The 243,793-nt window shown below is 38.9% G+C and overlaps 3 protein-coding genes across 7 annotated transcripts; 1 reads left to right on the top strand and 2 right to left on the bottom strand.

The window, feature by feature from the left end:
• Positions 1-484: 484 nt before the first annotated feature.
• Positions 485-12,607, bottom strand: LOC127661331 (aromatase). 2 transcript variants are annotated; one of them, XM_052151962.1, is made up of 10 exons: positions 12,406-12,607; positions 10,922-11,072; positions 10,097-10,251; positions 9,703-9,879; positions 7,769-7,883; positions 6,646-6,757; positions 6,383-6,545; positions 5,289-5,530; positions 3,470-3,695; positions 485-519 (listed from the first exon to the last, which is right to left on the bottom strand). In XM_052151962.1, exons 1-10 carry the CDS (start codon positions 12,605-12,607, stop codon positions 485-487), a joined length of 1,578 nt encoding a protein of 525 aa, XP_052007922.1. The 2 variants fall into 2 exon arrangements, with proteins under 2 accessions (XP_052007922.1, XP_052007921.1); XM_052151961.1 differs by lacking the exon at positions 485-519 and having other exon boundaries at positions 3,315-3,695.
• Positions 12,608-20,508: 7,901 nt separating this feature from the next.
• On the top strand, positions 20,509-36,905 carry LOC127661330 (gliomedin-like). The gene is made up of 10 exons (XM_052151960.1): positions 20,509-21,193; positions 26,398-26,449; positions 26,543-26,560; positions 26,666-26,755; positions 32,323-32,433; positions 32,596-32,718; positions 32,827-32,892; positions 32,986-33,111; positions 33,235-33,385; positions 34,823-36,905. Exons 1-10 carry the CDS (start codon positions 20,744-20,746, stop codon positions 35,286-35,288), a joined length of 1,653 nt encoding a protein of 550 aa, XP_052007920.1. The 5' UTR covers positions 20,509-20,743; the 3' UTR covers positions 35,289-36,905.
• A 61-nt stretch (positions 36,906-36,966) lies between these two features.
• dmxl2 (Dmx-like 2) lies at positions 36,967-122,435 on the bottom strand. 4 transcript variants are annotated; one of them, XM_052151956.1, is made up of 46 exons: positions 122,094-122,435; positions 110,994-111,119; positions 105,075-105,146; positions 104,015-104,093; positions 98,081-98,228; positions 96,597-96,663; positions 95,251-95,423; positions 94,982-95,159; positions 90,160-90,334; positions 89,883-90,086; positions 89,168-89,430; positions 86,565-87,270; positions 85,728-85,849; positions 85,535-85,624; positions 85,293-85,404; positions 84,737-84,856; positions 83,855-84,085; positions 81,640-83,313; positions 75,086-75,196; positions 74,827-74,996; positions 72,060-72,157; positions 71,744-71,909; positions 70,567-70,831; positions 69,620-70,386; positions 68,835-69,125; positions 66,895-67,086; positions 66,555-66,631; positions 65,800-65,930; positions 63,742-63,987; positions 62,887-62,937; positions 50,643-50,836; positions 50,180-50,313; positions 48,988-49,073; positions 48,676-48,877; positions 48,394-48,511; positions 47,200-47,265; positions 46,739-46,825; positions 45,845-45,966; positions 45,626-45,764; positions 43,789-43,849; positions 43,556-43,683; positions 43,086-43,163; positions 40,653-40,744; positions 40,508-40,560; positions 40,053-40,270; positions 36,967-38,168 (listed from the first exon to the last, which is right to left on the bottom strand). In XM_052151956.1, the coding sequence occupies exons 1-46, from the start codon at positions 122,178-122,180 to the stop codon at positions 37,959-37,961; spliced, it is 9,180 nt and encodes a 3,059-aa protein (XP_052007916.1). In that variant the 5' UTR covers positions 122,181-122,435; the 3' UTR covers positions 36,967-37,958. The 4 variants fall into 4 exon arrangements, with proteins under 4 accessions (XP_052007916.1, XP_052007918.1, XP_052007917.1 ...); XM_052151958.1 differs by lacking the exon at positions 47,200-47,265 and having other exon boundaries at positions 36,968-38,168; XM_052151957.1 differs by lacking the exon at positions 62,887-62,937 and having other exon boundaries at positions 36,968-38,168.
• Between the last annotated feature and the right edge of the window lie 121,358 nt (positions 122,436-243,793).

Here is a 243,793-nt window from a genome sequence, read left to right as displayed (position 1 = left end):
TGTCTTTTAAAGTGCTTTTATGCACTTTTTGTTTGTTTTGTATTTTTGTGTGTCCACTTTTGTTGAATGAAAAAGAGCAGCCAGGAAATTCTGTTAAAATTCTCCTTTTGTGTTCCATGGAAGAAAGAAGTTTCTTGTTTTGGGTGAACTACTGTATTCCTAAATATTCAAATTTGAATGCTTGTGGATTTTTAACATGTCCTATAGTATAAGAATTTATTCATCACATATAAATCACTAATCAAAAGACTGGACTGGACTAGATTAGGCTGGACTGGACTGGACTAGGCTGGACTGAAAACATGACTTCTGCTTCCATTTTCATTATGAAACTAGAGAAACAAATATTTCAGAAATGACTTACAGATGTGTTCAGAGATGCTGATGATATCCATGGTAACCAGCACTTCAATTCCGACAGCAGTGTTTAAATCTGTAAAGTATTGTGTGAATAAAATGAGAGAGTCAAGAGACAGGTCACAGCTCAGACTGTGTGTGTGTGTGTGTGTGTGTGTGTGTGTGTGTGTGTGTGTGTGTGTGTGTGTGTGTGTGTGTGTGTGTGTGTGTGTGTGTGCTATGTAATAGTACTCGGTTGCCCATCATGTAAGAGCAGTGTATGGATGTACAGTATGTGTGCATGAGGATAATGTGTATGTCTGTCTGTAATCTCCCATCTGTACCTGTTCAGAGCTTGTTTCTAATACACATTCATTAAATCATTCTTCCACCCATCACATAATGAAAACACACGTCTCACTAATTTCTGCTCTTCCTTATCAACATTAACATTAACGACTGAATATGATTTTCTCTTCAGCTACATTTCAGAATATGTGTTTATTTGAGGCATTGCGAGTCTATGATTTGTTCTAGAAAAATACAAAAATAACACAAATAATGAGTTTTTTATTATTAATATTATTGCTATATATTAAGGCAAGCATTCCTGTTAAACTGCTCATACACAGGGATTTGAACAAACACCTAACCTTAAATATATAAATATTTGTATTCACATTTGGCACATGTTGCACCATCTGTGCTATACAGACATGAATGAAACCTCAAATCATCCCATTAAAGGAGGGGCCCAAGCCAAATCTAGAGACCAGAATATCATAGACACTTTGGGGTGGGCTCTTTTGACTTGGGACAGAAAGCAACCACCTAACAATCAACCTAAATACCCTAGTTACCCCCTCGAAACACGACCCACTCAGAACACTTTAGCAACTGCATAGGGACGCCCTGGTAACACACTTAGCACCCTAGCATTGTGGTGACAAGTTTTGCCTGTGCAAGCACAACTGTTCAAAAAGTTGTACATTTCGTTTGATATGGATGACAGTGTTTATTGCCTGGTTTGTAAGGTCCTGTAACAGGCAGAGGTTATTTTCATTTTCAATTAAGCATATTTCATTTTTCTGCTTATCTTATCTTGAAGTTTCTTCCTGTTGCTGTAAGACAGATCAATTCTGTTTGTCTCAGAATATTAAAAAAAACACGGCACTACCATGGTACATTTCTTTCATTTCTGCCAGTGTCTGACTTAATCAAATGTGACTGTGATATGTCAAATATAATAATAATAATAATTAAATATATTTTCTTTAAGTTGACTGGTTTTATAAAACGAACAAATAAGAACCAGACATTTGAAAATTCCTACTTTTCATGAATGTACCCCCATTGGCATGTATAAATGATGTTTGTGTAGGTCAAAGGTCATATATTTCAAACAAACTTAGTCAATTGATAAACTTCAAAAACATATTTCATAATGTGCATATAATATATATTTTACAGTAAAGATGAATTTGTTCACATTAGTTAACTACATTAATTCATATGAACTATCAGTGAACAATATCTTTACAGCACTTATTAATCGTGGTTAATGTTAATTTTGCCAGTTGCATTATTAACTAATATGAACAAATAATGAACAATTGTGATTTTAAAATGAACATTAAACTTTTAATGTAAATGGTTCATGTTCAACACATACGATACATTTTTTTTAATTAAAAGTTGTCAATGTTAACATTATAATGTGTTATGAACTAACATTCCCTAACAATGAACAATAGTGTTTTTATAAATTAACATTCACATTATTACATGTAATATTTACATATTTAATATATTGTTATTTTATGATGCCATTTCCTAAGGTAAACAAACGTCTTTATTGTAAAGTGTTACTGGGATTCAATCATTCCTACATTAGTGTCAAAAGATGACAGACATGCAAAAAAAAAAATAAATAAATAAAATAAATATATATATATATATATATATATATATATATATATATATATATATATATATATATATAACTATAACAATACTTACTAAGAATAAACTAACAAAAGTCTATACAGTCCTAGATGAAACTATTTTACCAAAAAAAAAAAAACTCTTTCTCTTTATATTCCTGTCTAGCTCTTCTATCTGCTCTCAGCTCTGGAAGCATGAATATCCCAGAATATCTGAATGTGTTCCTGTTTCCTGTCTAGAGCTTTGACATGGAGATCTGTGAATCAGACAGGTGTGTGTGTGTGTGTGTGTGTGTGTGTGCATTTGTCCGCAGTGAATTCTTTGTTTGCCACTTACACAGCTGCACAGGTTACCATGGCGATAATGAGACACAATGCTTCACACTCATTTCCCTGCTCATCTAAATGTTGCTAAATTATTGTGAAAGAAAACAATATGGAATACAGACGTTGTAGAGAGCTTCAGCCCTGATTTTGATGATAACAGATCAAATCTATTGCACTTTAACATGAATTAAGCCAAGGTGACAAATTAACCATGTGTGTGTGTTCATGGTCTGTGTGTGTTGGCTGAAGGCTTCACGGGCCTCATATGGATGAAATGGCCCCTGAAAGATAATGGAGCCTGAGTCCCTAATGCTGCCTGCCAGATATACCCAGGAGCTGTCGAGAGAGTCTGTTCAACATCTGTTGAGTTCAACTAGTTTTGAGTTTACACATTGAACTCATTTAAATCTTGACAGCTCTGAATCCTCAATAATCTAAATCAGACAGATGACTTGTGAAGTGTTATGATTCATTTAGATGTGTAGATCATGTGGTGTGACAGCGCCCTCTGCTGAGGAATATCATTGCTGCAGTGCTGTGGCATTACAAGATCTACTAGTGGCGTTTTATTACTGAATATGGTTACTATATTTCTCAAGTATGTTGGTACTTAATGGGCATCTTAAATAACTTTTTTTTAAAAAAAATAAAAAATCAGTTACAATGAATCCATTTAATAATAGTTTTATTTAACAATATAGACAGAAATGGTAATACACAGAATGCCACAATATCATCCATCATAACAGTTACATAATTACAAGAAGATTTAGCCATACAAACATCCAAAAGACATTGACGACAAGCAAGCGTGAGATAAATACATGTTAATGACCCAGAAGCTCATCCAGTATGTTTGAGGTTTCTGAGGAGCAGCTGTACACTGAGAGTGGAGGGCTGATCCTCCATAGGCTGCTGCGAGAGGTTGTTGGTTTGAGGGATGCTATCGACAGTACAGCCCTTCACTGGACACACAGAGAAACGAGACAACAGCATCACAAGTATGGACTTCATCATCACCATTGCGATGTGCTTCCCCACACATGAACGTGGACCTGATCCGAACGGCTGAAAGAAGCGATTCGGCACCTTTTAAAAGAGAGATATTACATGTTGTTACAAACATTCATACACATTCATCAAAATTGAGCCATATGTTTGGCCCTGCAGGCTGATCACATTGATGTGGCTATTGTGGCTCACAGCCATAGCGCCACCTACTGGTGGAAGGAAGTGTGGCGTTTTAACAGACTTTGAAATATCCATCTTATGTTTACCTGAATTGCTTCAAAATTCTTTAGAATAATGTCAAGACACTGCTGATGTAAAATTATCAAGGGATGTTTGATATCTTAAATAGTGTTGCCATAGTAATGTATTAATTGATATTATACCTTTCGTCCAATATTTGGGTGTTTTTGAGGCACTTGACATGCTTAAAATTTCATAAAATTTCATAAAATCAAGAGTAGTTGGCCTTAGGGCTGGGTGTGTAGAGGGGGCTCTGTAGAGCCCCCTTTAAAATGGCCATGTAAAACTGCCTCTGTAACACCTCTATTTTTCCTACAGTCACCAAAATTGTTACAAGAATGGCTTGTTCTCATCAAGCCAGACAACATTCATAATTATAGTCATTAGCTCTGCCCAACAGGAAGTCTGCCATTTTGGATTTTTTGAATATTGCAGTCTCTGAACTTTTAAATACTCCTCCTAGAGTATTCATGAGACTGTCACCACATTTAGACAACACTCTGCCAAGACATTGAAGATGCAAAATTGTGAACAGATTTTTTATATATCGAACAGTGTTGTCATGGTGAGGCATTCAATTATTGGCAAAAAATGGGGAAACAGGAAGTGGTCATATCTTCTATGTGCAATGTGTGATTTAGATCAAACTTTAGATATATGTTTAGTCTTGGGGGCTAATCACATGGATGTGAGTATTTTGGGACATGGTCATAGCGCCACTACCTGGCAGAAGGAAGTGTGGCTATTATAACAGACTTTAAAATAGTCCTCTTAAATTATACTTCAAAATTGTTTAGAATCATGTTAAATGCCAAACGCATGTGTCCATCTTGCATTGTTTTCCAAAAGCCACTGGGTGGAAATGGACCCATGGTGCTTGGGCCTGTCACCACTGCTTGCAGCTATATTTGCAATTGTTACCTTAAGGGGGCATTTCTACACGATCTAGGTTTTTTTTTTTTGTGGAAACATGGATATGTTGGAAACATGCTTCATGCTGCAACGCATCTTTCTATATTTAAAGGAGATTCCTTATTAATTTCTTATGATTTTGCAGTAGTAGTCTCACTTTTTGTAAAGTTGTAAAGTATATATTTAAATATAACTATTTATAATGATTTAATCATTATATATTGAAGCATTGTTATTTGAGGGGCTTTCTCAGCAAATATTTAGGTATGTGATTAATTTGATTAATTTGGTTAATTAATTGGCATACCATGTAATTAATATGATTAAAAAATGTAATCGATTGACTCATAAAAATAATAGAATAAAATGTATTCTGATATATTTTTATGTTTTATTTCTCATATATTAAAACTATTATTATGGTTACCATGAGATATATTTGAAAGGCATTTACATCTAAAATATAGGACAAAATAAAAAAAATTAAAAAAAGATAAGGACAATAAAATGATCACTCACGTTTTTCTGGAAGTTATCCAGACTGAACTCATTTGGTTTGGGGAAGAAATCCGATCTGTGCATCCGCCCCACGTTCAGTATGATGTTTGTTCCTTTCTTCACTCTGTAGCCTTCGATGACATCATCATCCAGCGCCCGGCGCATGGTGAAGTCCACGACTGGGTGGAACCTGAGTGACTCGTTGATAAAACTCTCCAGAATGTGTAATCGGGACAGATGTGAGTGCTGCAGTCTCTTACCAGCTACAAGAATCACACAGACACAAACAACTCAGCACAACATCTAATGACACACAGATTTTTCATCTTTTTTTCATGTTTAAAACCCGCTTCAATTAACAGAGAAACGTCTGAATAAAAGAAATCTCGACTAGTAGTTCACCCCCAAAACATTAACGGCTGTCATTAATCTCTTACCCTCATGTTGTTCCAACCTGTATGAATTACTTTTTTCTGTGGAACACAAAATGAGACACTTTGAAGTCTTGGCTGCTCTTTTCCTTACAATAACAGTTCATAGTGACAACAGCTTTCAAGCTCCAAAACAAACATGAAAAAGAATAACATTAAAATAAAAGTAGTCCAGATGACTCTTGCACTATACACCAATCAGCCACAACATTAAAACCACATGCCAACAATCATGCCACGGTTCAAATTACTGAGATACATTTTTCCCCATTCTGATGGTTGATGTGAACATTAACACACAGTGCCAGATGGGCTGGTAGGAGAAGAAGAATAACTTAAGGAACAGACTGCAATTTACAGTGTTAATTCACTGAAAATCTTTCTAAAAGCTAGGATTTTATCAGTTTATTAGAAGATACAATTAAGTAAACAATGACTTAAATTTAAAGTCATATGGACCTGTTTAGAGCTGTCATTGTATGGAAAACAGCTGCTTGAAAATTATTCAACATTTAACTTTTTGAGTTCCACTGAAAAAATAACAGCATATGAGTTGAGAACAACATGAGGGTGCGTAAACAATGACATCATTTTCCTTTTCGGTTGAACTTTTCATTTAAAGAAAGATGACTGAAGTTCTTTTTTATATTTAAGAGTGTGTGTGCATGCTTTAAGTGTTCAGACCTAAGACGATGTGTATTTCCTGCAGGATCTTGAACTCGACGTCTGGATTCTGTTTGAGTAACAGCAGCATGAAGAACAGACTGACAGAGAGAGTGTCCGGAGCCGCGATCACCATCTCCAACACACACTGCCTGACGTTCTCAGCGCTCAGCTCCCCATGACTCTAAACATGCATAAACACACATAACATGCATAAACAGGTCAATCATTCTTCCATGCTTCTTATGTGTTTCAGAGGTGTTTCATGTGCATGTGACATTCACCTGGGCGAATATGAGTTGTGAAGTGAAGTCGAGATGGTCCAGTTTGTCTGTCTGTGACAGTTGAGCTCTCTTCTGCTCTATTAGATCTGTGATGGCATTCTGTAACTCCTGACTGAAACACATACAATGCATTAACACTCAAACCTTTACAGAAATTCACTAGTAACACTTTACATTAATATATCAAACGAAAGCTCTCATTCGCAGGAATGCAACAGTATAGTTTATTGTGTTGCCCTAATATCACAGTTCGATAAATTCTCAAAACAAAATAATCACAAAGTGAAATATGATTAATTAAATGAAATTCTTTTATGCGCCGATATATGTTATCGACTACTTATGATAAACTGTTATATACCATCACAAAGGGAAGGATCACAGCTTTCTAATGATACTTGGATTGAGCTTCTAGTCCACAGGAGAGGCCAAAATATTCAATGAAATAAGGAGGCTGGTGCATGAACTGAAATTTAAACTGAATGTCTATGGACAAGCACATCTGTGAGGGCTAAAATGCGTTAGAGCGCCACCTACATTTCAGATCTATATATTGTGATGGAATGTGATAGAAAATTATAGTGTTTGCTGCCAATTGCTGGGCCTCAAGAGGATAATGACCTTTAACGTTAAAAACCTTTTTTTAATAGTTTGTCTAATGGTACTAAAAACAGTTTAATGTAAAAAATTATTTCATATGTCAGTTTTTACAAGGTTAATAAGTATACAAATTAAGCATTTATAACATGCAAGTTAAAATGCTCACTATTTCGCAACTACTGGATGAAAGTCACCCTTTAAGTATGTTGCTAAATCTGCAGATAAATGATTAATATGCACTGGGAAATGACTTCATTATTGAAACCCTTTATAAACCCTTAACAAAGGTCAAATTCATGTAAAGTGTTACTGAGACAGACGCATAGTACTGGATGATCATCATATTCATTGACTATGGTATTTGCATGGGAGAGACAATAACAATGGTATTACCATGGTAATTTGGTGGTAATAAACATTGAAAGACTATGGTACATATCCGAAAAACATTGTACTATCATGTGACGTTTAAAAAAGAAACCATTGTACCATTGTAATTTTATTAGTGGTTTGATAAACTCACGCTTCTTGTCTGTGCTTTCTGTGCAGCCAGTCCAGTTTGAAGTAGATGTCAGGTTTGATTAGGACTGTCTGCCAGGTGTCGAAATACCTCTGAATCTTGTGAAGCAGATCTCGCTCTGAACAGAAACAAAATCAAAAATGTTACATATTACACAAGAATCTTAAATAAAAAAACAGTATAATTATAAATAAAAGAGACAAATTCAGGCAACAATAATACCAACAGTACTATAAATTACTATATATTCTCCTCTCTGCCCAGTAGATGGCGATATTGTGAATGGCCAAATACAAAAGAAGAAGAATGTGAAAGTGAAAGTGGAGATTTATAGTAAAAAAGACTTAAATATTCATCTGTTTCTCACCCACACCTAACACATTGCTTCTGAAGAAATGGATTTAACCACTGGAGTCATATGGATTACTTTTATGATGCCTTTATGTGCTTTTTGGAGCTTCAAAGTTTTAGCCACCATTCACTTGCATTGAATGGACTAACAAAGCTGAAATATCCTTCTAAAAATATTTGTTTGTGTTCATCGGATGAAATAAAGTCATACACATATGGGATGGCATGAGGGCGTGTAAATGATGAGAGAGTTTTAATTTTTGGGTGAATTATCCCTTTAAGTAAATCATTTTATTTAAGACAGACAGGATACAAGTTTCTAGAGTAGCTCTGCAGGACATCAGCAATAAAATGGGGCATCCGTTTTCTATGGTGGATCCGCTAACAAAAGAGCAAATCAGAAAACACAACAGATCAATTCAGTCGAAACGAAAGGGTAGGAAGACTGACTGAAAAAACTAATTCATTTCAAGTGTTTCTCTCTCAGGAAAACAGTAGCTAACAGGAAACTTTACAACACAGTGAGCGGGAAAAGGTACTTCGTCTAGTGCATGAGGGACCGTCTTAAAGTCCACAAACTGCGCTAAAACGTTGGTGGCATTCAAGCGTAACTTAAAAAACACTGTTGTTTAAAATAAAAATGATAAAGGTTGCGATTGATGCCAACGGATAGATTTTCCAAGTATATCCAATTAAATGGACACAGTGTTCAATTATTATAGCAAAAAACATCACTAAAATTCATCAAGATGTAATATTTACATTGCAAAGGTTGTAACAGGTTGCCAGTGGTGTGAATGACTTTCATTGTTTCTTTTTTTGTTTGATTAATATAATCTATTTGTATGATTCCACATTCTGGGAAAATCTCACATAGAGTAAATCAGTATTTCTAATAGCAGCCTTCTACAAACTTTACAATATGAAAATAATATCTTGGTAAAATTTCAGCAATTTATTTCTTTTTCTAAAATATTTGAACACTGTACACATAATTAGACATGCTGGCTTCAAATGTAGAAAGTGAGCCATTAGAGAATTCAACCTTTAGAATCTGAAAATGTTTTTTAAATAACAGTGTTTGTTATGTTAGAATATGCAAGTCAATTGAATGAACACTTGGACGTTTTAGCGCAGTTTGTGGAATTTGTAGACGGTCCCTTACACACGTACATAAAACTACTCCTAATTAACATTTAACTTCGTACCTAAAATGTACCTAAAACTATATTTTTATGCTCTCTGTGTTATAAAGTGTCCCATATGATTTGCTCTTTTTTATTTTTATTTTTTTATTTGCCGTTGTGTTTTTAGGTTGTGCTGTTTTGTTTTGCACTTCATGGCCACCGTAGTTTTCTGTCGGCACTATGTGCTGCTACGGATGCTTCCAGTGAAAACATCTTAAATTATTAAAACGTGATCTATTTGCTTTTGATGCAACGTCACACTCGCATCCAAACATATACTGTATATTCAGTTAAGTGTGTCCAACTTTTGACTGGCCGTGTATAACAGCAATACGATTTAAAACGTATAAAAATAGAGCAGTGATTTACATGTTTGTGTACATGCGTTTCAGGACTGACCATTGAGAGGGACCCCGAGAAACAGTCTGTTGGAGATGTCCACCACAATGCAGCGCAGTACGTTGAGGATGTCTACTTGTCCCCGAGCATCTGTCAGGTGAGACAGATCATCCAGGTGTGTGTTTGTGGAAGAAATGCAGATCTCTAGAGTCCTCTGAAGCCCTGGACCTGTTAGAGCTGACACATATTGTCATGGGAACATTAGAAAAATCTTGATACTTTGAAAAGTTCCGAGACATTTAGCAAAAGACAAAGATAAATGAACAGAATATAGAAAGCATTCAGACATTTTTTGATTTTGAGATAACTTGCCCTCAGTTGCAACCTGAATCGATCTGTTCACATTTAATACAGAATAAATACCAATCTTGCATCTTATATAAAGCATGCTCACCTTTAGCATAGAAGGTGCGGATTTTCTTCCAGAGTGCAATGTTTGAGTTAAATATAATTCCCTGTTCATGCATCCCAATGCACTGCAGACCCAGTTTACTGCCAAACCGTGAGGTGTAGAGAGATCTCTTTAATACATGATACACAGCTGAGGACCTGTAACACACATTCATGGCAAGTTTGGATTCATTTGTACTGGTGAAGGTTAATTCTGTGATATGGTGATGTGCAGGGGTGTAAAACATACTCAGAAATTATACTTAAGTGAAAGTATGGATACTGACTGAAAATTGTACTTAATTAAAAGTCCAAATATTTAGCCAAAAATATTCTTGAGTGTAAGTTTAAAGGTATTGACATTCAATTGTACTTAAGTATACTTAAAGTAAAAAGTAACTCTTTTTGTGTGAGAGAGGATGTTGTTAAATTCGATTGGTTGAAGTCATTTTTTACTGTCTCTGACGACTGTAATATTTCTCCTCCAGTGGCATTCGCAACCTGGTCATAGAATCATGTTACACAAACTACATTTTTGCTAAATGATTTTTATATGGCCTGTTTACAACACTAGAGGCACTACAACAACAACGACTTTATCCCCTTTCACTCAAATCATGAGTAAAACAGCAGATTATCAGTTCATAAACACTTACTTTTCACTCTGTTACTCACAAAATGCTGTCTTATGACATATAAACACTTCTACTATAGAGCATGATGCATAACTGGAGTAAAGTACAAATCCAAAAAATAATAATTAAGTATAATACTTATGTATTTTTACACCCCTGGTGATGCAGTTGTGTAGCGTGGTGTCAGGACTTGCCTGCTCAGGATGAGTGTTTCCTCACCGTTGATCCAGACCCGCACAATGTCTCCATATTTCGAGTTGTAGTAGTTGCTGGCCGTTCCAATCCCACACCAGATGAATCGACAATAAGACAGCAGTGGACCCAGACCCAGAAGGAAACAAGGACCTGAATAAAACATGTTACAACAAACACTTATGATGACATGTCAAGCATTGAGAGCAGTATTCTGCTGTGTCAAAATGATATACTTTTAAAATACAGTGACCCTAAAAAGTATTTCAGACACCTAGATCACTTAAAGTGGCTAAACCTAATGCATCAGTTTACAAAATATCAAACCAATTGATATCAGCTCAAACGATGCTAGAGATCTTGTCAAAATGAACTTTTTGCAATGACTTTAAATCGACAGGTGTCAAGGTGATTTGTAGTGGATGTATGAAGTCTGTTCCACTCAAGCTGACACAGGTGTTCTGGCAGGGTAACCACAAGTGTAATTCAGCACATTAACTATGTTCCTACTATGTTAACTATGTAACTTTTTTAACAATTTCAAAACAACAGTTTCAAAACTTTTTACCAGTAGTGTGTATATATATATATACTTCTGGAAATATAAACAACTTGATTAAAAAAATCAGACTTTCTATAGTTTGATACTATTTAAAATTTCACAACTTAGTCCTGCTGTCCACATATGTGGACATACATTTATAGGAAAACTATTTGTTCAAAATTGTTTTTATTTTTTGCATGTTTCTTAGATGCTTCTAGTTACAAATCAAAAAGGGGAATGGAAAATGCACACAGCAGTCACACACGGGTCTCAAGAGGAGATATATTATATGCATTACAGTATGCTGAGAATGAGCATGAAGACCTGAAAAGTGTTTTTGCAGAGGATTTTAGGTAACTAAATTGGGAGAGCACTCGGAGTAGCGCCATTCTTTTGACATCAACAATTACAGTAATGAATGTAAACACAAAATGACATAATCCCCCTTTTAATCTCACTGTAATAAGTCATGAAACAGGGGATTTTAAGTTTTTCATCAATATAAGTATAAATAAGTGAATTTATTATGCATTTATAACATAAGTATGTTAAAATGCTCACTATTTGGCAAGTATTTGATGAGAATAGGCATTTTTATTTATGTTGTTATAACTGCATATCAGTTATTTATAATGCATTTGTAAATGCCTTATTAGTTATTAATAAACACCTTTATAAACCCTTAACAGAGGGGACATTCATGGAAATTGTTACTAAATTTGAACCTAAAGAAAAGTCCATACGACTACCCTGATGCAGCACAGTCAATAATAACAATTCGATAGGCGAGAGAACCAAATTCAACTTTTAATGATTTAGTCAAGTCATTTTTATTTCAATAGAGCTTTTCACAATACACATTGTTCAATAGCAGTTAAAACCAGCTGAGATCCAAAGAACAAACTTCCAAGGATTGTAAAACTATAATTAAACAGAACCAACCTGGTACATGTGATTTCTCTGTCCTGTGTTTGATGGCCAGCAGCAGGCACAGTAACAGCAGCAGGAGCGTGGCTGTGGCCCCACACACACTCTCAGCGGCCCCTTCAGTGTTGTTACGGACACTGTGTATCAGAAAGCCCATCGTAGCCTCTCCGAGACGCACCGGCTTCATTGCGCAGGGCTGGAGCAGTTCAGCTGCCATAAGAACAGATCAGTAGAGTCAGAACAGCCTAAAGCATCATAGTTCAGCAAACATACACTTTTATATCTGAGGGGTTGCATGGGATTGGATCATGGTAATTCAAAAGTCAAAATAAAATAGAGTGTAACCTTGCCCAATATGGTTGTCCTTCATCATCCAAAACATGATCATGACACTTAAACCCTGAGCTGAGCTCAATGAATTTCTACATTTTCATTAAGAGATCAAAGACTTTAGAGGATACAAGATATCTGCTTAGTGACCTTGGTTCATTGTACTGCTGCTCTTGCACAGAAAAGACCTTCAGATAAGAATGTCTTATAAAGTTAAGGTACAATGACTACAGGTCTTTGATGTTTCTTTACTTTAAACATATACTTTACAAAAAGGGTCATTTTAATGTAAGTAAAAGGAATAAAATATAAATACTTCATACATCTGATTACAAACCAATGAATTACTATAATCAAATTACTTTGAAGCCAAAACGTAGTGAAACATATATTTATAATTAATAGTCAGTTGCACTTACTTGCAATTACTTTTTTGGGTAACTTATCCAAAACTGTTCATGAAGGCTTGTACAGAAATGAATTACAGTGACCCCTTAAAGTATTTGGAAACTTAAGCCACACTTAAAAAAACAAAACAAATCAAAAACACCAGTTGTAATAATTACAAAAATGTGCAATTACAAAAGAAAGTGAAGTTAATTCCAACCCGGTCTAATGACAAGTCGTAATAATAGTACGAGATGGCGTAATCATAAGAAATCGTACATGTTGGCTCTTACAAAACTGTACGACTATTATTCAGATAGAGGAAAAGAAATGAACCAACAAATGATGTTATTGCGATTTTTCTAAAATTTACCCCAACCCTAAACCATGATTTTAATTGGAAAATCACTTTTGTGTAACACGGAAGAAAGAAAACGTTGGGGTTTGGAACGAGACAAGAGATGTAAATTACATACAACAATCATTTTATATTGCATAAATAAATATGGAATGGGTAACCCAATCTTTATGTTCCCAGATGCTTATTAAATGAAAGTGTTGATAGGAGGCTAGCTAAAAGTTGCATTTTTTGTATTCAATTTGAAATCTGTTTGTTGCTTGGTTGGTCTCTATGAGATAAAAGTCATACCATTTCATATGAGTGAAGTTGTACGATATCTTAGGGCATTTCGCTATCTCGTACGATTTTTTATGAGCTGGCTATGAGCACGTTGGTTAGTTAGCTACTTTTGTTTGCAGATACCACTTCGCTTGATATTTTAATATCTATTGCAATGACATTCAGACAATTTTATGTGTGACCAAATTTTCTAGCAAGTCAGTGCACTAGCGGCCATCTTTATATCAATCCCGGGAAGCTATTTCCTGTCATGACAATGCAGCTCCTATCTACTTGAATGGGGAAAGTCCAAAATCTCCAAAATGGTTGGTCAAGATTATGATCAAAGAACATATTTCAAATAAGTTCCCAAATCTGACAACACTGGAATCGTAAATTGTGCTTGTTTACCTCAGATTATGCTAAAAAAACAGCTTGTACAGCTAATGTGCATGCTCATTCTAGAGTTGATTGACAAGCGATGTCTGTGTCTAAGAAATGATTGGCTCTTTTATCTGGAAGGCAGGAATTCATTTCTACATCCATTGGCTGCAGTTGGGCATTTCCAATTTTTTCCCTTTCATTTTAATAGAAGTGTCCCGTCTCTGCTGACTTTAGTGTCCAAATACTTTTTGGGGCCACTGTATTTAGATTTAATATGTGTAACATGCACTGTAATGTAATATGTTATAGACAGTTCATACATTTCAGGAGTTTTATCATCAATCTACGGTCTCTTAATGTTTTTGTTTTATTCAATCTTAAAGTATCATGATTATATAGAAATTAAAATTCACTGTTAGGTTTTAAACAAAAACAAATTGTTAAGTTGAACACAAAAGCTTTTCTGTGTCTCTTCAGTTTGCAGTCTTTATCTAAATCAGAGACATGGTTGTGAAATCACTGAATGCCCACTTTCATCTGCAAAGAATTTATGGAAATGAGCTGACATCTCTGAGCACATGTAGTCAGAGCAGATGCATGCAGGCTTCTGGCATTTTCTGTGTGAGGGGAGGGAGATTTCGCTCAGTATCTTCTCTACACTTTGCCATGAGCTGAGTGTGTCACACTCATTCACTCATACACTCATTCTCTCATACTAAGCATGCGACCCATCAACCATCCAAAATTAATGAAATAATTACGCTTTTTAAGAATTAATATGCATCTGATAAATTTAAGATTTCATCTGCAGGCTATTCCTATTATGTAATACTTTACATTGTAATGTTTCTAACATGTGTTAATATTATTAAACTTATTATAATTTTTTTTTTATGAAATCATATTTAAGCTTTCTTTGATCACAATATCACAAGTAACTTTTTATTTAATTGTAAGTAATTTCCCACCACAGAATGCTCAATGAGTTAAAAAAGGAATGCTAGAGTGACAGCTAAAGACTTTAAGAAATCATTGTAACTGGTTAACAACTCTGTTTATGAGTCTACTATAAGGAAAACATCAAACAGGCATGTGTCCATGGCAGGACGCCACAAAGGAAGCCGCTGCTTTCCAACAAAAACATTGCTGTGCACCTAAAGTTTGCCAAAGACTATATTGACACTATACAACGCTACTGGGAAAATGGACTGATGAATCTAAGATTGAATAGTTTGGGAAGAACACGCAGCACAACATATGGCGTAAAAAGGGCACTGCATACCAACATGAAAACTTCATCCCAACGGTGGAGGACAGTGGAGGGAGCATCATGATTTGGGGCTGCTTTGATGCTTCGGGGCCTGGACCACTTGCCATCATCAAGGGAAAAAAGAATTCACAAGTTCATTAAGATTTCCTACAGGATAATGTCAGGGTGGCAGTGTGCCAGATGAAGCACAGTAGAATTTTGGTGATGCAGCAGGACAATGACCCAAAACTTCAAAGTAACTCCACTACAGAATGACTTCAAAAAGAGTAAATCCACCTTTTGGAGAAGCCCAGATAGAACCCAGACATTAACTCAATGGAGATGCTGTGGAATGACCAGAAGAGAGTTGTTCACACCAGACATCCTAAAACTATGGCTGAGCTGAAGCAGTTCTGAAAGGGAGAATGGTCCATAATTCCTTCTAAACGTTGTACAGGTGTAATCCACAGCTACCAGAAAGGCTTGTTTAAGGTTATTATTGCCAAAGGAGGATTGACCAGTTATTATATCCAAGGGTTCTTTTACCACAGCACAATGAATGTTTAATGGGATGAGTTCGATGAAGACATGAAAGATTATAATTGTTTATGTGTTGTTAGCTTAAGCACATTGTTTTTGTCAATACTTGTGAATTTGATGAAGATGAGATCACATTTTATGACCAATTTATGCAGAAAACCAGATAATGCCAAAGGGTTTACATAATTATTCTTGCCACGGAATACACTAACTTGAAACGTAAAAACATAATATTGAGAACCACTGGGATAAATTGTAATACTTTTTGGTTACAGTAGGTTTAGGTTTGTGTTAAGGGTTAACCTTAGGAAAAAACATAATACATTGTTCAGCAAAAGTCCCCACCATAATGCTAGGAGGGTGTTGTGGTTGCTAAAGTTATGAGTGTTTTTTTTGTGCATATTGCTATGTGTTTGCTATTGTGTTCTGTATGGTTGTTAGGCCGTTGTTAGAGTGTTCTGGGTGGTTGCTTTCTAGACCTAGTCAACCACTAAAAATAATCTATGATTTTCTGGTCCCTAGATTTAATTGGCACATTCTTCAATGTAAATTATTTTATGTTTTTGTCCATTTATTCATCAGTCAGGTGAAAACTGTAAGTCTGATGTCTTAGATAAGTAATGATAGCACACTTCTTCTTAACAAGCCACAGGATTTGAGGAATAATAATTATGTGGCGGTGTCTTGCAGTAATTTCCCTAGGTGTCAGAATTTGGGGTGGTCCTGATTAAAACTTATACTGTCAGTAAGACAAACTCTCCTCTCTTGAAGGATAGGGGAATAAAGAAAGGAATGTAATTTATCACAGAGAAACAAGGAATCTTTAATTCATTGGAGAAAAAAACGTCCCTCTGCACACTGAAAGCCGCATCACTGAAATATGAATACAGCCTTTGTGATCCTTGGGTTTCTTCAAAAACGATGTTTGTCCCTTGTAGCAAAACTGTGGGCAGAAGGGCATGAGGAGAGGGAATTGTGGGTTTTCAACCAAAAATGTATAGATCTTTTATATTTATGTTGCTGGATTTCTTACCACAACTTCCAAGAAAGTATGTATATTGTGTCTATCGAAATTCAGTGTTTGTGGCGATTATCAGCTGGAAACTTCTCCAAAACTCTCAAAGTAATAATCAATCATTAGAATAATTACTCCTTAATTTTTTATGTTTTTAATGTCTTTTTCTGTCCACCCACAACTGAGTCACCATACACCCAGGATCCCCTCTGAAGAGAACAGTGTGTTGATCTTTGGGTCATGTGTTCAGTTCAGTGAATGCAATGCAAGATGTATGGCTGTTGTAGGTGGACATCTGTTCTGTTTCTCATAAGGATTGCTAAGTGACTGAGGATGACAGCAATCTTCGAGACAGGATGCAGCAGCCAAATCACTTACCTTTACTGAACACAGCATTATCCTATCAACTGACCCCTCTGAGGGCCTGTTATATAAAAAGTCCTTGTATATTTAAGTTGTATGTCATTGCCTTTTATTTTGTTTTGTATGCTTCTAAACACACAATTTCATTCAAAATGTAATACATTTTATTGAAATGAATATTAGTTTTCTATAATATACAGTACAAAGATTATCCAATAGTACATATTTCTCTGTATAAATTATGTCCAATAGAATCATAACATCTATTTGAACAGGCTAGGAAATCATGTTACCATTTGTGGACAGGCACTGGCCTCGTTTAGATCCTGTCTGTCAGATTTCTATGAGTTTGTTTGTGTAAACTAAGAGTTTTTTAACAATGGTAAAGTATGGTGTGCCACAAGGCTCAGTATTAGGCCCTTTGTTGTTTCCCTTGTACATGCTCCCAGAGAGCTCCATTTTCTGGGTGAAATGTGCAGAGAGGGGCTCCAAAAGCTAGTTTTAAAGCAAGTTATATTTAGTTGTAAATGATTTAATACAATAAAAAGGAATCCAAATTGTATTAAATCAACCCCAAAACCCTAACCCTAAACTTAACCATCAGTGGAGTAAAAATGTTATCTTAGAGGTAAAATGGAACCACTGCTTTGTGCTCTTTACCGAATATGCAAACACGATTACTTCCTGGTTTCCACTCAGGAGAGTATCCCAGGTTTCCAGTGCTGCTGATGCAACATGCCACAGGAGAAGGTAAATATGCTTGAACTGATGCAAAAATGTCTAATGGGAGATGGTGCTTGTCAGTAACTCTGTAGAAGGGGGTTGATGTCAGGGTACTGGAACATTCGGTAGTAACATGTTGACTTCCCGTGTGATCATGTTGCTTATGCTTGGGGTCAGGTAAATCTTACAGAATTTTTTTTTAGAATACTTTCCAGAGGAAATGAAATTTGCATATTGGTGCAAACTCTGAAAAGTTAAATAAACAGTTTCTGTACTTGCTGATAATGGATTATAGAAAATGTTATATCTTTTCTTCAAATGTGACTTCTTTGAAATTCTTCCTTTAAGGCAATCGTGGCAAACTGCTAATTGGTTGGAAAAAAAAACCTGCCTGAACTCCTGTGAACCCTACATCCCCTCAGCATTAGCACACAGTGCAGTACAGACCCCACTCTAATACCTTGTTTCTTGCTTGCGTGCTCACACAAACCCAACCAATGAGCTTGCAGCTCAGCTTGTATGTTGTATTTGGCCATGACCTACAGCTGCAGGGCAGCAGAACGCCAAACAACAGACTACACAGTTTCATACTGAAATACAACATTTATCAGAGCACAGAGGGAGTTCTAACCTCTTTTTATGCACAAATTATCTGGTTGTACAAAACTACTTTCATTTTATTGATATTATAATACCAGGTAGTGGCAATACTTTTTGCTTCAAAGCTTCTCCACTTTTTGTGAGTACAGATTTATTCCACATTCATTATGCAAGTGCAAAGAATACTGTGGCAATACAAGCCCATATGTCTTAATGAGATTAATAGATTGGTGCAAATGAATATCAGATCAAACCCAAATTATAACTAGAGAAGTGAGTCACGTTGTGTGATACAGGCTGAATTGGCATCTGAATTGTGTGTCAGACCTTAGACTCCATACACGGTCCGAGTTCCCTTAAGGATGCCCGTTCCATTAACTGCTGACATTGACTCTCTCTGACATGTCCATGAATCACCTTGAAGCTGAATAATTTTTCTTGTCAGTGTTTTGTCTGTGTTTTTCTGTCTTACACATAGTGGCCTCTAAAAGTATATGGACTCTTAAGTCACACTTAACAAGGCATGATATGGTGTCATGGAAATTTATAGTCTATGTATGATGTCAGTTACCCTCAATTTCAAACAGGTAACAACACTTTAATCCCCAACAATAAACGATGGGAATTTTAGTAAATCCATTTCCTCAAAGTAATTTAGCCATCTCTCACTATAGTAAAATTGTTATTGTTGTTGTAATGAGAGTCTGTGGTTAGATCAGAATTAAGCTTTATCATCGAAACAAGTAGTTTCAATGACAAAGTGAATCCTGAGACGCTATAATAATTATGTAATACAAATATGTGTTTGAGTTACTTTTCTTTTAAGAAAATGCTACTTCACTTCATATTTTGTTATATAACGCAATATTGTAAACCTTTGACATTTAATCATGTGCAGGATAGGAGATAGATATCTATATTTAAATTTTCTCTAGTGAAAATGCTAATTTTTTATATTTAAAAATGACCTCATTACTCATGTAAATATCCATTTTAAAAAATGTAATTTTAATTAGTACTAGTAAGACATAATTTTTTATATCTGTAACTGCATTTTCACTAGTTGAAATGCATTTACAGAAATCTATAATACTTTTTTTACTAGTTTAAATGTAAAATATATTTGCTCTGTACTTCTAATATTAGAATTTTTTATAACTATAATTTCATTGTTACTAGTGCAAATGTCAATACCTAACACCGACAACTGATTACAACTAGTAAAAATGCTAATTGTTTTTATGCTAATGGAAATGTTAATATCAGATATCAGTAATGAGACTGCAACTAGTATGGAAGCCTTTTAAGATACTTATACTGTATAATATATCTGGCATTCATTTCCAGATATCTGAAATAATGAATTTAACATGTTAAAATACATTTAGATGTATTGAAAATATTTAACTATAGCATTAACTGTACTTATAAAATTTTTACTAGTACGAACACATTATTAAATGTTAAAAGGGCAATAAATAATAAATGCAAAGACAGTCATACAGTACATTGAGAAGTGTGGCTTAATTGTCCAAATACTTCATTTGGTGCCATCGTTTATACTTTTTAGATTTTTGTTTTGCGAAAATAAGGTTTAGTACAATGTGCTTAAGGTAAGCAAAGCTTTAAGCTGTCCAAAACTATGTATGTATACAGATACTTTTAAGACAGATTTGAAGATATTTCTCAACCTGAATCTTGAAAACTGTGACATCCATTACTATTGTGAAAAGTGTTTACTGAAGACTTGCAGTGGCTCTCGGCATCTCTAGTTTTCTTCCACATCATTGGTTGGATCTGGATTATGCTGGTCAGCCCACGGCCATACTGAAGAATTGACTCGACTGCATATAAATCAGGTGAATGCACAAACGGAGGGTTCTTCTCCTCATATCAGAACAACACAGATCCCAGAAACTCTCAGTTGCACACAGACCTGGAACAAGGACTTCAATTGTCCTCTCACTTCTGGACACCATGTCCTTCCCACTAATTTAAGGGGAATAGTCTACACTTCTATTATTGAGCCTTACTTTTGAGATCTGTGAGCTTTGCAGTTTGTAAAACTGAAGCAAATTTAGAAGTCTAAAGAGACTTTTTGAATTTTCTGAGAAGGGGTTCTCTCTAGGACTCTTAAGTCGGAATGCTGGATCCATTGGCAGAGTTGAGGAGAACTGGAGGCTTCAGGCAGTGTGGTGGCCGGATGTCCTGGCAGGTGCGTTGGGCTCTGTTCAGCATGTGTGTACTGATGTTAATAAACTCTGCCGGCCTGGTGCTGCTCCTGGTCCAGCAGAGAGAACTGTGGGCTCACCTGAACAAGGTGGAGGAGCAGATGGTGGAGATATCTCAGAGTTCTGTTGTGGAGTTCATGACGCAAGTGAATGGAGATGAGGCAGAGTTTCAATACTCCAAAAGCAAGCGCAGACGGCAGCATCGGGGGACTCGGCCGATTGTAGATGGCGAGGCGGGTCTGGAGGATGAAGTCTTGGGTGATTTACAGTATCAGCGTCAGCAGAGACATGGGCAGCTTCTCCAACACAAAACACAAGAGCAGGATGGCATGATGATGATGATGACCTACTCCATGGTGCCTGTAAGAGACAAAAACATCTCTTGATTAATATCACTGTTAATTACAGAGTTAACTGCTATTATTGATCTATTTTATAATTACATCTATCTATTATAAAACTAAATAAGATCTGAAAAAACATACTGGTAGATCTGTAAAAGCATTCCTTGAGAACCCTTAAGATGGTTGGATGGTCTTGGGTGGTATCCCAGCCTGGACAGATTGGTATGTTTAATGGTTTTAAAATGGTTTTTGGGCAACTGTCAGCAGATCAGGCTGTAGAGACCAACTGGCCAACCAGCAAACCAGCTTTGTCAGGCTGGGAGACCAACTACTGTAGACCAATTAAGACCAGTAAACCATCTTAGGCTTGTAGATCTATAAATATGTTTTCAAGTTACATATAAATATGACATTTTTATATAAGTATTGTCAGGGGTGAAAAGAGTACTGACAAATCATACTCAAGTAGAAGTACTGTTACTTTCCAAAAAATGTAGTGTAAGTAGAGGAAAAGTAGCTGTCCTAAAAACTACTCAAGTAAGAGTAAAATTGTAGCTCTTTTAAAAGTACTCATGAGTAGTGAGTATTCTGTACTGAGTTGCAAAACCAATTCCCCATTATAATGAACACTGTATGCCAACTTTTAATATACATCACTTATCTATGATAAACACTACTGTATATGAATCTGATTTCAAAAAATAAAAGGGAGACATGATAACAGAAGTGAAAAGATTAAAAAGTTATTTTCAATACACTGCATCACCATTTTACATCGTAATGTATGAAACAATTACATTAAAATCATTTTATGTGTAGGGTCTAAATTTCCCTTAATGCCGACAGTGTGTTATTGTTGTGTATAAAACATGTTCAAACAATGTAAGGAATGCCCAGAAATGCTAAATAAGCAGGATCACTTTGCACATCATGTCAGAGGAGGTTGAGCAGGCATGGGAAAATGTGTTTTAGAACAGGGGCTACATCATGCTTAAAAAGGAATAATTCACCCAAAAAGGAAAATTCTCTCATTTACTCACCCTCATGCCATCCTGGATGTGCAGAACGCAATTTAAGATTTTTAGAAGAATATCTCAGCTCTTTTGGTCCATACAATGAAATTAAATCAGTGCTAAAATTTTGAAGCTCCATAAATCAGCATAAAAGTAGCCTAATCCATGTGACTCCAGTGGTTTAATCCATGTCTTTAGAAGTAATATGATAGATGTGGTGAGAAACAGATCAATATTTAATTCCTTTTTTATTATTAATTATCCTCCCTGCTGAGTCAATCTCCACTTTAAATTTCACTTTTTTTCTTCTTTTGTTTTTGGTGATTCACATTCCTCATGCATCTCGCCCCCTAATGTGTAAAGAGAAGAATTTGAGTAAAAATGGACTTTCACATTACTTCTGAAGTTATGGATTAAACCACTGGAGTCATATGGATTACTTTTATGCTGCTTTTATGTGCTCTTTGGAGCGTCGTTTGGCACCCCTTCACTTACATTGTATGGACATACAGAGCTGAAATATTCTTCTGAAAGAAAGAAATTCATACACATCTGGGATGGCATGAGGATGATTAAATGATAAGAGAATTTTCATTTTTGTGTGAATTATTTCTTTAAGTAGCACATGGGGGGCCACATTGTCCTGTTTATGAGATACAATGTTCCACAATTATTTAGTTCTTGTATCTTTTAAGCCCATCAATAGTATTCTCATTCTAATGCATGATGCAGAATTTTCTGAAGTTTGTGACCAGTGGAATGTTCTGCTGAAGTATTGCTCTGTGAAGATTGATACTTTTCTATCAGGCATTAGAAAAAACATTATAAAGGCTAAGCATAATTATAACTTATTTTATCATCTGTACTTTCCTGGTAATTTATTGTACAAATTAACACTCTCTGTACATCAGGGGTCAGTATTATTAAAAAATTAACAATATTATTTAAAAATATTATTATTTTTCTGCCAGTGGTGGTGGCGTAGTGGGCATAATTGTTAACCAGAGGGTAACTGGTTCGATCCCCACATCCACCACCATTGTGTCCTTGAGCAAGACACTTAACTCCAGGTTGCTCCAGGGGAAATGTCCCTGTAATAAGTGCACTGTAAGTCACTTTGGATAAAAGCGTCTGCCAGATGCATAAATGCCAAAAGCTACTCAATTTATTCATCCAAAAGTAGTGAGTGATTTTCTCTTTTCCTTGTTATTGTTGTTTGATAATAGTCTTTATATAAAATAGCCTACAAGACAGTGCTCTATTCGGTTACATGTACACTTCAAGTCCAACATTTGAGATGTCCAACAACATACATTCCACTTTCCACCAAACCGACTGCATTTAAATTAATGCCTCATCAAGAAGGGCATTTGCAGAATTATAAAGTGTATTTGATAATTTAGGCGCATTAGCGCACAAACATTATCTGCCTGTCAATCAAACAGCATGCATCGACAGACATCAGGAAATAAAAAGTCAATCTTTTATCTAACGCGATTGATGTAATGAACACCCCTGTTCTAGATGTTAAACATAGGCTAAATATAGAAAACTACTCAAAAGTTTGATCGAGGATATCTCTCTTTTTTCTGATCTTGATCATTTTATTACACAGCCCTATTGATAACATTGCATTAATCTCTCACATCAAACCCAATAATCTCAGTGATAAATAGTTACATTACAGGCTACATTATAGACACACAGAATCTAGTGAGCAGAAGTATGAAATTTACCTCGATATGTTTCTTCAAATTAGATGCAGGATTAATGCTGATATCTGGCTTGAGCAAACTAAACTCACATGACACAGTCAAGCAATTGGCCTTTTTCACTGCGAAAATCCCTTTCAGGTGCGGCCGTGATGTTCAGATATAAACTGTGCTTGAGGAATCCTCCACATCCATAAGAGTTAGCACCGGATCTGCAGCTGCCATTCAAGTGTGTGATTTGATTTGATTCACAAGACTCTCCCTAGCCAATCATAGCAATGGGAAGTAGTGAACACAGATGGTGGGAAAATAGAGCATTAAAAGTACAGTTACAGCACTTAAAATGTACTCAAGTAAAAGTAAATGTATTATGTAGTAAAGTACAATTCTTGGGGAAAAAGTAGTTAATTATAGTATTTGTAATTTGTTACTTTACACCCCTGATTATTGTTAATATATGTTGTGTTTGCTAAGGTAATTTATGTATTATAATTACTATTGCTACTTTGGGTTAGGGTTTGGTTCCATACCACTTTGCATTAATGTTACTTTTGTTAAATATTATACAAGTTTGAATAAGTGTATTAATGATTAAGCATTTATAACATGATAGTTAATATACTCACTATTTGGCAGCATGAAGGTTGCCCTTTATATTCATGTTGTTATAACTGAAAATTACAGATTTCTAGTGCATTTGTAAATGACTCACTAGTCACCACCTGTTAATAAAGCCTTATCAACGTGAACATAGATCCATTTTATATTAGGAGTCTTTAACTACAACGTATTTAACCATCTACTACAATGTTCTTATTATGTACCTTTTTTGCATTTTACTTAAATGTAAAGTACCTGTATTTAATAACATCTGTAATTACACTGTTAACTGTTCTCCTAATCCTAAATTGAACCCTATTCCGACCCTTATCTTACCCTAATCTAAACCCTAACCCTACCACTGAATCTACCTGTACCTAAACCACCATAGCAGCAAATATGAATCTTCTTAGAATTTTACAGAACAACATAGTTACACAATTAATACATTGTATTGTCTGTATTTTAATGTTTGTAAATAGTAGTTAAAGACACTTAATAAACTCATCAAAAAAGAAACGTCCCTTTTTCAAAACACTGTATTTTAAAGATCATTTTGGAAAAATCCAAATAACTTAACAGATCTTTATTGTAAAGGGTTTAAATAATGTTAAACATGCACCTGTGGAACAGTCGTTAAGACACTAACAGCTTACAGACGGTAGGCAATTAAGATCACAGTTATACAAATCTTAGGACACTAAAGAGACCTTTCTACTGACTCTGAAAAACACCAAAAGAAAGATGCCCAGGGTCTCTGCTCATCTGTGTGAACGTGCCTTATGCATGCTGCATGGAGGCATGAGGACTGCAGATGTAGCCAGGGCAATAAATCGCAATATCCGTACTGTGAGACGCTTAAGACAGCACTACAGGGAGACAGGAAGGACAGCTGACCGTCCTCACAGTGGCAGACCACGTGTAACAACACCTGCACTGGATCGGTACATCCCAATATCACACCTGCGGGACACGTACAGGATGGCAACAACAACTGCCTGAGTTACACCAGGAACGCACAATCCCTCCATCAGTGCTCAGACTGTACGCATTAGGTTGAGAGAGGCTGGACTGAGGGCTTGTAGGCCTGTTGTAAAGCAGGTCCTTACCAGACATTACCAACAACAACATCGCCTACGGGCACAAACACACCTTTGCTGGACCAGACAGGAATGGCAAAAAGTGCCCTTCACTGACGAGTCGCGGTTTTGGCTCACCAGGGGTGATGGTCTGACTCGCGTTTATTGTCAAAGGAATGAGTGTTACACCGAGGCCTGTAATCTGCAGCGGGATCGATTTGGAGGTGGAGGGTCAGTCATGGTCTGGGGTGGTGTGTCACAGCATCATCGGACTGAGCTTGTTGTCATTGCAGGCAATCTCAATGCTGTGCGTTACAGGGAAGAGATCCTCCTCCCTCATGTGATGCTCTTCCTGCAGGCTCATCCTGACATGACCCTCCAGCATGACAATGCCACCAGCCATACTGCTCGTTCTGTACATGATTTCCTGCAAGACAGGACTGTCAATGTTCTGCCATGGCCAGCGCAGAGCCCGTATCTCAATCCCATTGAGCACATCTGGGACCAGTTGAATCGAAGGGTGAGGGCCATGGCCATTCCCCCCAGAAATGTCCGGGAACTTGCAAGTGTCTTGGTGGAAGAGTGGGAAACATCTCACAGAAAGAACTGGCAAATGTGGTGCAGTCCATGAGGAGGAGATGCACTGCAGTTCTTAATGCAGCTGGTGGCCACACCAAATACTGACTGTTACATTGATTGAGTCTCAAAAAGGTTTAGCTATGCTGAAAAGTGCTTACATTCTTCTTGATGATTTTTCCACGTACAGCTACAAAGATCCTACTACTTTTACTACTACTACTCATAATTTGATGTTTCAGGTTCAAATTCTGCTGGACATTTGCAACAGCACTAAAGGAGTTTGTCTGACTGGTGAGACTTGTGCTTACTCTTATTTTCTAATTTTATTATCTTCTTTATTTTCTCCTCCATGTTTACAGTTTGATTTACTTTTATCATTTACAGGACCACCAGGACTTCCAGGTAGGAAATTAACTCTTTTAATGAAAAAAGTCTGTTTTATATTTCACCTTTAAATCAAAGGGAAAAAGTAAATATTAAAAAAAAAAATACATTATGTAATTCCAGGCTTGCCGGGTATGGACGGAATGCCGGGATTTAATGGAACAGATGGAATTCCAGGGTTGCCCGGAGTGCATGGAAAACGAGGGAAAATAGGTCAGCTATACATGGAAGAACATGGAAATTGGTCCATCATGCACATGAATGAATAGAGTTAAAACAGGACTACTGAAAGAGAATGTCCTCTTTTTGAACCTCTTCTCGTAAATTCTGCTTTTTTCCGTTCATCATCCACTGAGGGGGATTTTATCCTGCTTCAGTCACTAAGCAATGAACTCCCACTGAAAAATACTGAACTCATGACCACCACTCTAATTAAAGCTGACTAACAGCTCTATTCTACGAAAGCACAAGAGCCCACTGGAATTCACCAAATAAAGAATGAATAGAACCAGAATGAAATTCTTTGTATTGTAGTGAAAACATTTCTGAAAATATTTTAATAGTCTTTATCTGAAAGTTGATAAGAATATTTTGTAACACTTGCTGAGCAGCCGTGATTCATTGTTTTAGCTTCACTTCCATGACAAACTGGCAAGTGATCGTTTACTATCAAATCTCAATTCTCAATGAAAGTAAGCATTACTATAAAGTAGTTTATAAACTCATTATTGAAGCACTACCTACCACCCTTCTGTACAACTCACCGAGTTGGGATACTCAAGTCCGGACTCGTATTTGAGCATGGTCTCGAGTCCAACTACAATATATCCATAAATGGATATTGCACCCCTTATATTGATGCATTGTTTTTCTTAGCTGTAAAGGTTAACATAAACTTAAAGTAATAATGTATTGGCTTAGTGCTAAATTTACAGTTGCAATTTCAATCTAGATACATAAACATATTCCATTTCTGGTCTTGACTTTCCAATTCGGCTCTTTAAAACTTGATTCAAACTTGACTTGTTAAAGCCCAAGGCCCAGTTGCAAGACACCTCTTATGTTAAGTAAACCCTTAGTTATAACTGTAAGTATATTGTCAATTAGGTTTCCCTTTCATAGGAACTTGAACTGCTTAATTGCATTTGGACACACCCTGAGTGTCACATGGTCTGAAGCCCTTATACAATCACACCAATTTACTGGCTGATGGCGCTTATGCGACACCCCTAGGGAGCTATGTCATGAGCTGCATAAAGGCGCTCGCTTTGTGCCATCGAGTCGAGATTTTCTACTGTTCAGTGCACTAAAAATCTGGCCTGTGTTGTACATGACTCACATCGAAGCGAGGATCATTATTATTCTCGCTTATGAGTGGCAACATAGGATGGAATTTAAGAAGCGATGGAATTTAAGAGCGAGAGCATGTGTTTTTTTCACAGACATTACAAGGGTCCGACAGGGACAGCGGCGCTGTTCGAGGCTTGCAACTTCTCACCACGAGGTGTTATCCCCACTTGTTCCAGTTTCACAGCCTCCAGATTGGAGCGTGGGCAGTTTGGGATTTCGGCTTTGTGCCTGAGAATATTGGAGTGTGAACAAGTGAATCGGATTCTTCCTCGTGTTTATCGCCCTCCTCAAGAGTGAAAGTGCATGTTTCATCAGACATGCTTTGAGGTCTAGCTCAGCTGGCATTTTCTGACTGAACTAGCATGGGAAAGAGTTACCATGTATATTGCTGTATGAGAGAATTTGAGAATTGGCCACAAAATGAAGAGGCTCGAATAAGAGTATATTCCCCAGTGGAATGATGGCGAACCAACCCGCAAGCGCTTCGTCTGTGCCATTATACTTTCGGGACGCTATCAAAAGATGCAAGGTATTTTAACTCGTTTTATTGTCTTTCGCCCATTCGTGGACCTCGCAGGCATTCTGACAAGACAAGATGCTTTCTCTGCTCGACTTTTAGGTGGCTGCATGGATGTCGCTCTTTTCAGTCAGTTGTTGGATCTACACAAGATGGTTTTGCAGTCCAACAAAGTGCATTACATTAAGGAATGACTTTCAGCTAATATCAGATCTGTCAGCTAATATCCGAATTCACATAGTTTTTCCCACACGGCTCATGCTGGGGAACAAGTTGGTCAAGGCGATGCTTTTGTTTGCGAGGGTGTTTTGCACTATTTGGGTACTACACATTGTTCCCCCGTTATATGTTGGGACAGGTTTAGTTCTATACAGATTTTTCAGTACACCAATTTAGCTCAGTCTCCCCAGTAATTTACGCTGGTGAACGAGCATTGAATATTTTCAGCTTGAGTTTTGCCTCTGTCTCAATGACCAAGGGTTTCGGGGCACACGTAATATAACTTAATTTACGATAAAAAATAGGTCTACACACAAGCCTGATGGGTTACGAAGGATGAGCCCCTATTCAGTGAATGAAAATGGACCTTATAAACATATCAGTTTCTCTCCTGTTTGCCCTTCAGTTTGTATCGGGATGAGTTCGCCACTGTACACGCCTCAAATCTCCAACAACCAGAATATGGTTCAGTTTTCCCCTGCAGCTTGCTGGAGAGTGACGTTTAAAAACATTTAAAAAATGTTTCCCGAATTCAGCCTCTGTCTCCATGACCAGGGGTCTCAAGTCATGCATAACAGAATTCAATGTTCAGCAAACACAAGTGTACACAAAACTCAAAGCGATCATAAGAACCACACGTTGTCCCCCCATAAGAATGCTGGGGCCGTTGTTGCAACTGCTGAGAATGTTCACACATTCTTCCCCTTTCTACACTAGGGAAGATGAATCTGGCATCCTCTGCTGTACATACATTCAGAGTGACTGCTATTTATAATTGCCTGATCGAATTCGGCCTCTGTCTCCATGACCAAGTGTTTCAGGACATGCATAACAGAATTCCATGTTCATCAAGCAGAAGTGTACACAAAACATACAGTGAACATAAGTACCACAAGTTTTCCCCCCATAAGGAATGCCGTAGCCATTGTTACGAACCAGTTTTCTGAAATAAATATTACCCCCAATGTTCGTACACTTTTCCCTGTTCAAAAAATAGGGAAAAGGTTTATTCTGTCAGTGTTCCTGCTGAAGATACATTCAGGGCACTCAACATTTATGCCTAAATACAATAAAGGCAAAAACATTATCAAAATTCCCTTCACGGGTTGGGGCGCTGTATACAAGAGTCATCCAGCCTGTGGGGTTTGGATGGGCCAGTGGCAATATTGGCATTTAAACTGTCTATAGATGTTCACGGTGCTGCTGCCGTTTACGTTTTTTCCTCCCAGGGCAGTCGTGTCCTTATCCGTTTGGACAACAGGACGGTGGTGTCCTACATCAATTGCCATCAATAGTGCGTTCTCATGGAATGCTGAGGCTGGCATGTCACATTCTTCTGTGGGCATGGGACAGTGTGCTGTCTCTATGAGCCGTGCATGTTCTGGACCGGTTGAATTTGGGGGCAGATCTCCTATCCAGTGGACATTACATCTTCAGATTATGGAACAAATATGGAGAAGGTTCAGCAGAGCGGAAGTGGATCAGTTTACTTCGAGCGAGACGTCACACTGTCCCCTCTGGTTTTTCCCTCTTGCCCAAACACTGCTGGACATCGATGTGTTGGCACATCAGTGGTTGACAATGCATCTTTATGTTTGGGAGGATCGGGTTCAGCTTCTTTTAGTGGTGCCATTTTTGGCCATCTCAAGGATGGATTTCATCTCTGTCCCCTCCCCTGAATAAAGTGCCTTGGGAGATTCCAGTTGTCTCAGGCTTGGGGCAGAATTTGGCACCCCCGGCCAGACTTGTGTAAGTTATGGGTATGGCCCTTCAATGGGCGCACTTTTGAATGATGGGTCATCCCCACTGTGATTGATACCATTCTGAATGCTAGTGCTCCATCAACTAGGAAGCTTTATACATTCAAGTGGCGTATTTTTCTTCTTCTTGATGTACAGCGCGAGGTGAAGATCCAGTTCACTGCCCTGTCAGTTTAGTGCTGTATTTTTTTGCAAGAGCGTTTTGGGGCCGGGGTTGCCTCGGCAATGCTTAAAGTCTATGTTGCTTATCAATGGAGTGTCTGTCGGTAGACATTCTTTTGTCTCTCGTTTATGCCCGAGGTACGCAGGCTAAGACCTTTTCATCCCATCCGCTTTCCTTTATATTATTCATCTGTTGTTTTAGAGGTGCTCTCAGATGCTCCATTTAAGCCATTGGCAAAAGTCTTAAAACGACCCTGCTGGTGGCATTACCATCGTTTAAAAGGGTTGGTGATTTGCATGCCCTGTCGATTCATTTCTTATGTATGGATTTTGTGCCAGGTCGTTCAAGGGATGTGTTAGGACCTTGCTTGGGCTCTTTGCCCAAGGTCGTTTCTACATCATTTCACTTGCAGACTATCAATTTTCAGGCTTTCCATCCTCCCCCATTTGAGTCAGAGGAGCATGAAAGTTTGGCTTTGGGTTCGTCTTTGGAGGACATTTGTATGGTGGCAGGATGGTCCTCTTTGCATACATTTGTTAGATTTTATAATCTGGACGAAGACTTGACTCCTGCTTCCCAGGTTCTCCCTGTTGGAACAGGAATAAACTCATAATACCCTCTATTTTATTCAGATGCTTTAGCTCACTTGTGTGCCGCTATATGCTTACCGTTCGCATGGTGTGAATATATATCGTTCCCAATGCGATTATGCAGCTCGAGTTCCTACAAAAGGGAATGTCTTGGTTACGTGAAGCATAACCCTGGTTCTCTGAGTTTCAACGAGATGTTGCGTAAATTGGCCATATATACCAGCAGCCACATATGGTCGTGCTTTCATGCAGAACAAAGTCTCGATGGCGCGAAGCCAGCACATTTATGGAACCCATGACGTAGCTCCCTAGGGGAGTCGCTTACGCGCTATCAGCCAATACATTGGCGTGATAGTATAAGGGCTTCAGACCACATGACACTCCTGTGTCCCAATGCGATTACGTAGCATCTCGTTCCCACTTCAGGGAACCAGGGATACGCTTCATGTAACTGAGATGTTTTCTTCTGCAACCAGCAGATGGTTTTGACTCTGACTTAACTAGGGTGGACTCAAATAGAATACCATTACAACTACCTATACTTGTTTATTAAATATCCATGATGGCCAGTGTTTAGTGTAATCTGATAACAGAGTAATTAGTTACTGTAATCTGATAACTTTCAAAAAGTAGTGTAATGCATTACTTTTTAAATTCTTGAAACCAGATTACAGTTACATTACTTTTAAATACATTAGTAGGGGAAGACATATATCTAAAATAATACTATGTAAAATACTTTTATAAATGAATTATAAAGCTGTCCTTAGTAAAGGGTAGGGCCTATGGCAATGTCAAATTCACAGTGCCTCTTGCAGTCCAACGGGGGATGGGAGGGTGCTTTGCTATCCTCGTCGATATTGATCTCATTCCTGGGTCACCCCGCAATAGCAGTTGCCTTCCTTTGGAGTCACCTTAAGTAGTGACAGCCGATAGAAGGGGGGTTAGGGGAGAAAATAAGTGAGAAAATATAGATATTCTTTTATTTGTTGAGTGTAAAAAGTGTTTCAGAAAGTAAATTAAAAGTCATTAGTAATCATGTTAAAGTTTCAGACAATTATTTAGACATTTGTAGTGGATTACTTTTTTTGAGTAACTTACCCAACACAGGTGATGGCTAGAATCATTTGAGAGTGGAGTCACATGGAGCCATTAGTGAGTGATTTTGGGTTTTTGTGAAGGTCCTCCAGGTGAGAATGGCAAGCCTGGTGAGAAGGGAGAGAAAGGCGATCCTGGACCCCTGGGACCCCCAGGAGAAAAGGGAGAACCTTCAAATGATGTCATTATAGAAGGTACAATGTAGTCTTGATTTCTTATTTTTATATTAATCAATTTATTTTAATATAACATTTTAAATCAGTTTAAGTCATCTTGAGGCCACCTTGGAAATTGGACCATGTACTTCTGTGATCACAGCTATGTTTAGTGATATTTCTTTCTGCTGTAATCTGCAGGTCCACCTGGTCCAGTGGGACCCCCTGGCTTCCCTGGTCCACCTGGCCCTCCAGGCCTCCCTGGGCCCCCGGGGCCCCCAAGACACAGGAACCACAGAGCGCATGTCCACATGGAGTCTGTGGGTGAGTGATCGGGAACAATTTAACAAGTAATATCAAGACAGAATGTCCAAGAACCAGGCAAGGTTTTCCCCATATTTTGATATAGTGACATTTTCTCTTTCTCTTTAGGTCACCTGAATTCAGTCCCAAACGATGACAACATCAGCCAGAAAATGGCATCATGGAAGAGGAATGGTACCAACCAGAGCTAAATGAGATATTCTGTTACTGATAACGGCCTACATGAACCCTACATTAGATGTGACATTGTGTATTTGTGTTTGTCAGATTGCATGATAAAGTCCGTGCTGAACCCCAGACACCTGATGAAAATGAGCAACACGTTTGGAGCTTGGATGATGGACACCGCAGCTCAGGGTGATGAGAAGATCTGGGTAGCAGAACATTTCTCAGGTACCAAAGAGACAGCACACGATTTGGGGTCATTACCAAGATGATCGCTCAGTAAATTGACGTGCCTTAAAACACTTTGGCTTTAATGGTTTTCCACCCATATCATGATGCTGTATTTTTCAGGACGTATCATAAAGGAGTATAACAGCATTGCAGCGTTCCAGAACAGCAGCAGTGAATCCATTGACGTCAGGAAGTTTTTCCAAGGTTGCGGCCACATTGTACATAATGGCTCCATATTCTACCACATCGCTGGAACCTCTAATATTGCAAAGTAGGACTTGTTTTCAAGTGCTAAATGTGTTATTCCACCTAAAAAAAAGAACAAAAATTCTGTCATTGTTTACTCACCATCATGTTGCTCCTTACACAAAAGAAGAAATAATACCATAATGTACAGCGTGCTGTTCCGTAATGGTCTGTTCAACATAAAAGCACTTCATACAAGCCAAAGAATCATTTTGTGAAAGCAAAATGTAAATCATTTTCACTGAAAACGTGCCCTCCGCCATCAAGAATTTGAGATCAATGTTGTCAAAAGTTATTGGATTTCGTGTTTATGGCATTTATAGTAAAACCATAAAAACCTCAAGCACTACCGTGGTTAATCTATTTAATGGTTAATTTTCTGCCAAAAACATGGTTACTTAACTTACTTTTCATAGTTACTACAGTATCACTAAAGTTAAACCACAGTTTCCATAAAAAAAATAACAAAAATTAAATATTTTTTTTTTTTATAAAAACAAAAAAGTAATGGTCATATTACTAAAGTTAAACCACAGATTCCGTAAAAACATTTTTTTAAAAAAAATATTAAAAAAAGAAATAAAAACAAAAAAGTAATGGTCATATTACTAAAGTTAAACCACAGATTCCGTAAAAACATTTTTTTAAAAAAAATATTAAAAAAAGAAATAAAAACAAAAAAGTAATGGTCATATTACTAAAGTTAAACCACAGTTTCCGTAAAAAAATAAAAATAAAAAGCCTACAACAGTCATGGTTACTAGAGTATTACTATAGAAAATGTATTTCCGCCAAAAACTATCTACAATGTTACTATAATAAAACCATAGTAAAATAATGTTATTTGTACAGTAAAACCATAAAAACCACAGAAATGTGGTATTTATTACCAAAGTGTTAGTTTTCCTGTATTATCACTATGGTTTCACTAAGACTATCAGGGATAAAATATGGTTACTGTATGGCATTTTTTGCAAGGGCATTCAAAATGTTTTGCGCGGGAATGCAAAAGTATTTCAGGAAAAAATTAAATCCTGCCCTGTCTTCTAAGAGGCTCCATAAAAAAAGAACACATCTTTAAGCTAAATATTTCATTTTGCATTCCATCAAAAAAACAAACAAACAAAAAAAAACAATATGGATTTGGAGCAACATGAAGGTGAGTAAATGTTAACAGAATTGTCATTTTTGGGCCAGGGGTCTGTGGCGGTACTGCAGGGGGTGAGCAGAGAAGATGCTGTATATACAGAACTATTTTAAATGAATTATTATAATCTGATTTAAGCATTATATAATGTAATGCTAATGTTTTCAATGAAAGTAATTATTAAGTGTCTTCACATTTCTTATAAAGAAAATCTAGTTGTTTGTAAAGGTTGGAAACATCTTTAAAGTGTTGGGAAGTTTGTTAAACGTATTTTATCATCTAAATAAATGTATCCTTTTTCTCCAATATTCACAGGTTTGACCTTCATACAAAGATCTTACACACACTGAGTATTGAAAACACCCTGTATCACAACCTGTCCTACCTCCTTCAGAACTCAAAGACGTATTTTAAATTAGCAGTGGACGAGAACGGTCTGTGGATCATGTTTGCCTCCAGCATTGACGACAACATTATGGTGGCTCGGATGGATGAGAAGACGTTCTCCGTCACCAGCTACATCAACACCACCTACCCCAGGACCAAAGCTGGAAACATGTTTATCGCTTGCGGGATCCTCTACGTCACGGACACTAAAGACACAAAGGTGACCTACGCATTTGACCTCCTGAAAGAAAAGCCTGTCAGTGTCAGCTTGGATCTGAGGGCACCTGGAGGAGTTCTCGCAATGATCTCATACAACCCCAGAGACAAACATCTGTACGTGTGGGACAGCAGCTATGTCAAGTCGTACCAAGTTCAGTTTCTGTCTGATGAATAATTGGAGTACTTTGTTATTTGCAGCGTTTTGTTTTGTCAAGTCTTTTAGTATTTTATTGCAAATAATAACTAATCATGACATTTTTGCCTATATGCATATCAATGTTTCTTGTTTCTTGAGCAGATGATTAATCAAGAATACATTGTTAATCTAGTAATAGAGTCAATGCTGTAAATAAGATATGTTAATCGTCATATTCATATATTTATTTTTTATGATTTTCTTTTTTGTTTGCTAACATGGGTTTAAAGTAAACATGAGGGAAGTTTGCCCTCTCAAAGAGCTATTTCTGACCAGTGTGCAAAACAGAACTAGAAAAGCTTATATTTACAATAGAAATGTCCAGATGATTTGAGATTTAACTCATTTAAATGACTTTTCCAGGCCTGGAAATCCCCATTTTAAAACTCCCTCATATATCCAGGTTTCCATGACCGTGGGAACCATGTTCAAATAATACATTTCAATAGTCTCTCTTAAAATCGCAATGTGAATGTACTTGAATGAAATAGGATATTCAACCAGAGACAAAATGCATGACAGGATTTACATTTATCCATCGCTAATTGAAAAAATAAAGTGTCCGTTTCATAACGGACTGGAGCCAGACCTAAAAAAATATGTTTATGCAAATATTGTAAATGCCTAATAAATTTCAAACAAATTAATAGCTTGCCTAAATACATTTTTCAATTTAGACTTTAGACATTTATTAGTAACAACTTAGTAAATCCAACACTACTTACGTCTTAATATAATGAAATAAACGTGAATACCACCTAACAAATACTAAACAATCCAATAACTGGAATAGCTCAAATTTACACTTTAAACAATTTTAACAAGCAATTAATATGAATATTGAAACAACATTAGTTATATTACATTCTACACAAAAATAAGCCATTTAATAAGATGTAAATTATGACTAAGATAGCCTTACTTTACATTATTAATGACTGTTTTAATCATGCTTAATTAGTGCATTCTTGTGGATCCTTAAAATAGTGTTACCCATTTTTTTCCATTGGAATATTATACTGACGAATTGTTGCCAAAAACGCGTATTAATACCGTTAATAGGGTCAGTTACCGTTTCATGTTGACTTTAAATTCTAGATGTTGTGTTACACTGCCAGTATGTATGAAATGTTTCAGGTTCAGGTTTCACTGCATGCTTGTATTTGTAGCTACAAATGTGTGGAAACAAATAAATCCTGAAATATCTGAATCGAAAGTCGTATGGTGTTGAAAGAGCAAAAGTGAAACGACTTTCTTGAAATAAAAAGAATTTATTCAACTTACAAAGGTAAAACTTTGACCATGACAGAACAACCTGTTCCTTCAGAAATATCAACCAGTGTATTTTAGGGTTCGAATTTTCACACACGCACAGATCAGGCCAACCAATAGATACACATCAGACCATCTGTCGAACATTTATATACGTACAGTAGACGTAGTGTCCAGCAATTCAGACTCAAACACAAATAGGAATTTAATAAATACCACATACATCAAACCAAATATATACGACTATTCCAGCAGGTAAGAGTAAAAACAAAAAACAAATATGAAAACTAAAAGCATGTTGTGTTTGTACAAGCTATTGTTATAGTTCACTTATATATTATATATATATATATATATATATATATATATATATATATATATATATATATATATATATCATATTAATTTAAAACTATTTCCACTTCACTACTTGGCCACACGCAGCCAGACATTCATTTGTAAATAACAGTTTCCTCTAATAGAGTTTTCACCACTTGTAATGCAAGACTTGATTGTTTCCTCAGATCTGAGTGCAAATATTTAGAAAAAATAAATATGTACCTAAATAAATAAAACAAACCTATTCAGTGTTGCACTTTGTCCCAGACATCTTAAACGTATACATTCCTAAAGTTAAATATAAATACAAAGTATTCATAAAGAAAAAGACCAAGGAAAAACAAGCAAACAAACAAACCAATATATTTGTGCATAAAGTGAATGTTTTCTGTTAAACATGAGAATGCTGAGGTGAAACAAACATCGTCTCGCGTGGAATGTTAAGCCGTTCGGCTGCTATGGAAACCAGCGTGTCAAAACAGCAGCGTGTGCATGCACGGGTACCGGGAAAGGGGGTGTGTCTCTGGGGCCACGGCGACCCACCGGGCCTCCAGGGTTCTGTGCCATTTTACACTCCGCAAATACATTAGCAGCCAAGGAGAAAACTTACAGTAAAAAATGTAAATCCAAAAACTGGACACTGATAGCAGAAGCACAGTGCTGGTATTTCAAGATGCTAAAATGGTCACAAAATGAGGACACACACACACACACACACACACATCAACACTTAAAAATGGAGCTTTGAGCACGGAACATAGAGCACGACCAATAACCTGGGAATGGAGTGCGATGACTCAAACAGCTCATGCATACAGCGCTCCAACCAACACGACACCGGAGCGTTGGACTCCAGAAATGACAGTAGTCGATTGTTCGTATCGAGCAATCTCGTGCACCTTTTCCAGCATCTTTCTTTTGTGGGGCGGGGTAAATATATTCTGCAGTGCGAGATATCTGTTACCGGTTTTACGATTCACAGCTAAGGAAAATTGGAGGTGCCAATGAAAGCAGTAGTGTTCCACAGCCACTCCGGTCTTACAGTATCTGGAATATACTGGGTGGAATGTTGTAACGGTCTGGGAGGACTCGCATCTTCAGCGTCCCATCCGCTCCGCAGGTGAAGATCCGGTTACCTGGACATGTTTCGATCTTCATCACGCCGTTGCCAATGTTTCGGAATATGGACTGTTTTGCGTGCTCGGAGCTGAAGGAATGCATGAGGCCATGACCGGCTAACTTCCACACCTGAAACAGAACCAGAATACAACTCAGTACAACTAAACTATACACCGTAAAGACGTCACAACAGAGTCTTGCTAAGAGCCTAAATTCATGGCTCTGTTCTAAACAGTAATTAGTTGCCTTGCTGTCTACATAGACAACTGCCTTCTAAGGCAGCAATCAAACTGAAATGGAACCTCATAAATTACTAAATTCAACCACTCTACACAGACAGCATCTCTGCCACCGCATACATTCCTCATTATTTCAATCACTTGGTTACCATTTCTGTGGTTTAGGGAGCTTTAATCCAATTAATGAAAAAAGATCAGAGATGTGGGTTACACCTACTTTGCCTTATAAAAACCACTCAAACATTTTGAGTTTGCTATTCATAAAAATCATTTTCTGACGTGAACCATGCCTTGCAAAACGTTGAAAAACGGTGGAGGGAGCATCATGATTTGGGGCTGCTTTGATGCTTTGGGGCCTGGACCACTTGCTATCATCAAGGGAAAAATGAATTCACAAGTTCATTAAGATTTCCTACAGGATAATGTCAGGGTGACGGTGTGCCAGCTGAAGCTCAGTAGAAGTTTGGTGATGCAGCAGGACAATGACCCAAAACATCAAAGTAACTCCACTACAGAATGACTTCAAAAAGAGTAAATCCACCTTTTGGAGAAGCCCAGACAGAACCCAGACATTAACTCAATAGAGATGCTGTGGAATGACCAGAAGAGAGTCGTTCACACCAGACATCCTAAAACTATGGCTGAGCTGAAGCAGTTCTGTCAAGACGAATTATCCAAAAATCCTTTTGAACATTGTGCAGGTGAATCCGCATCTACCGGAAATGCTTGGTTGAAGTTGTTGCTGCCAAAGGAGGATTGACCAGTTATTATATCCAAGGGTTCACATGTGTATCTGACAGCTTACAATGTTCCTGATTACAAATCTAATGAAAAGCATTCACCTTCTCCTTTTCTGTGAAACTTCTCACGTTTTTAGATTTGTATAAAAACTTGGTCACAAATGTTTCACAAAGCAAGCAAACCACTATGAAACCATTGAAAACCTGTATCATCATGACCCCGCGTGTGCGCACAGAACAGCGTGTCACCCATTCTTTCTGGAGAACACACAGACCATGTTTTAATTTCATTTATTAAATTGTGGTTTAATAATCACATATGACCATATCAAGGATTTGATGTTATCTGGATACATTTTGCAGACCAAAAGAACCATTCAATTAGTCTAATGTCGCACACTTTTTAAAACGTGGCCACATAAAAACTGTAAAAATCATTGTGATATTCATTGTATTGCTTAATTTATCATCAAGCAAAATTATTGTGATTATATTCTAGTTGTTAGCATGACCATGATGCCTTCAATTTTGCCTAGGTGGTTGGCTCACTAGGTTAACAATGTCTTTGCTTAACTGAACAAGACCAGGGGGACCTGGGTAGCTCAGCGAGTATTGACGCTGGCTATCACCCCTGGAGTCACGTGTTAAAATCCAGGGTGTGCTGAGTGACTCCAGTCAGGTCTCCTAAGCAACCAAATTGGCCCAGTTGCTAGGGAGAGTAGAGTCACATGGGGTAACCTTTTTGTGGTCGCTATAATGTGGTTCTCGCTCTCAGTGGGGTGTGTGTTGATTCATGCGTGGATGACACGGGGAATAGCATGAAGCCTCCACATGCGCTACGTCTCCGCGGTAACATGCTCAACAAGCCACGTGATAATATGCGTGGATTGACGTCTCAGACGCAACTGAGATTCGTCCTCCGCCACCCGGATTGAGGTGAGTCACTATGCCACCATGAGGACTTAGAGCGCATTGGGGATTGGGCATTCCAAAATTGGGGATTATTAATAAAAAAAACAAAAAATGGACGTTACCTTCATGTTCCCCTCGGCCGAGCCCGTGACATAGAAGTCCTCAGTGGAGTCCATGGCTAGAGCTTTAATGGCTGAATCATGAGCCTGGAACGTGTGGAGCAGCTGCCTCTGACGGATGTCAAAGACACAGACAAAGCCCTTCCTGCCACCTGTGATGATCAGCTGCTGCTTAGGAACGTACTGAATAACCGTTGCTCCATTATCATGGCACTGGAATGCTGAGAAAACCGAAATACCAGAATGCAACTTTTTATAGTTAATAAAGGCAACAGTTTGAGTAAAATAATAATAAATCATAATTCACATTTGTATTATTTTTTAATTAATTAATAATTTATATAAATAAAATAATATTCTTATTTTATTTAAAACAATAATTAAATAATAAAAATAATAATCATGAAAAATCAGGATTTTTTTTTCATGTTCTGTTAAAATGAAAGCGTTTAATGTACCGTGTATCATAGAGTTACTGGGAGAGATAAGAGTGTCCCATAAACATACATTCCTGTGGAAGAAAAGAAAAAGTTTATTTTGAAACATATGAAGCCTATATAGAAACTATTTCTATTTGACAGTAAGATGAATCTTGTGTCTGACCTGCCGTCATTGGACTGTCCTGCTGTAGCGATCAGACTGGAGGACGTGATGAAGGCAAAATCCCCACAGCTTTTACTGTGACACTGCCAGCTCTAAATGACACACACATACAGTCAACAGATGCTTGCTTTCTATTTCAGATTTATACACTGATGCCCTAAAGTATTAAAAGTGTCTAAATGTCAATAATATGTTAGTGAGGTTCTAAATGATCAATCTAAAGATAGAGAGTTCAACATGAAGACATATTGTGAAACTTTCTAGTCATCAAACATTAGTGGATTCATGCCACTAAAATCACCTTGGTTAAAAGGCATTGCAAAATCAAATAGCCATGTATCATATGTAGTTGGAAAGCTCTCAAAGAGTAGAATACAACCAGAATACTTGTTTTACTTGTAGAAAAATGTATAGCGCGTAATAGCTAAGTATATATGTCAATTGACATACATGTTACATGTAAACAAGAACTGTTTGAACTGCATGACTCGACAATGAGTTGAATGATTTTTATTATTATTATTTTCAATAACTTATTATAAACGGTAATGAAATGTGTTTAAAAAATCTTGCGACATCAATTCAATCATATGCAAAAAATGTGACCGCCAGCACCACTGATCTGCATCTGCACAGTTAACGCTGCGCTTACAACGTGCCAAAATGACAGATGATTGTTGAGTTCCAAAAATAATCTCCTTTGGATGTAAAGATTTGAAATTGGACCATGTGAATAAAAAAGTATGAAAATATCCAACGCAAAAATATCCGATACAATCACCACAACCTCGAATTTCAACAGACATTTGAAAAACCACAAGGAAAGTTAAGTAAATCATTTCATTATCCAGAAAGATTCATATGTAAAATGACTGTTTATATATTTGAGGGTTGAGTAGATTACAATGATTCATGATTAATTTCATGTTTTGTTTGAAACGACCCGACATTTCCTCTAAACGTGTGTAGTCAACAATATACCATAACTATTTGTTGGCAATATAAAGCATAACAGGCAGATCTGCAGTCTCAACAATATTTAAACATGACACGTAGTATAAAATATACAGAATGACTCATAACGAAATCTAAGCGCTCTCATAGAGATTATGACTTTTGAAGTCTTTAACTAAAGCCCTTGAATGCAAAACCTTTATGACTATTTTATATAAATGTATCTCTGAAGGGAACTGACTGTCTTCAGAAAAGTTTCGATGGCATTTTCTTTTCATCTTACTTCCATATAATGCCTAATAAAATATTGTTTATAAGCGCAGGGCTGCTTTGTGTACAGGCATTACCAGGGAAACAGATATATATCTTCTGCATAAGCACCATCTACTGTATATAAATATATATATATAGTATCACACATTACTGTTATACAATTCATATAAAAAAGATTTATGTAAAGATATGTAATAAGTATTAAATATGATATGTATAAGCTCATCTTTTCAGAGCAAAAATAAATATTTATTTCAAAGATTAACCTATATTTATTTTAGTAGGCTACAGTGGCTTGACTTGTCTGCAATACACTTGAGACTTGACTCAAGACTTGATGGTTAAGGCTTCAGACTTGCTTATGACTTGAACATGCGTGACTTGCTCCCACCTCTGCTCTTTTATATGCTGCATTTTCGCATAACATAAAATATCACATAACATTACTTAGAGGTGATTATCTTTGAAATGAGCTAACACACAATGTAATCGGATGCACAGATCATTAGGTAATCAACATGAAGCACAATGTGCACACAGCATATAAGGTGCTATCAGGCTAAAAACACATTCAATTTCCTGGACCAGATGACTTAATCGAAAATGATGTAGTATGTTATTCAGCATCAGGAAATGCTAAACCAATCATATTAGAATTCAGATCACTGCAACCAGAGGTGAAAGTCATCCAAATGTGGGCAGAGAGGATCATTCACTCTAATTATATATGGCCACCAGGAGATGGCGCCAAGTACATGCCACAGACTCAATGATTGCTCAATATTTTTGTAATGCTATAACTTATGATTGCTTTGTCATATCAACACAAAATGTTACTCTGTTACAGGTGACATGATTGGGAACAAAACAAAAGCAGTTTCTCAGGGCTACCTTATTTACACCATGATATGTATAATGTCATATCAGAAATATAAGCACATTTAAAAAGTAAAGTTTTTATTTTTATTTTTTAGCAGTCTCTTAGGCTGAGAGTCTAAGAATTTACCATAATTTATATCATTTAATGACTTGAATGAAAAGATTTCTTTAAAATGATACTGAACACTTGACCCTCCTTGTGTTTTTTGTTAGTTTTTTAGTTATAAGCCTTTAATTTTGTATGCCATTGAAACAGGAAATCTTAAAAAATGCCCTCAGAGAATATAAATGACTCACATAGAATTTACAGTATATATTGTCTCTTACCAAATATGGTTTGGGGTTTGAAGAGGTTTGATTGACTTGCCAGAGGCTCAAAAAGCCCTCGCCATCTGCAACACCACACTGCAGACAGACACAGAGAAAGATTGTAATCACGCAAGAGGAAGAATATAGATATTTAAGAGCACTGACACTATTTTCAGCTGCACATTAATGACTGTATGATAATTAAACAGATTACTGATTACATACAGAAACACCACACATTCACTCATTGACTATTAACACAGCACTGATATATTTCACTCTAATCTGTTAAGATGACAGGAAATCAACAAATACAGTAAAGTCCTGGAAATGATTACACACTACATAAGTGAGATGCAAGAATGAGTGTGAGAAACAGAAAGCTATATTGTTATTTTTTTAAACGTTCCATTATAATAAAAAGCTCATTAAAACAGTAAAATGATTTGCTATGTAATAGTTTTATGTTAATGAGAATACTAGATTACCTTGTTTCCCTGTGAATTGAAATAGAGGCGTGTGACTCGAGCGTTTCCTGCCTGTCTGAAACAGATGAGCTGCTGTGGACGATTCCACTCAAACATCCTCACACTGCCGTCCTGAGCGCCAGTCAAATCTACACAATCATGGCGAATAAATCAAACAGGAGCTTACAATTTCATCAAATCCCTTACAGTGTTTGTATGAGCAAAGTAAGTGTAGATGAAAGAGAGTCACTCACAGTACTGATAGATGGGATGAGACGTCATTCTCTTCACATTATTCAGATTCCTCTTCATGATCTGAGAGAAATGCCACACAGATTTAAACACCACATCGATATCTCTTTCTCACACACATAGAAACACTGACATTCCTTCATTTTTCTTTACATTTTCCTGTAGAATAAGCACAGAGCCATAAATCAACACAATTACAGACCAAGTTTCTGACAATGCAACAATCAGAGGTGAATTCATGATTTATCAGCAGTATTTGCACAATCCATTCACTACAGCTGTATAAAAGAGTCCCAATTATATACTGTATATAAAACAATATTAATAATTGAGTTACACGTCATTTTCCAGTGTCCAAACCAAATTTTGGCCACATGGAAATTGATCAGATGCAGTACACTTCACACTATAGCTTGCCAAACTTCAAGCCACTCACAATGTAAAGTATCATTCCCAGCACTGGTTTAATGTTTCCTGTGGAGTTTATCAGCTGAGAATAAAAACAGTGATGACGCAGGACTGTACCTTGGGCTGCTCGGACTGTCTGCGGTTTACTCTGCTACCTCCAAATGCTCTTATCAGCTCAATACAGACTCATCAAGAGCTCTGTTGAGACCACGACTCAATGTTTGTGTTCTGCTGATAACAGCCAAAACAAAACACAAAAGTAGCTGCAACACGTCTGCAGAAACAGAGCTGTGAGATTGTCACTGTCTAGAAATTGCTTCAATGCACTTTGTATATGTACAGAGTGGCCCAAAAGTCCCCCATATGCTTCTATTTTGCATTGCATTTAATATTTTTAAGTGCTGTCCATCGATTAAAACGTTTGATCTCGATTAATTGCAGTTTACATAGTTAATCGCGATTAATCACAGATTTGGAAAGTTCCAAAATTTGACTATATATACTTCTTTCCCAGTCAAATTGCATTAAGTTCTCCTACCTATACTACTCTCACTGTTTCTGCCATATCTATGCATGTATGAAATAGTAAATGTAGTATGCAAGTATGCCATTCCCAACACGGCCAACATGTTGTTCTGCTTTCAGCACTGGCATTGCCCACGTAATGATATTTCATCAGAATTTTTAAATAATCATTAGCTGTTGCTTCGAAAGATCAGCGGCAACTGGGTCAAATTTGAAAGTGGCACGTTGATAGGCCTTGCATCCACGGGAGAACTCAACAAGCTAGCCTACCACAGTGTAAATGTATTGTGTGGTTGGCTTTAGTTGATAGTCGATCGATATTTTTTGTTTTAATGGCAGATGCTGATATCCAAAGAGCAAGGTGGCCAATAGGCCGATATATAAAGATATATCTCACAATTTGATATAGTAAATAACATATACATAAAACTGTCAAAAATGTATAAACTTCTTTTTAGCTATACATTTACTAAAAATTTTAAAAGAAAAAATACAATTTTGTGTTTAAATGGTAGATAGCAGTTCCTTTTGGTTTCTGTTTACAGTCTGTCGCAGCTATGATACACAGGCCAGTTTATTTAGACAATTTTTGTATGCTGGTCCATTATTGTAGTAACATAATGGCAAGCAACAACAAAACAAAATGTGATTGGTCATTTACATGTCTCAGGTGGCTCCTTCACAAGCAAGCAGGCGATTCTCGGCACCCTCGTGGCTTAAGAAATCAATAAGACTTACGAGAAATACTCTAAAATTTATTTCAAGCAAATTAAATATTTTTCAGCAGAGCATAACTAGTAAAATAGACTGTATAATCACTTCTTCAGGCTGGGAAAACACAATTTTAAATTGCCCTGTTGATGACATCATTAGAAAGCCTGATTCCACTCTTATACACGCACGTACCACACTTGCACCCAAGCTGGTCTGCCCGCTGCCCAGCCAGGGCATAGAGGAGGATGCTGCCATTTGTTGGGGGGCAAAGTGACCAGCGCTGGCCTGAGCAATGTTAGTGTGAGATGAGCGGTAATCCACATCATCAGAACTACAGAGGGAAAACAAGACAGTCATATAACAATCCCTTCAAATCTATGAGATGAATGATCCACTTAAACACACACACACCTGCGAGACTCCTTGTCACAGTCCTCTCCAATCCAGGTGTACGGCTGAGCTGCGAGAAGGGTGGATACATCCACTTCCTGGACATCATGAGTGGACGCCAGCACTATTTCATTAGTGTTAGCCTGAGAGAAACAACACACACACACACGCACACGCACGCACGCAAGCACATACACACGCGCGCACGCACATAAAATTAAGGTGCCATATCATAGTAAACAGGCTTTATCTTGATCTTTTTAAATAAAATATTTTGTTGTTTTATGTAGACATATCATCATCTGACCACAACTGTATCTCTTTTCTAGTGCTATTAGATCTTAGTGCTTCCTTTGACAACCTAGACCATGACATTATCTTGAACAGGCTTGAGAATTGCGTTAGCATTTATGGACAGGGCTTATTATGGTTTAGGTCCTATTCATCCAATCGTTAATGCTTTGAGTTAACAAAGAAATGTCAGATCAAACACGAGTTAAGTGTGGTGTGCCACAAGGCTCTGTATTAGGTCCACTGCTTTTCTACTTGTATATGTTTCCCTAGGAGGCATTATCAGGAATTGGTTTTCACTGTTATGCAAATGACAGTCAGCTTTATATTTCCTCCAGACATGATAAAATGTCCCATCATTTATATCATTAATGTAATTTACAGATCAAAAGGCACAGTAGCAAAACAGACTATTTTTAAGGGTCAAGAAGGAAATTATGGAATGAAAAGTGGAAATGATAAAGTAAAACTAAAATATTACTGTTTTTGTTGCAAGAATCCTAGATATTCTAATGCACTTCAGGTAAAATGTTTTATAAAATGCAATAAAAGTACCTAAGGAGATATGACATTTAACAATTAACATCTTTAACACAGAGAGAAATGCAAAAGACAAGTCCTAACCTTGTTAATAGCAAAAGCCATGATGATGTCCGATTCTTTGTGTATGACTTTGGCTTTGCCTCCTGGGTAACCCATATCAGCCTCCACCTGCAACACAACATACAAATACACAAGTTAAACCGCTCTACCACAAAACTCTTAAATTATGTAAAAATCAACACACACAGCAGTGGAAGGTTTGTTCACATGCAGTCCAGACCATGTACACACCGTCTCAAAGGAGAAACAAGAATTAATAATTTAGTTGTTGATTGATCTTCTAAACGAGGCATCTGATTGGTCCACTGCTATCAGTGCCACTGGCGGTTAGTGAGGGAGAGCAGTGCTGAGCCAGATGAGTTAGGGAATGTAAGAAAAGAGAGGTGTGAGTATGTGTGCATAACCAGGTTAAGGAATGACAGAAGCCCAAAGCTTTTGAGAAGGAGGGTCATAGAGAAATGTCTCATTCTCGGTCTCAGTACCTTATTGTTTTTGCGAGATCCAGTAATGCAGTTTTGTATGAGGCGGTCCACATGATCATCTAAAAACTACACAATACACACCACAACACACACACAAACAATAACAAACACACAGGCCACAGCACAAAAGACATGCACGAGTGACAAACAGATGAAGAAAAACAAATGAAATAATAAAAAACAAAATGAACCTCAGTTGGATAAAACGAGAGAGATGGTCTTGAGCTAACATGCACATTCCCTTTAGAACCAGTGTCAGTACTTACCCACAACACACTGGTTCTTTCTTCTAAATGCATTCATTAAACCACATAACAATAAACATCTGTTTTTTTTTTTTATATATTTTCACCACTTTGACACTGGCCCCGCCCCCTTTAATTACCTCACTCTAGCACTGGCCCCTTGTATTTGATGACCTGACTCCGGCACCGACTACGCTCCATCCCTTTATTACTTCACTCTGGGACTGGCCCACCACTTTACAGCATTCGTTGCCCAACTCTCTCCTTTAACAACCTGACTCTGGCACTGACACTGCCCCAACCCCTTTACTACTTTACTCTAGGACAGACACCACCCCTTTACACCATTCAGTGCCTGATCTAGCTCGTTCAATTTCTTAATTTGTACCTACCCCTACCCTTTCATGACCTGACTCTGGCACTGACCCCACCCCTTTACTACTTCACTCTAGGACAGACACCACCACTTTACACTATTTGGTGCTTGACCCCACTCCTTTAATAACTTTTTGTGGTACCTGCCCCTACCTTTTAATGGCCTTACTTTGGCACTGACACCGCCCCACTCAGTCACCTTAATTACATAATTTGTTGCCTAACCCTCCCCTGACCCCACCTTGTCCCCTTAATTACTTCACTCCCGGATTGGTCCCTCCACTTCACACCATTTGCTACCTGACTCCAACCCTATAACTACTTTACTTGATGTCTACCCCTCCCCTTTAATGACCACACTTACTTACTCACTGACCTACAATTACTTCACTCCGGGACTGGTCCTGTCCTATTACTCCATTTGGTGCTTGATCCCACCATTTCATAACAATAATTACTCACGCTTTCCCCGTCCCTTAAAATATCTCAATTTGCACCTAGTCCTACCCCTGTAATTCACTCAGTGCCTAGCATTGCCCCTGTTTTTGCATAGCCCCACTCCTTCTGTAATTACCTCACTCTGCTTCCTCTTTTTGGTGAAGATGTATCGAATTAAAATATCTTGAAGCACTTCCTGTTTGACGAGGAAATGCCACAGACGTCGGGCAGGGAAGGAGAGACGATGTTTTGACCTGGAAAGAATACACGCATTCACACAAATAATTTTTTGAGTTAACTTTTATACATGTACATTTCCGTACCTACAGACTAAACTTAAATGTAGCTGAAAAAGATCTGATGGAAATGCTGATTGTAATGCTTTGGTTTAAAGGAGACATGCACTGCAAATACTCACTTGAACGGTGTGTTTTCTGGTTCCAGCATGGCTTTGTGCCGAAGTATAGCTGGCCCCCCGCCTGCGCTCAGGTCCGTTGGGTAGGTGTTGATGTAGTTAGGTGGAGGTCCATCAAACTTGTTCATCTTGTCCAGGAGAATCTGTTCCCAGTTTTCCAGTGTCTTCAACACAGCATTGGCCAGAGGAGATGTAACCGGCAGTTCTAAGATGATACCAGAATGACACAAGAAAAAGGTTAATAAAATGATTTACCTTCAACTAGTTTATGTGTGTGAATGTGTGTATGTTAGCTTGTTTGTACTGCTTATGCACCTGTGAAGTCCAGTCCTGTGAGGGGCAGGAAGATTTTGACATTGTGCAGGGCATGTTTGACCATCACCAGGCGGATCAAAGACCAACTACACAGACAAAAATCACAAATTAACATCCTTCACACTACACACTGATGCAAACACAATACCCATGTGTTATGATCTCCAAATGCCATGTTTCCTTCACTAAACAAGGTTATTATAGTTTTACTAAATCTGTTGGTATTTTAAAACAAATTCTTAAAATTTCAGTTTATATTTACTGTCAGAAGCCAATACTTCTTTTTTTACTCCATCCATAAATATATTTATTTTTCCATTTAAAGCAGCACATAACTTTGGATTACGGTTGTAACCTCGGTTCTCTGAGGGAGATGAACGTGACATCTCGCTATGGAGCACGCCTCTTGCGTGGTCATCCACGAAGCCCTATACAATTGCATGGTCAATTGCTGGCCAGTGCATCAGAGAATCCCAGCCCCTTCCCCTATATAATCAGTAGTCCCAAAATTGCATATGTTACAGCTCTTCCGTGCGGATGAATAATGGGTCCTCTGGTGAGATGTCTCACTCATCACCCTCAGATAATGGCTTGAATTTATGTTTCCATATTTGAATAGTATGAGTTTTAATAAGTCGAATGACTCTTGTTTTAACACAGTGGTTGATTAACAAGAGAGGGGTGGTGCTTTACTGCTGTCTGGGATGTTTTCAGAATAGATAAGTGTTTACACCTCAAAATGTGGAGTTTTTGACTATGTCCATATGTGTTTCATGTGATCCAATCACAAAACCTTAAAGACCCTGTTAACACTTTTATTTAATGCTGACCAAATTGTGATCGGTGCAAACAGGGTCTGAGATTGTCACTTTGATACGGACTACCTATTAATTAACACATTGAGGTCCCGCCTCCTTTTTTTAACCTTCCTCTGCGCCTGGCCCCGCCAGTGTATTTGCAGCACTCTGTCCCTTATTAGTAATTACCTCACTCTGCTTCATTTTCTTGGTGAAAATATACATATCGAAAAACAAATTTAATCAAAATGCTTTTACAATAAACGATTTTTAGTTATTTTTATTTCAGTTTATATATTTTTGACTCTAAGTATTTTAATAATATATAATCATTTTAGCTGTTAAATACAATAATAACTCAATAGTAACGTGTTCTGATCTGTTTGAGGTCTGACCTGTAGGAGTTTGGATCAGAGTGTTCAGTCATCTGTGTGTCAGAGAGGAAGGCATCATCATCATCCTCATTATCACTAGCACCGCTCTCATCTGAATCATACAGAGCCCCACTGTCAGACAGAGGCAAGAAGGGCTGAAGGGGACACAAAGAAATCAAGTCAGTTAGTTTCTCTAATACATGTCCTTCCAAGTGCAATACAATGATATCAGATTCAACTGTAAACAAAGCTAAATCCACCAAAGACACCGTGTTAACGCTCAAGTTATATAACATAACTAACCCAGCTCAGACCTAGACATGGTAAACAACAATTATTAAAGACCCCATAAAGTAAAAATTGTGTTTTAGTCCATGACTATTAGTTTTGAGACCATACAGTTGTGGCCAAAAACATAGGAATGTCTATTAATAGTCTACTTTCTTAATGTCCAGTTTAAACGTTTACATTTCGATAATCTTACTTTGGCCACAAAGTAGTCCCACATGCTGAGCTCAGGTGGGATGAACTTCTCTTTATAGGTGGGCCGCTCCACTGGGACTGGCGGAGGGGTGGCTGGAGTCTCTTTAACTGGACGTCCCGGAACCAGCATTCGCATATTAAACCTGCGCCGCTGCCGGTCCACATCCTCAGCGGGAGGGGTTGGGGGAGGGACCGCTGGACGAGCGAGAGACAAAACAGACAAAGGCAGAGAGTGAGAAACATGTCCGATAAACATGGAGACAGGTATATTTGGAATGGGGTACATCTACTACTTCTAGGGGAAAAAGTAGTATGCGGTATATGTACTGAATACAGTATGCACATTTGTAAGCTTGGACTATCCAGATGACCTAATACACTTGCCAAAATGTTTAGAATACAAAAGCAAACTGCACAGAATACTGTATAAACTGAAATTACAGTTTCCAAAGTGAGAAATTAAATAAATAAATGTAAATATCAGCTGCACTTTTTACCATCTTTTTTTTTAACTATTTGTTCAAAATCAGTTAAGAGGAAACAATGCAAAACAAATATATTTATTTGAGATGATAACTGCACACCAATCGTTCAATTAACAGGGTTTTCACTCTTGTTAACCAATGAATTTCCAGGAGATTACAGGATAGATATTTTTGTTTTTAAATCATTTTGATTTGCTAGTGAATAGTTCAGACCGATATATGAACGGTTTGACTGATTGATTGAACAGAACCGACTCAAAAAGGACAATTTACCCCCATATTGAACCTCACTATGGCTTGCGAGCAACTTTGACAACTCAAGCTCAACGCAAGAGCAATATCCACCCAATAAAATATTTTATAGCAGGGCATAACTACATTCATTTTTTGTTTTTTTGCTTAACAACAATAATATATACATTTGCTAATTTTCCATTTCTTTTGATGATATGAATTTTTTGAAGTTTTAAGGCCTGGAAAACATTATTTAAAATGTTCTTTGATCTTTTAATGTGTACGGTGGCCGTGAAGTGCAAAACAACATACTGTCAGAAAACACAACTGCTAGTCAGTCAAAATGGAAAGGGTGGGTAAAATAGCTTCACACCTGATTGGCTGTGTGGAAGGTATCTAGCCCTTTCTTCATGATAGGTTCATTAATTATTTCAAAATCCATGCCAAAAGCTCACTGTCTGAAAAACGTCATTTGGAGTGTTTCTCAATCAGTAACATAATCACTCAAGAACACAGAGCAAAATCAGCAAGCGGGATTACGTTTCAGGAACAGTATCCACCAAGGTAAGGGACCACCTAAAAAGTCCACAAACTGTGCTAAAATGTTAGCGGCATCCAAGCGTTCATTTAGTTGACTTGCATGGTCTAACTTAACAACCATTTACAGTATACAGCTTTAACCAAGACAAAACAAAGGATGGAGCTGAAGATTGGGAAGAAGCTGACTACATGAGAAATGTGGTCAATACTGAACTCATTTGACTTATTTTCTAGAGAACTGCAACTAGGGGGGTGTCAAATCCATACAAACAACAATTAAATTTAGAGCAGAATACTCCCTGCCAGACATCCTGATGTCTCATTAAACTCTCAATTAAATTTTCCTTAGATAATAGAAGAATAACCTCAGTAACTGGTCTGAGATACTTTCCAGACCCACTTTTAGAGACTTTCAACTGAACATTGCGTACTCAACCATCAGCACTTGGGAAGTCTTTGTACACAAGAACCACAGACCACTTGCTAAAGGGATCCTGAATGTCTTTTAGAAGAATAAGACGAACGTCACTCTGTCCATCTTCATGGATACTCTTGAGGCATGCCATTGCTCCAATGGCCTTGAAAGAGGCATCTGAGAATATACACAGCTCAGAACATTTTGCTTTTGAGAGTGAATTAGAGCTGTATGTCCTCCGAACATGAATTCTTTCCAGCTCCTGCAAATTATCTCTTCACATTTCCCACTCTCTATACTTCTTTTCTGGGAGGGGCTCGTCCCATTTATCTATTCATTTTGACAGCTCTCTCAGCAGGAATCTTCCTTGAATTGTAACAGGTGTTGCAAAGCCTAAAGGATCATACAAGCTATTAACCATGGAGAGAATGCCAAGACAGTTCAGAGGTTTACTGTTAGCTGGTGAGTGGAATGTAAAAGTATCTGTAGATATTTTCCAGTTCAGTCCAAGACTGTGTTGAACAGGCAAGGTTTCAACTCCAAGATCAAGATCTTTGACACCTTTGACACAGTCTTCTGGTGCAAAAGCTGGCAACACTGATGGGCTGTTTGGCGTTATCTTGTGAAGCCTTAGATTTGATTCTGCCAAGGACGCTTGTGTCCTCTGAACTAAATCAACAGCTTCAAAAGCGGTAGGGAATGATCTCAGATTGTCAAAGAAATCTCTTTTCAGAGTTGCAGGTTTCAGTTCCATGCACAAGCTCTCCCTCTTTAGCAGCTTGACGAAGTCCATAAATCGCCACCGCTGGGGAGGGGCTATATCCAGATACATGGAATTTCATCTGACATTCATTTACATCCTTGTCGAGATCATAGTCACAGAACCATAGGAACCTCAAATAATCTCTGTGGTCCTCCACTGTGAAACAGTGGATCATCTGCTGTATATCAACAGTCACAGCAACAGGCTCCTTTCTGAATCGAATCAGCATGCCTAACAGGCTTTTGTTTGAATCTGGTCCTGTCAAGTAGACACTATGCAGTGAGAGACACTGATAAAGGCACTAGAATCAAACACCACTCAAATTTTTTTTTTTTTTTTTTTAGGATGATAAACCCTAAATAATGGTAAATATCAGTGTTCCTGGTCTTCACTTAGAAGAGAAGCATACTCTACATGATCAACAATCTTTGCATGAAGTCTGTGAACTGCTGTATCATCTCTGGTCTTTTTAGCAAAGCATGATGAAAAGAGTAGAGCCGAGTAAGTGCATGCTCTCTGTTATTGGGAAGTAGAGGCCTTGAGTAACTGAAATAGAGATAGTGACAATAGCTGGGTGGGTCCTCTCCAAAGAACTCTTTGTCCATGATCTCCAGGAAGAGATGCTCCTCAACAGATTGAGCAAGCTTGTTATTTCTGTATTCTCAGAGGCTATCCTTCGAAGATGAGGATGATTACGAGCAACCTCATGGGTAGGTTTTTCTGCCCTATTAACTGGTATATTGTTGCACTCGATTAGAGTAGGTAGCATCAGGCTAATGTCACCACTAACAGACTCTATCTGAAATGCATTAGCTCTCCTTCCAGAAGCTTCAGTAGTTCTATCAGGAAGACTCGCAGACTTGAGTGAAATTTAAGATGACATTTATATGATGAATATAAAACAGAAATGTAATGTCTCTCTTTGGCGTAAGCCACGTCTGGCGGTCTGAAGAAGTTGTACTCTGAACCGTCATATTCTGCCGGAGATGGCAGGGGGGAGGAGCCTACTCCCGTGCAGGACGGGACTCTGGTGGTGGGGTGGTAGAGGTTGCCATGTTAGCACACTGAAACAGCAATATGATAGATTGTGAGCAGACTTATAAAGCAATGACTTACATTTGATTGACTAGGAGTTACCTAGCTAATGGTGCGATGATATTCAGCTGCTAGTCTTCCCACTAGAACTATGCTGCGCTTCCATCTCCAGCACAGGTTTTCAAGTGAAAAGGAGAAGCATGACTGTTTATGCGGAAAAGCTCAAAGAACTGCAATCTCACTAGCGACCTATTGCTTTGGTCATTGAGCATTGCATACATCTTGACAGCGGCTTCGGTTCTGCCCTTAGGATAAACTTTCACCAAGCATATCTTTGAACAAGATTTAGCTGATGACCCTTCCCCACAGACTTTGGTACAGGCACTAATCACAGGAAGTGTTGATTGTTCTTCCTCCTCATCATCCTCTGAAGAGGAGGCTAAACATTTGGAGACCCATAGTAGTGGTCCTGGGGAAGGGCAGCAGTGTGGTGTTCACTGTCACATTCTGAACACCTAACCAGCTATTGCAATGCAAGGTGGAAAGAACATCGAAAGCATATACCATGTTTCTTCAGGTAGGCCTTGCGTTCTTCCAGTGACTTCAACCGGAAACTGCGACACATCTTCAGTGGGTTAGGTTTGTTGTGTATTGTGCAGTTTGTAGGGTTTTCTTAACTGGTAACTTATTCCTTACTGTAGTAAGCCTTTTGAGAAACATCAGTTTTATGAATGGAATTTCTCATCTTTAGAAGGATTGGCAATTGCGAAGCTTGGATCATTTCTGGCCTTTGCCTCACAACAGACAAAGCTAACGAAATACCAGAAAGGAGGGAAAGACTTTATACTGTTCTTTGTATTTCATGTATTGAGAGAGACATTTCTCTTAAAGAAAGTGGGGTAGCTTTTCTACTATGGAATTTATTCCTCTTGCAGAATCCAGATATGCTAGTCCAGGCAGCTGTCCAGGCAGCTGTCTTGTTTCGCTACCTGAAATTCTGTCAAGAGATCACTTAATTCTCTTAATTGACGTCTTTGCTAAGGACTCTTTCTAGCTTTTGGAAAAGTGTATTTTCAAATATCTCAGGTGCACCGTAACATTTTGTTCATCTTTCCCAGGCAATGTGTAATGCTGCTTTAGGAGTACTGACATGAACTAAATGTAACCTCCTCACATGGTCAGATGATTCTTTGCCGAGCCACTTAACAAGCAGGTCCAGCTCTTCACCAGTCATCTGGCCCAATCCCTGAGTGGCTCCATCAAAGGCTGATTTCCATGCACTAAAATTCTAAGGACTGTCATCAAACTTAACAAGACTTGTATTTACAAGGTCCCGACATGCTAAATATTTAGCATATTTATATAGCATATAAATATTTCTGCTGGGAAAAATGGCATTAAATGTGGCCATGTTGAGATTGGTTCTCTCTGAGAGAAACACAAAGTATGAGGATCATGTGTTTCCTGTTTAACTTCATCGCTGAATAATAGATCATGTGGCTCAGATGACATCTCAGTGAAGGTATGCGGTATGGGATTCATTTTAATGAGACTAGGACCAGCGCAGATAGGGTCTGAGCCCTCAAGATACAGTTCGTTAATTCAATTAGAATTCTATTTCTAGTCTGTTTCTTGTGGCTTACTTAAGTTCACTAAGATCACTTAGTGGTTCAACGTAGTCTTTGGTACGCTCCACTTTGCTACGTGAAGGCACGGAGAAACTTGCACTGGAAATTCTGTCCTCAATTGCTACCTTGGCTGCTTCCAGCACTTCTGCCTGGGCCAGAGCAGCGGCTTGTTCCTTTTCGCATTGGAGCACCTCCAAATCTCCTTCCATTTTAGCTTTGTCCAGTTTATGGGTAATTTCTAACGTAATTTTGTCGCATTTGCTAGCATTCTCTTTCTTTACAAACAACGCATGAGTACGTGCCACTTCTGCTTGAGCCCGAGCAGTGCTGCTGCCATGATAACTGACATCCTTGGTGATCGTGATAATCGTGATGAACAAGAGCTTTTTGAGCCTGCCTTTGATGCTTGGTCCACCGTGATTATGGTTTTCTCTGAGCTCACCTCTGCAGGGGCAGTAAGCTTCTCAACTAGGTTCATGGCTCAGTTATGACTGCAATCTTCTTCCATGTAACTTGTATTGCTTGTAGGACTCATAATCTTTTCACTGTTCTGATCTCGTTGCATGTGCAAACACAACTGAACAGCCATCCAAACTCCATCCATTAAGTACAGATGAGTCAGAATTCCTCTTAGTATATGCCAGAAACATTTTGGATTAGAAGTGAAACTGTAAAGTAATGAGTCAGGATGAATTATCTAATGACAAAAGAATATACATGTAAATAGTTCTGAAGCATACTTCTGAAAATACCCTGAATGAAATCAATAAAAACAATCCACTTAAAAGAGATTATCAAATAACAACAAATACAGACAATGACTTGTATAAAAAGGTTATCTCATCAAAATAAATTACAATGAACACATCAAAAGCAATTTCAAAGAAAAGCTAAGCTAATAGCTAAAGGCTATCACCAGAATGACATTAAATCAAAGCTTCCAGTAAACTTGATATCACAAATACATGTAAATATGTATCATCAAGCATTATATAAAGAAGAATCAACTTACAGATGTAGCTTTAACCAAGACAAAACAAAGGATGGAGCTGAAGATTAAAAAACGGACTACATGAGAAATGTGGTCAATACTGAACTCATTTGACTTATGTCCAAACCATACAAGAAAATATTGAATTTGAAGCAGAATAACAGTATTTAATTATTTTAGGGGAAAAAAACTAAACAAAACAAAAAAACACTACAATTCATCAGGATGTTATTTTTACATACATTTTATGAATTTCAGTGATTTATATAAAAAAAAAATATGAAACTATATTTGTTTAATTGCACATACTGGGAAAATTTCACCTAAAGTAACTCATTAGCAGCGTACTACAAACTTTAAATTATGAAAATAATATATATTGTGAGTTGTTTTACTAGGCCTCTGGTCATGGTGGTTTTTAGACGAATGGAGAAGCTTTTTAGGTAGGGTGGAATCTGTCATCTCTGATCCAGTTTGTTTGCTGGCTTCCATGGCTGCAGCATGCAGTGTTATTTGCCTGCAAACTTATTCAAATCTTGCAACCCGGTGGTGTCGAAATACTATTGGCGAGTGGACAGTGGGCGGGATCACACAGGCCAAAACATAAACAGAAAGTCCAGCCCAGAATGGAAACTTCAAAGTAGAATATACTGGCTGTAGCATTGTTATCGGAGAAACAAGTATTTCAACTTAGCATGTTTCCTATTTCTCTAATGACATATTATAGTCATTTGATGATTTAGTACAGTACAAATATTACATATAGCACCTTTAATAGTGTTTTTCTTATGTTAGAATGCAAGCCAATTAAATGAATGCTTGGACATCAGTGACGTTTTAGCACCGTTTATGGACTTTTTAGATGGTCCCTTATACACCATATGTGGATATTATGCCTCAGAAAGGTGCACTCAGTAAAGTTATGTCTTTGTGTCATCTTGGACTTACTACTGACATCTAGTGGTTCGGATGCAGCATCATTTTAAATCAATAGTTTTCAGTTTCAGATGTCATTGTAGAAATGTAGTATTCACAGTCAGCCATGATTACTTTAATCAATGAGTGAAAGTGTCCAATGACAGGACAGTTACTGAGATAATGCAAGTAGTATTCAGCTGGTCATGTGATTCTAACATGGCAGCCCCCATGTGTGGACCCTCTTCATGTAGTACAGCTTAATACAGATTTTATAAGGTAACTGATATGACGGTCTTCATTTCAATGCGAGAGGTCATGATTTCATGCATATATTGCAAAATTACATTTCATGTCTTTAATAGTTGACATTATTAATGAGGAAAAAATGACTGAGTGCATCTTTAACTTTATCCCACTTGCTGGTCTTGCTCATTGTGTTCTAAAGTGTCCGGTTTCTGTTTTACTGAGTGAGAAACCACTCCAAATAATTTAGTTTTTCAGAAACGAAAGAATATGAAATAATCACGCATTTGGGCAGTGAACCAATTGTGAAGGAAGGGCTTGACACTATCCACACAGCCAATCAGGTGAGAAGCTATGGTACCTACCCTTTCCATTTCGACTGTTTTCTGACTTGCTGCTGTGTTTCGGGATTCGTGACATTGCTTGCGTCCAGTGTAGACAGGGTGTTATTATTTGTTGTTTTAAATGCGTAGTGTATATATATATTTTTTTTAAATAGTAAGCAGTATTCATGTTTAGTATGCAGTACACCATATGTTAATACGCCATTCAGAACATAGCCAGACAGGGAAACTATTTAAAAAAAGTATTTTTTATAGAAATAATGTGTATAAACAGAATGAAACTATATTCATGTTAATAAAGCTCTCTCTTTGAAATTGAAAACTGAGAGACGGAGAGAATAAAGAAAGTGATCCAGGCAGAGAGGCAGACATGCTGTCAGTATAGTGAGAACAGTAGCACACTGCACTGTGAAAGAGTCTGAACACACTGTACAATGAGAGCAGACATTGATGAGTAAACACATTCACACAGGCCCACCATCATTACAGATGTATGTCTTCACTCATAACTCATTTATGGCTAATAAAGCTCATAGGACTTTTAGATCTCAGCTGGAGAGTGATTTCTAACATCTTTCTTACACATTTATCCTGTTTCACTTCATCAAGTACAACTAACAAACACAATAACACCAGCACAACAATAAGCAAGGGATGTGGGACTCACATTAAAAAGCACCATGATGACAATGATGATCGTGGGTCATTTATTGTAATGTAGAGTGTCATGCCATCAGTTACCTCACACCCACCCACACACCCACACCCACACCCACACCCACACACACACACACACACACACACACACACACACACCCACACACACCCACACACACACACACACACACACACATACATGTTGGTCTACCTATCATTATGAGGACTTTCCATAGACATAATGACTTTTATACTGTATAAACTATAGATTCTATCCTCTAAACCTAACACAACCCCTAAACCTAACCCTCACAGAAAACCTTCTGCATTTTTACATTTTCAATAAAACATTGTTTAGTATGATTTTTAAGCGATTTGAATTATGGGGACACTAGAAATGTCCTCATAAATCACATTTATAGCATAATAACCTTGTAATTACCAGTTTGTAACTTACAAAATTGTCCTCGTAAATCACAAAAACACGCACACGCACACGCACACACACACACGTGTACTTTCAAACACACTTAAAGTCAATCTCATCTCTTCAGGTGGCTGGACTCACTCTCTCACTGACTGACTCACTCTCTCACTCTCTCTGTGTGTGTGTTGATGTGTCTCACTCTCTCACTCTCTCTGTGTGTGTGTTGATGTGTCTCACTCTCTCACTCTCTCTGTGTGTGTGTGTTGATGTGTCTCACTCTCTCACTCTCTCTGTGTGTGTTGATGTGTCTCACTCTCTCTGTGTGTGTTAATGTGTCTCACTCTCTCTGTGTGTGTTAATGTGTCTCACTCTCTCTCTCTCTCTCTGTGTGTGTTAATGTGTCTCACTCTCTCTCTGTGTGTGTTAATGTGTCTCACTCTCTCTCTGTGTGTGTTAATGTGTCTCACTCTCTCTCTGTGTGTGTTAATGTGTCTCACTCTCTCTCTGTGTGTGTTAATGTGTCTCTGTCTCTGTCTCTGTCTCAGTCTCAGTCTCTGTGTGTTGATGTGTTTTCTGTGTGCTGAAGGGTCTCATTAACATTTAAAGCACATTTAACTCAGACTGCATACACATCTGAAAAGACTCACCTCGAATATTATCCTTAAAATGTTGAACCTTGAAACGAAATGTTCAAAGAGAAACACTCGCTTGTGTGTATGTGAGGGTTGATTTTGGAAAAAGAGCTGAAGGCAGATTAAATTCACTTGTGTGTTGATCAAAGGATCTGCTCTGAGAGCTATGCCAAAAAACACTTTGACAAAATGCCAGAGCTGACAAGTATGAAAATAAACCCTTAATCACGGTGTTATTTTAAGTGAATGTGGCCTTTGGAGTTTTCAGACCAGAAGCTTGTTTGATTTGTTCCAAAACAGGTGCTAAAATTTTCAAATTGTTGCATTTTCTTCTTGGTTTGGAATGCCTTAACTCGGCAACATTTCAAAACTGACCAAAATGATGTTAGTAAAAGACACATGTGAGCAAACGGTCTCCCGATTGGTCAGAATGTTTGCTCGCTGTTCTGAGATTTAGCTCATTGTATTGTTTATATCACGGTTATGAAAATCAGATTTTGCACATCAAATAAACATTCCTCATTCAGATGGATACGAGTTATTTGTATCTGTCATTAGTTGCTTTTGAGTTGTTTCTGCATTGAAAATTGCCTGTTCATCCACATCACTTGGCACAGACCTTCACAGACTGTTCTGACTCCGGTTGCTCTGACCTTTCTAACAGATCGGAATTACGGCTTTCGCACAGAAGACAATCAAATCCCTATAAACAAAATCCCATTGACTTAATGTTCAAATGGACCAAGACTATTCAAATTCCAGCTTATATTTATTAAGTCCACTTATAATGTTTGTCACGGTTTTTTTTTAACCAAAAACAGTCCTAATTTACTAAAAGTTACTAAGTTTTCATAATCATAACATTTTCATTACAACCAGTAATTACTCTGATTTAAGTCTTACAAGCCTTTAGTAAACATAATACAGTAACAGCTCTTGGTTTATTATTAGTCAGACATGACGAAATTAATGACTTGCAGTTCAGTGTGTTTTTATATTCACTACAAAGCAGTGGCTGGTAAGAATAATTCGTTTTTTGAATCGGACTACACTGGACTCAATGTATGTTTTGAGCAGCAGATTCAAATGAACCAGCTCATAAGAGTCATTAGTTCAGGAATCAGACTTGACCGGTTGCCATATGTGTTTCACGTTACTGATTCGATCAGCAGTGGCGCTGAATGGTCACACAGAATAATACACCAAGGCGGAAAAATACACATTTAAGAGCTGTTAAAGGGACGGAAAGAAACGATGCATTTATTTTTATTATTTAACTGGTTCTGAATAAGAACTGGTTCTCTGTTCCCAATCGAGTAGATCGATACTCCTAAATCTGTCCAAAATCTACAGGCAGCCTTTTTAATATTGTGTTAAATAGGGTGTTTTTGAATATTGCGTTAAATAATAAAAAAAAATAAAAAAATGTAAAAAAATTATTTCAGCTATTTTGTGTACATCTCGAATAATTATACTGGCCACCAATCATCCTGCTCTCTACATATTGGTACTGGCCATTAAAAAATCCCATAGTGGTTGTCACGTCTTGACCAGTGTATGCAGTTTAGTAATTCATAATACAACCCTAACTTTAAACATGTCACACACTATAACGGAAAAAAAATAAAAAGCATTTACATTTTATTACGCTTTTGATTGGGGTTTCAATTGAACAATGTTATGCTAGCACTCTATACCGACTCATCAGGTAAATTGTAACATGGGATTACACCACCATTCATTTCTGCATTGTTTTTTCAGAAAGGCTAACAAATCAAATTATCACATGGTATTTAAATTGTTTTTTTTTTCTTCACATTTTCAGGAACATGGTATGATTGACCAACAGTTAAGCAATGGTTTCCATTTATTAAAAAAAGATCGACATTCTAGCAATTTTTTTAACAACTATACTACACAAATGTTGCATTCATGAGCATTTAATGTTACCATTAATTCCTTACATTGTTTGATCTCCATTTACAAATCAAAATACAATGCTGCAAAAAGTACAAGTAGCTTGACAGGACCTTGCAAACAGTCTAGATTTGGCCATCTAGTCAGGTTTGTGTTCATTTTTAAAGAATAACTGCAGGTTGGGGTTTGTAATTATTAAAATAAATATGATGCCCACGAACAGACGAATAAGGGGCTGTTCACACTGAACGTATATTTGTGTGTCTGCGATGTTTTTCCTTGATTTTTTTCTTGTAAACATTGGTCTTTGACCGTTGCACCGCATCTCGCAGTTTTTCTTAGCGTTTCACACAGGATCTATGTATTTATTAGACACTGTGTCCCAAGTAAAAAACAAACAAACAAACAAAGTATAACCTCATTTCGAGACAACTGCGATCTGTTTAAATTGTTGTGCTGCATCTAGATTATTTAGCGCAGGTATCACAAAGATTCAATGTTCTTAAGAAGGTCTGAAAGTACTGAAGAGGTCTTCATGTGACTTTTACATTGTTAGCAAAGTTTCAGCACTTGATAAACGGTTAGCCAATGTTTTTACTCTTTTGTTCTGGTGTTCTGAGGGGCCGCTGTGCCTTGTTGAAACTCTGTATGTTTACTTTTACAATACTAATGTTAACTATGATGCTTAAATAAAATAAAGCCTATTGCAACATATTGACTTGCTTGGAGAAGAATTTCTAAAGAGTGAGATCAGTGAGATTTTAGGTTTGAGTCAGGTTCTGGCTAATTTTAAGTCTAATCAAAATGATTTCTGTTTTTATATAAAGCTCAGACAGAAAGAGACACAGACACAGACACACACACACACACACACACACACACACACACACACACACACACACACACACACACACACACACACACACACACACACACAAAGCTAGACCAGACTGAAGTTTAGACAAGCTAAAAGGCTAAGCAGATAGAGACAGGAGGAGAGACAGACAGCGGTGTACCTGATTTATTGTCAGTCTGGAGCTCTGTCTGTCTGTTTGACTCCACAATGGCTGTGATGGTCACATGCACGTGCACACACACACAAAAGAGTGAGATGAGATGAAAATGAGACAAAACCAAATGTGCACACAAGAACAAAAACTGGATGAAACACACATAAACTAACAAAACATAATAAATAAATACAATTAAAAAATCAATCTTGTATGAAACATTGTAAGAGAAGCAAACAGCACGGCAAACGCACACAGCAACCCTCCACACACTAACAGGGACTGAGACACTTTTTCCCATCTGGAATAAATTAATTAACTGGTCTTTAAAGTGACAATTTAAACAAAACCGGAAGTATCCTTCCCAGCTCATTTCCTGTTCCTGTATGGAGGAAGTGCCTCTGAGCTCTTACTCACAGCTCTCTGGCTGTGCTGTTTCAACGATGACGTTATCGTGGGCACCAGCCTCAGTCTGAGGCGGAGCTTGGCTGACGGCAAGGGCCGGTGGGTCAGAAGCTGTGACCTTTACCCCCTCTGACCCCTCCGACCCTGCTGCCTTGAGAGCAGCTGACAAGAGATGAAATCTGATTATCAGCTCGACGATCAAGAACACTTTTACACACATATAACAGAACAAATACACACTGTGACATGTTACAGATACTTAAGCCGGGAAATTGCTCGAGTTCATTTGCATTTTGACATCGGGCCATGTTCTCACACGTAAAAAGTGTAAAATATAAACATTAAATCGTAACATAAAATGCCTAAATGTACAATCCAGGCGTTATGTGTGAAAGCGCTTAATACGCACTCTCCTCGAAGGTGTGATGGGGTTAGTGGCAGGGGAAATAGACTCACCTGGAGCGATTTCAGGTCGCTTGGGTTTAACGATAAGTTTGGCTCCACCCCCAAACACGGCAGCCCACATGCGGTTGTTGAGGGGGTGAGCAGCCAGCCGGAAGAGCTCGTTACCAGAGTGTGTGCCCAGACCGTGAATCAACAGACTTAGATACACGGCCACCACCGCCTCACACAACATGACGTTCAGATGCACGTTATCATCTCCCTGAGCACACGCCAAAAGACTAATAAGAGACGACACACCTGCAGAGAGAGAACACACACACACACACAATGAGCCACTGACGGCTAAAATTAATCAATCCATCCATCCATCAATCAATTTGCCTATCCATCCATCAATCTTTCCATCCAACCAACCATCCATCCATCCATCAATTTGTCCATCCATCTATTCATCCATCAATCAATCAAACAATCTGTCTGCCCATCCATTCTTCCGTCTACACATTAATCCACACATCAGTCTGTCAGTCCATTTAACCATCCATCCAATCCATCCAATCAAACATATCCATCCATCCATCCATCTAATACATCCACCAATCAAACATATCCATCCACCATCCATCTATCAAACACATCCTTCCTTCCATCCATCCATCCATCCATCAAACATATCCATCCATCCATCCGTCTGGCCATCCGTCCATCCATCCATCCATCCATCCAAATCCATCAATCCATCTGTCCGTCCATCCATCAATCAATCCATGCATCCATCCATCTGTCCGCCCATCCATCTAATCCATCCATCCATCCATCCATCTGTCCATCAATCCATCCGTCCATCCATCCATCCATCAAACATATCCATCCACCAACCATTAAGCAAACACATCCTTCATCCCATCCATCAAACATATCCATCTATGCATCCATCAAACATATCCATCTATGCATCCATCAGACATATCCATCTATGCATCCATCAGTCCATCCGTCCATCCATCCATTCACCCAACCATCCATCATCCATCAAACATATCCATCTATGCATCCATCAGACATATCCATCTATGCATCCATCAAACATATCCATCTATGCATCCATCAGACATATCCATCTATGCATCCATCAGTCCATCCGTCCATCCATCCATTCACCCAACCATCCATCATCCATCAAACATATCCATCTATGCATCCATCAGACATATCCATCTATGCATCCATCAAACATATCCATCTATGCATCCATCAAACATATCCATCTATGCATCCATCAGACATATCCATCTATGCATCCATCAAACATATCCATCTATGCATCCATCAGACATATCCATCTATGCATCCATCAAACATATCCATCTATGCATCCATCAGACATATCCATCTATGCATCCATCAGTCCATCCGTCCATCCATCCATTCACCCAACCATCCATCATCCATCAAACATATCCATCTATGCATCCATCAAACATATCCATCTATGCATCCATCAAACATATCCATCTATGCATCCATCAAACATATCCATCTATGCATCCATCAGACATATCCATCTATGCATCCATCAGTCCATCCGTCCATCCATCCATTCACCCAACCATCCATCATCCATCAAACATATCCATCTATGCATCCATCAAACATATCCATCTATGCATCCATCAGACATATCCATCTATGCATCCATCAGTCCATCCGTCCATCCATCCATTCACCCAACCATCCATCATCCATCAAACATATCCATCTATGCATCCATCAAACATATCCATCTATGCATCCATCAAACATATCCATCTATGCATCCATCAGTCCATCCGTCCATCCATCCATTCACCCAACCATCCATCATCCATCAAACATATCCAACCATTGCAGGGGCATTTTGATGAACGTTTATGAAATCAAAAAAATGTGTTTGATTTTGGTGAATTGTGCACAATACCACCATGGGACTTTATCAGAAAATCAAATGGGATCCATTTGGATTTTCTGTTTTATTTAAAGGTTTTGTTGTCCTATTCACACAGAATGTGTCATCACTAGTTGAGGGTGTCTGTGTGTATGTAGATGTGCATGTGTAGTGATGTTTGTTACCCGGCCACAGTGCAGGAGCAGAGGTGGGCGTGGCATGTTCCTCGATGCTCTCTGTGCGAAGTCGACGCCTGTCGCTCAGTAACAGCCCCTGATACACCATCCCTGTGAACTGACTGGCCTCTGACTGACTGCTGAACACACACACATACACACCAGCAGGAGGGAGTAAGTCAGGTACAGTGTGTGTGTGTGTGTGTGTGTGTGATAGCAGGATGGAACATTATTCTTATTATGCAGATAACAATACAAGCACCTACAACATCTTTAGAGGCATTTTAAATGTAGTTTACCCAAAAATGAAAATTCTCTCATAATTTACGCATCCTTGTGTTGCTCCAAACTCGTATGACTTTCTTTCTTTCAAGGAACACAAAAGAAAATATTCAGAAAAAAGCTGTCAGTTAAAAAAAAACAAAAACTAAACTATAAAAGCAGTCCATACATCTTATACGTTATATCCACGAGACATGTAATAATTTATAGTATGATTTCAGAAGACAGAATATAAACCATGAGTTGTATGGACTACTTTTATGATATTTGTATTTATTTTGGAGAGTGACAGAACCCGTCACCATTCTTTTCCATTATTTGGAGTGGCTCGGATATTCTTAAATTCTCCTTTTGTGTCCCGTGGAAGTAAAATGGGTTTGGAAGAACATGTAAATGATGGCAGAATTGTAATTTTTATAGACACAATGTTATTAAGGTGACAATGTGTCTATATGTAGCAGTGTGTGTCTGTGTGAGAGTACCTGTAACTGTGGCTGTCACACAGCGCCTGGTAGATACAAGCTGACAGAGATGCAGCGAGTGTGTGAAGAGCATTTACCTGAGACACAAACACACAACTAGTCTTATTTTGCCATTCATTTCATCCACACACAGCATATTATTTACAATACAATTTTCAATTAACCATCAAAACATCCTTAAAACAAGATACATTTACATGACATGAGATATGATGTCTTGTTTTTCGTGAAGTCTAACAATATTTTGTACATTTTATAAATTCAACAAAAAAAATTAAATAAATAATAATCTATTTGTTTTTCACTTCCTCAAGTGTGTGTGTGTGTGTGTGCCTCTCACCCGGTCGTCCAGTATGTCTGGGTGTGGCGGCGCCTCCATCTGGACGATAGTGTAGAGGATGTCATGTATGTGGTTGTTAAGGTGCATTACGGGGTTGGCGATGAAGGTCTTTGTGGGGGCGATGCTGGCCGACAGCAGGGGCAGAGTGGTGGGAAGGGGGAGGGGTGACTGAAGCTGCTTCACTGTCATTTCCTGATGCAACAAACACATCCAATCAAAACCCAACACACTAAAAACTGACATCTTTCAGTTACTTGCAAAAATGATTACATTAATTATATTCAATAGATCAGCTGCTTAAACCATGGCCATTAAAACATTACTGAATAAAAATGCATTGGCAACTGTTGCCATCTACTGTCTGACAAGCATTTGCTTTTGTCTATTGTGAGTCAATGGAAGTTGGGTGTGTTAGGATAGTATTAAATTGAATTTTACAAAAACTATTCAATAAGTGACATAAAGTACTCCAAGAGGATGTCCGCCCTTATTCACAAATAAACATGTATATTTTTAGAGCAGAGGCAAACCCAAAAAATACATATATTCACTATAGAAATGACTTTTAAGACTTCCAGGCTTGGAAATCACAGATGTTTCTAGGTTTTCCATGACTGTAGGAACCCTAAAATAATGTATATGAAAACTAAATTTTCTTAAAGATGATTTTTGTCTTGTTTCCCAGTAAAAAAATATATAAAAACCATTAAATTCAGTTGAAAATGCAAAAGACATTTGGACATTTGGACACATGACTTAATCTTATGATAAATTCAAGTGTATTTTGTCTTACTGTGCTGGCAGATTTTGTCACTTGTTTATACTTTAAAAATCTTATCTGCCAGAGCAGTAAGACAAAATAAACTTTTTTGCAAGATATATTCCTGAAAACAAGTGAAAATCTTCAATGCAGCATTGATTTCAAAGATGGCCTATTTTCAATTATTGAAATAAAAGCTGAAGTGTGTCATTTCTGTTCCACTAAAATGAATAGCATAAATGAAAATTGTTTTCAAACAGCTTTTATTTTTTTTGGCATACGATCAAACAAACAAATAGTCCCACCCCCATGTCATGCCATTGGTCATTGAGTCAACGTTGTTGTGTTGTGCTGGATGGGTCACTCAAAACAGAGGGATTTTTATAGAGACACAGTGTTTAAACTCCTGAGGCCCAAGCGTGAATGGAATGTGGATTTTCCCTTTTTAATTGGTAACTAGTAGCACCTTATAAACATGCACAATTTTCTAGAGAAATATATATATATATATATATATATATATGGACGCTCCCTTGCTCCCTATTTAGTGAATGACTTAACCTCCAGTATGCTGTCTGTCCACACTGGTCTCAGAACAGTTTGAAATGCAACTTATTTTCATCCTAATTCCATATAAAGCCTCTGAAAGCAACATTTTTCAGCTTTTGGATGAACTCATTGATTCTCAATGTGATAATGCAACAGTTAATATAGGGTTTCTAAGGAAATAATGCACTAAAGTACACATTAGTGTACATTGTGTTTAGCAGCATGGCATTTTGCAATACCTAACTAAAATGTAAAAAAGGTTTCAATGTAAAAACTTAATTAGGTCTCTTACTAGATGTAGTTTTGTTGGCGTTTCTCGCAAAGACAAACTTCGCTGTGGTCAGCGCTATGTTGTTTGGTCACATGAATCTGTGCACCAAAAGTTTAACTCGTGAGGTCAGTTGGTGAAATTAAATTATGCTTTGCGAATAGCAAAGTCAAAATACATTGTCCATGCCTGTGTATGCTGTCACACGAGGTTCAAGATTTTGAGAAAATTTACCTACAAATGGCTTACTTATAATTTTTCTGCATATTAAGATGGGATAGGAGAAAGTATTTTAACACAGAAGTAACACACTTCAGCTTTTAAACTACATATGCATACTCTATCTCTTTCAATCACACACACCTGCTGTGATTCCTGTAGCAGGAACAATAACTCCATCCTGACGGAGGTCACTCCTCCACCCTTGGCCCCGTGAAGACTGCAGTAACTAAGGAAGACTCTGAGAAGGGCCTGGTTCTTCCTCAGCCAGGCTTTCCTCCGCTCCGCATGCAGCTGTTTGGCCTGCAGACGCCGACGCTCCATCTGGTGTCGTTCATACGTACCTGCATCACCTCGGATCAGAGAGTCCTCCAGGTCCAGAGATCCATCCCCACCCCATTTCTCCAGCTGACCTACAGCTGTCTTTCCCTCAACCTAACACAACAGATTCAAAGCTTAGCAATTCATCTGATATTTACAACATATTCAATACTGTTTTGCTGGCGAAATTAACCAACATGTAAATATCACAACGATTGTATTGCCCTTTTTATCTGTTATTGGCCATTTCCAAAAAAAAATCATACCATTAAACAAGTTTTACGTCTTCTCCAAGCCTCGTGACTAGCGAGTATGGCCGTTTAGAGAGAAATGTTTTATAAAAGAATCTCTGATTTAAACTCCAGGAATTTAATATATTTCAAACTGTAATTCTCAAAGAATTGGTTCAAAACTCTGATTAAATCATTTGTTTGCATCATCATAATGAGGGCTAAATGGTAAAACAATGGCCCTGAAACTCAAATCCAAGGGGAACATTTTCCCCCCTTAATGTGCCTCTGACATTGAACGGCATGAAGAAGCTCCTCTCTGAAAAGGAACGTAGTGTTTAGTTTATCAAAGCTCACAGCGAGACACTGTGCACCAACCTTATAGTTGCAGATAAGGTGAATGGCCTCAATCTCCTTCTCCAACCAGTTGTAGAGCTGAAATCGCAGTTTTCCACCATCCACCTCGTATCCCGTTGCCAGTGTCCGCAGCTCCGTCATCAGGATCTTCAAACAGGCTCTAAACTTCAGCTGTTCTGCGATCACATCCACCTCTGATTTACCCGCCGAGTCCTGGTGCTGTAGGGCCGACCCTTTAGATGGCTTTTTGGCCTCCTCATCCCCAGCCTCTGGTTTCTTCATTGTGAGCCCACCCTCCTCATCCTCATCTTCCTCTTTATCATCATCCCAGTCCAGCTGTAGTCCTTCATTCTCCATTTTAACCATTGGTTGACTCCAGTCCAGCCCGGCTAAAGAGTCCGCTCCCCAGGCCTGACTCGGGGCAGCAGGAGCGCCCCAGTCTAGATCTACCATCTTACCTCCATTCTCCAGCGGATTTGCGGCACTGACGTTAGCTACGGACGAGCCATTACTCAGAGATAACGCTTTCTTAGCGACCTTTGGGATCTTGGATAAGACTTCGAGAGCCAGGAGTGGGCAGCCCACCTTGAAGTGAGCATTAGCAGTGGTGAAGAAGAGTTTCCGCTCAATCAGGTTGATTTCATCAGCGCTGTTGCGTTCTGATGTTATACTGACCGCAGCCAGAGAAGCATCGGGTTTGGCGAAGTGCCGGCGAATGATCAGAGGATGTGTGCGCAAATAGTTATAGAAACTGAAGACGACAGGGTTACAGGATTTAACCAGCACATCTGAAAGACAGGGAAACAGTCCTGATAAAAATTAAGTGTCTCAAGTAATCCATAAAAGCAATTATGCAAAAACTAACTTTAGGGTATAACAATAAGGATGGCTTGGTGCGTGAGGCACTGCTTCACGTCGTGTCTTAAAACCCCTTTACCCTGGTAAAACAATGCGTGAGTGACTCTTACCAGGGTTCTGGTCATCCTCTTTGTGAATCTGCTCCAGCAGTGTGTCCAGGGCTCTGGTGTAGTCCTTCATGATCCAGTATGCAATACTCCTCAGGAACGGGTCAGGGTGCAGTTTAGTACAGGAGAAGCCGCTTCCATCACTGTTGCAGCCGAGAACCTTCTCGTGCAGGATAGCCTTGCAGGTGGAGGAGCTCTCGTAATCGGCCTCGTACAGACGAGCCACGACCATCGCAAGCTGGATGTCCTCCATCTTCTCCAGACAAACCTACCAAAAACAAAGAGGACACAGACAGAGAGAAAACAAGTTATGTCTTTTTATTTTGTATAGTGCTTCTCACAATACACATCATTTCAAAGTAGCTTTACAGATTATCATGCCTTAAAGGGATAGTTCACCCAAAAATGAAAATTCTCTCATCATTTACGCGCCCTCATGCCATCCCAGAAGTGTATGACTGACTTTCATCTGCTGAACACAAACAAAAGGGCAGCATAAAAGTAATCCATATGATTTCAGTGGTTAAATCTATATATTTAGATGTGATATAATAGGATGAAAACGGGTCAATATATAAAAATCTAAAAATCTTGATTTGTGTTCTGCGAAGACAAAATGTCATACACATCTGGGATGGCAAGATGGTAAGTAAATGATGTTTGGGTGAACTATCCCTTTAATGTAATGCAAGCCTGTGGCAAGGGAAGAAACTCCATAATATGTTAGTTAATGGAGTAACAAAAACTGGAGGAATCAGACTCAGCTGTGGGAACTCATCTGATTTGCCAATATTATTTATCTCAAGTATAAAGTATGTGATTTTTGTATCTAAATTATACTGTTTTCTAGTGGTGGAGTTCATCCATATTCCTAATATAGCTCCACAAGTCTCATAGTTTGTCATGTACATATGGGTTCTGCTGTTATCAATGTGTTTTGACTGAGTGCTGTCAGATGTCAGGCCCAAGGTAAACTAAAGCTGTCATCTGCACATCAGTGGAGTTCCTCTGTGATATTTAGACTAAACTTAAGCACTCAGGGCTGTTATATCACAATCCACTATTTACAGACACACACACACTCTGACATCACACTCGACAACCAAACTGAAAGCAGTAGACGTTTTATTTATTCTTCATGGAATGGTTTTCAACGTGGTTAAAGTGGCATGATGCAGACCTCGATGGCATCTTTTAGGGATCCGGCGAGCAGGAAGAATGCGGCGGATTGCTCAAAGCGCTGTTTTCCGAGGAGAGAGAAAGCATTCTTTAAAGCTGCCTTCCTCCAGCGGTCCTCACTGAAGTTATGACTGAAAAACTGGGTCATTTTCTCATCGTGTTGAGACCTACACACAAATCAATACATACTTAAACATGCATATACTTTAGCCTTCAGCACTGGTGATAACACCATCCATACGGGAATATTAGACAGTATAAGTGTATCAGGGCATTTATAAACAGCTTGATGGAGACTGAGTGTGTATAAAGTGTACCTGAAAAGACCCCAGAGAACAGCCTTCTTCTTCATAGCCAGATAGAACAGAGCTGCATCCAGTGGATCATTTTTCCTCTGAAACGCTGCTTTAGCCACCTAATGCGCAAATACAGGGAGAGATTTATTTAGATTTTGAATTCAAATGTATACAGTGGGGTCTAAAATGTCCTAAAAGCATTCTTTCTAATTTAATACAACATTCCACAATACAAATTATATTATAAGCATAACAATTAGACAGACGGGCTGGTTTGAGTATTTCTGTAACTGCTGATCTTCTGGGATTTTAATGCACAACAGTATCTAGAATTTACTCAGAATTGTGCCAACAAAAACAACCAGTGAGCGGCAGTTCTGTGGACAGAAATGCCTTGTTGATGAGAGAGTTCAACAGAGAATGGCTAGACTGATTTGAACTGACAAAGTCTACAGTAATTCAGATAACCACTCTGTACAATTGTGGTGAGAAGAATATCATTTCAGAATAATATTCTGAGATGCGGGTTGGCGCTGTTTTGGCAGCACAAGGGGGTCCTACACAATGTTAGGCAGCAGGTTTTAAGGTTGTGGCTGATTGGTGTATATGTGAAAACAATGACTTATTTGTTGTCACGTGATCCATTCAACACAAAACAATCAAAATTGTTACTACACTGAGATTTCCTACTTTCGATGGATAGTTGAGAAACACACATCCTGGTTTGGAAACGCCCACTGATTACTCCATTGACATTCACTACTTTCATTGGATAGTTGAGAAACACCCATCCTGCTTTGGAACCACTCACTGATTACTACATTGAAATTCCATACTTTCATTGGATAGTTAAGAAAAACCAATTCAAGTTTGGAAACACCCACTGATTACTACACTGAAATTTCCTACTTTCATTGGATAGTTAAGAAACACCCATTTTGGTTTGGAAATGCCCACTGATTACTCCATTGACATTCACTACTTTCATTGGATAGTTGAGAAACACCCATCCTGGTTTGGAAACACCCACTGATTACTACTTTGAGTTTCCCTACTTTCATTGGATAGTTAAGAAACACCAATTCAGGTTTGGAAACACCCACTGATTACTACATTGAGATTTCCTACTTTCATTGGATAGTTGAGAAACACCCCTCCCAGTTTGGAAACGCCCACTGATTACCAGAGGTGGGACCAAGTCATTGTTTTCCAAGTCACAATTAAGTCTAAAGTCATTGCATTAAAGTCCCGAGTCAAGGCAGGCAAGTCCAAGTCAATTTACAAGTCCTCAATTTTTAGCTTCAAGTCTTAAACAAGTCATTAGTGCACTTTGCCCAAATTAGTGTCAGAGTAGTAATTACTATAATAAATTCATACTAATTTTATCTAGAAGTTTATAATTTATAATCTAATTTTATCTTCTTTTTTTATCGATATCTACTTGTAAAGACCAAAGAGGGTAATAAAGATGATACATGGATCTTATCTTTGGACACACATTAAGGCAAACCAAACTTTTACTCTAAACACGCAGTGAAAGGACGCTGAATGTGCTGAACTGGTGAATGAAATCTGAAATATTACCAGGCAGTGGCTAATTGCAGACATTTAAGTTGCATATACGATTTATATACTGGGCTGTTCAGAGTAAATGACCGGTTTTGTGATTTTTAGAACCATAAACAATATAATTAAATAAATATAGCTAAACGCATGACAGAGGACCAGCACGTCCGCAAAAGAATGAGTGTGTTTACATGCACATTCTAACCAGTTATGCTCAAAAAGCACCAACGTGTGTGGTCACAATAAATGGCGTTCCTTTATCAAGGTTATACAACAGCGTAATAAAACACCGGGTAGATTTTGTCCATTACACCAATTGCTATAACACGTTAAACGCTACTGACCGCAGTAAAAAATAGTTTGCGGTTTGATATGCAGACTTTGTTAGCCTGTAAATCTGCTATGTGCTGCCTTAGACATGTATGTTACTGAACCATAGCTGACGTAAATTTGTTAACAACTTACCTCTGTCTGTGGATTTTCAGATGCCTCACAAAATTGGACGTTGTCGACGAGGTGTCTGTAATTTTAGAACCACAGGTTCTACAGGTTGCAATCCTTTAACGCTGTATTCAATATATCCCAATTATATCACCTTTGGTATAATTTTTGCTGTGTCCGTGTCCTTAAATGCGCGCTGCGGTCTTCAAACTTGGTCCAGCTTTTGTGGAAGCTGATATACAACTGTTATCTTTGGTTTTAAAAAGTAAAAGTATTTCCAAGTCAGACGGCTGAAGTCCAAGTCAAGTTGCAAGTCATTACTGTCAAAGTCTAAGTCGAGTCGAAAGTCTTTTTTGATTCTATCGAGTCAAGTCGCGAGTCATCAAATTAGTGACTCGAGTCCGAGTCAAGTCCAAGCCACGCGACTCGAGTCCACACCTCTGCTGATTACTACATTTAAATTCCCTACTTTCATTGGATAGTTAAGAAACACCAATTCAGGTTTGGAAACGCCCACTGATTACTACACTGAAATTTCCTACTTTCATTGGATAGTTGAGAAACACCCATCCTGGTTTGGAAACACCCACTGATTACTACACTGAGATTTTCTACTTCGAACACGAGGACAATTGAATTTCAGACCGAACATATACCTCCTAAAAGGGTGTTTTGCCAGATTTTAGGAATACGATGGCATATGTATGACCTTAAAGCTAACAGATTTGGACTAAATCTAATTTAGATTTTTTAAGTGGTCTTGAATGTGAAGTTGTCTCACCTTCTCCACCATGCGTCTGAGGGTGTTTATATTTCTGATCCACCAGCCGACGCCCACTGCTCTGAGCTCAGACCACTGTAGATCACCTCTCTGCATGGCTGGAATCATGTTCAGCATCTCTTCCTCGGCTTCAGAGTGAAACGCCCAAGCAAAGTGACACGTGGACACACCTGGACATTGACAAATACAACCAGGTGAGACTATGACAACAGTGAATGTGCAAACTAGTTTGCGATTTCAGTATGTGTATGTGTGTTACCTTGATGCAGAAGCTGTATCCTATAGAGAGGGGGCAATGAGGTCAGCAGACAGGTGTGCAACCTCATGGCTAACAAATAACGTAGACCACATTCGTCTAGAGCCTCTCCACCTGCGGAACACACACATATGCATTTTTTAAATATACCTCAACTCTAAACCAACCTCAAAACCTTACAAAACATGTTTGCATTTTTAGATCTTGAGTGAGTCTCTGCATGAAGCGGTTTTTATTGTAGGGCCTCTCAGGAGATCACCAAAAAGTAGGTGACACAAGAGTAGAGGTTGACCAATAGTGGATTTTGCTGATACCAATAACTAAGGTGGTGGAAAAGGCCGCTTAAATGGCTGATAGTTTATAAAACCTATTTATAGGGTGATAAAAAAAACTAATCGTAGTCTTATATACACTGCCGGACAAATGTTTGGAACAATCTACAGATTTTGCTCTTATGGAAAGAAATTGGTACTTTTATTCACCAAACTGGCATTCAACTGATCACAATGTATAGTCAGGACATTAATAATGTGAAAAATTACTATTACAATTTGAAAAAAATGTTCAGAACTTCTTAAACTACTTCAAAAGAGTTCTCATCAAAAAATCCTCAATGTCAGCTTTGCAGATCCTTGGCATTCTAGCTGTCAGTTTGTCCAGATACTTGCCATTATCTCAAACACAGTTGAAAGCTATTTGGTTCGTTAAAATAAGCTTAACATTGTCTTTGTGTTTGTTTTTGAGTCACCACAGTTTGCAATAGACTGGCATGTCTTAAGGTCAATATTAGGTAAAAAACAAAATGGCAAAAAATAACAGATTTCTCTACAAACTCATCATTCAATCATTATTTTGAGGAATGAAGGCTATTCAATGCTTGAAATTGCCAAACAATGGAAGATTTCATACAAAAGATGTACACTACAGTCTTCAAAGACAAAAGGACAACTGTCAACAAGGACAGAAAGAGATGTGGAAGACCAGATGTACAACTAAACAAGAGGATAAGTACATCAGAGTCTCTAGTTTGAGAAACAGACGCCTCACATGTCCTCCGCTGACAGCTTCATTGAATTCTACCCGCTAAACACCAGTTTCATGTACAACAGTATAGAGAAGACTCAGGGGTGCAAGTCACTTTTGAAACAGAAAAATCAAAAAGAAAAGGTTCGAGTGGGCAAAGAAACACAGACATTAGACAACAGATAATTGGAAAAGAGTGTTATGGCTCTTAATCCCATTGAGCTTTTGTGGGATCAGCTAGACTGTAAGGTGCGTGAGAAGTGCCCCACAAGACACATCTATGGCAAGTGCTACAGGAAGTGTGGAGTGAAATGTCACCCGAGTATCTGGACAAACTGACAGCTAGAATGCCAAGGATCCACAAAGCTGTCATTGCTGCACATGGAATGTCCTGACTGTACAATGTGATCAGTCGAATGCCATTTTGGTGAATAAAAGTATTGATTTCTTTCAATAAGAGCACAATCTGTACATTATTCAAAACTTTTGGCCACCTGTGTGTGTGTGTGTGTGTGTGTGTGTGTGTGTGTGTGTGTGTGTGTATATATCTCTCGACAGATTTTTACCGATAACCAATAGTCCCACTGATTAATTGGTAAAACCGATGTTTTGATCTACAACTACAAAAGGGATCTATTAAACCTGTCAAAATAATAATTCAAATTTGACTTTCATTTTTAACTTCTTTAAAGTTCCTCAACAGCCTGATGTTTTTTTTCGCCTAATTATAACTACAGCACAAACACACACATGCTCTATCATTTACAGTGGGTATCCATTCAGAACAGGGTTTCCACGGCCCGGTACGATCAACACATGAATGAGTCATTAATAGCATTAATATCTCATTAGCAGCTCTAAACCGGTAAGGGGTGCTATAACCATAGAATTTCAACCAACCAGAGCTGAACGCCTGAGAACTCTTTCACCCAATGTAACGACCAATAAGTTGGAGGTGGTAAGGGCAAGTTAAGCTTGTTTTGCCAATCGCCATAAAAAACAACAACAACAAACAAACGCCACAACAATTATTTTCTGGGCAAACGTTGCAATGGAGACGAATGATAAAGACTTTACTGCAGCATTCAGCATTCACGAGGACATCCACGGATCAGAAAGTTATTTGCTTGCATTTATTCACATTTCATTAGAGATAATGCCTCTTAAAACCTTCTCTGCTAGTGTAACATGCCTAATAAATAAATATTTTCTCATTGACCTTTTAAATTTATTTTCATCTCTTTACACTCCGAATTCATCTACAAACGAATAGCAAAAAACAAAACGTTTATCCAATCAGAATTGATTCCTTGATGCTTACTAGCAAAGTGAATCCCTCAACATTGCAGTGAATAGGCATCTAACGTCAGATTATCAGATTAATCAGTCAGTCAGATTGATTTATTTGTTCTTGATGGGTGTGATCTTTAGGACATGTCCCAGTCCAGGCCTATTAGCTGGCCTTGAGTGACGCAATCACTCTTTAAGTGATATACGTAATTTGAAAGCGAAGAGATCTTGCTGATGAGTCGGCTGTAATCACCATTGAGAAAGAGATTCTAATGGATTTAAAAACCTGAAATGATCTGCATGACTATGTGATTGATTTATTCATTAAACAGGAAATGAGGGCTTATTTTCACTTCAAGTAAATTGGTAAATGCTTTTTGCATTGTTCTAGCAACATCAGGAGTTTTCTAAGTGGGAATTAGGCTGCTCGAGCATTCAGTGTCAGTTCAAGTTTTGAAAAGTAACCGTGTACCCTGACGAAACAAAATGTTATATTGCAAATATTATTAAAGAGCTTTTCCTTGGTTTTAGACCTCCTTGGTTCTGGCTTTTATGCATGGACGCATTTTTAAAATGTCAATTGCTATTAGTAGTTGACTGCCATGTAATGTATGATGCCTAAAGGCATAGGGTGTCTTATTCATTGTGAAACTGTGTTTTCTTAATGGCATGAATCACACTGAAGGCCTAGACTTAAAATGCACGGGCCACCACTGTTATCATTTGTGAGTAACAAACATTATGAGCGAGCATTATTAGACAGCATATTCAATTGATAGTAACTTCCATAAACTGTTCAAACTCTAAACATGTGCTTTCTTTAAATGTGCCAATAGGCTAGCCCATATTTCCTTTTTTAAACAGGATTATCAAATGTGAATTGTGAAATACTTGGGAGCAGTGTTTCGACAACAAATATAAGTTCAGATTTTATACAATGTCATAATCTGACAAGACCATCATATTGTGAATGTGATGCACAAGTTAACATGGTGTTAACATTGCTTGAAAATGTGTACCATTTCACACCGAATAAAGAAAGTTCGAACATAAAGATGCTTGTTACTATTATTGCCGCCTAATAACTCAAATTGAAAACACAATGTTTTCCTAAAAAACTCCTGCCTCTAAAAGTTTTTTTTTTTCATTTGAGCCAAGTATACCACTTGTTTTCATCTGTACAAGGATGTCAACATTATGTTGTAATTTCATTCAGAACTCTCCAGTTAAACCGTTACACCGGAAAATGACCGGAAACCATTCAATAATGTTCCACGCTACTGTCAACTACACTCCCGCTATTGTCAACTACACTCCCGCTATTGTCAACTACACTCCCGCTATTGTCAACTACACTCATGCTATTGTCAACTACACTCACGCTATTGTAGGCTACTGTATAATGTAATTCAGTTGAATAATAAATTTTATCATGTAATTATGAGCGCTGCCGCCCTATGTGACTGTATCGCCAATGATTTTACCTTTAAAACACAATCGTGGCAATAAATATAAGTTAAATACCATGTCAAAATATATACAGTATAATATTAACAAATGACCAACAATGATCTTACAGGACACAGTCAGTAGCAGCAACAGCAGAAAATGACCTTTTGTGAATCTGCTGGATGTATTTACTTTCTACATGAATCCAAATAGACAATAAGATAAGTAAAGCTGGTCTTGAACCCGCGATATGCAGGAAAAGACAGTATCAGATGACACAAGCGCACAGCCCCTGAGCTATGAAATAAATCACTCACTCTACTGTTTTTATATTTTACATTCTTAAAATAAATTAGTGATCCAAACTAACCGAAGACATTTTTTCATAGATTTTTTTCTACAATTAAATGTCAGGAATTGTGAAAAACTGAGTTTAAATGTATTTGGCTAAGCTGTATGTAAATATCTGAGTGGAATTGCACTGATTCTTTACAGCATTCTATGTGCGATTAGAATTGAAATGTTTCTATTTTTGTCATTTTTGATCATCAACAGACTGTAAATAACAGAAAGGATATTAAAAGAGACATTATACAAAGACAAATGGATTGTGTGGATCTCATCGTTCAACTAGAGCTGTCAGAATTTTTGCATTACCCAATTTGATTAATTTCCTTATTCGCGATTAATGCATTACCACATGTGATTTTACAGTTAATACAGCATAAACCAAACACTTCCTTGGAGAGCAGAACCTTTGTAATGTGTCGATGTGTCCGTCCGGATTCAGTACACTGATGCACACGGCACAAACACACACAATAGCCCTTCCCTGTCAGTGATAAAATGACAAAGAAAGGAGCTCTTAGTGCTATTTGATGTATAAAACAAGCCCAGATGAAACGTGTGATAGAGTGTTCAAAGTGACGCTGGTGTTGACGCTCTGATGTGAATCATGAACGCAGCTTCACGATTGCTGTAGGAAAGCGGATAGCCACAGTTTACTGGCAGATTAATATTGTGGAGGATGACAGATTAAGAGATTTAATAACCATTGCAATGAGAATACAAACTATGTGGGAGCTAGTTCTTGCAATTTTTCAAACTCCCACTTAGACTTTAGAAAATTGGTTACTTGAATTGGTGCTATTTTAAAGCATTGCCATCTTTATATTGTAGAATGCTTCGTTTGGACATTTTTTAATAAAGCATTATATTGTTACATGTTGTTTAGTTGTCTTTCCTAAAATGGAAATAAATCAATTTTGACAGGAAAAGAAGCATATAAGGTGTCAAATTTCAGCATTTTTAAAATCTGTGATTAAATCAAGATTAACTACAAAATTATGCGATTAATTGCGATTATACATTGTAATAGACTGACAGCACTACTTTAAACACACATTACATGGAACGAGTCAATCTAAACTGAAAATGTATTGATCATTAACAACAATAATAATAAACTGTAAGTGGCATACAGATTTAAACTCGAAAAGTCCAAGACGCACATTTTTCTTCAATCAAAGCTTTATTTAAGACAAAGTTTGATTTTTGACTGGCCAGCCATAATTGATCTAATGCAAACTTCGGCAATCCACCTGAGAAAAATGTCTTACTTGAAAACATGAAACGGACACCAAATTATGCGTATGCCTATTGTTTAAATATAATTTCAATAATTACACTTAAGGAATGCTGTATAAGTATTGGTATATATTTTCAGGGCAGTGTATTTTAATTATTAATTTGTGAATGGTTTAATTTACTGTTAATTTATTACTGTTAATACAAATAATTGTATATGCGAGTTCATTAAAACTTCACATGGTAGATTTCAGAACTTACCTTTTATTTAAAAAAAAAAATCAAATAATAACACAATGTGTAAATACAGTTATTAACATGCCTATACACTGGTGGCGGTGAATGTAACTCATACTCTCCTGGCGAGAACTGACGTGATTGTCGTTGTAGATGACGGATCAACTAATCTTGTTGTCATGCTGTACTTTACACATGATTACAGTTTATGCAGTAACCATAATGTTTTTCTATAAAGACATGCTGCATGATTACATTGACCCATGCAGTGAATGATGTGCATCTGCAATTCTTATTCTGTGTTGCTGATAGGATGTGACATTCAGTGCACAAGCAGCAGTGTGTCCTCTAGTGGCGAATGACTGTATAAACAGTCTTTATCTGCTGGCATGAACCAAGTAGGTATAGCTGCAGGCCAGAGATCTCCAAATCTGGGCGAATTCTCCAAATGAGGGTGAGGTAACTCCAGAAGGGGCTGGGGTTTCTCCAAAAGGGCATCACTTCCTCACATTATTAGGGTTAGGGAAAGGTTTCAGTTAGGTTAGGTTAGGGGCTCCCTATATCTTTGCTAGCGGTTTGAAGCTCCCACCCCTTTTTGTAACTCCACCTGCAGCTATATCCATCTCGCATGAATGCATTTGTGCTATAAATGATTATTCAACTATGAAAAGCTAAATCGATCAAATTATTAATGACAAATAATCAATCACCGATTATTCATTAACATCCCTAGTGCTAAACTTCTTTGCCAATATACTACTCAATCACTGGTGAGTGAAATCGGAACATTTACCAGCCAGTGGCTAACCAAAGTCATTTGAAGTAACATGGCATGGAATTTGGTCTCATATGTGAGTGATTTACATGAATTGTAAAGGTTAGCATATAGAATAAAAGATTGACCTTGGGATTTGAGAATCAATATCAAGATCGTTCAAATGAATATCGCGATTAATCGTGTTTAAACTCACCTGTGTACTTCTTATCTGTAGATCCCACTTCTGCGCTGGTTGTTGCCACAGTATCAGCGAGAGCCACAAGGAACATCTGCTCAAGGCGTGTGAGTCCTGGCAGGCTAGAGTGCATGAGATGTGAAGACAGCACTTGTGCGTGCTCGGGGCCGAAGTACGTGGGGCCATACTGTGACAGGTTAATCACGCGAGACTTTTTCTCTGGTTTGTCTGCAGCGAAGCTCACAAAATCATCGGTGGTCACGGCCTGCACCTGAAACAGATCGGCATACTGCTCCTCTGGTTGTTTCTGCCTCTCGCGCTCCACCCCCTTTCCGGTTTTTCCCACCTCCTCTCCCGCTTTGTAAGAGGTGTCCAAGTCAGCAGAAAGCAGGGCATATAAAGGAAGCGGTGGGATGGAGTTGATTTCGGTGTAATCTCGCCCACCATCTCGCCCAGCAACTATAGTGTCCTTTGCAGTGCTGCCCGTAACGCTGATGGTTCGGGATAGATGTCTTCTAGCTCCGCCCTCACCCGCCTCCACATCTCTTACCACTGCAACTTCACCGGCAATGCACTTGACCAGGTGAGCTAAAATGGCCTTGGCCCGTCGTACTTTTCCGAGGTCCATCAGCTCCAGCAGCTGGGTCGGGTGGTACTGTGGCAGGGTGGGTGACAACGAATGTGCTGCCTCAAACAAACCGCCATCTTGAATCACGGCAGGGGGACGAAATGCATCGTCGATTCCTGCATTGCTCTCGAAGACACTCTTAGATCGCCCTCGACCCTCATTTAACACAGAAACCAAGCGACCTCCGACGCCATCTGGCGAGGATACACTGTTGTCCTCGGAGACTCCTGGTTTTTCATCCTGCCTCCACTGAGCGTAAACCTGCATCTCACAGTCCATGCCCACCACCAGGATGCCATCACGCACCCAGGACAGAGACACCGGAAGTGACGGGGTGCCGTCTACGGAAGAGACAAGGTTTACGGACCTCAGTAACACCCAGCGAGAGCGAATGCCCTGCTTTATACTGCCCCCTAGAGGCAGGGTTACCGCCATGCCATCTTTTACTCCTGTCTGCTCGGTGACAACCCCTGAGATGCGTCCGTACATAAGGATGTTGGATCCAACCCCAACCGTCAAGATGTGTGACCCATCTTCTTTAGACAGCCAATCAAGGTGCACAAAGTGCTTGATATTGGGACTATCTTTGGTTACAAACAGATCCGACTTGCTATACACAACCAAGTTGCTATCGACGCTAACACGAGGATCCAGAGTTCTCGCAGGTTTGCTAAAATCATCAAGGTGAATGGTCTGTTCCAGAACCCACTCTGAACCGCCTGTCGACTCGCACTCGTAGATTGAAACAAGCATGGAGAAGTCCTTAGACACCCTGATTTCATTCCCAGGCGTCAACTGTTTAAACGATACCGCAAGTCGGCCAGAGTAAGAGCAGCTGACCGCGACAGGGCGGCCCGCTACTGACACAGAGCTGTCGTTGTCTTCTTCATCTTTTAAGAGGCTCCAGGGCTCCCAGCAGTATGAATGTGTCCCTTCTGGGTTCGGTGCTGACAAGTCCATATCAACCCCACAGCGCCAGAACCGGACACGCCCATCAGAACAGGTGGTCACAATCAGGTACGGAGCCAAACATACAGGGTAGATTGATGAGGAGCTCAAGTGACCTTTGAAATCACAAAAACACAATGCAGTTAGTAACCACAGGAAGCTGTCACAGTTGAACACAACAGCACAATCCATCAATATACACACTCAATAGAACATGCAAGACAAACAACTGAATCACAACAGGACAAATTTGAGTGATTCACTTGAATTTAGTTCTGAATTCTGAAAATGATATGATGTTTCCTTTGTCATTTTTCAAGTTGATAGACCAGGGTCACTATTTACGGTCATTATATGGCAAATAAGCACTGTAAAGTCTTTGTAAATCTTTATTTCATGGAAGAAAGTCAACTGGGTTTCATTAGGGTGAGTAAATAATTGTACTATTATTTAATGTATTTTTGGGTGAACTATCTCTTTAAAACTGTGCACCTTTAATGTCGAGGTGATCATGTTTTATCAGTCCAAAGGCTAGTGAAGGTACTGATCTGCTGTCATTTATCTAAACACAAAAGGGCTAACAAAAGTTGAACTCATATAACCGCAACATGGTAACTATGGGGCAGTTCTATGCAGTGTATGAGTCTGTGATCATACCTGCAGAGGGTGTGGCTCTGATAAGCTCCACCCCTGGCGGCAGGTCTAGCCGCTGACTGTACACAAGTTTAGAGCTGAGGATGAGTTTGCTGGCAGACTGCAGGTTGGCTGAAGAGGAGGAGCGAGGCAGTGGAGTATGACCCGGTGTAATGTCAGGGGATGAGTCAGCATTGTTCAGACTCACAGGAACCGTCAGCTGGTTCTGGAACACGCAGTCATTGACTGGCTCTTCTGAAGGGTTAACAAGACAGAAAACAGCTATGCCATGTGACTACTAATTACCTGATGCAAATAACAAGGACACTTATTTTATTGTAGATCACAAAAATTTAAGATTCAAGTCAACGTGACATTTTTAATACACATCCCTTGTCTTATTTTGCTGAATTCATTAGTAAATGTTATTCTAAAGAATATAAAAATGTTTGTCTTTGCAATGCCTCTGGAACAACTTTTCTTTTGGCTGATGCAACAGATCCCTTTTACTTTTTCAATTCTCCCCCTTCACCTTTTGGCTCCAATCTGGTGTGTGACGCCTACTCTTCATGATTCAATCAATTCCCAATGGATAAAATCAAGTGCAACCCTTTATTTTTTCTAGTTGTACATCCGGTTTCATTCTAAAATGTCAGATTATATCAAATAGTTTGTAAAAGACATTTCAAGTTGGCTTTAACAACAGGCAGAGAGACAGACAGATGATATAGATGCCCAAGGTGTAAACTAGAGCTTCATTTCCTCTATAAATTATTTCCATCTCTGAAAGGAAATAGTTCGAGGATGCATCATCTTTCCAATCATGAGACTCTCTTCACAGTTTCCTTAATTAGCGCTCTGCTGTCAGCTGTGTCATAATTTCACAATTAACCACATCATACACACCCACACACGCCTGTTCTGAGCGCAGATGAAGATGCCACATCTGCAACACAGAGTTACGATTCCCAGCCTTCTCAATCACCACCAGGAAGAACTTCTCCGAGAAAGGAGGGGGCTGGTACTCTAAAAAAAGAAAAATTGAATGACATGTTCTGTAAAAACTGTGTTTTTGTCGGACCCCGTTTTTTATCAAACAGTATGTGCATTAGGTTAAAGGAGGGGAGGAATCAGGAATGGAAATGGGAACAAGAAAGAAAAGGAACAAGGAAATAAACAAAATGAATATATAAAAAAACGGGATGGAAAAAGAATGGCAAGGAATAGGATTGGAAAAGAAATGGGACAGGAAAGGACAGGAAAGAAAAACAGAAACTGAAAAAAAAAATTGCAATGAAAAGGAACAGAAATGGCAAGGAACGGGACAGGGAAAGGAATGGCCAGTAATGGGAAGGGAAAGAAAAAATGAAAATGGAAAGAACGAAATGGAATAAAAACAGGAATGACAAAGTGAGGCAAGGGATGGGACAGGACAGGAAAAGGACAAGGAAAGCATTTGTACCTTCTGCAGAGGGAAAGCTAGTACTGTTGAAATCTGGAAAGTCTTCGTGTGGTTTGTATCCTAGAATAAAATCCTCCTGGAACACGTGGAGCAGCTGTGTGTTTGAACCACACTAGGACGACACAAAAACACTTATGAATGCACACAATTCGGACACACTCAATTTAATGCTGCATAAAAGCAAATAGGTTAAAAATGCTACTATTGTGTCTGGCATGTGCGCACACTCCTTTAGTCCTCACCTGGTTAGTTATGACATCCAGCTCTATGATGCAGCCGGGTCGGGCAGTGGACTGCTGACTGACAATGCTGAACACTTCGCCCACCAGTTTCTACATACACGACAAACCAACACACTTAAGTGATCTACAGTATTCAGCATATCAAAATGTTATTTTGATTAAATATAATTGAGAATCTTTGAGAAGTTCTTACTGAAGTCTCTGGGTCAGAGAGTTCATCCAGAAGTTTGCGGGCGTCCACCACGGCCTGATACAGACGCAGGCTTTTACCGTCAGACGCCACAAAGCATGCACTTGCTGAGTTACAGTACGTTCCTGACAGAGAAACACAAAAGCTATTAAATAAATAACATAAAACAATACAACATTTTATTTCAAGATGATTAATGCTTGTCCGTTAAAAATATGGCCCCTGGGTACTGGGATGTTCTAGCTGATTGGCAGGGCATCCTGCTTGGATGCTAGGGCACTACAATGTGCTTGGTAAAGTGCTTCAAGTTGTTGTGGTTGCCCAAGCATTGATAGTGTGCTTGACTGTCAGGGCATTGCTGTTTTTGCCAAGATGTTTCTGAGTGGTTGCTTGGGTGTTGGCTAGGCGATTACTAGGCCATTGCTAGATGGTATGTATGCATTTGCTTCTAGGGATTCTCCAATCTGGATTGTTTCCAGCTGATACCTATTAAATATTTTCTTGTCATCTGATCGGCCGACACCGTTCACTAGGTTGATCTTTTACCTTTTATCAGGAGCTCTATTATAACTGGTTAAATGTAAGATTTCTGCTCATTGTCATCGTTAAATGAATTTCCCCGTTGGTGACACCATAACTGTTCACTAGTTTTTTCTGACAAAAACTGTAGGTTTGTTAACTGATAATCAAATAAACACAAACATATTCTTTTGGCCATAACATAATTAGTATTTGGTAACTTGTAATTGGTATTGGCCAGAATGTCAATGGCATCCATAACATAAATGTCAGTGAGTGCTTATGAGGCTACTCAAGAAACCAGTGTAATGTTAAACTCACCAAGCACAGAGCTGGGAATGAGTGTAGGCAGCCAGGCCACATTGGAGAAAGCAGAAGTGTGGAGCGAGTTGATTCGCGCTAGTTCGGACACGCCCCCCGTGCAGGAAAGTGGGCCGATGTGATCGACTCTCCAGAGGATCAGCTCACTGTAGATCGCATTTGGGTCATGGAATGTACGTGTGGCTGCATTCCGCATTTGTTTCCGTGGAACGTTTCTCATTGGCTGTACATGCTGCAGAGCCACGTCCCCATTCTGATCTCCATCAATGCTCCCAGGCCCAGAGGATGGAGTCAACAACGCATTGTGGTGCGATGATGTCAGCAGCAAAGGAAGAACCGTGTGGCAAGCCAGATCGTTGAGATGGAAACGGTGTCCGCAGTAACGGAACTTGTGGGAGACAGTGAGGACGTTTGAAAAGGCGGACTTCTCCGCAAACGTGACAGCCCATTGGTTGAGCGAGCCGTCCACGTGTTTGGACACCATCATGACGGCAGGGCCAATGACAGCGGCGAGAGAGTGTCCGAGAGAGCAGAGCCCCGCAGATGCAGACGTGCTCTGAGCAACAAGCCGCTCGCTTCTCTTCTCCTCCAGAGTGCTGTAGCTGTCCTGCTCTGTAAATGTGCATGCATACATCATGATATTTTTACTGAGGGAGTTAGCATCACCCGTGGGGAACGCCACAGGGATACGAGATGAGAACGATATCTGAATGAGAGGAGGTAAAACAAAACATTGAAATATTTTAGGTATTTGAAAATAATAATTAAACTGAGAATATATGATTATTCATTAGTGTTTGTATTTTTTTCCTCATCAAGTTGCCTAGCCTAACAGCAGCCTCTAAATTAATGAATAAATATTAGGGCTATCGAGTTAATTCAGTGTGATTAATAATTAAAAAAATTACATAATACAAAAATGTATGCAATTATCATTCACTGGACTGTAATAAGTCATTTTCAATTAATTACAGCAATTCAAACATGAAGTACCACCTTCGCGTTTTTATGCATGTCAGATTATTAGAGATTATTAGTGCAGTCAGTCGAATAAAACATTTAATCAAGATTAACCGCAAGATTTTGGCATAGATAATCACGATTAATCACATGATTTTGCCGCAGCTAAGCGCATGAATGTGTCATAGGCAAGCACGATTAATCACACGATTTGTCATAGGCAAGCGCAATTAATCACTCGATTTGTCATAGGCAAGCGCGATTAATCGCATGAGCGTGTCATAGGCAAGCGCGATTAATCGCATGAGCGTGTCATAGGCAAGCGGGATTAATCGCATGAGCGTGTCATAGGCAACCATGATTAATCGTTGATTTTGCCATAGTTAATCGTGATTAATCGCTGATTTTGAAAGTGCCAACATTTGACTCTGTATATACTTTTCTTGTGATGCATTTAGTTCCTTTTTAGAAAATATTTTTTTTTTTAACAAAAAATGGTTTATAAACATTTCCAAAACAGTATAAAGATAGAAATGCACTAAAATAGCAATTCAAATAACATTAAACATTTCTCAAAGTCTAAGTGGGAGGAACTAGTGCCCATGGTTTGCGTATACATTGCATTGTTCATTCAATCTCTTAAATCCTCCTCCTCCACAATATTAATCGTGGCTATTAACTTTGCTACAGCGATAGTAAGGTCGCATTCATATGATTTGCGCAGTTTTGAACTCCACATGAAAAGCGCTTGCAGAGAATGTGTTGTTTTGCTCTACGTAAATTATACTTTAACCGAATAGTCTGGTAAGATGGAAGCACAAAAGAGCACAGTGGAAACATTTATGCTTCACTCCAGCAAGTTATGTGAATATAGCTTTTCACATGTCCCGTTTGGATTTGGATTGTACAATTTGACATGGAATTGCTGTTGTGTGTTTATGGTGTGTGTCAGAGTAATGAGATCTCATACATCTCAAAGATTCCACTCTATTCCAACCAGTGTTTAGATCTCACACGGGGCAGAATGTAATATCAGAATCGAATGTGAAAATTGGTAAATGTGTTATTTGATTTAACATTTTCTTTAAACCGTTAAACATTTTAAATTAAATCGCATTCAATTAATATGGGCCACCCTTTATGATTAATCCTCTAAATGTGCTCCATCTCCTCATACTGTCTCTGGTTAGCTTTAGCTGTATGTATGTATGTATATATATATATATATATATATATATATATATATATATATATATATATATATATATATATATATATATAGTAAAGTACATTTCAAGAAAATTACTTGGACTTCAAATCAACTGCAGTAACAGTATTATGCATAATCCATAAGTCTCTTTTTTATAATAACTTTTAATAGTCCTAAATGTTTTGAAATTTTTGTATTTACTTTTGTAGTCTATTCCATTCTGTGGTGCTTCAGTTGTTTTTGAATGCTAGAATGCCTCCTATATGTGAACACACCTTAACAAACGCTGAATCCGATCGGTGTGGATTGGACATTACCCTAAATCAGCATCTTTAACAGACAATCCACCAAATAAACGATTTCAAAAATGTGTAACTTTGTTGATCCATACTTTAAACAACAGTAATGTCTGAACATTACACCTGCGTCCTACCTGAACCTGTCTGAAGATTCCAGGTATAAACTCATCCAGGTATTTGACGTGCCAGACGAGAAATGAGCCGTCGTGAGGGTGGATGGTGAAGAGCATGTCAGGACTCTTGTTCCACTCTAAGATGAGAGCTTCCAGCTTGCGCTCCAGCAGAACTGAAGGCAGGTGAACACTGCTGTTGGAACCTGGAGACGAGGCTTTAGTGCTGCCCTCCTGATCTGCCTCCTCATGCTCTGACGAGCCCTTATCAGACATGTCATCCAGATCTATAATACAAAAAGCACAGCGTATATTGTAAAGACAAAACAATGCATCTTTATCTTTATGCTAATGTACTCCTAAAACCTGGGCAATTAAATTTTAACACATTTACATATTTAAAAGTTTACACATTTACAAATAAAAAGTCTTTTTCGTTCAGGCAAATGGACCAAAAATACTGATGATGACTCGTGTTGTTTGCCATGCAGTTGCTCGGGTATTCTAGGTGGCTGTTAGGGCATTGATAAGTTGTTGGGTCTTTAAGTCTTTATGATATTCTGGTCTAAGGGATTTTTCAACTTTAGTCTGTTAGTTGTAGGGGCTGTGTTGAAAACTAAATTATGAGCAACAGTAATATTGATGATTGCCTTAGCAAACACTTGTAAATATTCAGATTTACAGGAAACAGAACATTATTAACTTCTTAACCAGTAGGAATGCTATTAGACATTTATACCAAAGTCAAACTTGGCCATCGTGTCCTGCTCCAAGTCTTCAGTAACCTGTTCCAGGTGCTGCTCAGAGAGTTTGTGCAGCTGTTGCATGAACAGATCCATGGAGGTGGTGAAACTTAGATCTTTATTATTCAGCCAGTGAACCACAAAACCTCCAGTTACGTCCTCAGAGAACAGGCCCGATCCTGCCAGCGCTGCGGGGATATCTGGTGACAGGGAGAAATATTATGCCTCAGTCAATGGGTGTATGTGAACCAATAGTTGTCTGAGTGTGTGTACCTGTGTTAGGGTTGATGCTGGCAGAGATGTGGAAGTGGCAGAGGGCGTTGGCGTGGTGCGAGATGTGCCGGTGGGTTTCGTGGGAGCCCATCTGGCTGGGCAGCAGTTCAGTGTGGGCCACCAGTGCAGATGATCTTCTGCGACCCCTGCGCAGGTGCTTGAGGTGGTGGATAGACTGAACACAGACACAAACCACAACTATCATAAACACTCACAGAAACGATTAGAGCAGAAATCTGCACATTGGAACACCAGTCATTTACAAAGTCCTCCATATTCCTTTACGCTATTCTCAGTGGCATCCACGCACAACTCACCACGTGCTTCACCGAGAGCGAGAACGACATTATGGTGACCACAAGGAGTTTAACCCAACGTGACTCTACCCACCCAAGAAACCGGGCCAACTGGTTGCTTAGGAAGCCTGAATGGAGTCAGCACGCCTGGATCTTTACTTGCTGAGCTCCCCAGGACCCCTTTGCATGTTTTATTAAACATTTTGTATAATATGATAATGGATTTTTGCTGTCATTTCAACTACTGCTCAGATTTTTTTTGGATATTGTAATGGTAGCTAGCTGGTACGTGTTGTACAGTGTGTGTAAACCAATGATGCTTGGGGCTGTAGCCTCCTCATTAGTGTGCCCACCTCTCGTGCATCAATGACTTATTTTAACACAGAGATAGGTAGGTCTATTACTAAAATCAGTTGAATTTAGCATCCATTGTTTCATTATATGCCAATGGTGTGAGTCCAAATGTAAAAAAAAAAAAAAAGAATGGTGCTTTTGGAGCAGTGGCTTCTTCCTTGTTGAGCAGTCTTTCAGGTTATTTCGATATAAGACTCGTTTTACTGTGGATATAGATACTTGTCTACCTGTTTCCTCCAGCATCTTCACAAGGTCCTTTGTTGTTGTTCTGGGATTGATTTACACTTTTCGCACCAAACGATGTTCATCTCTAAGAGACAGAATGCGTCTCTTTCCTGAGCTGTATAATGGCTGCGTGGTCCCGTGGTATTTGCATACAATTGTTTCTACAGATGAACATGGTACCTTCAGGTGTTTGTTTATTGTTCACAAAGATGAACCAGACTTGTGGAGGTCCACAATTGTTTTACTGAGGTCTTGGCTGATTTCAGAGTTTGAAGGTAGGCCTTAAAATACATCCACAGGTACACCTCCAGTTCAGTACACCTATCAGAAGCTAATAGGCTAATTGGCTAAATGTACAAGCCGTTTAAAGGCACAGTTAACTTTGTATACTTCCGACCCTCTGGAATTGTGATATAGTCAACAAAAAGTGAAAAATCTGTCTGCAAATGGTGTAAAATTTGTGGTTAAAAATGTGAACCCTTTGAAATTACCTGCATTTATGTATACTTCTGGTTTTATCTAAAATTACAATAATGAACAAACACTATCTATTTTAACTAATAAAACATAAATTATTGTATTGTTCTTGTACATATTGAATGCATCATTCAAACATTCACAGTGTAGGTTGGAAGAAACTATGTGAACCCCCTAGGCTAATGACGTCATCTAAAGCTTATTAGAGTCAGGAGTTGGCAAACCTGGTATCCAATTAATGAAACGAGATTGGAGATGTGGGTTACAGCTACTTTGGCTTATAAAACACACTCAAGTTATCTCTAAGAGCTTAGAAATGCATCTGTCCACAGTTAGACAAATTGTATATAAATGGATACGATAATAGTACTGTGAAGTGGCCGTCCAGCCTAGATGACTCAAAAAGGCACTGCACAGAATGCTCAATGAGGTAAAAAAAATAAAAAGACAGCTAAATACTTTAAGGAAACATTGGAACTGGTTAACATCTCTGTTCATGAGAGTTTATCAAGATATCCTAAAGCAGTGGTTCTCAATGTGTGGGGGGAAGGTATTGTAAGGGGGCGCTGAAGACTGACCTATTCTCAAATCACTTTCACACATTCAGCAAAAATAGTGACACGCAAGAACCAATATGCACAATTTCTTCACCTCTGCCTTTTCATCTGCCTTGTTTAAACTTTGGGCATGCACCACAGCACAAATAGCACAGAGCATGTAGCAGTGTCAGGTGTGTTCTTGATGCGCTTTTCTAAACAAAGACGTCTCGTGCGCGCCAGTTTCAAATGGGGGAAATCGATGAATTAACACTAATATTTCTGTCAGTCGCTCACACAACTCTATCAATACATGCAACAATCGAGGTGCAGTGTAAATGTCTCCACTGAGAGAAACACGTTCTGCTACTTAAATCCAGATGGAGGATTTGGTTTGAAATGTGTCCATGCCCAGGAGTTGCTCCTGCAGCAGTATCCCTTTTTATTTATTTATTTATTTTTCCATCTTTTTTGTATGATTTGAAAGTGTATAGGCATAATTATGTAATACAGAAAGTATACACAATATAACAGAACAATGAAGACATTATTACAAATGTTCATTCATTCAGATTCTTTTTCAGTCAAGTGTAACTTTTCATTCGGTTTTCATAGTATTTTTAAATGAAAGTTTTTGTAGTTTAAAAGGGGGGCGTAACCAAATACATTTCAGAACCACTGTCCTAAAGAATAATGTCAGGGTGGCAGTGTTGAGTGATGCAGCAGGACAATGACCCAAACATCAAAGTAACTCCACTACAGAATGACTTCAAAAAGAGTAAATCCACCTTTTGGAGAAGCCCAGATAGAACCCAGACATTAACTCAATGGAGATGCTGTGGAATGACCAGAAGAGAGTCGTTCACACCAGATATCCTAAAACTATGGCTGAGCTGAAGCAGTTCTGTCAAGACGAATTATCCAAAAATCCTTTTGAACATTGTGCAGGTGAATCCGCATCTACCGGAAATGCTTGGTTGAAGTTGTTGCTGCCAAAGGAGGATTGACCAGTTATTATATCCAAGGGATGTGTTCGATGAAGGCTTGAGAGATGGTGGTGGTGGTGTAGTGGTCTAAGCACATAACTGGTAAACTGGTAATCAGAAGGACACTGGTTCGAACCCCACAGCCACCACCATTGTGTCCTTGAGCAAGGCACTTAACTCCAGGTTGCTCCAGGGGGATTGTCCCTGTAATAAGGGCTCTGTAAGTCGCTTTGGATAAAAGCGTCTGCCAAATGCGTAAATGTAAATGTTGTGTTGTTAGTTTAAGCACATTGTGTTTGTCTATACTTGTGACTTTGACGAAGATGAATCACATTTTATGACCAATTAATGCAGAAAACTGCATAATTGTTACTCCATCATAAAATAATATACAACATTAGTTAAGATGATCTTAAAAATATGAAACATTATCAAGAAACCCAGCCCACATTTTTTTATTGCAATGACCTTGCTGGTTTCGTGCAACAGCAAATATATGAGCACAACCAGTGAATGAACTACTATTATGAGATGGTCTCTACTCTTAGATGGTCTAAGTAAACCGGTCTGGGCAAGAATGAGCTGCAGTGTGGTTCAGACTTAATGCCACAAGTCAAAAGTCTGGTTATGCAATTGTCGTCTGTTGTTTGCTTGAAGACAAAAGGCTTTAGTGTGCTAGTTTTTAGTTTTCACACATACAGCTGTGAGGGGGAGGAGATCTGATGCGAGGAAAAGGAGATGATTCAATACTTCTCATTTGGCAATACTTTGGATTTAGTCTAGTAGCCATTTATTTGATTTGATTATTTAATATTTCAAAATATCCTTTTTTTAATGAATATTTAGCCTTAATGTCTAATTATCTGAGATGTTTATCATAGTGCAAAATTCAGCTGTTGCAGCAGGAGACCCCCATAATAAAATTCTTAGAAAATCTGTAACTATATGAAATTATATTACTTATATAGTTTATAGTTCATTATATTTATAATATTTATATTATGCATTAGTAACATTTTATGTTTACATTTATTTAATAATAAAAACCAAATCAAACACAGCACATCTGTTTTTCTGCGCATGAGATGAAATTTGTGGAGCGAGCACAGAACCGCCTCATGTGTGCTCAGAACAGAGATGCTCACGGGCAGAACGTGCAGATTGATTACATCACAGCCCTTTGTGGTTTAATATTCACACAAGGTCATGATTTCAATGGATCATTTAGCCCTATACAATGCAAAAGAAAGACTCTGTTTTTCAGTCATTTCGCAGCACATTCTCTTTTTATAGTATTACATCCAATTCAGCCTCACAAACTTGTGTATCATTCTTTTACTGGAGATTCAGTAGCTGAAAAGCGTTGCAGGAAATACTGGTGCAATTCAAAACACAATCATCATATTTTTATTTGAGCATACTGTAAAGCCGTAGTGTGTGTACATCAGTGTCAGAAAGGCTCAGGGCAAACTAAAGCAACCCAACAAGTGACAAAAATGCCTGAACCGTTGTTAAAATATGGGGGCAAATTCTGTTAAAGGAGTAGTTCACCCAAAAATGAAAATTCTCTTATCAAGTTCTTCTTCTGGTTTTTTTTCCCCTTCATGGATACTGCCACCTACTGGGCTGTTTTGCAAATATGATTTATTTATCCTTTTTTTTTCCTTTCTCCTCACTGTCCAGTAGGTGGCGATATGCACAAAGAATGTTAATAGCCAAAAAACAGAAGAAATCTCGCGAATGCGCATAGGAGGGCTGTTTAAAGTCGATTTGTAGTGAAAAAGGACTTCAATATGGATCTGTTTCTCACCTACACCTATCATACAATTTAAAATGTAATGCATTATACTACTTTTTGACAAACAAAAAAAGTAATGAAATGAACTAATTATTTTGTATTCAGATTACACCCAACACTGTACTGGCTGGTGCGTTTCTGCACACTGACCTCCAGAGCGTGCTGTATCTTGTCTTTCTGAGCGGTGTTTGGCAGAGACGAGCTGAAGCTGGTGCTGTTGTCAGAGATCTGCCCCCCCAGCAGACTGTCCTCGGGCAGAAGGGTCTCGCTCCACACACGGCAGATGCCATCCGCACAGGACGTCAACAACACGTTACACACTGAGCCCCTGCAACACGCACGCAAAATTGCATTAATACATGCATTGACTCACATTGAGAGTGAAAGAATATGTGATTCTGTTGGGGTGTTGAACATACTTGGGCATGTATTTACTAGTGTTCCTCCACGAGAATCCTGTGACTGTACGCGGATGAGCCAGATACACGAATGAGAAATGAACCGCTGGAGCCTTTTTATCCACTACATCTGGCATCACCACTGCAGACTTCCAGCCTGTGGTCGGATACCAGACCTTAAGCAAACAGTCATCCTGAGAGAGAGAGAGAGAGAGAGAGAGAGAGATGAGGTTGTTGCACCATTGTATTTTCACATTGATTCACACTTGCTGAAATGTGCGAATCACAAGCTTTTCTTGTTCAGAATGTGAAAATAACACACAACAAGTGTGACTGAATTTCCTGCCTGACAAAACACACTGACCAATATTGTGAACATTCAAGGAGAAGGACATATCTAGTACATGGGGGATGCTTCAATAGAGTGTAACTATGCCAACCCACTTTTTCAGCCATTTTTCCAATACTGTAGATTTTGTTTCCGTAGGGATTTCATAAAATCCTTCATAAAAGAGTTCTAAGCCATGAATCAAACCAATCAGCTCCAAGGTGAATAACAACATTACAAACTTTGGTTTGAAGCAAAAAAAAATATTTATAAATCAGACAAAAAAAAAAACAAAGGTACAGCCAAACTGTATGCCCATGAAGCATTAATAATGAGATAATCAAATTAAAACATTCTGGTTGTTGATTAGAGTTATAGAAACAATATCTTTTAATGCTGTTGCAAAATATAATCAAATATAATCAAATATATAAGTAGTTTGAGATTGTAGAGAGAGTGGTCGCTGCAGAGCTCTTCTGACGCACTTTGTAGGTTGCAATTCTCTGATTGGTGGATCTTTCTCTTTAGGATCATGGGTAATGTAGTTCCTCACCAGTAATTAAGCTATGACACATTTGTTTTTAAATGTATTTGAAATGACATAGACTGATGGCTTCAACATAAGCATGTTTTATCTTTAAACTGTCCAGGACAGTTTCATTGGCTTGATAAACATTCACGTGAATTTGTATATAATGTGTGATGGTTTGGAGGACAAAGTGTGTTATGGTAATTATATTTTGAAGAAAAGGTTGGAAAAGATCAATTAACTGAATTAAACAACATTCATTAACATGAACAAACAATGAACAATACTTTTACAGCATGTATTAATCTTGCAATCTTATTGTAAAGTGTTACCAATTGTTTTCAATACAACTTCAATAAATTATGAGCTGTTCACATTAATATCACATGAATTAAAATAGGATTGACTTTAAAATCATTCTAGGTGACAAACATTTCCTTAATTAAAGAATCACATACAGCATATACTATACTGTGTGTGTGTGTGTGTGTGTGTGTGTGTGTGTATTACCTTGCCAGCGGTTGCGAAGTATTCTCCATCAGGAGACCATTTAGTGATCTGGACAGCAGCAGCAGTCCTGAGACAACACACACACAAATCACAGAGCACTTAACACACACATAAAGGTATACATGCGTGTGCACACGTGATTGCTACACGTGCTGAAGAACAGCCCATGTTACACCTGCAGTGTGAGTGTGTCAGTGATTTTGAGAAAGAAGATCCACTTCCACTTCTCATTTCCTTGCTATTGTTTCTGCTCTGCAACAGTTTATAAGCAGACACAGATGTGGCTGTACCTACAGAAGCACAATGGGCCAGAATGTTCCAGACTGCATTATTCCCTAAAGTCCACTTATAATATTACTCAAGTAGTTACTCAACCAAAAGCAGTCCTACTTTAGTTTTTACCCTGTCTCTAACCCTTAGAATTAAACAGGCTGTTTTTGTTACAGTCTCTTTAAGACTTCAATATGTAAATGAGGTCTGTTATTATTGGCTGACCTCAATTAGCATAGGTCAGCATAGTTCATTGTTCAGCAGGGTGGGCCAAGTTGCTGAATACTGAATAGGTGTTGATTTGTAAAAAGTGGGCAGTCATATGATGATGTATTCATGGTTTAGAATTATATCTGCATGTTTTCTGAACGAGTTTGCAACTTAATTTTAATAAATTATCTGGGAAATTCTCAATTGTAAATATTAGCGCATAACTACTCTTCCACGAACAGGACAAATGGGGGGGGTCGTTGTTAAACAGCGCTGTTCTGGGCCAGTTGGCATGGTTAAGGTTTCTTTTTCCACTGCGATGCTGCTAAATCAGGAATATATGTAACAAATACATCAAGTGGCGATGGCATGAGAGGCTAGCATTATAGCGAGTCTGTTATGGAGGATGATTGCATATTCTAGTTTTAGGACTGCTTTTTCCATCTGGTTTTTACTCTGCTTAAGCACAGTAAAGACACACACAGCAAGTGTAAAAGATGAGAGGTTTAGCATCATATGCTGAGGGGTTGTGTATGCCAGACTAGCTAAATATACTGCTAATATCTATATATCAAATGAGAGTTAATGAGCTAGCATAATCTATCTCCCTGACTAGTTAAACAGTCATCATAAAATCATGAAGAAAACATACACATACACTAACTTTATCCAAATATCAGCGAATTTGGCCAGCTACCTACATCCAACCGAGTTACCTTGGTGTTGGCAAATAGATAATCTTGATTTGCCACGTACTAAAACCATTCCACCAGCACGGTTCTGCATGGTTAGCTAACTGTGTAAACAAATACAGGTATATAAATGTTGAAGTGTACTTAATGTTTACAAAGTAGATCAGTATTTCCAAAATGTCAGAAATATCTTGTTTACATTATAAGACCCGTTTAGCTCATCAAATGTGCCCTAACATGTAGCAAACCGGACAAGCAGCATCAAAGAATTATATGAACACTGAAATAGAAAACGCCTGAAGCTGCACTCACTTGCACTGCCAGACACATTTCCAGTCACTGAGTACAAGTTCATGAGCTCTGTCATCAGTCAGATGACTGTCATCTTCCTCTATCAGCACGTCACTGGTGGGAGGAGCCCACAACTGCAAACACTCAGTGGATGCCAAGATACGATTACCTGCAAGAGAGAGAGACATAGAATTAATTAAAATTAAACACACACACACACACACACACACACACACACACACACACACACACACACACACACACACACACACACACACACACACACACACAGGCCTAATTGTGGTCCATGAATCTGATTGGAAGAGAGTTGTTCCAAGACTGCTGACAGCTAACACCATCAGCACTGGGACACTTTACTGTTTGTCACTCCACTTGTGTTCATGGTGCTCCAAACTAAAATATGAGATCAGTGCAGATGTGTAAAAGCAGCTAGATGTGTGAATTTTCATTCATCCTTGTAGAGTCACAAAAAGACAGAGTAATCAAACACGCTGATTTTGGAAGAAGACATAAATTTTCAACTAAGCTTTTCTGTTCACGTCACTGGCTACCTGTAGCTGCATGCAACAAATGTAAGGTTTTGACTCTGGCTTTCATGACATTTCTTACTTTAATCGACTCCTCCAGGTCTATGTCCCAACTCGGTTTCTGCGGTCAATGAACGAGCGGCGCCTGGTGGTCCCATCACAAAAAGGCACAAGGTCCATTACACTATCATTCATTTTCTCTGTTTCTCTGTGGTGGAATAAGCTTTAACCTCCACACGATCTGCTAAAACCAACTCAACATTCAAGAACCATCTGAAAACACATCTATCCCGTGAGCACTTAAACAATCCACACAAACAGCACTTATTAAGGCCCTTTGCTAAATGACTAAATGTAAATGTTTTGGTGTCAAAATAAGAGTTCCCAAGTAAATCTATAAGAATTCAGATGGAAGCATCACTTCACGATCGGAGCGGATTACACTACAGCTGAGGAATATAGTTAAACTAATAGCTGCAGCATTACTGTTCAGCACTGCAACAGATGCAGGTAATCACATGCGCTCTCGCTCTCTCTCTCTCTCTCTCTCTCTCTCTCCCCCTTACATACATGCGCACACACACACATCCTTGTTTCTCCAATAAATTGTTAGAAACAGCCCAAGCTGTCGTTAATATTTCTAAAGTGTGGTGCAGATCCTGAATCTGTGGTGTAAGAAAGTAATTCCACAAACAAAAATTATAATAATTATTTTTTATTTTTTTGGACAGTCCCTAGTTTTCTCTACTTAAGTATTTGTTTAACTGTTGTCTAACTGTTGTATGGAAGCAATACCACACTCGCAATAGTGCCATTTACATCTATCATCTATCATCACGGCTGGGGCATGAGGCCATGCAGAATCACAGCCATGTCAATTTATGGACATAAAGCACTTATGCTTGTGTGATATGAATTTAAATTTGTATAGATTGCGATACATAAATATCCATGTGCATGGTGTGGACATATACAACAAATTTCAGGCTGCCGAAGCAAATTCAATTACATTCATCTCATGTTTGGCACTTCATTAGCACTTAATATGCTTCTCATCTGACATACGCATCTGTGTTTCAAGTGAGTGCCACGCACGCTATCTCTGACGCATGCAAGTGTGCACGTGTCTAGCAGGCTTCCTGATATTTGTGTTCCAGAGACAGATCGGTGGATAGTGGGATTAGTTGTATTACTCTGGCAAACACTAACAGCACAGTCCCACTTCAGAAATATGGTATGTTGTATTTACAGTGAGGAAAATAAGTATTTGAACACCCTGCTATTTTGCAAGTTCTCCCACTTAGAAATCATGGAGGGGTCTGAAATTGTCATCGTAGGTGCATGTCCACTGTGAGAGACATAATCTAAAAAAAAAAATCCAGCAATCACAATGTATGATTTTTTAACTATTTATTTGTATGATACAGCTGCAAATAAGTATTTGAACACCTGTCTATCAGCTAGAATTCTGACCCTCAAAGACCTGTTAGTCTGCCTTTAAAATGTCCACCTCCACTCAATTTATTATCCTAAATTATTGCACCTGTTTGAGGTCGTTAGCTGCATAAAGACACCTGTCCACCCAATACAATCAGTAAGAATCCAACTACTAACATGGCCAAGACCAAAGAGCTGTCCAAAGACACTAGAGACACAAGTGTACACCTCCACAAGGCTGGAAAGGGCTACGGGGAAATTGCCAAGCAGCTTGGTGAAAAAAGGTCCACTGTTGGAGCAACCATTAGAAAATGGAAGAAGCTAAACATGACTGTCAATCTCCCTCGGACTGGGGCTCCATGCAAGATCTCACCTCGTGGGGTCTCAATGATCCTAAGAAAGGTGAGAAATCAGCCCAGAACTACACGGGAGGAGCTGGTCAATGACCTGAAAAGAGCTGGGACCACCGTTTCCAAGGTTACTGTTGGTAATACACTAAGGCGTCATGGTTTGAAATCATGCATGGCACGGAAGGTTCCCCTGCTTAAACCAGCACATGTCAAGGCCCGTCTTAAGTTTGCCAATGACCATTTGGATGATCCAGAGGAGTCATGGGAGAAAGTCATGTGGTCAGATGAGACCAAAATATAACTTTTTGGTCATAATTCCACTAACCGTGTTTGGAGGAAGAAGAATGATGAGTACCATCCCAAGAACACCATCCCTACTGTGAAGCATGGGGGTGGTAGCATCATGCTTTGGGGGTGTTTTTCTGCACATGGGACAGGGCGACTGCACTGTATTAAGGAGAGGATGACCGGGGCCATGTATTGCGAGATTTTGGGGAACAACCTCCTTCCCTCAGTTAGAGCATTGAAGATGGGTCGAGGCTGGGTCTTCCAACATGACAATGACCCGAAGCACACAGCCAGGATAACCAAGAAGTGGCTCTGTAAGAAGCATATCAAGGTTCTGGCGTGGCCTAGCCAGTCTCCAGACCTAAACCCAATAGAGAATCTTTGGAGGGAGCTCAAACTCCGTGTTTCTCAGCGACAGCCCAGAATCCTGACTGATCTAGAGAAGATCTGTGTGGAGGAGTGGGCCAAAATCCCTCCTGCAGTGTGTGCAAACCTGGTGAAAAACTACAGGAAACGTTTGACCTCTGTAATTGCAAACAAAGGCTACTGTACCAAATATTAACATTGATTTTCTCAGGTGTTCAAATACTTATTTGCAGCTGTATCATACAAATAAATAGTTAAAAAATCATACATTGTGATTTCTGGATTTTTTTTTTTAGATTATGTCTCTCACAGTGGACATGCACCTACGATGACAATTTCAGACCCCTCCATGATTTCTAAGTGGGAGAACTTGCAAAATAGCAGGGTGTTCAAATACTTATTTTCCTCACTGTATGTACACTCAGAATATAACTAGCCCTAAAGAAATAAGGTGTTAATTAAATAAAGTTAGTTTAGTTTCCCCAAAGCATCTTGAAGTTCACAAAAAATTATCAAACACAAAAAATGAAATCTCTAAACATGAAATCTGTTTTACCACCTCAAAATAAAGCACACAACAGAATATTATGAAAGCCAAAATATACGCTCCGCAATAATACATTTTTTGTGTTTATATTTATTTATTTACTATGTCTATTTTCAAATGAAGAGAAAATGATATAAGAGGAAGTAGTTTTTAAACTATTAAATTCACTGATTGGATTATCCAGAAATAGGCATTGCAATAAGGTTATTTCATTATTAACCAATTTTATACCAAGGGTCTGTTGAATGCTTGATTCTGATTGGTTGCCGGACGTTGTAAGATGTGCAATTATTTTTCAAGTAAACGCACGGCTATAAAGTAGCTCCAGGACATGACCACCTAATGGTTCCATATCACTTCGCAAAATCAAGAGCCATACAAGCTACCACAGCGTCCTTGGGCTCCCTTTCTTTCGATCTCATCACACACTCACACACCCACACACCCACTCACACACACTCACACACACTCCCACACACACCCACACACACCCACTCACACCCACTCACACACACTCCCACACACACCCACACACCCACTCACACACTCACACACTCACACACACACCCACTCACACACTCACACACACACACTCACACACACACACACACCCACTCACTCACACACACTCACACACACTCACACATACTCACACACACACACCCACTCACACACTCACACTCACACACACTCACACACACACTCACACACCCACTCACACACCCACACACACTCACACACACTCACACACACTCACACACACTCACACACACTCACACACACTCACACACTCACACACACCGCACTAAATTTAAAACTAAATTTTATTAAACTACATTTTCTGCACTCACAAATACAGGGCATATGTGATTTGGATTTGAAGCTTAAAGTTACTGCAATGATCAAACTGTCAATATTCAAAAATAAAAAACAATGACAGCAACGGTAAGAAACCTGCACCGAGCGAGCACAAACCAACAAGCCAGAAAATGAGTGCATTGGAGGAGATGAGGTAAATGCATGACTGACGTCACAGATCCGGGAGATCATTATTTTTAATGGAATTAGTTATATTGTTTCTTTCAACAGCACAAACCGGCACAAATCGAGCACAAAGGAATGCCACCGGTTTGGATAGATTTGGACGACATGGGGTGGAAAGTGACGTCACAGCCCCGAATCATATTTGTTATTTCTAAGGAATGGAAGTGTTCATTTTAACGGCACAAATGAATGACACTGGTTTGGAGCGATTTAGACAACATGTGGTGGAGAATGACGTCACCACTCCCGAATTTTTTTTTCCTATATCTAATGAAGGGAAATAGTTACAACGTTGTTTTAATGGCACAAACCATGCAAAAACTACCAGCACCGGTCTGGATCGATTTGAGCGAGATGGGGTGGAGAGTGACGTCACACAGCCCAAAAAAGAATGCTTAATATCTCAAACACCAAACCAGCACAAACGTTCATTTTTGCAGCACAAATCAGCACAAACGAATGAAATGGTTTTGGTGATTATTTAATTATATGAGGTGCCAACTTCACGGAGGTCTTGAATATAATTATATTTTGTTTTTATGCACTCGCAGAAGCATAAACAAGTGAAAAAATACACTTATATACAAAATACGTTTATATTCACGATATATTCTCTTAAAGTCTAAATATATAATATATTGCTTAAGTAAATGTATCTTGTTTTAAGGATGTTTAGACAATTTGAATACATTTGATTTATTTCCTTTAATTCAGTGAATGTCATTTAGAGGTATTTTTAAAAGATACTTTATTTTCCCTCTTTATTGTTAGTAAGCACATTTAATACAACCTTTTAACTCTGGGACACAAGATGAATAACCAGTTAAGAACTAATGATTAATCGAAGCAATAAATCACCAAATAGTCGAATAATCATTCTAATAATCGTTAGATTAGTCGATTATCAAAATAATCGTTAGTTGCAGCCCTCATATATTGCAATCATGATATTAATTTACACATATCTTAATATAAGATTTTGGTCATATCGCCCACCATTAGTGGACACAATGCAATATCTTGTCTGACCAATGCTTTACTTACATATCTGCATCAATATTGTAATATTGTATTACTATAAAATATATTATATTATGTTATATTATTTAAATTATAATATACGGAATTATCTTTTTGGGGGCCTTTATGAGCAACCATTGATATATGTGATTATTTCATTGGTACAGAATATCATGTAAATAATTTAATTAAAAATGATAATAGATTGAAAGCCCTAATATACAAGTGTCATTATATAAACATGTTTATAACATTTTAATTCATCTGTTCACCTCTATGTTAACATGGACTATATATAAAAAAGTCATAAGAGAAAATACTTCATCTGTTGACACGGAGAATATTTCACACAAACCTTGGGGGTCCCAGGCCAGATTGTAGGTTATAGCATTGAGAAAGAACTGACCGGTCTTCTGCCATTGGTAAATGAGTTGCTGTAAAAAAAAAAAAAACAGGAATGCACATTTAAACATTAATATTACACTTGTAAAATAAATGCTTAAGTGTCAAAAATACCAAAACTAGGGGGCCTGGGTAGCTCAGCAAGTAAAGACGCTGACTACCACCTCTGGAGTCACGAGTTTGAATCCAGGGTGTGATGAGTGACTCCAGCCAGGACTCCTAAGCAACCAAATTGGCCCTGTTGCTAAGGAGGGTAGAGTAATATGGGGTAACCTCCTTGTGGTCGCTATAATGTGGTTCTCGCTTTTGGTGGGGCGTTTGGTGATTTGTGCGTGGATGCCGCGGGGAATAGCGTGAAGCCTCCACACGCGCTGCGTCTCCGCGGTAACGCACTCAACAAGCCACGTGATAAGATGCCCGGATTGAGGCCGGATTGGGAATTGGGCATTCCAAATTGAAAAAAAATTAAATAAAGATGTCAAGTGTTTAAAGGAAACGCTAGGTTTGTAACAACACCAAAATATCAGTAGTACCAGTCAGTAATAAAGAACAAAGAAATAAATGACGAGCAATGTGTGGTTCCCTCTTTGTCTTGTCAGTACTGTTGCTTGATTAATACTAATGACATCACCGACAGCAGCAGGTCGATTTCCACAGGCTGCATTTTCACATTGCAAGGCTTAATGCACAGGTTGTTTTGTTCCACCTGTTCTCATTCACAACACAAACCAACTGTGTTTACATTATTACTTCGCCAAGACGGCATTTTGACTAAGTGTGTTTGACACCTGCAAATACACATACAAAGCATTCAAAAATTGCCGACTGTAGATCAGACAACATACAGGTAACAAATCAAGCCAACAATACAGTAGAAAGAGTAGTGTCATTGCACTTTTTAAATGTATGTATAGTGGGTGCTTTTAACATCATTAAAAAGCATTTCCTCCATTTGTGTGCATCACCAAACTATGCCTAGCCTAAGATAAACTGTCCTCCAGGGATAAACTCACCTTGTGACGTTTTTTTGGGTTGGAAGCAATTGGTTCGAAAATACACACAGTATTTCCATAAGAAGCAGCAATCTAAAACAAAATAAACACATTTTAGAAGAGAAGGTTTGCCATCAGCATGAGAAACTAATTGTAATCAGGAAATTAAATTTTACACAGTATTTCCTCAAAATTCACTCAAAACAAGGTCGTTGGTAAAATTTGAAATCAGGACAGGGGAGAGTACTACATCAGTCGGTTACTTGCAATTTGTGCTCAGTTTTAGCATTTAGTACGATATTGAAGTATGTTTTGTGCTAATTAATAGCAGTGTTTATTGTTACTATTAAGAGCAGATCAGAAATATTAGTGTACAGCATTTCTAAAATAAAATAATCAAGAAAATAATGATTCCTGTACAGTTGTATTTTCATGATTTACTTTTAGTTGTCAGTAACATGCTTTAAATATTGAACTCAGCCCTCTACACTGTGAGTAAATTTCGCATTACGCAACCAAAAAACATCTGTTATTAACCACTGGTAAGTAAATATTAACATTTCACTGGCCAGTGATATAGTTGTGTAGTGTTGTAGTACTTTTACTGAATAAAAAGCAGAAGATTAAGAAGCTGGATTCAGCCTCGTCTTTCCCTGCATGATGTCTCATGAGCGCATGAAAAAGCACTTGTGTCTCATTCAGTTGAACTCCGAGCATCTCAGGGAACCGCACCGCAGACATCACAAGAGCAGCTCTCTTGAGCGCGTGTGAAGATGAACCACATCTCAAGCGCTCTGATGTGCACGCCGTCTACACAGACTTTTGACTATAAAGCCAATCTCCCGCCAAAATTTAAACAGACTGAAGTATAAACGTATCAATTTTGAGAACGCAAAGCACTCCAGTTTCAATTAACGGCCATGTAATGGCAAATATCCATGGGTATTGTGGGTTTATTCATGCAATGAGACGGAGGAGATGTCCTGCTCTATTTATGTGGAGATGATAACATTCAAGAAACAGAATCTCAAAGTCTTCCTTCATGAGAATTAAGGGATTGTGAGTTAATCAGAGAGACTTCAAATAATGTGTGAAAGTGAAGAATTTAAGGCAGAAATATTTTACTATTGCATAATATAATAGAATTAATATAATAGCTATACAAGTTTGCTGGGTTACAAAAGAAGCAAAAGAAAACAAAACATTGAAAAAGTCCAATGGATCAAAAGTAAATCGGACAAATAAGAGAGATATATATATTTAGCTTATTTAGATATATTTTGTTAATTAATATATTATTTATTATTTTAAATTGTATTATTTTTTATTTGACTGTCATTCATATGTTTTTGAAGCCTGAAAAGGAAATCATATACCCTTATTTTATTATATCATCATAGCCCTGAAACAGGCGATTAATCATCATAGCCCTAAAACAGCTGATTTATCATCATAGCCCTAAAACAGGCGATTAATCATCATAGCCCTTAAACAGGCGATTAATCATCATAGCCCTAAAACAGCCGATTTATCATCATAGCCCTAAAACAGGCGATTAATCGTCATAGCCCTTAAACAGGCGATTAATCGTCATAGCCCTAAAACAGCCGATTTATCATCATAGCCCTAAAACAGCCGATTAATCATCATAGCCCTAAAACAGCCGATTTATCATCATAGCCCTAAAACAGCCGATTAATCATCATAGCCCTAAAACAGCCGATAAATCATCATAGCTCTAAAACGGGCGATTAATCATCATAGCCCTAAAACAGCCGATTAATCATCATAGCCCTAAAACAGCCGATTCATCATCATAGCTCTAAAACAGCCGATTAATCATCATAGCTCTAAAACGGCCGATTAATCATCATAGCCTTAAAACAGCCAATTAATCATCATAGCCCTAAAACAGCCGATTAATCATCATAGCTCTAAAACAGCCGATTAATCATCATAGCTCTAAAACGGGCGATTAATCATCACAGCCCTAAAACAGCCGATTAATCATCATAGCCCTAAAACAGCCGATTAATCATCATAGCTCTAAAACAGGCGATTAATCATCATAGCTCTAAAACAGCCGATTAATCATCATAGCCCTAAAACAGCCGATTAATCATCATAGGTCTAAAACGGCCTATTAATCATCATAGCCCTAAAACAGCCGATTAATCATCATAGGTCTAAAACAGCTGATTAATCATCATAGCCCTAAAACAGCCGATTAATCATCATAGCCCTAAAACAGCCGATTAATCATCATAGGTCTAAAACAGCTGATTAATCATCATAGCCCTAAAACAGCCGATTAATCATCATAGGTCTAAAACGGCCTATTAATCATCATAGGTCTAAAACGGGCGATTAATCGTCATAGCCCTAAAACAGGCGATTAATCATCATAGCCCTAAAACGGGCGATTAATCATCATAGCTCTAAAACAGCCGATTAATCGTCATAGCCCTAAAACAGGCGATTAATCGCCATAGCCCTAAAACAGCTGATTAATCATCATAGCCCTAAAACAGCCGATTAATCATCATAGCCCTAAAACGGGCCATTAATCGTCATGGCCCTAAAACAGCCGATTAATCATCATAGCTCTAAAACGGGCGATTAATCATCATAGCTCTAAAACAGCCGATTAATCATCATAGCCCTAAAACGGGCGATTAATCATCATAGCCCTAAAACGGGCCATTAATCGTCATGGCCCTAAAAGCAGGCGATTAATCATCATAGCTCTAAAACGGGCGATTAATCATCATAGCCCTAAAACAGGCGATTAATCGTCATAGCCCTAAAACAGGCGATTAATCGTCATAGCCCTAAAACAGGCAATTAATAATCATAGCCCTAAAACAGGCAATTAGTCATCATAGCCCTAAAACGGGCGATTAATCATCATAGCCCTAAAACGGGCGATTAATCATCATAGCCCTAAAACAGGCAATTAGTCATCATAGCCCTAAAACAGCCGATTAATCATCATAGCCCTAAAACAGGCCATTAGTCATCATAGCCCTAAAACAGGCGATTAATCATCATAGCCCTAAAACAGGCCATTAGTCATCATAGCCCTAAAACAGGCCATTAGTCATCATAGCCCTAAAACAGGCGATTAATCATCATAGCCCTAAAACAGGCAATTAGTCATCATAGCCCTAAAACAGCCGATTAATCATCATAGCCCTAGAACAGGCCATTAGTCATCATAGGCCTAGAACAGTCGATTAATAATCATAGCCCTAAAACAGGCGATTAATCATCATAGCCCTAAAACAGGCAATTAGTCATCATAGCCCTAAAACAGCCGATTAATCATCATAGCCCTAGAACAGTCGATTAATCATCATAGCCCTAGAACAGTCGATTAATAATCATAGCCCTAAAACAGGCGATTAATCATCATAGCCCTAAAACAGGCAATTAGTCATCACAGCCCTAAAACAGCCGATTAATCATCACAGCCCTAAAACAGTCGATTAATCATCACAGCCCTAGAACAGTCGATTAATCATCACAGCCCTAGAACAGTCGATTAATCATCACAGCCCCAGAACAGTCGATTGATCATCATAGCCCTAAAACAGCCGATTAATCATCATAGCCCTAAAACGGGCGATTAATCATCATAGCTCTAAAACAGCCGATTAATCGTCATAGCCCTAAAACAGGCGATTAATCGCCATAGCCCTAAAACAGCTGATTAATCATCATAGCCCTAAAACAGCCGATTAATCGTCATAGCCCCAAAATGGGCCATTAATCGTCATTGCCCTAAAACAGCTGATTAATCATCATAGCTCTAAAACGGGCGATTAATCATCATAGCTCTAAAACAGCCGATTAATCATCATAGCCCTAAAACGGGCGATTACTCATCATAGCCCTAAAACGGGCCATTAATCGTCATGGCCCTAAAAGCAGGCGATTAATCATCATAGCTCTAAAACGGGCGATTAATCATCATAGCCCTAAAACAGGCGATTAATCGTCATAGCCCTAAAACAGGCGATTAATCATCATAGCCCTAAAACAGGCAATTAGTCATCATAGCCCTAAAACAGCCGATTAATCATCATAGCCCTAAAACAGGCCATTAGTCATCATAGCCCTAAAACAGGCGATTAATCATCATAGCCCTAAAACAGGCAATTAGTCATCATAGCCCTAAAACAGGCCATTAGTCATCATAGCCCTAAAACAGGCGATTAATCATCATAGCCCTAAAACAGGCAATTAGTCATCATAGCCCTAAAACAGCCGATTAATCATCATAGCCCTAGAACAGTCGATTAATCATCATAGCCCTAGAACAGTCGATTAATCATCATAGCCCTAAAACAGGTGATTAATCATCATAGCCCTAGAACAGTCGATTAATCATCATAGCCCTAGAACAGTCGATTAATCATCACAGCCCTAAAACAGCCGATTAATCATCACAGCCCTAGAACAGTCGATTAATCATCATAGCTCTAAAACAGGTGATTAATCATCATAGCCCTAAAACAGGTGATTAATCGTCATAGCCCTAAAACAGGTGATTAATCGTCATAGCCCTAAAACAGGTGATTAATCGTCATAGCCCTAAAACAGGTGATTAATCATCATAGCCCTAAAACAGGCGATTAATCATCATAGCCCTAAAACGGGCGATTAATCATCATAGCCCTAAAACAGGCGATTAATCATCATAGCCCTAAAACAGGCAATTAGTCATCATAGCCCTAAAACAGCCGATTAATCATCATAGCCCTAAAACAGGCCATTAGTCATCATAGCCCTAAAACAGGCGATTAATCATCATAGCCCTAAAACAGGCAATTAGTCATCATAGCCCTAAAACAGGCCATTAGTCATCATAGCCCTAAAACAGGCGATTAATCATCATAGCCCTAAAACAGGCAATTAGTCATCATAGCCCTAAAACAGCCGATTAATCATCACAGCCCTAAAACAGCCGATTAATCATCATAGCCCTAAAACAGTCGATTAATAATCATAGCCCTAAAACAGGCGATTAATCATCATAGCCCTAAAACAGGCAATTAGTCATCACAGCCCTAAAACAGCCGATTAATCATCACAGCCCTAAAACAGCCGATTAATCATCACAGCCCTAGAACAGTCGATTAATCATCATAGCCCTAGAACAGTTGATTAATCATCACAGCCCTAGAACAGTCGATTAATCATCACAGCCCTAGAACAGTCGATTAATCATCATAGCCCTAGAACAGTCGATTAATCATCACAGCCCTAGAACAGTCGATTAATCATCACAGCCCTAGAACAGTCGATTAATCATCACAGCCCTAGAACAGTCGATTAATCATCACAGCCCTAGAACAGCCGATTAATCATCATAGCCCTAAAACAGGCGATTAATCATCATGGCCCTAAAACAGGCGATTAATCGCCACAATCGCAATTATTTGTTTGACAATTAATTGTCAGCCAAATTTCACAATCGTGACCCCTAATTTTCATTATTAGGTTCCTACCTTGTGAATTGTTCTGTTAAAAATGTGTATGAAATTTCAAACAGTGACAACAGCTTGTAACGTTATTAAAAATGCGAATCTGAAATTTGTACATTTTTAAAAAGCTAAAAGGTGATTAAAATCATAAAGCAAAATCTAAAAAACAATATACTATATTGCATGAATATATGTCTCTTTTTTGCTTAATATATTTTTTTAGTTACATTACGCTTCTATGTTGTCAAAAGTCTGGCGAGTAAAAACTAAAATTTACTAGCCAAAGATGATTCTTTCTCCAACATGATCGTAGACGTAGAGGGTTGGAAGTGTGAAGTGTTTGAGGAATGGATGAAGTTGAAGTATTTTTGTTGAAGTATTCCTAATTTGCACAAATCCACTGACAAATGCATAAATGTAAATGTAATGTAAATGTATTGTTTGTTCTTACCCGTCCGAGCAGTTGAGAGCATTCCACACAGCCCACCTGGATGTTCCCGTTCTGAGCTCCAGGAATGATCTGAACACACTCAAAATCACTTGCGAGGATCACAATATCACATCCTGAACCATACGCCTGCATAAAAAGAGAGAAATCAATTTATTCAATCATGCAAACACTTACAACTCATGCCATTCCAATATCTTACAGTATCAAAAGTTGAACAAAAAGACAACAGTTCATTCAATCAACAGGATTTTAGAATGTCCAATAATCACTTGCAGATTAAGGTTCTAGATCAGAGTTAAAGTGAATGCAAATAATTTCACTTTTGACTATTATTATCTGGATTATTGGGAACAAAGACATGTTGTAAATGTAATATTATAAGCACTAAGAAGACTTTACACAATGGCAGGATGCAAACTAAAAAACTAATTTAGCTAACTTATGCTATGCCTGTGCAAAACATACAATATTGACTGAACTGCATATCATAATTGAATAAAAAAAATGAATAAAATCTGCGAAATACTCAAGAAATAAAAACCCCAAAAGAAAGATAGATTCCAAATTTGATGACCGGGTCATTGATAAACAAGGTTGTCCGAGGTGATAAAAATTAGACATATTTAAAAAATGTCAAGTGGTGTAACCATCAAGTAAAAAAATATTTAACTCATTTCCTTGCACCTTGGATATATGAGTGTACGCAACTTCAAAAAAGTTTAAAAATAATTTTTCCAGTAATTAAATTTTTTAGATATATATATATATATATATAATGAATTTTGAGTCATAATTATTAAGAAATTATCTTAGGGTTTCTCTATTTGTCCTGAACATAATGTCCAAATTAGAGATGGGCAATATTGAGTAATTTTGTAATCGATTACTCGTAAATTGAAGACTACAGTAAGTTAAAGTAACACATATGACACCTGAGTGAATGAGTTCGTTTTATTCTCAAACATTAACATTTCAAAATAAGCTAACTTGTTACTTTTCTTTTTGGGAAAGTAGTTCAATTAACAACATTCATTAAAACATTTAAAAAATAACAGTAAACATTTTGTTTACAAAAAACATTTGCACTCGCCCAGAGCTTAAATAGAAACAAATACTTACGGCTTTAGAATAATGCACATAAACTCTGAATCTACATAAAGGCTATCACAGTTTTATCGTTTCACATGTTATTACTCAGAAAAACAAGTGGTGAAAGGTGGATTTGTATAAAATATGCTCTGCCCCGTTAAGAGATTTAATGCACATACTTGTCTGAGAATCTTCAGAGTTTCTTGTACCGCTTCAAAGTTTATTTTTTTTCCACCATAAAAGCTGATCCTCAACCGTTGGTATGAATGACTCCAACAAGAATCAAATACCAATAGACCATAATTCAAATAGAAACTTAATATTACAGGTATTGCCACACTTGATCAAAGATGGCATCATTATTCTTTCTCTTATCAACACCTCCACGACACATATCCACAGCCTCCCCCAGCAAGATTTGGTGAGAGATTCAGAGGAAAGTACGGTAATAAGTACGGTATAATTCAGAGCTGCTCTACATAGTGCATGAAGAATATGCACCACTCTAAACACACACACACACACACACACACACACACACACACACACACACACACACACACACACACACACAGTAGCGTTCTCCTCTCACGTGTCTGTTGTTGATGATGGTCTCCAAACAGATGTGCCCATTTGATCTAAATAAGTTTACTGAAGCATCTCGTATTTATCTGGGTTACATGTCCTTCTGGAGCAGATCTACTGCAGATGTTCTGTTCAACTCTATTCTGTGTCTCTGGCATGTTCAGTATATTTAGAATAGCATACTACACTTGTCTATTTTTGGCAGTATGTAATGTGTATACTGTGCACAATATACACAACATAGCACGTATCAAAACAATATTGCATCCCACAATGGAATGTGCTTGACTTGACATTTCATTTTCAGTGTGAAGAATGAAGAAAAATCTTGATTTTCAGCATTTAATCTTGACTCATTAATTGACCAGACACAAACACAACATTTTATTAACATGCACAATAACTTTATTTTATAGATAGTAACTGGATGCGACTCGCTGAATTAAACATAAAACACGATGAGGTCACGTTTGAAACATTTATCATTGCATACTGCGTATTGTTTCTTATTTCTTATTATTATTAAAAGAAGTATGCAGTATACACTATGCGCAGTATGCAGATCCCTAGTTTACCATATAGACAACAGTCTTTGACTGCATTACTGTTGCACTAATGCTGAACGCACACGAAAGTATGTAAGCACGCAAGCGCACACACAGACACACACACACACACACACACACACACACTGTTGCCATGAGCAACTAATCAGTCCAGACTGAATGGCTAAACGCTGCACCCCTTGTGTATGTGTGTGCGTTCTCATCCTCTCTATGACTTATTTATGTGAAGCAGCAGAGAGGCTCTGAAAGCAAATGAGCTTAAAATGACACCCATTGAAGCCAATTTAAGTGAATTTAATTGAAGTAAAGTGAACAACTGAATAGAACTAAACTAAACTGATTGAACTGAATTGAGCTAAATTGGATGGAAACAAAACCAAATTGAATTTTACTGAATTGGATTGCTTTGGACTGAAATTGATTTATCCAAATTGAATAGGACTGAATTTAAATGAACTGAAATGAATTTAATTTAATTGGACTAAATTGAATCAAAATTAGGAAACAACATAAAGGTCATCTTTGCATGTGTCACAGTGTGTGTGTTGAGTGCAGACAATCATTCACGTGCCTTTGCGCTATGAGACTGAACACGGCTCAAGCAAGGCATCATTCATCAAACTCAGAGAACATGATCCTGCTGGAGAAGACAGCTTGACTCATCCTGCCTGATTCAGCTCAGCGTGCTTGTCCGCGTGTGTAATCTGACAGGTGTGCAGTGATTACAATACTCTTCAGAGATCAAGACAAGGCCCACTCAAAGGTTTAAGCTCATAAAGGGCTATTCCTCTTTGTTAAGCAGCTACTGATTAGCATTAACTGCACCGTTCGAAGTGCAAAAGGTCTTAAATTGTAAAGTATCAGCTATTCTACACCCTATACTGAGCTCACATGCCTCATCAATACTCTATTACACAGCCACAGATAAACTACAACAGCTGCACAGCTATTATGATAAAAGAATACAGGGTTTTTTCAGCTGAATGTCAAGGAACTAAATATGTAGCATGCTGTCAAATACCACAGATAATGGCCATGACTAATGTAATATGACCTTACTACAGTACTTACTGAATACTGCACAATATACAGTATTTTATATAATTGAAACAGGCAATTAATCGCAATATAGTGAAAGCCCTGAAACAGACAATTATTCATCATAATCGCAAAATTGTTTGACAATTAATCATCATAATCCTGAAAGCCCTGAAACAGACAATTAATCATCATAATCGCAATTAATTGTTTGACAATTAACCATCATAATCCCGAAAGCCCTGAAACAGACAATTATTCAGCATAATCGCAATGAATTGTCCGACAATTAATCGCCATCCGTGAAAGTCCTAAAACAGGCAATTAATCGCATTATAGTGAAAGCCCTAAAACAGGCAATTAATCGCATTATAGTGAAAGTCCTGAAACAGACAATTAAGCATCATAATCGCAATTAATTGTTTGACAATTAACCATCATAATCCTGAAAGCCCTGAAACAGGCAATTAATCGCATAATTGCGAAAACCCAGAAACAGACAAATATTCAGCATAATCGCAATTAATTGTCTAACAATTAGGCCTAATCGTCACCCGTGAAAGCCCTAAAACAGGCAATTAATCGCATTATAGTGAAAGTCCTGAAACAGGCAATTAATCGCATTATAGCGAAAGCCCTGAAACAGGCAATTAATCGCATTATAGCGAAAGCCCTGAAACAGGCAATTAATCGCATTATAGCGAAAGCCCTGAAACAGGCAATTAATCGCATTATAGTGAAAGTCCTGAAACAGACAATTAATCGCATTATAGTGAAAGCCCTGAAACAGACAATTAATCGCAATTAATTGTTTGACAATTAACCATCATAATCCTGAAAGTCCTGAAACAGACAATTAATCGCAATTAATTGTTTGACAATTAACCATCATAATCCTGAAAGTCCTGAAACAGACAATTAATCGCATTATAGTGAAAGTCCTGAAACAGACAATTAATCGCAATTAATTGTTTGACAATTCATCAGCCAAATTTTATAATCATGACAGCCATACTTATTGTCGACACGGTTCATATTAGAAAACAGATTTAGCATCCAAAAATGTACATATTTCAGCTTGTACTGTATTTACAATGCAACCACTTGCTTGCAATACGTTGACCAAGCATTTGCATATTTGTGTAGAGTATGTTTATGCCCCAAGTATCACTGAATGCTACTATTACTGATGAAATCATATTTCAGTAAAATTACAGCACCAAAATAAATGCAAAGGGCATTAAAACCCTCTTGCGCTATGATCCACCCCCAACTCCTGCTGGCTAATAATCCCAGCAATCCCTGCAAGGAGGAATCAGTAGAACTCTAAATGTGTGTCAGCATTGAGGATGGCGTGACTGTAACATATTCAGACACACTGCGCTGGGGTGTGTTTAAATGCCATATCTAATGACAACCAGCATTCCTACTCTGACACGACGGCCCACCATCCCATGGGCCTGAAAACACTACAGCTTCACACACAGCAGCGAGAGACAAATGAAAGGAGATATAAAAGATGTTCCTCATTTGACACCCTGTGTGTTTGCAATTTCCGTTGGCGAGCGTGACGCTGATGCCACAGGCAAGATGTCAAAAACGGCAAAAGGATTGACACCCCGAGAGTGAGACTGAAAGCTCTCACAAACCCACTGCTGAGCAGCTCTATGCCCACTTTCACACTTGACAGATCTATTTTCAGATCGGGTTCTAGAAATTCCCTGGTCACATGCAGAACTGCATGGGAACTGAGATGAGATTATTCTAGAGGTGTCTAAGTCTGCAACATAACAGGTCCAACAGGAACTGCCTGTGAGTAGTTGATGCATACCCATGATCTATTACATAAAAAATATTCCGGGTTCAATACAAGTTAAGCTCAATAGACATCATTTGTGGCATAATGTTGATTACCACAGAAAATAACTGATTTGTCCCTCATTTATTACAGTGAGGCACTTACAATGGAAATGAATGTTGCCAATACTTAAACGTTAAAATTTACACTGTATCAAAAGTATAGCCACAAGACGTAAACATTATAAATGATTGTAGTATGATGAAATTCGTAACTTATCCAATATTACAACTCTGTTGCCATGACAAGCAAACCCTGTAATCCTGGTATTGGATAGAACTAATACGTGGTTGTAATTACTTTTCTGTATCTTGTGGATATACTTTTGAAACTGTATTTTAGCGTTTACAGACTGGACCCATTCACTTCCTGCGAATGGTAAGTGCCTTATTGTGATTATTTTTTGTGGTAAATCAACATTATGCCAAAAAAGTGTCAATTGTGCTTCGCTCCAGCTTCATTCTTGCAATTTTGACAAAACTTTACGTTAGCCTGCTACACCTCAAGTGACAAATCAGCAGTAATCATAACAATGGACAATTTTAGTACACTGAATCAAAAAAACTTAAGGTTTGCAAAGCAAGGCTGTACAAGACAAACATATTGTTAGAACATAAGCACGCATGTACTTATCGGGCCCATGACAGTTGTGTCAACTCACTGGGCCATCCTTATTGTTGAGCCTTGGACAAGTTTATATTTTTGGTACTGTAACTGGCCACTACATATTTTTTCCATCATTTTTAACACGTTCTGCTCGCCAATTCATTTTAAATGGTCCTGCAGTGTGACAAATTAATTTTTAAATGTAAAAATATTCCATGTAGGTCATAAAAGTTGTATGCATAGTTTTAAATGGAGTTCAGTATGTCATACTGCAGGACAAGACAACTTCCCACCAGTACTTCATGTCACCTACCATTTTAGGCAACAACAGAGTCCATTTCCCTCCATTCACCAACACCTGACACGCACAGATGCCCAAACACATGATACTTGCATTACAAACAATCATTTCAAAATTGTTTGTGTGTGGACTTTTCAAAGCAGAACTTGTTTTAGACCACAGAGTAATATTCAGAATGAATTACAGGTTTCGGTTCTTGTTTTTGCTTCATGAAATCCCTGTTATGACCGTCTGATGAATCAGAGTTTTTTTTCCCCTATGTGGCCAGCGCTGGAGAAGTCTATAGATAGAGCAACTTCAATGCACATTTGGTTTTTTGATTAGTTAATCAGTGTTCTTAATTAAAGTGCATATATAAAAAGAAAAATGGGACTATTTGGAAATGTACCCCGTCAGCACATACTGTACATTGTGTCTCCAACTTCAAATGTAATGAATAATAATAAAAACCCTAAAATGGTGTAATTGGTCATCTTGACCATATAGACTATTGGTCATAGTAAGGAAAGACTGAGTTTTTTATATATATATATATATATATATATATATATATATATATATATATATATATATATATATATATATTAAAAACTATCAGCCGATTAATCTGTTATCTGTCTTTATCACCATCTTCGTTATCGGTAAAATACACTATCGGTTGAAAAATCATTTTATGGGTCAATAGCAAGTTCCTCTGTTATTCCTCTTCTAAAAACAGCACTAATCACTCCAGTCTTCACAATAACTTAAAAGAATCATGGGAACAGAAAGAGAGTGCTGGCAAACCAACTTGACCACATGGGAAATCGACATGTTGTTTCCAAGAGTTCCGGTTCACAAGGATTGGCCACAATATGCAGACTCACTGACAAGCACCCGAGACGCATTAAAATTAATGGAAGAAATTGGAACCCAATATGACAGATGTAGAAACAGAACTTTACACTTTAAAGGTAAAAGAGCCAATCATCTTTTATATAAAGACATGTCCTGTCAATCAACTCGAGAATGTGCATTTGCATCAGCTACCTTAGACCGGTCAGGAAAACAGTATTTGTTTGCTTGTATCCAGAAAAATAGCTGCCTGGGAGTGTTCCAAAGATGGCCTCCAAGTTAACTATTCAAGACTTGCCTTGAATAGGACTTTGCAAGTGCTATTTCCTACCAGACATTTTTGCAATGGCTCCAATGTTTTTACTTTTCCTTGTGGTGCGACCTGAAGCACGTTGCGCCAGCACTGTGGAAGACCCAGGTTCGTATCCCGCATTGAAACCAGGAAGTGGTCGTGTTCACATAATCATTAAGAATGTATGTTGCTGTACTTTCAATAATCATTGAGAGGTTGCATTTTTCCCTCTAAGATTTGACCATGGGTGCACCAATCGAAATCGGCCGATCTTCTTCTTAAATCTGTGATCGGCCGATCGTGCCTAGATTTAGGGCCGATCTTTTTTGCAGCACGCAAAGAATCACACGTACACTGTTACTCTAATGAATGAGCACTTGCTCAACCCTTGACAGAGTGGCCTTTGGAGGTTGAGATGTTGGCAATTCTAAGCATTCACAAATATAAACTTTCAGACATGATGTAATTCACATGAATATACCATTTTGTTTTTAAAATATGTAAAAATTACACGTGTATGAATATTAAGTTGCCCATTTTCTAAAGTCATTATGGTAGTAATTCTGTCTTGCTGCACAATGAGCAGGAAAAGGATAAAGAGGCTGCTAACGGATATAAAAATTAATGAACACAAATAAACATGCGAAAACAAATCTGAGTATATGTAACAATCAGACATTGTGTGGAGCGATAGAGACTGTTTGAGCCTTCATGTGTGCTTTTTGCTTTACTGTCTTCAACATGTGCGCTCTCTGTGTCAGTCAAACATGCGTGCTCTCAATATCTCAGTCACTCATCTCAGCGCCAAAAACAGTAAACAAATCATAGATATTACTCACTGGAGCAGTTTTAGAGCTTGTAATGGATATATTTTTCTTATTTTTTTTTTAAAGAAGCTCTACTGTGTGTGATGCTCTCATGGTTTTTACTGCTTACCAGTGTGACACAATGACCTTTTAATACTGACAACAGAACTATTTATGACGGTTTCAAGACAAATAAATGTTAGCAATTCACAATTAATGTAATTTTAATGTAATTTTGGTAACACTTTATAAAAAGTTTTCATTTTTTTCGGTCTAGTATTTGGATTGTAAATAAATATTACGCATGTCGATTTTAAAATGTAGCACAATTCAAAATAACTCCTGACCATATCTAAATTCTGCAATAAAAACATTTAAGCCAACTGAGCAATTCAAGCTTAAAGTACCACCATTATATTTTCACTAGTCACAGTAAGCAGGCGATAGTTACCACAACTCCAGCTGTACGGGCAACAAATCGACAGCTGTTAAAAAACAGATGGACAAAGCAGAGTGCAGTGGTCTCAAGACACGTTTTCAAACTTCATTAAACTTGCACAGCATCCTAAAAACACAACTTTTATGGCTAGAGAAGCTAAAAACCAGTGTCCTTCTGACATGTGTACCGATTGAACAAAGAATGTGTCCTATGAGAACAGCCCTTAAAGCTGAAGTGTATAACTTTTTTGGTGTCAAAATATTTTTTCTAATCCTAGCAGTTAAGATTATGTCCCAGATTTCTCTTATCCTATGCAGAGACAACTACTGTACAGGTAAGCAATTCTTAGGTTAACTGTAAAAACGGTGTCCCTGTGGTGCTCTGTTTTGAGCTAACCACTGTTCTGTGCTATGATATGCAGCTTTACCTCTACATGTTATTTCGCTCATCTCTCTGCCTGTCTCTCTGAGATCTCGGCCTGGATGAAGGAACGTCACCTTCAGCTCAACCTCGCCAAGACAGAACTTCTCGTGATCCCAGCCAATCCGCCTGTTGATCACAACCTCTCTATTCATCTTGGTTCAGCTATGCTAACGCCAACCAAGAAAGCCTGGAAATTGGGAGTGGTGGTGGATAAACAGCTTAACTTCACTTCCAACATCTCAACAACAGCTCAGTCTTGCAGGTTTGCAATTTACAACATCAGGAAAATCAGACCTTTCCTGTCTGAATATGCTAAACAGCTCCTGGCCCAAGCTCTAGTCATTTCAAGCCTGGACTACTGTAATGCCCTGTTGGCCGGCCTACCAGCTAGTACGATTAAACTACTGCTGATGGTCCAGAACGCTGCATTGCGTTTGGTCTTCAACCAACCACAGAGAGCTCACTTCACCCTAGTAGCAGCCTGAATCAAATTTAAGGCTTTGACTCAATGGAAACACCCACCCTCTTCAATTCACTCCTACAGGTCCATGTCCCAACTCACTCTCTGAGGTCAATGAACGAGCATCGCCTGGTGGTCCCGTCACAAAGAGGAACAAAGTCCATTTCATGATAATTTACTCTCAGTTCCTCTGTGGTGGAATGAGCTTCCAAACTCCACGCAATCTGCTGCTACGAACTCAGCATTCAAGAAAAAGCTAAAAGCAATCCACACTTAATGCATGTACTATTAACAATTAAATAAACAAAACAAATTCCTTGTCTGTCTATTTGTTCTGCACTAGCATATTTATTACTCCAGCCACTGTGAGACTTGGCAGTGCAATACTGAAGATATTGTTGAGTTTTGTATGACAAATTGAATATGTTTCTCATTAGTAAGTCGCTTTGGATAAAAGCATCTGCTAAATGACTAAATATAAATGTGAACCATCTAGAACCTTTACAATAACAATTACTCAACCAATGGCATGAGTTGGGGATGGGACTATCTGTTTGAAAACAATGTTTATTCTTGCGACTCGGTGGCGCAGAAATTAGTCTACACACTTCAGTTTACCTCGGACAGATTGACAAACTCAGCTGCAAAATGTAGACCCCATTGCTGTGGACTGTATGCCAATAATAGGCTTATGATCAATGATATATAAATGTATATATATATATGTATATATATATATATATATATATATATATATATATATATATATATATATATTTCTAGCACTAGAACTAGGGATATATCAGATCAGTTCTTTAAATCAGAGAGACTATGGCCTGTCAACTGTACTCTGTGAAGTCACTTTGTGTACAGCTGAATGGGATCAAAATCCAGCCACAATGCCCAATGAGGTGCCAACCTAGACAGCATTTTTGAGCATCATATCGGCACATCCAAAGTCTGCTTACTAGGTTATGAGACACAATATCACCCAATGGGCTTCATTCATGCATCATCTTGATGGAGCATTTAAACAGCTCATGCATATTAGTAATTTGCCAATGCATATTGATTTAATATTTTCAATTAATGTACTAAATTTTTAGGTATGTTTTTGTGCACTGAGCTAAATATTCTCAAACCATGTCTTATGTCATGTTTGTCCATGATGACATGCAGTGATCAGCTCTTTAATTTAGAGAGAGGCTGGCTTGCCTGTCAATTGTATTTTGTTACGTCATTGTGCGCACAGCTGATAGGCTAAACATCCAACCACAATGGCTGCGTCTCAAAACCTAATAAGCAGCAACCTTCCTACGCTGCATTTTGGGCATCATAAGTGAATGTAGAACGCTCTTATGTGCGCTTTTGATGCCCCAAAATAATTTACGCTCTTATGGTGCACCAAAAATATGATACTATGTGGTTGTCTAGGTTGAGCAAATATCCCCATCCCTCTCATGTATGCATCGTCATGCCTGAGCATTAAAGGGCAGCTATAAACTTGCATTGCATGTCATGCATTAATTCAGTCGTGCATGTTAGAGCTTGCACAGATAGAGACACCGCAGGTGTGTGCGTGCTCCTGATCAGCAGGGACACACACACACCGCGGATAACCTTGAAAAGATGACAGATGGCACACTGAAGCCATGCACGCGTCATGAAGATGATGATGGTAGTGATGATGATGCCCAAGGGCTGCATATAGGAAACGTCTCGCTTTATCGCCGATCGCGTCCCTCTCGCGCATCTTCACACACACGCGTTAAATAACGCGCCGCGCAGGTTTATTTCACTCACCGTGAAAGGGACGTCGTGGACGCTTCCCACGGAGTAGCAGCAGTCCCCCGGGTTAACGGCCCCCGTCAGCACCTGGTGCAGATGCATTTTCGTTGAACGCGCCGATGTTGAATTATTTACAGCAGCACCGCTTCTCCACCCGCTTGGTTTCTCTCCATCTACACCGGGAATCCCATTCTCCTGCGTCCGGCCTGACCGCCGTACAACCGCTTCTTAAAACACAGCGTGCGATTAAACACACACAGGCTCTGCTGAAATGTGTGTGACAGTGGCCGATGCCCTGCATAGGTCAGTTAAAATCGCTCGTGTCGCAACACTGTCAACATTAACGAGCGGATTATGCGTTCCACCTACTGCCGATGCTGCTGAAACGGGAGCGCGCGGCACGATCACCGCAGCGGCGCGCGTGCTGCGTCCTCGCGACAACGCAGGTATAGATATACACCAACTAGAAAATACAGCCGTTGAATGTTTTCTTTAAAATGTAATTCTTTAAAATGTAAAATGCAACGTTGTTCCTAGACCTAGCCCATCCCACTTTTAAAAGAATGTAGACTTTTAGTAATAATTATGCAGAAACGGATTTATATTTACAGTATAACTGTTTTAGTAAAGCCATTTGGAAGCCACCAAGAGCCTGGTAAAAACTGGTAAGGACACCGGTAAAGGTGTTTAAAACGTAAAATATTTAATGGGCAAAAATCTTCATCAATCCACGGTGGTTTTATTGTTTAAAGAGACAGTTCACACAAAAATTAAAATTCTCTCAAAATGAACTCAGCCTCATGCCATCCCAGATGTGTATGAACATGTATGAAGGTTTTTATAAAAAATATCTCAGCTCTGTAGGTCCATATAATGCCAGTGAATGGTGGCCAGAACTATGAAGATTCAAAAAACATATAAAGGCAGCATAAAAGTAATTCATGCCATGTCTTAAATGCATGTCTTCCGGAGTGATATGATAGGTGTGGGTGAGAAACAGATTTAAATCCTGATTTACTATAAAAATCCCCCTCCTCCCCAGTAGGTGGCGATATGCACAACAAATTTGAATCGCCAAAAACAAAAGAAGAATGTGATAGTGAAAGTGGAGATTTATAGTAAAAAGGACTTAAATATTGATCTGTTTCACACCCACACCTATCATATCACTTCTGAAGACATGGATTTAACCACTGGAGTCTTATGGATTTATTTTATGCTGCCTTTATGTGCTTTTTTTGAACCTTCAGAGTTCTGGCCAACATTCACTTTGTTTGTAAAATCTTTGTTTGTGTTCAGCAGAAGAAATAAAGTTATACACATCTGGGATGGCATGAGATTGAGTTAATGATGAGAGAATTTTCACTTTTTTTTAAACTCATAATATTAATAAAATTGTGGAGGAAACATATGAAGCGTTCATCTCAAATGTGCCAGCGCTCTCATTCTACTGTGTGTACATCTAGGGCTTTAAAAAAAAACTTCATTGTTTTTGTGGCTCGCGCACGAGTGTGACGCGTCTGTCGCACACGGCCATTGATCAGTGAGCGGAGAGGGTATTGCGGTCTGTGTACAGTGCCGTCCCGTTTGATTACAAATCACACATAGCTCAGGGGAATAATAGAGAGATTACGTTATTGCGTTTCATTTCACACAGTCCGAGCGGAATTGACGTCAAATTCCCACTAACTATAATCTGGTCACGCGCAGGGAATCCCAACTCCCCCGCACGCGCGGGATTGGTGTGTTCCGAAAACACATGACATGACATTCATAATATTACAGTAGCCTACAGTCATGACAATGAATGTATTGTAATAGCCTACATAGACATGACATGCATAACATTAAATACAATTCATACTAATCATAGTTTAACTGCATATGTATAACATCACTCGTAATTCATTCATTGTACTGTACACGATATTCATAAATATTAATTAGATACATAACATTATGACACTCATGACACACTGTAGGCTTACAATGCTGAAGAAGCATTACAAAAGCATAACAACTAACATTACATGACATTCACAATAGTCCTTGATATTCATACTTGACATTCATGATAATATATGTTAAGATATGATACTCCTGACATTACACAACACTTATGATGAAGAATCTTGTAATTTTCCTTGAGAGAGTTTTCAGTCTAAGGTGTGTAAACCTCACAATCATTTGTGTTCAGATGAATGTCTATTTGGATTCCATATGTTTCTCTGCATTTAAATACTGGAGGAAAATACATATCGTTCTGCATTCTCTTATGTGTCCCCAAACAATATTTGGACACATAAGTTATGTTTATTGTATCTGATTTCACAATGTGTCAAATTTCTCTTTTAGTGAAATATTTTTTTCTTGAAAAGTGTGCTTGTGCTATCTTTATTTTACATAAATGCCACTGGCTTTCATATTTTGATACATAATTCTGTTACAAACAATGTGCATTTATTTTGAAATTGCAACATATTTAGATATTCACATATTTTACCCACTAAGGATCTGACTTTACCTTTTTACCTAAAAAAATATACATTTTTGTTTGCTTCACAAATCTACATACATTACAGTGTTCACAAATCCCCCATTAACAAATATACATAAACACTTTTCATATCCAACATAATGGAATTTTACCGATCGCTATTTTTCAGTGACAGAAAATTTGACAAATGAACCTCAAAAGTGTTCTGATGGAATAAATCTCAACAAATGTTGCTAAACAGATGAAATGTCAAGATTTAAGGAGAAGAAGAAAAAAGAAGAAGCAAAACTCAAGGTTACAGTGAGGCATTTATAAAAACAAAAAGTGAATGGGGACCATTTCAGAAGTGTTTAAATGCAGAAATGTGATGCTTATAATTTTATAAAAGCACTTATATTAATTTAATAATGTATCTGTTAAAACCTATAGGCCTATATTATTTGAGCTGTAAAGTTGTTTAAATTGTTATTTTTACAGTTGTTTTAGGGCATTGTATTGTTATAGAAACAAAGTTGTAAAATATTATATAACTATATGCAGAAAAGTTTAGTAAGTGATTCTATCATTCTAAAATCATGTTAACATGCATATTGTTTATGTTTTGTGCCTATACTTTTGAAATGTAACGTTTACCGATATGCCCCACTGACTTCTATTAAGCGCCTCAGTGTAACCTAGATTTGTTTTTTTAGATTTTGTGCAGAAAGGAAGTAGTTGAAATACATTGTTTGGTAATCAACATTATTTACAACTACATATTTTATGAAAAACATGATCATATGGGAACTCAACATATTGTTTGAGAAAGTACATGTACCCCGAAACTGACCCCAAATTACTGCCGAGCACCATCCCCCATCAGACATTTTTGCATAATTTCAACCATGGTTACCTTTCATCCACTTTTCCTAGTGCTAACAAAAGTATGTTGAGTTCTGGTCCCATGGAAACCAGGAAGTATCTGTGTTCACATAAACAATAGTGAGTACAAATCAGAGGTGCCATTTGTTTGTCTAAACTTACATTTTTGCTCCACTGATGGTTAGGTTTACGGTTTGGGGTAGATTTAATCAAATATGCATTCCTGTTGAATAAATAAAAATACAACTCACTTTTGGCACCAATCTGTGGACAATTCACGGTAACAACACTTCCAGCTTCGGCCACTGGGGGCAGTGGTTCAAATTTTGGTAAACAAACAGATTTTCAGCAGCAAAACCTTCAACCTGCTGTCTCCAGATTCACAGTGAGGTCAGTCTGTGTAAAGGTTTTTTCACTAAGGGGTTTCTAAACTTAAGAAATGAACATTGTAGTCATTATTTGCTAGGTTATATCTAAAGCTCACTTGAAATTGCTCTAGTTCATCAGATGTGAATTCATGAAGTCAGTTTCCTTAGAAGGTACTGTCAAATACACAACCGTTGTTATCACACAGTTACAACTTACACCTTATCTTGGTTGTACATTGATTTGCAGGATGTGTTAGAAGTTTTGAATGGATCTTTGTTTGTAATTTCAGGAATGTGGTTTGCTCAGCTCATTTCATAAGAGATATCTGCTACTCAAATGTTTTCAAACCATTATGTGCATGATATGTGCATCATTTTTAACACAACGCACACTCAGACAGTATAAAAGTGTGAATGCAGAGCTTAGAAATTGATTGGATTTTGACATTTGGGCTGTGATATTATCACAAGCCATTTTAAACATTTAATCTGTGATGGATATCAATTCTAGATATTTATTACACAGGTCTCTGTGATACTCGATTCTGATTGGTCAATGGTGCCATCTAGCGGTCTGATATTTCTGAATAACAACCGTACATACAGGGATTTACTCATATCAGACCGGTCATCAGGGTATTGCGAGTCATCTCTCCTATTCTCGTATAACTCTGCGATCTCTACAAGTAAGCTAATAAAATCATTTAAAATTAATAAATTAAAAATAAACATCACTAGAACTTTGGAGGTCGAATTCAGCTGTTCAATTATTTCTTTCTTCTCATTTAATAACATAATTTTAATGCAAATCAATATTTTATGTCATTGCATTTATTTATTTATTTGGTTAGTAGCCATGTATTAAGCGAGATAATGCACAGTCAGCCCATTGTTACATTTTCACTGTAGTTAAAATTATATTCCTTGGGATCAACACTGGAATTACCAGTAAAATATTAATTTGTGATATCAGTAATTAATTAAGTTTGCACACAATGTTATTTCTTGATATAAAACAATTTTGTGTCTGGGCATGCGGGCTACATGGCCCAGCCAACGCAGCATTGCCTACCGGAGGAGTTCACTGATGGGACTTTGTCCAGATCTTTCAAGGATTTGTGAGCTGCTCACACAATCCAGCCCGCTCTGACTCCCAGCCACGTAGTTTAACCCGGAACCGCTCACCATCATGAAGGTCCTTAATGATCGTGAGCAGATGGTCAGTTACTCCAAAAGCACGAAGAGCCCAGGCCTACTGATGGTAACATAGGCATTGACCAGGTCAATAAAGCAGAGATATAGGTCTTTTTGGAATTCCCTACACCTCTGCTGTAGCAGACGGTCAGAAAATATGGCATCTGTGCAGGACCGCCCTTTCCTGAAACTGCATTGGGGCTCCACAAGCCTCTCCTCAGCATGCCTAGTGAGGTGATATTGAACAATCCTTGCCAGGACCTTTCCCAGCACACTGAGTAGTGAGATGCCCCTGTAGATGTTACAGTCTGTGCAGTCCCCCTTCTTAAATAGGGGGACCACCAGGGCATCCTTCCAATCCTGCGGAAGTCATCCAGTGGTCCAGACTGTTGTTATGATGTCATGTAGGGCAGTCTGTGCACAAACGCCACCCTATCTCACAATTCACCTGGGAGATCATCTCTGCCCAGTGCCTTTCCCGGTCTCAGACTCTGGTTCGCTTTCAGTACTTCTTCAACAGTTGGCTTCTCATCCAACCACTCACAGGGGGTGACTTCCTCCTCCAAGATTTGAGGCACCGCAGCCTCGGCAGGGTCATCCCCACTTTGTCCCACGTTGTTTTCCTGGCTGAGGGATTTCCCCTCCCCCAGGACCTCACAGAAATGCTCAGCAAATCTGCAAACCTGTTCCTGGGGGTCAGAGATTGGATCACTGTTCTTTCCCCTAATGATGTTAATAGGTGTGGTGCTGCAGGTTTCTTTTTTGATGTAATTAAAGAGTGATTTGTGATCACGGGCCACTGAGGCAGACTCCATCTCCTCAGCAACCCATGACCACCACCTATCCTTGCAGTGCCTCATGGCTCTCCGAAATTCTGCGCGAAGGCTGCGATAAGCCTCCTCATTCTCCAACGTGTGATGCTGTAGCTGATGAGAGTGGGCTGGTCGCTTTTTCTCAGCCAGCTTTAACACCTCCTCTGTCAGCCAGGGTCTTTGAGAAGGTCTGGACCGTGTACCCAAAGCCATTGCAGCTGTATGAGCCACAGTCCTAAACCTTGCCCATTTCCGCTCGTCATCTGTAGGACTGGGGGATGATGCCAAACCCAGTCACAGGCAATGATGAAATTCTCGCTTGCAACTATCATCATCTAGCTGAGACCATGCCACTAAGGGTTTGAATTGTGACCTGGTTGGACACCCGGAGTGGAAGAAAGGCAAGTTGATGGTCAGTGGTCAGATCAGCTCCACGGTAGGTCCTGGTGTCAAGGACATGTGCCCGCAGCCGCTGTTCCATCACTATGTAGTCCAGCATATGTCCTTGCTTGGACCCGGCATGCATCCATGATGCGGTGTGTATGCGGCGATGCTGTAACAGCGTGTTGTAATTAGAAGAGCCACTCCCTGTTGTTTGGCAGTCTCCTGTCCCGAGAGGACTGACCACCACTCATGGTGGCAGGAGCCAGAGCCGGTCCACCAGACCTCCTAAATCCACAGAGATCCAGATGGTACCAGACAAGCTCCCGACAGAGGAGTGGCAGCCTCTCCTCCGCAGTGTGCGTTCTAGCATTCCATGTTGCCATCCAAAGTGTTTTTTTGTTGTTTCTGGAGGAGCCCCAAGGGTAAGAATTCAGTCTCCTGGCTCCACCAAATGAGGTTTGGCCAGGAGATGTCATAGACGCTTGTCTTGCTTAATAATTTCTTTACTTCATAGTTTTGTGGTAGTTAATTGAAAAGGTGGAGGTGTTACCAGAGCCCCCATTTGGCCGCTGTGGTGGTTACAAACGCCATTAGGGGGAAAGGCCAATCGGAATTGGACCTCTCCTCACATCACTGTACACTGTCCGTGAAGGACCCTACAGGGCAGTTGGAGGCATTTGCCCTCCAACAACAATGGAGGGCGGAGGAGCGACACTCACAACAAAGAGCAGAGCGTCTGATGTCTAAAGCACAGCAAGTTGGCACAGTAGGGGGCACAGTTGGTCCATCAACCAGTCGTCTCAGTCAGTTGACCCGTGGCATCTGGGTCTGCCCTGTGACCTCCTGCCAGTGGCCTTTCGACACTTAACGAGGCCTCAAGGTGCACATAGCCTGGCACAAGCGTCGTGGTGACATCACCGCCACTTAGTGGCGAATGGCGGTTTTTGTTGTGTGTGTGTTTAATAGTGTTTTGAACAGGAGTAAATTAAATAATCAAGTGACATTCTGCTAATGAAAATGCAGATACAGATATACAAATTACGGTTTTTACTTTAATGGGTAGTTCCGTGAGTAATTCTGTCATTTTTTTAAATCAAGAATTACAGTTTTTACTGGTGCAAACATAATTACTGTTTTTAAAAATTTTCATTTTTACTAGTAGTAATTTCATTGCTGATATCAAGTATTAGCAATTCAGCTAGTAATATTTCAACTGTAAATAACTATAATTAATTTCCTGCATGATTACATGTTGAAAGGGCTTGCAATAGATATATTGGTTGACATTATTTTACCCGTCTGCGCTATCTTGGTAGCATGAGCAGAAAATAAAAATAATTTCAAAGGTGGAAAAAAACAAAACAAATTATGATTTAATGTTGCTTTAAATTGTTTTAATACATTAGGCCTTATTCATGAAACAAGGGCAGAACAAATTTGTGCATAAATAGTTTATGAATCCGTAAATATTTATATTGAATTCAATTTTACAATTTACATAAGAATGGTTTTACAAATATTTACACAAATATGTTCTGCTCATGTTTCATTAATAAAACACATTGAGTGTTACTGGACACAGAAGACAACCACCACACCACAACTCACTTTATTTCAGAATCAAAGCATTTAGAAAACCATATACAGGAAACCTTTATCTGGTACATGCTTTTTTCACACAAAGAAAGAGATGAACTATTTAAACCCACGAATCAATCAAATGAATTCTCCACTTTGTGATATATAGGGCTCAATGATTGGCTCTTGTCACATTCTCATGGTTTTATTTAGTGGTGTAGTAGTGTCTGAAGAGGTGGGCATACTGTGAATTTCTAAGTAGGTATTTTCCATAATTTATTCAAAATCAGGAGAAAAAGGCACCACTGACAATGGTAAGAGGCACAGACACACACACACACAAACACACACAGACACACACAGAGACACACACACACACACACACACACACACACACACACACATAGACACACACACACAGATACACACACACACAGAGAGACACACACACACATAGACACACACCCTGACACACTCACACACACACACATAGGCACACACACATAGACACACACCCTGACACACTCACACACACACATAGGCACACACACATAGACACACACCCTGACACACTCACACAGACACACACAGATACACACAGACACATATGCGCTAGACTACACTACTGGTTTTATTTCAGTATACTAGTTTTTTATTCTTTTTTGTTTTTTTTTTTTCAAATTGGGTTTTTTTGTTGAGCATGTTTGATGTTGGGCCGGTTTGTTTGAGCCTTTTGATTTCAAAATATTTTTGTTTTATAGATTTTGGGGGGCTTTTTGCCTGTTGGACGATAACAAAGTTAATTTATTGATCTTCTAAAGAATTTGAAGAGAAACACACGAGACAGAGTTTATATTTAGATTAAAACACAACTGAGAACTGAGATAAACTGTTCCACTCGGATGTGTTTGTTTGTACATGTTTATGATTTTCTTTAGTATTTGTTTACCTCTATTCCTTCCCAGATATTATGTCTGATCTCACTGCAGACGTTCACATTAATATTTAGCATTCCAGACATGTGCTTTATATCGCATCCTTCTGTGTGTTTGCTGTGCCAACAGAGTTGTTTTCTAATTTAGAAGATTTATTTCCTGTGCTCTCTGCACGTCTGTCATTAATAAAACAGAATCAGCCCTTCTCCTTATCATGAAATTAGATAAGTGCCGCTACCCAGAGACAGAAATGAGGATAACTCACATCAAACCACAGGTCACATCAGCCTGATAAAGAAGAGCATAATATGCTATCTCTCGCTCTCTCTCAGTTAAGAAGTGTTTGGGGGAAAATAGGTGGGCTGCAAGAGAGATCTGTGCTCTTATGCCTAATAAAAGCTTTAATGATTTAACATGTTCCCACAGCAGGGGTAAATCTTACCTTGTGCACTCTACACAAGGGCAATAAATGCAGGCTAAAGAATCCACATTAAATAAACTGATTCACCTTTAAACGTAGGTTTTTACTCATTGTATTGCATCATGCCTCTACATTGTTTGCAAATGATAATCAAACCTGACAATGTCACTGTATTACAGCCATATGTTTCTTCAAAACATGCTATTGAATATAATGAGACACATTATCTCTTTTCCAAATACCTAGTGAGCCGCCTTGCCTACATAGGGAGCTACCTTCTACAAATACATATGTATAGATATACTGTATATACCGATGAGCCAAAACATTCTAGCCACTCACAGATTACAAATTACAAATGACATTGATCATCTCCTAACAAGGCCACAAGGTCTGGGTAGATTAGATGTTAAACGAACAATCAGTTCTCGTAGTCAACGTGTTGAATGCAGGAGAAATGGGCAGGAGTAAAGACCTGAGTGACTTTGACAAGGGTCAAGTAGTTATGGCCAGACGACTGGGTCAGAGCATCTCTGAAACGGCAAGACTTGTGGGGTGCTTCCGGTCAGCAGTGGTGAATACCTACTGACAGTGGTCCGAGGAGGGACAAACCACACACCGGCGACAAGGTGTTGGACCCCAAGGCTCATCGATGCACGAAGGCAACAAAGGCTATCCCATCTGGTACAAACTGACAGAAGGTCTACTGTGGCACAAGTCACCGAAAATTTGAATGATGGTTACGGGAGGAATGTGTCACAACACACAGTGTATTGCACCCTGCTGCGTAGGCCTATGGGGCTGCATTGCCACATTGTCAGAGTGCCGTTAGCATGTTGCTAAGCTACCAAAACAATACTCTAAAAAGCATGACAAACTGATTTTTTTTCACTCAGCTTAAAAACCCTATAAAACCAGTAGAGACCAGCTAAAACCAGTAAACCAGCTTAGTCTGGTTTAAGCTTTTTTTTCTATTTTTATACTTTTCTTTAAAAAAATGCAGCTCACTAGGTTTGGAACAGAGTGATATTCTATTGAGTAATCTCTGAGCTGTGTGTGTGTGTGTGTGTGTGTGTGAGTGTATCTGAGTGTGTGTGATTGTGTGTGTGTGTGTGTGTGTCAGTGTGTGTGTGATTGTGTGTGTGTGTGTGTGTGTGTGTGTGTGTGTGTGTGTGTGTGTGATGTGTGTGTGTGTGTGTGTGTGTGTGTGTGTGTGTGTGTGATTGTGTGTGTGTTTGTGATTGTGTATGTGTGTGATTGTGTGTGTGTGTGAGCATTTGTTTATTCATTATTGACATTAACAGTGTGTACATTAGTTACCAAATGTCCCCTTAAGGATAGTAAAACCTAAAATTGTTGACGTTGTGGGGACATTTTGTCGGTCCCCATGAGGAAAACAGCTTATAAATCATACTAAATGATGTATTTTGAAAATGTAACCAGCACCTCTATACTGATTCTTCAGGGTGTGCACAGATGGAAGAAGATTGCAGGTTTCTTAGTGCTCCATTTTCAGTCTCTCCGGAGTGAAATTGTTCAATGCAGCTCAGCATGAGATCTCTTATGGCTGCTCCTCATCGACACATTTCTGTGTGTGTGCATGTGTGTGTGTGTGTGCACTTGTTTATTCATTATTGACATTAACAGTGTGTACATTAGTTAATGTCAATAGTGAGTTCAATGTCCTATCATAACCCTTTACTGGAGTGTCTTATGCATGCTTATGTGAGCTGCATTTAATGGGAAACATGTAATGTGTACCAGTCACATACAAAAAACAAACAATGTCCTAAATATTTCAGTGGATAAAGACACAAATGAGCCATATTAACAAACACAAATTCCAAGACAGCAACACGTGTATCCTTCACAGAAAAGAAACTCCCAACTTTAAAAATGTGTTATGAAAAGCTCATTAAATAAATCTGTCTAAGCTGGGGGATGAAGCTAAATAAATATACTGTTTAATTCGATTAAAACAGTGAGTCGAGTCTCCAGTGCAGAGTGCTATCTGTGTTATTGACTATGTAGAATGTTACAAATCAGTCACTGTTATGGAGATTTCAGGATTTCACCATGCAACTAGCTGTGGTGCAATGTGAGTGCTGTTAATCTACTGTAGATTATATTCCTCAGAGAAAATTGTAAGGAATAGTTCAAACAAATAACTAATTTGACCCGTGGACCACTCTGACCTTTAAGGCCACAGAGCTTCTCAGTTCAAAGGTCCAATTACAACAAATCTTCAATCAGCAAAACCTAGTGAGCTGCCTACCAAGACAGCAGTTTTAAGCATCATGGGTGGGTGCACTCCTGACATGAAAGCTGTTCCAGAGGCAATCATGATATGCAGTGTAACAAGCTAAAAATCATAGATAACAGATGAAGTCAAAAGAAATGTCACTTATACAGTAAATACTGTGATATATCATTCAATTTGGGGAAGTATCGGTAACAGTTTACAAGAACTTCCCCTTTGTTAAAGGTTTATAAAGGTGTTAATTTACAAATGCATTCTACATCATTAATATGCAGTTACATAAATAAATAAATAAATAAATTAAAAGGGTGCCTTCAGGCAATACTAAATAGTGAGAATGTTAACATACATGTTATAACTGCTTTATAAAGGCACTTATTTAAAGTTATATTAATCAAAACATAAAATTCAATAATTCATTATTTATGTTACAATGCTACAGATATAGGCTATATAGTGAGATTAAAAGAAGGAATTATATAATTTTGCTACAGTCCACTTTGGATTTATAATCACTACTGTAATGTCTTGACTCACTTGTGTTGTCACTTTCAAATGAATGGTGCTGTCCTAACTTACCTAGATCTAGTTACCTAAAGTCCTCTGGAAAAACACTTTTCAGCTCTTCATGCTCTTCACAGCATTTATCACATAATTCAGCCTGATGATCATTAAACCAATCTGAACTGTATGTACGTGTTGCTAATGTTGTATTAATGCACCAATGAATAAATGCTTCATATGTGTCCACTTTACATTAACCCTTGTGCGTCAATAAAAGGTCCTTAGAGGACAAAAATGTCTGTGTCAAAAAACTGCCATAATAATATTATATATTTATACTATGTTCCACTTTCACTGAGTTAATCGGTCCTGATCATAATTACCAAATATTCATACATTTTCAGGATTTTAAACCTTTTATTTTCCAGTTTGTTTATATAATGCCACTGTTGTTTTTTACACACACACATTTCTCAATACACACATACAAAACACACTCTTACATCCATACCAGCACACACACACAAAAGCTTCATGCATCATCTATGCAGTTGGCCTGCAGTGCTCTATAATACAGCAAACAGAAAATGGGGAAAAAGCTTGTATTTGCTCCATAGGCTAAATATGAGAAAGATGGCGCCATCTGGTGGAAAATATTAAACACGTACATTTTGAAGCCAGGGCTCCGGAATGAAAGCATGATATTGTAGAATTCATGATTTTACACTTTAATGGCACTGGGATCAAATATTGTGATTTTAATGTGTTTCATTGGGGACATTTTTGTCCTGAAGGTCCTGAGTGTAACTATTTTGTGTAACAGTGTATTATATATGTATTATAGGAACTGAGGTTGAAATATCCAAATTCCCCCTAAAATACACATCTTTGGCTAAATGTATGCCGTTGACATTAACACAAAATGACTGAAAAAACTCAAGTGACCCAAAGGTCGCACAAGGGTTAAGGTACATTTTCATCAGTTATTAATGTTGAATAGGTGTATAACATGTGAGGTAAAATGGCTCACTATTTGGTATTGCATGGAAGTCACCCTTTTTTATGCATGTTGTAATAACAGCATATTAATGATTTATAATGAATGTTTAGTCATTAATGAACCCCTTTATAAACCCTTTACAAAGGGATCATTAATGTTAAGTGCTACCGAAATATCAATAAAACTGTTACCAATCTGCAGACTTTCAATTTTTCAGCTTTTATAATGTGATAAAATCTCTTATGTTGGATGTACAGTTGTCCATTTGCAGGCGTGTGACCTAGATCTTTGTTTAAAAGCACCAGTCCTAAATGGCTTGTCTGTGTTAAGAGCTGAAAAAGGATTGAGATGTCTTATAATTTATTCAGGTATCTCTAAATTCATATTCAGATAAACGGCGTCATCTGCAATACTCCGGATCTCACAGCCATATTACATCCAACAAATATATTAGCATGACTGCTTTATCACCTTTTATTGGTATCAACCACACTTTATTCCTCATGTTTACCAGTAACATATCCAAATATCCTTAAAACAGGATACATGAGGAGCAAAATGACAGAAGACATTTATTCTTGTTTTCATAGACAATTAAGTGAGATTCATGCTATAAAGAGGAAAAACTAAAAATAAATAAACTTGTTTTCCCTTTGAATCGATATTATTTTTCTTACGCCATTGGCAAATACTTTTTTCTTAGACTTATGGATTTCTCTCTTCCGGTGTGCCACAAGAGGGCACAATGGCACTATTTCTGACACTGTGGGAAACAATATGATGTAGACCTACTGTACAGGAGTTCAGAGATGTATTTGATTATTTAGAATATTTAATGGTTTATAAATGTTAAGCATTCTTGAAATGTTCAGTGTGTAACTCACACACACACACACACACACACACACACACACACACACACACACACACACACACACACACTTGTTTATTTTAAGCTGTGAAGGCATTTTAGTGAGCATTGTGATTTCAGTCTAAATACCTACATCGCTCACTCTGGCTGAATTCTGCACCACTAAATCTTAGAGACAGACCACAAGATAGCTAATCGCTGCCCTGCAGAATTCACACAATAGCACAGAGAGACAGCAGAGATAAACGGGGCCCCAAGGCCCAGAAAGTGCCGTGGGGTGGAACGCATACATTAACATTAAACAGCAATATATTACAGTGATAACAGCCACCGTGCCGACACTGGAATTTGTTTTGACTTACAAAGAAATAAAGGCTTTCACAGCAATTCAGGTGGAAATGTAGGGATTTTCAGGAGAAAAAGAGAGAACAAACTCCTTCAGTAATTAATATGTGCCGCAGCTCTTTTCCAAAGCTAAATTTAGCAACCAGTGACACCTTAATCATCTTCATCTTAATAACACAATGCCAACCAAGAAGGATTGTGAAACTTCTGTGTCTTAGCAGCTGTGTTTTATGGATATGAAGAATGGCGTCTGAGTGACAGATAGGGGGCAGCAAAACCCCACAGAACAGTCGCCACACAACACGCAGAGTAAAAGCCATTGATTTTAAAGGAATAGTTCAGCAAAACATTTTAATAAAATAAAATGTAAATACTGACAAATTTCCTCCCAAACCATATGATATTCTTTCTTCTGTGGAACACAACTGAAAATATTTTGAAAAATGCCCTTGCTGCTTTTTTCATACAAAAAAAACAAAAAAACAAACAAAAAACACAATACATTTTAAATTCTTGTAATCAGATTACATTTACTGTCTTCAAATGAAGTTAATTACATTTCAGTACATTACTTTAAAAAGTAATGTACTGAATTTTAAATTTCAAAGTAACATTATTTATGTAGAATACATTTAAATCATGAATTATGTTCATTTGTAAGTCTGTTTGCATTTCTGTGACAGCTGAAAACCATGAATGTACATTATAATATAGACAATATTTTTAGTTTTTGAGTAAAAATATCAACCTTTCTGTGAAATGACTTTTTAGAAAGTCACTTAAAAGTAAAGTAATTAGTAATGTAATTCTTTTTCACTAAATAAGTTTGAGAAAGTGATTAATAATCTGTAATGGATTACTTTTATTGAGTAATTTACTCATCACTGCTGGCAAGATGTCCTTGGTCAACCAGTTTCACAAAAAAGATTCACCATTCTTGGTTTTACTGGTGGACAGCAATGGCTAACCTGAGTTAACCAATATAAACCAGCATGGACCAGAATGGAAATTTATGGTGGTCTAAGCTAGTTTTTGTAGCTAGGAAAAAAGGATAAAATGCACCATAAACATAACGAAAATATGCAGAATGGAGAATGAGATTTAAGATCTACAGTGGAGGAGAACATTTTCAGAGAATTGCAATTTTAATATTGGTTTGTTCCTCTCAAAAAGTGATTGTAAGGCTTATGGTGTACTTTTATGGTACATTTAAGGTACTTTAATGAGCTCATCAGTCCCCAGTCCCAATCACTTTCACTGTAGGGAAAAGAGTAGCCAGGACATTCTGCTAAACATCTCCTTTTGTGGTTCACAGAAGAAAGAAAATAGTTTGGAGCGACATGAGATAACAGAAGTTCCCCAAAAACACTATTCCCCTGAAACTATGCTCATTATAACCTTGTATTGCTACGCATTCATTGATTGGTTATTTAACTTGTTCAGTCATTCAGTGTGCTTATTTGCTATAAATGAATCAGAAGTTTATAGAGTGATTCAGCACCTATTCGTCAGAGGTTAATAAAACAACCACACATCTCTTATTTTCATTAGCTTGCTCTATCTACCCAAAGCATCTGACTCAACCTTAATAAGAGAGAGAGAGAGACTTTTATAAGATGAAAGTCCTCCAGGTTTGTTATTACCCAGCACAACAAATACACTCAAACTCCTGAACTGGCGAGTAAAAATAACCTCACAGATCCGAAAGGCAAAACTTATGATCAATCACTCTGCTCATATTCTCATATGTATTGATTGTGAATATTGTGTGTTTGTAAACACTGAATTCAGTCAGAGTTGCAGAGCTGACAGAGTTACCCAACTGAGTTGCCAATTCTCGGTGTGGATTCTTAAATGTATTTATTTTTGACAGTGTCTTTATTTACTTCTACCTATCTTCCTTTATTCCTCAATCAGTTGGAGAGGAGAAAAAACGAATCGAATTTGTGCAGAGTATATCAGTCAGACGGTCACTTCCTGTCTAAGTGACCGGTTCTTGGCCAAAATCAGTTGCACGACTTAGCAACCACATTCCAAGGTTCTAACAACCACTCAAAACACTTCTGTAAATGCATAGCAACGCCACGGCAACCATCCAAAGCACCATAACATTGTGGCAGTGAGTTTTGTATGGGCAAGTGTAACGTTAGCCAGCTGGTACTTGATAGATGTACAGTGTGTAAACCTGACTTTCTTGGCCTTAAAGAGACGCACTAGCGATGAGGCTAGAGGCCGTGGCTTTTATAGCCTCCTTGCGAGGATGTCCAACTCCCATGCAGGAGATCGTTGGTCGAATCACACTCGGGGTGGGTCAAGTAGGACCGGTCACACAAGCACCACGTTCTATTTTTGCAATTCCTTTTTTGTGTCACTAGTGGCACACAAATGAAGCCCTACCATTCTTGCAATATGATTAAAAACCCACTTTTGTTTGCCTGAAAATTTGACCCAAAGATTTACAACCAATTTACAATGACAAGTGACCAATCCATGGAATGGTGGGCGAGGCCAGTCTTGTCCATCTGTCAAAGACAACATCATTTAAGGCAAGTAAATACGATTCTTTGCTTCAGAATATCCTGCATTATTACAAAATAGGAAATGAAATGTGATAATTATATAGCTTAGACAATGAAAATGATATTGCCCAGGGGTTGCTCTTTCATTGCTCAGGTACAGTGCCTGGGAAGGGGCGGGTTCAATCAAATAGTTTGGTTGTGGCCACATCATATCAGCTTGTGGGAACGTAATAATATGTTGAGGTGATGTGTTGTCATGGCCTCAAGATCCTATGATAAGGGGAATGGCATCCTTTTCTAGTGGCTACGACTTCTTATGTTAAGTGAAAGATATCTTGTGGCCTCGAGTTTAATGAGCTAAAGAGCCCTGCATTATGTCAGCAATCTGGGATAAACATAATAGTGATGATCAAATTAAACAATGTAACATTGTTTTTTGAATTGGGAATGACATACTGCATATAAGTTAATGCATCTAAAACAAATTCTTAGAGTTAATCTTTTTTGCTCAAGTAGTAACTAGCAGCATTTTCCAACGAGTAGCGCTGTGGCATCAGAAAAGCATAAATTTATCACTCTGTTTTACAAGCGCAGCAATGGAGCCAATGGAGTAATCAAACACAGGGCGCTTTCCATTGCAAAGGGCTCATCCCTGAGCCCTAATCCCTTTGTAGGGTTTACCCTCCAGAGCGAGAGCTTCAGAGGGTTTAAAAGTTGTAGGGCACAAAAATATTGGATGTTGAATGCACTTCAACATCATCTATCCAAGTCAAACAAGCTACTGTACCGTCGCACAAGGCTTACATCTCCTAGTGATGCGTCACTGGCTATTCGGCACATGGACAGTACACAAATGATGTGGTACATAAATTGCCTAAAACTGCTGCCAGTCCTTCTGACTCTAGGACCTTTTTGGGCAGATGTGCAAGTCTTACACTTTCTGATCAACACAGACAACACTGCAGTGGTTGCGTACATAAATCACTTATCCTCTCTTCAAGTTGGACGAGTCACTGAAAATACACATGCTCTGCCCTGTGAGGGCGCTATGCATGTATATTGACCTTACGAGTCACTTCAGGCTGTCAGATCAGCTCTTCATCTGCTTTGGAGGCCACTCAAAAGGTTTGGCTGTCTCCAAGCAAAGACTTTCACACTGGGTTGTGGATACAATTGCGTTCACTTATGAATTATGGCTTCCTTCTGGGCTTGGGTGAAGGATGTGTCCCTGGAGAACGTCTACCTGGCAGCAGGCTGGGCTTCCCTTAACACCTTCACCAGGTTCTATAACTTGGATGTGTCCACCCTCTCTTCTCAGGGTTTTGACAGTAAAGGAGGGTTGATGTTTTAATGTCTCACTACCGTTAGCTAGTGTCCTTAGCCGCTTTTTCACTATCAGACCAGTGTGAGCCAGGACTATCTGCTGATCAGCTGGGGCCAATAGCTTTGGACGTTGCCCTAAAACTCACCCTTAATTAGCTGCCCTGGTACCAACATCACACACCCTGCCCATTTCACAAGCTAGAGGGAAACTCAAGCTGATGTATCATACTCTGGAGACTAAACAAGTAATTTTACTGTGCTCGCATTTTCCCTCCCAAACCTGTACAGTTGTGCATTGGATACACAACGTGGCAAGTTCAGTGACAATAACTGTAATCACGTTTTTGTTTTGGCAGACGCCGTCGACATTTTCATTAGCCCAAATCTTCAGAAGAGTCCTGATTTTATGTACTGACCAGTACTGACAATTCTCCATTCTCAGTTGATCTGTTGCGGTAAGCTGGCTGAAAAATAGCATGTGCTGAAACATTTGACCTGACTCAGCAAAGGCGGAGGCCTTTGACATTGATCCCACTTCAATTCCCACTTGGCCTTCTTTTGCCCAATGGTAATCGGCGGGCCAGAGTGTCAAAGAGGAAGAGCACCGAGGAGGCACAATGAAGCCCCAGAAGTGACAGTGGAAATGCAACTAGCCATGGCACGAACTAGCAAGCCCTCATTTGGCCCGATTATGGAAACATGGCTATTGCATATGTTGTAGATCGTTTGACCTTTGATCCATTGTGATGGAGGGAATGAGACGTTGTGTCCTCCCTGCCACGTCGCTGAGCCGAGCCACTGTTGTAGCCGTTGGAGCCATTTACGGCTCCTCAGAAAAATCCTGAATGAAACAGACGCATTTCCGCCAACTTCTCATTGGCCTTTTTCTCATAGATCAGAGGTATATTCAGCGCTCAAGAGAGACCCCTAGTGTCGCTTCTTCGACACAACGTCTCGTTCCCTCCACCAGGGAACAGAGGTTACATACGTAACCTAGACGTTACAGTCATAACTGAGAGAGAAACATTTTAGTATCTTAGACTGAGGTGAAAGCCTCCATTTGGTCTTTAATCTCATTGTCACCTAGGAGAAACCGTTTTTTTTCTTTCTTTCCTATAGTGTAATTTTGAATAAATACAAAATATACCACAATATCTAACATTTGTATCACTATTTCTCTTATCAAACAGTAATTACTCCCTGATATACCACAGCACTTTTACATCCACATGCTCTCTAACATCTCAATTCATGAACACACATGGCTACAGAAAGGGCACTGCGTTGTAAGCAGCAGTTTGTCGCTGTTGGACCACACACTGATCTGCTTCGTTAAGGTTGTGATTACATAGATGTCCATAAATACAGAGAAGGGCATCAGATATCCGCCTCTGTACTCATTTCCATATTAATGCACAAAAGCCTGGGGTTGCTTTTTCTGAACATGCTTTAAAGAGAGTCAGTGCAGAGGTCAGGGAGGACACATTAGCTGTGACAAACCCATGCTGACACCTCCTCCTATATGCCATGGAGCTCTTTAAGAGCACAGCTAAAGTTCCATAAATCTGGATTTTAAAGTGGCCTCTTGGATTCAATACAACTAACAATACAAATAATGCATATGATTATTGTTTGAGTAGTGCATTCATTATGTCTCTAATATATGTTGTCAGATGTTTGTCCTCTTGTTGTCTGTATTAGTTATTACCTTCTTTCTTGATTTTAAAGCAATCACACAGGTAAAGAAAGGGTGTGGTGCTAAACTAATGCTCTTTACGCCTAAAATAATAGTTTTAACAGGAATATTTGCATAACTTGAGTCAAAATTTTGGTAAATGTCATTTTTTTGTTTACTGAATTAGTACTGGAGAGCTACTAGTGAACTACCTTTTGGGTGCTGACCAAATAATTGACGCTTGATCAGACTAAAATTAAGAACAAACAAAGGAAATAAATAAATTATTGGTATTTATTTGTTTACATAGCAGAGGTAATGACCAACAAATATTGTATGGGAGACTATTCTTAATAAAAAATCCTGAAATATCTAAGAAGTCTCACCATTTAAAAATAACTGTCTGCATAAATCAATCTACTTCTCATTTACTGGTCTGTAATGGGTCATGTCATACCTCTTGAGCTCCCTATCATCCCCTAACTGGCAGAGTCTGTCTGTTTTATTTTCTGCATGTCTTCAGATTTGAAAATATAATTTCTAACATGGTTTAAGATGTCTGCCTACATGTGATGTACTACAAGCATATTCATTTGGGCAAAGTGGTTAATTAACTGAGGTGCAGCAAGCCAGCCAACTAATCTCTGATTTAACTATGGCTTCATGAATGAGATATCTAGCTAGCTTGCTGGGCTCAAGTAGGAAAAACTGATTTGCCATACAGTTATATGAAATATACAAAATATGTTCTTTTGAAAGGGTGCTCCAAAAGCACAGGGAATAAGGCTACATCAATACATTACTTCACATGAAGTGGAGAGAGAATTTGCACCCACCAGTCTTTGTGAACCAGCAGAGCAATACACAAAGGCTGGCTTAAATAAACACTAAAATAAAATAAACATAAGGTGTTTTGGACTCTTGGATTTTTGTTCAGCTTAATTCACCTCAGGTGTGCTTTCTATGCAGTTTTGCTTGAGTGTAAAGTGCACATGCATTATCTTGTCAATGGTAATTTCATAGTTAATAAGACATACATTTTATACAAAAACAAATAACATTTATTTTCATATTGTACCATGGGGCTGTTAAATACTTGATTCTGATTGGTTGACGGACATTCTAAGATGTGCAATTATTTTTCAGTGACAAAAAAACACATATCATGTGTTTCATATCACTTCATTCTTCAGTTATTTTAAAGAGTAGTACACGCTATCACAGCAAAATAACTAATTAAAACAAAGATATTGGCTAAGTAAACCAGATAAGAATGTCAAACAATTTGTTATAATATTTGACATTTATTTTAATACCTGTTGAAGCACCCTGGTGCTTCCTATCTCTCTCCTTTCGCTCTCACCCATCCCACACAAAAACATATGCACACACATTGACACTTGTGGGCAACACAGAGAGCCTTGATAACGGTACGCATCCTCGAGACTCAATAAAGCAAGATGAAAATACAAGAATGACAATGCTACCACCCTGCAACTGAGAAGTGCTGTTAAACCTACAGCTTCGCTATTTAAAGCGATGTTACTGACTAACACAGCTGAAGAGCTGTGCAGCAAACGCAGGTAATCTCACACACACCAGAGCTCTCTCTCTCTCTCTCTCTCTCTCACTCACTCACTCTCACACACATACACATGCAAACAGACACACACACGTAAACGGACACACACTCTACCTTGTTACTCCAATGCGTGCTTAAAGAGCAAGCCTCTGTTACTTACAAGACGCTGAATCTGTGGCATAAACATTTTGTTCTAATCACAAGAGTATTTTAGGGATGAACACCTGAAAATTATTAAATAAATTACCTAAAAAATTTCTTGAGGTGAGGTAACCATAATATAAGCGATATAATTGACTTTGGCCTGTAACAAACCACCTCGTGGTGTACATAATGTTTTTAATAATTCAACAATCTGTGGTCATTTATTCCTTGCTGCAACAGTGATTGAACTAATGGGTTAGAGTCAAAGAAATATATTAATTCAAATATAAAAATATATATTTTATAAGATTACATGTGGATGTATTTTATATATATTTTAATACACAGTGCATTTCAAACTTTATGGAGCAATTTAAAAAAAAATAAAGGATTAACCAGATAATTTCCTTAATTGCTGATGTGGATATACTGTAAATGTCATCCACTTGGATGGAAAGATGGTCTCCGATGTGAAATAATCTCTTCAGTTCAGGAATATAACATAGCACTCAGGTTTAGGGTATAAATAAATATATGGGAATCATTACGTGCGAATCGTGTAATACATTAACATAGACATTTCAAGAAGTGGAAATTGTATGATGTCGTATCTTAATTAATGTTATACTTGACAAGCTCCAGATGCACACAATTTACAGACACAGCAAACGAAGTTGAGACCGCACCTATCGCACCTATCCGATATGAAATCATACCATGCGCATTTTAATTAATTAAGTTTACACTTTAGAAAAATTGGCTTTACAGATTCATAAATTCATAGCAATTTTGGATGTTTATTTAATATGTATCCTTGTGTTTCTTGGATAATCAGTCAAATGAAGGTTTTTTTCTATTTTTCGGATGAATCCGTTATTTGTTTTTTTAAGTCATTATTTGTGTCTTTCCAAATAAGGTATTCGGCTTCGGGCACATCCCTAATGGTAACGAAGATGAAAAATGGACTATAGCTTTACACAGAAAAGTGATTTTATCACACCAAAACATGCATATCTTTTATGTCTTATTGTTATACTTATGAAAAAGTGAGTATTTTAACTTTAAAAAATTGGCCCCATTCACTTCCATTGTAAGTGCCTCACTGGAACCTGGATTTTTGCATTTTTTAAAGAAAAGAGGAACGATTCAAATGTAATTTTTTTGGTAATCAACATTATGCTTTCGATTGAGCTAACTTGTATTGAACCCAGAACATTCCTTTAAGAAAGCTGGTCAGATTTGGACAAATCTGTTAATTGGAAAAAAGGTTTGGAAACTTTTAAAGTAATTATTATTATTACAGTGAAAAAACGTGAACAATGTACCACAGGCCCAATTATATATAATGCTGAATAAAATGAAGCAAGATGATATTTTTATTCATGCCTACTGTCACTTCACAGCTTAAGGTAATGCAACAGAGCGTTCATAACATTTTTACTTGAGTAAAAATTTACTCAAGTAAATGTAACAGAGCAAATGAAGCATGTTACTACCCACCTCTGATGACCCCAAAGTTTAATGTTTCTCAAATGCAACAGAAAATGTCTGAGCTTAATCAGAGTCAGAGACTTGGCCAACTCTGTTACGCAACCTAAAAAAAACTTCCTGCACCAGCGAGAAAATTGTTTGCAAAATGCAGCTATGGAAGAGACCAACATTTTGAACAACAAAAATTAAAAATTGCTTTGCTCTTCACACAAAGCTAGTGTATGACTTCAGATGACTTGGAAAGTAAGTTATGGACTACATTTATGGCAGCGTGAACTTTTCAGAACATCTTCTGTGTTCCATGATAAAAAAGCCAATTGAATGGGACTTCTGAGTCTTCTGAAGACTTAGACACACAAAACTGAGCATTATGGGTAGAGACAGAAGTCATTCATATACTAAATTTATACCAAACACAGCCAAGTTATTCTGAACAGAGGCTTAAGTCAAATCCACTTTCTATTCAGCCAAAACAAACACAAAATATGATGCAAGGATCCATGCACATCTGGCAATCCTTTCCACAACATCGCCCCTCTCTCCGTCTTGCTGTCATCTCTACCTGCTCTTTCCTCAGTCTGTTGTGAATTATTCTCTCTCATTAAGAGCTGGTTTCAGCTATGGGATCTCAGGCTTGACTCAAATCAAATATTTAACAGAGGCTAAACAGCTCACAAATCATTGCTGTGGGCAGGAGCTCATATCCAACAGACAGATAATAACACAGTTATGTGTATAGGGATAGATATGGTGAAGAATATTTTGGTGATGCAGCACCAGGTGATACTCTTGTCAACCTGACAAGTGTCCTTTCTTATTCAGGGAGGCGTCTGTCCATCAGCAACCCGCTGATCTAGCTTAACTCTGTATAATTGAAAAGTAAGACACTGAACTGGAGCTGAGAGTCCTCATATCAAAAGACCAGCAGCATCATGTAGACTGACTGGAACCACAAATATCTGCTCACAGATCAATACTGAGATAGATTAAAACTCAAAAGTGTGACATCAAATCGAATCTAAAAATATAAGAGTTCACAAAGTTCAAGGTGCAATTTCTACGCAACTCATGGCACCAAACAGAACAGCAAAAAACAAACAGATTTGCACATTTTTTGAAGAACATTTGAATGTGTGAATGGATTTTTTTTAAGATGTTGCTATGTAGTTTGTATGTTCTTGGTGGTTACTAAGGTGTTGGTTTGCAATTGGAAGGGTGTTGTGGTTGGTTGCTAAAGCATTACAATGCAGTTGCTACACTGTTTCTATGGTAATGTGGGTGGCAGCACTGTATAGAAGCACTTGTGGCCAATTGATTGTTGAAGAGTACTTACTGAAGAATCCTCAAAGTATGTGGATTATTTAACAAGGAATTGCTTACCTTTAAGGAAATTAATATAGGTGATTAATTAATTTCTCTTGAGACTGTATCTACCTTATTATGCAAACTTTTGGCAAACAGAAGTTTTGAACAGAATCAAAAGCTCATTTGCATGTGAAAATAGTGAGCTGCAAATTTGATGCTGGTTCAGATTTTTTATAAAGGATGCAATGTCCCTTGTTGAAAGAAATGGCAAAAAGCATACCTCTTGTAAAACCACCATCCCCACATACCATTCCCTTTAGATCAATTGTGTCATGTATTACTAGGAACTAATCATGCATGTAAAATATTTGCATTCACGATGTTACAAATAACAGACTTTTAATAACAGCAATTAGCCAATCAGAATCAGATTTTGGCATGGTTGGGGTTGCCAGATATCAAGAGATCTTATCAAATCTTTACACTCGCACAGTATGGAAATGTTCTGCAATTGACATTGTTATACTTAAGTTGCACAATCAGGCAACCACGAGAGCGCGAAATCTCTCTCCTCTGCAAAAAGGCAGTATGACTTTTGGAGTTTAGTGATAGGTTGACGTGCTTCCTAATGTTTTGGCCAGTTTTGCGCACCTTCAAAAATGGAGAACTCCTCAATAAAAATGTTTGACTTTCTTTAAAAAGAAGAGAACGTCATGGTTACTGTTGTAACCTCCATTCCCGAGACGTCGTGTCGAATGAAGTGACATAAGGGGTTCCGTTCAAAAGCGCCATGCACTAGACCGTGTTACGTGAACTACTGACATAGGTGCAAGCAGGCTGCTGCGTAAAAGTAACTGTATCGGCTGCACATAACCCTCCCCAACGCCCCCAAAAAAGATCTCATATTCAGACCTTAGGTTACCAGCACCCCTGAGGGGGGAACAGGTGCTACATGACTTGCATGGAAGCAAGCCTGGCAGCCGCGGCCTTTTCTATCTCTATGTCTCTCGCATAGAGTGTGAAGCGCTATGAAATGCTTCGGGGAAGGCGGTCTTTCCCGATCCTATTCTTTCAGGGGGAAAAGACCCTGCGGAAGCCACATCCTGCCCAGACTAGGGGGAGATGGCATGTGGCAAATACACCACGTAGGTTGTAAAGTCGCACGTGGGTGCGGCACGGTGGTAGGTCCTGCCTGATGAGGGAGTAGCTCTACAAGCACAGCGACCGGGGGCAGTGGGACTGCCCAAGGGAGACACGTGTCCACCTACATGGGGACCGTACCGCAGAAAATACATCACAGGGAGTTGCCTGAAGAGGGAATTAAGCATGTGGAGCCCTACCCCAGTACAGAGCACATGTGGCTCGTAGTGGAAAACAAGGATTCTCCTCCTGGGACTCCACCGGGGGACCGAGTGGTCTTGGTACCAGCTCCGGAGCTAATGATGGGAGGGGCATGTTCCGGGAAGTAAAAGGTGCCCTCCATGACTGCGTCAGCTCGTCATGCACCTCTGGGAAGAAGTCGTTGAGCCGTGAAGGCTGTGGGGAGGACTGGGTTCCAGTCCAAGCCCACACTCATGGCAGCCCGGGCAAGCATGTCAGCCATCTGTGCGTAAGCCTCAGACTAGGTGGGCTGGCCCGAAGGCAGCAGCCCAGTCGAGTCCTCTGCATCAGACGACTGCAGCAGTCCGGGGGCTCAAGGGAGAATGCCGGCTGACCTTCAGGAAGGAGAGCCACGAACGCAACGCTGCCATGGTCATGTTCTCGCAGTGAGTGCATGAACAATCCACAAACGGCACCTCAGTGTGATCACTGCCCAGGCACACGAGGCAACGTCTGTGGCTGTCGGTCTTGGAGAGATATCGACCCCATCCAGGAACTACACAGAGGCGGAAGGGCATCTTGAAAAAGACACGTCCTGAAAAGGACATTCAATGCCTGTCTGTGTATTGCTCTTTTTTGAGTGAAACGCAAACTCTTTTAAAGAATAAAACTCTTTTAGTAGGGGAAAACTCTCTTTTAGGCAGTGAAAGCACTGTCGAAGCACCCAGGGGCATGGAGTGCACAGCATGCAGAGAGAGAGAACACCAGCTAGAAATGTGCCGTAGGATCCAACAACAGTGCCAGCAGAGGTGAGTGGAACAGTGGTGAACTTCAGCTTGCTGTTGCACAACCGCTTGGCTCTGAAGAAAAAAATCTGACTGACAGACGCATGCCCGCTTCCCTTTATACCCGAATGTCCGGGGGCGGGACATGCAATTTCTGTCTGCTAATTTCTCATTGGCCTTCTCTCAAGTTCAGAGGTACGTGAGGCTTCCAAGGAAAACCCCTTGTGTCACTTCATTCTACACAACATCGAGTGGGTGACAGAAGGGGAGCAGAAGTTTAGATAAAGAAAATGCAATGCTACTGATGACATATAATTTTTATTTGCGTCTTTGCATGCTCCCGAATGCAATTATTATGGTAAAATGCCTTTCTCATACCTGCTTGTGTCCAAATAATTCCCATTCAGAGAGCAGCTCACATTCTTCACATCTCCAACAACGCATATGGGGGGTCACAGCAGACAAAAGCTAACATTCATCACATCATTACATGCATTCATGAGAGACAAACATAAGTGTCATTCTGTGCATGTAAAGTTATGGTGCTCAATCCAAAAAGATGAATACTTTAATAACACAGTAAAGCTGATGTCTTCTTGAGATATTACAGTTGTAAACAGCTGCCGTCAGTGTTGTAGTCAAGACCAGCTCATCCGAGTTCAAGTCCAATGGCGAGTTGAACGGAGAACTCAGCGCACTTTGCTAGTTTTGTCATAAACCAGTGAGATTCGATACACCCTGATTCTTAACTGTTCTAGGAAGACAATATGTCAAAGAACTCAAAATCCTCAGGCTCTGTAGACATTAAAAGACACTTAGGTGCCCAAGCTGATGCCACTGACAAGGCTGCAAGCCCAGGAGACAATTTGGCCATTGAAGTGAAGGAAATTCTGCAAGAATTGTTGAAAGTGTTGCCAATGCTGACGAAGGTCGTTGCTGACTTGGAGGATCTTGATGTAAGACATCAATCGATCACTGCCATGGAGACTAAATTCACTGAGGTGGTTACAAGAGTGGGGGATGTTGAGAAACAAATCTATTATCTGGAGTCATCGGAGAGCGAATTAGCTGCTGTTCCTCTAGCGACAGGTCGTAGCTGACTTGGAGGATCTTGCTGTAAGACATCAATCGATCACTGCCATGGAGACAAAATTCACTGAGGTGGTTACAAGAGTGGGGGATGTTGAGAAACAAATCTATTCTCTGGAGTCATCGGAGAGCGAATTAGCAGCTGTTCCTCTAGCGACAGGTCGTTGCTGACTTGGAGGATCTTGCTGTAAGACATAAATCGATCACTGCCATGGAGACAAATTCACTGAGGTGGTTACAAGAGTGGGGGATGTTGAGAAACGAATCTATTATCTGGAGTCATCGGAGAGCGAATTAGCTGCTGTTCCTCTAGCGACCTAGGTGAATTTGGAGCGTGTCTGGGAGAAGCTGGAGGATTTGGAAATAAATTAATAAATAATAATTCCTGAAGACAAAGAAGGTCGGGATATGGTGAAATTCCAGGACAGGCTCTTCCCGAGTCTGCTCACAATAACAGGCCATAAGAGGGAAATCGAGCGAGTTCACAGGGTTCCAGCTCGGGAGACAGGCCCCGATCAATACTGGCCAAATTTCTGAGATCATCCGATAAAGATCTCGTAAAATACAGATATATTACTATTTTGTCGCAGAAAGTGGCATTTTGGCTATTCAGGGCAAGACAGTCATACTTTGAGTCGTGGGACAAAGCAGGGAAGCTTTTGGCTAGATATACAGTACTGTGCAAAAGTTGTAGGCACAGAATAGAAGAACAGGGCTCTCTGCAAGATATGGCATTGCCCCCACAGAGCCCCCCACTGAACATCAAGTCAGTCTGGGTTTACATGAAGAGACAGAAGCAACTGAGGCAGCCTGTGGTGAATAGGTTCATCCTATCTGCCAACAACCAAGAAAAACAGTGTCTAGGTGAATTGGGGCTGTTTTAAAGGCAAAGGTTGCCACACCAAATATTTATTTAGCTTTTTTATGTTTACTGGACTTTTTATGATGTTAATCGATAAATGAAAACTATTTATGGCATTATTTTTGAAGACATCCTCACTATGCAACATTTTTCACAAGTGCCTAAAACTTTTGCACAGTCCTGTATAAAGCAGAGAGAGAGTATTTTTCTACCATTCCCTGCTGGTGGTATAATATTTACCTCAGCCACTGATATTAATATTGCTTTTAAAGAATTCTATCTTGATCTCTATAGTTCCACATCTTTGTCTACTGATGAAGATATTAGAAACTTTGTGGAACCATTAGAACTCCCTAAATTGACAACTGAGCAAAAACATTCTCTTGATTCTGAGATAAACTTGGAAGAGCTTGGCAATGTAATTAAGGCCTTGCCAGATGGCTTTGCCACTGAATTCTTTAGATCTTATGCTACAGAACTGGTTCCACTTTTGTTAGAAGTTTATATGGAATCATAAAAGAATGGAAAGCTTCTGCCAACCATGACATAAGCCTGGATCATTCCAATTTCCTTGATCGGTCTCAGACGGTCTCAGACATTTGGCTCATTGGTCGCAAAACCCCTCCCTGGTTTTGTATTGAACAGAAAGTTCTTGTCCCAATTTCGCCATGGCAAAGCCTTTCTATCAAACCTTTCGGTGAAGTTAAGTTACACCCCGTTATCTCGCATTTGCACCCGGTATGGACAAAAGTGTCCAGAGTGTTTGAGTGTTGAGATCCTTTGAAAATTTGGTTCAACATTTTGGGATTCCAAGATCTCAGTTCTTTAGGTATTTACAACTATACCATCTGCTCTGTACTTATTTTTTGGGAGTAGCATACAACCCCCTAAAGTGGCAGATATTCGGGGAGTGGTGATTACTGCTTTTGCAAAAGGTCATGAGGTATCTGTGTATTACTCCCTGCTAATTCAGAGTCTGAGGGACAGAGCTTTAACTTCTATCAAGATATTATGGGAGAAAGATTTAAACTTGTATTGGAGGAGGGAGGGTGGGCTAGGATTAAAAAAAATGTTAAGTTTGTATCTAGGATGACAGGATGTGCCTTATGCAATTCAAGATTTTACTTTAGATTCTATTGGACTCCCTCTAGATTGTATAGGCTTTGTCTTAATGTCACACACACCTGCCGGCAATGCCAATCAGAAGATGGAGACATGGCCCATGTTTTTGGTGGTGTGTTAAGATCCAAGAATTTTGGTTGAAGGTTCAGAGTTTTGTGTGTGATGTGTTGGGCACTTGGGTTTAGTTTTAACCCAGACTCTGTATTTTAGGCGATGGGGTGGTCATCAATGTAAGGGATAAACACATAAAAATTCTGACCAGTGTTCTGACCAGTGTTATGACAGGCAGACATATTGTTTTAAGGTGATGGAAGTCAGCTGGAGCACCCTCATTTCGAGAGTGGTGTGCAGAGATGGAGAGGGTGGCAGCTTTCGAGGAGGTGTCATGTAGAAGGCTGGGAATCTGGGATTAATTTGATGGGAAATGGGGTATTTATTTGGCATTTTTGGGGGACACTTGGGGATGGGCTGTGGGGAGAGGCGTAGTTCTAGATGTGTATGATAATTATTATTATTTTTGTGTGTGTGTGTATTTATGTGTGACCATGGGGATGTACGTAGGGGGTCAAGGTGTAGTTGGTGATTGGGGAGGGTTAGGGATAGTGGTGGGATTTAAATGTTGATTCAATGTATATGTTTTGTTTTTCTTTGTCAACTATATGAATCAATAAAAGTGTTTTAATAAAAAATAAAAAGGTTTGTCAGACAAGTCGAAGCTGTCACTGTATATTTTTAGAAAAGAATCTCGTCTGGACTCAGGGTAAGTTCGAGTCAAGATGAGTCAAATTGCTCACGAGTCCATGACAAGACTAAGACCATGAAAATCTTGCAGACCGAGTCCGGTGTCATGATCAAATAAGTCCGCCTGTGAAATAGAATTCCCAGGGGGAAACTGTTGTAATCATGTTATCAGAACGGCTTTGAAAATATGTGTATTATGTAAAGCACTATATATATGAACATAATTTGACTGGCTTCCCATAAATAATAGACATGTTTATTTTAAAATACAATCATAAAGACATGTTTTAGGAAAGTTGGTTGTAGCTAAATGTTCTTAAATGTACTCAACCTGCTCAGGACACAATTATATTTCCATCATAATTGCTGGTGTGCATTTACGATTCTAAGGTGTGTAAATATGTGAAATATTTTGCAATATTGTGGTTCAGTAATTCTGTGGCACTGTAATTCCCTGAATAAACTGAAAAACAATTTTCAGCATATTTTTAATGTCACAATCTACAGCTGTGGTAATATGCTATTATGTGTAACATATAATTTAAAAGTCCTTAAATGTCATATTCACAAAGTAATATTGACATACATCATAAAAGAAGATTGTAGGATTTCTACTCAGGTAGTGAATAAAGTACTCATTAAAAGTTCTTTCAGCCAATGGAATCGCTAGGAATCGCTATGATGTCAGATGCGATACCGGTCTCGAGTACTACAACACTTGTACTCATGTTGATGACGCAATCAGACCTCGGTTCAGACCCAAATAATATGATGAACAGAGACCAGCAGGGGCACGGGGAGAGGGGAGGACACCAACTCGGGCCCGGACAAAGCAATCGAGCTGTGAAAGCACCCTAAGTTGCAGGACCTATCAGATGATGAAAAATGTGACTTATATTCCGGAAAATACGGTACTCACTATTTTATGTAAAAAAAAATTATTCCAGATTACAGTCATTTCCAAGGATGCAAACTTCTCACCTTTTATCAAAATTCACAGTTTTATGTACAGTATGTGCTTCATAATTTCATACATAATTGTGAATGTGAAAACAGATATGGAGCAGTTTTCAGCTGTTCAGGCATTAAACAAAGAGTATTTGTATTTTGCAAATGAACTGAATGAATGCGCTTATAGTACTGAATGATGCTTTTAGTAAATTAATTTGACATTCCTACAGAATTATGCATGAAACAGTAGGAGAGCTATAACTCTCAGATTAGAAATAGAACATAGTCAACCTGTGGCTGATTTATTATTATTATTATTATTATTATTATTATTATTATTGGTGTTTTAAGGTTGTGGCAAGGACAGTGTGATCATTTTTTTTCAAACAGTTTACATTTTGTAAAAATATTTTCTTTAATTAATTCTGACTTAATTAAAACCATTTTATTTTGGGTATGTTCTTGTCAGGTCAGCTAAAAAAGCTTTAACTTTAATGCTATTATATTAATTCATCACATTGTTGATTGATACATTTACAGTGACGGAAATCCAATAGCCTGTTACACTCACTCTCTCTCTCTCTCTCTCTCTCTCTCTCTCTCTCTCTCTCCTCCCTGGGAAATGGTGTATCTGAGGAGGAAAAGTCTCTTAACTTGATTACCAATCCCACATAATAGTAGTTAGAGATGTGAAGAAGTGAGGTAAACATGAAGAAATTGAGAGAAGGAATGAAAGAGGGGCTTGTGTAGCCTGTCATTTAAGAGGATCAAACCCTGAGAGGCATTATGTGGATCATTGTGGCTTCAGATAGTTGAAGGCTAATTATAGAGTGTGTGACACAGTCTTAAAGCTCACAGTGATGTGGAAGAGAAAACAGCCTCATCCCTGGTGTCAGTGTGGAATGAACATCAAACAATCCTCTCAAACACAGATCCATTCCGACACCTCTGTTTTGGTTTGAGATAAATCCCTGCGCTAAAGCCATTACCACAGAGGTGCTCCAAAATATCAATTTTCGATTTAAAAGTACTTTATTGGCATGATTGTGTTTACATACAATATTGCCAAAGCATTAATACACAAAAGAGATAATGACAAGACAAATAATAATAATAAAATGGTAACAAATAGCAATAAAGATAGAATTAAAATAAGATTCCAGGTAATTAATCAAATAACATAAAAACTATAATAACTATACACTATAAAATATAGAATAAAATAAGCATTTAACATGACATTATGAGCATAAGAGAATAAAAGTACTGTGAATGAAGTACATTAAGGCAGTAATTGGTTTCTGAGGAGGCGCAGCTCAAAAATGAATTTAACTGCAATTGATGCATGATGGTCCTCCCCCAGTAACACCAGCATCTGATCGGTTTCTGCCAAACTGGAAAACTGTGGCATGAGGTTTGAGAGTTTGTGGAGGTATCTCTCTCAACAATTTCTCAAAGTGAAGGAGAATGTGTGTGTCTCTGTCTCGAACTCACCCATGTCACAGTGAGCACAGACTAGTTCTTCCTTTCGGAAGCCATGTTGGTCTGTGTCTGCCTTTTTCTATGGCCAGACTGTGATCACTGAGTCTGTATTTTGTGAGGATCCATCTCTGTTTTGGATCTCTTACAGTATGTAGATATTCTTGCCAGATTATATGTTCTGTTTAGGGTCCGATAACATTCCAATTTGCTTTGGTTTTCTTTCATTTTCCCAATGGTCCAAATATGAATTTTTGCTTTCTTTTATGATTTGGTTTATTCTGATCTGGTTTAGTTCAGCAGTGCTGGTCTGAAACTGGTGTTTGTTAGTTGTTAGTGGGTTTGTGAGTTTCAGAGCCAGCTGACAAAGGGGACTGGTTTTAGGCTTCAGCTCTTGGGATTTAAGGGCTTTATGTTGCAGTGTGTTTGGGGAATTTGAATTTAGGTGTGTCCAAAATTTGAGGGGATTTCAATATGTATTATAAGGGTGTATCTGCCTAGTTCGGCCCGGCATGCATTAGTCGGTGTTCTTCTCTGAACTCTTAGAATGTTTCTACAGAATTCTGCATGCATGGATTCTATGGGGTGTTTGTCACATCTCGAGTAATCGGCCATACAGAGTGGACCCCAAACCTCACATCCATACAGAGCAATAGGCATTATAATACTATCAAAGATCTTACACCAGATTGTTACAGGAATGTCAACTTGGGTAAATTTGCCCATAATAGCATAGAATGCTCTTCTAACTTTCTCTTTTAGTGCATTCATTGTCAGACCAAAACCCCCTGAAGCACAAATTTTTAGACCGAGGTAGTCGTAGTGTCGGGTGTGTTCTATTGCAGTGTTCCCCAGAGTGAATGTGCATCTGGTGTCCTGTAATCTGGCTTTTTTCTGGAAAATCATAATTTTAGTTTTTTTCAGATTGACTATCAGGGCCCAGTTCTGACAGTAGTTCTCCAGCAGGTCCAGGTGCTGCTGTAGCCCTTGTGCAGTAGCTGACAGCAGCACCAGATCATCTGCATAGAGAAGAAATTTAACTTCAGAATGATTTAGAGTAAGACCGGGTGTTGCAGATTGTTCCAGTAGCACTGATAACTCATTAATGTAATGAGTTAGCAGTGCTATATCACTCATTTTCTTCAGGAGAGCTCAGGCATTAATCGTGAAGAGTGTTAATCGTGTTCATTGAGGTGAAATAGGTGTGATGTCAGTTCAGGTGTAAAAATGTCACCCTCACTGGGCGGCACAACAATGAAACACAGGTGAGAGGAAGCAACATTGTGGTGCCATTTAGAGGCAAATGTTGCTAGCAAATAATACGATATTATTCTTTTTGTTATATTGGAGACATTTGTACACTAAAACATCAAACATTTAAATCTATTTATATCAAAGACTGGAATCTGAGACATAAACTGTAATCCACCCCAGAAATCTCTATAAAATTATTTTAAAGGGGTTATGTCATGAGGAATACAATTTTCCTTGATCTTTTGAGTTTCATTTCTCAAAACTTCCTCTCCAGTCCAAAAAGAGTTTCAACTGCACCATAGTAATAAAATATCGATAAATTGATTTTGCATGTTATTTTATTGATATATTTTTGAGACATCGATATATTAACATTAGCCAAAAGGTAAAAGTCTAATTTGCATGCTTTCTAATTAACTCAGATGGGCTTTTGTTTAACAGAATGTTGTAATGGCGTTGGGAGACCAAAAAAGAGCAATTTACTGCAGCAATTCGTGGATATAAAAGGGACAGGTATCACACACAGGAGGTGATGATGTGGCACAGCATATGGCAGTCCAAGGTTACAAAGGTTTTGTGCATCTTCAAAAATGAACAAAAGTGAAGTTGATGAGTTTGCAGGTTAGTGTATGAAACTGGTGTAACTGCACAAACTGAACTATTAGAAATGGCTAATTTATTGTGCAATTTCTCTGTATATAGAATTGAATAGGTATTTCATTCAAGCTGTTAAACCACACAAATACAAATTTGTAACTGAAGTAGGCTACAAAAAAAGATACACATATCACCCACTGGTAGCTAGGCAAGGCAAGTCAGGGCAAGTTTATTTATATATCACATTTCATATACAATGGCAATTCAAAGTGCTTTACATATACATTTTAAAGAAAATACAAGATACAAAAAAAAACCTATGCTATCTATGTTTTCTTAAACTCGGATCTATCTTTTCCTAAACTCGAGGTGCCCCTTTCTGAGAGGAGACACCGAGAGAGACAAGGTTTTCCCATTCAAGGTCTGCAGACAATCATTTGCGCCATAATTCTGCGGATGTCTCTGATGTCATAAGGACATCTTCACATTCTAATCAAGATACCAATACATCTGGGTGTGATATCTAGCCTAGAGTAATATATAGGCTATAATATATCTAGGCTAGAGTAAATAATCTTTGTACTTCGACAAAATTATTTGGGTCGAATTTAATGGAAAATCTTCTGATTATCGATGTGTGAAAAAGGCATCAATCCCAAGCCCAGTTATCATCACAGTAAATTGACAGAGAGTGGCTAAGTTACTCCAACTCTGAAAGTAGTACTAGTGTAACAGAAGTTTGCTTTTAACCGTCCGTGTAAAAGGTGCTCTTCAATGACTTACTCAATTCGTCATGCACGTCCGGGAAGAAAGGAACCGGGGAGGCGCGGCTGTGAGAGGCGCACATGCCCACAGAGCCAATCAAGTAGCCATGGGGGGGGGGAATTTCCGGTCCAGCCTCGCGCTCAGGGTACCCGGGAAAGCATAGCGGACCTCTGTGCGTCAGGCTCAGACTGGGCACGCAGAACCCAGACGAGTCATCAGCATCAGATGCCGCAGTAACGCTCTCCGATGCAGCGGCAATGTCATCCAATTCCAGGAGCTCAAGGGACCGGCAGGCCGGCCGCGAAGTGGGCCGCACTCATCCCGAGCTCGGACGGAAGCAAGCAAGCGTGCTGGGGAGGCGGGTGGTTTGAGGGGATTTACCCGGCGAACGTAGCCCGTCATTATCCCAGATCGCCTCCATCGCCCGCGGCGCCTGCCTCAATCCCGTAGGAAAGAGGTGAGGGGGGGGTGAAGTGGCTTTCTCTCATGACAAAAGAAAGCCGCGACCGCAACGCTGCCACGGCTATGTTCTCGCACTGAGAACATAAACCACTGGAGAGAAATCGCTCATCCCGAGCTCGGACGGAAGCCAGCAAGTGTGCCGGGGAGGCGGGTGGTTCGAGGGGATTTACCCGGCGAACAGAGCCGTCATTGTCCCCAAATCGCTTTCAACGCCCGCGGCACCTGCCCCAATCCCGTAGGAAAGATGCGAGGCGCGGGGGGCGGCTGAAGTGGCTTTCTCTCATGACAAAAGAAAGCCGTGACAGCAATGCTGTTATGGCTATGTTTTCGCACTGAGAACATAGACAATTCATAAAACGCTGCTTGCGTGTAATCGCAGCCCAGGCACGAAATTATGACCTTCAGAGGGGGGGAGAAATCAACCGCATCCAGAAACTACACAAGAGGTGGAAACAAGTCTTTAAAAAGACGTGTCCTGAAAAGGACGTTCAGCGCCAGCTATGTATTTGCTCTTTTAGAGAAAATAACTGTTTTAACTGCGCTGTCGATGCGCCCAGGGGCAACTGCACTGCCATGCAGAGAAGGAGAAAGCCGCTGTAATGCGCCGTAGAATCCAACAGCAGGCAGCGTCAGAGGAACAGGAATGGGTGTGTAACTTGCAGCTGACTGCATACACGACCATCGGCTCGAAGAAAATTTCTGAATGAACTCGGCGTATTTCCTCGCCTTTATACCCGTATGTCCGGGGGCAGGGTATGCAAATACTATCTGCCAACTTCTCATTGGTCTTTTTTTCATAGATCAGAGGCATATTCGGCACTCAAGAGAGACCCCTAGTTTCGTTTCTTCGACACAACGTCGAAGTGAGCGACAGACGGGGAACTGTATTTGTCGCAAAATAAACCATGATCAGGACTCCAGTGCGGAGTGGATCTTGCTTATTAAATGGTAACATACCAAAGAAATTGATGTGAGATTAAATAATTGTATTATGCATGAAGAACACATAGTGCAGAGTGAAACAACAGGCAATGGCATAGGATACGCTAGTGCTACCATCTCATCTGTCACATATTAGCCAGAAAGTCCCATATTTTGGCCGAAATGAATGCATCGGTACACCCTTTGTCCTGTTTTTTAAGCAGCAAAAGAGTCGAGGGGATCCCTTCACCCAGCTGACCAGGATAATTACGACTCCCCACCTGGCAACATCCCATATAGGGCCTGTTGCATTACCACTGTCACTTCTGGGGCTTCATTGTGCCACCTTGGGGCTTTCTTGGGGCCAGCAACAAATGGGCTTTGGCCTTCCAAATATCCTTGGGCCAAACAAGGCCAACTGGGGAGTGAGGCGGGGTTTCGCTGAACTTTCCAGGTTGTGTATCCTGCGCCCAACTGTTAAGGTCAGGGGAAAATTTAAAAACAAATCTGTGGATAAAGTGGTGCCCAAAGAATGAACTTTGATTTGAGGTCATGGATAGTGGGTCATCGTGGTCATCGTCCCGCTGTTAGTGGGAGACCACTCAGGACACCATGGCAGTTACAGTCGAGTTGTCAATGCTAACTTATCTTGGTAGGTAGCTAATGTTTACAAACAATATAAGCTCGATATTCTAGATAACTAGATAGCATGATACCTCTTGCTTGTGAAATCAATTTTGGTCTCGATGCTCAAGGTCCAAGGTTATTGTCCCCGGCTGGCCAATTGATAGCCCTGGCACGCACTGGCCCGATAGTGGAAAAGTGGCTAATGTATCACCAATCTCGTATATTCTTTTAAATATTTGGGTGCAGTATGTCGACTTTGTTCAGTTTTTGATTGTTATTTTAGTCTGAAAAGCTGTAGTAGTTTGATTGCATGCTTCACATAAATGGAGACATAAAGCTTTTAATGACTGGCTGGACTGAGTGCTTTCAGGTAGTATTGTAAATCGTTTGCACATTTGTTTTCCTTCATTTTTGAAAAAAATACAACAAAAAAAAACAATTCCCCACGTGTTTTGGTGGGGGCCATTTGCTTTGCAAAGATGTTAGCATCTCATAAAATAGAGGGCATGTTTATTTAAGTCTAAAAGGGGCCAGCATAGAAAAAGGTAATGTTATTATGTTATTACAATACTATATTATGAGGAAAATAATAAAGTAAAAAAATGCATGACATGGCCCCTTTAAAGTCTCAATAAAGAAATCTTGACATCTATGGTTGAAACATAAAATTGCAAGTTACTTGCGGAAGAACATTATTTTCTTATGTTCAGTTTGGATAAATCTTTTCTTTGTATACAGACATTACGTAAACATGCAAGGACGAATGACAGGAACCTGATATTTCCCGCCAAATCGAACCTGACAGTTCTGAACGTAAAATCATTATTGTAGGCTTACCGTAGTGACTCGAGGTAAGCCAAAACATTACCTCGAAACACCACTATATAAAACAAAAGCAACAACAACAAAAAAACCTGTAATTATTCCCACCCTAACTCCTCCCCAAAATAACCATATAGGGAGTGTTCATCACCTGTTTTTACTATGCATTACCTCATATAATTACCATATTCATATTGCCATCCAGACACATGAAACTGCTGCATTTATCTGTGTGAGAAACTAATCTGTAAGGAATAATTGCTGACGGCCCATTGAATTATTGAAAAAGAATTCACACCCAGAGGTTACGCCTCTGTGTGTGCATTATTGTTCAATAATTCAATGGGTCGTTATCAGTTATTCCTTACATATTAGTTTCTCATAGTGTTAAAACGCAGCAGTTAATATAGAAATGATTATAGCCTAATATCAGCTGCAGAACACTTCTGATACGAGTTAACTCCATACTTTTTCATTCTTAATGTGTGTTATTACATGAAAAATGCCGTTTGTAATCAGTGTTCTCAGTTCATTACTTGGCCGGTTGGAGTTACCAATTCACACACACTAGTAAAAGAGTGTGTATGCATGTGTGTGTGTGGAAATTGTGTACGCACATTTCAATGCCCATTTTTGTACATAAACAATGTTTATACATCAGGACTCTGGACATGTTCTTGACAGGTTTTGTGAGATTCAGCCAATTTATACCTGAAAAATGACACTGAAATTTAATTTAAAATACACAATGAAGAGTTAATATAGCCTTACAAAAAATCTAAACAAGCTGCAAACTTCACCACAAATGTTTGCCAGAAATGTACAGCTCTTCGCCAGTAGTGGTGAACATCCGACAAACCTTTGGCAACAATGGACAATTTGCAGCAAGTTTGCAGCAAATCTATTTTGCATGAGAAAATGATCAGTGGCGAATTTGCGGCAAATTTGCCATGAACTCTTGATTTTCGTAAGAGAGGAGAATTAGGATTTCAATCTATCCTACTAATTAAAGGCTTCCTTGATATCATGACACATGTTTATGCTAACTGCAATTTTACAGGAGGAGATTATTTTAACACTACTGACATTATAGAACACACACTCACACACAAACAATGAGTGCCTTTAATCAGAAGCACTTAACTAGTTTGGGGGCAAAAAAAGTCTTACTGAAAACATTATTTACTGTAATAGGTGAAACACAGCAGAGTACACACGCACACGCACACGCACACACACGTTTTTAAGACATAGACATAATGGTTTTTATACTGGTTTTTATACTGTACAAATTATATTCTATCCCCTAACCCTAACACAACCCCTAAACCTAACTCAAAAATCTTTCTGCATTTTTACATTTTCAAAAAACATAATTTAGTATGAGTTATAAGCTGTTTTCCTCATGGGGACCAACAAATTGTCTGCACAATGTCAAAAAATTCAGGTTTTATTATCCTTATGGGGACATTTGGTCCCCACAATGTGATAAATACATACGCACACACACACACACACACATACACACACACAAACACACAATGTGTGGGAATAGTGGGATTAGAGTTGCAGTAAGAAGGGGGGTTAACACTTATTGCTGGATAAGTCAGGGTCACTCTCTGCTTTACATTAGTCAGGATTTGTCAGGATTTGCTGCAGTTCTATTAAATCAACCCTATAGACTATGAGAAAGTGTTCCCTCTATTACTGTTGAAAGAATGATCTGTTATGAGGCTTTTAAATTGGCCCTATTTCCTTCTATAAAAATACTTAAAAAAAAAAAAAAAAAAAGAGCATAATGACCTTGAAAGCAAATGCAACAGAAACATACTGCTTCCATTTCCATTTAAAAATGTGTTCCCAGAAGTGATACATTTTACACGTAAAAACTAAAATATCTTTCAACTAAAATATTTTAAACTCAACTAAATATTTCATATTCATATATTTTATATAAAGTATACATGCAATACATCCTACTACTTAAAGTAGTAGTGTTAAAATCTGGACAATGTACAGTCAGCCAGTCATTATAGTAAATTAAACACTTTCAGGATGAATTAAACCCCTGCTCTTCATGTTGGGGTCCTGATCACCCGATCATGTTTGTTTTGTTATAATGACAAGAGACATACGTGATACTTTAGGTAATTTAATTAATAAATAAGCAGAATTTCTTTTGGCTAATCTGTAGAGTTTTAAATACTCTCACAATCCAATATGCATTACCTTTTCTAATACACACTAATTTATATACATTCACATAGATTACAGGCAGTCACATTTGCTCTCTCTTAAGGCTCTCTTTAATGCTCTCTCAATCTGCCAATAAATTTGCACAGCCCACAGGAACCCTAAAACACATTTAAATTAGTGAAGAAGATAAATAAAATATGCCAACATTTAAGGATACAGTAAACAGCTGGAAACAGTTATAGAGCATACATTAGAGAGAGAGAATATGAAAATTATTAAAATGATCAAACTACTATATATGAAGTATTTATTATGTACATATTGTACTTGTTTTTGCATTGTACTTGCATTTAAAGTCCCTACATTTAATTACATCTGAAGTTACACTGTTTACCCCTAAACCTAAGCCCCAACCCTGAACCGCTAACCCTTACCGTAAAACCTTACCCTAAAACCTTACCTTAAACCCAACCCCTAAACCTAACCCCCAACCCTTAACTGCTAACCCTAAAACCTTACCCTAAATCTTACCTTAAACCCAACCCCTAAACCTAACCCCCAATCCTTAACCGCTAACCCTAAAACCTTACCCTAAACCTTACCTTAAACCCAACCCCTAAACCTAACCCCCAATCCTTAACCGCTAACCCTAAAACCTTACCCTAAACCTTACCTTAAACCTTACCTTAAACCCAACCCCTAAACCTAACCCCCAACCCTTAACCGCTTACCCTAAAACCTTACCCTAAACCTTATCCTAATCCTTACCTTAAACCTTACCTTAAACCCAACCCCTAAACCTAACCCTAAAACCTTACTCTAAATCTTACCCTTAAACTTACCTCAAACCCAACCCCTAAACCTAACCCCCAACCATTAACCGCTAACCCTAAAACCTTACCCTAAACCTTACCCTAAACATTACCCTAAACATTACCTATATAATTACATATGGACACTAATAAGATCATCATTAAATAAATTCTTGTATCACAAAAGGTACCATATCCACAAAACCTTGGTGGTACCATGGTAATCTTTGGTACCTTAAGTGGAAGCAAAAAATAATCTTCTTTGATTTATTTATTTTTTTTAAATAGTTTCATGCGAGTTTAAAGCAATTCTGGGAGGTCAGTGATGGAAAAAAAGGACAAGGCAACATCCACTCAGAATAATTCAGCACAAGTGCACAGCGAGGTTTGAAGAAGAAAGGCTTCAAATGGAAAGAAAAAACTCTGAAGTGAGCACTTTTTGCTACTTATTCCTCAGGGTCAGGCAGCCAGGTGGAAAATGGAAAAATTCTGCAATATTCATATAGTTTTAAGTCTCATATGAGGTCAAGAGTAAACAGTCAACTCGTGCATAGGTGCATATGTCATTTCATCTCTGTGTTCTTGCAGCCCCCATGTCAGGACCCGATAAACCTGAAGCCCTGAACCCGTCCTGAGCATCACTCTGCATGTATATACATATGTAACAGCAGAACGCCAGAACATCATTTAATTTCATGAATAAGAGATGTTCTGGGGAACCGCACGCTAAATCATTTATGATGCCGAATATACGGAAAAGTACGACTGACGTGGCGAGTTTTAGTTTTGGCCATGCTGCGTTATAAATTGGAAGTGGTGTGTGGAAAGTCATCCAAACAGTGCCTTTTCATTACCGGAATGAATCTTGCGCACACTGCTAACTCTCTATACACTACAGGCTCGCACAGGCAGATTAAAGTTTCATCAACAGCTTTTCCAAACAAAATACTCCTCTAAGAATCCATCAAAATTTGATGTTCTTGTGAGAGATGGAGAGAGCATTGATGCCTGGATTGTACGTTTTAGAGCAGAACTCTGCATACTGTATCTCTGAATGCAGCCTGTGAAGGCTGTTTTTTTATGTTTCGGTTAAAACCTAAATCTTTAACCACACTAAGTTAAACTACCCTGAATATTTAGGGTTATTTCATACTAATCACACTGTGAATTCGATGACAGTAGTTTGAAAGTTTTGCTGAGGAAATCAGTCAGTGTTTAATGAAATTCAAATTATTGACCCAAGTGGCAGAAGCTGGAAGTGCTATCGAATTTATGGGCTCATGTGAGATCCACTTTCCGGGTGAAATGTCCAGTATTGACACTACTAACTTTTACTAACTTTTTAATTAGCGTGACAGTATCTCAGCAACTAATGCAGTAGCATCACAAAACTAATTGTATTTCCAATGCAGCAATTATACAAACTAATACAAACCGATATCTGCGTGCTGACCACTCTAATGGCCGGACGAGGTCCATACAATTCAATTCTTGCAATGCCGCTCTTAGGGTGGCCGGTGGATTCACCAGCTGACATTCGCGGCATGCTGCGCACCATCTGCATACATCCTTGTGAATGCCCGGCCAATAAAAGCGGGTCATTAAATGGTGTAGTGTTCTTTCTTGCCCTAAGTGACCCGCCATAGGATTGTGGTGAGCCGCCTGGAAAAGTGTTTCCCGACGGCTCCTCGGGACTAATAACTGGGTTGTATTTTCATGGGTTTGAATGTCCTGCGTCGCTTGATACAACCAGTCCCTAATAATTGAAAAATATGGATATGTGAGGGCGACGTCAGGCTGGAGCTACTGGCCATCGATTACTCTCACTTGGTCAAAGGCGTGCCTCAGGGTTTCATCACACGACTGCTCTAGAGGGAAGCCCCCCTCCGGGAATTCCCTAAGTCATTCTGATGCTAAGCAGATGTGGATGGCACCTGCTCCGCCTCCGCAGCCATCAAGTCACACATCACACACAGTGTTATTGGTTTGCTGGACCCATCCACACACAATACTTTTAATATTCTTTTAAACCCCGGCCAATTGGTTCCCAGAATCAGTGGATGGGTGAGGTGGGAATTAACCACGGCCTCCACTCTATGCTTTACTCCCCAAAATGTAATAACGGTAGTCACTACCGGGTATTTGTGAACATCCCCATGCACACACCTCAAAATCACCTTGTGATTTGTACCCAAAGCCCCATAATGCACGAAGCCATGGTGGATCGAGGTTTGATTACAACCCAAATCCACCAGGCCTTGGTATGTATGCCCCTTTATTTTTAGCGGTATCCTGCACGTCCCTGCTCGACCGGGGACAGACTATAGCTTGTCTGGGACCCGAGGCCACTTCTCCACCTCCATCATTGGATGCCGGTCTTGGATGCAACCTGGCTCCCCACAACCCTCACAGACCAGCCCAGGCTTCCTGGCTGCACCCGTGGCGGCAGACACATCAACCTAGGAAGGACAGCGGAGAGGGGTAGGGTGCATAGTGCAGCCCGTGAAGGCAGGGTGCCATTTCCGGGGAGCGGTTATAGAGGGAGGAGAGGGAGGGTCAAGAGGAGGAAAAGAAGCAAGAGGGAGTGAGAGAAAGTGAGAGAGAGATAACTGGACAGCAGCTCGCAGTCTTCCGGGTAGGCCGCCATGTGGGCTTTGGCCAGCTGGACGGCATCATCCACCGACATGGGGCCATAGCAGTGGACTCATTATGCTGCTCCTTGGGCAGGCGAATGGTTAGCTGCTCCATCACCATCAGGTTGATAAGATCATCCATGCCGCGCCCTTCCTCGGCCAGCAGCCATCTTCGGCAGGCATCACGGAGCAGCTGGGCAAATGCAAACTGGCAGCCGGCATTGCTCAAGGTGAGGGAATGGAATTGCTGATGGTGTTGTTTGGGGCTACGGCCAGCCCTTTGCAGGACAGCGTTCTTTAGCTTGACATAGTCCAGGCGGTCCTCAGCTGGAGGTTGCTGCAGCGTGACCTGCGCCTCCCCGGAAATCAGCGTCAGCAGGTGGAGGAACCACTGTGTTCACAGCCAGCTGGAGGTGGTGGCTGACTGCTCAAAGAAACTCGGGTATGCCTCCGGCTCCTCCTGGGGGCCCATCTTTTGGAGCAGCAGCTGTGGATTCGTCACTGCTTCTGAGGCCACGTTGGAGGAACCTCCTGGAGCTAACCAGCTCTGCAAGGCCTGCTGATCCTCGGCTTGCAGAAGATTGTAGAAGACTCAACAATAAGGAAGAGGGAAGCGGGGTGGCAGTCCAGGTAAATCAAGCTTGAATGTTTTTTTCCAGTCTAACAAATAGTCTTTGGCTTTTCAGCTTCACAGCAGGGTATCCATTTTAGCTTTAGTCATAAGGGACCACATAAACTAAATTCAGCAGCTTTGCAGCATTTAGCTTCATGGAATGTCAGGACTGTGAGACTGGGACCCTTTTCAAGCCCATCTCAATCTCCAGGTGATGGCCCTTACCGCTTCCTCTCTCCCCAGTGACAGACACATGACCACGCCCCGCTCCACAGTGAGACATATCCTTTTTTTGCACCAGTCACTGTCAACATAAACTATACACTACATTAGGATTCATGAAAAGGCTGACACACTGTTTCAGGTTCTGTTTAGTGTGATGCACTGACATGACAAATAACCAACATTTGTATTGCTAATGCATTTGGAGCCTTGGTGTAATCTATGAAAATTGGGTAAACTATTGTATATAAAATTACATAACAAAAAACAACCAGCATGATCTCATGAAAATAAAAATGAGCAAAATGATATTACTTTGCTCATTATCAATTGAAATGTCCACTGTGGCACATGGTGGTGACATCACTCTACTTACGTTTAATATACAATTTACCATAAATGTAATTAATGTTAACAGGTTATCCATCTTTTCAAAGGTCTAAGGGTTCAACATTGATATCCGATCTCTGTTTCTTGATAGCAATGCTCCAGACACAGAAATTTAGTTATTTGTTCCAGGAGTACAAATGAAAACATGCAATATATAAACGGGATTCATACCTTTATTATGAAAACACGATCGCCAGATGAATCCAGTTCAGCACACTTGGGTCAATTGTCCATGTCAAGCGTTCATTGAAAAACACAGAATAGCACTTTTTGTCAATAAAAGTGATAAATCTGAGAAATATTGATATATTCTCCATTGTTTACATGAGATCTCGCCTGAAAGATTTACCCTTCATCATCATTCTTCAACAAACTATACAATCTGAGCAGCATTCATGTTGTAAAACTGTATATGATCTTATATATTAGAGTCTCATAAACAAAATGAGCCTGTCTCCAAAGTCTATTTTTAATAATGCTGCATTGTTTTATTTAGAATAGCCTGTATGCTTCCAGTGATTTTACAGAGAAAAAATCTTGCAGGAACCTCATTTTTTGTTAGATCATCTTCAACTCTTTAGACTTGTGGCTTTGAGAACATTGTATTTCTGGGTTATCTTGGCACTTTAATTATAGTTTTTTTATGTTCAGCACAAAATATTTCCATTACTATAAAATTCTTCTTCTCTACCTTTAAAAAACAATAACATATATTAATTCTAGAACTAACACTTAGGAAATAAAGCCCAAAAGATACTACAACTGTGTCCATACACCAAAGGGTTCAGTAAATACATCCATTTAAGTTCATTTAAGTATGTCATTTTCATGGTTTGTGCTCAAAAAGAAGGTGCGTATCAACAGGTTATTACGAGTTAAATTTTCTCCTAAATAGATGAGGTTGAGGATAATGGTTAATTGAGTTTTATATCAAGAAAACCTCCCTACCCCCCTTGCCTAAACCTTAAACCTAACCGATAGTGTCATAAAAAGAAAATATGAGATGGAAAACGCAATTGCTGAAGCCAAAGGCGTAGGTTTGGTTTGAAACTTGGTAGGGACATATAGCCAGTTTTGGGTAAGTTACTTAAAAATAGTAACCTAATCCACTACAAATTACAAATTATTTCTCTAAAATTGGAATCAGAATATTTTACTAATTAATGAATTATAAAAGTAACCACCTTACTAATACATTTACTTTTAAGTTACTTTCTAAAACACTTCCACTCAACAAATTCAAAATAATGTCTAAATGTTTTCCTTGTTAACTCTGTTACACACAAGTCATACACTCAGCACCTCACATTTCTCCTTCACAATGACTCATTACAGAGCCATAATTCATGTATTCTACATAAATAGAAATAAGCATAACCCTATAATGTACTTAAAAGTAATTACGTTAATTGAAATTCAGTAACTGTAATCTGATTATAAGAATTTAAAATGTAATGCAGTGCACTAGTTTTTTTTAATAAAAAGTAATTATATTACAATTTCTAATTACTTTGTAATTAGATTACACCCAACACTGTACATAGCAAGGATACTATTCAAAAAATTTCGTATTAAGATAATGCAAGAAAGTCTGGTAATATAGGTAAAATAACATTATTACCTCATATAACAAGTCTAATTTCTTTAATTTCTTATTTCCTCTGCCCCACCATATTAAATATTAAATTTCTAAGAATAAGCAAATTAAGAACTGACACTAGGGCTTTACAGTTAGGAGGAAAAATGTGATATGCGATTAGGGCTGCAACTAACGATTTTATTTAATAATTGATTAATCTAACGGTTATTAGAACAATTGTTCGACTATTCGGGCGATTATTGAAATGCTTAATCATTAGTTCTTAACTGGAAATTCAGCTTGTGCCCCGACATAAAAGGTTGTATTAAACGTGCTTACTAACAATAAAGAGGACAAAATCATATTTTAAAAATACCTCTAAATGACATTCACCATAAACAAATTCATTACAAAAAATCCTATTGCTATCAAGCGTTTTTATCTTGTTTTACATTTAAAATGATCTAAAAATCATTAAAACAATATACATTTACTTGAGAAGCAGTATAGTATAGACTTTAAGAGAATGTATCTTAAATATATGTGTATTTTTTAACTTGTGTATACTTCTGCGAGTGCGATAAAGTCAAAATATACTTATATTCAAGATCTATTCTCTAAAAGCAATTATAAATATCTTATATGCTGCTTCTCAGATGAATGCATCTTTTTTTAAAGGATTTTTAGATATTTTAAAATATTAGTATTTTTTATATTATATTCAACATTCTCAGCTAATTATTTTTTCTTCTGCAGTACAGCTGCTAATGTAAATGCACATTGTTTTAAAGGAGTTTTACATATTGAATACTACCCTCTCTCACCTTTCTGTTCACTTCAAAGAAATTCACAGTGACACATACACTGTATTTTGATACAATAAGTCGCGAGCCATCACATAATCTAGCTTCAGAAAGCGCGTATGAGGGATGTGCAACTCATAGAAGAGGTGCTGACCGAACACAGAAATGACAGTTTCGGAGTTTGTACTTATTTACATGATCTGCTTTATTTTATATATTATTTGAACACATTAAATATAACTGCATTAAGTGTTTAAAGGGGTGTTTCCTTTAAAAATGCTCGACACTCAAGTTTTGCTTTAATGGAGCGGCAGCTCCAGCTCTGCCTATTTCACAATGAGAGTGCTTCTGTATTTACTTATTTGGTACTTTAGTATAATTCCCTCATACTTTGCGATCACCTGAAACTGTTTGGAAAATTTAGAAAGCATCTGGACTGTGAGCTGTAATAATTCCTCTCCTCAATCAGGCATGAGCTGCAGTGCTCCTCTCAGGCCTCATCATTAGTTTCATATAATCTCATGTTACGTTAAATTACATCAAAGACTATTCAACAACAAACATTTTTCTAGACCATTTTTTATTGTCGACATTGTCGAAACTTATCGTTTCAGACCTATATGCAATAAACTTGAATAATGTGGCAGCGATATGTGATGCGATAAACCTAATGGGTCAAAATCAAATGCCAAGTTAACCATAGTTTGAAACTTAGAGAAATTAGTGCTACTCTTACCTAGTCCTAGTTACCTAAAGTCCTCTGCTAAAACACTTTTCAGGTCTTCAATGTCATTCACAGCATATATCATATAATAAAGCCTGATGACCATTAAACTATACTTTATTTACGTTACTATATGTTTCATATGTGTCCACTTTACATTAAGATACATTTGTATAGGTTACTAATGTTGAACAAGTGTTAAGCATGCATACTATTGCACTATTTGGCAGGAATTGCATAAGAGGCTCCTTTTTATGCGTTTTGTTATAAATGCGTTTTGTAAATGAATTATTAGTCATTAATGATCCCCTTTATAAACCATTAACAAAGGAAACAATAATGTAAAGTGTTACCAATACATTTAATTTAGATGTTACCACATTAGCATGTTAATATTTCTTCAGTATATGATGATTTTGTAATTTTAGTTTAGAGAACTTGGAAAAAAAAAAAAAAAAAAGATTCTAATTTAAGACAGTTTTGAATTAAATGTTTGAATCAACATACAGAGCCATTGCTAGAAAAAACAATTAGGCTATTTATGCAGTTGTTATTTGGTCTCTAAACCTTATATACTGAGATATTTCTCTTGTCTCAACTTCACCTGTGCTCTTATAAGACAGCATAATTCTGCTGCCTACTTGGAACAGCCTTCATGTCTGGATCACACCTATAATGCCTTAAAAAACTGACTACATTTACATGGACACTGAAAACAGCAAATTGTGAGAAAACAGCATTCCGGTTTACAAGTGGTATACTATCTAGTATCCTTATGGCTCATCAGAAAGCAGCTTTCTCCACAGCAACGCAATCTCCCTTCAACATTGTGTAAATTAAAACATGACATCCTAGGAAGACATTTGTTCTCTGTTGCTTCGATTTATTTTCAGATATTCCAGAGTAGTTGCTGTGTTTGTTTCCTTAACTTTGCATCATGACCTGTAGCACAATTGTGCAGCAACAGTGGAATTTCCCTCTTACTTAAAACTCTGGGATTCACCCAGTGCACATACAATATTTGATACAGGTGTCTATAAATGTGTACAGTTTGAGTGTATGTGCTTTTCCAACTGTACTTTCAGAAAAGTTGTATTCTTTCCTCTGAGATTGTTGTTGGGCTCAATCCTATGATGTTTGTTATTCGGCCTGTTTACGCACATGCACACTCTTCAAACACCTATCAGAATGCTTACTCGTTTACATGGGCACATTAAGCCATGTTCTCGAGGAGAAGCTGTGTTAAACCACTTTCTCTCACTCCCTTAAAGCGGCATAAGGAAATCGGCACTCTTGTTTACACGAAGTTTCAAAACGCCGCTTACGGCAAAAACCCTGGAATAACCCGCTTACTTAAGTGCTTAAGTGTAAACGTGGTAACTGTGTAGGTAGACATCTCTGTAGGTTTTGTCTCTAGAGGAGAATACTGAGTTCAGTGGTCACTGGGGACAATGAAGAGTTTGAGCTGTGATTCCTCAGCTCTCACAGATCAATATGTAATTTCTGTTTAAAATGTGTCGGGAGTCAGAAGAGCGGGTAGAGACGGTGGATGTCTTTGCATTTGATGCTCCCAAGGGGACGTTCTGCTTTGTATCCTGAAATTTGTCTCCTCCACATAAGCTCTGAAGACGCCAAGAATTCTAAACTGCATTCGAACGTATTCACCAGGACAGAGATACAGAGAAGACAGTGAATCGATCACTGTTTTTGTATCCCTGATGTGCTTTTTCATCAGATCACTCCCTTTATACAATCAGTCCTTCCTTGAAGTTGGGGCAGGTAAAGGGCAGATCTCAGAGCTCAGAAGATAGACAGACTGGCGGGTGACTTGCAGACACCACAGAAAAACAATCATTGATCTAATTACCCCCTAACGAAGGTGGAGGAATAGAGGAGGGGCTGAGATACACCATGTGTCATCTACTATTGGCATAGAAACACGCCTGCACACATATAGTCATGATCAGAGCATCAAGCTTGAGGGGTAAAACAAAGATGGGCTTCATTTTATTGTTGTTGTAAGGTTTCATGTAATGTTTAACACATTTTACACTCTATAAATGTACCTTTGGAACTAACTATATGATGCACTCAACCCTGTTATTTAAGCTTTGTATAGGTGCAATTACAAAGTCTGTAACTAAACCATATGTGGGGTTGAATTGAAATTACTGCTGCATTTAACTGATGTCATAATGCATTTCAATCTCTTTAGGATTTAAAGTTAATCAACACCCAATGTCTTGCTGATGTCTGATATTATGAATAAAGCCCATCCTTTATACAATATAAAATGAGTTAATCTGGAATTGTAGCTATAATGAAATATTTCTACTTGATCCAACACTTAAAAATTTGGTCTATGCTTTCCAATTTCCAAACTACCCCCAATGGCCGAAGCTGGAACTACAGTGGTACGCCACACAGTATAAGACACAAGCAACCCTTATGGAATGAAACATTTAAATGGGCATGGCTTGAAAGGCACAGTGCATCCAATTTTCTGAAATATTTGAGTATTTACAGTATTTAAGCAATATCACACGAGCAAGAGTGCGATATGGCTGTGCTGTGATTCGGCTGCAGGACTAGTGCTGTAGGTAATCACAGCAGTGCTGATTTAGGGCCATATAGCACAATTGTGAGTGTGATATTGTTTATATACAATAGTTCAATGAACAAGAACATTTGTTATTTTTTTTAACTCGGTACGGTCTTAAAAAACCCATTTGTGCATTGAACTACTTTCTTAAGCGACCGATCAAAATCCTCCGTTGCTGGTTAAAACCAAATAATGCATCTAAGCCTCTCAAAAATGTCACTTTAGAACTAGTATTATGGCTTGGGCTGTTTCCAACAAGTTATTGGAGATGTGTGTGTGCATGCACGCGTGCGTGTGTGTAATGTACGAGGACAATTTTTTAGGTTGCAAACTGGTGAATACAAGGTTATCATTCTATAAGTGTGGTTTATTAAGACAATTCTAGTGTCCCCATAATTAAAATAGCCTAAAAAATACATAATTATTTATATTTTTGGAAAATATAAAAATATTTTTTGTGAGGATTAAGTTTAGGTTTAGCATTAGGCCATTATGGACTGTACGCTATGTCCTCTCCTATGTGGAAACTCCAGTAAGAGTTAAGTGCCTTAACTCTTGAAATGAATCAGTCTGTTGTGTCTCTCAGCTGTGATTAACCTAAATGCTGAAGTTGTTAGTTGAAAGCCATTTAAAGCTATTCCCTAGCATTAGTAGTGTAGTCGTAATCCCAGCAATAATGTAGTACTGATTAATGAAAATACTGACTGATGCTGACTCACTTCACGTCACCTAACTGGCTTATATTACACACAAAAATGGTAATCTGTAATGTCACAAAGAATAAATATAAAGAGACACATATAGCTCTTAACATATATGCTCTGCTCTTACACTTGAGTTTAGAACACCACAAACACAAGCAGACATTACTTGGATGTTTTCACACACAGTGAAACATTCAAGTAATGATGTACTGAGACATCAGTACTCATGGAATGTCTCTCGTCCAATCAGATTTGAGGACTGCACTAACTGTTGTATATTACATTAATATACTCCTTACCCTGACCTTACATCTAACCCTAAAGCCCAAAGTATTCTTTACTCAGATGCGCACACTGAGTGTTGGCATACAGGACATGTGACGCAAATCTCATCATCAGCAGAGTGCTCGAGAGCTGAACGTGAACAGCCTGATTTTTCTAAACATGCATTTTTAAACGTGCAGAATACCCATGAGCCTGGAGATAATTGCACTAATTAATGGGTCCACAAGGTGGCAACACTTTTGAGACGTTACTGTCACAAATCACCGCTATACATCAGGAGATGAAGGTAAAAACAACATCAGTGGATCTGCAAGTCAAGAGAGCATTTGTGAGCAGGTCTGGAGATACCTGCATTTGTATAACTGTAGTATGAAGGAATATAAAGACATCTTTATGAGTCTAAACTCCTGAAGAGAAAGTCTGGTGTCTCAGAGCAGTCATAGTGCACATGCGCCAATCGCCTGTGGATGAGTGTACAGTTACATGGCTTATACTTTGACAGGCTCACATTTCATTGTACGCAAACACTGAGCATTCGCATCAAATTGGAAGTATAAACAGGGCTTATTAGTGCAGGGACAAAGAGCCAGAGATGACAGATATCAAAAGGGATAAGACATCAAAGCCACAGTGAGGGACGATTTCCGTTGCATTCACTGGTTGTGTTGCTTGACCGGAATTCAGCAAATTGGCTCCGAATTTATGTGGAAAAAATTCAGAACTCAACGATTTTCTGTGTTGTCATGTTGGTCACATATCACTGCGCAGCATGTTTAAGAACTCTGGATATTATGTTGATACGATTGGCCACAAATATGGAAGCATGGACAGTGAAGTCAAATTAAATAAATAAATATTGGATATTTTATCATGGCTGGAATGCTGCATCAACCAATCAGCAACTGTCCAGTTTATAATGACCTAATGCAGCCAATAGTAATAGTAATGTGTTTTCTTGACAAATCTCTCCCACGCATATGTATAACTACCCATATGTGTGCACGCACATACAAACACACGCTCGCATACATCCAGCCTCAGTTCGAGCAGGAAAATGCAGAAAATTGTCACAATGCCATTTCAGTTGAGTGTCATTTTGATAAAGCGAGTTTGTTTCTTTCTCAGCTGTGGCTGACAGCTGTGAGTGAATGTTAATAACAAAACTCAACTTACGTCAATGCTAATGTATCTGCTGGCCAGATAAGACTGCAATTGCCTCACTTGCTAATTAAAAACCACACACAAACACACAGAGATGAGCGACACAAAAACTAACTCCATAATTGTATCCTTTCTCATTCATATCAGAGTGTTACCAGCAGGCTTGTCAATCATTCAGGACTAACGCTAATGCTAACTTCTGCTGCTAATAACTCTCTCTGTAAATTGGAAAATCAGGCACATTAACAAACAAAGGCAAAAACAGACTTCGGTATTTTGCTGAAATGCAAAGCCAGATGTTTTATATGTGGAAAAACTGAATAGACAAGGTATTTAAGATATTAGCTAGCTAGATAGCTAGCTAGCTATAAAGCCAGCCAAAGGTTACGTTTAAAAGACATGAGGGTAGGCAAATGATGAAATTTATTTTTATGAAGTATTACTTGAACTGATACTTGTTATGTTTTTTTTTTCTCTGTATATGGATAATTAAATTTTTACAGTATTGATATAAACAAAATACTATAAGCTAGTATGAATAAGGGTACACATTTCGGTTTTATAGCTTGGATTGTTTTTAGATTGGAGCCATTTGGCCATACTATTTAACTGTGCTGCTAGGATGGCATTACCGATTGGGAGACTTTTACCATTTTTAGTACCCCCATCAGAGACAACGAGTTACCCATCTACTGTCCCAATTACAGCTCTCACAGGCCTGAGGTGGCCTCTTAATTAACCCAAAGTTAACTAATTTAGCAAAAAGAGTTAATGGGTCTCTCCTTTGTCTGCAATGTAAAAAGTGGTAACCTGCATCTATTTCTACCAGATCGCACCCTTAAAAATAGTCACCAACCTCCATTTGGTGATATTTGGGAGCATCCTTATTTGAAAAACATCTTAAAACGTTTTCCTTAATGGTTAGGCTTAGGGTGTGGATTAGGGTTATTCTATAGTTATTATAATTATCTTTATAAACAAACAGTATTTTTTCCCATTTAGCAAACATCCGTGTGTAAGAACATTTGTTTGCATTTTGGTGTATTTTGATAGATAAAGGCTGAGAGTACAGTCGTCTGGTTGCTGTTCTCTTCCTTTCCCGGGAAGATTAAAGCTGTAGACAGTGACATTCACTGAAGATGTGGCCCCTCACGCAAGCAATGGCCTATCACTGACAGAGCAAAATGTAGCCTTTTCTCCTCTAGAAAAAGATCTGGCATTTAACAAACATTTTCCATCTTTTCTGTGGACAGAGCGGGTTCAGGAGATGACAACCTCAATAGTGCCCCCCGTCTGGAGGTGGGATTTAGTCTTCCGCAGGGTCAGGCTGGATGGGGAGCAGGTCAGGGCGGATTGTACCACTCTCTTTGATGGGGATGATGTCTTCTTTGAAGTTTTATCAAAGACGGCATGACTGCTGGGCTCTTATCTGTATGCATACTGTGAGGCACAGGGAGACTACAGCGCTGTAAACAGAGCATGTTACACAAGATGACTAAATAAATACAACATAAAACACAATGACAAACACAATCTCTTTAGTCTGGCCATTACTGATTATCTGTGACGGGATTTCATTTTAAATTGCTGCTAATTTATCCTCGGTTGCAGGTCAACTGAGGTCGTTTCAGCATCTTTTATGAGGTAGTTTGGATGAAGTCAGTTCCACACATACAGTAGAGACCCAGCCATTCGGGGTGCACGCCAGCAGGCTTATGAATATTTAGTGTTATTACTTATGGTGTTTGATTAAAAAAAAGCATCAATATAACTATATTGCATACTTTATGATAGGGTTTTGAACAAACTTCTAATCTTAAGTATTAAACTTTGTCTCCCAGTTATTTTGTACTACGGACATAAATGATAACTAAAATTGTGATGCTTATTGAGGAGAGGGGTGCTATCACTTTTTTAAATAAGATGCTTTTTTGCCTGGTGAGCAATAAAATGGCTGACAAAATCCCACCTAGAAACCAGAATATTATGAAGATTTGAGAGGGCTTTTCAGATTAAACAACATTAATCCCATGTCATTCTAAACTCCAGGTAAATGGAATCCTGTTATCCTGTTTCATGTTTAACACTTTTCATAATTTACCCTGGGTTAACAACTAATTCAGGGTATTTATGTTCTGATGCTTCACACCCTGGGTTAATGTTCTTATTTGCATATGATTGCAGTGATTGGATGAATATAGCTCGCCACTGACACACAATCTGTCAATGGGGCTGCTTTTCTGTGGGAATGTTGCCAAGCAAATCAGCTTTGTTTGTGTTTCATTTTTTAATGACGTTTTTCCATCCGCCAGTTATCGCGTTTTTCATTGCCATTACAGTTCAACACTTTATTAGTTTCTCATAAACGGAGAACGTAAACAGCACGTAAATGTTTCAATGACTGTACAAAGCACATGAATATTAAATGAGGCAAGCCCTTAGGCATTATATGAGTTGTTTTGTGTTGCATAAGAACTTTCTGAAACATTCTAACACCATATCGTTTCACACTGTATATCTTTGTCACTGCAATGCGAGGTTAACCCAACAAATGTAATAATATAACAGGAGCAGAGTTTCAATACCCTGCTTAAAATTCTTACCCTACTAACCCTCTTTTGAAATTACAATTGTGAAACATTGCTTTACCCATGTTTAAAAACGGGTTTAAAAATGTTAACCAGGGTTAAGCACAGTGTAAAAAGCCCTCTGGGGGATGGACTCTTTTGATTTGTGTCAGAAAGAATTAGGGCTGGGCGATAAAACGATATCGATATATATCACGATAAAGAAAATCCACGATAAGCTTTTGAGGAATTTTTGATATTTACTGCATGTTGCAAAAGACAAGCAGTTCGGCTTTCTCAGGCCGCGTTTCCACTGGGGCGGACGAAATCTGCTCAAAGGTGCTCACAGTGCTAGGATAGAGCTTGCTCCGCACCGCTGCCAATCCTACTATCCAACTTGCGTGCATGACGCTCGTCTTTCATAGGAATTCATTGAAAAGGCTCTCAGCTTCGCTCACAACGCGCCAGTGGTAACGTAGGGTCAGACTGGATGAACTTGCTAATGCTGGCTGCCTTGCTAACAATTAGGTTACATCGGACATCAGATTGATTCCATCCGCACCGCAAGACTTCATGACAACGGTTGCGCTCTCTCATCGTCTCTAGTGAAGAGCGTGACAGAACAACAGTGATGTGGACAACAGCTCTGATCTTTCTGTGCTGTAATATTGAATATTTTTCTCTAGCAACAAACATTGCCTCTTTTCCCTGCATGTGTGTAGACATGAAGCGCTGCATGAGTTAATGTGGTTTCAAAGCCCCTTTTAGACCATAAAGTTTTTTCCTTCTAAATGTATCTTTATTAATCAGCATGTTATGAGCCTTTAATAATAAACAAATCGAATAAAAAAAACGATTCTGTTCTAATTTTGTGAAAATTGATTATATGTCTGGAATGGGTAAGGAAAGACTAAAATTACTAGTTGGTAGATTAGTCTCACTTTAATGAAAATATACAAATGTTTTTTTTAATTCTTTTAAAAACGTTTTCAAAATTTTCTCTCGGAACACCCCTGAAACCACATTCAGCATCATTCCACAGTCATAAGGGCTTCCCCATACTTGGGTATCTGAATCTAAAGAAATATAAAAAATATTTCATTTTAATGTAAAAATATTCCAACAAATACTGGACTGATGTCACTATGCTTCAGAACAAACAGATGATCTTTTAACATTCAATTGATAAACTATAAAATATTTTAATATTTTGGTAAAAGATGCCGCAGACCCCACTGATTTGGCCGTCTCTTGACCCCCTGTGCAGTTTTGTAGAGACTGTTTAGACTGTTTAGAATTATTTTTTTTCTTCTTTTCTTCCATCAACTTTGAAATAAAAAAAGAAAGTGCAATGTGTAAAAGTATATTGTGATAAATATCGACATCGAACAATATGAAAAAGATTATTGTGATAACAATTTTGGCCATATCGCCCAGCCCTAGAAAGTAACCACTTAGCAACAACCAAGCAACCATCAGTAACACCCAAGCAACCATAAAGGAATATCTTAAAACTACTCAGATCAAATAGTAATCCTCTGGTACCCACAATGAAAGTTTGCCATTTTCCTCATGAGGTCACACTATGTAATTACATTTTTGTTGTTGTTTTCGAGGTTTTGATTTGCCACAAATGTTTGCCAGAAGTTTGCAGCTTTTCGCCGGTAGTGGTGAACCTTTGACAATAATGGACAATTTGCTGCAAGTTTTCTGCAAAGCTAATTAGCATGTGAAAATTTTCAGTGGCGGATTTGCGGCAAGTTTTCATCAAATTTGTCATGAACTTTCTATTTTCGTTAGTAGATAATGGTGCATCCATGTTATGTCAGAATTATGACATTCCCACTTGTAAAAAGTGTTCACGTCTTCATTGAACTTGAAATAAAGTCAGAATAATGAGAAAGCTCTGACTTAACAGTCATGATTACATCATGTAAAAATAACAAATATGGCGGCAGCCTCATAAGTTTAAGGTAGTGAGCACATATGTGGTTCGATATGCCATTTTATTTTGCCATTGTTACATAGAGCGCTATAAAAAAACAAATTGGAACCACGTCGAGGTGAATTAATGAATTAATGTTTTGATCCCCTTTTTCTGTTATCAACAAAATAGACATTTTGGCACTATTAAGGTTGCCATGGAAACAAATTACTTATGAGGTCTGAGGACATTAACAGCTCTGAGTAGAATCTCTGCATTGCTATCTCATAAATGACTTAGATCAGGCAAGCAACTCTTAATGGCTCAAGGTGATAGATTCTTTAAACTTACTATCTGTTAGCCAATCAGCTCACTCACATGTCAAGCAAATCAGCTCATATGTTGTAAGCTGATGGGGCCTTTCATGTGTAATCAGGTAGCCAATCAACTTGTTTACTCTCTCTTTGCCTAACATTTTGCTCAGATTGCAAGTAAACCGGTTTCACTGCAGCGCTCTGTGAGAGTTTTCTCTGAAAATGCTGTTTGCTCAGGTGGTTGCTGTGATGTTTTTTTTTCTCTATTAGCTAATGTCTGATTTGGCCATGACGCATAGAAGTGTGCCTTTATCAAGGTAAACTGTAGCCAAATCAGGCACTGTCACACATCGCCATCTTAAGTAATTTGTTTAAATACATCCACACACAGCTAGGCTAAGCCACTAGTTAAATAAGCTCTGGGCTTTCCAGGTACAGATACACATTATGAATCAGGTTACTTGCTGTTTAAGCCATTCAGCTCTGCAGGCCGAGGCAAACATAGAGATAAAGTTCATTAGCGTTATGACTTGGCACACATGGTTCTTCGGCACAGCAGCAGTACACAAGTCTTGGTGGTAGATCTGCTTGTTTGGGGGGGCTGTGTTTTGTGTTTTTGAATCTGCTATTGTGTCCTTCAATAATGTATAATGTGCAAGTAAGGGCAGCAGGTGGACTTTTTGGTGCACCCCTAAGCTAAGATGGTGCCCCCCTAGGAGTTTGCTGCCCTACGCAGACTGTCTAATCTGAATATAGGGAGTGTGTGGCATGGAGAAGGGCGGGGCTGGCACCTAATAGGGCTAATCAAGCCCACGAGAGGGATAAAAGTGGCCGGAGGTGGCAGTTTGGGAGAGAGAGAGAGCTACAGGCATCTGCCCTATACGTATGTGTTTATGTTTAATTAATGGGGACGGAGGAGCCCAGCTACCTGAAATCGGAGAAATTACCGCTGACCATGAGGGGTCAAAACACGGCGGGGTCAAAGAGAAGACAGCCATCCACGAGCGGGGAGGGGCTCGCTGCCGACCACCTGGAGTGGGTGAACCATTGCCAGGATTGGAGGAGACCAAAATGCGACAGGGTGTTCCGTCCACCAGGGGCCAGAGGACTGCCTCCGATCCACCTGGGGAGGAGTGGCTGTCATCCACTAGAGGGTGAAGGAGTGACTGAGGACCAGGCTACGGCATATCAGAGAACCGAGTGAGTTTTTTTTCTCCCTCTCCTCACTCTCTCCGGTTGTCGCCCCGTGTTAGCATTTCCCTTTCTTTTTTTTATTAATTTCCCCTCTCGTTGTCTCCCTCCCATGTCCGAGAAGGTGGGAAAGACCTGCCGGCAGGTGGGAGCCCTCATTTCCTGTTTAATTAATCAATCGCCTAGTCATGCAGATCATTTCAGTTTCCACAAGATTCAATAAATAAATCAATCTGATTGCCGGATGACTCTGATAATCTGACATTAGATGCCTATTCACTGCAATGTTGAGGGATTCTGTGGAAATTCTGAAGGCCTAACGGGGTTAGGCGATTTGTGAAACAGTTGTCACACTTTGCTTGTAAGCATCAAGGAATCAATTCGTTTGTAAATTAATTAGGAGTGTAAAGAGATGAAAATACATGTCAATGAGACATTATTTATTTATTAGGCATGTTAAGCTAGCAGAGAAGGCTTTGCTGGCCCTGAGAAATCGCCACTGCATTTATTTATGTTTGTGTAGGTTGATCGATCTGTTGTCAGGACTATTATTAAAAATGACAAATTGTGTGTGCACATTGTTAAGTCAATGGCAAAAAAGAAAAATGCTCCCAATTGCAGACAAACGTTTGGATAACAGTATGCAATAGGACATAAAACTCTCAAAACAAATATTCATAAGTGGGTAAAATAATTACAGTTTATTGAGGCTTGATTCTCTATTTTATTCATAGCTGGACAATGATGGGCTTAATGGGGCTAATTATATGAAGTAATGCAGATAATGGCTAGATTAAAAGCAGCTAGTCCTACTTAAAGTGCCCGTTAATTAGCATCCAGAGCAGGCACACTCAATATTGTGAAAAATCTCATCTCATCAACATTAATAATGGCAAATGTAGCACCACATTGTGCTTACTTGACTATGCTTGTACTATGGGACCCCAAATGTAAAATAATGTGTGTTACAAACATTTTGTAAGATTTAATATGCATGTTCTTTATAATGGGCAACCATGGGTAGTTATTTCACACTAAAATGTCCAATAAATGTAAAATGTCTAGTAACTTTTTTCTTATATTTAATTGCATATCAACATTTTAGGTTAAATTGTGCATGTTCTGTCTGTAGAGGGGAGAGAGTTAGTTCACCAATACATTCCCACCATTTATAAATAACCTTTTTGTCTTCACTACAGATCTGCTGGACTGGAGGTAATGGTGGACCTGAGTAACAGGGTCCTCACTGGAGGGGGCCCTCAGAAAGCCTATATTGATATTTCATGATATTATCTTGAACACGTTGTAAGTTATAACATGCTATTAGTAGGAATAACATTTTGCAATACTCCATCTGTAAAATTGGGGAGAGCCCCTATAATCTCCTATATAAAGAAATAGCTTAGAAAGAGCGCCCATTTAACAGACAATATAAGAGTTTCTTTCAGAACAAAAGTCAGCCATACATATCAGTGTACCTACTTTATAATATTTGGTGACACTCAACATGCGCCAAAAGCGAGAAAATAATTGCTTTTGGCAAGGAAATAAAACTGAAATATTCACCAGTTGGTCTATAACATTAATAGCAACTGCATCATTACATGCTTTACAGTGAGAACAGTAATCTTGCTAAATAGAGTTATGCACAATTCAAACTGTCTGTTAACGTACGCCACGACTTGGTAGCTGCCTGTAATTCTCTCTCTCCCGAACTGTCGTCACCGGCCGCCTTTATCCCTTGCGTGCCCCATCAGGCTGATTGGGAACCAGGCGTGCATCGTTCCAGCCCGGCCACACCCTCCTCCGCTCTGCAAACATCCTTTTGTGATTCTCAAAGCTATCATATGGCTTCAAGAGACATAGAGGTGCTTTTAAGGTTATTTTATGTGAGAGTAGCGATCATGACTGACACATGGTATCGGATGTAGATCTGTCTTGCCAAACCAATTCCCAATTCTTCGAAAAACATCAGTATCAGTCAAACCAAATATCAGATCGGTGCATACCTGATTATAAAGTAACCATTTTGAGTGAGCCATGCTGGTCTTTTAGCCATTACCATACCTTATAGATACATTTGAAAATTGAATTATTTTTTAAATGTTACCTTCAGGCAAATCTCCCAAAACTGGACAGCTTAGTTGCAATTTTTCCGTTTTTGTAACACACTTCATACATTTACAGATTTTGTGCCCCATACTCAAGAGTATGTATTAGAATTGTGCAGGACAGCAGTGGGATTTTAGTGGGACTTTATGAGAATAATCAACATGAAGATGTTTTCATTTCTCATTCTGGAAGAGAGAGAGAGAGACAGAGCGTTGGAGATGTCTGTTTGATGGAGTGGGCTCAACCCAGCGTTTCGATGCTAACAGCATTAGTTCTATCTTACCCTGGTAAATAATCTGTGGTGGCGACTGTTCCACTCCATCAGTCGGCTCCTCATTAGCTGCCATGGCAACCTGCCAGTTTAAACCAGTGCTGAGGATGTTAAACGTGAAGCCTGGTGGGATGACACGTCTGCACTTAGATAAATGGCCATGATCAATGTCTTCTCTGGCCTAGTGATGTCAGGAGGGCTGTAGTGCTCTAAAGTGCTGTTGAGCGGCATTGATTGGGCCTCGGCTGAAAGAGAACAGGGTACAGTAATGTGACAGACATCTTTTTGCTACCACACAATTTTGCAGGAGAGTCATCAAGCATTTACATATTAAGGTGCAAACAGGATGTGTTCTTGTATTGAGACATGCTTTAACACCCATTAAAGATCAGGCTAGCTTGTTTTTAACTAACCTGTTTTCATCGAATCACATTACCATACCAAAATCTTTGTCAAAATTTGTTTTTTTTAAGCGTATGACTTGTAAGGCAATACATTTGAACATGTAGCAAACTATATTTCTATATATGTAAAGGATCGGTGTACGAGTCCTAAAGAGCACACAAGTCAAGATGAGAGTATCATATTAGCACCATAAAATTAAATGGTTGTTTCAGCAATTGCATTTTTCATCTTACATTTGCCTTTTATGACACTTTTGTTTAGGATTAGGTTTAAGGTTAGAGTAAGGAGCATTAACCTTAAAACCTAATTTGTTTGAGAAAATATTTAACTTGCTTTTAGCGCCACACAGTGGACATTTGACCATTTATGCAAATTGAGTTTAGTTATGTTGTAGCATTCTGACATCTCTGTTCTTGGATGCATTCCATTCAGAAGTGATCATCCCAATGCCCTATTCCTGTCATGATTGTGGGTGAAGGCAGACACAGGACGAGGATCTATCTGCAGTGGCGGTTTATTAAACAAAGGGGTAATACAAAAACATGAACAAAGGAAAACATCCACGATGGGAAAAAATGTAAATAAAAACACGGAAGGCACACAAGGAGTTAACAGGAACACGGACAGCAGACAAGGAGATAACAGAGGCGAAAACAACGACGGAAAACATGGGCATCAGGCATCTACATTCAACAAAGACCGACAGGGGAAAGGAGAAACAAACAGGGTTAAATACACAAACACAATGAAGACTAAACGAGACACAGGTGAGAACAATGAAGAGTGCAGGCAGTGTGTCACGTTCCTGTGTTGTCTGCCCCGTGTTGTCTGTTTCACACGCCACTTCTCACATTCCATGTCACGTTCCTTGTGGTCCGGTCCGTGTTTCACTGTCTGTGTATAAACTACAATTCCCACAATTCCTGGCCTCTCTCACTGTGTCACGAGTGACGGTGAAGGTAGACACGGGACGAGGATCTAATCGCAGAAAGGTTTATTAAGAAAATAAAGGCAACACAAAAGAACACGAACAAAGGAAACATCCACGATGGGAAAAGGTAACCTAAACACGAAAGGCAAACACAGGGTTAACGTAACACAGAAGGCATACAAGGGGATAACTGCGGCGAAAACAATGACGGGGAACATAGGGAAACAGGCATCTACATACAACAAAGACCGACAGGGGAAAGGAGAAACAAACAGGGTTAAATACACAAACACAATGAAGACTAAACGAGACACAGGTGAGAACAATGAAGAGTGCAGGCAGTGAGAGAGGCCAGGAATTGTGGGAATTGTAGTTTATACACAGACAGTGAAACACAGGGCGGACAACAAGGAAAACGTGACATGGAATGTGACGTGCTGAGTGAAACAGAAAACACGGATCGGACCACAAGGAACGTGACATGGAATGTGAGAAGTGGCGTGTGAAACAGACAACACGGGGCAGACAACACAGGAACGTGACAATTCCCTTCGAAGACTTTACCATCCACTGTGAGAGTGTGTGTGGGGGTAAAAAATGGAAATTTGGAACTCACTTTTAAAGTAATTTTTATTGGAAATTCTGTTAGAAGAGACATTACAACTTGACTATCATGATCGTTTTCCCTTCAAAGTGCCCTTCGGAGGGTAATGTATACCATTTGGAATGCAAGGTCTTGAAAGTAATGCTTTTGCTCGTGTGATATTGCTTCATTATATTGACCCGAAATTTGATTCACTATCCCCAGTGGCTGAAGCTGGAAATGTTGTTGAAGGAATGGACATGTGTGAGTTCCAATTGCAGGGTGAAATGTCCACAGAGTGGTGCCAAATGTGAGTTGTATTTTTAGTTGTAAAATGATGTAATACAGTCAACAGGACTGCATATTTTAACCTAACCCTAACCACAAACCTAATCCTCTGTGGAGTAAAAACATTCTTTTAGAGTGGAAATGCAACCTCGGGATCACGCTCACCATTGTTATCTAAATGCGTTCCTGGTTTCAACAGGACCAGAACCTTCGTCTCTGAGGTTGCTCATGCAATGTGCTATCAGTAGCACCAGAGGAAAAGATGATCACTCTTAAATGGATACAAAAATATCCAATAGGAGATGGAGCTTGTTAGTAATTCTTATATTATCAATATTCAAAGAATATGGTTGATTTAATGGAACAGGAACATGTCGATTTCCCGTGTGATCATGTTGTCTCCTCTGCCCATGCCTTCATTGCAAATTGTCACATTGGCACAGTCAAATTTTGCTGTGCCAATGTGACCCAGCCTTTAGGATAGTTTAAGCTGTTTTTGTTTCAGCAGTGGGAGGTTTGTTACCACAACATTTATCAAATAAACAATAAAAAATGGCACAGAACTCGTCCTAAGAGTACGCCCTTAACACATGCTAACATATACTTGTATCTTGCTCTTCTGAACATGTTAATGTGGAGCTAACATGCAGTGCTGCTCTCACAGCTAATTATCTTATTCTCCTGTCAAGACTTGTCGACCCCTCTACTTTCACAGGGGTCAAGGTTAAAATGTCTAATGCATTCCAGAGGCTGCCTGTGACGTGTGTGTGTGTGTGTGTGTGTGTGTGTGTGTGTGTGAGAGTGAATGAATGTATGTCTGTCATTACAGAGCACTCAGACAGAGTGAACATTGATTTCAGAAAGACTGCTGAAAGATACCTCATCTCTCATATGACTAGGGTGAACAGATTCCTGCTCATGGAAAACTACACAACCCCCTCCCAGCAAAAATGATATTGACGTATCCTTACCTAGGCGCAGATCAGTGCAAAGTAGAGGGTGCATCTGCATCTGTAACTGTTGTCCCCTTGTACTTTTTGCTGGTAGCAATTTTTCTCACTGTGCACTTGTCTTTCAAGAGTTTATAGTAAAATGCAGAGCAGTACAATCCAAAATTAAGATGTCTGAAAGAATTGCCTTCATGACTTTTACACTGAGTCGAGATTTATCCGGTGCCCATGCTGCGTTCATTAATGAGAACACACGCTCCACAGATGCAGATGTCAAAGGCAGGCATAAAACAAACTCCATGACCATGGCTAAGACTCCGAAGTTGATGGTCTTGCTCTCCAGCTCACGAAAAGCGCCTGTCCATCTCTCAGACACGGCTGTCTTGTTCATGTTCCACTCAGTGATGCGACAAGTGACAATGTTTTTCGCGCAAGCCCACTCATCAAAGAGCGTGGTTTCGTCAATCAAACCGAGAGTGGGGATTCTAGAGCAGAGTTTTTCGAGGCTGCTCTGAATGTCTTTCCACTCTGGGATGTCTCTCAGCAGGGCCCACTCAAGTTTTTCAGTGTTCTCCAATGAGCAGCTCCAATTTTTGAGGTAATCCACCGATGCTGAATAAACGTTTCTCACTGTCACCAGCATCAACCAGGGCATCCAACTGCTTTTTAATGTCAGAGGGTATGAATGATTCCTCAAGCCTGCCCTGGAAGACTTTTCTCAGGTCATGATTGTGCAAAGCCACTTCTGTGGCTGATATGTGGTCTTGCTCTACTGCCTCCAGCGCATGGTTAAAAGTGGCTGTTTGCTTGAGTGTGAAGCCAATCCAAAGTTTAGTGCAAGGATCGCTGAAATTGTCTCTTAGAAACTTGCAGAAAGTATTCATGCAGACCATTGAAAATGTGTAGTATTCTTTCAAGAGCTGGACCAAGAAAGAGGAAACGTGTGTTGTCATGCTACAGTAATTTCAGATAGTCCAGCTGCACAAAAGCGAGTACGTTGCATATAACGGCTTCAGATTTGGTGCGGGCAGAAGAACATTTAGGAGTGGTGGTGGTGTAGTGGCTAAAGCACAGGGCTGTTAATCAGAAGGTCATTGGTTCTAACCACATGGCCACCACCATTGTGTCCTTGAGCAAGGCACTTAACTCCAGATTGTTCCAGGGGGATTGTCCCTGTAATAATTGCACTGTAAGTCGCTTTGGATAAAAGCGTCTGCCAAATGCATAAATGTAAATGTAACATTTCGGATCATACAATTTCTTGATCAATTTCGCTGTGCAGTCAGCCGACCGAAAACGATGGCCATGCACAACTGAATGATAAGAAAAAAGTCCTTCACTTGCGTGCCCTTGTCAGATTTAGAACTTTGGTTCACAAAAAAATCGCTAACACTTAGTGTGGCACACTTACTTTTAGCAGCATCCACATGCTTTTTGTATGCACATGCTGCGTGATGTCGGTGCAGCCTCCATGGGCGATGGAAAAGAGAGCTCCACAAATCTCGCACCTCACTTTACTAGGCTCTGTCGGTGACTTCTTTTTTAGAAATGTAAACTCTTTTTGAAGATCCTCATTAAATGTACATGCACGCTTCCTTGACATTTTTCCAGCCGCAATTTCATCTGTGTGCTCTTTTAAACTTTTCAATCAGTTCACTAACGTCATCTATTGATTGGGGATTGTGATTGGATAGTTTAATCCAATCATGTACTTCAAATAACACTGTGTGATTTTTTTGGTTTTGCAAGCCATATCCTTGGGTACATTTGATTAGAATTCTCACTTGACTGAGAAAGCCGCTTAGGCGATAGAGAAATTTTAGGAGAGGGGAAATATGGGACAAAACACGAATAAGTCAGGACAGTAGAAAAAGTGCTTAAATACGGAACTGTCATGGGAAAAACGAGACATCTGGCCACATATGACCCACCACTGGGCAAACGAGAGAGAGAGAGCCTTATTTTTATCTGTATCCATCCATCTTCAACCGCTTATCCGCATTTTTAATGGATAAAAATAAAAATGGAAAATAAATTAAATCATAAATACAGATAAAAACCGCGACCCGATTTTTATCTGTATTTATGATTTAATTTATTTCAGAAATTGTATCCATCTTAATTGCATTGTTTTATTGTAAACTGTTTTATTGGATATTACTCCCTGCCTTTATTTTTTTATTTTTATCCATTATTTTATTTTGCAATATTGTTCTTGTTAGAATTGTTTTCACTGGCCACAGCTAAGCTGCAAACACTTCAGCACTATAAATGTGATTTATTCACCAATGAAACCCAGTAAAATGAAACTGGGAGGTGGGGGAGCAACTTCTGGGTCCATTTTGCAAACAGAAGCTTCATTCACATTTAATCATCATGACCTCGGTTTACCTCAACCTAACTCCAGGAAATGGCTTAAACCTCCATTGTTTTCTGTAGAGGGTAAAATCTTTTGTAAAATTGTGTGTGTGTATATATATATATATATATTTATATTATGTCTTGACTCACTTGAGTTGTCACTTTCCTTGTCAAGTTGAGGGAAAAAAGGTCTTAGATACCTAAAGTCCTCTGCAAAAACACTTTTCAAGTCTTCATGCTCATTCACTGCATATAACATATAATAATGCCAGATGACCATTAAACCAATCTGAACTTTATGTACATAGGTTACTAATGTTATGTGTTATTAAGCATGTATAACATGTGAGTTACTATTTGTCAGGTGTGGCATGCATCTGTTTATGCATGTTAATATAACTGCATATCAATGGTTTATAAATACATTATTAATCAATAATAAACCCCTTTATAAACCCTTAACGAAAGAAAACATTCATTTAAATGTGTATTTTATTTATGTTCTTAATAACGGTGTGATGTCCTCTACAGACATGCATGCAATACAATATAATCTTTGTAAGTTTTTTTTTAATGTTCTTTTCAAACCCAAAGATGAAAAAACAACTACTGTACATTCTTACTGCATTCTCCAAAAATTAAATGTCTTGGTCCCGGGAAAGTAATCCAACATTACAAATGACATTGCAACAAACTTCTGATGAAAATAGTATTTGTGCAAAACTCACCTCCACAATATTGAGTTGTCGTGGGTGGTTGCCATGGTGTTGCAATGTGGTTGATAAAGTGTCCTTAATGATTTTTAGCACATTACAATGCTGTTACTAAAGCAGGCTTTACACTAGCTGATTTTTCCAATAATTTTCAGGTGTTAGGTGTCACTGGCCATGCTGAGGGAAACAGAGCAGCCATTAGCACCTCTCAGCGGGAGGTGTTGATCACTTGAATGCCGGGACTCCTAGATGAGTTAATGACAAAAATGTTTTGTTTAAAAAAATCTCTGTCTCTGAGCCTGTCTCAAAAAGTCTCTGAGAAGAACTGACCAGCTGATCGGCACTTTTTTATCACACTCATCTTCACAAACACTAATTAAAATCCGTAGTGATTCTGCCATTCTGCAGAAATAATATGAAAGCTACCAATGATGGATAAAAATAACCTTGACAGACATTTTACACTATTTTAGCCCCTGTTTTGAAACAATCAAGCAAGCTGCACATCTGAAAAAGCCCCAAATCATTCAATTGCAATCTTACTCATGTTGTTATATTGTCAGAGAAAGATAGTTGTTGTGAGTCGTTATGTGTGTCACCCCTCCACCATTTTTAACTGGCAAGAGTGTCATACCGCTCACTGAAGAGAGCGAGGTCTCTGCAAAACAGTCTGCATGTGTGACACCCTCAGCCAAAACGAGTTGTTTTGAGTCTGCTAGTGCAGAGCCAGCTTAAGGTGTTCTAAATGGTTGCTATAGCGAGTTGCTACGTGGTTGCTTTCATTTCTACTTGACCAAAATAAAGCCCTCCCCCAAATCTCTATATTCTGGTTCCTACATGTTCCTTGGATCCTTCAATAAAGGTCCATGGGATTTTTCACCAGTTTAATAATTTGCCAGGCAGTAAGTTAAAGTCTGATCACTTAAAAAGAACAATATCACACCTCTCCTCAACAAGCTTTATGATTTGAGGAAGCATTCACATGCATCCCATAAATGGCACTGGACAAGTTATGTGCTGATGTTCCTTAAATCCTAATATTTGGATTAGTGGTCAGTTTAAATCCCTAACCTTAGTTATAGTAATAGTGATGTTTGTCTTAACAAGTAACACTAACTAACAAACGCATCTTCAGTACATGGATGAATGAAAAGTGCTGAATTTATGTCCTGTCAGTGAGCAGCTTTCAGACATATCAAGTTATCCTGAGAGATTTCAATGAGACGAGTCCCCCAGAGGTCATGACCTTCTGACCAAAGCATTAGTCCATCCTATCCACACAGCAAATCTGACACGACACACTAGAGCCTTTCAGAAACTTGATAGCTGAGAGAGAGAGAGAGAGAGAGAGAGAGAGAGATGATTATATAACAATTCAATATCATGTGCTACAATTATATAAAGCTATTGCATGAGAGTTTGTGGCAGGGTATTTTTGCTACTTATGGCCATTTAGAAATGCCCATAAGTATTTCTTAGCAGACCTGATACTATATTCTTTTTATTTGAGTTTTTCTTTGGGAGAAACGCCAACAAAACTACATCTGGTAAGAAAACTAATTAAGATTAAGAGTTTCTAGTTTCATCTGATGTTTAGCGAAAATCCACGCTTCTAAACACAAGGTACACTAGTGGACTAAAGCCCTACTTTCCCCTAAGAAACCCTACATTTACAGTGTATTTTCACATTGAGGTAAACCATTTTTTGCTTTCAGAGGCTTTATAAAGAGTTAGGATGAAAATAAGTGTATTTTGAACTGTTCTGAGACCAGGGCAGTCAGACAGCACACTGGATAAGTAATTCACTAAATAGGGAGCAAGGGAGCATCCTATAGCTTTCCTATGCAACAAAGTGCATTCACTCCTAACATCCAACCAAAAGTTCAGTTTCAGGATGCCGATGACGCTTAGACCACTAAGCATGTTTGGCAGAAAGGGACAATAGTAATCTTAAATTCATAATTTATAATGCAACATTTTATATTAACATGGTTGGCAGTGATTGGAAAATGCTGGCCATTACTTTGTATCAGAATTAATTATTATTTTTGATTGGTAAAATGCTTAATCACTGGCTATCACTATAACCAGTGATATAACCTTGATTTGACCATAAAGGTCAAATTTTTTTTTTTTTGTGTTTTTCCCAATACACATTGTTCCAAAGCAGCTTGACAGGAAACCAGCTGTTATGTCTGAAACATCTCTAAAACATGAATAACTAACACTCCTAGAAACGTAATAAAAGTTTTTTATAAAACAAATCTGACTTTCTATAACTTGGCATTATTTCACAAATTAGTCAATGCACACAGCAGTCACGCTCGGGTCTCAGGAGGATTAGACAATAGTGTTATTTAGCTCTTGTATCAGTTTTTCTGTAAAACTGCACCTGACACAAAAATATCTGACCACACATAGAGTGCAACAGTGCCCACCTTCTTTTCAGCCATGTTGGTTCCTGAAGTATTTTTCCCATTCATTTAATACAATTCTTCATAAAATGATTTTAACCCATGAACCAAACCAACCAGGGCTGCGTTTCCAAAAAGCATCGCAAGCCTAAGATCATAGAAACCTCTACGCTCAACTTAAGCTTGCAATGCTTTTGGGAAATGTAGCCCAGCTCTGAAGTGAATCACAATATTACAAACTTTAATGTTGTGCAAAAATGTAAAGTTAAAAGTATTTAAAAAAGACTGTGAGCTTAATGTCTTTGAGGGAATCAACTACAATCCAATGAAGCATTGCAAATGGCGTAATCAAATTAAAAACAATGGTAAAATATTAAATTGATTCAAAGTAATTTATAATAAGTATAGAATCAATATTTTCTCATTTTATTGCAAGATACTCACATATTTGCAAATATTCAAGTAGTCTGAGTGTGTAGTAGGGAGGCCGACTCAATTTTGTCATTTACAGTGCATCATGGAAGTGGGCGGTCAATGCACTTTTTTTGCTGCAATTCCTCTCAGGATCATGAATAGTATAGTTCTTCACCAGGAATTCTGTTTTAAAACACAGTTATAAAAGAAATAAGGTTAAAATAATGGGGGATGACAGCATCAGCAGAAGCATGTACCGTCGATTAACAACCTCAGAGCTCACGGTAGGTTTGACTTTAAAGGTTTAGAAGATATTGTTAAAAATAGGGCTGTCAATTTAACGTGTTAATTCTGTGTACAATTAATCATCTCCCTGGACCATAATAAAGAATATTCCATATATCTGAGCAATTCAAGCTTGTAGTACCACCAGTTTTCTCCAGGGGGCAGTAAGTGAAACTCGCTGTCTAGGCAGCACACAGCTTATACAGACAGAGAACAAACTACACTTACAGACAGCAGACAGCACAAGAAGAGAACACATTCTTGCATTTAAACACAGCATGATGCAGTGCAAATCCAAATGCAGGGATCTCAAGAAATGTTTTTCAAAGATTCAAACTTTGTTTAAATTGACACAGCGACATAATAATGGGGTTTTTATGACGCAACGCAACCGAGACACTCCAAAAGCATCCGTCTGATGCAGGTGTACATTGACCTTAGACAAGCCCTTATATTAAATCTTGGACTGATTGATCAATTCAGTTGCAAAATGGATTGCTTTGAACTGTAGGCAAATGATTGGATTATGTTCAATAATATGGAAATAAACAATATATTGTATTCTAAAGCCACTTTTTGTATTACATTTTTTTAATGCTTAACTTGTGTGCCAAAATAATGTAATGCATTTGAATTATCTGTATTATTATTTTTATAATATATATATATATATATATATATATATATATATATATATATAGTATATTATTTAAAATTTAAATATAACTATTTATAATTATTTAATCATTATATATTAAAGTATTGTTATTTGTTGGACTTTCTAAGCAAATATTTATGTATGCGATTAATTGCAATTAATTTGATTAATTAATCAGCATTCCATATAAATAATTCAATAAAAATTTGAATCGATTGGCAGCCATAGTTAAAAATCAATTCCCCTATGAAAAAATTATGTAATTGGATTTTACGTCCGGATCCAGACTGTTGCGCTCAATTATGATTTTGTTCCGTGTATTTTTGTTTTGCTGACTTTCCATATATGGTCTTTTTACCAGCGGTCATGAACTTGTATAATTCCTCCCTATTCTGCAGGAGAATAGCTGCAACGTGGACTTTGAGAACTGATCTTATTAGATACACATTCTTGTGTAATACCATATTTAGATGTGCAATAGATGACTCATTTATTTTTAACATTATTTATAGTATATCCCACATTGGTTATATTGTTTATATCTATTTATTTTTGCTTATTTGTTGGAGTCATTATTTTTGTGTTGTTGTGGATCTTTGTTTGATGTGAGCGACATCTGGCACAGAAATTTCCCTACGGCATAATACAGTTTTTACTTTACCTTAACCTATATGTGTTGCCACATGGAGTTCTGGAGAAAAATAACTGTAAACATCCTAGATACACTCCTCAAAGGAAATGTTCTACTTTAAGAAGACAAAGTTTTCTTTAGTAGACAAACTGAACGTCTTTGTTTTGCTCAAGTCACTTACATCAATAAGGTTTAGACTATCATTATTACACAACGATGTAAACCAAGTCACATACAGCTCTAAATAAATGTACTGTCCAAACTAGTAAATCAATTTCATTTACTCAGCAAAAGCTGTTTTCATTCGCATTTAGAACTTGGTGAGAGGTATTTGGATTCTAGTTTGCAAAACTAATACTGTAATGCTGTTAAATTTGACTTGGATGTGGGTATTCATATTTTATATCAATTTTCAACCATTTAGGCATGCCAATACCCTATGTGTGGTGGAGTGACGACCACCCCCTAATGAAATTTAACATGGGAAACGCTGAATGAGCTGCATACTAGCGGGACACACAGAACTATTGTAAAGGGTTTGGAAGGAGGACACGGAAGGCGAGTTGCTCCTTTCAGGTAAGGATTTTTAATCGACCCACTGCAGTGCTCACGGCTCCACAACAGTGACTCTTCAGCTTCACATTAATAGTTTACAGTCTCACAATAACACTCTTATGTATATATACAGCTTCACAATCGTTCAGGCCCCAGATTCTCTCTCCCGACTGCTGGTGGCGTGGGTGGTTTTATCCGCTCTCCCCGTGCTCACTGGAATTAGAGACAGGTGTTAGACATAGATTAGACACCCCCCCCCCCTTTTCTGGAGAGGAAGTCAGCGGCAGCCATCTGCTCCACCGGTCTGTGTACCACCTTGAACTTAAAAGGCTGGAGAGCCGGGTGATCCGGGCGTTAGTATCCTTCATGCGGTGGAGCCATTGGACTGGAGTGTGATCCGAGCAGAGGGTGAAGGCACGCCCCAGCAGGTAGTATCAGAGTGTGAGGACTGCCCACTTGATGGCCAGACACTCGTTTTCCACGGTTCTGTACTTGGTCTCTCTCAAGGAGAGCTTACGCCTGATGTACAGCACCGGGCGCTCCTCCCCCTCCACCACCTGTGAGAGTATGGCCTCCAGCCCTCTGTCTGAAGCGTCCGTCTGTAAAAGGAAAGGGAGCGAGAAATTAGGTGCATGTAAAAGCGGCCCCCCACAAAGTGTGGCTTTAACTTGCGTGAACGCCTGCTGGCACTGCTCCGACCACTGGACCGGGTCTGGAGCTCCCTTTTTAGTGAGGTCAGTCAGTGGGCTGATGACGTCCGAATAATTAGGCACAAACCTCCTGTAATAGCCAGCCAGGCCCAGGAACTGCCTCACCCCCTTTTTGGTCTTGGGTCTCAGGCAGGTCGCAACCGCCGCTGTCTTGTCAATTTGGGGACGTACCTGGCCGGTAGAACCCCAGATACCATACCTCCACATGCCCAATCGCGCACTTCTTGGGGTTTCTTGGGATCTCAGGACCGCCCTCAGATGTTGCATGTGCCGCTGCCAATCGTTGCTAAAAATGATTATATCATCTAAATATGCAACGGCGTAAGCTGTATGCGGTCTGAGGATTCGGTCGATGAGACGCTGAAATGTAGCCGGGGCCCCAAACAAACCGAGTGGAAGTGTCATAAATCGGTGCAATCCGAACGGCGTGGAGAAGGCTGTTTTCTCGTGGGAAATTGGTGTCAAGGGGATCTGCTAATAAGCCTTTGTCAAATCCAATGTTGAATAAAATCGAGCAGTACCTAACCGATCAAGCAACTCATCAACCCGGGGCGTCGGGTACACATCAAATTTAGACACCGCACAGAACCGCACCGACCCGTCGCTCTTAGGCACTAGAACAACCGGGCTGGACCAATCGCTGTGGGATTCCTCTATTACCCCCATATCAAGCATTGCATCTAATTCCTCCCGAACAATTTTCTTTTTGTGTTCGGGCAAGCGATAGGGACGGCTACGTACCACCACTCCCAGTTCGGTCTCTATGTGGTGCTGGATGAGGTTCGTACAACCCGGTAGAGGGGAGAACATATCCGCAAATTCTAGTTGCAACTTGGCAACCCCTGTGAGCTGATACGGTGAGAGGTGGTCCCCACAAGTAACCAGAGTGTTATGAATAGGTTTTTTTACCTCCAGCCCGAGCTCCGCCCTCTCCGGAACTACCGTAGCCAACGTCACAGGGAGCGCCTCCCTCCATAATTTCAGGAGGTTGAGGTGATATATTTGACGTGCGCCCACTCTATCGGTTCGCTTTACCTCATAATCGAGTTCCCAGATTCGTCGTGTGACCTCAAAGGGCCCTTGCCACTTGGCGAGTAATTTGGAGCTCGATGTTGGGAGTAATAGTCAAGTCAAGAGGTTTTTATTGTCGTTTCAACCATATACAGATAGTACAGTACACAGCGAAACGAGACAGCGTTCCTTCAAGACCATGGTGCTACATAAATACAACATAGGACAAACACAGGACCACATGAGACTACACAACTAAATAAAATACCTATATAGGTATATATAGGTATTTTATATAAAGTGCACCTGCAAACATGTGTAAAAAGTATGGGACAGTACAAGAAATTTCTGACAATGAACAGGACAATAGGCACAGTTAGAGACAGTGCAGCGCCAAACATAACATACTTTGAGATAGTGTTCTATGCACATAGCAGATATTGAGGTAGCAGACAGTTATAAAGTGACAATAATTAAAGTGCAACTCAGGACAAGTGTGTGTGTGTCAAACCAGTCTCTGAGTATTGAGTCTGGTGGCTTGGGGGAAGAAGCTGTTACACAGTCTAGCCGTGAGGGCCTGAATGCTTCGGTACCTCTTGCCAGACGGAAGGAGGGTAAAGATTGTAGGGGTAGTCCACAATGCTGGTTGCTTTGCGGATACAGGTATGATTAATACAAGTACCTTATCGCCAGGTGCAAATTCCCTTAGCTGAGTACCCCATCATACAGTCTCCACTGTTGTTCTTGAGCCTAGAGCAAATTCTCCTGTGTTAGTTGCCCCAGTGCGTGGTGTTTTGCTCTAAGATCAAGAACGTACTGAATTAAATTTTTGACGTCAAGCACCCCGCGCAGGCGCCACCCATACAGCAGTTAGAACGGCAGGGTTCCCACGTGTCCTGGAAAACCTGGAAAATGAAAGACCAACTTTCCAGTCCTGGAAAACACATGGAAAATGGAAAAAAAAGTCAAATGTCCTGGAAACGGGTTAAACATTTTATGCATGAATGTCTGTTTTCAGCTGCCTTCGAAGCGCTTGTCTGCTTTCATTTCTGCATGTAGCCAGCACAGCGCCCCACGTGACACAAACCTGCCAATATGTACGCATTTTGCGTAGCAAGTACGCAATTTGACATCTCAGTACGCTGGTAGGACTTGCCGCTCTAAACTACGGACATGTGAGTTCTGTGGCAAATGTGCACCTGAGGTACTCCTGTCTGACAACACGATGCAGCAGCGTGGTGAAGCAGTTTCAGCTAATCATTGTAGAAAAGCGGAGAATAACGAGTCTACCGAACGTTACAACGTAACATTCCCGTCCCTCTCCTCCTGCCCTCTGCCTCAGAACTGCTCTACTCAATGGCACTGCTCTGCCTCACTTTCTGTACCCCGTTCCCCATTCGCTGCAGTTGGGCTTAAAAAGGTAAACTGTGTGTGTGTGTGTGTGTGTGTGTGTGTGTGTGTGTGTGTGTGTGTGTGTGTGTGTGTGTGTGTGTGTGTGTGTGTGTGCGCGCGTCTTGCTATACTTGTGTGGACCAACCTTTGACAGGCCACCATCATTGTGTGGACATTTGTAGTTGTGAGGACATTTTGCCTGGTCCACACAATGGTTAACAAGCGATTAAACTCTACCAGTTAGGTTTAGAGGTATGGTGTGAATTAGGTTTAGGTTAAGGTTAGGGTTAGGCATGTGCCAGTAATGGTTAGGTTTAGGGAAAGTGTGTGGGTTAGTCATAGTAAAATCAATGGAAGTCAATACAATGTCCACACAAGTATAGCAAGACGTGTGTGCGTGTGCGTGTGTGTGCGTGTGTGTGTGTGTGTGTGTGTGTGTGAGCGGACCTGCCAGCTTTTGGTAAATGTGAACCGTTACGTGTAAGGTTACTTTCACTGTGGAAACATTCGAGCCAAAGTCTAAGTGAAAAAAAGAAAGTTTTGGAAGGTGTTTTTTCTTAGCAAATCTATCAATCATGCATGTGAATGTCCTGACTGTGACTCACAGAAAGACGCGCTCCAGTATCATGCACATGCACAGACCGCGCGCCAGAATACAGTTCTCTTTCGCGCTTGACCGAACAATAACACACACAATTATGCCAAAATGTCCTTTGTCAAGTATCTTCATAACATAAGAGCAGTCTTATGATGGACATAAAGAGTTGTGAGAGAGTGAGGCATGTGTGAGATCCGCGTCTCAGCAATGGCTGCTCTTAAAGGGCCAGCATCCAATAAATCTTTCTGTCAGTAAAGTTAATCAAAGAACAAAGGGAACAGAGAAAATTACTCACTGCTCTTGACTAAAGACCTTGCGTAGCTTTAATAAGGATTAGTCTATATATAATTTATAATTTATGCAGCGCAGACTGTCTGATAACTTTATTCAATTCTGTATATGTCCTACCTGTTAGACAGGAAGGGCACAGGTAAATATGACATTTATTATGGGTTTATAGGCAGGAGTTAGTGACGATGTCAGGAAGACAGTGCAAATTCAAAACTGAGTGGAAGGAAAACCCCCAGTTCAGGGACTGGCTAGGAGAAGTGTCTGGAGATGTGCATAGGGCATATTGCAAGCTCTGCAGGAAGTCTTTTGATATCGGTAACATGGGAGTCTCAGCACTCAGGAGTCATGCACGGGGACAAGGCCATGTCAAGATTTCTGGACAGTTAAACAGTGAAAGAAGAATGACAGATTTCATGAGGACAGGGTTCCCACGGGTCATGGAATTTCTGGAATGTCATGGAATTTTAAAAGGTCTATTCCAGACATTGAAAGTCAGGGAATTTTATATATTTTTTGTCCAAGTCATGGAATATCAGGGAATTTAGTTTGTTGCTTTAAATTTTAGATTCCATTTATCAAAATGTAATTTTTCTATACCGATTTTTTTTTATCGCGCTGTTTCACATATCTTTCTGTATTGTTGTGCTTAGGCTATTTTTAGCGCCATATTTATTCCCTTCCCGCTCAATTGGAAATCACTTAGTTAACAGGTACGGGTGACTGCATTCGACTAAGGCACTAACATGCCAAGAAAATGTAAATTTCAAGAGATTTGGCTACAAAATGAACAATTTAAAGACTGGGTGTTAAAAGTAGACGACAGAAAATCTAAATGTAAAGTTTGTAAAACTACTATTGAGCTATCAAATATGGGTGAGGGTGCACTTCGCAGCCACGCAAACAGCAAGAAGCACGCTACTCGTATGAAGCCGACAGGAGCATCATCTTCGGCCCAAGTGCCCATCACTGCTCTACTGCAGCCTCCCCATATAGCTCCAAGAGAACCGCAATCAGCTAATGAAGCCGCTCCCACCCCCAGCAGTGACGGCAGAGTGAGACACAGTGGAGCACGTCTCGGCTTAACACCAGCAAAGACCCTGGAGGCTGAAATCTTGTGGTGCCTTAAGCTTACCGAGTCCCACTGGTCATACAAGTCATCAAAACAAAGTGGTATGTAGCTATAATGTTAGCTAGCTAACTGTTAGTTATAATTAAAGATTATTTTTGTGTAACGTGTATTTTTGTGTAAGTGTAATGTTTAGCCTAGGTTAGGCAGCATAAGTGATCGCTGACAGAATTGAAAATGTTGCTAATTAGTTTGCAAGCTAATTACTGTTAACTCTTGACAAATTCTTAGCCTATGCAACCGGTATTTAGCCATGTATGTAAACTCATATATTTGTGTAAATGAATCGTTATTTAATGTTTTAATCAATGTTGTATTAATGATACAACAGGCCCTTGAAATTAAATGAGGCAATTCAATCTAGCTTCCAGTCCAGCTTTGTTTGGGAATTTAGCACCGTGTCCTAAACAGATCGCGACGTGACAACACGCGATAAAATACATTTTACATTTTAATCATTTGTCCTAACCTGCCGCGACATGACAAAAGATTCTATTTTTGAAATGGTTTCTATATTTCTGGGATTTTGCAGCTGATAGTTCAGCCCATACAGAGGGAACAACAACATTAAGCAACAAATACTTGTCATTGTGCATTTCAGTTTGAACGTTCTTGTTTCCTTTCATTTCTTTTCAAAATCTGAGGTAAATTATCCATTGTTGTTCTCATAGTGGCAATCAAAGTCTCACAAAATGATATTCAAGCTCAGACCATTTTAAGCTCAAACAAGTGCATTTCATTACAAATTTTGTATCAGTCACTGATTATGTATTTTGAATAATGTTTAATGGTTTAATTTTGTTTAATTCCGTTTGGTTTTCGTGCTGTGAACAGAGCCCACGCACGGTTATGATTGGCTGTGATTTATGATTGATTTTGTCGTCGTGTAGCTTTGTCACGTCAGGTTAGGACAAGGTAAGCTAAAAAAATAATAATAATTATAAAAGGGTCACGGTAAGCAGCCTTTTCACTGCACACGACATTAGGATACGATTGTCGCATTTCGCCCCCTAGTGGCAGTAGCACATAATTATAAAATTGATCATGCGCAGCCCTTACCTTCATTAATTTACCATGGTAGAATTAATAAATCAATATATGCACATTAGATAAACTACCAACATTACTTCTGAAGGACAAATATTATGGGTTTTCCAGGACTTAAATAATTAATATTTATCAAATAATTATTTCAGACATACACTACCAGTCAAAAGTTTTCGGACAGGAAGATTTTTAAGAGTTCTTGTCTTAGGACAACTTTGATGCACTTTTTGATCCACTTCAAATGTTGACTACTGTATATTCAAACAGAAACAGTTATTTTAAATAGTAAAAATATTTCAAAATTGTTCTGTTTTTGCTGTACTTTGGATCAAATAAATGCAGGCTTGGGGAGTGTCTTTTTAAAAAACAAAAAAATCTTACTGTCCAAAACTTTTGACTGGTAGTGTAAATAATCATCATAACCATTTTACAGAAATAGCCTAGTAAGAACAACATTTTAATGAAAACATCAGTTTTTTCAACTTTACACTCATAGCTTTGATCTTAATACATCACATCCAGTCGGTTGGTTGCATATGGTGCAGTCATTCAAGTTCAAATATTAATGTATCCACGGCTCAAATCAGATCTGAAAATTCCACTGCAGATGGTTGGCACCTCACGCAGCCCCCTTGTGACTCTCCATAGGAAATTAATGACTTATGATCTATCGGACATCGTTTGTCATGTGAAAAGGCAGCTAAGTTTGCGGTATTCTAGTCGTGGTGTAGTATAATACTGTGTATTAAGCCGCACTAACTTTAGACCTAGTATACAATTAGGATTATAATGGTTCAATATTACATTTAAATTTATTCATAGGGTTGTGGTTTTAAATTCATATTATGTGTAGGCTATATTTGGGGCATATATGGTAAATTACATTGTTGCACTTTGTTTTTCTTTTATAGGGTCTTTGTTCAAAAGAATGTTCCCGGATAGTGACATTGCCAGCAGCTTTCAATGTGGGGAGACTAAATCATCTTATTTGACTGTTTTTGGCATAGCACCATATTGCAAGTCACTTCTGATGGACAGAATAAGGTCTCTTAAGGATGGATATGTTTTTCTTTTTGATGAAAGCTTGAATCGGAAGACCCAAACAAAGCAGATGGACATTCATTTAAGATTTTGGGACAATAATGCTGTAGTTACACGCTACTTCACTTCTGAATTCATGGGCCAAAGGTCTTGTACAGCTTTCAATGGATGGACCTAATGTCAATTTTAAATTCCAAGACCTTATACAAACTGAACTTGTACGAGATGTCAATACCGTGTTACTAAATGTGGGTAGCTGTGGCCTACATATTTTGCACGGGGCATTTAAAAAAGGTGCAGATGCCTCAAATTGGAATGTAGACCAGTTCTTAAGTAATGCTTATTGGCTACTGAAAGATTCCCCTGCCCGAAGAGAGGATTATGCTAAAGCTGTTGGACAAATATCTCCTCTTATGCCACTCAAATTCTGTAAAACAAGATGGGTAGAGAATGTCCCAGTTACAGAGAGAATGATCAACATATTGACAGACTTGAAGAAATATGTGAATGAGGTAGAGGCAGGCAAATTCCACAACCCTGGAACTAAATCCTATACTACTGTCAAAGAAGGTTGCAGAGACCCACTGTTGCCTGCAAAGTTGGCCTTTCACTTGTCATTTTCAAAAGAGGTTGCACCTTTCTTGAATCTATATCAAACAGACAGACCTATGATTCCTTTTCTGGCTGCTGATCTTTCTAATGTTATCAGGTCAGTTATGGATCGTTTTATCAAGCATGATGTGATGGCTAATGCAAACACAGTATCAAAACTGATGTCAATAGTTGTCACAGACAAAACCAATCTCATTCATGCAAATAAAGTTGATGTGGGGTTCTCTGCAGACAAAATGCTGAAGGAACTGGTGTCTTCACAGAAGATTAGTGAGAAGAGAGAGTTGGAGTTCAGGATGGATTGCAGAAAGTGCTTAATGACGCTTGCAGGGAAATTACAAGAAAAATCTCCACTAAAGTACACTCTTGTGCGTAACATGGATTGCCTAGATCCAAGGAGGATGGCAAGCAATAAAGATTCATCATGCAGCAACAAGTTGAAAAGCATCCTTAAACTGCTCACTGAGACCAAACGAGTAGATGAAAATGATTGCGATGATATTCTCAAACAGTACAGGAAGTTCATCAATGAGACTGTGCCCAAGAGAATGGCAGATTTCACTGACTTCAATCCTGTCACAGGTCGGGTAGATACACTACTCTATGAAACAATGGCAGGAGAAAAAGTGTACGAAAAACTGTGGAATGTTGTGGCACTCCTCCTAATGCTCTCGCATGGAAATGCAACAGTGGAGCGAGGTTTTTCGGTCAATAGACAAATCGAGGTTGAAAACATGAAGGAAAGCACTTACAGTGCACAGCGTCTTGTGTGTGATCATTTGAGGTCAGTGGGGGGAATTGATAACTTTGTGGTAAATAAGGACTTACTTCACTCTGCATCCTCAGCAAGACAGCGATACATCTTTCATCTTGAGGAACAGAAAAAACTTAAAGGAGCAGAAAAACTAAACATGAAAAGGAAAACTCTCTCTGATGAGATTGATGAGCTGAAGAAAAAGAGAGCACGCCTCCAGAAGAATGCCTCAGCCATGGAGCAATCTGCTGATGGTCTTCAATTAAAGGCAGAAAGTGTAGGCAATATTACATTCATTGCTCAGTCAAACAGTCTAAGACAGTCTGCAAAAACTAAATGTGAAGAAATAAAAAGACTGAATGATGAACTCGATGACAAACAGAAAATCCTTCAGAGCATTTAACCCATGAAAGAGTAGAAACCGTAAATGTATTTCTGTAGAAATTGTACAGAAAAATATCAATGCATTTAACGTGTAAAAAAAAAGAGAAAAAAGAAAAGTTATGTTTGTGTGTTTAACTTAGAATTATACAAAAAACATCTGTGAACAAGTAAATAAAGTTTGAAATTGGTTGGATTTAAAACACTGTCTGTGGCTGTTTTTTGTCTGCTCGGTGCTCCGCAAAACAGCGGCCTGTTTTGCCGTTCATTATAGGTCATGGAAATTCATCTTTTTAGTCAGTGAAAGTCAGGGAAAAGTCAGGGAATTTGACATTTGGTTTAGAGTGGGAACCCTGTGAGGAAGACTTCAACAGACACAGGAGAGGGAAGTAGCTGTCCAACAAACAGAGAGCTACCAACAGCCAGTGTACATGAGGAAAGTGCCAGTAATGAAAGTACAGCATTACAATTGCCTAGTACAAGTGGACAGAGAAAAAGCTCAGAAACACAGGGGAGCTTAGCATTCTTTTCAAGCCAAGCTGTGTTAGAAGCAGAGATTCGCTGGGTAATTAAGATGATGTCACACTACTCATTCAACTCCAGCTCTGATATCTCAGCCATTTTTGGTCAGATGTTCCCAGACAGTGAGATTGCCAAGAAGTTTTCATGTGGTGCAAAAAAAGCAGCTTACCTTATATGTTTTGGCTTGGGTCCTTATTTCAAAGAGCAACGGATCAACGATATAAGAAAAGCACCATGCTATTTAGTTTCTTTTGATGAATGCCTGAATAAAGTGACACAGACAGAACAGTTGGATGTTGTAGTGAGGCACTGGAGTGAACGTGAAAGGAAGGTTGTGGTGCATTATTTTGATTCAGAGTTTTTGGGACACACTCAAGCAGAGAAACTTCTGAAAAGGATCAAGAGAGCCCTGTCACCTCTTAATCCCAATAAGCTGTTACAGATTTCAATGGATTGCCCTGCTGTCAACTGGAAGCTCCTGAGGATATTCCAAGAGGACAAAAGCCAAGAGGACCCATATGCACCAAAGATGATAAATTTGGGAAGTTGTGGTTTGCATGTTCTTCATGGAAGTTTTCAAGATGGAGAGAGAGAAACAGGTTGGAAGGTGGGAGATGTGCTCAGAGCACTTTGGCAGATGTTCCATGACTCACCAGTAAGACGAGCTGACGTCATTGAGGTGACCAAAACAACAGCATTTCCTCTGAAGTTCTGTGCCTATCGATGGGTTGAAAACTTGGCAGTTGCAGAGCGGGCAGTGGAAGTGTGGCCAGCTGTGCAACAGTACATCAGCAGCCACCAGAAACTCCCGAAAAGCAAAGTACCATCATCTGCATCCTACTGTACAGTAAAAGGGGCCACAGCTGACCCTCTCTTTCAGGCTAAGCTCCAGTTTTTTGCATTTGTTGCTAGACAGCTGAAGTCTTTTTTGGAGAAATTCCAGACAGATGCACCAATGGTGCCTTTCCTTGCAAAAGAGCTTGAGTCCATCCGGAGATGCTTGCTGTCATGCTTTATTAAGAGAGAAGAATTGGAGAAGATGAAAACACCTGTCCAGCTGCTGAAACTTGATGTCCAAAACAAGTCAATCCATGTGCCACTCAAACAATTGGACACCGGATTTGCCACAAAACAAGCTTTGGAGAAAGCATCTAAAAAGCTCCAGGAAAATCCAGTGAACATACAGGTTTTCAAGAAGGAATGTGTCTCCTTCCTTGCTGTGACCTGCAAAAAAATTATGGAGAGAAGTCCTCTTATGTACCCAGCAGTGCAGCACATGAGCTCCCTCGACCCTGTGATCATGGTGACAGAGACTGAGCATGCAATAGCAATGTTTGAGAAACTCCTACAGGTTATTCTCAATGCAGGATGGTGCACTGCCTCAGAGTGCGACAAAATCCTTGCTCAGTATAAAATATTCTCCGTGCATGCAAGTGCAAACCTCAAGGCAGAATTCAAAGATTTTTCATACAGTTGCAGGCTTGAAGAATTTGTTGGGAGATTTATCAGTGGCAGAGCAGAGAATGCAGCACTGTGGGACATGATGAAATGTCTCCTAACTCTGTCTCATGGACAAGCAGCAGTGGAACGAGGGTACTCCATGAACAAGGACATGCTAGTGGAAAACTTGAAGGAGAGGAGTCTGATAGCATTGTGCCTGGTCCAGTATGCAATGGCTGAGCGTGCAGTTGATGAAGCCCTGCCAAAAGACATAATCCAACACTGCAAAGGAGCAAGAATGAGGTATATGCAATACCTTGAGGATGAAAAAAAGAATAAAGAACAAACTGCAAATGAGAAGAAAAGAAAGAAGCTCCACTAAGACATAGAAAATGTCAAAGCAAAACAGAGAAGAATAATGAAAAGCAGTGAGATGATGCAGAAAGAGGCAGACGAAATGGCAATGAAAGCAGAAAAAAAACAGGACTTCACATTACTGTCCAAATCCAATGCTTATCGCAAAAGTGTGGCCGAGAAAAAGGAAGAGCTGCAAGCCCTAGCAAAAACACTGGAAGACCTGCAGGAGAGCGTCAAGAAGCTACAATAACAGATTTATTTTAGAGGAAAATTTTAATTGAAATGACATTGCTTTGTTTTATATTGACCTTTTTGCACTGCAGGATAGGATTTGAGTTTGATATTCATATTTTGGATTTATTTTTTTTACTTGAAGAATGCAGGTGTCAGATGCACTAAGTCAACTGTAAGTAAACAGTAAACAAATAAAGTAAAGGAAATTGTTTTGGTGATTTATTGAACATAAAATATTTTGTGGAGAAAGTACAAGAGAGAAAGATTGAGATGAATAAACATTTAAGCAATCTATATATGATATATGATATATACCGGTATTTTACCCTAGTTTGTCAGAATATTTTACTTCAGATCCATTTCATACACCAGTAGGCTAAATGGATTTTGCATTTAAACACATTTAGCTTTACAAAAGGTCTATCCATTTCAGCAATATTGACAAAAACGGTTACAAAGATTTGATAAATCAAAATAATTTAGAGTCAAAAACACATAACTCATCAGTTTATGCCATTATGTATACCAGATGCGTAATGTGCCTTGGTGCGAGCAGATGCAATTAATTTAGAAGTCCGATAATAGTTAATATTTTCTAACGTTAGTGACTGATTGCAAATACAGCTTGACTGTGAGAGTTTGGACTTTTAAACTGATATCAGCAAGTAAAATAGCAGTGTATGAACTAAAGTAGAGAATAACTTCTGTTTTAGTAGTGTGGCATTGCAAGTAGAGGAAAGCAGGTGGCATTGTGAAAGAGAGAGGCTTGCGGGACCTCTCGTACTGCAAATAACAGGGGATTGAGCCATTTATACCAATTTCTAGCATCATCGTGCATGAACTGGCACAGCTGGCGATACTGTTCTGCACTTTGACCCACCAGTTGCAGGATAGCATTCTTCAGGTCCGCGTAGACCAGGAGATTAGCCGCCGGCAACTGTTGGGCAGCAAGCTGGGCTTCCCCGGAGAGTAATGGAAGGAGCCTGGCCGCCCACTGGTCATGTGGCCACCCCCAGATCTCCGCTGTTTTCTCAAACAGGTCGATGAAGGCCTCGGCATCATCTTCCGCCACCATTTTCAGAAGCACGGGGGGTGGCAGCTGGCTGCGGATGTCCGGGGTCGCGGCCGGGGCACTCTCCTGGCTAAGGTGGCTCCGGATCGCGTGCCAGTCCTCTGCTTGAGCCTGCAGGATCTCGAAGAACCGTCTGTCCTGGTCTTGGCGCAGCTCAATCAGGGATTGTTGGTTCGCCTGATGCATACCGGCGAGGGACTGGAGGATCTCGGGCAACTGGGAGGACTCCATGGGGCGTACTTAGATCCCGGGTTTCGGCACCAGTGTAAAGGGTTTGGAAGGAGGACACGAATGGCGAGTTGCTCCTCTCAGGTAAAGATTTTTAATCGACCCACTGCAGTGCTCACGGCTCCACAACAGTGACTCTTCAGCTTCACAATAATAGTTTACAGTCTCACAATAACACTATTTTATATATATATAGAGGATTTATGTTTAACCTCTCAGTTGGCATGGGTGTTTCTACACTGAGGGCGGATTGGATTTTTTGTGCCAATATGGTTGTCGTAGCTGCTCCTTGATCAAGTCGGAGAAAGCTTAATTTCCGGTATGTATGCGCTAGTGAGGGGTTTTAAAGTAATACGCATCTATTTAATATTTTTGTTGTTACAGGCGGACTAGTCATGTTTTATGCACTGAAAACTTTCCCTGCTAATAGGGCTGCGCAGGAGGGCCTCTTCCATCGGAGACGCTGCTGTTGCTGCTTTTGCTTTTGTGTGGGTGTGTTTCTTTTCTGTTGGTTTGTTTTTGTTTATTTACTTTGCTTATTGCCGTTGGGCTCGCTGCTTTGTTTGGGTTTTTATATAATTTATTTTCTTTGTGAATTGTACTCCATCTGGTGTTGTGGAATCTGTGCTGGGTTGAGCGACTCCTTCGTTGATGTATCGTTTGTACTCAGTTCACCACGCTATGTGTTTGTGAATGACACCTTTGCCTGTGCAGAATTAAGTTTGAGTGACTGGTGTGATTGAAGATTATTTATCTTGTTGTTTTTGGTGTTTTTTTTTTTTCTTTATTTTGGTTCTTTGTTTTTTTTTTTCTTTATTATTGTTATTACTGTTTGATATTTATTGACTCTTCTTCAGACTGATTTGAGAAAGCCATTTTAAATATTTACGGTCTTTAAATAAATAATTTTAATTGAGTGAATATTAAATAAATGTGTTATTTTTGTATTCTCACATCTCCTGCCTCTCTTTCATGAAATGCACCTGTCTGGCCTTATTTCTACATTTCCAGTAATTCTGGTAACGCTCCCAGGGGGATGTGCCTGGGTGGCGTAGTCGATGTAGAAAGTGTGAAGCACTTTCTCTTTTTCTGTATTTCTTATCGCCGCACCATCACATTCACATGGAACACAATGTATAAAGAAACAAAATAGCAACGCTACCATTATCTTTGCAGTTGTTTGCAGTTGCATTCAGCCTGATCTCATTATAATTCAGTGACTTTGTTAACATTTTTGCAAAATTATATTGAATGAATCATCATTATATGTAGCGTGGCAGTTCCGAAATGAAATGTCCACTGCGTGGCATTAAAATTGAGTCAAATGTTGTCTCAAACAGATAAGATTTTGAAGGTTAATTCTTTATTGAGTTTTAAATCAACAAAACCGACTTCCCTACCCTAAAACGTAAACCTAAACCTTACTGATAATGTTCTAAAACGCAAATGTGAGATGAAATTGCTCAAGCAACTATTGTAAGCAACAGTTGAGCTAATATGCAACTTGATCACTTAGAAATGTTGTTGGTTATGTAATGCATGATAAAATGTATTGCTTACAAGTCATGCACTATAGTAAAAGTTTTTAGATGTCATAAGATAGAATTGTGTGAGGAACAGGGTGAAAAGTATGTTTTTATGAACTTGAAATCTGCCGATTTACCCTAGATTTGTGTAAAAGTACATAAAAGTCATTGTTGTTGTGGCGCCTTGTATGTATCGGTTGCAATACAATGAGCCACGTAAAAATCATTTTTGAAAAAAGTAAGTATAGTAACGTGATTTTATAAGACAAGGAAACCAAATTGCACTGGACAAACAATGCTATGCTAGCTTTTGTTCTGCAGGTTTACTTTATGAATTAATTAACCGTGTTTTAGACACCTGTCTCTGCAAACGTAAAACAGGTTTTAATGTCATGGAATGTACTTTATTGTCATTTTATTAGTTAAAAGTAAACATAAATCATCAAATGTGTGTCATTAATCTCTGTGGGTGCCACCGTGTTCACGTGACATCATACACATGAATCACAGAGTTATGAAGTTTTGCACAAGTTTCCAAGTGGGGCATAATTATGTGTCTTATAAGTTTGTATTTCTGGATGTAGTTCAAAGGAGAATTATAATGATAGCATATTTGTCCATTACATGTCCATTGTATATTTACAGACAAAATGGAGAGAAAGAAAGATGGAGAGAGGCACACAGCATCATTTTTTTGCGTCTCAGTTTGCAAATCCTTGCATAAGTCATCCTGTTGCTTTCTGAAACCTCATAAACTCAAAAGATCATTTCAGGAGCACCAGAAAACAGAAACAAAAATGGCTAATGTGATTTTAGCAAGAGCGAACGAGCACTCGAACCCCTCTAAATCCATCAGCACATTCTCCGAGGTGAAATTCATTATCTCGCAGTCTTCATTTATCTCTAAGTGAGTCTAGATGGCTGTCTGTGATGGATCTCTCATGTCTTGCTTTTTCATTCTCCTTCCACACTCTCAGGGGTCTGAACAAAACAAAAAGCATCATTAACAGTCTGCAGGCCACCTGTGATGCAGGTGAGCATTGATGACCTGTTAAGGCGGCCCCTACCGTCTCGTCTCAGGCTGGAGTAGGAGTCTACGCCCTCAGCAGAATGGAAGACTTCACCCCCGCAGTGCAGTCAAATGGTCTTTTCCTCCCTACAGCCTTACAATCTAATAACGCTCAGCTTCCCTTCTCGGCAGAGAGATTTTAACGATTGCTGACGCCCCCACTCTCTCCACCGCCCCATATGCTCTATGTTTTTACAGTAATTCAAGAGCTAAAAAGCCATTATAGCAAAAACGTGTACGACCAATTAAAACGGGATCATGGGGCGCCCTCCTACTGCATGGCTATTCCTGCCTCTCATAGTTCAAGAAGTTCCCAGCTTATTTTCCGTTAAAACAGAAACACACACTTTAAGCTTGAGTTAATAATAACACCGAAATGACCTTCCATTTCTAAATTAACAATCAAACCACCGGCAATGTCAGCCATGACCTTAATATCTAATTTGTTACTCACCTTTTTATCAAATGTTTTAAACAAAGTGGGCTGACTTTGGAAACGTTGACGTGTCCTGCGGTGTTACATGCTATACTCCATCTAAAACAATTTTAAACAGCACTTGCTAATGTTTGTACAGCTCTATGAAATATTATATAATGCATGCAGCTGTTATGACCTCATATTAATCAAATGGAGAGACTAGAGTTAATATTTGTCACCGTATGGCCATTTAACATGAACTACTGAAGGCTAAAAGGTGTTAAAAATGTTTAAAAATGGCAACCAATTATAGGACCTAACATTTACATATTTCTTATACATTCATTAAAATGTTTATCTTACAATTTTATTATTGAAAGTAAAAAGCACCATTGACGAGATAAAATGTAGCATGTTGGATACTACTAATACTATGCAGCATACTTTTTGTAATGTTTAGTTTTGAGCAGTATATATGTTACACATTTCATATTCATTTTTGTTTTGTGACCATTTTCCCCCTTTATTTTGTATTTCTCTCCTAACAGATATACACTGATGAGCCACAACATTATGACCACTAACAGGTGAAGCGAATAACCTTGATCATCTTCTAACAAGGCCACATGTAAAGGTCTGCAAAGATTAGGTGTTAAGCAATCAACAATCAGTTCTCGTAGTGAACATGTTGAATGCAGGAGAAATGGGCAGGAGTAAAGACATGAGCAACTTTGATAAGGGCCAGACAACTGGGAAATGCATCTCTGAAAGGGCAAGACTTGTGGGGTGCTCCCTGTCAGCAGTGGTGAGTACCTATCGACAGTGGTCCGAGTAGGGACAAACTACAAACCCATGACAGGGTGTTGGGCGCCCAAGCTCATCGATGCACGAGGGCAACGTAGGCTATCCCGTCTGGTCTCAAAGAAGGTCTACTGTGGCACAAGAAAATTTGTATGATGGTTTCGGGAGGAATGTGTCACAGCATACAGTGCATTGCACCCTGCTGCGTATGGGGCTGTGTAGACACAGGTTAGAGTGCCCACGACCCATTTCCACTGTCGAAAGCACCTACAATGGGAACGCGAGCGTTGGAATTAGACCTTGGAGCAGTGGATGAAGGTCACCTGGTCCAATGAGTCCGGTTTTCTTTTATGGTACATCACGTGGACAGTTGTGTATGTGTGCGCTGTTTACCTGTGGAAGTGTTGGCACCAGGATGCACTGTGGAAAGACGACAAGCTGGTGTAGAGAGTGTGATGCTCTGGGCAATGTTCAATCTGACAAGTACCACCTACCTAAACATCAATGCAGACCAGGTACACCCCTTCATGGTAGTGGTAATCCGTGATGGCAGTGGCCTCTTTCAGCAGGATAATGCACCCTGGCACACTGCTCACATTGTTCAGGAATGGTTTGAGGAACATGATGAAGAGTTCAAGGTGTTGCCCTGGCCCAGATTTCCCTGATCTCAATCCGCTTGAGCATTTGTGGGATGTACTTGACCAGCATGTCCAATCCACGGTGGCTCCACCTCGCAAACCTTGGTGCCAGATACCACAGGACACCGTCAAGGGACTTGTAGAGTCCATGCCTAGGAGGGTCTGCACTCTTTTGGCGGCACACGATGACCAACAGCATATTAGGTCATAATGTTTTGGCTCATCAGTGTACAACAGCTTGTGCATAAAAAACATATACTATAATTTAGCTTATAATAACATAGAATCCATAAATTAGTACAAACTAATGAATAGGTTGGAAAATAATACAAATAAAAAAAATACCAAAAAATATTTGAATAAACATCAAATTATCACCATATTGTCAAATAGCTAATATGTCAAATATATAATAACAGATAATCTATAAATTAGTACAAAGATAGGAATACAAAGGAAAAAACTCAAATAATTCAAATAATTTTTTTTTTTATAAAATATTTGAATAAACATCAAATTATCACCTAATTTTGAAATAGCTAATAAAACAAATATTTAAAATAATTTAAAATTACATAGACACACAAATAATAAAATAATAACACAAAATACATTCTTTCTAAACACAACTCATATGCTTCACAGTTTGTCACCGTTCTGTTCATGAGGACTCTTATTTTGATATGCTTATTGTCTTATGTTATTAGCTTCCCCCTAACTACACCTCCCAGGTTGCACTGCCCTTATCACAGCCATCTGTTCCCCATCTTCCTCACCTGTTCCCTATTCCCTCATCATGCACCAGTTTGTATAAATACCGTCTAGATTTTATCACACTTATGTTACCTAGCATGTTTCATAGTATGTTCCTGAGTTTATAGTTGATAGATTATTTTTTTTTTTCCCCATTTCTCCACATTGATTTGTATCTCCTTCATCACCTTCATTAAAATCATGTGCATAGATCCATCGTCTCTCATCTCTGCTTCAAACCGTGACAGAAGAACTGAACTCAAATAGATCTCAAATAGATCTAGCAGCTGTTAAGATTCTCCTCCTCACGCAAGGGGAACGTCCAGTAGAGAGAGGATCATGTCCGTGAGTTTCTCGAACTGGTTAATTTAGTGCCCTATGATGACCACGCTCTGGGGATTTTCGAAATAGGACACTAAAGTCACGGATGCCTCCAGCAGATACTCACTGGACACTGTGTGAATATGTGGATGCGGCTCTTGTTTGTAATTGATAGATTATTTGGCTCTTTGCATTTATCCACATTGTTTTGTATCTCCTTCATCACCTTCATTAAAAGCTTGTGCATATATCCATCTATCTAATGTTTTATATTATAGTTTAAATTTCTTATTCTCATTTATTTGTTTTTTTACTTTACTCAAGTTGGATTTTAATCTTCGTCCCTGCAAGCATGCAGTTTTTATACATTTACATTTATTCATTTGGCAGACGCTTTTATCCAAAGGGAGTTACAAAAGAGGAAAACATAAGTGAATCATCTTAAGGAGACAGATGTACGAAAAGTGCCATATTACAAAGTTTCACTAGCATCAGAATAGCATTCAAAACAGATTTAAGTGCAACAAGAATTATTTATTTTTTATGCATAACACATGCATCACACACTCACGGCCATAGCCATGACCCATATACTACTTTAAATATGTGGCTCAGTTGGTAGAGCGTGTCGCCACTAACCGTTGGATTGGTGGTTCGAATCCCGGCCCACATGACTCCACATGCTGAAGTGTCCAGGCTAGGGCCTTGCATGGCAGCTCTGCCACCATTGGTGTAAGAATGTGTGTGTAAATGGGTGAATGTGTCACAGCGTAAGGTTAAAAAGGCGCTATATAAGTGCAGACCATTTACCGTTTACACAAGAACTCCATTCTGATCTCCAAGTTAAATGTTGCTGTAATGTGTCAGTGCCAGCAGCTGGTGTGTTTATGTCAGAGAGTCAAAGGATAATATTCTGTCTCTCTTAAAATCCTTTGACTGCACTTCTGTGAGCCAAACACTCACTCAGGGGTGCTTCTGTAAGCACATATTGAGTTTGGTCATTGGCAGTTTAAGCCTTTGAAAGTAATACATGGGGACTGTAATTTAGCTGAGTGCCTTTCTCTGCGGCCCACCGGCATCACTGCTGATTTATGATATTCCACTGCCTGATGATTTATAATGTGTTTGTAAATTACTTATTAGTCATTAATGACCAATCTTTTTAAACCCTTTGCATATAAAGTTTCCTTTGTTAAGTGTTACCATTTCTTTATTTTGATTAACTGTGGTTTGTGTCACCTGTCTGCCCCACATATACAGGTTTCTGATGGAGTCAAGCTGGTTCACTTCTCATAGACTAAGAGAGAGAGATGTGGAGAATAAAGGCCCTGATATACTTACAATATATATATCAAAGAATGAACAGTTATGACGTCATTTAGATCAAAATCTGGTCTAAAAGGTGTTTTTAGTTTGTTTCAGTGGTTCATAATATCTCGCCTTCTTACTGCCATTGGTCCACGTCATCGGTAGATGTGACCTGAAGCACCACCTACTTTGTTTACGTTGTTCAGTCAGTCAAGATCTGTCAACATGAACACACCGTCGTGCAAGTTATTAGAGTTATTAGTGAGCTGGTACAAATGTACCTATTTCTGTACTAGGGATGTGCCCGAATAATGACCTCAAAACAAATATCGAATTCATCCAAATAATAGAAAACATATTCGGAAGACTGATCATCCAACGAGCACAGGTATTAAGTGATATTTTAAATAAACATATCGAAAATGACCAAACGATGATGAGTCTGTGAAGCCACTATTACTACAGTGTAAACCTTATGAATGAAAATGCACACTGTGTGATTTCAAGTTCATCGGATGGCTGAACTCAACTATGTTTCAGTATCCGTTAATTGTGCGCGTCTCAGAAATCTAATCTTGTCATGATTAATGTTAATTAAGATACTATATAATACACATTTTCCACTTTTTAAAATGTCTGTTAATACATAAACACCAAATATTGCACACAATTCACACGTAAGGATTCATAATCCAACCAAAGTGTGATGTTGAATTCCTGACCAGAGATGTGATGATTTAAGGGGAGCTTGTCTGCCTGTCGCTTAAAGCTGACCACATTTACATCCATATTGCCAATGAAGGTGTGGTTTATACTTATACCCAAAGAGGTTTCAATACTTTCCTGAAAATTCCTGCACATGGAGGATTGTGGAGAACCCAAAACATGCTATTCTAGAAATGTGTAGGGGCTCGCTCTTGCTATTTATTCCACTGCATTTTGCTAAATCTGCACATGCATTTTAACTAAATCATTATGTCCTTCACAATATGATAAAATATGTGCACACAAAATAAGCCTCGAGTGTAGCCTGCAATAAAACTTTCTGAAATAGATATACAGTGCATTCATCCTGTTTATAGGCTTATTCATTTTTTTCAAATTTCTTCAAATGTTTGTATTTGTAGGCTATTTAATATTTGCTGCAGAATTTGTGCTTGAGTTTTCACAGTTGCTTGACACCTCGTTCCTCCAGAATAACATTGTTATACTTGCACACTGAACTGACATAGGCTAAATGAGATTCTGTTTCAGCAGATATTAATATCAGAAATACCAGGAGAAACCAAGATAAAAACACAGTCCACAGTTAATGTAGCCTACATATAAAGATTAATCTGGTGAGAAAAAATTAAGAATATATCAATAATATATTTAAATAGTAATTATTATTAGGCTATAATAATAAACATTTATTAATAATAATAATAATAATAATATAAATAGGCCTATCCAAGGCATATTTTATATACAGAAACTATAAATGAAAGAGAGTTACATTTTAAAATGAGTTTTGAGGTACTTCCAGTTTAAGCCATACCCACATCTGGTTATATCCGAATACAGAAACAGATACAAAATGTTTTGTCATAGTAACAAATACAAATACAGATAATGGCTTCACTGCACACCCCTAATCTGTACAATCCTTTTCAAAGTATTTTCCAAGACCATGTCATGCGATTTTTTTTTTGTTTAATTAGTCTACAAAAAGTAATCAAATCTACTCAAATACTCTCATGTGCCAATTCACTCATGTGCCATCTGCAGCAAATGCCATTCACACATCTGCACAAAGTAAGGTATGCCTGTCATCACTTTTTGTCTGTATTCTGCACATTAACACTCATTTATACATTCATCTTTGCAGTAGTATCAGTGTTATAATAAATTACAATAACTTTGTGTAATGGAATGAGAATGTAAATGTATGTTTTGAGTATCTTCATGATTTTATGATGATGGTTTAACAAATATAGTACATTATTTTTATAAATTGTATTTTCAGGGCATTTAGGGGAAAAAAAATGTCTGTGCACTGCACGCAGAATCAAGATTGTGTGGGAAACCTACAGATTTCTTAAGAGTTAACTGCATGTTCAGTGTTTCAGCTGGAGCTCATAGGAATGTTCATTTTTATTCCTAGTATGGAACTGAAGATTTGAGTGAAATTTTGTGAGAAAACAAGGTGGAAATATGCATTAATAAGTCACATTAATGAAAAAACACATACAAATAACCACATTTACCATGAGGCGTGAGTGCTATTGGTCAATGCAGAAATGTGGCTGGTGCCCAAATGGTTGATCTTCATGGTCAATGCCTGTCCCGCGAGTGATGAACATAAACAGACACTTATGTCTTACGTGAATGCTAACAGGTGCAACAAAAAATCAGGTATTTGTCATTTCGCATCTGTGCATCACTAATACAGCCTAATAGATATGTCGCTGTCTATGTTGTTAATATTTATCAAACAACAGTATTGAAAAGAAAGATGACTGCTCTTTATTGTTTGATATCAATAATTCAAAACATTAAACAATGTTTACTTTTCAAATACTTGAAAATTACCAACCAATATCCAATTTACCATTTCTTTCAAAATTTTAGAAAGGATAGAACGCTTCTCAGGTCCACACACATCTTCTAACTAATAACCTTTATGAACTGTTCCAGTCAGGTTTCCGCTCACAGCACTGAAACTGCTCTGTTCAAAATCACTAATGATCTGTTAATCTCAGCTGATGCAGGACTTCTGTATATACTCAGTCTTCTTGATTTAAGCTTGATTTGGTTTAAATCTTATCTCTCTGGTCACACTCAGAAATGTTCGTTCACAGTGCTCTCCAGTTACTACTGGTGTTCCACAGGGATCTGTCTTGGGCCCTTTTTTATTTATAATATATCTTCTACCTCTAGGCTATATTTTTTGGAAATTTGAATCCACTTTCACTGCTATGCAGATGACACCCAGCTCTATCTTTCCACCAAACCAACTGTTCTTTTAACTCTCTCAAACTCAATAGCAATAAAACTGATGTTCTTCATGTAGGTTCTAAGTCTAATCTTGCCAAATCAAAAAGTTTTGCTCTGACCATTGACATTTTGTACACATATACACTGTACTTCCCTGTTTGAAAGTTTAGAGTCTCTGTGTCATTCTGGATAACACTATATGTTTTGAAGCACATGTAAATAATATTACCCGGTCTGCTTATTTCCCAATTGCGCAACATAAATCGTCTTTGCCCCTCCCTCACAATTCACAGCACTGCCACTCTTGTACATGCTCTGGTCACGTCCCACTTGGATTATTGTAATTGCCTTCTATTTGGTCTACCACAAAAACTTAAGCATAAATTAGAGCTGGTACAAAACTCAGCTGCACAGATTATTTCACAAACTTCTAACTCTGTCCATATAACTCCTATTCTTCAACAACTTCACTGGCTCCCTGTTAAGCTTCGTATTGATTACAGTATTCTGTTGTTGACCTTCAAGGCTCTTCATAGCCTAGCACCATCCTATCTTCTCGATCTTCTTCATATATATATTCTCTTACCCGCACTCTTAGATCCTGTTCCTCTCTCTCTCTTGTGATACCTTCGGTTCGTCTGACTTCCATGGGGTCCAGATCCTTTAGCAGTGCTGCTCCATGATCAGGTCCCCCCTCAAAACCCACCTTTGAAATTAGCTTACTACAAATAACTCTTATTCATAACGGTATATATCCCTATGATAATGCACATTTTTATATGTGATTTTAGTTTTTTTTATATTTTATGTTTTCTTATTGTAAACTTGATAATGTCTGTAATGTGTCCTTGAGTCTTGAAAGGCGCCTATAAATAAAATGTATTATTATTTTTATTAAAACTGAACATTTATCTAACTTTTAGCACCACACAGTGGACATTTCACCTCGGAACTGCCACAATACGTCCAATGAACCACATATTATGCACAAATATCAGCACATTCACATCATTTTCTGGCTGGTGTTACGTTTTATGAACCATACTACAAAAAAAATGTGCGCTGCATAGTAGAACCAACAACCATGACATGTAGAATAACACACACACACATATACATACATGCACACAAAAGCAGAAGCTTGCACACATACACATTGATAACATTATTCCCAGTGTGCTGTGTGTATGTTGATAGCTCATACCTGGAGGGCACATGTTTTCAATCACAGACACACACAACATAAGATTAAACACAAAAGTCTTCTCTGCCTCACACAGCTTTTCTCTGCCCATAACAAAGAGACCCCCTCCTCTTTACTGTCTACATCTGAGCAGATACACATGGAGCCTTCAAAGTCAACATAAAATAAGTTTCTGTCTTAATTCACATTCCTGGTCTTATTTTGCTTGATTCTTCGGTGCTTGTTATTTCAAAAAAATGTAAAAAAAAAAGTTTATCTTCATAGTCTTTCATCAATTTATAAGACTTTCTTTTTTCCAGTGATGTCACCTATAGGCTGCCTGGGCAAAAAAAATAAAATAATAATTAATCAATAGCCATAGTTATTTAGTGTTTCTAGCCATACACTGTGTTTTTAGGGTGCTGTGTCAAGCTAAATGTAGTTTGAAACTTAAAAACATTTATGTTGAGAACCCTGCATTTGGTTTGTTGTCTGGACAGCTGGAGATGCGCTTACTGCCACTTGCTGATTGAGACTCGCAAAAACAAAAGACATAGAGGTCGTACTTCAAGCGTAATTTGATCCGTTTGGAAAATTACCTAAAAGGTCTAAATTGTGGTCAGTGTTCCAGCACCTTTGTTTTGTTTGTTTTCTAACACATATGCAGTGGATTTCACTAGCTTTTATTTTTGTACTGCATTATAATTTAAGACAAATATTATATTATATATTATATTATCTTCATAACAATTTGAGTAATAAGAGAAAGATTAATGGAAAACTACACAGGTAATGCTTGTCAACACAAACTTTGATGTTGGCTTGACAGAAAGCTTTGTCTGAAACTGTAAAAGTTTATATATATATATATATATATATATATATATATATATATATATATATATATATATATATATATATCCTTTTTCTCCTAAATTTGGAATGCTGAATTCCCATTACTCAGTAGGTCCTCGTGGTGGCTCGGTTACTCACCTCAATCCGGGTGGCAGAGGACAAGTCTCAGATGCCTCCGCTTCTGAGACCATCAATCCGCACATCTTATAACGTGGCACATTGTGCGTGACACCGCAAAAACTCACAGCATGTGGAGCCTCATGCTACTCTCCGCGATCTACGCACAACTTACCACTCACCCCATTGAGAGCGAGACCCACTAATCATGACCATGATGAGGTTACCCCATGTGACTCTACCCTCCCTAGCAACCGGGCCAAATTGGTTGTTAAGGAAACCTGGCTAGAGTCACTCAGCACACCCTGGATTTGAACTCGCAACTCAAAGAGTTTTAAGTTTAATGGTTATACATACATTAGAGTCAGGCAAACAGAGAGAGAGAGAGAGAGAGTGAGAGCGAGAGCAATTTAAAACAGTTTAAGGCCTTTTGTGGGTTTGATTACATTTTAATTTTGATAATTGTAGTTTGAAATAATATGCATTCAGTTGTCCCATTAAAACATTCCATTAATGTAAGTAACTGTACTGGAATTTTCTAATTTTTGATCATCTGCTGTGTGAAAACCGTAAGTCCAATTAGTTATAAAATACATAACATAGGCCTACTATTGCATTTACAGTCTGAAGGTCTGTGCCAAGTTTGATAGAACTTAAAACCTACAGGAGTATGTGTTAGAAATATTGTTCTTTGTTTAGGGATTTTGAAAATTACCTAAACAAAGTTTGTCAAGGCAACATAAAAATAAGTAGGTGTGTCTACCCTTTTAATTATAGTTTATAATTTATGCAATGCTCAATCCCAAATAGATACAGTCAAGTCTTGGCTTATTTTTATCATGGGAAATGTGTCACATTACAGAAGTAATATGGGTTGTGAATGTCATTTCATGTTGACTTTAAAAGCACCCTGAGTGTTAGCATGTTATTGTCAATGGGCAGACCCCAGTTTCACAAGTTTCTGTCCTCAATTAGTCCTGTAAGTGCTAACTGCTCTCATGCACACCCTGGCTTCAATCAGCAAAGTACTATGAGAAATGAAAAATGTCTCTTCTTCACAGCTCTCAACTTTCCCACATCCCTCATCCTTTTGTATCCCACCATACCACTCCCTCCTCCTTTTCCTCCCATTACTCCATCTATCCTGTCTCTTGAAAATATCATCGGCTTTCTCCTGCAAGTGTGTTCAGACCTAAGTGTGACCTCATCCTGGTGTGTATGTGTGTGTGTGTGTGTGTGTGGTTCAGAAAGCACAAAGCATCACAGGGGGTCCGCTGTACCACCACACAGGTGGGGAACTTCGCTGACATGTGTCAGTGAAAGTGTTCCCAGGAGAAACATTCTCTGACAAGCCAGCAGGCAAAGCCTCTCTCCAGATCGCTCATATGCATATGAGAGGAAATTGAGCAGGAAGGGGAAACGTGTCACTCACATATGGCTTTTAATGCTATTTTTACTGTTGAAACATGCAGAGTGCAGTACCGCCTGTAGGCAGTAGGGGGCACAAGAGAGAGTCTTCAGTCCAGGTCAGGGTCTCAAGACAAAAGAATAAATGAGCTTCAACCATCAGCTGTTGGGTTTGATCTTAATGTAGATAACTGAAAAGGAGTTTGTGATTTATACAGTTATTGTGTCAATGCTTGATTAATTTTTCAGTCATCTGATATTTTCTGGCTGAAAAGGGAGTCATTTATATTATCTGTACTTGGACAAGCAAGATTAATGAACTACATTGTATTTTCACTTTCTTTTGCATGCTTTTTTTTTTTTAATAAGTCACCCAAAAATGAAAAATCGGTCATCATTCATTCACCCTCATGTCATTCCAAACCTAAATGGCTTTCTTTCTTCCATGGAACACAACCAGAGAAGTCTTTTTCATAAAATGAAAGTTATAGAGTATAGTCATCTCTACACTCCAAATAAGACAAAAAGTACCATTAAAGCATAGCAAATCACACATGCTTATTTATTCTATATGTGACACGCTCAATTAAAAATGAGTCACAAAGGACCGTTTTTGGAAAAACGTAAATTTTTGTCAAAATCTTAATTTTTAAAATGATATATATATAATCTGAAGTTAATGACGACAGCACTTTCATTGCAGAGTGAACTATTCCTTTAAAATACTTGATTTTATCCTAGTTTATTGTGCCAAGATATAAGTAAGTTTATAAGCAAACAAGTAAGTCACGTGTAGGCTGACTTTTGACTTGTTTCAGTAAGCACTTAAACCTGCAGACAAATCTAAAGAAAAAAGAATTAAACAAACAGACAGACAAAAAGAAAGATTTGATGAACGAATGAAAGAATAAACAAAAAGAGAGAAAAAGGTGCTTATGTACAGTGCTTTTTACACCCATCATTTCAAAACAGTTTTATAGACAATTTTAGTGTAACAGAAAATTATGCTGCAATATCTTTAATGTCTTAAAGTCCTCATTTGAGTAAACAGATTAAATGTTGGTCGGTGATGTTTAAAACTAAAAGATATTGATTGAACTGTAAGATTAATGATTATATCTTTGAAGTCCATCCCGAACTGACTGTGGAAGTGCACATTAATGCGGTGTCCTTTTTTATTTGGTTGATGAAGGCTATGGTTGGCATTAATTTATTGTATGTGTAGTCCATCCTATGACCAAGATGATAAATGCAGAGGTCAGTGAGGTGTGCCACGCATTCTGGCTGTAAGCTTGTGGAAGTTCATTTCTGGTGATTTCCATCCTAAGTCCGAGGTGCAGGCAATGGCCAGGGAATTATCCCTTGTTGTACAGTTGGAGTTGGCAGCAGTTCATAGATTGAATTGATGCAGGCAGTACACCTCACTGTCTGGTTGGTACAGGCTGCAGTTAGTACGTCATTACTCAGCGACACATAGTGATGGGAGTGGGAAAAGACACCTGGGCTGAAGCTGGATCTGGCAGGTTCTAGCAGCCTCTAGATTTGTATACCGAGGATGAGACAGGGAAACAAATTGAATAGCATTTGCGTTATAACAATAGTTATGCAATTCACTTTAAAGCAGAGTGATAAAACATGAAAAAAAAAATTCTGGTTCTGGCAGACCTGACTAATGCAGCATATCTACAAGTTGAGGGATAGATTATGTATATGCCTGGCTGAATAGATAAGAATAGAAACTCTCTCTCAGTTTAAGTGTAGACTAAACAATGCTAGGAAGACTATTCCATATTAAGGAGCCAAATAGGAAAAGGATCTATCAACAGGCCAGAATTTTGCGATTAAGTAGTTTGATAAATTACGATTGTGAATTGTGTTAAAAAATAAGCAATTAAATAATAATTGTATTTATATCCCCAGTGAGCAAGCCGAAGGTGATTGTGGCAAGGAACACAAAACTCCATAAGATGTTGGTTAATGGAGAAAAATAACCTTGGGAGAAACCAGGCTCACTGTGGGGGCCAGTACTCCTCTGGTTAACAGCATGAATATAATGCTAGTATTACTTATGTATAGTGCAAGTCAAGGTTTAAAATGATTAAACTAAGTAAGTGTTAAGGGTCAGTGTTTAAACAAAGATGTTGTATGAATTGTGAGATTAATGACTAATGTCTTTGAAGTCCATCTTGGATTAATTGCAGAAGTTCACATAGATGCAATTGTCCTTGTTAATTGGCTGATGAAGGGTTAATTAATTGGTAGTCTATGTATTCCATTTCAAGAGTGTAGTCCATCATTAGATCGAGGTGATGCAGGCAGAGATCAGTGAGGTGCATTGCAGTTCAACCTGGCCGGTAGTTTCATCTATCGTCTATCCTAAATCCAAGGACTCAATAGATGAGTCTTTAGTATAGACTTAAACTGAGAGAGTGTGTCTGCATCTCGAACAGTGTTTGGGAGACTATTCCATAGTTTAGGAGCCAAAATATGCAAAGAATCTACCTCCTTTTGTGGATTTTGATATTCTAGGAACTATTAACTGGCCAGAATTTTGCGATCATATTGAACGTGATGGAATGGTAAATGGTCTGCATTTATATGGCGACTTTTTTAACCTTAGGAGGTTACCAAAGGTTACCCATTCACACACACACACACACACACACACACACACACACACACACACACACACACACACACACACACACACTCATGTTGTGTTTCCATGTTTTATGGGGACTTTCCGTAGACATAATGGTTTTTATACTGTACAAACTTTATATTCTATCCCCTAAACCTAACCCTACCCCTAAACCTAATCATCACAGAAAACTTTCTGCATTTTTACATTTTCAATAAAACATAATTTAGTATGATTTATAAGCTGTTTTCCTCATGGGGACCGACAAAATGTCCCCACAAGGTCAAAAATTTCGGGTTTTACTATCCTTATGGGGACATTTGGTCCCCACAAAGTGATAAATACACGCTCACATTCACACACACACACACACACACACACACACACACATTCACACATTCACACTCACACACCAATGACAGCAGAGCTGCCATGCAAGGTGCTAGCATGCCATTGGGAGCAACTTGGGGTTCAGTGTCTTGCCCACTTCGGCATGTGGAGTCATGTGGGCCGGGAATCAAACCGCCAACCCTGCGATTAGTGGCCGACCTGCTCTACAACCTGAGCCACAGCCGCCCCGATGGAATATAGCGTGGTAGAAGGTACTGCGGAGCAAGACCAATCAAAGCTTTGTATGCAGTTAACAGAATTTTTAAATTAATATGAAATTTAACAGGTAGCCAATGTAACGATGATAAAATGAGGCTAATATGATCATATTTCTTGGTTCTCGTCAACACTCTGGCTGCTGCATTTTGAAGCAATTGAAGTTTATTTATTGATCTTGCTGGACATCCTCCCAGTAATGCATTACAATAATCTATTCTTGAGGTCATGAATGCATGAATTAGTTTTTCGGCATCAGCAACAGAGAGCATGTGTCGTAACTTAGCAATAATTCTTAGGTGGAAGAATGCTGTTCCACAAACATTGGTAATTTGATTTTCAAAGGACAGATTGGTATCAAATATAACACCTAAATTCTTTGCTGTTGAAGATGATGTAACAGTACATCCATCCAGAGACAAATTATATTTTAGGGGCTTATTTTTTGAGGTTTTTGGTCCAATAATTAGTACCTCTGTTTTGACAGAATTGAGTAGAAGGACATTTCTGGCCATCCAATCTTTTATTTCATTGATACAATCTGCTAATTTGTAGAATTGTGAAATCTTGGTTTTGAAGAAATATTAAATTGGGTATCGTCAGTGTAACAGTGCAAACTTATTCCACTATTCCTGATAATATCTCCCAGGGGAAGCATATACAAGGAGAAAAGCAGAGGCCCTAAAACTGATACCTGTGACACTCCATACTGTACTTTTGTTTGGTTTGACAATTCCTCATTTACATAGACAAAGTGGTAGCGGTCAGCTAAATAGGACCTAAACCATGCTAATGCAACTATAATATATTTCCACAAATATATTTCTCAATATAATTCTCTAGCCAATTCAAGAGAATGTTGTGATCTATCATGTCAAAAGCGAAGTGAAATGCAGCCCTGATCAGATGATAGAAGCAAGTCATTTGTAACGCTGATAACTGCAGTCTCTTTACTGTGTTGAGGCCTAAATCCTGACTGAAATTGTTCATATATACAATTGCTCTGTAGAAATGAACATAGTTGGGAAGATACCACCTTTTTTAGTATTTTCGACATAAACGGGAGATTTGAAATCTGTCTATAATTAGCCAATTCTCCAGGATCAAGTTGTTGCTTCTTAATAAGAGGTTTGAAAACTGCCATTTTAAAGTTTCTTGGGACATGTCCAAGGAGTTAAACATATTAAGAAGAGGTTCTGAGATTACAGGGAATACCTCTTTTAAGAGCTTGTTTGGTATTGGATCTAACAAACATGTTGTGGCTTTTGATGTTTTATGTTTTGTTAGCTCTTCATGACTTATTATGACAGCGAAGGATTAAAGTTGCATGTTAGGAAAATTATGAGACCCTGTTTTCTGAGGTGCTTTGACAGATGATTGCATAGTTTCAATTTTATTTCTGATTATTTCAATTTTATCAGTAAAGAAATTCAAGAAGTCATAACTTTTGTGCTGCAACATAATATCTGGTTCTGTTGATGCTTTATTCCTAACCAATTTAGCCACAGTACTAAATAAACACCTAGGATTGTTGTGGTTATTTTCTATGAGTTTACTAAAATATGCTGACCTGGCAGCTTTTAGTGCCTGTCTGTAGCTACAGACACTATTCTACCATGCACCGGGAAATACCTCTAATTTTGTATTTATTCGTGATCTATGGTGTCAAAAGCAGTAATAAGATCTAAAAGCACTAAAAGAGAGATGCAGCCATGGTCAGAGGATAAGAGCAAGTAATTTGTAACTCTGTAGTCTGCAGTCTCTGTAATATTATAGGGCCTAAATTCTGACTTAAATTCTTCGCATAAATCAGTTTTCTGCTAAAATAAACATTGTTGGGAGGACACTAACCTTTTTAGTATTTTAGACATAAATGGAAGATTTTAGATCAGTCTATAAGTTGCCAACTCTCCATGATCAAGCTGTGGTTCATTGATAAGGGGTTTGACAACTGCCAGGTATCATACTGAAAGTTCTGGGGACATGTCCTAAATATAGCGAGGAGTTACAAATATTCAGAAGAGGTTCTTAGATAACAGGAAACATCTCTTTCAGTAGCTTAGTGTGTATAGGATCTATCATACATGTTGTTGCTTTTGATGCTTTAATAAGATTTGTTAGCTGTTCCTGAACTTTAACAGTGAACGACTAAAGTTGCTCATAGGGAATACTAAACACTGCCTTCTGAGGTGCAGTGGCAGATGGTTGCATAATTCCAATTTTCTTTTTAATAGTCTTAGTAAAAAATTCATAATGTCACTACTACTGTGCTGTGAGAGAATATTAGGTTCAGTTGAAGCTTTGTTCCCTGTCAATTTAGCCATGCTACTGAATATAGAATAAAGAAAACACACATGCAGGAAGATCAAAACAATGAAATAATTAAAAGAAAAACTATAAAATAAGAATAAACAAAAGAAAAAAACAGATAGAAAAAGATAAAAATCAGCAAATAAAATAAAAAAGAAAATAAATAAATAAAATAAAAAGAATAATAAGACTGAATGAACAAAAGAACAAACAACAAACAAATAAAATGTATGAGAAAGATCAGATGAACAAACAAGAGCTACGGGAAAGAAAGAAAATAATATTTTTTGTGTTTTCTTACTGTATTTTTTTACTGTGATGTACAGTGTTTCTTGTTTCTGTGAGAATAGTAGTGTGTGAAACAGGCAAGAGTGAGAGCTCTGACTCATCCCCGTCTGTGATTTCACTGTTATGACATGTCTGCAATGAAGTCAGAAGTGTACTGCAATGGGCTGATGGGAGGACAGTTGGATTGATTGAGTGATTAGGAAATGAGAGCCTCTGAGGGAAGGGCCCTCTCTCTCTCCACTTATTTTTTCATCTATTAATCACACAAAGACACACCTTACAATGGCCTCTTTCTGGATTTGGACCATACAGACTGGGATATGATGTCTTCAAAATCCAAGCTCCTCAAATTCAGATTCTGTGGAAAGCTGCGCAGAAAACAATTTCTGTGTCATTGTTGTCCTAAGTTAATTTTTTTTACTTGTTTTAGAGAAGAAAAGTCCTCTCTCCTTCACAGTTAGTCTTAGAGTAACATAAACATTAGGAAATGTCTGAAGTTCATTATGAACAACAATTTGCTGCAGCTCTGCAGGTGAGGTTTATCCTTGCTAAAATGTCTGAACTGAATGAGTTCATCAGCCAAGGTTTGTCAAGGTATGGGGTACGTGGAGGATAGTTTATCAGCTCTTTTTGCACAAATCACTTTCTGTAAAGTCCTTGTAGAATAGAACACCAAAAAGATCAAAGACCTCTTTGTAAGTATTGATTCATCTGGATTGGCATCATATCAGAATCAACTTTATTACACATAAGGAATTTGTCTTGGTGACAGGAGATTCCGGTGCACAACAATACAATACAGCAACAAGACAGAGATAACAATAAAAAAAAATTATAAAAAAAGAAAATTTAATAGAAGATAAAGTATATATAGAATACACAATAAGACCACCCCCACACACCCCCCACACACCCCCACACACACCCACACACACACCCACACACACACACACACACACACACACACACCCACACACGATAATAACTGTTGATTTTTCATGCTGTAACAATTGTACAACACAAACTTGGTGCAGATGCTTGACTCAAGTCTTAAGAAAATTGTGCTCGCGTAAATGTATAGAATTGGGAATCGGTTGTTAAATTGGTTTCCCCCCTGAAATCGTGGTAATCCCGCACACTCACCCAATTGCCTGTATGTGTTATGCTGGGTGTTGAAGCAGGACAGGACAGACAGAAGTGCGGATCCAAACGCGGTATTTTATTAAGAATAAACAAATAAGAAACAAAAGGTAAACACAAAGAAAAGTCCACGAGGGGAAAACAGGAAACTGATACACAACGAGACAGAAATAAACATGATGAAACAAACTCAACAAACTCTGAACTCGGGTAGGGAACACGGACCAGGCTTGACGACATGCAAGAAACGAAACATTACCAAACAACGACCGACAGAGAGTAAACAAAGAACCAAGGTTTAAATACACAGACAAAGTGGAGACTGAACGAGACACAGGTGAAAACAATGATGAGTGCAGGCAGTGGGGAGGCCGGAATTGTGGGAAATGTAGTTTAACACACGGACAGTGAGACTCAGGGCGGACAACAGGGAAAACGTGACATGGAGCGGGATCGGTGACGGGTGAAAAGGAAAACACGGAGCAGACAACAAGGAAACGTGAAATCAACGTGATAGTGAAACAGAGAACAGAGGGCAGACAACACAGGAACGTAACATAACCCCCCCTAAAAGGACCGAATTCCAGATGGTCCTAAAGCAAAAAGAAAACCCACACAGAAGAACAGAAACAAAAGACCCAAGGAGTGAGGGGGTAGACCCGGGGGAACACAGACAGAGAAAAGGGAGCACAAGGGGCACAGAGACAGACCAAAAAGGCCCAAGGGACACGGAGACAGACCACGGGGGCACAAGGGGCAATTAGGCGGTCCACGGGGGCACAAGGGGCAATTAGGCAGTCCATGGGGGCACAAAGGGAAATGAGACAGTCCATGGGGGCACAAGGGGCAATTAGGCAGTCCACGGGGGCACAAAGGGAAATGAGACAGTCCCCGGGGCCAATTAGGCAGTCCCTGGGGGGACAAAGGGACAGGTTTAGGAGGCCAGGGAGGTATCGACCGGGCAGGGACAGGTTTAGGTGGTCTTGGAGGTGTTGACCGGGCAGGGACAGGTTTAGGAGGCCAGGGAGGTATCGACCGGGCAGGGACAGGTTTAGGTGGTCTTGGAGGTGTTGACCGGGCAGGGGGCCTGGGAGGAGGAGTGGCCACTGGGGAGGCCGGCGGAGCCGCGTGAGGCGGAGCCAAGGAGGACCTCTGAGGCGGAGCCGAGGGAGGCTCGGGAGGCGGAGCCGAGGATGGCTCAGGAGGCGGAGTCGAGGGAGGTTCGGGAGGTGGAGCTGAGGGAGGCTCGGGAGACGAAGTCGAGGGAGGTTCAGGAGGTGGAGCCGAGGGAGGCTCGGGAGACGAAGCCGAGGGAGGCCCCGGAGGCCGGGCCGAGGCAGGCCCAGGAGGCGGAGCCGAGGAAGGCTCAGGAGGTGGAGCCGAGGAAGGCTCAGGAGGTGGAGCCGAGGAAGGCTCAGGAGGCAGAGCTGAGGGAGGCTCTGGAAGCTCAGGAGGCGGAGCTGACGGCAGTGGCGCCGTAGGCAGCTCTGGAGGCTGAGGCCTGGAAGGCTCTGGAGGCAGAGCCAAGGGAGGCTCAGGAGACGGAGCCGTAGGAGGCTCAGTGGTCGGAGCCGTAGGAGGCTTGAGAGGCGGAGCCGTAGAAGGCTCGAGGGGCGGAGCTCTAGAAGGCTCTGGAGTCTCTGGGAGCAGAGCCGTAGGATGCTCTGGAGGCGGAGCCGTAGGAGGCTCTGGGGGCGGAGCCATAGGAGGCTCAGGGGTCTCTGGGAGAGGAGCCGTAGGAGGCTCGAGAGGTGGAGCCGTAGGATGCTCGAGAGGCGGAGCCGTAGGAAGCTCTGGAGTCTCTGGGAGCAGAGCCATAGGAGGCTCAGGAGGTGGAGCACTGGAAGGCTCGAGAGGCTTGAGAGGCGGAGCCCTGGAAGGCTCGAGAGGCTTGAGAGGCGGAGCCCTGGAAGGCTCGAGAGGCTTGAGGGGCGGAGCCCTGGGAGGCTCGAGAGACTCGAGAGGCGGAGCCCTGGAAGACTCGAGTGACTTGAGGAGCGGAACCCTGGAAGGCTCGAGAGGCGGAGCCCTGGAAGGCTCGAGAGGCTTGAGAGGCGGAGCCCTGGGAGGCTCGGGAGGAGGAGCCCTGGAAGACTTGAGAGACTTGGGAGGCGGAGCCCTGGAAAGCTCGGAAGGCGGAGCTCTGGAAAGCTCGGAAGGCGGAGCTCTGGAAAGCTCGGAAGGCGGAGCAATGGAAAGCTCGGGAGGCTCAGAAGGCGGAGCTCTGGAAAGCTCGGAAGGCGGAGCTCTAAGAAGCTCGGAAGGCGGAGCTCTGAAAGCTCGGGAGGCTCGGAAGGCGGAGCTCTAGGAAGCTCGGGAGGCGGAGCGCTGGAAAGCTTGGAAGGCTCGGAAAGCAGAGTACTAGGAAGCTCGGAAGGCGGAGCTCTGGAAAGCTCTGAATGCGGAGCACTGGGAAGCTTGAGAGGAGCTGACTCTTGGACGGGCGCAACCACTGGCATTGGCCTTTGGACGGTCAAGGCTACTGGCGCTAGCGCTTGGACGGCCGTGGCTACTGGTGCTGGCTCTTGGGCGGTCATGGCTACTGGCGCTGGCTCTTGGGGGGTCTTGGCTACTGGCGCTGGCTCTAGGGACGGTCGATGGCTACTGGCGCTGGCTCAGGGACGGTCGAGGCTACTGGCGCTGGCTCAGGGACGGTCGAGGCTACTGGCGCTGGCTCAGGGACGGTCGAGGCTACTGGCGCTGGCTCAGGGACGGTCGAGGCTACTGGCGCTGGCTCAGGGACGGTCGAGGCTACTGGCGCTGGCTCAGGGATGGTCGAGGCTACAGGCTCGCTCACAGTGACATGCGATGGCGCAGGCTCGCTCACAGTGACATGCGTAGGCGCTGGCTCGCTCACCGTGACAGGCGTGGGCGCTGGCTCACTCACCGTGGAAGGCGTGGGCGCTGGGTTGCTCACCGTGGAAGGCGTGGGCGCAGGCTTGCAGACCGGGGCAGGCGTGGGCTCAAGCTCGCAGACCGGGGCAGGCGTGGGCCAGGAGGCGGAAGCCCGTCTTCTCTTCCTCCTCCGGGCAGACGAAGTGGACCGTGCAGGCTCATGGGGAACGACAGGCATGGGGGTTGGCTCGCTGGCAGGTGGGGCAGGCATGACAGGAGGTACTACGGACGACTGGGGAGTCACCACAGTGGGTGGAGAGGTTGGGTCCTCCTCAGTCACACCCACAGTGAATGGCAAGCCACAGACCAGCACGGTCTCCTCCACGAATTTCAGGAGTGTCCAACCGCGCGTCCAGATTACCCCTGAAGAAGGCCACAAGGGAGGATTCAGGGAAGTCCGCAACACTCAGCAGTTCCATGAAGTCGCGGACGTGGTCCTCTATAGGTCGGCCTTCTTGCCTCAGGCTGAGTAGCCGGTAGTTAGCCTGCTGGACCACTGGATCCATTGGTGGGTCGGTCGTTCTGTTATGCTGGGTGTGGAAGCAGGACAGGACAGACAGAGGTGCGGATCCAAACGCGGTATTTTATTAAGAATAAACAAATAAGAAACAAAAGGTAAACACAAAGAAAAGTCCACGAGGGGAAAACAGGAAACTGATACACAACGAGACAGAAATAAACATGATGAAACAAACTCAACAAACTCTGAACTCGGGTAGGGAACACAAACCAGGCTTGACGACATGCAAGAAACGAAACATTACCAAACAACGACCGACAGAGAGTAAACAAAGAACCAAGGTTTAAATACACAGACAAAGTGGAGACTGAATGAGACACAGGTGAAAATAATGATGAGTGCAGGCAGTGGGGGAGGCTGGGAATTGTGGGAAATGTAGTTTAACACACGGACAGTGAGACTCAGGGTGGACAACAGGGAAAACGTGACATGGAGCGGGATCGGTGACGGGTGAAAAGGAAAACACGGAGCGGACAACAAGGAAACGTGAAATCAACGTGGTAGTGAAACAGAGAACAGAGGGCAGACAACAAAGGAACGTAACAGTATGGTTAATCCCACCATGTGTATATTAATCAGTGCCTACATTTGAACCTTTTTTGCTCATTAAATAGCTACTACATAGCCAGCTAGCTAGCATCTGGAAGGACACTTAAGCCATTATATTTGACATATACACTTGACTGTGACAGGTGATTGACTGGAATGCATTGAGGTAGGAAGTGGGAAATTTCAACTCAGATATTCAAGCCTCCAATTTCATCTGGAATACTGACTTTAAAGGCAACATCTTGAGTTTGAAGGCACATTACCTCTAAAGGAAACTGGTTTCAGACAGCCTGCCAAAACAACATGATGTTTAAATATACATTATAAAACAAATGCTGTAGAAATTACAGCACCATTGTGGCATCAGTTACTAGTTACTTGCTGTAATTTTGATTACAGAAGTTTTAGTTTTAAAGGATTTGCTGTACCATGATTTTGCAGAACAATACTGTTACACTGTAATATTTTTTACTCCAGTAATGTACTGTAATGCAATGAATAGAAACTTTTAACACTGTAAAATTTGTAGTAATCGGTCCGTCACATTCTCCAGTATACAGGAATACAATATACACATTAAAAAATTCCTTTATTTCAATAATGACAGTGAATAAGAAAATAACAGCTAAATGACGTATTTTTAATTGTTCAGTAGATCATAATGTCGACATGCCATAGGTTACTCCCATTTCTTACAGAGTGCTAAAACACAAGTTCTCGTGTGAACACGTGGGCCAAGCTTCTTTCATTAATGCTCATGAACGAGCAACAGATGTCAGGATTTTCACTGAAAAATTTCTTACATTTTGGGTTACTTAGTTATACTAACGAAGTTGTAAAATTGGATATAACTTTACACAGAAAAGGTTATTAATTGATTTTATTACACTTAAATCATGTTAACATATATGTTTGCATCTTGTGTCTATACTTTTAAAACGTCTAGGTTACGTATGTAACCTCCGTTCCCTGAACGAGACATGTGTCGAAGAAGCGACACTAGGGGTCTCTCTTGAGTGCCGAATAGGCCTCTGATCTATGAAAAAAGGCCAATGAGAAGTAGGCAGACTGTATTTGCATACCCCGCCCCCAGACGCCGAGTGTCCGCGTCCAGTGTGCCGGGACTGTTGAGGTGTGGCGGCAGATTGCTGTGAGAATGGCATTTGCGGACCAGGTGACCCAGAGACAAAGGAAATAGCTCTTTTACTGAGAATGTGGGTACCGTAGCCCCGTCTAGAGTGTGGCCATCACCTCCCTGAGTGACTGCGCTGTGACCTTCGTGGCTCTGAGGGCGAGGTTGGTCTCTGAGTGCAGTTCCTGCAGCAAGTCGGGATCAGGGCTACCCCCGTGCAGATCTTTAAGTGTTAAACAGAAGTGTTAAACAGCTGTGAATTTTAGTTTGATCTTGTTAAAACCTTGTTTGCTCATAACTGTTCAGCTGTAATAATTGATATCCCCATTGAAATACGATATGTAATAAAACAAGGTTTAATTAATGATATATTTAGCTTAAATAACAATATTCAATAACTGTATCTAAAATAAATAAGGGACCATACATAAATAAATACTAATACAACAGGCTGGAAAAATAGACATGTATTAATTTTTATATATATTTTGTATATGTTGAAACTTGGCATCGTACACAGGAAAGTATACTGTTAAATAGGTTTCATGCTGAAGATGTAAGTTTCTCCCGTAAATGTAAATGAGTGTAAATGCCAACACCATCATATATGTCTAAAAGACAAGCCTGTCATGCAAATCATGAAGTCATTGATGTCATTAAGTGAGTCTGTTATTTTTTTATTCCATCCATTACTACTGGTCGGAGGCTTCCGTCTATATTTAGTTTACACTTAGATTAACATCCTACCTATGTTTAATTGTGCAATGCTCAATTCTTAGTTGTAAATAGTGCCCATTTACGCTACAACTAGGCTAAGTTGTAATGTACGAATAGCTGGTGCAACCGGCCCCTGAACTTTGAATCTCCAAAAGAATTTAAAGTCAGCATAAAAGTAATCCAGTGGTTAAATCAATATCTTCAAAAGCGATATGAGTGTGGGTGAGAAACAGATTTTTAAGAACATTGTTACTAGCAATCTCCAATTCCACTTTCAAATTTTTCTTCTTTTGTTTTTGATCATTTACAATCTTTGTGTATATTGCCACCTACTGGCAAGGAGCAGAATTTAGAGTAAAAAAGGACTTCAAAATCTGTTTTTCTGTACTTTTTAAAATACCTGTAATTGCTTGAATATATTAACTTTATAGTCAAATATGTTCTAATCTATGCATATGGAATATGTATATAATATATACTAATGTATAAGAAAGCACGGTAGACAGATGACATAATTAGGAAAAGAGGTCATGCTGCAAAATTTGAACTGCAGTTCCAAAGTAAAGAATAATGAAGCTTGCCGAGTTAACATCTCACATCATTTACTGGGCTCATCTCAGCAAAAATCCACTATAAAAGAGATGGAAAAATAATTTGATCATCTTTGAAGGGGGGGGGGGAAAAAAGAGTAAAATGAAACTGAAAATCTTTCCAGTCTAAGGAACCATGCTATACATTAGAAAATCTGTGTCTACTCCTAAAGAGCTGAGATCTTTTGAATCGGAAATTATCAATATTACATCAAAGGATCATCTTAGAATTGAAATACACTGTTTTGAAACAATTGTTGTTGGTTTTGGACAGAGAACGGATGGCTCTCTCCAGGTATCATAAACTTCCTTGGTAACGCATGCAAATCGCAGAACTATCAGCGATGATTGAATGACACGCATTCACAGTAGAAACTTTATAATTATAAATATAAATTTACAGTTTTTAGAGAATTGAATTTTCAACCTTCAGATTGCATTAGCTGATATAATGTACTGCTTAAATTTCTTTTAGCCAAATATTCACTTATTGAATAAAATGAATTGCAATATTATCGCAGTTCCAAAGTTCTGCACGTTTGGCCTGTAAAGCAGATTGCCCTGTAGTTTTGATGTGAAGGAGGTCAGTTTGCCCCACAGCGTCCATTATAAAAGAGAAAAGTGGGAATGAGGCCAGTCAGCATGCGTTGGGTCGACGACGCATGCATAATTCACACCGTCAGCGTTAAAAGCTTCAGGATCACGGATGCCTGGCTTGGTAGCTGGGTTGCCTAAGCAGCACTCCTCTTCTAGTCTTTCTCATTCACTCCATTCTGAGAGGATGAGTGCTCTTATAATATGTGACTGGGGCCCATGCTAGGACCATAAGAATAGGCCATGATGAGGCTGTTTCATGCCCACTAAAAGTGTGAGTGTTTGTGTAGCTTTGTGAAAGTGTTTATGTTGGCACACAAGGTTAGCTGAGGCTAACAGATATTATGGTAACAGTTTACAACAAGGTTACATTTCTTAACATTAGTTAATGCATTAGGTATCATGAACTAAAAATAAACATTACATTTTTTTTACAGCATTTGTTAATCTTTGTTAATTGTTAGTTAATAAAATACAATTGTTCATTGTTAGTTCATGTAAGTTCATAGTGAATTAACTAATGTTAACATACAGTATACAACTTTTGATTTAAAAATGTATTACTATATGTTGTAATTAACTTAAATCATGATTAATAAATATTGTAAAAGTATTGTTCATTGTTAGTTTATGTAAACTAATGATGACAAATGGAACCTTATTGTAAAGTGTTAACCTTATTGTAAAGTGTTAATGATATTACATTAGTAAGATCTTTTTTAGTTTCCTACATTATTGATGATTTTAAACAGCAAAAACATGCTGACGGCATTAGCTAGTTTATTTCGCTTTGAAAAACATAATTGCACTGTCAGGACAAGATTAAATCAAATCCGAAAATGCAAAACACTAGGTATTTTCATAGCACTTATACACATTAGCCTTTACAAACTCATCAATCTGAATATTTGAGACTCTTTATGTATTTACAATTTTTCACACACACATTTAAACTAAAAATCACCTTACAAACATACATTGGACTAATTACATAATACCGGCTTCATTTTACCCCCAAATTTAAAAATGAAAAAATTTCCAATAATTCATAAATTATGTTGTATATGTTTACAAACTTTTTAGAAAATAGAAAAGTGTTTCAGGCTCTGTTTGCTCTATATCCCTGCAAAAAGATCTAAGATCGAAATTCTCAAATCTGCTCATAGACTCGCTTTGTGCTCCTCCATGGGCATTCAGTCTATTTTGTGATTCCATGCACCTTCATCACTGTTTTGTCAAATATCTCGGCCTCTGAGTGGACTAGAAGCTTAATCTAGGTGTCGTTTGAAAGCTTTGTGATGATATATCATATTTAAAATACATATTTTTTTCTGATGATTTGTTTGGACATCTAAGACATAACATTGTATTATTTACACAAGTAAGATGAGTAGAAAATAGCTCGTTCTAAAGAAAACAGCCTAAAGTAACAGCTGATATACAGTTTGTGGCTACTTGTGGCTTACAGAAGCAGTGATTGAAGCAGACATGAAACGTTTGTTATATTATAGTCGCATTCCTTAGAACGAGAGCCTTCATTTGACTATTTTAGTGCTATCAGATTTTTTTTATATATATATATGTACAAAGTTCTACATTATAACCACAGGGTGGCGCTAATTTGCAGCACATTTTTGAGACACATTTCTGTGAAAAGTTCAGACTCTAAGCTTTCTAATTGTTACACATACAACTATTTATATATTCAGGGACTTTTACATTTTAAGAGTAAACTTATAACAAACTACTGGCCCTGCACACAAAACCTGCTGGAGAGTTCAAGAGGTTAATATGTTATTAAACATTTTCTGGGTTTAAAACAAGCTCTAATCGATCACCACAAAAAAAAAAAAAAAAAAAAAAATTTGACTTATCCCGCAAGTTATATTTTAGTGTAGGACTACTGTTCATGTCAAATGAACTTCTAGTTATTTTCTACACCTTTTTGGATTCTCTAAGTAAACAGTCTCATTTTAGTATCTTTAAACATATTGTTAAAAAGTTACCAGGTTTATCAGCTTCACATGGTCTTGACAAGTTGAAAAAACTGGACTTTGTACAGACAAGATTAAGCGATTTTATCACACTAGTCTCATGTTAACCTGTACTTAAAGCTTTTAAAAAAAAAATCATAAAAGTAATCCTCTATTCATGAGTACTGTACTGTATTTTGGATCTTCCGATGCTGTGTGATATCTATGGATGAGGAACAGATTTAAATTTAAGTCTAATGATTAGCTCTCACATCTGCCAATCAAATCCCATCCAAACTCATTTAAACATTAAACAATTGTCACCTCTAAAACATTATGACAGCTTTGATGTGAGTGATATCATATTCCATTGTCTCTCATGTGTCATGTGACATTCTAATGTTTGGAAGTATCTTTTGAATGAGAGGAAGATTTTCACCAGTTAAAGCCTCCAGGTTCACTATGTTCTTCACACTGAGCTATTGTATTTTTTTCAAAAGACTTAAAATCCAATATGATTCATTTGGCATACTTTTATGGTGCTTTTTTGTAATTTTATGGAATAAATTATTGTGAACTTTGTTTCGTCTTATATATCGTTGAGAATTGGTTAGGGTTAGGCATAGGGGTGGGGTTAAGTGTTCAAAAATATCTAAATAATAGGTTAAACTTTTCTTTATGCAGGCAAAATGTCGCAACATTGACGTCTTCGTCATAAGACTGCCCTGTTTGATTGTATGCTTTAGTTAAATAATAATGTTTCCAAATTTCTTTTCCAAAAACTCCCCCCATGTGCTATTGGTTGGCCAGATAGTACTGCCTCAAACACACATACCAATGGCTTATAGTTGTCTTTGTAAATTACAACCCCAATTCCGAAAGAGTTGGGGCATTATGAAAAATGTATTTAAAAACAAAAAGGAGTGATTTGTAAATTATATTCACCCTTTGCTATGTTGAAAGTGATGTTTTACCTTGTGAATTTCATTTTTGTTTTTTATGTACATTCATTTCGAATCAGATTGCAACACGCTCCAAAAAATTTGGGACAGTCGAGGGTTTACCACATTTACATTTATGCATTTGGCAGACGCTTTTATCCAAAGTGACTTACAGAGCCCTTATTAAAGGGACAATCCCCCCGGAGCAACCTGGAGTTAAGTGCCTTGCTCAAGGACACAATGGTAATGGCTGTGGGGTTCCAACCAACAACCTTCTGCTTAACAGTTCAGTGCTTTAGCCCACTACACCACACCACAGTCTTACCACTGTGAAACATCACCATTTCTTCTAATAACACTTATTAAGCATTAAGGCACTAAACACACAAGTTTGTTAAGATTAAAAAGTGGAATTGTCCACTTTCATCCATTATGTAGGTCTTTAGCTGCACAATTGTACGGGGTCTTCATTGGCGTATTGTGCACTTCATAATGCACCACACATTCTCAATTGGTCAGGAATGCAGGCAGGCCATTCTAGCACCCGCACTCTCTGATTGTTTGGCCAGTATGTGGTTTGAAGTTGTCCTGCTGAAAATTCTGAGACATCCCTGGAAAAGACTGTATGGAAGTATATGCTGCTCCAAAATTTGCACATATCTCTCTGCATTCATAATGTTCTCACAGATGTGTGAGTTACCCATGCCATGGGCACAGAAACACCCCTGGCCCATACATGCACTGGCTTTTGGGCCTGACGCTGATAACAGCTGTGATGGTCCTTTTCATCTTTGGCCTGGAGAATATGACGTGTCGTATGACTTATCGTACCAAAAAACACAGTTCTACTTTCAGCAGTGCTTCTGGACAGTGTTGATGTAGGGCTTCGGCTTTGCATAGTAAATTCTTAACTTGCATCTGTGGATGCAGCGGTGAATGGTGTTGACTAACAAAGGTTTACTTAAGTAATCCCGAGTCCATGTTCATGTTTTCCATTACAGATTAATTATGTTTTTTTAAGCCAGTGATGTCTGATATTGCCCTTTACGAACAGAGATTTGACCAGATTCAAATGCCCAAAAATCCTTCCAATTTGTCTTTGGGGAACATTGTTCTCAAAGTGCTGGATTATTTGCTGAAGCATCTGTTGGCAAATTAACAAGTCTTGAATGATCCTTGCTCTTGAAAGACTAGGCTGTTTTTGGTGGCTCCTTATATACTATGACACAATTGCCTCACCTGTTTAACATCGCCTTGTTATTTTAACTCATCAAATTGTTATTAGTCTTAAATTGCCCCATCTCAACATTTTTGGAGCGTGTTGCAATGATCTGATTTAAAATTATTGTACATAAATAAAATATGAAATTCACAAGGAAAAACATCATCTAATGTGTAGTTGTAATGCTTTCGATATAGCAAAGGTTGAATATAATTTACAAATCACTACTTGATTTTAGTAGCATTTTTCATACTGCCCCAGCTTTTTCAGAGTACACTGGTAGGTAAATATTTTAACATAAAAAATAACCTATTTTACTTTTGTGGCTATACTTTTTAAACATTGCTTTTTGTAATGTTTATTCTTGCCCATAGACTCCCATTGTCAATGCATTAATGTAAACAGTTTGTTTCTTTAACCATCAAGATGAAATGATATACTGCAATAGTCGATAGACAGAACTATTGAACCCTGAACATTCCTTTAAAAAATGATCAAGGGACAGCTTTGTCTTCATGTTGTTGTTAAAGACCTGTGATATTAAATGAAAGATGACATGGCCTGTATGTAATCCTGAGCCAAAGATCTGAGGTACTGTCTGATCCAGCTCTCCTGTGGAGCTCAAGTTCTGGCTGAAAACTACTAAAAGCATGTGCAGATTGTCTGACCATCAGAACAACTCAATGCGATGGCCATCAAACTTCATTCTAGGCTTCAACACCTCAAATCCAGCCTGTTCACCAAGGCAACATGGAACGAGAAGAGAAAGAGAGACAGATAGATTGAGGGAAAGCATGGCATACCTGGCACAGGACACATACAGGATGCCAGCCCTTGTTCCTGTGTGTTAGGGAGTGGGGGGATCTGAGATGAGAGCATTGCCATCTGCAGGCGAGGGGGGATGCCAGCCCTGTGTTCCCATGGTGTTTATTCAAGGGCTGCAACTAACAATTATTTTGATAATTGATTAATCTAATGATTATTAGAATGATTATTCGACTATTCTGCAATTATTGCAACAATTAATTACTATCTCTTAACTGATCATTCAGCTTGTGCCCCGACTTAAAAGGTTATATTAAATGTGCTTACTAAAAATAAAGAGGAAAAAAATTATATTTTAAAAATACCTCTAAATGCCCATTTAGAGGTATTTTTAAAATATAATTTTTTCCTCTAAAAGTTTAATTCAGTAAAGAAATTCACTGCAAAAAAAAAAAACTATTGTTATCAAGTGTTTTTGTCTTGTTTTCCAATTAAAATGGTCTAAAAATCCTTAAAACAAGAAAGATTTACTTGAGGATCAATATATAAGATTTTTAAACTTGCTTTAAGAGAATGTATCTTAAATGCAAGTGTATTTTGTATATACTTGGTTTAACTTCTGCGAGTGCAGTAAAGAGAAAATATACTTATATTCAAGATCTATTCTCTAAAAGCAAGAATAAATATCTTATATGCTGCTTCTCATGTGAATCTTTTTTTTTAAGAATTATTAGATATTTTAAAATATTTGTATTTTTCATATATATCCATATATATTCAACATTCTCAGATAACAATTTTTTGTTCTGCAGTATAGTTCCTAAAGTAAATGTACATTGTTTTAAATGAGTTTCAGATATGTTTATGGGAAAACAAGAAAAAACAAAAACAAATCAAAAATGTATTTTGTTGCAGTGTATAATGGGGTGAAGACTACCCTCTCTCAACTTTCTGTTCACTTCAATCTATCTTTAACTCACAAAAAAACGAACTCTCTCTGATTAGTAAAGCTGTGTATTGCCAATTTTCTTCATGATAAGAAATGCACAGTGACACATATACAGTATTATGATTCAATAAGTCGCGAGCCATCATGTTATAATCTAGCTGCAGCAAGTGAGTGTGAGGGATAGGCATCCCCTTGACAGTTTTTATCAGCCGGGTGCAGTTTCAGTCTCTCCCCCACAGATAGGCACATTCATGCAACTCATAGAAGAGGCGCTGACCGCAGAGTCGGAGTTTGTAGTTAATTACATTACCTGCTTCTGTATTATTTGAAGTTTAATAAAGCAATAACACATTAAAACTGCATTTAAGATGTAACACCGGGGTGTTTCCTTTAAAGAGCTCTGACTCCACTTATTCCACAATGAGCTTCTGTATTTACTTATTTGATATTTTTGTATAATTCCCTTGTACTTTGAAGTCTACATCACCTGAAACTGGACTGAGAGTTGTGTAATTCTTTGTGGCCTGCCATGTCACTTCCTGTTTGACTACTTTTATGACATTGTCACTGATCGAGGACCACAGTTCACTTCAAGAGTATATAGAGCCTTTTGCCAACTACTCAATATCAACATCAGTCTCACCTCTGGATATCATCCACTGGCCAATGGACAAGTGCAGCATCTCAATCAGGATATTGGTTGATATCTAATGTAGTAATGTAGCAAGGAACAGGAGAGGTGGAGCATCATTTTTGGGCAAAGAATATGCCCAAAACTCCCTCACACACTCTTCTACGGGTCTTACCCCCTTCCAATGTGTCCTGGGATATCAACCTCCCCTATTCCCTTGGTCTGGCGAGCCTTCTGAGGTGCCTGCTATGGATGATTAAATTAGGAGTGAGCTAGTCTGGAACAGTGCTAATGTCCGTCTTCAACAAGCCATTCGATCTCAAAAGGTCCAAGCTGACTGATGCCGAAGCCCTCATCCAGTGTATCAACCAGGTCAAAGGGGGTAACCTATGCCTGAAACTCCCCTGCAAAAAGCTAAGTCCCAGGTATGTAGGTCCCTTCAAGATTTTACATCAAGTTAGTCCTGTTACATACCGTTTGGAATTGCCTGCCACTTACCGCATCTCTTCTTCTTTCCATGTCCCTCCTGAAACCGGTCGACGAGTCACCGAGTCCTGAGGCAACTAACGAGGGACCTCCTCGTCCACCAGAGGGAGCCCTCACCTGAATTCTAACTGTCGCTTCCTGTTTCCTGCAATTTTTTATTGTCGACGTTGTCGATAACGGCGACTAATCGTTTCAGCCCTAGTTTATACTTGCTTACTATTGTTTGTACAGATGAACGTTGTACCTTCAGGCATTTGGAAATTGCTCCCAAGGATGAACCAGACTTTTTCTGAGGTCTTGGCTGTTTTCTTTAGATTTTCCCATGATGTCAAGCAAAGAGGCACTGAGTTTGGGCCTTAAAATACATCCACGGGTACACCTCCAATTCAGTACACATCCTATCAGAAGCTAATTGTCTAAAGGCTTGACATAATTTTCTGGAATTTATCCAGCTGCTTAATGACACGGTTAATTTAGTGCATGTAAACTTCTGACCCACTGGAATTGTGATATAGTCAATTAAAAGTGAAACAATCTGTATATAAACAATTGTTGAAAGAATTACTTGTGTCTTGCTCAAAGTAGATGTCCTAAATGACTTGCCAAAACTAGTTTGCTAATATTAAATCTATGGAGTGGTTAAAAAATTATTTTAATGACTTACATTAGGTACAACCTAAGTGTATGTAAACCTCTGACTTAAACTGTATATAAATATACAGTATATACTGCTGATCTCCTCAAACCCATCTGGCCATTCTTCGTTATCCTCTCTCATCAACGAGGCATTTTGTCCACAGAATTGCCGTGTTTTTCTGCACGATTCTCTATACACTCTACAGTAGACACTGTTGTGCGTGAAAATCCCAGGAGATCAGCAATTACAGAAATACTCAAACCAGCCCATCTGGCACCAACAATCATGCCACTGTCTAAATTACTGAGATCCCATTTTTTCTCTAATGGTTGATGTGAACATTAACTAAATAATTTTGTTACAAAGCCTGTGTTATACAGATATAGAGAGAGGTGTAGATTTTGTAGTGGAAGAGGGGTGAAATGGAAACTTATTGGGGTATGTTGTTACAAATGTGGCAAGTTGTCAATTTTCAATTAATTTAATCTTTATTGATTACCTCTAACATGATGTTAACTACCACAGAATATATTTTCGCTTATATATATATATACCGACTGGCGACCTGTCCAGGGTGTCCCCCGCCTTTCGCCCAATGTTAGCTGGGATAGGCTCCAGCCCCCCGCGACCCTGTACACAGGATAAGCGGTTGACGATGGATGGATGGATGGATATATATACCGTAATTTCCGGACTATAAGCCGCAACTTTTTTCCGACGCTTTGAACCTCGCGGCTTATACAATGACGCGGCTAATATATGGATTTTTCCCGCTTTCAGATTTTATAAAAAAAAAAAAAAAAAAAACTTTCTGTGACGTGCTCAGTTTTTTGGCGGCGTGAAGCTTTCATTAGACCAATGAAATTGCCGAACGGGTTAAGGTCAAACAACGTTTTTTGTTTACTGTTTAGATTAAATCGAGCGCGCTCAAACTTCCCATTATTCTGATTATGGTAGTCATTTTGTCACCCTCACCATGGCAAAGACATGGAGAAACGCATATGATGCTGCTTTCAAGTTGAAGGCGATTGATCTGGCTGTTGGAAAAGGAAATAGAGCACGGGAGACGTTGGAAACAGCAGCGTGAGGAATTGACTCAGTGCAAAAAGACAACTAAATCTGAGGCTATTCTGAGGCTATTCAACTCCGACACCGAAGGAGATGACTTCAGTGGTTTCAGTGCACAGGACGAGGAAGATAGTGACCAATTACTTTCTTGGTAGGCTACTGTTTACTGCAAATGTTTTATTACAAGCCGTGTGTTTCAAGTGCCCTGCTTCACGTGTCCTTCTTGGGAAAACTGTCACACGGGCACCAGTGTGACAGTTTTCAGCAGGGCACTTGACGTTCCAGGTAAGGCTTTTAAATTGCCACAGCAATGTTTACAATAAATTTTATAAAGTTTCTCAATTCTTCTATGCGCCAACACTAGACTGATGTGTGTCACTCTCTCAGCTCTGTGGCTGCTGCCTTTTTATGCCGCTCTCCCCATGCTTACTGAAATTAGACACCGGTGTTAGACATAATTTAGCCCAGATGTAAGCTTACCTTTTCTCTCCCGGACGGGCGCTTGACCACGCCCCCGCTGCCACACCGTGTTTCGTTAAAGCCTATTTATTTTTGTTACAAGCCGTGTTTCGTTAAAGCCTGTGTAAAGTTAATTTGTTTCAACGTACCGGTAGGCACCTGCGGCTTATAGACAGGTGCGGCTTATTTATGTTCAAAATAATATTTTTTTGAAAAATCAGTGGGTGCGGCTTATATTCAGGTGCGCTCAATAG

This window comes from Xyrauchen texanus, chromosome 21 (assembly GCF_025860055.1).
Source record: "Xyrauchen texanus isolate HMW12.3.18 chromosome 21, RBS_HiC_50CHRs, whole genome shotgun sequence".
NCBI classification, from domain to species: domain Eukaryota; kingdom Metazoa; phylum Chordata; class Actinopteri; order Cypriniformes; family Catostomidae; genus Xyrauchen; species Xyrauchen texanus.
This window is presented reverse-complemented; position numbering and strand designations above follow the sequence as displayed.

Excerpts from the sequence above, each read along its gene's own strand:
- LOC127661330 (XM_052151960.1), top strand. The coding sequence starts at position 20,744 with ATGCTGGATCCATTGGCAGAGTTGAGGAGAACTGGAGGCTTCAGGCAG. Across the intron at positions 32,719-32,826 it reads TGTCCACATGGAGTCTGTGG|GTCACCTGAATTCAGTCCCA; the intron begins GTGAGTGATCGG and ends CTTTCTCTTTAG. Across the intron at positions 33,386-34,822 it reads GGAACCTCTAATATTGCAAA|GTTTGACCTTCATACAAAGA; the intron begins GTAGGACTTGTT and ends CAATATTCACAG.
- LOC127661331 (XM_052151962.1), bottom strand. The coding sequence starts at position 12,607 with ATGGCAGCTGAACTGCTCCAGCCCTGCGCAATGAAGCCGGTGCGTCTC. Across the intron at positions 5,531-6,382 it reads GGAAATACACATCGTCTTAG|CTGGTAAGAGACTGCAGCAC; the intron begins GTCTGAACACTT and ends TGATTCTTGTAG. Across the intron at positions 3,696-5,288 it reads TGGATAACTTCCAGAAAAAC|GTGCCGAATCGCTTCTTTCA; the intron begins GTGAGTGATCAT and ends CTCTTTTAAAAG.
- dmxl2 (XM_052151956.1), bottom strand. The coding sequence starts at position 122,180 with ATGCATCTGCACCAGGTGCTGACGGGGGCCGTTAACCCGGGGGACTGC. Across the intron at positions 104,094-105,074 it reads ACCCAAAAAAACGTCACAAG|CAACTCATTTACCAATGGCA; the intron begins GTGAGTTTATCC and ends TTTTTTTTACAG. Across the intron at positions 69,126-69,619 it reads ACCTTATCTGCAACTATAAG|GTTGAGGGAAAGACAGCTGT; the intron begins GTTGGTGCACAG and ends CTGTTGTGTTAG.